This window comes from Mesoplodon mirus (assembly GCF_964341445.2).
Source record: "Mesoplodon mirus genome assembly, chromosome: 1".
Classification (NCBI taxonomy): Eukaryota; Metazoa; Chordata; class Mammalia; order Artiodactyla; family Ziphiidae; genus Mesoplodon; species Mesoplodon mirus.
In genome coordinates this window covers 75,583,576-75,839,101 of record NC_138976.1, presented here as the reverse complement: position 1 = coordinate 75,839,101, position 255,526 = coordinate 75,583,576, and the positions used below count along the sequence as shown (strand labels likewise).

Here is a 255,526-nt window from a genome sequence, read left to right as displayed (position 1 = left end):
AATCTCCTAGGGTTAGCTAATTTTCCAGCTCCACTGTTGTATTATATCGTTATATGACTCTGCAGCAACTTATTTATCCATTTCCTGTCAATCATTTTCAGGTTTTGCTCTTATGAACAGCATTGAGTGACGCTTCAGCATTACTGCCTGAACAGAAGCTGTTACAGCTGTGACTTCCTTCTCTTACATACTTCTCAGGCAAGTTCTTGCAGATTCCCTTACATGACTCTGGCTGAACATTATACTAACATCTCTTATCTCTCACCAAGAACAACGTGTGCCCTTTAGCGGCTCAGTCAAGAGGATGGACAAGTACTGCTGTAACTGTGTGTAGCCTCAGTCAGAAGCAAAAAGAGTTTTATACAGTAGTCAAAACTTAAAGGCACCCCAAATGTCCATCAGCTGATGAATGGATAAACAAAATATGGTATAATGGAAAAGTATCTCACAATAAACAGAAATAGAGTACTGATACCTGCTACAAGATGAATGAACCTCAAAAGCATTATGCTGAGTGAAAGAAGGCGTTCACAGAACACCACATACTGTATGATTCCATTTACATGAAATGTCCAGAATAGGCAGATCTATAGAAACAAAGTAGATTATTTATCACCAGGGACTAGGGGACTGAAGGCAGTGACTGTAAATGGGTACATTTGGGGGGTGACGAAAATGTTCTAAAATTGACTTGGTCATGGTAGCACAACTCTCTGAACACACTAAAAACCACTCAATTGTACACTTTAAATAGGTGTATTGTACAGTGTGTGAATTTTATCCCAAAAGAGCTGCTATTTAAAAAAGGTTCCCAGGAGTTCCCTGGTGGTCCAGTGGTTAAGACTCCAAGCTTCCACTGCAGGGGTCCCAGGTTCAATCCCTGATTGGGGAACTAAGATAAATAAATAAAATAAATAAAAATTAAAAAAAAATAAAATAAAAGAGTCTCCTCTGTGCATCAAAATGTGGTGGTGACAGTGTGCATTTGCACAGAAGCACTGCCTTCAGGTCTTGCCTCCAGCAGTTTCAAGTCCTGGCCTTCTGGGTAGAGTTAACATTTGTGGTAATTTCCCAATTGAGACATACCTAGGTATGAGTATAAAGATTAGAGCTTAAAATTTTTCCTTTAGTCTTTTTCTATAATATTCTTCAGCAAGATGTCTATCCATGAATTCTATGGAGTTCTACCATTTTCTTTTCTGACTCTAGTAACTGGACAGAATTTAGGAAGCACGTGTCTGAAGAGGTGAGGGATTTGATTTATTTAGTTATACGGCTTTCAATCTCAGCTCTTCTTGCATGTCTGAGTATGACTGTTTTTACTTCTATCTTAACACAGGACACCAATTTTATCCATTCTATTCTGAGTGAGACGTTGTTGTTGTTGTTTTTATTTAATCCAAAATGCCTTTTAAAGTAAGTTTTTAAATGTCCTAAGTATAATATTGTAGAATCTATCACAATCTCTTCTATTCTATTCTGCAATCTATTACAATCTATTCCAATGTAACTTTAAAATTTCCTCATTTTTGTGTTTTATTTAATCACAGTTGCTTTATGGTAAAATGATAACAATAATAATAATGTGTGGATCCCTTACTAAGTGATAGGCATTATGTTAAACATATTAAATGCATTATCTCATTTAACTCTGCAAGATAAATATTATTTGTATACCCATTTATAAGCAAGGAAACTGAGGCTTAGAAAAGTTACATATCTTGCTCAAAGTTGTACATTCAGTAAATTCAGCCCTGCAGCTCAATGCAGATCTTCCTGACACTAAGTCCCATGCTCTTCTAAACCAGAGATCTGCAAACTTTTTCTGTAAAGGGCCAGGCAGTAAGTACTTTAGTCAACAGGAAAATTCAAGGATGTTATGTAGGTACTCATAACAGAGAAAACAAATGTCCACACGTTGTGAAATGTGAGCCTCATATAATTTTCATGTCATGAAATATTATTCTTTTAATTTTTTTCAACCTACAAAAAATATAAAAAGCATTCTGAGCTTGCAGGCTATACAGAAAGAAGCAGAAAGCCATAGTTTGCCAACTACTGATCTAATATGCACTGCCTTGTTAAGCTGAATTTTGCAAAAACAGATCACCCTTGCTATTTTCAACTCAGTTTGTAAATCATTCACCATTGCAACCACTCCCCGTCCTCAAAGGGTTAGGTACCATAGTATACTACCATACTAATATTCAGAGAATGGTAGGTCTGAAACTGAGAAGTCTAAACTATTTCTCCAAGGACACTGATACCCAATTTAAAGAGCACCTGACTCTTTGCATTGTGGTAAGAGCCCTCTGTTGGCGCAGAGCTGGATTTCAGCAGCTCAGCTTTGTGGCAATAACCCTGCCATATGTCCTTTGGCATAATTCCCTGCTCCTCCCTTTTGCCTCACTTCTCTCCTTTGAATAATTATGATTGTTGCCATGAGAAAAAGTAAGGACTGTAGCTACATCCAAATCAGGGGAAAGCTAAAAATAATGCCAACTTGGTATTGTTTTTTTCTCTCAATTTTGCAACTTCCTGCAAAAGAAAGAACAACACATCAGTGACCAGCAATAACTATTGCCTTAGAGAAAAGGAAACTGAGGGTTTCAAAATTAACCCAGTTCCTCTTATCTAGCTGCAGTTGGCAAATAAATAAATATTTCTTAAATGCTAATATTTATTGATTTATTTGCTATTTTTCATTAGATGCACATGAACTTAGTGGGAATATCTCTGAAAGTCCAGAGGCCAGTGGTTTTTATTCTTGTAACTGCCTTAGATAAGACAGAATAACAATATTCAAGTATCACATAGTCCTCTGTTAGGATATAAAACCATTTTATGCACATGAAATAATATTTCTTCCCCCAAATATTGAAGGTGAGTGGTAGGTGAAATAAGTACATTTCTGTGTTTTTAGGGAGTGTGACTTTCATTTAAGGCTGTCAGTAATATTATTTGAATTCATTATCTTAGGCTGTTAAACTATGCTACTTGTAAGGCTTATTTATAGTCCAGTCACTTTTAAATCAGCTTCCCACAAAATCTTTTAAAAAGAGAAAAGCACTATTCAAAGCCTGCATGCTGGCCAACTTGAGTGGTGCACTATTCTCTCTAAAATATACTATCAGGCAAAGAGTGGGTGTTGAGCAAAACTAGAAAAATGTTGTGCAATGATTTATATTGTAATGGTTTAGGAGACAGTCTAAATAATAGCCTCTTCTACTGTCGATAGAAATTTAGAAGTGACATTTGTGGCTTTATTTAAGTTTCACTTGCTAACTTCTATGGTTTTAAAGAAGTGTATGCCAAAATCCACAGGCACCTGCTCATGATTGCTTAAATGTAAATAAAAGACACAGAAACAAAAGTGAAAGATCTCCATTCTTCTTTCCTCTTACTATTCCTCCAAATTTCCTCACAGAGTGTTTAATTGCACTTAACTGAAATACTGTGCTATCAGCAAAGCCAGGGCTTCCTGGTTTCAAGACCAGTGTCTTTGGAGTCCCATAGCTCTGTCTCTCAATTAGGCATTACGACTTCATTTATGGAGGAAGATTCATGAACTTTCTTCAGATTGACTTACTTACTTTCCTCTTATTATTTTAATGTTTTTGTTCTGCCCTTGAGTCTCAGTGTAGGCTGCTCCAAATACATAGCAGCAAATATTTTCAAGCCACACAGCCACTTCCGGATCTCTGTCTCAATCACATAATCTTTCTATGGGAACTTCCTTCACATCAGCATCCTTCAGCACCCTTACTCCTTCTGCAAGCTACCTTTATTTTAGTGGTCCTTCCAAACTTATGTGCATAATAATTTGAAATTTCCTGAATTAGGTACTGTATGACTCATCCCCCTCTTCTTTAATAATAGCAGACCCCCTGAATTTTAAGCTAGGTACATGGCCTCTTAGGATAAAGATTACCCTTCCTAGTCTACCTTGCAACTAGGAATGGTCATGTGATGAAGTTCTGGCTCATGGACTGGATGAGAAGTGGTGTGTGGCAGTTTTGTAGAACCTAGTGTCCTTCATTTCTTCTTTCTCTTGCTGCCTGGGATACAGAAGTGATGGCTGGAGCGATTCTTGGTTACTAAGTATGGGAGCCACACCCCAGAGATGTGGGAGCAGAGACCTGGAAGCAGCCCACACCCTGGCATGGAGCTGCAGGAGAGGAAAATGAACTTTCGTGCTGTTTAAGTTTCTGTTCATGCCACTGAAACGAACTCTAACCAATAGAAGGTTTTACTTGTTTGTCTTTAAAATAATATAAGTAACACCTGAATGTATTCTAATTAGAAAAAATTCAGACAGTGCATGTATACATGAGATTGTACTTATGTACGTGTGTGTGTGTGATGACATGCATGCAGTATGTTTGAAAGGATACACATCACTGTAATAATAGACAGGGGCAATGGGGGAAGAGGAGAAATGGTTACATTTTATTTTTTAATACATCTTTGTATCATATTACTGGTTACAAAAGACAAAAGGCATCTATAATTTTTAACATGAATACTAAACATTTTTAAATAAATAAGATATATATCAACAACCTTTTTATGGAAGACAAAATTTTAAATAACTATCAAAATCTTAATTTTATATGCCTTTTGACTTAGGAATTCTATGGCTAGAAATTTGTCCTACATATATACGTATGCAGACATTTATGACATTTATAGTAGGTGTGTTGTAGGTAAAATGTTGGAAAAATCCTAACTATCCACCTGTAGGGGAATAGCTAAATAAATTTGGTACATCCATACATTGGAATACTGTGGTAAAGCTTTGAGTTATATTTACATATGAAACTTCTAGAAGCATCTTTGTTTTGGACAGCCCCCAAGGAAAAGACAGAAAGAAGAGTCTGAACGAAGCTTTCTGAATAACAAGAGAATCTATACTATACACGATGGATTTCTTTCTGATCACAGGTATGGTAAATTCATGTACAGCTTAATTGAACAAATTTAGTCTCCCATAACACTTGTATTCTATAGGTTAAATAACCAATTATGATTTCCTTTAACAAACATGTTTATAAGCTTTATGGTCATTACATGCTTTAAAGTTGAAGGTGACATTCCTAGGAGATTAAATAAAAACTTTGAAGTTAACAACTGACTCACCTGGAGAGCTACTTGCTCTTTTTCAGTAAACATTGAAGAGAAAAATTAATATAAGAGGGATTAACATATACACACTACTATATATAAAACAGATAACCAACAAGGACTTATTGTGTAGCACAGAGAGCTATACTCAATATTTTGTAATAACCTATAAGGGAAAAGAGTCTGAAAAAGAATATATATATGACCGAATCACTTTACTGTACACCTGAAACTAACACAACATTGTAAATCAATGATACTTCAATAAAAAATTAAAATTAATTTAAAATTAAAAAATAAAGACCATACTCATAAGCACACATATGAAAAATATATCACAATAGCAATAGCACACACATAGACCTTTGCCCTACCTGGCCAGTGCTCCTTGGCTCCTTGTTCATTGTGCTTCTGTGGTCACCAGAATGTAAAACATTCACTTTATTATCTCAACTGAACAGAATAATAACCAGATGAGTACTTTGAATTCTAAAAACTCATGGGTCAATAAGATTCTGCCTTTCCAAGTTTTGCATCAAATATCATTTTGACCCATAATTTCTCTTTTAATATTAAGCAAAGCAGAATCAAGTTTTTAGTTTAAAATGTTTTATTTCACTAATACAAGAGTCACTAAAAAGATATATTCTTAAGAAGAAAAAGAAAAGTACAGAATGGTGCCGTTCCACTGGGAAGGGAAGAGCAGGAAAGAGAATGGTTAATATAATAATATTTAGTTTTAGTACTTCATTTAAAAATGTCTCTACCTCACCTTGTTTTCCTGCTTACCGCTTTATGAGCAATGGGTAAAATTCTGGTCACTACTTCACCATTAATTTCTTATCAATCCATTGCCATTTTCCCAGCTGAAAGGTAAAACATCCTTTTAACCTTTAACTTTTCATTTTGAAACTACTTCAAAATAACTTACAAAAGTTACAAAAATAGTACAGAGATTCCCACATATACCCTTCATCCTGTTTCCCCTAATTTTAATATCTCACACAATCACACCACAGTTATCAAAAGCAGGAAATTAACATTGACACAATGCTGTTAACTAATCTACAGACCTTATTCAAATGTTGCTCGCTGTCTTCTGTCTGCTCGCTAACATGTTTTCTGCACCAGGATCCAGCATAGGATCTCACATTGCACTTAGCTGTCACATGCCCTACTTTAATCAGGAGTATTTCTCTGTCTGTCATTCCTGAACTTGACAGTTTTTTTTTTTTTTTTTTTGCGGTACGCGGGCCTCTCACTGTCGTGGCCTCTCCCGTTGCGGAGCACAGGCTCCGGACGCGCAGGCTCAGCAGCCATGGCTCACGGGCTCAGCCGCTCCACGGCATGTGGGATCTTCCCGGACCGGGGCACGAACCCGCGTCCCCTGCGTCGGCAGGCAGACTCTCAACCACTGCGCCACCAGGGAAGCCCTGAACTTGACAGTTTTGAAGAGTGTTTGTCAGTTATTTTGTAGAATGTCCCTCAACTTGGGGTTGTCATATGCTTCCTCAGGATTAAATTCAGGTTATGCATTTTGAGCGGGAGTACCACAAACCAATGGTATATCCTTCTCTGTGTATCACTTCAGAAGGCATGTGATATCCATCCGTCCCTTTACTGGTGATGTTAACTCTGATCACTTAAAAGTACTGTCTGCCAGGTTTCTCCACCATAAAGTTACTGTTTTCCCCATTGCAGTTAATAAGTATCTAGTGGGAGATACTTTGAGACTATGTAAATATCTTGTTTTTCATCATACTTGTACTTTAGCCCACTAATTTTATCATCCATTATTCTTTTTTTTTAATTACAGCCTTTTTAGGGTATAATTTACCTAGCACAAAATTCACCCATTTTAAGTGTACAATTCAAGAGTTTTAATACATTTATCCAGTTGTACAACAATCACCACAATCTAGTTTTAGAACACTTCCATCATCCCCCAAAGTTCCTTTGTGTCTGTTTACAATCAGTCTTCTCTCCACCTTGGGCCCCAGGTAACCATTGATCTACTTTGAGTCTTTGTTTATACAATACACTAATCTTTTTCTCATTATTCATTTGCTTGACTTTTTACCCTTGTTCATCTGCATAGGAGCAGGCATAGATAGTTTACTAATGAGAAAACTTCAGTCTAACACATTGTTTGGTATTTGACACGGGACACTGATCAGCCTGAAAGTCAAGAGAAATGATGAATCATTCATTGACGTCAAACTAAACATGGCCTTTGGAAATTCTATATATTAGTAGGAGCTGAACGATCCAGATGCTTTAGATCTTCAATTAATTCATAAGTCTTCTCAATTAAATTCCCTTTCTGAATATGCTAAGTCAAAGGCACAACATTTGATATCTTACAAGTGTTCAGTAATTCTGATTTTATCACATCAGCGTGACTTGGAAAAATATTAAGGTCCAGAGGTTTTGTTTCTTCGTTTTGTTTTGTTTGGCTTTGGTTTCTTAGTCTTATAGGTCTTCACTCCTTGGTTTGCTGTTTAAAAGTGTTTTCATCAGAGCCAGTTTAACTAACTCGATGCAATATAATTTCAGGGCTAGTATGTCTTTCCCACACCCTCCAAGTGAGTATGAAAAAGCTTCATCATTTTAGAACTGCCAGCTTGAACTATATAGACCAATTGTAGCTCACAGTTATTATTATTTTTTTTTGTATTAAGCAATGTTTAAAAAATCAGGACATTTCCATTTGTAAAAATTTACATATCTGGCTTTTCTCGAGAAATCCTTAAATCTTGTGATACAAGACTCGTGTTTCCATAGCTAGAGCTAAGCAGTAGCAGTCCACTTGAGGAACAGAGCACGTGCTCAGAGTACATGCTCTTCAGTTTGTCACATCCCACCAGTTCCTTATTCAAACTTACCAAGACTGCTTCCCTCTGTTAAGCTCCTTGCCCAACCCCGTTCGGCATTTGAGTTTGCAATCCTAGGTTGAAACCTGAACAATAATTGTTGGATTTTTTTTTTTAACTGAGCCAAAACAGACAGAATAAATCTCACTAATCTTAAGTGTACAGATTGATGATTTTTCTTCATATAACCACAGATATAGGAAAATTTAACTGTTTTTTCATCCTTCACCTACACGTACACCTAGTACAAACACTATTTCTATCTCCCCACACTTTCAATATATTTATGTTGGCTAAATTAATATTTATTTTAACATTGTTAAGACTGTGTACATGATATTCACAGTTGAGCCTCAGGGTGTCCTATGAATATATTTTTCTTTCTTACTCAACTTTTTTTTTTTTTTTTGAGGTACGCGGGCCTCTCACCGCCGTGGCTTCTCACGCCGCGGAGCACAGGCTCCGGACGCGCAGGCCCAGCGGCCATGGCTCACGGGCCCAGCCGCTCCGCGTCATGTGGGATCCTCCCAGACCGGGGCACGTACCCGTGTCCCCTGCACCGGCAGGCGGACTCCCAACCACCGCGCCACCAGGGAAGCCCCACCATGCTGTCGTAATGATGATTTCTTTCTGGGCTTCTTGAGGGTTCATTTTCATGTCCCCAGGTCATTTAGTTATGTTCCCTTCTCCTTTTCCAATCCAATTCCCATACTATATGCCCTATGTCAGTGAATGGCATCCAGCTGCTTCCGTCTTTCCAAATGTCTAGACCACTCTTCTAACCTGTATCTGGCTACCTTCTTACCCACCTTACACATCACTTCCTTGGGAAAGATTTCATGACTTTCCAAGGATCAATTTGGTGTCTTTCGTGTGCTTCTGTAACACATACAGAATCCTGTTTGCCTGATTAAAGCAGTGAGTATCCTGTCTAGAAATTATTTATTTACTTATCTATATCTCAACTACACTAAACTATAGGCTCCTGAGGACAGCGGCAATAGTCATCTTATTCATGTGACATGTCTATAGCCTAGTGCAATGCCTGGCACATAGCAGGTGCTCATTAAATATCTTATTGAATGAATGAATAAACGAATGAAGTTATACATACACCTCAGTCTGAATGAAAAAAACTTTTTCATTTAAAATAATGTTCTAATGACATTTTAACATATGTCAAACAGGATTTCATAAAACACACATCTTTAACACTTTACATTTACTATTCAGAATACAGATAATATTTTAACTCCCACATTTAAAACTGTAGTGTGGATGTTAATCCATGAAGTAAATGCTGACAAGTTTGCAAAATACTTATTGAATTTCATTGTAGAATTTTAAAATATGAATTTTAATCTATATACAAATTAAATATCATCTTATTCTCAGATAGAAATCTGTCATGCTTTGAAGCCTTCTGTTTTAATTGGGGAAAAAATTCCATTATATAATGGTAAAGTAAAATGCAAGAAATAATCAGAAAAGTATTTATGGTCTCCAGTTGTTACTGTGAATGGATCTGTTGCTATTTTTCTTGAGGCCTATGTGATAAACCTCTTATCGTAATTCCTGAGGAAATAGAAATTCATACGACTGTTATCAGAATTTATGCAAAATGTTTCTCAGAAGATGTGATTTTCTAGCTTAGACATTCTATGATTCAAAATCAGCCAAATTAAAAGAGCAGATTGATGGGATAAAATACAAAGAATGGGGAGAAGTAATAAACTCTTTCCCTGAAAGAATATAACCTTTTACACAGTCTTTTAAAAATTGTAAAGGGGCTTCCCTGGTGGCACAGTGGTTGAGAGTCCGCCTGCCAATGCAGAGGATACGGGTTCATGCCCCGGTCCTGGAAGATCCCATATTCCGTGGAGCGGCTAGGCCCGTGAGCCATGGCCACCGAGCCTGCGCGTCTGGAGCCTGTGCTCCGCAACAGGAGAGGCCACAATAGTGAGAGGCCTGTGTACAGCAAAAAAAAAAAAAAAAAAAATTGTAAAGAATTCAACTGCTTTGTCATGACACCCCATACAAATCTTTACAGTGATTTGAGAATCCACCTGTGGATTCTATTTAGAATCGGGGAAGGTCTAGGAAGCCACAGTCAACCTCTAAGCTACCCTTGAGGGAAAAGAGTCATTGACCAAATATTAACTGTCCAGATATATTCAGAGCATGGCCACACAGTAATGAGAATGAATGGTCTCCAACTGAAGACAAAAGTATGGATGAATCCACAAACAAAAGGTTGACCAGGCAGAAAAGCTTCCATTTACACAAACTTCAAAAGCAGATAAAACTGATATATGGTGTTAATAGGATATTAGTTGCCTTTGTGAGAACTCAACTAGGAAAGGGTAAGATGGGGGCTTCTGGAAGCTAGTAAAATTCTCTTTCTTGAGCTGGGTGATTATTACATGGATGTGTTTACTTTGTACATTTATTGCCATGTACTTATCTCTATGTCTATTATACAGTGAAAAAATTACTAGCAAAATAAAGCATCATCTGTAGCATTTTCCAATAATCTACTGCAGTCTCCAAGAGCTCCTAATCTAGGTAAGAGAATGCCCTGAACTATGGCCTTCCTAAATGCGGCTTAATGGCAGGATATCTAAGACTATAGTAACAATATGCTGAAATGTAAGTTCCACTGGGATAAACAAATACAACAAATGAGATATTCCACAACCAGATCACCATATGCAGAATTTACCAAGGAAATTCTGAGAACCATTTCCATGATTCTTGGATCCCACAGGATTTCTAAAGTGTTTTTGTTTGTTTGTTTGTTTTGTTTTGTTTTTGAGAAGATTTTGCCACGGAGAGTTCCCATTTCTTCCTGTGGGGACAGGAGACATAAATGAGGGAGGGCTACCACTTCCTTCCAAAGCTTCCAAGACACATTTTAGAGCTTGAAATTACAATTTTATTGCAGCTAGGAGACACAAGTATGCTGCCTGGTGCCTGACCAAGGATGTTAAAGTGGCCTGGGACACAAAGGTAGAGGTTGTGTTGGGATCAGCCAGGATTGTCAAGCCAAGGAGTTGAGCAGTTTCAACGAATCAGATGTGGGCCACATGGAAAAGATCCAACCAAGGGTCATTTGGGGTCCCATCAAGTAGGGTCACTTAGAGAGTGGAGGACCCTAGCAACAGGAAATTGGAAGGGAGCTGCAAAGGAGTCACAAGTAAACAGGAGGCATAGAAATGAACAAACCAAGTAAAATGACTTATAGGAGAGAAGTCTCTAGGAAAACAATCTTCCAAAGGACCTAAAAAGATCCAAGGAAAGAGTCAGCTTTGAATAAGAGCTTTCTTATACTCACCATTCCTCCAACCCCAAGAGGTCAGAAACTAGCTAGCCAGCTGTGGTGGGAGAAGAAAAGAAAGGAAAAATTATACAAAGTGGAGGGAAGAAGCCAACCATGCATTCTTCCCCTCCTTTGCCTCTGCAGGCTGCCAGGCTCAAGCATTCCCCAGCTGGGGGAATATTTGCCATTATACATAAGGTGGAGTTTTGATCAGTATTTTGGGCTGGACATTCTGGTCTCAGACTTGAAACTATGTTTGCAACCAAGAACTTTGACCTAAGAGTAAGAGAAAAGTCATGGGACCTGCCCACATTCCCATATGGGATTGGCAAGGATTATCCCTGCTGAATGCACTTTTGAAGAAGCAGTGGGAAACCATAATAAAGATGTGTTTTGTTTCCATTTATCAGTCATATATTCACTGGATGGGTTACATGGACATTTACATTAATATACTCAGTTTTTATTTTTTAATCTGTTTTTTAATTTTTTAATGAGGTATAGTTGATGTACACTATTATATAAGTTTCAGGTGTACAACATAATGATTCACAATTTTTAAAAGTGTACTGAATTTTTAAAAAGTTTATTGCTGAATGATGATCTGGTCCTGGACAGAGAACCATGTCAGGATTCTAAATTCACAGTATGCCTGCTCATACAGGTTGCCTACACTAACTGATGTTTCTTCAAGCTATCCCTCTCAACTATGTTAAAATAATCCAAGCTAAAACTTCACCTGATAATAGTTTTTAATCTTATACCCTTTGAGGATATTTTCATTTTATTTGGGAAGTCTCAAGCAGCTTTGGTATATAACAGAATCATCTGGAGACCTTGGCAGACTTATGGAGGTCTATGCTTCATCCTATTTCAATGAGTCTGGGCCTCTGTGTTTGTTCTTAGCTCTCCAGGTAATTCTAATCTTCTCAAAGTTTGAGAACTTTTGTCTTAAAAGACATAAATTGTTAGTGGTTGGGACATAGGTTTGCCGGCATGGCAGACATAGCACCTGAATTTAACATCCATATTCTACATATTACTCTCCACCAGCACCGTGCTGCTACACTGTTATAAGAATTGCAAAGATCACATGGTTGAATTGTGCCATAGTATGACATCCAATCTGTGGTCCTGCCCAGTCAATGGTGTGCGAGGACCAGGGGACACTGAGTCAGGCAAATTTGGACAAAGAACCACCATGCAGCCTGCTTTTCCATCTTTTGAAAGTGTCCTGGTGCTTGTCGTGCTACCTGAATCCTTACGGTAATATGTGGGGCTATAGGGTGGAGTGAAGTGACTGGGAGGATATTGAAGAACACTGAAATGGGAAAAAAGCATTTCAAAAATGCATATTAAATTTGGTCTCGTGTTGACAGTCATCCAGGGCCAACAAAATTTCTAAAATTCTGTAAACTTGTCTGCTTTCCATTGTTCTCCAAATAGCTCAAGGTATTTAGGGAGATCATAGTTCCTTAAAGAGAGATAACCTACAATGGTAACATATTACTCCAAAGGGTCGACACAAATCAACAAGAAAAACTCTAAGGCTTTAATAGGCAAGTGGGACAAGATACAAATAGACACACAAGAAAAATACAACTCTATAATGAAATAACATGGAAAAATATTCAACTCATTTAACTAATAAACACATAATTTAAAATTTATTTTTAGTTGAGTAAACTTGCAAAAATTAAAAATGAATGCCAGTGTTAGTGAGCGTATAATGAAAGAGCCTCTTATATATTGCTTATAAGTTGCCACAAACTTACAAAAGCCAAAATTATGTTTGTAATTTTTATTTTTTTATCTTTAACTTTTTATTTTGAAAATTTTTCAAATTTACAGAGCAGAAACTTCTACATACTCTTCATCTAGATGGATTTAGTTAATTTATTATTATTTACAATTTTATTTTAGTATTATAAACATTATTATCATTATCATTGTTGTGATCATTGATGACCATCTGAGAGTAAGTTGCAGACATCATACCATTCTGCCCTTTAGCATAAATACTTCAGTGTACATCTCCTAAGAATAAAGCTATTGTCTTTATTTTCTTATGCAACCACGATGTAAGTATCAAATTTAGAAAATGTAATTTTGATACAGAGTCAAATACAGAGTCAATTGGCACATCTTGCCAATTGCCTCAGTAATTTTGTTTATGGTGTTCTTTTTGCGGTACGCAGGCCTCTCACTGTTGTGGTCTCTCCCGTTGCGGAGCACAGGCTCTGGACGTGCAGGCCCAGCGGCCATGGCTCACGGGCCCAGCCGCTCCATGGCATGTGGGATTCTCCTGGACCGGGGCATGAACCCATGTCCCCTGCATCAGCAGACGGACTCTCAACCACTGTGCCACCAGGGAAGCCCTGGTGTTCTTTTCTTGATCCACGATCCACTCCAGCATCCCTCATTGCCTTTAGTTGCTCGGGCTGTTTAGTTGCTTTTAAGCTGTACCAGTTCCTCAGCCTTTCTTTGTCTTTCATGGCACTGACATTTTTTAAAAGATTGGCAGTTGTTCAGCAGAATGTCCCTCAATTTAAGTTTGTCTACTATTTCCTCATGATTACATGCAGGCATGTTTGGAATGAGATTATAACTTTGACCTAACAATTTCCACTTCTGGGAATCTATTATGAGGAAATAATAGTAAATATGTAAAAAAACAATTTAAAAAACAATTTTAATGTTGTATCTACATGAGATGATGGATGTCCTCCATCCTCTAAACCTGTTCTGGTAATCATTTTGTGATGTGTGTAAGTCAAATCATTATGTTGTACACCTTGAATGTATACAGTTCTGTATGTCAATTATCTTGCAATGAAACTGGGGGAAAAACCCAATTTATATGGCTCCAGAGCAATACAAATGTCAAATAATAATAAAATCACAGCCCACATGTTCTGAGAGTGCATACTCGATAACCAGCAGTATGTTCTGTCATTTATGTGCTTCGTCTTATTTAATCTCAATGAAATGAGTCTGGCAGCCTCTGTTCACTGCCTATCCAACAGCTACTCTCCCCTTTGTCCCTTTTCTGTTTTTGCAGCGCAAGAGAATGAATCAGAGTAATTCTAAGCCAAACATAATCACCCACTTCTGTTTCTAGATGCTCTTTCCCCACTTCCCATGCAGCCGAGGAGTAGCATCTGACCCATCTCTGGCTAGTGAGTTCTCATGGCAGGTTTCCTGGAGGACTTCTGGGAAAGGCAGAGTTTCTCATGGAGAAAGACTTAGCCTCTTTCTTTCTCTCTTATTGGGGTGCTGTGGCTGATCAGAGTCCTGACCTCATGGCTACAAGTCCAGCTTGTAGCCATGAGGTCATAAGAGGGATAACCAACATGACCAATGGACTGAGTATGGCAGAGTGGAGGGATGGAAAGACCCTGGGCGCTTGATGGTGTTGTTGAGTTACTGACCTAGTTTATTACGAGGGTAATAAACTTAAAGATTAAACTACTTTTATTTAGACTTTTAGTAATTTGCTTCTGTAGACATTTCAAATAGTGATAATAATAGGAATAATTATATGTCACTTACTATGAGAGTTTTATATTATTTAATCTTTGGAACAGTCCTGGAATTGGTACCACTATTAACCACATTTTACACATGAAAAATGTCAGCTGCAGCCTAGAATAGAAGCCCACCACTAAATCCCCCCCAGGCGTGGATCAGAACCCAACTTTTCCCCCTGCAGGGACAGTGGAAACTAGCAGAAGGAGAAAGTGCAACATTTAGTGGATGCCTGGGAAATTGCCCAGACATAACAACAAACCAAGGGATGGGTAACTGATTCTTTAGGGAGAAGATGGTAGATTGATGGGAAAGTGGGTAAATAAAGAGGCAGTAACCATATTCCTGTGGGACACTCCAATGAGGGGCAGAGGTAACCAGACCAGAGGACCAGCACCTGACTTTCTGTCCCTCATAAATCCTCCCTCTCTCCATGCGATATGACTTTGGGAAAATTGCCTAAATCCTGCTGTAAAGAGCAATTTATTTCTTCATTAGTGTCCAGTGTGTGTGCTCAGGTTGAGAAAGATGGGGATGGCAATGCCAGATCTGGGAGACATAATCCTTACCACCCTGTGTCTATACTCTATGGGACAGTCCTTATCATGGATTGACAGGTGGCAATGACCTTTATAGAAAGAGCAGTCCCTTTTTGGTGGTTTTCATAGCCTTTGGGATAAAGTCTGAATTCTTTAACGGGACCCTCACATTCAGGTCCTGCCCACCTTCCAAGTTTCATTTCTCACCACTTGTCTCTGCACCCGTGGACTCCATCATACTTTTGACTCCTGGGATGGGCACTGGTGTCTCCTGGCTCCCTGCCTTTGCATGTAGTGCTCCTTCTGCCTGGAATATCCTGAATGCGCTCTTCTCTGCCTGGTGAATGCTTACTTGTCATTTAAGACCAGTTTCCATGTCACTGGGTCAGTAAAGTCATTCTTCCTCAGCGTCAATTTCTCTGCCAACACCCTCTCCACAAGAATAAATCATTTCCTGTCTGTGCTTCCTCACTCTCACGGAGTTCTGTGCAGGAAAAAATTCCTGCATTGTCCCATGGAATAAGTCTCTTCTTTCCTTGGTAACGTGTATCTTGTTCCTAGATCATGAGTTCTGGGAAGTCAGGGAACAAGTATTGTTAATGATTTTGCCCCTAGTATCATTTAGTTCAGAACCTGACATATGGGAACCACTTGGTAAATATTTGGGGAATTAATGGAAGGCACATAAATGATAATGAGAGAATTTATTCACTCATGAATTAATCCAAGGTCCTTCTAGGTATAAAATACTATAGTATGAATATTCCTATTGAATATGAAATAGCATTGTACATTAGAGTATGGCCTAACTCTTACATTTAAAATACTAATATACATAGTAAAGTAACCACATAAGATACATGTATATAATATGTGTGTATACAGTAGTACCCCATTATCCAAAGGGGATATGTTCCAAGACCCTCAGCGGATGCCTGAAACTGTGGATAGTATTGAACCACATACATACTATTTTTCCTAAACATACATACCTATGGTACAGTTTAATTTATAAATTAGGCACAGTAAGAGATTAACAATGACTAACAATAAAATAGAACAATTATAACAATATACTGTAATAAGTTATGTGAATGCAGTCTCTCTCTCTCTCTCTCTAAATATCTTATTGCACAAATTCAATGCCTTTTCCAAATTAATAAGCACATATCACATACCGTGGTCATAACTTTTGCAGTCTGAATTGTGATAGCAAAACTAGTATGAATTTCTTTGTCCTTCTTCACAATTTCATGGAGAGAAGATTCATTCTTACCATAGATCTTAGCAAACTCAACATACAATATTTTTTCTTTCCTTATTAATTTAGGAGCTTTCACCTTTTCCTTAAAAGAAGCTTCTCTTTGGCATATCCGGATTCCAGGTCACTACTGTTGCACTTTGTGGCCATTATTAAGTAAAAAACATTGCTTGAACACAAGCACTGTGATACTGCATATATAACCAAGACGGTTATATATATGCATATATATATAACTGACTACTGGGCAGATACACTGGACAAAGGGCTGATTCATGTCTGTGGTGGGATGGAGCAGGACAGCGGGAGATTTCATCACGCTACTCAGAACAGTGTGCATTTTAAAACTTATGTTTATTTCTTGAATTTTTCATTTCATATTTTCAGACTGTGGTTGACTGAGGGTAACTGAAACCGTGGAAAGTGAAACCATGAATAAGGGGGACTAATATATACATATTAAGGGAAAGTTTCTTAGTTTTATTCTTTTCATATTTACAGATCTCTTGTGACAATATGAGAAATGAAGTGGAGAAAATTAGAAACTCCAAATTCTAATATCTGAGCTATGGCTGGATTTAAATACTAGCACACAAATCTTTCTATATCTGTCCTCAATTACAAGATGATAATAAAGAGATCTACTTGCTAATAATAACCTATGTGCTAGTTTGATTTCTCAACCCAAGACATAAATACAAAACAGAGCTGGAAGATATTCATAAAAAGGCACAACTGAAAAACTCAAGAGAGTAAAAAAGGCTCTAACTTCCTTCTGAAAGACACATCAACTTGGCCACTCCCAGTCAAGTTCAATTTAACAAATATTTATTGAGTGTCTGCTTTGTATTCAATACCGAATCAGCTTTTCATTCATTTATTCAACAAGAACTTATTGAACACTTACTTTGTACCAGGCATTACTCTAGGTAATAGAGATAGAGAAAGGAATAAAACAAAAATCTCTGCACTCATGGAACTTATATTCTAGAAGCATGAGCGATAATAAACTTGCGAATAAATAAAATATGTAGTATGTCAGATAGTGACAAGTGCTATGGAGAAAAGCTATGCTTTGAAAGTTGGAAAAGGAGCTAGGGAGGGTCAGGATTAGGGAAAGGGGCATTGCAATGTTAAGTAGATGGTCATGGCAGGTGACATTTGAGTGAAAGCTGATGGAGGTCTTGAATGGCTTGCAAAATAAGGAAGGAAATGCACAAATGTCACCCTTTTCTCTATAGTCCTATGGACCTTGCATTCCACTAGGCTGTGTTTACTGGTGATGACCTATTTAACTAAACAAAGGGTGCTGTCAGACTGAATGAGGCACTCCTTTAGGTAGAGGTGGAAATTGACAACTTGACTCAAACTTTACAGGATGGGGAGAGACTGGATGTGATGTCTGGTGAGGATGGCAGGAAGAATGACATAGCAAAGGAGGCCCCAGGCAGGAAGAACACCGATTTCTCTAGCTGAAGATCTTCCTTGCTTCAACAAAGAGATAAGGGATAGAGTTAGTTACATGACATGGAGAAGTCACTATAAGCCAGTTGGAGAAGGTCACACTTGGTCATAGAGGCTACAGGAAGCCACCAAAGTTAATTGAGCAGGGAAGTAACATGATGAAATGGTATTTTAGTAAAATTAATACAGTGGTAGAGTCAGATTGGATTAGAATAAGGAGAAGCTATAGGCAGGGAGCCATCTAAAATCTTATTTTTGTCATCCAGACATTAATTTATAAGGGCTGGGTCAGAATGGAATCAGTGAGAACAGTGATATTTATAAAGGAGTGATGTTTATATAGAATAAATGACAGGCCTTGTTAGCTGATTAGATCTGAAGGGTAAAGAAGAGGAAGAAGTCAGAGCTGACACATTATAAAGAGAAGGGCAGATGGGGTCATTCTATGACTGAGAATTCTGTGGTCCAAACAGGGTGTGACTCGCTCAGAATCACATAGTGAAAACCTGAAGCCAGAACGCAGATTTCCTGCTTTCCCCTCCATTAAATGATTCCAAAGCTTTTAACTGGCAAATGGGAAATAGTGCCAACAGAAATGAGTGATTATGGAGGGATAGCAAGCTTATACAATGGGGTAGAGGAGATGGAGAGTTTCAGTTTTATGTTTGTGGAGTTTGAAGATATTTAAATGGAAATATCTGGGGGATTGGAAATGCCCCGTACTAGTCTGTGATCTCGGGCCAGTCACTTAACCTCTCTGAGCCTTGGTTTCCCCAGCTGCAAAGTGAGGATAATGTTATTACTTAAGGGTTGTTATTAATTAATTAATATTTGAAAAGGGCTTGATACAGGCCCTGGTACAAGGTAAGTGTTATTTAATTGTCTGTTGTAAAAAATAAGTAAGATGCAATGTAAAGAAAGAGATTGGCTTTCTGAGGAGGTAAGAAGAAGAAGGTATGGAGAAAACTACAGGAGAATTTGGGATAATTGATATAAGGTCTGTCATAGAAGGGAGGAATTTTATAAAGGTGACAAACAAAATCAAATGACACAAAGATGCAGAGAAAGAGGAAGGCCTAGAGATGTCACATGGTGTGGAAAGAAGGAAGCCTTCCAGAGTGGGCTTTGGACAGAGTGGCAATTAGGAAAGAAGCCCTAGAGGGAAATAGGAGGGAGTGAGAAATGAAGCAAGGCACTTAGCTATTTTTGAAGTTTGCCAGAGATCTGTGACTGTACCCAAGAGCAGATAGAACATTTAAAAATAGGCATTTGCCTAACTTAGTGGATAACACACTCATGGTGAATTACCAAAAGGCTGTTAAGGAAATCTGGAGTCATTTCTAACCATCACTTCTAACTAAGGAATTGATGGGATGGAGGATAATGATGCTGGCCTTACTTTCATAGTTAGGTACCAAATGCTAAGGTGAATGAGTTGAATGCAGCATGAGCTGACATAAGATGGGACATTTTAAGATTCCTCCCCTTCTCCCCCCACACACAAAAGTTTTCCTTAATTGCAAATTCTGAAAATTTGAGATACTCTCATTACATTTTATTTATGTTTGTGTGGACAACAATATATTTTGCTCTGTATGAAAGTGTATGTCACCATCATTCAGAAACTAAGAGAAGCTCATCTGAAAGGCTGACTTAGTACACGGTAGACTGAAGATTCTAGTGTAAAACAATTTTCTACAAATCATCTATTTGTTCCCAGTTTGAAGAAGTATTGAATTGTTATTATTGAATTGTTCTCTTACTATTTTTCTATGTAAATCTTTGCTTATAAATTCCAGTGTGGTAAACATACCTGGGAGAATTTTGAAAGTCAGAAACTCCAAATTTCAAAAAGGTTTCTTTTTTTGGGGTCTCGTTTCATAGTCTATGTAATGTTACACTTATGACCTGTGTCTTACACTATGCTTAAAGCCATTGATATTTGAAGTGGGGAGGGGGAGGAGAGTTACCTAACCAGCTCTGAAGAATTACTAAACTACCTGAGCTAGCTGAAACCAGAGAAAGAAAGGCAGTGGGCAAGAGACAGAATTCAGTTCTCAGGCACTTTAATATTAGGTTGCAAACTAGGTTCTATTGAACCAGCACTATCTAACAGGAATATAATGTGAGCTACATGTGTAATTTTAAACTTCTTTAATGAGAGCCACATTCTGAAGAGGAAAAACAAACAGGTGAAATTCATTTTAATAATATTTACCTAACATATGCAAAGTATCGTTTTAACATGATCAACATAAAAAATCATTGACAGGCTATTTTGCATCACTTTTTCTGTACTGTGTTCAAAGTTCGGTGCGTATTTTACACAGCACATCTCAATTCAGACTAACTATAATTTCAAGTGTTCCATAGCCACATGTGGGTAGTGGCTACCTACTGGACAGTAGTGCAGCTTTGAACCAAACGTATCTCGATTTCGTATTTTTTTTTAAGGGTCAGTTGACAAACAGAGGCATTACATACGGAGTGCTCTAGCAGAGTAAAACTTAGAGCAAGTCGGTAAACACAGACTTTTCCACTCCGGTGAGCACTGGGACTTTTCTGATTTTTTTCTTGAGTTTGGGGCTGGACTTCTTCGTACACTTCTCGGTCTGAAGCTGAAATAAACAGGGTTGCAGCATACGCTTGAATCACGGGAAAGTGCTGTGCACTGTTTCTCCAGAGAAAAGCATTTATCTCCAGGTTTTAAAAAATTGTTTATTCCTTGCATGGACTCGTTGTATTTATTTAAAGTCACCCCAATAAGGATGACGGACATACCGTTTGCGAAAGTTGGTATGTCTCCTGAAATTTCCACCAACGTTTTTTTTCCTTCTTCTTCTTGTTAAATTTAAGCTGCCTGCTCCAGGGCATGGTGCGAACACTTAACAAGGCCTAGCGCAAAGAATTCCAGGGTTGCTTTCCCGACCTCGCCAGCTGTGAGGGGCGGGCGGAAGGCGCGCGTTCCCAGCTCTTGCCCACAGGCCCTTGGCCGCCTCGCAGCTTCGGGCAGATGGAGTTTCCGGCCTCGCTCAGTGGTCGCCGGGTCATCCGCCCGAGCTCCTTTCTGCCTGAGGTCAGGGCCCCGGGAAGAAGCGCGCCGGCGGTCCGAGCATCCGGAGGGCAATTCCGCGGTGGGTCCACACCCTCCTCGCGCGCAGCTCCCTGCGCGCCGGGCCGGGCGCCGGGTGGCAGGGCTGGCCGCCGCAGCTCTGAGGTTGGGCCCTCCCCCGGGGTGATTTCAGCGCTTAAGGTGGAAATGCGGAAGTTTCCAGCTGCGACTGACAGATGAGGCTCGAGTCCCGCTCGGCACGTGCTGCTGCAGCCCTGAGGCGCGCCGGGCCCCCGCTGGGCGCCTCCCGAGACCCTAGAGGCCGAAGAGCCGCCGGCGCGCCATGGCCACGCTGCCGAGCGCAGAGCGCCGCGCGTTCGCGCTCAAGATCAACAGGTAAGAGGCGCCCCGCGGCGGACTCGCGGCCGCTCCGCCTCAGCTGGTGAAGTGCGGCGCCTGGGCCGCTCCGAGGGGTGGGGGTGGAGGTTGCTGCCCGCAGAGTCCCAGGGAGTCCGCGGGGGTGGTGGTGGCGCCCGAGACACGGCAGGGGGCCCGGGGCCCTGAGGCGGCTGCGATGGGGCCGTTGAGCGCGGGATGGCCCGAGGGCTGGGCTCAGCCAGCTCCTCCCCGAGAATCCCAGCCCTCCTGATGGTCCTGTCACCAGTGCCTCTTCCCGGAGCCAAGTCCCCAGCCCCGCCTCGCCCGCGCCGCCCTCGGGGTTGACAGGTGGCCGGGCCCTGGTAGTGGGAAGGACGCCCGGTTAGCAGTGCTGGGCACGCCACGGAGTTTCTCATAAACTGCGCCATGCTTTGAGGCTGCTCCGAGAAGGGGTGAGAGGAGAAGTGGTTGAAATGAGGAGAGTTTTGCTTTGAGGCAGCTGCTTCAAGACTTTGGTTGTTCTGAGGAGGACGCTTTCCCCTCTCGTTTTATTTTTCCAGAATAAAGTTTGGCTCCTACTGACATCGCTATTTTTATTCTCTGGTCCAAAGGAGGCATGAAGTGGAAAAAGTGATTTTTATTTTTTACTTATTTATTTTTTTTGTGGTACGCGGGCCTCTCACTGTTGTGGCCTCTCCCGTTGCGGAGCACAGGCTCCGGACGCGCAGCTCAGCGGCCATGGCTCACGGGCCCAGCCACTCCGCGGCATGTGGGATCCTCCCGGACCGGGGCACGAACCCGCGTCCCCTGCATCAGCAGGCGGACTCTCAACCACTGCGCCACCAGGGAAGCCCGAAAAAGTGATTTTTTTAAGTTCTCCGTTTAAATAAAAAAGGAATGGCCTGTGGCTGACATTTTTAGATTTCTAGCACTCCAGCAAAGAACTAAGGACATAGATCCAACCCACCATCCAATTCATAATCAAAATTGCACAAACTAAATGCAAGCACATCTACTGCTCAAAGCTCCCACTAAAGGTGCTTTAACTGCAGTTTTTCCTCCACTGAAAACTGCTGACAAGTGTTTGGAGACATTTTTGTCGTGCCCTGAGAAATCTAGGCTGTCTGGTTAAAAGATAATATGAAATTCATCCTGAAGGGTCAACTTATTATTTTACTGCCCTCATTGCTCTAGGATTAGTTAGTCTTCTTTCAGCTGAGCCTGTGAAAGGCTAGTTCCACAGTCCATTTTTGTGCTGCTAGACTGTGAAGAGGTTTCAGCCACAGGGAATTAGAAGCCTGGAATAATAAGGTGGTAAGGTCTTGCAGAGGGCATATTGAGCTTTACTGGCCATTTTATTTCCACCTGTTGTGTAGCTGTGAGCAAACCATTTCTCTTACTTTACTATTTCTTCATCTTTAAAATGAGTTTAATTGTTATTGTGTACTGTGTATTAATGTTGGAGGCCGAAAGGTAGTAGTCAAAAGGCATAAAGTATATCAGGGATTTCCCTATGGGGATTTTTTTCTGCATCGGGTTTCGTGCCTGTTGCCATGCAGGAGGGGCTGTTCGTTTGGGGGCTGAGGGAAATCAAACTGAAGTTTCTGATGGATGTACCACTTGTCATAGCTGCTGCTCTTCTGTCTCTGTGAACTTCAGGTCAGGTGGTATGACTCTGACAGAAGTACGTTAGAGACTTGGGGTTGGGTGGAATTAGTCTGAGGAGAGCAGTAGGACCTGCACTAATCCCTATAAGGCAGTCTTGAAAGCAGCAGTGGGGTTGGTGTAGCCTGGGGGTTCAGAATAAAGGCCCTTTCTGGCTTACTTAAAATGGTATAGATGATCCTATTTGCAAAGCAGAAATAGAGACACAGGGAGAACAAATGTATGGATACTGAGGGGTAAGTGGGAGGGTGGGAGGAATTGGGAGATTGGGATTGACACATATACACTGTTGATACTATGTATAAAATAGATAACTAATGAGAACATACTGTATAGCACAGGGAACTCTACTCAATGCTCTGTGGTGACCTGGATGGGAAGGAAGTCCAAAAGGGAGGGCATATATGTATATGTATGGCTGATTCATTTTGCTATACAGTAGAAACTAACACAACATTGTAAAGCAACTATACTCCAGTAAAAATTAATTTAAAAAACTAAAAATACCTGTGTAACCATGACAAATACTAGTCTATTAATCCAACGAAACAAGATAATCAAAACTGAAATAAAAACAGATTCTAAAAAAAAAAAAAAAAGAATAAAGGCCCTGGCTGGAATCACATCTGCTTACCGATTGGCTCTCTGCATCAGACTAACTGTGTGACACTGGGCATGCTATTTAACCTCTCTAAACTTTGAGTTTTTATATGTTGAATGGGGATATTCATCGTATCAATACCTACCTTGTATGACTGTTGAGAGGATTAAGTGAAATAATATATACAAAGTGCTTATAGTGCCTGGCTCAGAATAAATGTTAAATAAATGCTAGCTGGCTTCATCCACATTACTATCAGCTTCATCATTGTCGTCATCATCTCCATTGCCACCAACTTGAAGATTCTAAGAAAGAAATGTAGGAAGGAAAGCTGAAGCTGGAGAACTTCCTGTGCAGAGACCAGTTTGGGCTGGGAACAGTGATGCCAGTAGCAGGTTGGAGTGCCCTTGAGGTTGATGTTCTTGCTCATATGTCTTCCATCTCTGTGCTGAGTATACCAGACAAACCCAGTGGAACAGAATGCATGATGCAATCTGACCAAGAAAGGCCCCACTCAAGTTAAATAAAATTTAAAAGCTTCCCTAATCCTCAGGCAAAAATAAGGATTGGATATTCCTATTTAGGGGGTTCTGTTTTCCCTTTGGAAGCATTTTGTGTACTTGGTAGAGAGTTATGCAGAGGAGCTTGGCAGAAATTATTGTTCAAAGGAATGGATTAATAAGGGCATACCTAGTATTAACATAATATTAAAATGCACCATTTATTGATCATTTACTATGTCCCAGACACTGCGTTATGTGCTTAACGGATTATATTGTTAGATTCTTAGAAAAACCCTATGAGACTCACCTGACGTCTCATACAGAAGAAGAAAATGAAGCTTGGAGATGTAGTTGCACAGGCCATGTAATTTGTGCAAGGCCATGCAAACATCAGAGGCAGAGCTGGGGTTACAAACTGCTCCAAAGACTGTGTTCTTAATTGGGCATGTGCTATTTTGATCCACATTTCTTAAGAATTTCCTTTAAAAGCAAGTAAGTAATTAATTTAAAAAAACAAACATTTCAATAGCAACATTGCAAATTGTTCTGATCAGTGTTTAACATGTAAACAAAGTGTGATGTTTTGCAATTTTGAAGTTGGAAAAGAAAATATTTTCCCTTGCATACCTATGTACTATTCATTTTTTAAAATAGATCAACTTACAAAAGTAAGGCAACGTTGAAATAGGGCCATCAGTACATTCAGCATGGGTTCATATTTTTTCACCTTTCTACCCTGAATGATACAAACTGTCATTAAAAAATGTTTGTGGGGGGCTTCCCTGCTGGCGCAGTGGTTGAGAGTCCGCCCGCCGATACAGGGGACACAGGTTCATGCCCTGGTCCGGGAAGATCCCACATGCCGCGGAGCGGCTGGGCCCGTGAGCCATGGCCGCTGAGCCTGTGCGTCCGGAGCCTGTGCTCCACAACGGGAGAGGCCACAACAGTGAGAGGCCCGCGTACCGCAAAACAAAACAAAACAAAAAAAACACAGGATATAGATCTAGATCAAATATTAAAGTAATGTAAGGACCTTGGGTAAAGAGAGGAAAAATGCACATTGTAGAAAAAATATTCATGATCCTCTGGACCTTAAGGATGGAAAGGAGTAAATAATAATGACTTATGCTTGTATAATTCTTACTGTATGGCAGGTATGGGTCTATGCATATCGTAACTTATTCACCCCTGTGATGTAGGAACAATGACTATCTCCATTTTACAGATGGGAAAACTGGGCACCAATGACTTATGAAAATTGTCCAAAGTCACAAACAGCTAAGGCCAGAGCTGGAATTCAAATGCAGGCAGCCTTGCTCCAGGATCCTCTCCCTAAACCACTATACACCATGCTACTGTCTCAGTTTTGTTATATTTATTTAGTTTTTAAATTTTTTTGCTGCACTGAGTAGCATGTGGGATCTTAGTTCCCTAACCAGGGATGGAACCTGCATCCCCTGCAGTGGAAGCATGGAGTCTTAACCACTGGATCACCAGGGAAGTCCAGTTTTATTTTAAAATAATCATAAAGTAAGTAATATTTATTGACTACTTACTATGTGCCTAGTATTATGTTGAGAACTTTACATACCTTCATTTCCTCATTGTAGAAAAGGAACAAAATGTGATGCATAATAATTATCATTAGAGAGTGATCTTGTGTAAGATAAAAACAAGGGTCCAAGAAGACAGATTGCATTTAAGAACAATCCCAATAATCTTAGAAAAAAAGATACAAATGAACTTGTGTACAAAACAGAGATAGACCCACAGACATAGAAAATAAACTTATGGTTACCAAAGGGGAAAGGTGGGGAGGAATAATTTAGGGGGTTGGGATTAACATATACACACTACTATATACAAAGTAGATAACTGACAAAGACCTACTGTATAGCACAGGGAACTATACTCCATTTTTTGTAATAACCTACAAGGGAAAAGAATCTGAAAAAGTATATATATATATATATATATATATATATATATATATATATATATATACACATATATATACACACACACACATATATATAAAACTGAATCACTTTGCTGTACAAAGTGACATTGACATTGACAATGTAATGAGATCATAACATGACACTGTAAATCAAGTATACTTCAATAAAAAAAGAACAATCCCAATAACGTTCAGCATAAAGACCAGAACAACAAGAAGGCACTGAGCTGTGCCTGAGAAGTGTTTGCTAGTTTTGTCTGCAAAAATGATGCAAGCATAAAATATATGTATTCATATGTCTAAATGCACGTCTGCAGTGAAACAGTGCTATTCTTTAGTAGTGATGGCAGAGCAGGGTGTGGTTGCTTTCAGAAATTGCTTCATTCGTCGGACGTGTTCTAGACCAAAAACCACGAGAAGAGGCTTCAGGCAATTGAACTCAGAATTTTGGTCTTTCACATTCAGAATCATTTTATTTTTGGATTCTTGGAAAAGCTCCACTTGAACTTCAGGCATCTAGTACAATTGAAAGAACCTTCTGCCAGGGTGAGCTTTTCAACTGGAGTTCTTTGAGCTCTGACAATTTCACATGTATATGTAAAGTCAGTGTTTACTTCTACATGGCAAAGAAAATATAATTATGTCATGTGGTTACCTAGGGAGAGAGGAAGAGCTCAGGGGACCAGGTCTCACATCTCCACTCCCCACACAGAGCTAGTGATGGAATGAGATGATGTTAAAAACACCTCAACCTTCCATCCTCTGTAACAGACAGGGATGTGACTACTCAGACTTCTTGCTGGAGGAAGCTAAGAAAAAAGAATGCTTAGTTCTTTTCAGTGGTAAACACCAGGTGCTTATTCATGTTTTGGTCAATAATCAGTGGCTAAAGCAACAGGAATGTGCTATTCCTTTTCCCACGAATGTTCAGTCTAATTTATTACCAATCAGCAGCTATAAAGGTTCTCTAGGCTCTAGGAAATTACAATAGAGTTTATGCAGTTGTGGTTAAGTGTGGTCCCTGTGCTTCTAGAGTTTGCACTTTAGTAGTATAGTTTGCTATATTGACAACTTGGGGGTACGCAGAATAAAAACAGAATGATACCTCTGAAAGTATATAGGAAGGCATCTGTATGCAGGGTGCGGTGAAATCAAACAAACTGGCAAAGTTGGCCTAGGGTATAAGACCATTATATTATGTCCCACTGTGTTTAGATCAGATGCAGGATTAGAAAAGCAGAAATGGCAATGGCAGAACCAGTGTTTCATCCACATTCTATTCTTTCATCCATGTTCATCATTAAAAGTAGGAAAATACAGCAAGCAAAAATTTCTATTACCCATAAGTTATAGCTCTTAATATTTGGATGTACATCTTTCCATTTTTAGAAAAATGAGATCACATTGCACATGTTTTATGCTCTATTTTTTAAATTTAAAAATATGAACTCTCCATGTTCATCCATGTAGAGCTACATTATAATTTACATAGGCTGTATAAAGTTGTGTTGATTAGATATACAGTGATTTATTGAATTAATTCTCTATGCTTGGGCCTTAAGATAGTTTCTAATTTTTTATAATAATGTACAGAGCTTGATGAACAGTTTTATGCATATATCTTTATGTGTTAGTGCAAATACTCCCTTAAAATTTCTAGAAGTGGAATTGCTTGCTTAAAGGAAAGAAACATTTTTCAAGCTTTTGCTACACATGGCCGAGTTGTTTCCCAGAAAAGTTCTACCTATTTATACTCCTGCCAGTGGCCCTGCAAGTTCTCATTTCCTCACATTCACACCCCCGCCTGGTTTTATCATTCTTTTAAAACTTTATTAGAATCTTGACCCCTTCTCTTCAATGTCTCTTACCTCTTCCTATTCAGCTTCTCTCCCAGATCCCTGTATGACCTCTGAAGTCATTCTTTAGGGATTAAAATAGTTGTACAATATATACACTACCAAATGTAAAATCCTTATGGGGATATTTGGGGCTTGGTAAAACTGAATGGTTGGGCTGATTCTCCCCTGTTGAACAGGGAGATGTAGTTCCTCTATTATACCATACCTCAAATTAGACAAACTGGGAAGAATGGCCATGGATAGAAATGTTTTTCCCCAAATCTCTGCTTTGCCTTGTTGCTACCCAGGGCAATACTCAGCACACAGCAGACATCTTCTTTGTTGGATCTGTTTGAGTTCTCGGTAGTCAGTTCTCTGCTGTGTGCTCTGAACACTCAGGAGAACTTGGGGTCTCATCAAGAAGTTACCCACCTGAGGCCCTGGGTAGTTAGGGAGGCAAACTAGAGTTGCCTAAGGGGTGCTAGTCCTCATGCAGTAATTTACACCAGAATGACCATCCCCTTTTCCTTTTGCTAGTAGAAAAACTTGGGTTCAAAGTCTACTAAAAATGCACTTTATCCTGCTATTTACCATAAATGTTGTTTCAAGGCAATGCTGGCCATCTGTTCTCTATGGGAACAGGATTGCCTCTGGTTTGCTTTACCTACTGGTATTTTACTCTTTCATTCTAAATCACTACCTGTTCTCACAGTATCCCTTTAGAAGGGGTATCCAATTTGCCTATTTTTTAAAATTAATCTTTATTGGAATATAGTTGATTTACAATGTTGTGTTAATTTCTGCTGTACAGCAAAGTGAATCAGTTATACATATACATATATCCACCCTTTTTTGGATTCTTTTCCCATATAGGCCATTAGAGAGTATTGAGTAGAGTTCCTTATGTTCTGCAATAGGTTATTATTAGTTATCTATTTTATATATAGTAGTATGTATATGTCTCCAATTTGCTTATTGTATCTTGTTCTCTACCCAATAATTTCATTCAACTCACATGAATTTTTTGATTGCCTATGATTTTCTCTAGGCATTATGAGAAAAAAAACCCCCAAACTCCCAAAACAACAAGTTTATGCCCCCCGAATTCAGCTGGAGTGAGCAGATTCACATAACTGAACACAAGAGATGGTGTTTGGTTGCATGGCCAGGTGAGGGTTAAGGGCAGGAATGAAATGTTGACATAACTCAGAGGGGAAGGAAGGAGTAGCAGCCCTAGAGGGTGAGGGGGTGAGGCTTCAGCCAGGCCTGAAGGACAGGGAGGTGATTGACAGATGAAGCTGGTATAGTGCGAAGAATGGGTTGGAGGGGGCTCCACGAGATGGGTAAGGAGGCAGTTGCAGTCATTCCGATGTGAGGTGATGTCTGGGATTAGGCTGGCGTAATGAGCATGGAAAGAAAAGGGTCTGCGCCAACAGATACTTCAAGGGGAATCAGCTGGACTTGAGAAACAACTAAATATTTATTCATTGGCTCATTTCATGAATATTGATTGTAGTCAACTATGTGCCTGGCAGTGTGTGTTCTAAGAGCTGAGGACAGAGCAGTGAATAAGCAGACAAGGTTCTTGTCCTGAAAGAAGTCATTTTTCCAATGGGAAGACAATAAAGAAATAAACCAGGAAATGAAAAGGAAATATCAGGTAAAATATGGTGATATGTATTTAGAGAATGTAAAAAGGGCCATGTCAGGTGTGTGGATACCTTAAGATGGAATCCAGGTCAAGGAAGGCATCCCTAAGGAGATGAGCTCCGGCCAGGACCAGGCAGGGGAGTTAGTTAGCAAGTGCCATACCCAGGGCAAAAGTAAGGCTGATGTGTTGGAAGAAAAGAGAGCCAGTGTGTCTGGATAGAGTGAGTGTGTGTGGGGGGGCGGCGGGGAGTGGTAGAGATGAAGAGAAAAGTAGGCAGAAATGAAATCATAAAAAGTCCTTAGAAGCCGAGGAAAATGTTCAAATGTTATTCCAAGTGCAATGGGAAGGTTTTGGGGGCAGAAGCACGATGTGATTGACCTCTGTGTTTAGAAGATCACTCTGGCTCCCCCATGGAGAAGAAAAGAGAAGAAGCAAGGCTAGGTGAGAGGTAGTACAGGGTCCAGGGGACAGGTGATGGTGGCAGGACTGGGGAGCCGAGAGTAGAGGGAGAGAAGCGGTCAGCTCTGAGACATATTTTGGAAATTGGGTTGATGGATTAGATGTGGCATGGAGGACAATGAGAGAAAAAGAGGAATCAAAATGTCTCTCAGGTTAGCGTTATGTGTGGATGTTGATGCTTTTAACAGATAAAAAAGACTGGATGAAGAATAGGCTTTCAGGCTGAATCAGGAGTTTAACTGGGGACATACTAAGATGCATATGAGAAATTCAACTGGAATTACCTACTACGTAATTTTATTTGGGAATCTGGGGCTCAGGGGAGAGGTCAAAGCTGGATATTTAAATTTGCACATCATTACCATCTAGAGGATATTTTAAAATAATGGGGAGAAAGAAAATATTAGAGTTATCTTGGTAAGTTTTTTAACAGCCACAAAGCTATATGTATAGTATGATATCTTTTTTTATAGAAATGTAAATATGTGTCTCCCTACAGAGATTAAATAGATTGATACATGTGATAGGGAGGTGAGCAGAAGGACATGTGCTAACATGTGATAAGTGTTGGATAATACCTGGGTGTTAGGATTATTGGTGATTTTTGTCTCCTTGTGTGCGACATGTGTGGATGTATATTTGACAAGTTTTTTTCAAAGAGTGTTTTTGTAATTGGGAAAACTAAAGTTTATAAAAGAGGTAACACTAAGATTTCCATCCTGGGGAAATTGGATAAAGAGGATGCCAATGAGAAATTATGAAAATTAGGACCTTGAGTTGGTTTAAGGAGGATGATTTTGTACTTCTCTTGTAGAGTTTTGTTTAAGAGAATATAGTAGATTTCACATTTCCATATATTTGCTCTCCCTCCCTGTCAGAGGACTTTACTTTTCACCTTGTTGAAAGTGATGTGGTCACTTTGAGGTGCGCTTTCAGAGCTGGCCTGCCCTTTGTCATATCGTTGCTTCCTATTCTATACAACCAGCAATGTTCCAGACAGAGGCTAATCTGTCAACCTGTGTCCTAGAGTAGAGACAGAGCAGAGCCACAATTGCTCTCTGGAAGTCTTTGTTTTTATAAGCCACTAAGATTTTTGGATTATTTGTTATCACAGCAAAACCAAGCCTACCCTGACTAGTACAGATGTGCATAAAATATACAACATTTCTAGTGGGCAGTTTGAGATACAAGCTTGCGGCTTGAATGATAGGTCAGGATGGAAAATATTGATTAGGAAGTCATCGATAAGATGGGGCTGGGAATGAAGAATGGACACATTTTCTAAGTAGAGACGTAGACTGGGAAGAGAAAAGGAATGGGCCTAGAGGGTCACTGCTAGTTGGTGCAAGAGAAGAGCTATACAGAGAGGAGGAAGAATTGGACTAAGATGTGGCAGACTGAGGTGGTATCAGAAAAGGGAGGTAACAGGGCAGTTAAACAGGTCAGATGCAAAATTATGAGGACAAGGAAAGAGGCATCAGATTTGACTTGATGGTGATCAGTGTGAACCTCTGAGACAGCAGTTTTAGTGGAGCTGTGGGGAAGGAAGTCAGATTTCACAGGTTATGAAGGGAGTCAATGCAGAGGAAATGGAGGAAGCTGGTAGAGACCACTCCTTTCAAAAGTTTGGATCAGGCAGAGGAGAAGTGGGGCAGCGGTAATCAGAGGCTCAACAAGCCTTTGACTTTCACACAAATATCACACGCAATGCTAACAGGATTCTTTCATCTTAGAGAGAAAGCACACAGTTGTAGTTTTTTTTTTCCCCTATAAAATAAGTCTTACATGTGACTAAAGATATTTAAAATACCTGATACTGTCTAATATATCATAAATTTTGCTTGGCACTAACAGTAATTAAGATAGTCAACTTAGATATTTTCTTCCTGGGAGATTTTGAAACTCAGTGGCACTGTCATATATTATCTATAAGAACATGGTTATCCTTTCTGTTTTATTTTCTTTACATTTATCTTCATATGTTTGAAGTACAAAAATGATAGGAAAGAGTACCAATATTAGCTATATGTTAAACAAACCACATGTTTTGCATTGAGTTGTGTTCCCCCTAAAAGATTCCTAAGTCTTTGTGGACGTCATCTTATTTTGGAAATAAGGTTTTTGTAAATGTACTCAAGTTAAGATGAGGTCACACTGGATTAGGGTGGACCCTAAATCCAATCACTGGTGTCCTTAAGAGAAGAGACACAGAGCCACACAGAGAGGAGGCCACGTGAAGACAGGCAGAGAATGCAGTTATGTCACCACAAGCCAAAGAACACCAAGGTCTGCCAGCAACCACCAGAAGCTAGAAGAGGCAAGGAAAGATTCTTCCCTAGAGCCTTTAGAGGGAGCAGGTCCTGCTGACACCTTGATTTTGGACCTCTGGCTTCCAGAATAGCATGAGGATAAATTTCTGTTGTTTTAGGCCACCAGCCTCATGACAATTTGTTATGGCATCCCTAGGAAACTAATAGAGTACCTCAAAGTTTATTCACTTAAAACAACAGCAGTTTAGTGTTTCTCATGATTCTGTGGGTTGGCAGTTTGGGTTAGGCTCAGCAGTTTGGTTCTGCTGGTCCTGCTGTGGGCATCATGTGGCTGCAATTCCCTGGTGTCTGGACTGAAGCTGGAGCATCTAAGATGGCCTTACTCACAAGTCCAGGGCCCTGGGGGGCTGGCTGTCTCTCTGCACATGGTCTCTTTTCCTTCAGAAGTCCGCTCCACATTCCTTACATGGTAGAGAGGACATTCTAAGAGGATGAAGGTGGAAGCTGCAAGGCTACTTGAGGCTTAGTCTAGAGCTCCTACAACATTACTTACACCACATTCCTTGGTCAAAGCAAGTCACAAGGCAACCCAGCTTCAAGGGATAGGGAAGTAGACTAAGTCTTTTGATGGGAGGAGCTGCAAAATATTTGTCCATTTTAATCTATTACAGCCCCCAGCAAAAAAAGTGATCATACCCCATTTCAAATTGCACATATTTAAGCCAAAGGTCTTGTCATTCTCTGTTCAGATCACAATACCCATTTCACTGGCAGAGAAACTGAGAACAGATTAAATCAACTCCTTCAAAGTTACCAATGAGTCATGCTTTGTGAGAGACTTTTTTGGCCCATGGAAGACAGCTATATATCCGGAAGAGCTAATCACAGTCCTGTCTGGAGGCAAGTGAATAAACAATAACTTCTTGGGTTTCTCTTAAATCCCATAATGATGTTGATGGAGCCCAGATTGCAGAGCTCTCTAGTCCAGAGATGAAGCAGCAGTTTGAGGATATCAGAGAAAGAAGGTGCTTGAAAATTGCTATGTGTCATTCAGAGGAGTAGGATTTGAGACTAAATTAAATGACTAGGAAAAGGGCCAGTGAGCTCTTTATCCTCAAGAGTTACCAAATGGGCTTAGAAATTCAGTGACTACTCTGGTCCAGTGTATGTTCTGGGCTGGGAAGAATTAATGACAGTAGAAGAAAAGAATGGTGCAGAGAAGCAGAGAGATCAACCTGTTAGGAAGGTATGTGCTGTGGTCTGTCTTAGAAGGTTCACCCTTTTATGAGTTACGATTGCTTTTAGCTGCTGCAAGGAACAGACAATCCCACTAAACAGTGTCTTAAATAAATCAGGGGTTTACTTGTTTTTCTTGAGTAGGAAGAATTCCAGTGGTTGGCAGTCTAGGCTCGGTGTGATAGTCCAAAATACCACTGGAGACCCAGGTTCCTTGTGTCTTTGTGTTCCATCATCTTTAGTGTGTGGCTCTCATCCTCATGGTCAGAGGATGGCTCTTGAAATTCTATGCATTGAAAGAATATTGAAGACAGAAAGAAGAGGAAAGGCCAAAGAGGCATGTCAGCTAACTTTGCTCTCTTTTCAGGAACTTTCCCAGAAACTCCCACAGTGACATTTGCTATATACCTCATTGATCAGATCTGTTACTCTACCTATTAAAGAGGTTGGCAAATGTAGTTTTTATTAGCCCAGCACATTGCCACCTCCAACAAAACTAGGGCTGAGTTAAAAGGAAGGGGATAATGTCTATTGATGGGCAACTTAATGGTCTTTGCCATTGTTCCCAACAGTTGCTCTGGGGACAAATTAGTGACAGAACTTCCATTGTGGCAACATGGTGCTTCCATCCTGTTAATACTTGTAGCAGATTCAAGCTCATCTAATTCCAGGACCCTGGCCTAATGAGGAGGGATATCCAGGCTTATAGGTCTAGTATTAAATTAGCTGTTGTAACAAATAATCCCAAGATCTCAGTGGATTAACCCAACAAAATCTTATTTCATATTCATGTCACAGTCTGATGCAGGTCAGGTGGCTCTCCTCCAAGCGGTGACTCAGGGACCCAGGCTGCTTCCACCTTATGGCTCTGCCATCAGAAAAACTTTCAGGTTTTTCTGATAACATTCAGCTGCTGGCCAGGAGGAAAAGAGAGTGAAAGATTGTGCCTCCAGTTCTTAAATACCTCAACTCAAAAGTGGTACACATCACTTCCACTCACATCCCATTGATAAGGACTACTTACAAGTCCATTGATGTGCAAGGAAGGCTGGGGAAGATAGTTCTTGTCCAGCAGCTACTTTCCAGCAACAAATCTTCACTGCAAAAGGGGAGCATGAATCTTTGGAGGTCAACTAGTCATCTCTGCTACAGGGTCCCAATCACAAAGGAGGAGCCATTAACAAAATATCAATAAATGTATGTGTAGGCTTGGTTTGCTGTGTGTTTGGTGGATAGATAAAAGCCACGTGGTCTCAGTCACAACAGTAAGAGAGTGGAGGCTGTAATGGAAGCAAACATGAAAAGCAAATGCTGAAAGCACCTGAGATTCTAGGAGGAGATAATAAGAATACAAGGCATAATTATCCTTTTAAGGCAGGTGACTGATAGTTTAAAAAAATTATTTTAAATCTAATTGCAGTCAAGGACACCAGAAGTGCTATGTACAGCTGAACACTTATTGGAAACTCTGCAGATTGACAAGGAGCCAAGTTGCTCAGCCATTTTTTTTTTCCTGAGAACAATCAGTTTTAACACACTTTAGGAAAAACCACAAGATGAAGATATTTTTAAAGCTTTTGAGTGATTAACTTAGAATTAATATTTCATTTGACAGGAAATAAGATGTTCCAGATGTTAGAGAAAGAAGCATTCTAAAACTTTGCATTCCCACGGAGGAGTAACAATGTCATAGTCCAGTCTCCTCTCTGTGACAGGAGAACTTTGATGAGAAGCTGAGTCACTTTACTTTTCATGACTGGTTCCCTTTGGGTCGGTTGAATTCTCTTGTTTATTTGCCTTTTAATCGTTTTAATAATCTGTGAAATCAGTCTTCCTTATTCATGTTAACAGTTGTAGTAATAATAATAACAACAACCCACAGAGAGAAAACAGGTTAAACCTTTGAGTCAGGATAGGAGGAGGCAAACAAGTCAGATTCCTGTCCCAACCCCACTGATTCCCAACAGGAGCATTTTTCAGAAGTTCTTTAACTTCCCCAAGTCTTTGTTTTCTCATCTGTAAGACAGAAATATTAATAATGCCAACATCAACAGGGTCAAATGAAATAGTATCTGTGAAAATGCCACATAAATCAGAGAGCACTGCACACATTTTAATAAAACATCTGTAAAATGGGAATAGGTGCCGTGTTTCTGTGATCAGTCGATGAGGTGACATATGTCATACACCTGGCACAGGGTCTCACACTTGGTCACACAGGGTCTCAGAAAAGAAAAATAAAACACATGTGGACGAAGTAAAATACACTGGAAACGAGAGATGGAGAAATGTTAAAAACAGCCACAACAACATAAAATAAGGGTTCAACTCATTTACATGTACTTTTTCCCCCAAAAGTAACTTTTTATAGAAAATCTTGGAAGTTGTATAAGACTATAGAGGGAATTTGGTAGAGTCACTTAGGTAAAGCATGTCATGTGATCACCAGGAATGTTTATATGAGAGATGGGAAAGAAAGAAAATGTTGAAAAAACAGAACCATTGAGGAGAAGTGATTCATCCTGAAGAGTAGCAACTGTAGTTAGAGACTGGAGACCTACAGGCATGTTTCCTATCCTTTCCTAAAATGAAAAATGGCTTTTTATTACAAAAGCTATATTTGTGAATTATGGAAAAAGCAGAAGTGCACATAGCAAACAATTCTTTTGTTTGTTTGTTTGTTTGTTTGTTTTTTGGCTGCATTGGGTCTTCGTTGCTGCACGCGGGCTTTCTCTAGTTGCAGCGAGCAGGGGGCTACTCTTCGCTGCGGTGCGTGGACTTCTCATTGCAGTGGCTTCTCCTGTTGCGGAGCACGGGCTCTAGGCGCACGGGCTCAGTATTTGTGGCTCTCAGGCTCTAGAGGGCAGGTTCAGTAGTTGCGGCTCGCGGGCTCTACAGCACAGGCTCAGTAGTTGTGGCACACAGGCTTAGTTGCTCCGTGGCATGTGGGATCTTCCCGGACCAGGGCTCGAACCCATGTCCCCTGCATTGGCAGGCGGATTCTTAACCACTACGCCACCAGGGAAGTCCTGCAAACAATTCTTAAATGAAAATTATTTCTAGTTTTTTAATCTAAAGTTAATCACTTTTAATAGCTTGATATATATACTTTTCAGATACACACAAATACATGCATCTTTTTTACGGAATTGGAAGCATGCTTATATACTGCTTTTTTATTTAAAAATATATAATGAACAACTTTTCATGTCACTAAATATTTTTGCATTACACTTCTAAATGAATGCATAACATTCCATTGTGAGGCTGGTTCATAATTTAACTAATTCTCTTTTGAGAGAGAGAGAGAAATATTTCCTTTATATTGTTGTCCTTCTGGAAGGTTTTGTGTGACATCTGTCTTTAAAATGAAGTTTAAAAATATTTGAGGGCCTCCCTGGTGGCGCAGTGGTTGAGAGTCCGCCTGCCGATGCAGGGGATACGGGTTCGTGCCCCGGTCTGGGAGGATCCCATATGCCGCGGAGCGGCTGGGCCCGTGAGCCATGGCCGCTGAGCCTGCGCATCCGGAGCCTGTGCTCCGCAACGGGAGAGGCCACAACAGTGAGAGGCCCGCGTACGGGGGAAAAAAAAAAAAAAAAAAATATTTGAAAAACATAGCATCCCTGAACTTTGCCTTGATTCGTGGGGAAAGTTATTGAAAGCTAGTTTGTTTTCAAATAAGTATAACTGGTAAGGTCAGTCTTTTATAGATGACATTTAAAAAAATCAACCTCGAAAGATTGAACTGAAGCCGTTTTTTTTTTTTTTTTTTTTTTTTTTTGCGGTACGCGGGCCTCTCTCACTGTTGTGGCCTCTTCCCCTGCGGAGCACAGGCTCCGGATGCGCAGGCCCAGCGGCCACGGCTCACGGGCCCAGCCACTCCGCGGCATGTGGGATCCCCCCGGACCGGGGCACAAACCCGCGTCCCCTGCATCAGCAGGCGGACTCTCAACCACTGTGCCACCAGGGAAGCCCTGAAGCCGTTATTATGGTTGGGTCAGTGAACCTGCAGGTAAATCTGATTTGGACAAATACTATTAATTCATTAGGTTTTCTTGTGGCCTCAGTTTTTAAAAATAAATGCTTTTCTGGATAATCTTAGTCCTATTTGAGGCTCTCCTCATAATAATTACCAACATTTCCAGCTATAACCAGGAGTCTATAAACTATCCCTTTTAAGGCAGTTAAATGTATATTTTCTCAAAGAGAGTAAAGTTATATAGAAGTGTAAGTTCACCTAGAAAAACTATTAATTTATTACGTACAAATTCTTTCTTATTGCCAGAGTTATGTACTATTTACATTTATCTATTTAATTTTCTATTGTGTCCCCTTATTAAGTCATTAATAACTAATTCATTCATTCATCCATCCATTCATGTGACAAATATTTCTTGAGCACTTACTATGTGCCAGGCTCTATTTTAGACTTTGGGGCTGTTGAAAGACCCTACCCTCATAGAACTTAGATTCTAATGGTGGAAACAGATAACAAATGCTCAGATCAATACATAATATAACATCAGGTGGTGTTAATTGCTGTTAAGAAGAATAACACAAGGTGAGGGTTTATGAAGACACTAAGTCATTTTGAAACGAACCTTAATATTTGAGTCACACCAGGCTCCAAATGCCCATTTTACCACTTCCTAACTAGCTGTGAGCAAGCTACTTAACTTCTCTGGGCCTCAACTTCTTTATCTGTTACAAAGAAAGATAATGTGCTATCCTATAGGGTTGTTATGAGAATTAAATGAGACTATGCAGAAATTACCATATAGGTGTTTGATAAATGTTAATTTCTCTTTCCTCTTCTCCTTTGGAAGAGGAAATTGATTTGGTATAAATAGTTGAATTCTCATTTGCGATTAAGAAATAAGCAAATTATTTATTCCATATTAAAGGAATTGTTTTGTTTTCTGAGCAAAGTTAAATAGCAACTGCTCCTCTGCAGTTTAAAAAAATTTTTTTAACATTAAAAAAAAATTGTTTTGTTTTGTTTTCTGAGCAAACTTAAATAGCAGCTGCTCCTCTGAAGAAAAAGGCAGGCTGAGCCTTCATATCAAGTAGTCCTGATGATTCAGGTTTTCTTTTGCCTGAACACAGCTGTCCTGGGCTGCTACACACACCCCGCACGGCCTTAGAAGAATTCATACATTTCAACTTTCTGGGTCTCAGTTTCTTCAAGATGGAGTTATAATAGATGATTTCTAAAATCCCTTTCAGAGGGGCTTCCCTGGTGGCTCAGTGGTTGAGAGTCCGCCTGCTGATGCAGGGGACACGGGTTCGTGCCCCGGTCCGGGAGGATCCCACATGCCGCGGAGCGGCTGGGCCCGTGAGCCATGGCCGCTGAGCCTGTGCGTCCGGAGCCTGTGCTCCCCAACTGGAGAGGCCACAACAGCGAGAGGCCCGCGTACCGCAAAAAAAAAAAAAAAAAAAAAAAAAATCCCTTTCAGAGCTAACATGACTTTGTTTGTTTATAAATGCTTCCCCCACTAGATCCACTCAAAAGGATGAATGCCAGGTCCCAGACTGTCCTTGAGAAGAAATTTGGGACCCAAGCCAATAACAAATGACAGCAACTTAACTATGACTTTTTCAAAATTCTGTTTTGCTGAGAAGTAGACAGAGCAACTGTATAATTTGTCTTCACTGACAGAGGAAGACTGTCAATGAGAAACTGAGAAATCAGTGGTATATTTCTTGTCACATCAGAAGGAAAGAGAGAGACACAATATGATCAATGACTATTATTTTTAAAAATGAATTCTTGCATTTTTTGAGCACTTTTACCATGTCCTTCACATGTGTTACCTTGTATAATTCTCATAACAGCCTAAAAGGTTCAGGGTGTTCTTATTATCCCAAGGATGTAGCTTTGGAAACTGAGGCTGTGAGGTTATACAGTTTTCCCAAGGATATAAATAGTAAAGCTGTGGTGGAAACACAGGTCTAGCTGAGACCAAACCCATGTTCTTCACCGCTTTCTTCTTGTTACTGCCAAGCATTGCTGCCAGCAAGCCAACTTTCTTGCTGAAATAAGTTTTCATGGTGACCTTGCCATGCAATTTGTCAAGATTGTTTTTTCCATATGCCATAATATGTTTCGTTTCGCCTCAGATGAGTCAGAGGATTGACTTCCAAGAGAGACGGACCGTGTCCACTCCGAACACAACTAGAGGTAGCCTTCCAGCATCTGAAAATCCTGTGCTCGTGTCTCTTCATCACAACGTGAATATGATTTTATGGACTTTTTTTAATCTTTCCATTAGAGTGGACCAAAACAGACTTGATTTTTTTCTCTGAAATTAGCTATGAACAAAGGTGCATGTTCAAACTGAAGAGTCTTTTTTTTTCCTTCTGCATGTTATCAAAACTAGAAACAATCCACTAAAAGCACTGCCCAGCCTCAGGGGCTTAATTAGCTCAGTGGTATAATGGATGAAACTTGAGTTTTAGATGGAGGAGAGAAAGTTTGGGGTGTGGGGAGACCTCTTTATGTTTTGGTGTAACAGACACAGTTCCATTCACATCTGGCCCCTTCAAACCAGTGCCCATTCCCATCCCCGAGTGCTGCTGACGTTATGAACTGCACCACACCCACAGATGGAGAGTCAACTGCTGTGTTCCTTCTCTGGGAAGATGTCATAGTGTGGAGAAAGAGATGCCACCCTGGGGATCAGACTTGGGTTCTAGTCTCTACTACCAGTGAAATTCAAGTTTCAGATACAAAGAAGAAAGATCTGATTGATCCCCTGACAGTTCAATATTTACTAGTTGATGTGTGCTTTGTTTAATGTCAAGATTCTCAGGGTGCCCTAGTTTGAACAACAGCTGTGTTCCCAACTGCAGAGCTGTTTTTCTTTCTTCCCTACCCTTGCCCCGAGGCCTCAAGTGGCTCCTGATGAAATGGGGTGTGTGGAGGTGGCGGGGGGGAAGGGGATGGAGTTATTTCATTTATCTAATTGCCCAAATCTAGACGACTCTGACAGCAAAAGTATTTTCCATCCTACCCTCTGGAAGAGTATGTCAGTGAAAGGGACTGCTTGGTCCACAGTCCCCCTTTCTCTCCACAGCTCCATCATCCATCCTCAAAGGTGATCTGTGGTACCTACTACTCCAAAATCTTAACTTGGTCTTTAATATTAGCTTTCAAAGTTTTTTCACCACCATCCACAGAAAGAAATACACGGTACCTCACAATCTCCCCCTTTCGTATGCACACAACACTCTCTTCTCCTTTCCAGCATGTATCACAATTTGTAATCCTAAATTTGTATGATTGTTTATTTCATGCCCCTGCTGCCCCACCTGAACCCTAGTAGACTGGAGGCTTCAGAAGAGTAGGTTTTGCTAACTTTCCAATGTTTAGAGCTTAGCATAACTCCTAGCATTAATAAATATTTATTAAAGAATTAATAAACTAATTTATGTGGCCAGCCTTCCCCAGGTCTTCAGGGTTCCTGCACAGAATTCCATCCCTCCTCTCAAGTCTAATGTTAGCTCCCAGCTGTGGAGGTTTGAAGTTCAATATTATTGGAGGTGCTTCCCCACCATAGCCCCTGAAGGCCCTACTCGTGTTTTCTTCCTAGTCCGTCTATGGTCGCCTATGACAGGTGGGCCAGCGAATTCTGAAGATGGCTGGCTGCTGCCTCACTGAGTTCTTGGGGGCAGGTGCATCCCTCCAAGGGAGCTGATGGAAGGGTTGTCCAGGGGCAGGGCAGACCTCTGGGTCCAAGTCATAAGACACCTGGGTTTTCTGACTGCTGGCCATTTGTTTTGCCCACATCAGATTATCATTCTAGGTCACCCACCTTCTAAGGCTGCTTTGCTGATTGCTGACTTCAGGTCCTAGGCCCCTAAGGCCTCACTCAGCCTGCTGTGTACAGCGTAGTAGGCCATCTTCAGCTAACAGCATGGGTAATTTAGCTAAGGCTAAATTTAGCTAAGGCTAAGGTAATTTAGCCTTCCAGTGTACTTGCTTTTTCAAAAAAGGCAGCTCTCAAAGTATTTATAATACATCTCTAATGATGAAATCATTAGGCATCTTGAAAAACAGTGAAGAAACTGAAGGGTTCTCTCCATAGGACCCCAGTGAGGCTGACCCTACCCTACTCCCTACCATAGGTTGGCTCCATTTGCTGTACTGCTGTGACTAAAGAAAGAAACTGATATCTTGAAGCATCTACTCCGTGCAAAGTATCAGACATTTTCCCAGATATCTCTGATACTTACACAATTCCAGGTCATTGGCGGAGAAGCCAACATTTGTTGGCTAGCGCCAAGATGTGGATGTTAAAACTTCAAACTCACTAGACCAAGGGATATGGGACTTTGAGATGATTTTTCAGACAATTTAGGCAAGCAAACAAAACAACTAAAAAGTGCACACAAAAAAATGTGGTTTTTTGACCTACTTTTTATCTGACAGAAGCAGGAGAGGCAGAGGAAATGGACTGTAGGAATACTTAAGGGATTCTTTCTTATGGTGAAAGGAAGGACAAATATATATTTGAAACCTTTAGAATATACCTATAAAATGACTCCACTTTTCCAAGTGGTCTTGCTGTTGAATCCCAAGATTGTGGGCATGTAATTCACAGGTAATTTACCAGTTTTAAAATAAGACCTTCAACAAGTCCAAGTAAGTTAGATAAACTAGATGGAGGTGCCACAGAAAAAAATGAAATTTACCAGTATTTTTTCTCTTTGAGCATTCAATTTAGTGTCTCCTAATTGGCATTGAAGATCACATGTGAATGTTGAGTATTTAAAAGGTTTTATATGACCTGAATGAATATTTTCCTTTTGATGCTTAGTAAAAATATTTTTAAACTTACAACCAAAATAGAATATAATACTGCATAAATTAATTGTCATTCACACCTGATGTATAGAAAGAAGTACATTTCCTTATTTATTAGACTCTTAATTTGAATTTGCTGTTTGTTTTTTATTTTCTTTCTTTCTTTCCTTCCTTCTTCTTAACATCTTTATCAGAGTATAATTGCTTTACAATAGTATGTTAGTTTCTGCTTTATAACAAAGTAAATCAGCTATATATATATACATATATCCCCATATTTCTTCCCTCTTGCATCTCCCTCCCTCTCACCCTCCCTTCCCACCCCTTTAGGTGGTCACAAAGCTGATCTCCCTGTGCTATGCGGCTGCTTCCCACTAGCTATCGGTTTTACATTTGGTAGTGTATATATGTCCATGCCACTCTCTCACTTTGTCCCAGCTTACCCTTCCCCCTCCCCATGTCCTCAAGTCCAGTCTTTAGCAGGTCTGCGTCTTTATTCCCGTTCTTCATGACCATTTTTTTTTTTTTTAGATTCCATATGTATGTGTTAGCATACGGTATTTGTTTTTCTCTTTCTGACTTACTTCACTCTGTATTACAGACTCTAGGTCCATCCACCTCACTACAAATAACTCAATTTCGTTAATTTTTATGGCTGAGTAATATTCCATTGTATATATGTGCCACATCTTCTTTATCCATTCATCTGTCGATGGCCACTTGGGTTGCTTCCATGTCCTGGCTATGCTGTTTGTTTTTTAATGTCTCTTTGTCAGCTGGAGAAACATTATGAATTGCTATTTTATGTCTCTTCACTGCTTCCACAATTTGAAAATTAATCAAATATGGCAAGTTAATGAGCCTGTAGAATTTACATGAATTTTCTAATCTTTAATCAAGAAGGATATTTTTTTTTAATTTATTTTATTTATTTATTTTTGGCTGCTTTGGTTCTTCGCTGCTATGTGCAGGGTTTCTCTAGTTGCAGCGAGCGGGGGCCACTCTTCATTGCAGTGTGCGGGCTTCTCATTGCAGTGACTTCTCTTGTTACGGAGCTTGGGCTCTAGGCACGTGGGCTTCAGTAGTTGTGGCACGTGGGCTCAGTAGTTGTGCCTTGTGGGCTCTAGAGCGCAGCCTCAGTAGTTATGGCGCATGGGCTTAGTTGATCCACGGCATGTGGGATCTTCCCGGACCAGGGCTCGAACCCGTGTCCCCTGCACTGGCAGGCGGATTCTTAACCACTGCACCACCAGGGAAGCCCAAGATGGGTATTTTTGACAGGAGATCTTTTATGGTGCCTATTTGTCATTTTTAAAATATTCAAATTTGTTTTATGGCAGAGAAATCTTTGTTTCAAAAGTGTGGCAGTCTCTGGGGAAATAAATATTTCCAAGCTTAACTTCTGTTGATAGTATTATTGTTTATAAATAGACTAAAATATTTCTAATTCCATTCTGTCGCCTCCATGTAAAGTATATTAAAAAGTTCTTTTCTGTTCCTCTATATATTAAAAAAAAAAAGAAACAGAGTTGAACAAGCAATCTGTGCAAACTTTGTGTTGAAGTTCTTCAATACCTTCAAGAAAAAGGGTCTTGTGTTTGGTATAGTAATCTGGTGGGCTGGGGCCTCACGTGAGGTGGCTTTTCTGGGGGACACTGACACTGAGGTGTTACATGCTGCCACACTCACTCTCCCCACTGGGCTTGTGTTCCTAGAGCCCCAGAAAGGAGCCCTTGGTTCTCTTGCTTGGCTATTTTTCCCCATGCTTTCCTTGACCTGTGTCTTTTATACAAAACACTAACATTGCCCTGTCTGTCATCTTATGGCCTGACTCATTACCAGATTTACTTGGTCAATTTTATATTTCTTCCTTTCAAAGAAATACCATTCACTTACATCGGGTGCTCTTTTTTCCCCCTTTTCTCTGATTCAGTTATCAGGGCCTGAGGGAAATTGAGACATAAGTGATGTTGGTTTACATTCTCCACCTTCTTATTCCATCCCTCCCTGGCTCCACCCACTTCTTGCAGGTTCTGAGATTCTGATCCAGACATGGTCTGCAAGGGCGCTCTCTATCTGTACCTGTCTGTCTTCTTCTCCCCCAGCTACTTTCAAAACCTCCCCTTACCTGATCCGTCCTTCAATGTGAATCGGTTTGTGGCTGGTAAGCATGCAGTGGGTTACTGCTCATAGAGCTAGTTGCATTTTTACTGAGATAAAGTTATTACCAAATGCAGGGTCACTGCCTGGGGAAGCAGAACTAACTCTGGAAAATGGGACTTTCCAGAAACATCATAATCTATGGATGGGCATTTGTGGCCTGATACTGTTACTTCATTCTAAAGGACAGAATGAGGTGAGGGCAGAACTGGATGCAGTTTATACTCCACTCTGGGCAGGTAGCAGGGAGGTCATGCCTTTACAGGTTGGACCCAAGGCCCCATCTTCTCGTTTCTCTCTTTGTACCTGGTTGTGTTTGTAACTGTTGTCACTGCTGTATACACTTCCCTTACCTGGGACCTCACAGGATGGGGTGAAGGTGGAAGCAAAGGACTGCTGGGAAGTTGCCCAGGATCTTGGGCCAGTGCCAGGAAATGGCAAGCTTTCATGTCCAGAAATAGCCCTATGGCATGACTTTTGGGGATAGAACTGCCTACACCAGAGTATTCACATCCCAAATTTGTCACGCTGAGTTTTACTCTCCGACAGTAGCCTCTTTAAAGCAGTACAAAAATAAGTCACCATCCAAGTCTTAGCCTGCCTCTGACTGCCGTCTATTTTTCCACACAGGTAAATGAAAAAAGAGCAGTCAGTGATGTTTTATATACTGTCAGCACCAATCTGACAGCCTCAATAAACGTCCCTTCAAAACCAATATATAACATCAAACCTTTCTTCTCTGTTCCTGGCTGGTTAGAGTGTATCACATCTGCCATGCCATTTTTGGCCTTTCTAAGTATATTCTATTACTTTTAATTATAGCATCAAAACAATTCATAACACCCTGAAAGCTTGATAAAGTTGCCATTGGCCCAAAGGCCCTCTCTCTTATTTTAGAACATGGGCTTTGTAAGGAGAAGCCACAGCTTGTGATCATCTGATCTTCCTGACTGTATTCCACACACTAAGGATCTTTTAAGTTGTCATTATGTCCTGACACAAGCATTTACCATATCTTTAGGAGCAATGTGCGGTTCAAGATGAGAGGGCAAGAGAGGGCTGGGTTGTTTATTATTAAACTGACAGGAAACAGTCAAGGCTCATGCGCTACTGCTTTCAGTTGGGCAAAAGAGGATAAATTGATTGCTTTAAAGAAATTCCTTTCTGCATTCTTTAGGGAAAAATTTTCCATGTGGGCCAAATGATCAAAGTGGGGGCAATTTTGAGCTCAACAACTTTGACATTGGCTCTTGAAGGAATGAAACAATTAACTGATTTCCTTTGAGAAAAGACCATTTAGTATAATCTATCTATTCTGCAGAAAATAATCACAATAGACTCATCACAACAGGACTCTCTAATACCACATAACATTGGGGTTTTCATTGCTGGGATTCTCCCCTGTTTTTCTTCAATTTAATGCTTCCCTATATTTTTTTTTTGCGGTACGCGGGCCTCTCACTGCTGTGGCCTCTCCCGTTGTGGAGCACAGGCTCTGGACGCGCAGACTCAGCGGCTATGGCTCACGGGCCTAGCTGCTTCACAGCACGTGGGATCCTCCCGGACTGGGGCACGAACCTGCGTCCCCAGCATCGGCAGGCGGACTCTCAACCACTGTGCCACCAGGGAAGCATCCCCATATTTGAGGAATAAGATTTACTTACCTGGATCAGCTGCTGATCCTTTTCCTCTCAATCCCAAATTTATTCAAGTACTACCAGTTGGGAATTAACAACATCTAAAGGACAGAAAGGGGGAGGAAAACCAGTTTAAAAAACTAAGGACATTTGGCTCGGAGAGTTGGTAGTATGTGTATAATTCCAGGGAGGGGTTTCATGAAGGATGGAGAAGGTCAACAGTGTGTGATGCAACAGAAAGGTCAAGTTAGAACAGGACTGGAAAGAGGTCACTGGCTGCCCAGTGTATCAAGGGCAGCTTCTGCATGGAAGCCTGAGAGCACTGGATTAAGGATGGGAGGGGGTGGCGGAAGGGGAGGCTGGGTGGTCAGGGGAAGGGGAGAGATAGGGAGCTTGAGGATGAAGGGAAGGTTTTCTTTTCTGATGGAACTGAGTTGAGCAAGTCTCTAGGAAGTAGTGAGGAGTCGGGAGATGGAGAGTGCTGGTTAAGATCGTATATGAATCATTGATGAGGAAAGATCTTGAATAACATCTGTTCCAGGTACCTTTTCTGCCTTCTCCATTCCACATCCCCCCCAAATATTTAGTGCATTAACAGATTTTGGATTTCAAAGGGCTTCACTTTTCATGTGCTTGAGATTTGTTCCTTGGTGAAACATGAAGAGACAAAACTCTACACAAAAAAAGAGAATCATAGTTGATGAAAAATCAACCTTCAGTAGTTGATCTTAAATCTTTTACCATTGCTAAATGTATTTGAATTACATTTGGAGCGTATTCCAAGACTACTTACTGTGGAAGGGTTAATGATGTTGGAGCTGGGTTCAAAGTCTCAATGACAAGCTAAAACCTGTTCTCTTCAGTAGTCAGATGTAAGGTTTAATATCCCTTCTTCAGAAAGCTTTCACATGCTGGGCTTTCCATTGCTAAGCTGCTGGAACAGGAAAATGCCAGAAATTTAACTCTTAGAACAATTACATTATGCAAGTTTCATAACCTTTGTTGGCCTCAGTTTTCTAATTTGTAAGGTGAAGATAATACCTATCTCATAGGGTTGTTGTGAGGATTAAGTGGGCTAATTAAAGCAGTTCCTGTCAAACAGTAAGCACTCAATAAGTGTGAGCTAGCCTTATAATTGTAGCGATTGTAGGCTTTTCTAGGTTACAAGGATTATGGATACTAATTACCTCTGGTAATGGTGAATGACCAACTTACCTGTTAATAGTGAATTATTTTAAGGATACGACACAAAGTAAGGAGAACAGGAAACTACTTAGCACATTAGGTTGGCAGATCCAAGGGAAATGTTTTTTTTTTTTTTTTCTCTCTTGCCAATACTTACAAACTGTAGATTTCATATGAAAATTCAGATTTCCAGTAACACTAGGCATGTTACTCCAGTGATGGCCTGGAGCAAAGTAGTCCCTCACTTCTCCAGATGGGTCTGTGATCTCAGGTTTGCCAAGGTTAGTGGCAATCCCTACTACTAGTTACGGGCCCAGGGCCTCCATGTAAGGCTGTTCAGGTTGCCACTGCACAAGGCACCCAGCTATGGAGCCAAATAGGGGCTGAATTCCTACAACCTGCAAATGGCATTTCTTATAGTCTGACAGATTTGGGACTCAGGGTGTCCCTCTTTCCTTCTTTTCTTTATCCCTTCTCCTTCCTCCTCTACTAGAACCATTGACATCTTTTCATTTCATGGCTTCTGCTCAACTGTGGCTTCTACTGCTTTACAATTTCTGCTTTTGGCCTCCTCTTTGTCTCTATACCTCTGCCTACACCACCATGTTTAGAAGGTCAACTAATTTGCCCCAGATCACACAATTAATAGGTGATGCAGCAGGATTTGGTCCAAGGTTATCACTTGTTAGAAAATGATTACTATGTAAGTTAGCATGAGGATATGGAAGGTAAATTTCTTATTCGATTTTTTTATTAAAAAAATCCTATGTAGACTTCCTTGCAAAAATTAGGGCAAGGCTTATTGTTGACTTTTATTCCTAGCCAACATGCATTTAAACTACCTTGTTATTTCCTAATCTAAGGGAAACTGGAAAATGGACAAAGTTGATCCTAGAGTGCCCCCAAGGTCTTAGAGTGTCCCCGTGTGCTTTGTTCTGCCCGTGGGACGAGGGTTTGATTTAAAATGCATTAGTCTGAGACTAGCCTTGAAAACCTGATTTTTACCTTCTTTACTCTCCATCCCTCCTGGAAGAGGACTGGACCCCCCAGTCCCACCATTGCTTTTTGGAACTCGTTATCTTCCTCAGTCCCCTAGGCCAGCGGTCCCCAACCTTTCTGGCACCAGGGACTGGTTTCTCTAGAAGACAGTTTTTCCGCAGATGGGAGGTAGTGGGGGAAGATGGTTCAGGCGGGAATGCGAGCGATAGTTCAGGTGGTCATGTGAGTGAAGGGGAGCGCTGGGGAGCTGCAGATGAAGCTTCGCTGGCTTGCCTGCTGCCCGACTCCTGCTGTGCGCCCCGGTTCCTAACGGCCCTGGGGTTGGGGACCCCTGCCCTAGGCCCTCATGGGATGGTCTGGGCTCCATTTCCTCAGTGTCCCTGTATGAGAGTAGAGGAAATAGATTAAGCCAATATAGGGACCTGACATAATAGTAGGTTTCATTTATCTATTATTCTCTCAAGTGACTAATCAATTCAACCCAATGAAACACTTCCTATAATGCTTTAGAAGTGGTGAAAATTACAAGTACAGCAAGTTACGGTTGGTCAGGTATTTTTGCCCCCTTTAAATCATAACACACTGATGTATGCCCATTGTGCCTCCTTAAAGCAACTTTCTTAAGAAGAAAAAGACCACAGCTGACTTTCTTGAGCACTAAGGGAACTGAGTTCTCATCCCAGCTTTGCTGCTTGCAAGGATTGTTAGCTTTAGCCAGTGGATTAACCTTGCTGCTTGCTGACTTGTCCCTTAACTCCCTGAGTGTTGTTGACTGGTCTTGCCTATAGGCAGTGAGGCTTTGGACAGGGAAGGTGAGCCTTAGTAAGGCTCTAAAAGTTGTGCCAAAATAAGATACTAGCAGAGCTGGAGACATGTTCAGTAGCCTTCTTGTGGGAACACCTTGCCCTTGACCAAAAGGGTTGCTACAGGATGGGCTGTGTGAATTTGGTTCTGCGCCCATCATGTGGCCTCTCCGCTAGGTGCAGTGGCTTCATGTCAGAAACTTGTCTTAGATTTTTTGTTTCCGAAATCTCATTCATGTTAATTACCATGTAGTAACTTCCCCTCTACCATGTTTTGTGCAGTCACCTAGTACAAAGGCATTTGAACACTTTCAGAAATTATAACTACATACTCATGCTTTGAGCATAGAGGGTGGGTGTTGCCTAGATTTTGAGATGTGTTCAAATGCAAGAGACTTTTTTTTTTGGCTGCGTTGGGTCTTCGTTGCTGTGCGCGGGCTTTCTCTAGTTGCGGCGAGCGGGGGTAACTCTTCTTTGTGGTGTACAGGCTTCTCATTGCGGTGGCTTCTCTTGTTGCAGAGCACAGGCTCTAGGTGCGCGGGCTTCAGTAGTTGTGGCATGCAGGCTCAGTAGTTGTGGCTCACGGGCTCTAGAGCACAGGCTCAGTAGTTGTGGCGCACGGGCTTAGTTGCTCCACGGCATGTGGGATCTTCCCGGACCAGGGCTCGAACCCGTGTCCCCTGCATTGGCAGGCAGATGCTTAACCACTGCGCCACCAGGGAAGCCCACAAGAGGCTTTTAAAACACAAAGTGTTCTAGAACTTTAGGAAGTTAAAGCTAAGAGTTATTCCTTTGTCAAAGTTCAAAAGTAAAGCTATTTTCAGGAAAATGCTTTTCCTTGTGTGTTTGATCACGGGGAACTGCATAGGAGAGCAGTTTAATAGGAACCATGGCATCAACAGTAAGATATGTCTTAATGTAATAGCTAGACCCAGAGTAGAATTTGCAAACCCTTGGCAGACATAGGGGTGACTGAAGAAGAATTTGGTCATCAGGAATCTCACTGAGACATGCAATTCCATGCCATCACTTGGTATGGATTGAGATTTCTGAGCAACATCACCCTTTTAAATGCTCATGGACTCTGCAGAAAATATGAGGCCAGAAAGTGAATAATTCCCAACTCTTACTATTTGGTTACTGGTCAATATTCTGGCTTAGCTGAGTACATGCCATCTGAAGCAGACCCTGTAAGTATGCAGCATTTATGCTGCAGTCCATCCCACTTATGTGAGCCATATAACCTTTCTGTTACTGTTTTTCCTGTAAAAAATCCTCCTTTTCAATCGTTCCTTCTTTCTCTTTCTTAACTTTTGTAATCTAAAGCCCTGAACTTGTTTACATAGAGTGAGGAGGAAAATATTTACGTAGGTTATCCTGGGAACCTTGACCTTACTGCCTTGTGGATAAATCATTCCCCTGCTGGAGGAAGTGGGAAATTACAGATTGGATCACAGAGACACACATTCTCCTAGCTCTGTCTGAGTGAGCACCAAGTATGTATTATTACCTGAGATTTAGTGGTTGGTCTAATAGCAAGCTAAGTTTCTCTGTCAGGTTTTCCATTGGCTTTGAGGTCATGAGGCAGTCCTTCCTGTTCTCAAAGTGTGCCTAGAGGGACAGCATCTGAACCCCTGCCACTGTTGAAAGTGCAGATTCTGGTGTTGCTCAGACTCACGAATCAGAATCTCTGGAGGTGGGGCCCAGACACCTGCACTGTTTACCAGTTTCCTAGCTGATTCTTATGTACACTTAAGTTTGAGGCTCACAGCTGGAAGAAAAAGGATTCCAGGACAGAGGCAGCAAAGGAGGTGTTCAGTTTGGTCAAGTTAGCCTTGTTTTTATGTTATTAACTTGAATATCAGAAGATTTTTTTATTAAAGTTTTCTAAAAAAAGAAAAAGAAAAAAAGTCTCAATACATAAAAGGAAAGATTGTCACATATGTGCCCAATTATAAATATTTTGCATAATTTTCTAGGCATCTAGACAGAATGTCTTTAGGTCATCCTTATTATTTTGAGACTCTTTGGACTGCTTTGATTTTAAGACAAGTAATAAGAAAGAATCATCAATTAACGGAGGAAGAAAGAAATTTCTTTATATACAATCCTTACTTTTGCCATTTGTCTCTTTAAAAAAAGTTCATGTAACTTTACCATGCATGTCCTCTAGTCTCTTCTTATTTCTCAGTATTAAGAATATACCCAGTAGTATAAATTTTGCTATACTTTTATACAGGAATTATAGTATCATTGTTCTAATATTGCACATGGGGGAAATACCACATAAGAAACCTCTTCCTGGGAATTCCCTGGCTGTCCAGTGGTTAGGACTCCATGATTCCTGGTTGGGGAACTAAGATCCTGCATACCGCGTAGTGCAGCCAAAAAAAATAAAAGAAATCTCTTCCCCCGCAAATTAGATAAGCTAGTGTTTTTAGCCAGTATTCTTTTTGCGGTACGTGGGCCTCTCACTCATGTGGCCTCTCCCGTTGCGGAGCACAGGCTCCGGACGTGCAGGCTCAGCGGCCATGGCTCACGGGCCCAGCGGCTCCGCGGCACGTGGGATCCTCCCGGACCGGGGCACGAACCCGTGTCCCCTGCATCGGCAGGCAGACTCTCAACCAGTGCGCCACCAGGGAAGCCCTTTAGCCAGTATTCTTGACTTAAAATACTTCTTGGTCCATAACTCAGGCTTTGCGATTTGACAAAGCAAATACTCTAATAACTGTCATCTTAAATAACTGTTTAGTGCACAGAATATGCTCGCAATTATTAGGAAGTAATTTTTTTTTGAGGGTGAATACGAATATTTATTTATTTATTTATTTTTGTAATAACTTTTTTTTTAAAACATCTTTATTGGAGTATAATTGCTTTACAATGGTGTGATAGTTTCTGCTTTATAACAAAGTGAATCAGCTATACATATACATATATCCCCAATTAGGAAGTAATTTAAGGGACTTTTACTTCTGCATATATCACACTAACATGACCAACACTTTAGTAAGAGATGAATAAAAACTTATTTTTCTAACTACATAGAAATTTTATTAAGGATACAGCCTCAGGATTTTTATGGCAAATAGTGGATGGAACACAAGAACGAGGCTCTTTCTACCCGAGGCCAGCAGGAAAGAATATTTGCAAATTAATAAAGGGCATGATGGTTTCCTGGAAAATGATGGCAGAAGACTGGGCCTTGCTTCCGGAATAGAATGACTGCTAAAGCTAAGTGAGTGTAAATATGCCCATTCAGCAAGAAAAAAAAGACCTAGGAGAGGAAGACTTGACTTTTTAGGTCAGAACAGGCTCTGCATCAGAACTTGACCCAGTCACCCAATTCTTCTCTATTTCAGTGTCCTTTTCTGTGAAATGGGGGTATTACTTATCCCATGGGAGACGTGTTATGAGGATGGATTTGGCTTTATAGAAAATACACGATACTAGGAACTTATAGAGAAATAAAATTTAGAAGCCTCCTTTGCTTTCTGAGTGGCTAAATTTGCTTAGTTGAGATGAGACTGGTTGCCTTCCCTTTTTGAACAATTTCCCCTCATTTTGGCCATCTCCTCCCCTCCCATGAAGGCACCCAAAGATTCCCTTGCCTCAGACACCTACTGTCATGAAACCCATGAGCTGAAAAATCACTGAACAGGGCAATGCTTGGTACCCACTAATGGTGCAGAAGCTCAGGTATCACTGCACATTCAAATATCAGCTTCTTAAGGACAGGGACTTTTGTCTGCTTCCCTCACTGTAGAACCTTGAACAGGTAGGTGCTCAATAAATATTTGTTGAAAGAATAAATCAGTGTCGGACTTCTGGGCTTACATCTCATCTTTCCTTTCTACTCTTCTCAACTAAGAGATTCTCTTCATTCTGCATCTTTCCTCACCTTGCTCTTTCTACAAAACATTCCCCCTTCTAGTCTCCACTGCCCCTCGATTCAGAGCTTTTTCCTAAAGTAAACAATAGTTCATTATGAATAGCTTAATAACTTAGAAATGGTGCAGTTTGTTTTGTTTAAGAAGCACTGTTCCCATCCTCCAATCTAAAATAAATTTTGAGGAGATGGTTTGGGACTGGGGAAGGTGATTATTTTGGGGTGCATTAACAATTTGTATAAAGTGGCATGTTTTAGTTAAATCTGGCTATGTAGGAATTTAAGCATCATTAAATGAATGTCTGTTAGAATCTTGATCTTCAAATTAACTAGCTAGGCAGAGTTAGTTAGACTGAGGAAGGGTGATCAGATGGCAAAGTCCAAAGTCTGAGGGAGGATGAGTACAAGGCAAGGGAAAGCTGGCAGGTAGAGCTGGGATTTGTCTGCTACAAGAGACCTGCGGTTCTCAGACCTGAGAGTGCATCAGAATCACCTGGAGGGCTTGTTAAAACACAGATTGCGGGAGCTTCCCTGGTGGCGCAGTGGTTGAGAGTCCACCTGCCGATGCAGGGGACACGGGTTCGTGCCCCGGTCTGGGAGGTTCCCACATGTTGCGGAGCGGCTGGGCTCGTGAGCCGTGGCCGCTGGGCCTGCACGTCTGGAGCCTGTGCTCCGCAACGGGAGAGGCCACAGCAGTGAGAGGCCCGCGTATCTCAAAACAAAACAAAACAAAACACAGATTGCTGGGCCCCACCCCGGAGCTTAGGATTCAGTAGGTCTGGGATGAAGTCCAAGAATTTGCATTTCTAACAAATTCCTAGGGGAATGTTGTTGGTCTGGGGACCACACTTTGAGAACCATCCTAATATAGGGCACACAAGAAGATACAACCAATCTTACAGTCCGTTTGTCCAGCACAGGTTGAGGCTGTGTTCAAGGGCAAACCAAAACTTTCTCTCTCAGTCACCTCAATAAATTAAACTAAATTCCACTTAATATAGGAAACACAAAAATGGAGGGGGTTAAAATCGCCCCATTTTATCTTATGGTAAAAGGCATTTGAACCTCACAGCTGCAATTACCTTGGGTAGCAGAGGCCAGGGGGCTCTCAGGATCTTTCTGAAGGAACTGGCACAAATAACTTAGATAAATCACAGATCAGAGTGGAGAAATGAGGTGCTTTTTTAAAGCAGTGGCACCCAAAAAGGTTTGTTGAGTTTAATTGAATCCAGATAGATCAGGAAGTGGATACAAGGGCTTAAACAAAGTGTACTGAGAACACAGTTTTATTTATAAATTGCAGGAGACTTAGAAACAAAATAGTAATGGTGAAAGGGGCCGTCAAGACACTCTTAAGATATTCAGGTTCATTCTTGTGTGTCTCAGCAGAAGAATTTACATTACTCAGTAAGTTGACACATGGGAGGTTAAAAATGTGTGTGTGTGTCGGGCTTCCCTGGTGGCGCAGTGGTTGAGAGTCCGCCTGCCGATGCAGGGGACGCGGGTTCGTGCCCCGGTCCGGGAAGATCCCACATGCCGCGGAGCGGCTGGGCCCGTGAGCCATGGCCGCTGAGCCTGCGTGTCCAGAGCCTGTGCTCCGCAACGAGGGAGGCCACAACGGTGAGAGGCCTGCTTACTGCAAAAAAAAAAAAAAAAAAAAAGTGTGTGTGTACATGGTTTGTTATAAGATTATGGCAACCACAGTACAGACACATTGGAAAAAGAAAAGAGAATAGAGGGGAAAAACCTTTATTATCCTGCCTCTCTAACACAACTGTAAATAGTATTTCCTTCTAGTGGTTTTTCTTCTGTATATTTTTTAACAGTGCACTTAAATTTAAATACACTTTTTGAGCTTACATAATCATAGTGACTAAGAACACAGTCTTTGCAGTCAGATAGCCTTGGTTTCAAATCCTGACTCCAGACATTTCCAGCCCTGAGTTTTGCGTTTGTTAAATTTGAGAAGATAAATTCAGCTTAGAGTGTTGCTGTGTGGATTCAATGGGATGGTATGCATCAGTGCTCAGCACAGGGCCAGGCATCATGCAAACAGTTGATAAATAGTGGCATGGTTTGCTGTTCCCACTAAAAGGCTGTGTCAACTTTCCACAGTCCTAATAACTGGGAAGTTTTTCTCAACATTTAGAACCATATCTATTTTTATTTCATGAGTTTGGCAAAATTTTATTCCATAAATTCTTCTGTGATTCAGACACTGCTTTGAGGATCTTTTATGAACAGCTTGTTGAGAGCCCTTATTACCTGGGTTTTCTCAAAGAGTAGAGTCATCAAAGAGGACTCAAAGCTAGAACATAAGGATGACTGTGCTTGAACTGAGAGGTTGGTTCAGTTGCTCTTTAGCTAGGTTGTGTGGCTTCCCTCCAGGACCACGGATTCTGACCACACCCTTGCAGGTACCACATACAGCCATCTAGGTGATGGGTTGCTAGGGAGATGGGTGAGAAACCATAGGTGGAGAGGTATAGATCTCTCACTCCTACTGGAGAAACAACCCCTAGCTCAAACCTGGCTAAATTTACATCTGCAACCTGACCTATCATTTCTGCTCCAACCTGATTATCCAGCTGCCAACTTGACCTCCACTTGGAGTCCTTTTCCTTGGGACCACAAACTCAGTATATCTAGACCAAATCTTCAGCCTGATGGAAGGTAACCAACCATATAGTCCTGAGTTTTACAGTTGCCCTGTAAACGAAGGGATTAACTTTGTTAGATGACACCTTCCGGTCCACAAAAGGCAAAAAAGCTCCTCATTGAAGACCTTGGTTTTGTTTATCACATAAACAGATCTTGACTCTACAGGATAGTTGCAGATAACAATAGGCAGAATAGCCAATTCATTCATTAATTCCTTAAATTTGATGGAACCATTCTGTACGTTCTCTTATATTGCTGGCTAGAGTATTAATTGGTAAAATACTATGAAGGACAAACACACAAACCCTTTGACCCAGCAACTCCACTTCTAGGACTATATTCCACAGATATATTTATAAATGTATGAATTAATACGTGCAATTTACTGAACGTCATTTGTGTTGGCAAAAGTATAGGAACAACACAGGAATGTAAATTGGTGTGGCCAATTTGGAACACAGTATGGAAGTCCCTCAAAAAATTTTTAAAAGTTGCCATTTGCGACTACATAGATAGGTCTCGAGGGCATTATGTTAAGTGAAATAAGTCAGAGAAAGACAAATACCATATGATCTCACCTATATGCGCAATCTAAACAAAACAAAACAAACCATAGATACAGAGAACAGGTGATTGTCAGAGGCAGTGGGTGGGGAGTGAGCAAAACTGGTGAAGGGGGTCCAAAAGTACAAACTTCCAGTTATAAAATAAATAAGTCATGGGGATATAATGTACAGTATGGTGACTATAGTTACTAATGCTGTATTGCATATTTGAAAGTTGCTAAGAGACGAGATCTTAAAAGTTCTCATCACAAGAAAAAACTTTTTTGTAACTGCGTATGGTGACAGATGTTAACTAGACTTATTGTGGTGATCATTTTGCAGTATATATAAATACTGAATCATTATGTTGCATACCCAGAACTAATATAATTTTATATGTCAATTATACCTCAATTTAAAAAATTGGAAAAAACAAAAATATGTAAAAGAGACTAGTTGAGAAATTATTGCCAATCTATATAATCGAATACATATGCAACTGTAGAAAGAATGAGGCATTCTTATGTCCTTACCTATTAAGTGAAAAAAGGCAAATGCAGATCACCAGTGGATGATAAACAGATGATGGATAAACAGATTGTGGACGGGATAAACAGATTTTGGTATATCCATACACAATGTAATACTCCATAAAAAAAAGAATGAACTATTGGTCCACACTACAACATAGATGAATCTCAAGTATTGTGTTCTCATTTGTGTAAAGAAAATGGAGGAAAGAAAATATACATGTATTTGTGTGTATACTCTATATGCACAAAAGGTACACAGAAACTGTTATGTGGATTGTCTATGGGGAGGGCACCTGCATAACTGCCAGACAAAATTATGAGGGAGACATTTTACAGTGTTCTTTTTTAATACTTTTTATATTTAAAAATACAAAAATATTACAGACTCAAAATAAATATAGAATAGTTTATAACTATTGCTATGTCTAGGTATTATACATAATTTTTCTCTCTTTTTTTAAAGTTTTTAATCAGTTTTGAAAAATCCATTTATTCAGCCTGTGTGCAGAAACATAAAGGAGATGATGCTTAATATTATGCCATTGGCAAAAATAAGCAAATATTTAGAAAGCTAGTTTGTTTTCATTGATTTCTAGTTTAATTCCACTCTGGTGTCAGACTACCTGCTCTATATGATTTCTGACCTTTGAAATTTGTTGAGATTTGCTTTATGGCCCAGTATGTGGTCAATTTTGGTAAATGGTTCACTGTGCACAATAAAAAATGTGTACTTTGTCATAAGATGTTGTGTTTTCTGTATAAGTCAATTAGATCAAGTTTATCATGTTCAAATCCTATATATCTCTAATTTTTAAAAATCTACATGTTCTATTGCTTACTGAATGAGGTATGTTAAAATCTTTCACTATAATTGTGGATTTGATATTTCTCCTCTTCTACAGTTCTTGTTTTATACATTTTGAGCCTTTATTACTTGGTACATACATATTTATAATTGCTATATCTTTCTGGTGAATTGATCCTTGAACATTTAGGAAATGTCACCTTTATAGTCATGTGTCTGCCTTAAAGTCCTTTTTGTCTGGTATTACTATAGTTACACAGCTTTCTCTTGGCTATTTTTTTTCTTTTACATCTTTATTGGAGTATAATTGCTTTACAATGGTGTGTTACTTTCTGCTTTATAACAAAGTGAATCAGTTATACATATACATATGTTCCCATATCTCTTCCCTCTTGCATCTCCCTCCCTCCCACCCTCCCTATCCCACCCCTTTAGGTGGTCACAAAGCACCGAGCTGATCTCCCTGTGCTATGTGGCTGCTTCCCACTAGCTATCTATTTTACGTTTGGTAGTGTATATATGTCCATGCCCCTCTCTCACTTTGTCACAGCTTACCCTTCCCCCTCCCCATATCTTCAAGTCCGTGCTCTAGCAGGTCTGTGTCTTTACTCCCGTCTTACCCCTAGGTTCTTTATGACATTTTTTTTCTTATATTCCATATATATGTGTTAGCATACGGTATTTGTTTTTCTCTTTCGGACTTACTTCACTCTGTATGACTGACTCTAGGTCCATCCACCTCACTACAAATAACTCAATTTCGTTTCTTTTTATGGCTGAGTAATATTCCATTGTATATATGTGCCACATCTTCTTTATCCATTCATCTGTCGATGGACACTTAGGTTGCTTCCATTTCCTGACTATTGTTAATAGTGCTTCATTGAACATTGTGGTATATGTATCTTTTTGAATTATGGTTTTCTCAGGGTATATGCCCAGTAGTGGGATTGCTGGGTCATATGGTAGTTCTATTTTCAGTTATTTAAGGAACTTCCATACTGTTCTCCATAGTGGCTGTATCAACTTACATTCCCACAAACAGTGGAAAAGGGTTCCCTTTTCTCCACACCCTCTCCAGCATTTATTGGTTGTAGATTTTTTGATGATGGCCATTCTGACCGGTGTGAGGTGATAGCTTATTGTAGTTTTGATTTGCATTTCTCTAATGACTAGTGATTTTAAGCATCCTTTCATGTGTTTGTTGGCAATCTGTATATCTTCTTTGGAGAAATGTTTATTTAGGTCTTCTGCCCATTTTTGGATTGGGTTGTTTGTTTTTCTGCTATTGAGCTGCATGAGCTGCTTGCATATTTTGGAGATTAATCCTTTGTCAGTTGCTTCGTTTGCAAATATTTTCTCCCATCCTGAGGTTTGTCTTTTCATCTTGTTTATGGTTTCCTTTGATGTGCAAAAGCTTTTAAGTTTCATTAGGTCCCATTTGTTTATTTTTGTTTTTATTTCCATTTCTCTAGGAGGTAGGTCAAAAAGGATCTTGCTGTGATTTATGTCATAGAGTGTTCTGCCTGTGTTTTCCTCTAAGAGTTTTATAGTGTCTGGCCTTACATTTAGGTCTTTAATCCATTTTGAGTTAATTTTTGTGTATGGTGTTAGGGAGTGTTCTAATTTCATTCTTTTACATGTAGCTGTCCAGTTTTCCCACCACCACTTATTGAAGAGGCTGTCTTTTCTCCATTGTATATTCTTGCCTCTTTTATCAAAGATAAGGTGACCATATGTGTGGGTTTATCTCTGGGCTTTCTATCCTGTCTCTTGATTGATATTTCTGTTTTTGTGCCAGTACCATACTGTCTTGATTACTGTAGCTTTGTAGTATATTCTGAAGTCAGGGAGCCTGATTCCTCTGGCTCCATTTTTCTTTCCCACGATTGCTTTGGCTATTCGGGGTCTTTTGCGTTTCCATACAAATTGTGAAATTTTTTGTTCTAGTTCTGTGAAAAATGCCACTGGTTGTTTCACAGGGATTGCACTGAATCTGTAGATTGCTTTAGGTAGTATAGTCATTTTCACAATGTTGGTTCTTCCAATCCAAGAACATGGTGTATCTCTCCATCTGTTTGTATCATCTTTTATTTCTTTCATCAGTGTCTTATAGTTTTCCGCATGCAGGTCTTTTGTCTCCTCAGGTAGGTTTATTCCTAGGTATTTTATTCTTTTTGTTGCAGTGGTAAATGGGAGTGTTTCCTTAATTTCCCTTTCAGATTTTTACTCGTTAGTATATAGGAATGCAAGAGATTTATGTACATTAATTTAGTATCCTGCTACTTTACCAGATTCGTTGATTAGGTCTAGTACTTTTCTGGTAGCATCTTTAGGATTCTCTATGTATAGTATCATGTCATCTGCAAACAGTGACAGTTTTACTTCTTCTTTTCCAATTTGGATTCCTTTTATTTCTTTTTCTTCTCTGATTGCCATGGCTAAAACATCCAAAACTATGTTGAATAATAGTGGTGAGAGTGGGCACCCTTGTCTTGTTCCTGATCTTAGAGGAAATGGTTTCAGTTTTTCACCATTGAGAACGATGTTTGCTGTGGGTTTGTCATATATGGCCTTTATTATGTTGAGGTAGGTTCCCTCTGTGCCCACTTTCTGGAGAGTTTTTATCGTAAATGGGTGTTGAATTTTGTCAAAAGCTTTTTCTGCATCTATTGAGATTATCATATGGTCTTTATCCTTCAATTCCTTAATATGGTGTATCACATTGATTGATTTGCATATATTGAAGAATCCTTGCATGCCTGGGATAAACCCCACTTGATCATGGTGTATGATCCTTTTAATGTGCTGTTGGATTCTGTTCGCTAGTATTTTGTTGAGGATTTTTGCATCTATGTTCATCAGTGATATTGGCTTGTAGTTTTCTGTTTTTGTGACATCTTTGTTTGGTTTTGGTATCAGGGTGATGGTGGCCTCGTAGAATGACTTTGGGAGTGTTCCTCCCTCTGCTATATTTTGGAAGAGTTTGAGAAGGATAGGTGTTAGCTCTTCTCTAAATGTTTGATAGAATTTGCCTGTGAAGCCAACTGGTCCTGGGCTTTTGTTTGTTGGAAGATTTTTAATCACAGTTTCAATTTTAGTGCTTGTGATTGGTCTGCTCATATTTTCTGTTTTTTCCTGGTTTAGTCTCAGAAGGTTGTGCTTTTCTAAGAGTTTGTCCATTTCTTCTAGGTTGTCCATTTTATTGGCATATGGTTGCTTGTAGTAATCTCTCATGGTCCTTTGTATTTCTGCAGTGTCAGTTGTTACTTCTTTTTCGTTTCTAATTTTGTTGATTTGAGTCTTCTCCCTTTTTTTCTTGATGAGTCTGGCTAATGGTTTATCAACTTTATCTTCTCAAAGAAACAGCTTTTAGTTTTATTGTTGTTTGCTATCATTTCCTTCATTTCTTTTTCATTTATTTCTGATCAGATCTTTATGATTTCTTTCCTTCTGGTAACTTTGGGGTTTTTTTTGTTCTTCTTTCTCTAATTGCTTTAGGTGTAGGGTTAAGTTGTTTATTTGAGACTTTTCTTGTTTCTTGAGGTAGGATTGTATTGCTATAAACTTCCCTCTTAGAACTGCTTTTGCTGCATCTGATAGGTTTGGGGCCGTCGTGTTTTCACTGTCATTTGTTTTTAGGTATTTTTTGATTTCCTCTTTGATTTCTTCAGTTATCTCTTGGTTATTTAGTAGCATATTGTTTAGCCTCCATGTATTTGTATTTTTTACAGTTTTTTTCCTGTAATTGATATCTAGTCTCATAGCGTTGTGGTTGGAAAAGGTACTTGACATGAGTTCTATTTTCTTAAATTTACCAAGGCCTGATTTGTAACCCAAGATATTATCTATCCTGGAGAGTGTTCCATGAGCACTTGAGAAGAAAGTGTATTCTGTTGTTTTTGGATGGAATGTCCTATAAATATCAATTAAGTCCATCTTAATGGACTTTATTGTATCATTTAAAGCTTTGTTTCCTTATTTGGTTTCATTCTGAATGGTCTGTCCATTGGTGAAAGTGGGGTGTTAAAGTCCCCTACTATGATTGTGTTACTGTCAGTTTCCCCTTTTATGGCTGTTAGTATTTGCCTTATGTATTGAGGTGCTCCTATGTTGGGTGCATCTATATTTACAATTGTTATATCTTCTTCTTGGATTTATCCCTTGATCATTATGTAGTGTCCTTCTTTGTCTCTTGTAATAGTCTTTATTGTAAAGTCTATTTTGCCTGATATGAGAATTGCTACTCTAGCTTTATTTTGATTTCATTTGCATGGAATATCTTTTTCCATCCTCTTACTTTCAGTGTGTATGTGTCCCTAGGTCTGAAGTGGGTCTCTTGTAGACAGCATATATATGGGTCTTGTTTTTGTATCAATTCAGGCAGTCTATGTCTTTTGGTTGGAGCATTTAATCCATTTATATTTAAGGTAATTATCGATATGTATGTTCCTATTACCATTTTCTTAATTGTTTTGGGCTTGTTTTTGTAGGTCTTTTCCTTCTCTTATGTTTCCTGCTTAGAAGAGTTCCTTTAGCATTTGCTGTAAAGCTGGTTTGGTGGTGCTGAATTCTCTTGCCTGTAAAGGTTTTAATATCTCCATTGAATCTGAATGAGATTCTTGCTGGGTAGAGCAATCTTGGTTGTAGGTTTTTCCCTTTCATCACTTTAAATATGTCCTGCCACTCTCTTCTGGCTTGCAGGGTTTCTGCTGAGAGATCAACTGTTAACCTTATGGGGATTCCCTTGTATGTTATTTGTTGCTTTTCCCTTGCTGCTTTTAATATTTTTTCTTTGTATTTAATTTTTGATAGTTTGATTAATATGTATCTTGGCATGTTTCTTCTTGGATTTATCCTGTATGGGACTCTCTGCACCTCCTGGACTTGATTAACTGTTTCCTTTCCCATATTAGGGAAGTTTTCAACTATAATCTTTTCAAATATTTTCTCAGACCCTTTCTTTTTCTCGTCTTCTGGGACCCCTATAATTCAAATGTTGGTACGTTTAATGTTGTCCCAGAGGTCTCTGAGACCGTCCTCAATTCTTTTCATTCTTTTTTCTTTATTCTCCTCTGTGGTAGTTATTTCCACTATTTTATTTTCCAGGTCATTTATCCTTTCTCATGCCTCAGTTATTCTGCTATTGATTCCTTCTAGAGAATTTTTAATTTCATATATTGTGTTGTTCATCATTGTTGTTTGCTCTTTAGTTCTTCTAGATCCTTGTTAAACATTTCTTGTATTTTCTCCATTCTATTTCCAAGATTTGGGATCATCTTTACTATCATTACTCTGAATTCTTTTTCAGGTAGACTGCCTATTTTCTCTTCATTTGTTTGGTCTGGTGGGTTTTTACCTTGCTCCTTCATCTGCTGCATATTTCTCTGTTTTCTCATTTTGTTTAACTTACTATGTTTGCGGTCGCCTTTTCGCAGGCTCTAGGTTCGTAGTTCCCATTGTTTTTGGTGTCTGCCCTGAGTGGGTGAGGTTTGTTCAGTGTCTTGGGTAGCCTTTCTGGTGGAAGGGAACGGTGCCTGTGTTCTGGTGGTTGGGGCTGGATCTTGACTTTCTGGTGGGAAGAACCACATCTCCTGGTGTGTTTTGGGGTGTCTGTGAACTTAGTATGATTTTAGGCAGCCTCTGTGCTAATGGGTGTGGCTGTGTTCCTGTCTTGCTCTTTGTTTGGCATGGGGTGTCCAGCACTGGAGCTTGCAGGCCGTTGGGTGGAGCTGGGTCTTAGCGTTGAGACAGAGATCTCTGGGAGAGCTCATGCTGATTGATATTATGTGGGGCCGGGAGGTCTCTGATGGTCCAATGTCCTGAACTCAGCTCTCCCACCTCGGAGGCTCAAGCCTGACACCAGGCCAGAGCAGCAAGACCCTGTCAGCCACAAGGCTGTGTGACTTAGGATAGTTGTTAAATAATTCTGAATTTCAGTTTTCTCACCTGAATAAAGAATATCTGATATGCTTTCAGGGTGCAGCTCTGGGTATCTGTATAATTGCTTTATCCATTCAGTCGTTGATAGGCACTTAGGTTGTTTCCATATCTTGGCTATTGTAAATAGTGCTGTGGTGAAAATGGGGTTGCATATATCCTTTTGAAGTAGTGTTTTCATTTTCTTTGGATAAATATCCAGAAGTGGAATTGCTGGGTCATATGGAAGCTCTATTCATAATTTTTTGAGGAAGCTCCATACTGCTTTCCATAGTGGCTGCACGAATTTTCATTCTTACCAACAGTGCACAAGGGTTCTCTTTTCTCCACATCCTTGACAACACTTGTTATTTGTTGTCTTTTTGATAACAGCCATTCTAACAGATGTGAGGTGCTATCTCATTGTGGTTTTGATATGCATTTCCCTGATGACTAAGGATGTTGAGCATCTTTTCATGTACCTTTCTTTTTTTGGGAAAATGTCTATTCAGATCTTCTGCCCATTTTAAAATCAGATTTTTTTTTTTGCTGTTGAGTTGTATGAGTTCTTTATATATTTTTGGATATTAGCCCCTTATCAGATATATGATTTGCAAATATTTTCTCCCATTCATCAGGTTGCCTTTTCATTTTGTTGCTAGTTTACTTTACTGTTCAAAGGCTTTTTGATTTGATGTAGTCCCACTTGTTTATTTTTGCTTTTGTTGCTTAGGCTTTTGGAGTCAGATTAAAAAAATCATTGCCAAGGCCTATGTCCAGGAGTTTATTACCTATGTTTTCTTCAGGACTTTTATGGTTTCAGGTCCTGTGTTCAAGTCTTTATTTGAGTTTAAATGTATGCTTCTACTTTTTTTTTTCTTCTATTTTTCAGTCTGTCTCTTGTTTCCATAGAGGTTACAATCCATACTCGACTTACTAAAATTCTAATATTAGTGTTTTTTATCATTTCATAGACAATGCAGGAACTTTAGAATATATGAACTCCATTTACCCCTCCCACCTTTTATATAACCGTTGATGTATATTTTAATTCTATGTATATTTTAAATTCCACGTTATTATCATTATTTTTTACAGTCATTATCATTTAGATTTACTCACATATTTACCCTTTTGATGCACTTCATTGCTTTCAGCACTTCTGTGCTTCCAACTGGGATCACTTTCCTTCTGCCTGAAGAACTCTCTTTACTATTTCTTTTAGTATGGCTCTGTTGGTAATAAATTCTCTCAGCTTTTGTTTATCTGATGAAATCTTTATCCTTTATTTATGAAGGATATTTTCACTGGGTAGAAAATTCTATGTTGGTAGTTGTTTTCTTTCAACACTTTAAAGATTGACGTTGCATTGGTTTTGGACTTTACTTTTTCAGTTGAGAATTCAGTTATTACTCTTACTGTTCCACTTCCAAGGTAGTGTGTGTTTTCCCCAAATGTTTTTTAAGAGCATTAAAATTTCTCTTTGGGGAACTTCCCTGGTGGCACAGTCATTAAAGAATCCACCTGCCAATGCAGGAGACACGGGTTCGAGCCCTGGTCTGGGAAGATCCCACATGCCGCAGAGCAACTAAACCCATGCAGCACAACTACTGAGCCTGTACTCTAGAACCTGCGAGCCAAACTACTGAGCCCGTGGGCCACAACTAGTGAGCCCATGCGCCACAACTACTGAAGCCCATGCACTCTAGGGCCCATGTGCCACAACTACTGAACCCGCGTGCTGCAACTACTGAAGCCTGTGCACCTAGAGCCTGTGCTCTGCAACAAGAGAAGCCACCACAATGAGAAACCCACGCACCACAATGAAGAGTAGCCTTCACTTGCTGCAAGTGGAGAAAGCCCGCACACAGCATAGAAGACCCAACACAGCCAAAAATAAATAAATAAATAAATAAATTAGTTAATTAAAATTTCTCTTTGATTTTCAGCAGTTTTACTATGATGGATCTAGGTTTGATTTTCTCTGTATTGATTCTTTTTTTTTAACATCTTTATTGGAGTATAATTGCTTTACAATGGTGTGTTAGTTTCTGCTTTATTCTGTATTGATTCTGATTGGGGTTTGTAGAGCTTTACAAACGTATGTCTTGGTTATTTTTGTCAGCAAGTTTTCTTTAAATGTTACTTCTGCTCTTGTTATGTCTCTCTTCTTCTTTTGGGACTTCAGTTTATATATGTTAGATCTGTTTCTTTATGTCTCAACACATTTTTCTGGAGAACCTCTTTTTTTTTTTTTTTTTTTTGGCGGTATGCGGGCCTCTCACTGTTGTGGCCTCTCCCTTGGCGGAGCACAGGCTCCGGACGTGCAGGCTCAGCGGCCATGGCTCACGGGCCCAGCCGCTCCGTGGCATGTGGGATCTTCCCGGACCGGGGCACAAACCCGTGTCCCCTGCATCGGCAGGCGGACTCTCAACCACTGCACCACCAGGGAAGCCCTGGAGAACCCCTTTTTAACAACCAGTTACAAATAAAAAGCACTGAGTATTTACAGATGTAAATACTTAGGTGATTATGCTGCCTCACTAGTAGGTGGTGATAATGGCAGGAGAAAAACTATCTTACAAGGTGATATCTGGGGGCTGGGGGGAGGAGATCCCTTAGGGAATCACTGAAGACACTGAGTAATCCTTCTTCTCTAGGCTTGCTGCAGGAATCCTCAAACACTGCAGTCATCTAATAAATATTCTTCTGTATGCTTAGGAATTTTCCAAGTGAAAGGGATCTGGGACTCCCCTGTGAAGGAGAAACAAGTTCCACAGCTTGTTAATAGGGGCAAACTTCTGTTTGTAGTCATGTTTCCACCTGTTGAATCATCTTTACAGAAGTTGTACATTTATGGCATGTCTGTTTATGAGAAGAGATGGAAAATATGAGAAACTCTAAAACTTGAAATATTTATTTTGAAACTTCAGCATGATGAACTTCTGAGGAATTCATTGCTCAAAACGTATACATGTATGTATATGCAAGGATGGAGATAGATAGATATAGATATATAAATAATAGATAATATTATTTATAGATATATAAATAATGTATAATATTAATACATATATAATATATATATCTATAGCTGTATATTATATATTATATAACATTATATATTATATGCATATAGATTTTGCCACAGAAATTCATTTTGTAGCCTTTTAAATTTAAAGATGTACTTCACTAAAAGTATCTGAGGATGCATCTCAGAAAAAGCCTTAGATCATTTTTATATGGTCAGCTCCAGGAACTACTCACTCTTGAGCCAGCTCTGTGTTTTCAGACGTTATCCATGCCCCAAAGTGTGATCCAACCCTGTGTTATTTACATCATTCAGAGCTAGTTTTTCTACATACATACAGCAAATTTTAAAAGCTTTATTATTGTTTTTATATAGCACTGCCCTAAACTTATAATTCAGGAAGTTTGGGGGGTAACGTTCTTTCACCATTTACTTGGTGTAAATCATTTCTAGTTCTGAACAGTGCCTCTTTGGCAAGGTTTAATTATAAAGTGTGCTTGTGGCTACATCCATATATATGCCACCCTCAAATGTCTCTAATTATTATTTGTTACCAGCTGTGTACTTTACACTGTAGTTGTTGAGTGTTTTATAGTCAGTTTTTAGTTACTAAGAGTAACTATATGTAAACTAAGAATAAATTATATGTTTACTTTTCTTTATTCCACTCCTTTCACTATTATTTAAAACATGTCAGATTCAGGAAGACCCTAAACCTCTTTAAACACTTATACACCAGGTTTTTTTCTTGAATCAGTTTTAAAATCCTCCCAACCATTTTGGCTGCTGGCCATACCAGCATACAGTGTGAAAGAATTTTCTTTTAGGGATGAAAGCCAGAGAGAAGCCTTCTGGGGCTGTTCGGTTTCCTAGCAGAACTGCTGGTGTAGATGACGGTGCCGATTGTTCCACTTGGAGAGGCTTAAGCATCTTTGCCAGCTAGAGCTGGAAAGGTGCCCAGGAGATCATCTAGCCCAGCCCCTTCATTTTACATGTAATGAAACTAAAACCCAGCTTGGTTAACTGATGTACTTGAATTCAAAACAGCTGACGAATGGCAAAGCTCAGGACTAAGTCACTGAGTTCACACTCCTTTTCTTTGCTCTTCTAGCTGTGTCTGTTGTAAAGAAACAGGGCAGCCCAGATACTGCCCTGTTAAAGTGCAGGGTTAAAATACTTGAAGTAGGAGTATAGAAACCTAATGTCTAGATGTCATGAAATGGTTAAAAAAATGCTTGAAATGCATTTTTTTTTTTCCAATCAGGCCTGTTCCTACTGATTTTTTTTTTCTATAATTATTCAATTATCCATCTGCCCTCCACCCTCCCACCTACTGGACTGAACTTCCAGGAGCAGCAGCAGTGTCTTCTTGGACTTCAGTCCCTAGCACTTGGCAGAGAGTCTGGCACTGTGCGTGCCCTCAGTGTTTTTATGAATGAATGAATCAACCAACCACTCTCTCATAGACTTGCCCCATCAGTAAATCTTATGCTTTGTTGGACATAAAAATCACCTGGAGGTGCTGGTTAAAAATGCATTTTTTCCAGGCCACACCACAGGAGTGGGGCAGGGTCTAAGAATCTGCCTTTTTACTGAGCAGCTGATGATTTGATGCAAATGGTCCATAGGCCACACTTAGCAAGCTCTGCCCAATCATTAATTCCACTGATACTTAGTTCCAACTGTATATATCACAACAATCTGTCCATCTGAATAAAAACATAGAGCTTTGCTACCCACCCCATTCTACCATTCTGACCCCAGAGTAGGGGTATCGACATTTGCAGAAATAAAGAAGATAATATTTATAAAGCATTTCAAGTTATTAGAAGAAGGCTATCTTAGCTCGTCAGGGAAATATGATATAAATCTAGCATCATAAAAATTATCTTAGACATGTTGAATTTGATCTGAGACTCAAATGCAGAGGAAATAAAACCCCCATGTAATACCTACATGGACACCACACCTATAGGAGCTCCTTCCCTGGTTGGGTTCTCTTATTTGTGTTCCATATCAGTAAATTTAATAGCTGATATTTACATAATTTTTAAAAATCCCCAGTAGTGCATCTATGCCTGCATGGCACTTTATAGGTACACACTATTTTTTTAAATGATGACTTTTTAAAGCAACTTTATAGGAGAAAGAGCTGAATTGGGGTAGTTATTAAACTCCCTCTATATAACTACCAGAAGCATTTCTGAATCTTCTGGTATATTTATTTATACATATATTGTTGAATATTTGTATTCAGTTCCTCATATTACTTTTTACTTGTAACTTCTTTCTTTATGTACATTTCCATACAAATATTTAAATGGTAAAATCATATTTCATGTATTTTATGCTGTTATGCACTTAGTGTTCTCCCTAATGTTGGATGCATTGGTTATTTTCAATTATTTGCTATCATATACAGAGTTCTTATGTTCATTTTTGTTCAAATTATATTTTTGTCTGTATAAATTTCCATGGGGTATATTCCCATGAAAGAGTAACGACAGTTTTAGAGTTCTTGTCACATGTTACAGTATTATTTTCCAAAGACACGACACCAATATACAACCCCACAGGGGTTTTCCCACAGCTTGACCAACATGTAATTTTATCATTCCAGCCTATTTTTGCTAGTTTAAATGTGCATAGGGCCTCTCCAGAGCTATTTTATTTCGAAGTTCTTTAAGCGAATACAGAGCAATTCATTCCACGTGTGATGATTCAGTGTTTTCATTTTAAGGACAAACAATTCATCTCCTTATTTGACGGTTTTGAAGGGACAGGTTTAATTGCCTTTTGTAGGATTGATTCTGTAGGGATAGGAAATAGGCTTGGGGCAGGCTTGACATGTCAGGGAAAAAGATGAGTTATATAGCTCTGAATCAGGAAACTTATGTGAAGGGTTGAAACAGGAACTCCAGCTGTTTATGCAGGGCTGGGGAGCAGGAACATTCTGATGGCATGATGAAAAAACGTATTGCAGCTTTGTTAGACAGCCAACTGTACTTCAAAATGAAAGCAAGAACCTGTACCTCCTGCTGTTCTGTGATTCTCTCACGATGCCACTTCATGTTGGCATGTTCACTTTCATGAACGTTTTCAGATATTCCCAATTCAGGTAGACCCCTCTGGTCTATGACAGGAAAGGCTTGAGAATGGCCAGAAAACTAAAACTCATTATTTGAGAGGCCCTGGGGGATAGACCTGGAAGCAGAAATCACAGGAGCCGTCAGTCTTATCTGTGAAAAGTCAGCCCAGTCACAGAAAAGGACCTTTGCTTGGATGTCTCTGCCCTGCGTGACTATGGTCACCTTCTGAAATAAGCAGATAAGTGATTGCTCTGCTGGCTTGGGTTTCTGTGATGCCAGAAACAAGATACAATGTGGTTTATGCAAGATGGGCCTTTTGTTTTGGATAGTTGTCTAGGCTGTTGATTTTTTTTAGAAATGGTGACTGCCAAACTTGTAATGAAAATGAGCCTATTGAGCGCTGGGGATCAAAATCTGAAAGTTTTCCTCCATTCTTGGTCATGCTAAATTGTTGCCTTCCCTCTTGTCTCTGTAGAATACTTACACACACACACACACACACACACACACACACACATACACAGCACACATTTATATCTCTATCAGCTTTATTTAGAAATAATTCAGATACCACACAATTCACACATATACACAATTCAGTGTTTTTTAGTATATTCACAGAGTTGTGCATCCATCACCACAATTAATTTTAGAACATTTTCATTACCCCTAAAAGAAACCTCAGTCCCATTACTCTATAGATTTGCTTATTCTGGACATTTCATATAAGGAATTATACAATATGTGATCTCTTGGTTTAGCTTCTTCGACTGAATGTAATGTTTTCAAGGTTCATCCATGTTGTGGTATGTATCAGTACTTCTTTCACTTTTTTATTGCTGAATAATAGTCCATGTATGGTATACCACATTTCGTTTATCCATTCATCAGTTGGTGGACATTTAGGTTGTTTCCACATTTTGGCTACCGTAAATAATGCTGCTATGAGCATTTATGTATAAGCTTCGTGTGGAAGTATGTTTTCCTTTTTCTTGGATATAAACCTAGGAGTGGGTTTGCTGGGCTATATGGGAGCTCTATGTTTACCTTTCTGAGGAACTGCCAGACTGTTTTCCAAAGCAGGTACACAATTTTACATTCCCACCAACAATGTATGACTGCTTCAATTTCTTCATGTCCTCACCAGGACTCATTACTGCCCATCTTTTTTTGGTTTATCCACCCTAGTGGTTGTGAAGTGGTATCTCATTGTGATTTTGATTTGCATTTCCTTGATGGATAATAGACTACTTACTCCTTATCCTAGTATTTTCTCATACTTTAAAAAAACAGAGAAAGAAAATACTTCGGGAAATGGAGGAGTACAATTACTACGGGCTGCTATAACTTCTCTGGGGGTTCACATCTCATTGCCTCATAGTGTAAGGGGCCACTGCTGACAAGACTGTGCTCCAGCCATTTTCTTCCTTTCTTATATCCATTCATCATTCAGGATTCTGGAAAGGAGAGAGAAGTGTCTTACGTTGGGTTATGTGCCCGTCCCTTTGATTTGTGGTTATACCTGTACAACCTGAGTGTGCCAATCCTGAAAGGAGATTGAGGTGCTCCTGGGTTGGGAGAATGGATGCCACGGGTGGGGCCAGGACAGGTTTCCTGCCTCTCTAGATGCACCACATTTACTAAGATTGGGAGCCAAGCAGGTCATGGCAGAAACCTCATGCAGAAAAATTAATAATTATGCCCTAGCATACTTTATAATGGAGAAAATATAATAAGATTTATTTATAATATTTAAATATTTTAAGTTACAATTTTAAAAATGTCTATATCTCTGTTGGACATGCAGCATGTTTCAAATAGGGTCTCATTTTATACTCAATAATGCCAGTTTCTAGTTATTTTCTATAGTGGCCTCATTGTGGTTTAAGTACACTTTTGTGAACTAGGCTAAGAATCCAGACACCAAAGACTGACTTAATGAGAAAATGTGTTCTGGGTTACAAACCAATGACCAACAAGTGAGTGCACAAAAGTCAACCTGCTTATAATCCGGGATATCACTTGTCGGTAACTCCTGCCAGCAGGTGTGCGTGGACAGTGAAGAGCGACTCTCCTCTGCTCGGTTCCCGGCTACAGGGATGTTGTCTGAGGGCTCAGCAGTGTCACTGCGGGTGACTCAAAGGATCACTCACTAGGAGTGGTTTGGAACAAATACAGTCCTTGGAACTCCAGGTAGCATCTCAGGTGTCTGTGGGGAGGTGGAAGTGTTCATATAACAGGTCGCTGGCATTTTCTGTGAAAGCAGGCAGCGACCATAGGGCTCAACTGCTTGAAAGGAGAGTGACTGGTTCAAGATGACGGCTTGGGGGTTTAAAGGACTCTCATCAGAGGCCAGATGTCCTCATGTGGAGAAAATGCCTTTGAATGGCCTGGGAAGAAAGAGCCAAGTGTCCTGGATTTTTTCCTTGGGCTGCAAACTCTTCTTCCTCCTCATGCTGTCATCCTTCCAGTATTGGGCAAGAGCCATAACTGCAGGCGTCCTGGCTTCTGTGAACTTCTCAAGAGTGTATATTATCACCCAAAAGCTCTAGTATCTACCCACAGGCCACTGAGGACATTTTAGTCAGTTCTGCCAGTCACCCGGCTAAGGAATAAGTTTTATAACATGCTATCAAAGATTGTATCTATAATTGTGATGATGTTTTAAAATAACCACTTCATTTAGATTTTTCTGTTTTAACCCAAGGTATTCTTCTGCGGAAATAAGGAAACAGTTTACCCTCCCACCAAACCTTGGCCAGTACCATCGACAAAGCATAAGTACCTCTGGCTTCCCCTCTCTTCAACTAGTAAGTATGAGTTACAGGTTTGCTTAGAGAATGGTCAAGGGCAGAAGTGCCCAGCGTATACTTTTGCTTCCTGAGTCTTAGATTTTCCCACCGATACCTTACATCACCAACCGCCAGTTCCTGGCTCTGCACTGCTTTTTGACATCAATCCCCCTCTCTCCCTCCGTCTACTAGGGCTGGGAATACAAAGTGGATCTCCAGGGACTCTGATTCTGAAGTCTCTGGATTCAGTGACTTCCAGGCTATTTGATTTCACCCAAATTATGATTCATATTTTGGGGAGGGGAAGGATTAGCCTGGAAGCTTAAAACCATTTGTGACATGCTTTTATTGGAAAAAAATGTATTCCCAAATCTGAAAAGTCAAGTTATGAACCTTAAGCTTTTAAAATAATTTTTTGGAAGTGTAATTTACATACAATAAAATTTCACTCATTTGTAGGTGTTTGTAGGTGTTTGAGGAATTTGGCCAAGTTATAGTTAACCTGTACTCAGTCAAGATATAGAACTCTTTCTTTACCCCAAAAAAGCCCCGTCATGCCCCTTTGCAGTGGGTCTCCTCTTCCAACCCTCAGCCAGCAGCCCTAGGCAATCACCGATACACTTCTGTCATCATAATTTTGCCTTCTCTGGAACTTCACGTCCATGGAATCAGACAGTACAAACCTTCATTTTTAAAACACACTCCCCCTTTTAAGTTGAAAATCGCCTACATTTTTATATTAATGCCAGTTGTTGAGTGTGTATACATATGTTATGTTATTTGAGGACTAAATGCTAGGCGTGTGCCCGGTGGGTTAAATCTGACTTAAATGAGATAGTTTATAAAAACAGAAGTGAGTCTTCACTTCCTTTGTGAAAGAGCTGCAGCCTCCACTGTACTCACTTCCCCTCACAGCACAGCCCCACTTTCTTGCTCGTTCTCGTGGTTATCTTAAGGAGGTTAGTTATTTTTTCTTTCTCACTTATTACTTCAAAACCACTTCTGCTCTTAGAAATTTTGTAACCTTCCACTCGGTTTCCTGTAGCCGCCATTTTGTCTCCTGTAACAGTTTCCACGCCGTGTAACTGTGTATCTTTTAAAGGTATGTTTACTGGAGTGATTTGTGGTTGTTTCAGTAGGATAATTTGTGTGTTGTGTCACTGATGAAATAGTAGTACTAAAAAATGTATAGCACCTTTTACTGCAAGAGGTAACTTTCGATGACAGTTCTTTAAAAAATCTACTTATGACTTCGGTGGCTTGTTCAACTGCCCTTTTTATTTGTACTTTTCCTGTCTGTTTCAGAGTCACAGATTATAATAAAAGCACACCAAGGACATAATGTCCGTGCTTTCAGATGTATTAGATATGCTTTAATCCAAGATAAATTAGATATGCTTTTTGGTTTCATGTGGTGCTGGTATAGATTTCATTGAAAACCATAAAAAATTTGTTTTTAAATTTCTGACTCAAATTGTCTTCCAAAATATGCAAAATGCAGTTAAAAAGTGACTGGAGGGCTTCCCTGGTGGCGCAGTGGTTGAGAGTCCGCCTGCCAGTGCAGGGGATGCGGGTTCGTGCCCAGGTCCGGGAGGATCCCACGTGCCGCGGAGCGGCTGGGCCCGTGAGCCATGGCCGCTGAGCCTGCGTGTCCGGAGCCTGTGCTCTGCAACGGGAGAGGCCACAACAGTGAGAGGCCCGCATACTGCAAAAAAAAAAAGTGACTAGATACATTTTAAAATCTTAAACAAGGTGGGGGAGGGGGGTTTTGGTGCTTTGCTTCTTTGTAAATTTAGACTGCAGCTTTCTGCAGTAGTTGTCTGGAGAAATAGTGTGGCCCTCACTATTAAGAGGCTTTAAAGAAGTTTAACTCACAGGCTTTAACCCCTTAGCTACATACCAGCTGCAGCCTGAAATTTGTTCAGGAGAAATCTTTTTTATTTAAAGTCACAAATTTTTAAAATTGTTTCTTATTTTTCAGGCGTTCTTTTGGTAGTTATGCTGCGTCATCAGGTTTTGACAAAAGTGAATTTGGATGAATTACTTCATTAGCTAGGTGGTAGAGTTAACATGTGGCTTAACTTCTAATAGAATATGTCAAAGAAATAGCAAAAATGTTTAACTATACATGAATCATGTGGTCCTGTCATAATTTCTACCCGGTTCTATTTGCAAATAAATAGCCTTTAAAATGTATTTCTCCTGGTTAATTCCAGTGTAGTCTTCTGAATATTTTCCCCCAGACCTCTACCCCAGCTTCAGCACAGTGTGCTGACCCTGCTTCTTTTTTTTTTTTTTTTTTTTGCGGGCCTCTCACTGTTGTGGCCTCTCCCGTTGCGGGGCACAGGCTCCAGACGCGCAAGCTCAGCAGCCATGGCTCACGGGCCCAGCCGCTCCGCGGCATGTGGGATCTTCCCGGACCGGGGCACGAACCCATGTCCCCTGCTTCGGTAGGCGGACTCTCAACCACTGCACCACCAGGGAAGCCCCCTGCTTTTTCTTGTTAACTGCCTGAAGAGCAGGTGGCATATGAGGGAGCAAAAGTCTGCATTTGATTCCTCTTTTGTTTTTTAAATGCAAGGACTGCTCAGGAAATCCCATCACCCTAATGTTTACCTGCTGGTCTTGTTGTAATGTCAGAATGAAGTAGCTGTTCTTTCCCTTGAGTCATCTTCCCGAATGAAGGTTCCTCCAACAAAAAATCATCCACTTACATGGTGATTTCCCTTTCCCTTAAAAAAATTATTTTGTTTCATAGAAAGATAATGGGACATTTCAGGAAGATTCATTTCTGGCAAGGCAGAGGAGTAGTTTATCACCTAAAGACTCTCACCCTGAAGCACCTTTAAAAAAACTTTTCTTAAATGAGAAGCCATAGACTGTTCATTGTACGATTTTAGACAATTGGAAATTTTGATTAAGTGCGTTTTGACCTTTATTTCCCTTACCTTTGTTTATAGAACCACCATTTCAACAACCCTACATGCTGATATAAATATTTAATTTTTAGAAGTACTTAATTGTCACCACGTTATTTATTTATTTTAATTTAATTTTTATTTTATATGGGAGTAGAGTTGATTTACAATGCTGTGCTAGTTTCAGGTGTACAGCAAAGAGATTCCGTTACATATATACATATATTCATTCTTTTTCAGATTCTTTTCCCATATAGGTTATTAAAGCATATTGAGCAGAGTTTCCTGTGGTATACAGTAGGTCCTTGTTGACTTTCTATTTTATATATAGTAGTGTGTATCTGTTAATCCCAAACTCCTCATTTGTCCCCCCACCCCCTTTCCCCTTTAGTAACCATAAGTTTGTTTCCGAAGTCTGTGAGTCTGTTTCTGATTTGTAAATAAGTTCATTTGTATCATTTTTTAAGATTCCACATATAAGTGATATCATAGGATATTTGCCTTTCTCTGACTTACTTCACTTAGTATGATAATCTCTGGGTCCATCCATGTCGCTGCAAATGGCATTATTTCATTCATTTTATGGCTGAATAGTATTCCATTGTATATATGTACCACATCTTCTTTATCCATTCATCTGTTGATGGACATTTAAGTTGCTTCCATGTCTTGGTTATTGTAAATTGTGATGCAGTGAACATTGGGGTGCTTGTATCTTTTTGAAGTATGGTTTTCTCCGGATATATGCCCAGTAGTGGGATTGCTGGGTTGTATGGTAGCTCTATTTTTAGTTTCTTAAGGAACCTCCATACTGTTCTCCATAGTGGCTGCACCAATTTACTTTCCCAACAACAGTGTAGGAGGGTTCCCTTTTCTCCACACCCTCTCCAGCATTTACTGTTTGTAGACGTTTTGATGATGGTCTTTCTGACCAATGTGAGGTGAAACCTCATTGTAGTTTTGATTTGAATTTTTCTAATAATTAGCAGTGTTGAGCATCTTTTCATGTGCTTTTTGGAAATTGGCACCAAGTTATTTAAAACCCAATCAATTATACCTTGTTGTTGTTTTGCAAGAGGCTGGAACTTGCAGTCAGATGGATCTGGGGTGGAGCATAACTGTCACTTATTAGTTACATAATTTGGGGCAAGTTAAGTAACCTTGATGAAGGCTTCAGTTTCTTCTTTTTTCTTTGCGGTACGCGGGCCTCTCACTGTTGTGGCCTCTCCCGTTGCGGAGCACAGGCTCCGGACACGCAGGCTCAGCGGCCATGGCTTACAGGCCTAGCCGCTCTGCGGTATGTGGGATCCTCCTGGACCAGGGCACGAACCCGTGTCCCCTGCATCGGCAGGCAGACTCTCAACCACTGCACCACCAGGGAAGCCCAAGGCTTCAGTTTCTTCATGTGCACTATGGGCATAGCAATGCTACCCCTATTAGGGTTAATAAAGAAGGATAAAGTAGATGCTGTGTGCATAGAGGCTAATGTTGCTGTCTGTTTATTGGGCACTATGGAGACACTGTAGGAGATTTCAAGAAGATGAGTAGGAGATGGTTTTGCCTCTTAAGGGCCTTATGATACATTTGGGAAGGCAGATAATACAGAGAATCCATGCTGGCTTTGGGTGTGGTAGGTGTTCAGAGGAGAGAAAGATCCAAGATAAAATAGGAGGTAAAGGCTTAAAGGGGGAGGTTGAGAAGATTTAGAGGAAGGTTCTCAGATCTGGCTCTCATTAGAATCACCTGAGACCATTAGAAACATCCCTGTGGTCTATCATAGAACAATTACATCAAAATCCCTAGGGTTGGGGTCCCGGTATCAGTATTTTAAAGTTCCATGGGACTTTAACATGTGGTCCAGGTTGAGGATCATTTAAAGAACCTATATGTTGATAGATAGAAGTAGTCCAAACAGGAGGAGGAACATAAGAAAGGTAAAGTTTCTTTTTTTGTCCTGGTTGCTCTGAATTTCAGAAAATGTAGTAAGCGAGGACTACTTGCTAATCCTGTGAATATAGTTTTATATAAATATAGCGGATTCTGTCATAAATCTGATAAATCAAATGAGAGGAAGGTTGCGTTTGATTTTGTGGGTATGTGTGTGTGCATGTGTGTATGTGTGGTGTTACTGGGTTTTTGTTTTTTTAACCCTAATTGTAAATGTTAGCTGTGGTGATTGTGTAAACATGCATTTTCAAAGTAGATAAAATATTTTAAAATTTTGCATTTTTGAAAATGAAGAGGATTCACCATTTAGAGTTGGTTTTATAAAACAAAATGCAATGATTACAGACTTGCCCTGGGTCTTTTTGACACTCCTAATACACCCATCAGAGTGCTTTGTGGCCAGTGCCAAAGAGGGGCTTGTGAATAGAATCACCTGTGCATCACCCATTGGCCTTGGAATTCTCCATTGCCACAGCTATGTGAATAGGTTGGCCAGACCCCCTCTGATGCCAATCATCTATAAAGGCAAACAACTATATATTGGTTGTCTTCATTAAGATGAAACTGTAAAATAGTAAAACTATTTTTCTGATTATTCGAAGTAGAAAGGAGAGTAAAGCGTACAAGAGAAGAAAGGTAGGTCTTCTTTGCCCTAAGTTAGAAAGGATTTGAGATACTGTGTGCATGGTTAATAACTTAACTTACATTTTTATAGAGGAAAAGTGTTATTTTTAAAAGTGAGAATAGAAAAACTTTGAAGTAAAATGGAATGAATCAGCTGGATCATAACAGCTCTGGCTGAAGAGAAGGATGTAGAAAGCCACATCCTGGATATAAATCAAAACACTATGGTTACACGACATGTTTGTATATAACAGCTACAGGGGAAAGAAAAAAGAAGGTCTCATACCTTAGAAAGCATTCTTTTTTGTTTCATGTTTAAGCTTCTCTGCAATAAAAGCAACCTTTTTTTTTAACCACTAAGGATGATCTAAATGGTGGATCACTCGATAAACGTGGTCTTTTTTATTTTTCTTTTGTGCTTCATCTTTCAAAGAAGTTGGACTATCCTTAGGTTTCATTGATTTCACTGGAGGGGACATGATGGAAAATGAAGACTTCATTACAATTTTCATGCAAATTCACAGTGGAAGGCAAAATGAAAGAGTGCCACCCTGCACGCAGAGCATGAATTTCATTACTGTCACTGTAAAGCGGAGGAATCAAATCAGTCTTGGTAAGATTAGATTGATGTCCATTATGGCATGTCAGTGTCTTCCATGCAGTGGCATCAGTGGAAGATTGCCATTGGTTGAAACAGGGAAGTATTCCTTCATCTAAGCCATGAAGTACTTTGAAATATTGAAGCCAGAAGAACTTTACTGCCTTCTGCTCTGTTTACTTAAAGATAGTAGAGAGCCAGGAGGATTGCTTTACATATTCATTTATTCAGGAAACATGTATTGGGTCTCACTCTGTGCCAGGAATTGCTCTAGGAGCTGGGGATACAGTAGTGACTGTAACAAAGTGTCTATCTTCATGAGCTTACATTCTGGAATGAGACATAGACAAATAAGTGAATGTAGACTATCTCAAGGGGTAGTAAGTGCTTTGAAGAATGAAACGTGGATAGGGAATAGAGAGTGACACAGAAGAGAGCACTATTTTAGACTGAGTGGTCTGTGCAGGCTTGGAGGGCTGGAAAGGAGACACTTGGGAAGAATTCTGAATGAACTTAACAGGTATTTGAAGGAAGAATATTTGATTTAGAAGGAACAGCAAGAGAAAAGTCCCCAGAACAAGAGCATATGGCATGCTCCAGAAACAGTAAGGATGCAGACAGTGAGCTGAGCAGAGTGGGCAACAGGAGATGAGATCGAAGAGGAATCAAGGCTGGGTCATAGGCCTCAGAGGCCATGGAAGAACTTTGGCTCTTACTTGGATTAAGATGGGAAGTCACTGGAAGCACAGGCTCAGCACCATCTGAATTTTTATTATAAAGGTTGCTTATAGGGTTCTTTTTATAAAGATCACTCTGGCTGCTAAGTGAAGAATAGACCGGGGTGGGGAGGGCAGTTAGGAAATTGTCACAGTAACTCAACAAAACAATGGTGGTGCTTTGGAATAGGGTGGTGGCAGTAGAAAAGGTGAGAAGTGGTTGGATTCTGGATCTATTTCAGAAGTTAAGTGGATAGGATTTTCTGATAGATAATATGCAGGATGTAAGAAAAAGAGAGAAATCAACATTGACTCCAAAGATTTTGCCCTGGGCAGCTGGTGGAGTGGAATCGCCACTTGCTGAGATGCACAGACCTGGAAAATATGGGAAGAGCAGATCGGCAGGAAAGTTAAGTAATTTTGAATTTGTCATGTTTGAGAGGCCTGTTAGATCACCAAGGTGCAATGCTGAGATGTAATTGGAAAAATCAACCTGAATATCAGGGCAAAGGTAGAGGCTACAGATATATAGCAATAATTTTAAAAAGAAAGAAAAAGAGGGTATTTAAAGTCATGGGCATAGATGGGATCGTATGGGAGTAAATTCAGACTGGGGAGGGAAGCTCTTTTAGGACTGAACCCTAGGGCTCTGCAAAGGAGAAGGAGAACCTAGGAAAAGTCATGTCCCAAAGGTAGAGTGACCAAGTGTCTGTTCCAGTTTGCTGGACTGAGGGGTTTCCTGGTACATGGACTTTCAGAGATTGGGACACACTAGGACAGTTGGTCCCTCTCCATGTGAAGAAAGTGTTTCAAGAAGGAAAGAGTGATTAACTGTCCAGTGCTATAGATAAACCAGGAATGAGCAACAGCCACTGAATTTTTGGCAACATGGAAGTGTTGGGTGACTTTGACCAAGACTCATCTCTCATGAACAGCCAAGTTGATTTGAGGACGACCCACCACAGGGATAAACATGCATGAGGGTACAAGGCCAGGGCATTTGGAAGCATCATGCCTCTTCCCCTAGCCCCACCCAAAGCGGCATGAAGCTTCCCCAGTGTTGTAACAAAGAACCCAGGTCTTTTGTGATTACCTGTGTGATTTGGACCAAGTTATTTAACTTCTCTGTTTTTCAGTATCCTTATTTGTGAAATATTGTCCAGATTTGTTATTTTAATCATCTGTCAGTGTGATGACAGCATACTATGCTGTGCTAAGGCTACATAGATTAATTCTAAACAGACATGGTTCTGATGCTGTAGAAATTTTCAGCTTCAAAACAAATTGAATCCTACCCCGTGTCAGGAGAACTAGCCCTTGATGTGCATTAGGGGACAAGGAAAATCTTCAACCCTCTTCATTAAAAATGAATATTTGTCTCTGAATAATTTAAGCTTTTAGAGTATTTATACTTTTTGTGTATTTCTAGTCTTCTGTTGATCAGACATCTGAAGAAAATAGCTAGAAAGAAAGACTGCACGAATCTTCCCTAGAGGAGTGTTGAAAATTGATTGAGGTCATTGACTATGTCTCCTTGGCCTAGTGATGGACTGCTTAGGACCCCAGCGAGTACTTGTTGAATGAGTGAAAGTTGGTGTATTATTCTAGATTCAACCAGAGCAGTGGAACTGGTAGGAGATGCATCTTCATGTTTATTAAGGAATTGATTACAGGGAATTGGTTTACCCACTGGTGGTGGCTAAGCAAGCCTGAAGTCCACGGGGCCTTCAGGAAGGCAAGATCACAGCAAGCTGGAACTCCGCGGGCATGAGCTGAAGCCTGGAGCCCTGAACTTCCAGAGAGCCTCCACTCTCTTTGAAAAGACATCCAACTGATTAAGTCAGGCCACCCAGGCTAATCTCCCTTTTGATTATCTTAAAGTCAACTGGTTAGAGACTTTAATTACATTGGTAATATCACATCACACCTAAATTAGTGTTTGATTGTATCAGTAGGTGTGTGTATGCTACAGAATAGCTGCAGTCTCCCTTCTGTCCTCCAGTTCTGGCAAGAGAAAACCCCGGTAGCCAACCACGACTGGAAGAATACTAGGAAGGGAATTTGGAGGAATGTAGCTCTGCTGAGCCAAGTTGACACATTACAGAGCCATCACAATCAAAGCCTGATTTAGGATAATGTACAGTCTTAAGTTGTTTTGTTTTTAAAAATGGGTTTTTTTGGTTTGTTTTTATTTTGATTATTTAGGGTTTTTTCTTATATTATTTTAACAAATGATAGACATGATGTGATAATTCCTTGTATAAGATGACCTTGAAATTACTTTGGATCATACCATTTAAACTAGTCTTGAGTCTCCACTGACTAGGAGGCCACATATAATTCAGTAGCAGAGAAAACAGAAGTAGTAAATTTTCACATTTGGCTTTTATGCTCCCAAGAGCCCAAGGGATGTTCTGACCTCAGAACATCCCCCTCCGGCCCCATTCCCAAACTTCAGCCCCCAATGAAATGCAAAACCACCGTAAATCTCTTCAATATTTGTTTACCCCTAAATGTGTGTTAATTGCTTAATAATAAAACCTACTCTTGAGATTGACTTCAGATAGTTTAGAGAACAGAAATCTCTTTTGGTTCCTGGTTATTTGAATATGCAAGAGGAACAACTTGCTTGGAGGCCTAGATAACAGTAGTTGGCCTCTCCACCCACTTGCCAACAGCAGGACTAGTTTACATCTCTTTTGGAATGAACAGTTTCCTCCCTTGTTAGTTTCAGCATAGAAAGCGTAGTGGTGACTCGTTATTAAATGCCAGCTTATGTGTAGTGCTAGAATGATACTCAAGAATTCTATCATTATGGCTTATTCTTATCGTTTATTCAGTCCTGAAGTAGATTCAGACTGTAAGAGTTTATGACTTTATGATCAGCTGTGTTTATTGCGTTTGGCACATTCCTGTACAGTTAGTGCTCAGTGATGACACTGTATTCTTTGTCATAGCTCCCCGCTCCAAAGATAGCATTATTTTGTATGTGAGAAGGTGGCAAGCTTCCCCGTCTCACAGTTGGCTCAAGGTCTGGGGAAAGAGGCATGAGAGTAGCTTCCTGTATTCATCTTTATCCCTAAGGGCCAACTCAGTGACTTGCATTTAGTGGATATTCAGCAAGTAATTGAACTTGCTGATGAAGTTCAAAAATGCAGTCAGCTATCCTTTGTCCCCACCCCGGCTCTTCGGCAGCCTGTCCTGTAGGTAACAGGTGCCAGTATCAGCCAGGTTTTTCTTATCCCTTGTGGCTTTGAATTTTAGGGACATGATAAGTATAATACTTTGGCTGCGCCTAAATTTTTTTCTCTCTGATGATTTCACACAAATGCCATTTCTCTGTGGAAGCTTCTACCTACTATTGGTTGGCCAAAAAGTTCCTTTGGGTTTTTTTCCATTAAGATGTTACAGAAAAACCCAAAGGAACTTTTTGGCCAACCCAGTCGTTATTAGTGCTGGTGTCACATTGTTTCAAATGTGCTTCAATATAATTTTTCAGTATATCTTTTCAATGCCTCTGCTTGAATAATTGATATTCTTCATGATAAATTTACGTTTAGGATCACTTTAATCAGTTAATTACTTCACTGTTACTACTTTGAGAAGCCAATCTCATGAGAAGTTCAGAGTGGAACTTGTGCGTGGTGGCAGATGGATTTATTTTACTCTCTTCTAAACACGCTTACCGCTGCCTTGTGTTTAATTATTTTTGGAAATCCAGATTCCCTGGAAAGCCTGCAAGAGAAAACAAAATTAGGAGCCTGCCTAGGCTTGAATTCCACATGGGCTGCTTCCCAGCTATGTAAACATGGGCAAATTATTAAATCTCTAGGCTTCAAAGTCCTCATCTGTAAAATGAGGGTAATAAAAGAGTGTACTTTACAGAGTTCTGGTGAGGATTAAATGGGATAATGTCTAGAATGACCTAGCACAACTTCTTGGCACATAGAGTGCTCAACAGTTTTTAGTTCAAGGGTATAAACTTTCCAGTAACCAGGTTGAGTATGCAAACAGTGCCATCTCTTCATTTCGAGTTGAAGTCATTTCAGTCCCTGCCCCTGACCTCTGTGCCGTGTTGTGATAAGGACTGGAAAGTCCACTTTCTCCTTCGGGGTTGGTCTTATGTTAAGTCTGCAGTAGATTTCTTTTTGTTCTGTGCGTGGATAATGCCTGTTGTTCCCTCTGGTAGAGGTCAACGATGTCTTTTTTGCAAACTGTCCCCACCTGGCTTCTGCATAGCCTGATCTGCAGTTCTCTGAGCCCCTGATGGTTCCAGCTGCTTCATTTTGAGAGGCCCCTCCAAGGACTGTGGTCCTCTCCTTAGCTGACTTCCAGGTCCCCAGTCAGAACCCAGGGAAAGAAACTTCCTTGTCCTCGGTCACACTTTGTGGGAGCCTTGGGGAACCAGGGGAGTGACTGTGCTCTCTCCTACTGAAGGATGTCCTGCTGCCTTCTCTTCTGCCCCTTTTGGTCCTGCTGGCATAGGGCATTATGTAAGCCAGCCACTTCAAGAACCTCAGACAAAGAGGGCATGTTTGCTCACTTCTCAGCTTCGTCCTCACTCTTTCACGTGTCACTCAGGTCTCTACCACCGCCAGGGACACAAAGGTGGGAGGAGACAGGGCGAGCCACACTTACCTTCTCTAATCTTCTTGCCTCTTCCATGGCACTTTTTTCCTCTTCTCTAACCTGGAGCCTTACATCTATCCTGGTGTATGGTTTCAGGGTGATGAAAACCCGGCTTTGTCAGCATCTCCTTTGGATCTGTCCTTGTTTCAGAGCGAGGCAGTACAAGCCAAGAGTCTGGGGTGTTTGTTGGACTGATGACTCCAAATAGTCTGCCGTAAATGAACACCACGGAGCTGCTGTTATTATTATTATTATTATTATTATTGTTATTATTACTACTACTGCTACCACTACTACACATGTCAACTTGATCTAAGTGATTCTTTTACTCCCTTAAGGCAGTGGTTTCCTAAGTCTAAGTGGACTTCACAAGCTAGAAAAAAATATTTGTTGAATTGCCAACTTGCACCAGAGGAAAATTATTTTTTAAATTACCACCGACTTCTATCATTTCTTTTATACCCCCACTATGGAAGGTAATAATTGAAGAGAAAGAAAAAAGGCAATCCTTTTCAAGCAAGTACATTTAGCCTTATGAAAACTCAGCCAGTTGCCCTTAGTTTGCTCATTTAACTGCAGTCAGTGAAAATTCTTCCCAGCCGGCACCAGGCAGTGCAGCAGCGTTTGGAAATCACTGCCTTGGAGTGTCCCAGCCACCCAGCCTGGTTCACTGTGGGCTGTGATTACAAATGAAGTGCCTTCAAGAATCAATGTATAGGATAACTCAGGCCAAAGAAAGCACTGTACCTAAATACTCAGACAGAAGGACTGTGGAGTTTGCCTGATTTTCTAGAAAATTGCCTCCGACTCGCCGCTTCACTGTATTTGGGTAAACGCGGCCTCAGAGAGCTTTTGCATAAGAAATTATAAAAATGCAGCAAAGCCTTGTGATCTCATCTTGGATCTTCTCAGGAATCCTCATCAAGATGCAATTAAGCAGAGAAAAATTCTACCTTGGGGTGTGATTTTAATTACTCACTGTGGTCTGAGTTGACTTTCCATGCTGTGTTTCTTTTCCTCTGCATATGACCACTTCTGTGTTTGACAGCTTCTCTAAAGACAGCCCCACTTAGTTGTACATGAAGAGCAAAGCACTTACTGGGGGGAGAGGGAGGACAGGGCACACATCTCCTGTCGCCTTAGTGCTTTTACCCTAAACCGTGTGGGAACCTCTTTTTCCTTTCCCAGCCTCAGTTTTATGACCCAGTGGAGCCAGTGGACTTTGAAGGACTTCTGATGACACACCTGAACAGCCTGGATGTGGAGCTTGCCCAAGAGCTGGGAGACTTCTCCGAAGACGACTTGGACGTGGTGTTCACGCCGAAGGAATGTCGAACTTTGCAGCCCTCTTTGCCGGAGGAAGGGTAAATTGCTTTCTTAAAATGTGGATGGGATTATGATGATCATGGCTGTTCCTGGTTAGGGAGAGATGCCCTAATTCTGGACTTCTCTTACAAGTAACATGACTCAGATCTATCAAGATGTGCAGCATGACTACAGTGGTACTGTCACCTACATGTAGATAGATTTTGAACGGGTTTGACCAGAGGCTTTGAAAAGCCATGTGGGGACTAAGCCAGTTAAAGGGCTGCAGTGGAACAAAATCGACTGCTTAAGAAGAGGTGAAGAGTGAAGGCTCTGGACCCAGACTGCCCGGGTCAGCTCAGTGACTGTGGGCGAGTCATGTGACCTCAGGAGGCCTCAGTTTTTCCATTTGTAAAAATAATAATCATTGAAATGCCTCCATTCAGGAGCATTTTAATTGTTTCCATATATGAGACTGGATCAAGTCACAAAAGTAAGTCCGATCCACATTTCTTGATCATCTACTGTGTGCTGAGAAGTGGGATAAAAACATGAATAAGGCAAAGTTCTTTCTTTTGAAGCAAGTCTTGTCAAGCGGAAAAACAATGGGGAAATCTCTGTAGTGTGAATATGTGAATAGCTGCTTAGGGTTGAGTTTCTACAGTGGGTTCATCGATGTGTTTACAGGTGTCAGCATTAGCCCTCAGTATCAAATGATGGAATTATATTTAGATGAAACTCCTGTTATTTCCATAGTGTAACAAGCAATGTCTCTTTGGAGATTTAGGATGAACTTTTATTTGCATTCATCTTCAAAACCAAATTAAGATTCACATCCTCCTGAGATTTTCAACCTTCTCCTCTTCCCCAAAAAGTCCTGGAAATGAGATCACGAAACACAGCCCCTGCCCTCACTACTCGGGGATATTCCAGTTCTATTTTGGATTTTATTTCATCAAAGTTTAAGAAGGTTAGATGACAGTGATAGGGTATTATTTGACCCTTTGCTCTTTGTTTACACAGTTCTCATTCATATAGAAGAGCTGACCATATGCTCTGCTCTAACATTTTGAAGATACTCACTTCCCAGAAAACAAAATCATGGTGATTCTTGGGAAACAGTTTTCCCTGTTGTCAGTCCATTTATTCAGATGTGACTTTCATATAGGTAACATCTATTATTGTTACCTTTGGTAGAGAATAATGTAATTTCTTTGCGTAAAATATATGGTTAATTGACTTCAAATGAGATCAGAATCTTGGAAAATCCTGTTTAAAATACTTACAATAAGTTTACAGGTAGGAGGATTTTGATTTTTTTTTTTGAAATTTGGTAGAAGAGGTAATTTTTTTCTTAACATCAGTTTTTTGGTTTTTGGTTTTTGGTTTTTGGCTTTTTTGAGGTACGCGGGCCTCTCACTGCTGTGGCCTCTCCGTTGCGGAGCACAGGCTCTGGATGCGCAGGCTCAGTGGCCATGGCTCACGGGCCCAGCCGCTCCGTGGCATGTGGGATCTTCCCGGACCGCAGCACGAACCCGTGTCCCCTGCATCGGCAGGCGGACTCTCAACCACTGCGCCACCAGGGAAGCCCTTAACATCAGTTTTTGAGCATAATATTGCCTTGTCACCAGAATTGATAACAAATACGTTATCTGTCTGATGGCTTTCAAATACCCTCTATTTCAATCGTTGCCCAAAAGTCTTGTGTGTAATTAAAGCCCAAGAAAGTACCATCATCATCAGAGTAAACGACAGCTGACTCCTGTTAACCCCAGTGCCTATCCGAGAACTTGATGTTGAGCTGTGATAGTGTAGTGGGTGTAAACCTGTGCTCCCAGGTGAGTGGCCTGGGGTCGGTTCCCTGCTCTTCCACTTGCTGAGTGACTTTGAGAAAGATCTTTTCATCTCATCCCTCTGCAAAATGAAAATAGTAATAGCGTCTGTTCTATGGAGCTGATTGACATTAACTGAATTCATACATGTAGAGGGATTGCATCAGTGCCTAGTGCAGAATGAACGGCACACAAGTGTGAACTATCACAGGTAGGTCTTATTATGTGCCAGACGCTTTTCTAAGCACTTCACACTCTGACTTCATCTTCATCACAGCTCTCCAAAGGAGCACTGCACGATTACTATCACCACTTACGGTGAGGAAACTGAGGCACAGAAGGGTTGAGTGACTGGCCCAAGGTCACGTAAGGAATGGGGCTGGGATTTGAGTAGTCAGGGCCCAGGGACCACATGTCTGACTTCTACAGTATTCCATCTAAAACTAACAGCCAGTCCACAAGGTGGGTACTGTTCTTACCCGCTTTCTACAAACCAGAAAATGAAAACTTAGAGCACTTAGACCTATTTATCTGTAGTACCAACACATGTGGGAGAACAGCAAAAAAAAAAAAAAAACCCAAAACAAACAAACAAACAAAAATAACCTTTGCTATTGTGGGGAGGTAGTGATTTCTAAATTTCCAGACTCCGAAGCACTCTAAGAGTTTCTCTCATGACACACTCTACTCAGTAGACAAGAGCTGCCCGAATTAATAATCACCAACCAAAGCCAGGGCCTGTCAGCTCCTCAAGTACAACTCCTCTTCTTCATGGCTTTCAAAAAGGAAAACATGCATGTCCTAACAAGGTTACACGTAAGCAAAAAATATGCCTAGATTACCCCAGAAGAGACTGGTATTTATACTTATTCTTCTTGTTTTGTATATGACTACAGCTTGTTCTACCTGTCTTGTGTTGGAATGCCTTCAGGGATAGGTAATAGTCTAATACGATTCTATGTAATAAAGAAAACCCACAAAGCATAAAATGCCAACGTTTGTCTCATCGAAGTAAAAATGTTACTGCCTCAGGAATACTTCAGACACTTGAAAGGACTGGATAACAATGCCCTCCGCATTCTCAGTTGATACGGATTTGAAATCCTGCTGCTCTCCTTGGTTATGATAAAGGATTGCTTTGTTGTGTTTACCTGGTAATAACATTTTTATGTTGTTTTCCACCTCATTAGGGTTGAACTGGACCCTCACGTCCGGGACTGCGTTCAGACCTATATTCGGGAGTGGCTAATTGTGAATCGGAAGTAAGTTCATTTTTTTCCCCTCTTTACATATATACTTACTTTATATCGTTACATCTTTATAACTTTTTAAAAAAATTAATGAACTTTTTTTGGAACAGTTTAGGCTTACAAGAAAATTGATTAGAAAGAAGTACTGAGGGTTCTCATATACTACCTCCCACACACATCTCCCCCTATTATTAATGTATTGGGTTTTTTTGTGTGTGTGAGGTTTTTATGTCCTTGAATGACCATGAATACTGATTTTGGGGATTCCAAATAAATTTTAGCAAGTAGGCAAATTTGCAAATGCAAAATCCATGAGTAATGAGCATTGACTGTATCTTGTATCACTCTCCTGCTCAAACACCTTCTAAGGCTCTCTATTTCCTACGATACCAAATATAAACACCACCTGCTTGCCTTTCAAGGGCTTTAATAATCTGGCCCAACTCTATCTATTAAAACGTGTTTCCCTTAACTCCTGGAGCCCCTTCCTTTCTCTGAGCCTGCGTCTCTTCCTCACTGTTGCACCACATGACTGACTCAGTTCTCCTTCCACACCTTTGCTCTTGCTGTCTCCCCTCTGGGCATGCTCTCCCTTCTTTCGTCTGTCTACCCAATCCTACCTGTGGATAAAAGATCATATCAAATTTCTTTTTTCTTCGTGCAGCTTTCTCTGACTAATTTATCCTTCCTTGGATGAGTCTGACGTAAGTGTGGAATATTTGGTACAATTGATGAGCCAGTGTTGATCCATTATTGTTAACTAAAGTCCATAGTTTACAGTAGGGCTTATGTTTTGTGTTTACATTCTGTGGTTTTGACAAATGTAAAATGACGTTTATCTACCACTGGAGTGTCATACCGAAGAGTTTCACTGCCCTAAAAATCCCCTCTGTGCCATCTGGTCCTCCCTCCCTGGCAACCACTTATCTTTTTACTGTCTCCATAGTTTTGCCTTCTTTCTGCATGTCTTTTTGTGGCTTGATAGCTCATTTCTTTCTTCACTGAATAATATTCCACTGCGTGGATTTACTATAGTTTGTTCATCCATTCACCTACTGAAGGAGAAAGTTACATTTTAAACACAAAGAATAGGGCCCTTTTATTTCTATTCTGATGAATTCCTGGGGGGTGGGGGTAGGGATTAATGAATGGAAATTTGACCTCAGATTCAAAGGGCACATTTAAATTTATGACCAAGAAATAAATTACTTGCTTGCCTTCTAGTCAAAAAGGCCCTTCTCTCCTGGGTTAATTAAATGTTCTATGACATTGTCCTGAGCTTTTTGTCTCCATGCCAATGACCTGGAGAGTACCCTCTAATGAGAAGCATCTACCCACACTGGAATCTGCAACCTGTATGTGTGTACATGTTGGGGAGCTGTCTGGGGAGAGTCTGCAATCAGGGGCACACCCCACTAGAGAAACATCAGAGAACCTGTGACAACACACAAGTAGTTTGAAATTCTGATGTCCTCACCTCTCCTATACTCCAGTAAGAATTACCGTTCTGTGGGATAAATGATGAAAGACTTTGGAGGTTGGGTTTTATCCAGCTCCTGGAAGGGTGCCATTGAATTTGTGCTGATGTGTTTTGGAGTAATGTCAGTATGCATATACTATTTTCAGTAGCTGAGAAAGAGAAAGCTTCACTTGTATAAAGTAATTAAGAGAAAGTTAGATGCTAGTCCATCATCTATTCTAACTTGAATAGAAAACCAAGTTTGCCGGGCAGTCAAATAAGATTATACTTTGCTGGTAATAAATAAAAGGCTTCAGAACAAGTTGTTCTCATGCTTTTAAATGTTATAATTAGAGGTACTTTCTGGATATGAAGGTTTGAAAGAAATCTGAGAAGGGACAATAAATAGAAAGGTCCATTTTACTACATTTGGTTTTTATTTTCTATTTGGGACACTGCACTTTTTCATTCTTCATGGCAATTCCCATTGGAATTTTTTTCTCTATCTTGAACAAACTTAAAGGACTCTTTTTAGAATACTCATTGTAAAAATTTTGGAGATCATAGTGAAACAAAAAGAGAAAACAAAAATCACTCAATTTCGCTATAGACAGATAACCACCATTAACATTTGATGTGTTACCTTTGAATCATATTTCTTTGTATATATTTGTATAAAAATTAAGTCAGATTATGATACTATTTTGCAGCATGCTTTTTCAGTCTTCACACTAAGTGGTAACTATCTCTTTGCTATTAAATACTCTTCCTCAAGACAATTTTTAATGGTTGTATAATGTATTTATACAAAAATTTATTTAAACAATTTTAATGTTTAGATGATCCCCTGTTTTTCAGTGTTATACCCAGTATAGCAACATTCTTGTGTATAGTTATGGTTTTTTCCCTTTGGAATAAATTCCTACAAGAGGAGTTTCTGTGTGTTTAAGTGTATGCACAAATTTAAGGATTTGGGAATAATACATCAGAAAGATTATTAGCAAGATATGCATGAATCCTCAAGAATATTGGATGATATCTTTTAATAAATTTCCAATTTTATTTGTAAAATGGCTGTCTTTTATTTGCATTTTCTTTGTTTCACTTCGGTATCTTTTTTTCCATAAATTTGTCGTCCATTTGTAAGTTTTCATTGGTGCTCTGCTTATTCATTAAATTTGTGCATCTCTATTAATGTATTTGTCTGGTCTTGTTTATCTTTAGGGCTGCTTTTATTTGGTAAGGATATTAACCCTTTGTATGTCATATAATACGAATTCCTTACCCAGGATACTCTTTGTCTTTTAAATTTGTTTATACTTTTTTAACATTCAAAATTATTTATTAGTAAAATCTATATTGACAGTTTTCCTTATGATTTATATTTTTGCTGTCATGCTTAAAATTTAATCCATAAACCTAATATTATTTACTAGGAATTTAGGATTAAAATGTTAAACTAGACCATTAGCCACTTTGATTATTGCTTCTGTTCCCTCATGTGTCTCCATTTGTTTTTATCTCTTCTGTAGGAACAGTGGTTTTTCATATATTTATTCTATGCAAGTTTTGTATCTTTTTATTTTCACAAAACAAAGCAATGTCTGTTTTAACTTTATGTTTGGCAACATACTGAGGATGGGGATTGTCATTGGCCCCGTTATCTGTGCACTTGGGTAATGGACCAGCTTGTTTCCCAGAAATTAGCTGATGGACAGGTAGACGTGTGCAACTTTGAAACTCGTTATCAGTTTCTGGCAAGCTTTGACTAGTGTTCAACTGAGGAAGCCCCTTTTCCAACCCCACTGTTTGACCTTTTGGTACTCTAAATCTGATACTCTAACATAAAGGCTGTAATTCCTATTGCACAGTCCTCCCAGGATCATTCTGCCCTCACGTGCATCCATAATATTTTATTTGTGGGGAGAATCCAATACATTATTCCAGGTGCCCTTCATCTCCCAACCCTACATACATATTCAGATAGTTGTTTTCTATGAGTTATTTCTATATGGTTGCAGAATGATGGTAGAAAGAGAAAGGCAAGGAAGGTAGTGGTTCTGGTGGTAGTTCATTTCAGTAAAACCAGGTGGAACCTGTGAATGGCTTCATAGATAAGCCATTACAATGAAGAAGGAGAATTTAGATTTCTGACTATTATAGACATTGACTATTGGGGGACTGGCAGGAAGGAAAGTACAAAGCGCCTTCCTCTGCATTGCCCTTTGGGGAGGCAAAGTATGGTATATCCTTCTCTTTCCCGCTGCATCTGATCCACAGAGATTCTGTGTAGACTTCAGCATTAAGTTATCTGTTTTGGTGAGTTTCCATTTTTTCTGTGTCTTCATAGGCAGGGAAGTTGGAGAAAGTCACAATAGTAGTTGCTGACCAGTTGTTAATTAGCAATTAATGAGCTCTCCTTTGAATTTGTTATTTTATGTGCTAAATAATGTAAGCTTGTTTTGAAAGAAATCAAGTAATAAGGAGTGTCTTAAGTAAAAAGCTAGTCTCTTCCCTCACTGCTCGCTTGCTCCCTGTCCTTCTCTTCAAATCACTCTCTTTTTTTCCTAACTTTTTTTCAGATTTATTTTTTTATTGAGGTAACATTGGTTTATAACATTATATGTTTCCCATCTACAACATTATATTTTTACTTCTGTGTACCCTACAGCACGCTCACCACCAAAACTTTAGTTTCCATCCATCACCGTATAGTTGACCACCTTTACCCACTTCATCCTCCTTCTGCCCCTTACCCTCTGGTACCCACTACTCTGTTCTCTGTTATCTATCTTTTTGAGGGTTTTTTGTTTTTTTCCACCCACTCTTAACTGCATGGAGGTCATTGTGTAGCCTCCCAGATCTTCTTTTCATGCCCTCACAAACATACATGAATATTCATATTCATATTTACACAAATATTTATGTATGCAAAAATACACATGTAAATAAATATTTTACATGCATACATAATATACTTTTTTTTCAATAATGTCTTTGAAATCTTTCCATATCAAAAACCTATCCCTTTCTTTTAAAATGCTGCCTGGCATTCCAGGGGTGAAGGAAAATACCATAAATTATTGACTTTCTTACTGTGGATGTACACTGCAGTTGTCTCCATTTTCCAAAATATAAATGATACCACAATGAACATCTATGCACATTTGCCTCTACACATGTGTGAATATTTCTGAAGGTAGAAATGGAACCAGTGCATATGATATAGTCTAATAAGTACTGCCAACTTCTTCTCCAGAAAAGTTGTGTTAATTTACTCCATTACCAGCTGGACATGAAACTGCCCTTTCTCCTCATATCCTTGCCAAGGCTGGATATTATTGATTAAAATAAAATTTAAATGCCTCCAATCTTATTCTAGTTATCATTTTAAACCAGAAGCTATGACACCCACTTTCATAATATTGTTTTCTTTCACTGGGTTTTCTTCCCTTACCTATCCTAAAATCCCAGTTAAATATACATTTATCATACACCCTGAAGTCCCACTCCTAGGTAGTTACCCAAGCAAAATGAAAACCTGTGTTCATTTAAAAATATGTATGCAAATATTTATAGTAGTTTTATTTGTAATTTCCAAAAACTAGAAATGACCCAAATCATAGTCAATGGAGGTAATGGATAAACAAACTCTGGTACATTCATGCAATGGAATACTACTCAGCAGTAAATTGGAACAAATTATTGATACATGCAGTAACATGGATGAATAAGGTATACTCTGAATAAGGAAATAAAACTAAACATTTAGAAAAGATATCAAGAGAAATATTCAGAATAATTTCTGTTTTGGGATTCCTAAATGCTAGCAAAATAAGCAAAATTTAAAATATAATGTTCACAAATATCAATTAATAAAAAAAGTATTTGGGGGGACTTTTTTTTTTAACTGAAATGTACTTGATTTACAATGTTGTTTAGTTTCTGGTGTACCGCAAAGTGACTCTGTTTGGAAGCAAATTGAATGACTTTTGAGGGTTAGAAGTCCAGAGAGACTCAGCTCACAGCTCAAATCTCAGTACATCTGTAAGTAGGTTATGTTGGCAGCTTTTCTCACAACCTAAGGTCTGTGAAGTTGGTTTTTGTTCTGTGCGGAAGGACGCCAGACTCATTGAGGTGGCTAAAGTCAGGGCTGCGCCCTTCTGTGTACGTGGCCAAAGGCAGCCCTGTTGAGGGAAGGAGTGAGGAACAAATATGTGTTTTGCATCAACTGGAGGCCTGGCCTGCCCTAGGCTCTAGGGATGCACCTGTGAACAAGACAGAGGCAGCGCCCTTTACAGAGCTCAGGATCTAGGAGGACAGAAAGCACTAGATAAGAGTTGGAAAGGCGAGCACCCCGCAGTGCTGTAGACGTCTTTAATGAGATGGTTTAACTTGGTCGGGGGCATCAGGGAGGGTGTCCCCAGGGAATAATAATGATAGTAAACAGCCTTTATTGTGAAAAAATATGTATATGTATTCTTTTTCATATTCTTTTCCATTATGGTTTATTATAGGATATTGAGTATAGTTAGCTGTGCTATACAGTAGGACCTCGTTGTTTATCTATTTTGTATATAGTAGTTTGTATCTGCTAATCCCAAACTTCTAATTTATCCCTACCCCCCTCTTCCCCTTTGGTAACAATAAGTTTGTTTTCTATGTCTGTGAGTCTGTTTCTTCTGTAAATAAGTTCATTTGTATCACATTTTAGATTCCACATGTAGGTGATGTCATATGATATTTGTCTTTCTCTGTCTGACTTCACTTAGTATGATAATCCTCTGGGTCCATCCATGTTGCTGCAAATGGCATTATTCCATTCTTTTTTTGTTGTTTTTTTGGCTGCATTGGGTCTTCGTTGCTGCGCGTGGGCTTTCTCTAGTTGCGTTGAGCAGGGGCTACTCTTGGTTGCAGTGTGCAGGCTTCTCATTGTGGTGGCTTCTCTTGTTGTGGAGCACGGGCTCTAAGCACACGGGCTTCAGTAGTTGTGGCGTGCAGGCTCAGTAGTTGCAGCTCGTGGGCTCTAGAGTGCAGGCTCAGTAGTTGTGGTACACGGGCTTAGTTGCTCCATGGCATGTGGGATCTTCCCAGGCAAGGGATCAAACCAATATCCCCTGCATTGGCAGGCGGATTCTTAACCACTCCACCACCAGGGAATTCCCTTCATTCTTTTTTATGGCTGAATAATACTCCATTGTGTGTGTGTGTGTGTGTGTGTGTGTGTGTGTGTGTGTGTGTGTATATACATATATATATACCACATCTTCTTTATCCGTTCATCTGTAGATGGAAGTTTAGGTTACTTCCATGTCTTGTCTATTGTAAATAGTGCTGTAATGAACATAGGGGTGCATGTATATTTTCGAATTATGGTTTTGTCCAGATATATGCCCAGGAATGGGATTGATGGATTGTATGGTAGTTCTATTTTTAGTTTTTTAAGGAACCTTCATACTGTTTTTCATAGTGGCTGCACCAATTTATATTTCCACCAACAGTGTAGGAGGGTTTGGGGGGACCTTTTTGAACAATTCCTCAGAAGAAATAACTACTTAAAATATTTATGAAAGTGATTTTGGTTCCAGTTGCTCTAAGTGTGCAAATCATAGTGGTAAGAAAAAAAAGTAGATCCACATGTGACCAAACTTCATTTTATCTTATAATATTTATTTTCTACTTTCTAACAGAGATCTTTGAGAGAGAGCCTCACATGGGCATTCATAAACTTGCTAGCTTCTTCAAAGTTATTCTCACCAATATTCATTAAGCAACATGTATGTGTATGCCAAATGGGTAAGCTTTTCTAGTGTATAAAATCCTTAGGGGGCTTTCCCTAAGGATTCAAATAAAAAGCTTCATGTGATCTAATGTCCTGGCAAAAAAACCACCCAACTCAAAGTAATGGAAAATATAGGCAAACATTAAATTGCTTCCTAAGATTACTACCCTAAATGACAACACACTGAATTAGTGAGTGTTTTTCCTGAGAAATCCAATTTTAAGGGGAAAAGTTCCCAAAGGAATTAACTAACATTAACTTGTTCTAAGGTGGAAAGAAAACAGTGAATTAAAACTCAAAATTCACACTTGCCCTTTGCCTTTCTTAGGATGTGTACACTCCAGAGGATATTGATGTCACAGGTTCAGTGTCACATACTTCTTCATAAGGAAACCTGTGTGGGCCACAGGAATAAAAATCTGGAAGCAACCTAGCTTGAGACCTTATGTGTGGTAGCCTTGGAGACCAGAACTATATCTGGTCTTTAGCTTTCTTCCTTGTGTCATAAAATGCACTTATTTCCAAGAGTGTTTACTTACAAGTGAATCCCCACCCCCCCACCAATTACAGCCATGTGCCTGCTTCCATTTTCCTCAAGTCACTTCTCTCTACGCCTCTTTCTCCATTGGGTATGGCATAGACATGAGCTAAATTCTAGGACATTTCCCCCAGCTTTAAGATTTTAAGATAAAGAGTTCATACACCATATCTGAAAAATTTTATATCAGATTTTCTCCTCAAAAGAAACTTAAATCTGGGAGAAATTAAACTTATTTGGTTATTGTTCTTTTGCTATTTTATGCAAGCTGATGCTTTCTTTTTTGTCCTCCATTTTGTTAGAATGTTTTCTGAATCATTCACCTGGACCGCACAAAGACACTAACAAATGGGCATTTAAAAAAAAATGAGATACAGAATACTGTTAAAAGTTCATTTCACAACATGTATACTCTAACCCTATATCTGTGTCACCCTCAGGATTTGGAGGATGGAAAGCATTAAGACTAAATGTATTCCATGGCCGTGGATTTGAAACCAGAGCAAACTGTGCTCCCCTTTCTCATTCTAGATTTAGCATCTACTTCCCCATTTTGAAATCTCAGAAAGTTGCAAAGCTACCTTGTGACAGCAAGGGTAAAGCTGGCTGGTGAGGAGAGGCCAAGGGTTGGCAAGCATGTAAAGATGACTCATTTCAGAAGTGCCAGCCACAGAAGTCAGAAACCACCATGGGGTAGGTAGTGAGACTGCTGGCTGAGTGCCATCAGCTACCAGAGTCCCAGCCTCACTACCCGACCCAGGCATCTGAGCCAAATAAAGCCATGTTCCTGTTGAGCCTATTTGCAGACAAGAGAGAGATGGGCAAGTAGCCAAATGGTAGAAAGACTATTTCTCATGAAATAAACACAACCTATTGCTTCTCCAGAGAACTGTGTTCCTTTTCTTCAAACACTACTGTTACCCATTTGGGGACAGTCCAAAGACCAAACATATTTTGAGAGCGTTCTCTTTAGAGGCAGTGTCATGGAGTAGATAGAGTCTAGACTTGGGTCCAGATGCTGGCTCCTTATGTAATGGCTATGAGACCCTGGGGAAGTGACTTAATCTCTCTGAACCAGAGTTTCCTCAAGTGTGAAATGGGGGGAAACGTTGCTCATTTTGAAGGCTTATTGTGAAGACTGGAAAATAATACATGCTCCTTTTCTTCTTTTTCCTCTTCCCCTTCCTATACCCTTTTCTCTTTCTTTCCTCTCCCTTCTTGTACAATTTGGTGTGAAAACCATCAGAACAAGTTAGCCATCCATGACTCAGGGTGGGGAGTAGCTGAAGAGGACCAGAATAAGGAGTTGAAGGCCAAACACAGTGAGGAGGACACACATTTAGAAGGGCTGCCTGGCATGAAGAATCAGAACCTACATGGTGTGAGGAGGGTATCTGAGGGTATCTGAGCCTGGGGCAGCCTGGCATGTGATAACAGAGCAGACATTCTGAGTAGAATGAGGGGGTGTTACATGGGGGAGAAGCCTACCACGAGGTGTCAGAGCCCAGGCAAGGGACAAGGATGTCCTACCACTAAGTGTCAGTGCAGACTGAAGAAGACGTCATGCCAAAGGGGCAAGCCTGGTGCAGGGTGTCAGAGTCAGAATATAAGGAGGGCAACATGTGTGGGCATGGAGGGGTGCTGTTAGCAAGGGTTACATTAAGGGGATTAATCAAGTAAGTAAGTATATTAAGGACAGTAGGTGTTAGATTTTTCACTGTCTGAGAAGGAAGTTAAAAATATGGAAAGGAAGAAAACTAGAATGGATACTGTGATGTCAGATTGAGATTGCAAGGATCAACATGAACTCTTGGCTTTCGAAACACACACACACACATACACACACACACACATAGACACACGCTCCCTACCTAACTCTGTTCACTGAGAAGACACAGGAGGAGCAACACCTTAATAGCAATGAGCACACCCAACACCTACATCTTGGCTTCTAAGAACTATTTTCCACTAAAAAGAATCAGAGCTTCTTGGAGAAATGACTGATTCCAGGGTTGAGGAAAGGGAAGTATAAGATCAACCTGAATATCTTGTGGCAGAAAGCAGGATGTGATCAGTGACTGCTGGGGACATGTAAAAAGATGTAAGAGCCAGCTGAAGGGATTCACACTGGTCGAATTGAGGATAATTAGAACACCAAAATAAATAATAGAAATGGATTAAGATACGTTGAATAAAATAGGAAACTGTGAATCCATATTGATACAGATCAAACTGAAGGCTTGATGAGGAATGGGGCATTTACAACAATCAAACCCAATTAGAGGGACTTTCTAAATAATAATTGGCCTATAATCTTAAGGTCATGAAAGGCAAGGAAACACTGAGGAACTGTTCCAGAGCGAATAAGAGTAAAGAAATGTGACATATAAATGCAATGCATGACTGCGGACTAGATCCTCTTGCTCTAAAAGGCATTTGGGGGACATTTGGTGAAAGCTGAAAGGGGTTAGAGGATTAGATGGTAATTTTTTTTTTTTTTTGGTGGTACACGGGCCTCTCACTGTTGTGGCCTCTCCCGTTGCAGAGCAGAGGCTCCGGGGCCATGGTTCACGGGCCCAGCCGCTCCGCGGCACGTGAGATCTTCCCGGACCGGGGCACGAACCCGTGTCCCCTGCATCGGCAGGCGGACTCTCAACCACTGCGCTACCAGGGAAGCCCTAATGTTTCTGTTTTTAATTGTCTCAATGACTGGCGTGGGCTACTGCACTTCACACCCTGCAGTGCATGGGGCATCACATACAATGAAGGATCATCCCAAGTTCAACATACAACACAACTATCAAATGTCCTGCTGAACATTCAGGGTGGTGAAAAACCAGTCTGTAAATATCCAAGCCAAGCCTCTATGCCATCTTACAAATATTTTTGCACTGAATTTTTCAGGAAAACAACTATCATGTAAATATAGGGTAAATTAAACTTTGTGCTGATTAGAGCTCTACAAGAGTTTTCCCCCATTTTGGAAAATCACATTCCTGACAGCAGTGCTGCTTTGTGGTGTTTGAGTCACCCATACAACACATCTGTTGCAGTCTGCTTTTGTAGGTGTTATATATACAACGATTCTTCCTACAGGTGCAAACAGCTATTTCATTATGTTCTCTGGTGTAGTTGTGTCCAAGCATTTGCATATTTACATACATGCTATTTTAGGTATTATGTTTCTTTTATTTCTCATTTATATAACAGCTGGGACATTTTATTGACTTCTAAAAATGAGAAAGTTGATGGGTTATAAAGGTGGCCTTATAAAACATTTGTTACAGAGAAAGACAGTGTTGGATCTGACAGATTTGAAAACACTTGTGTGAGAGGAAAACGATATAGATATTTGCTTGTTAGAGTTTCATTCATTCTCCCATTCAACAAATGTTTAGAAAATATCTCCTGAGAATAAGGCACCAAAGAAGATGCAAAGAGGAATACACAGGAATCCTAGCTCTAAAGGACTCCCTGTCCTCAGCAAAGTCATAGTCTAGTGAGAGAGAGCACATATTTAGCAGGGGAGATAAAAATGTAGACAAGTAATTAGACTGTAACATAGAATATTATAAAAGCTTCTAAGAGAAATACAAACAGCATGCTTTGAAAATTCAGAGAAGGGAGCAGTTACTTCTGGCCAGGTTAGGGAAGGCTTGGTGCAAGTTCTGGCCTTTAAATTGGGCTTTCGTGGGAGTGGATTTATGGGGATGGGGAGTCTGCGTGTAAGAAGTCAAGAGTGGCTCAGTGATTTCCACAGCTGGATTGCTCTTTGTCACTGCATAGGCTGATGAGCCTGGCTTGCTTTCCATACTTTTAGAAAGCAAATAGCTAAGCACCTTGACAGCCAGAGCAACAAATGCATGTCATAATAAGCAATTATTGATCAGGGAGACATTTTTATGGTGTTTTGGGAGTAACTGAATTATATTCACTGATGTGTTTGAATTTTAATTGTTTACCAGTTCACTGGGAGTAAAATATGGAGTAATAAAACAGATGATACCCCATTCCTTGATATCCCAGCTCTCCTTGAGCATGACCTTCCTTCAGAATTACCTTAATCACCCAGGATGAAAGACAAAGTCTAAGGGCTTTTATGATGCTGCTCATAACACTCATGAAATGTTTCACTGTCACTATGGGTAATACACCAAGAATAAATAGCATGTAAACAAGTTTAATTACTTCAGAGTTTTACTGTCCACCAAGAAACCAAACACATTAAGTTATTCACTCTTTAGTTCATTAAAGAAAATTACAGAGAAAATAATGCTTATAGTATTTACCATCACCCAGAGGATGCCAGTAAACAGCAATGCATACAAAATTGTCAAAATATATGGAAATAAGATGAGATAAACAAGCAACCATGGCACCATTCTATTCATTAGATTAATGGTCATTTGCAAAAGTCATGAAGAGAAAAGCAGTATGATTTTTAGAGCAAGGAAACAAAACTTTGTGCTATAGGCATGAAAAAGATAAAATGAAATTCATTCAAGGCATCTTCCAGTCTAAGTAACAGAGGCAAACAGTTCAAGTAGGAAAATACATTTCTCCCAAAAGGAGAACAGTACTTTGTGCTTCTGTGTAGTTTGAATCTTTCCTTACTAAGTTAAAATCTAAAACTTTCCTCTATCCTGCATGAGCAGCACTATTTGTCTGATTTAAAAGTCTCAGTTATAGAATCTGAGTGGCAAATGTCCTATAGAATTATGAGGGTGGGAGGGAACACAGGTGGCCATTACTCTACTCCTCTGGCCCCTAAGTGGGACTCAAAGCCATTATCACAGATAGCAAGGACATAAAAGACTATTCCTAGGTATTATAGAGAAATGTAATATCAGCAAGGAGATAATTGAGGAATAAAAGAGCTAACTAAATCAGTGTTTGACTGTATGGTTATGGATGACAAAGACATGTCCATAGACCAAGGGGGGAAAGCAGAGGTGGGGGGGATGGTGGTGGTGGTGGGATGAATTGGGAGATTGGGATTGACATATATACACTAATATGTATAAAATAGATAACTAATAAGAACCTGCTGTATATAAAAAAAAAAGGCATCCATAGAAAGCAAAGCGGCTTCATTAAGCATGGTCCTCCAGAGGAAAGTAGTTTTTTCCCCTATGATACATTAAAATATATGCGATAGAGTTTGGGGTTCATTCCTCTGACATACTAAGATAAGTGCTTTTTCTGAAGTCCTCAGAAAATCTTACTTCACTTGAAAGGAATATTTTGCATAGGTTGAACTGGAACGAGAATAGCCCTAAAGTATAATTCTTATGATTTTTCAAATCTTATCTTTATTCCATGAATACATACATTTTAGTGCCTATGATGTGAAATCTATCCTGGACCATTACATTAAAAGAAATCTTCAACAATACTGAGTTGTATCCTTTTTTTTTTCCCTTTGCTTATAATATCTTATTCATTGGTCTAATTTGGATTATTTGTCCACTGACAGGGACAATTGGCATATAATTGAGCCATATTCTCTAATACTATTTAATAAACATCATTAAGTAGTGGCAGATATTCACTGAATTATGGCCATAAGCAAAGAAATCTTCTAAGTATTTTACATATGAGAATTTATTTATTGCATGCAATAGAACTGATGACCTAGGTATTATTCTAATTCTTATTATCTTCATAAGGAAATTGAGGCATAAAGAAGTAGACTAATTTGCCTTAAGTCACACAGCTTGTAAGCTGTGGAGCCAGGACTTAAATCCATTCACTTCTGCTTCAGTGAGACCACCATCCTATAATAAACCGCAGTGAAGTATCAGCCCTTATGTTGAATGACTATTAAATGTACATACTATCCTAATTAATGCCAAGCATAATCCGAAACTGTCCGTTGATTTGGAGGTAATTATAATTCACTCTTTTTAGACTAAAGTTCTGTGAGTTTTGACAAATGCATACAGTTGTGTAACCACTATTACAATCAAGATACAGAACAGTTCCACGCCCCACCCACCCCCCAAATTCCCCCAGGCCTCTTTGTGGTCAACCCCTTTCTCTACGCCCAGACCCTGGCAAGCCACTGATCTCTTTTCTGTCTCTATAGCTTTTCCTTTTCCAGAATGTCATATAAATGGAATCATGCAGTTATCTTTTTATTTTTTTCCTGGCCTCTTTTACTTAGTATTGAATACTTGCTCTGTGCCACTGTGCATAACCCAACACTTCGCCCCTCCCAAAGAGTTATAAACTGTATTTGGATCATTGCTAGTAGCTCTCCTACATTTCCTGCTTTACCTGTCTTCCATCTGATCTGCCTAATAAATCCTAACCTCATTTCACATCCCTTTACCAGCTTGTTCAGTGGTTTCCTAATAGTGTGGGAAATCAAACAAAACAGGTGCATATTTGTGTAGTTGAGTTTGCAGCATGTTTTCCAGGAGACCTTTGAGTCATAAAAATGGGGAATACACATGTTGGTTTCTATAGTTATTATTTGACAGTGTATATCTGTTGCCTTTTTTGTGATGGTCTAACTTCTTTCTCCAGTGACAGTGCTAGACATCATATTAAACCCTTTCCATAGCAACACATTTTAAAAAATTGAAGTATAGTTGATTTACAATAGTGTGTTAGCTACAAGTGCATAGCAAAGTGATTCAGTTATATAGGTATATGTGTGTATATATATATATATGTTTTCAGAATATTTTCCATTATAGGTTATTATAAGATATTAAGTATAGTTCCCTGTGCTATACAGTAAATCCTTGTTGCTTATCTATGTTATTTTATTTTTTTTGAATTTTTGAATTTTATTTTATTTATTTTTTATACAGCAGGTTCTTATTAGTTATCTATTTTATACACATTAGTGTGTATATGTCAATCCCAATGACTATACTACCCAAAGCAATCTACACATTCAATGCAATTCCTATCAAATTACCAGTGCAATTTTTACAGAACTAGAACAAAAAATCTTAAAATCTGTATGGAGACACAAAAGATCCCGAATAGCTAAAGCAGTCTTGAGGGAAAAAAATGGAGCTGGAGGAGTCAGACTCCCTGACTTCAGACTATACTACAAAGCTACAGTAATCAAGACAATATAGTAGTGGCACAAAAACAGAAATATAGATCAATGGAACAGGATAGAAAGCCCGGAGATAAACCCACGCACCTATGGTCAGCTAATCTATGACAAAGGAGACAAGGATATACAATGGAGAAAAAAGTCTCTTCAGTAGTGGTGCCGGGAAAACTGGACAGCTACATGTAAAAGAATGAAATTAGAACACTCCCTAACACCATACACAAAAATAAGCTTATCTATTTTATGTGTAGTAGTTTGTATCTGTTAATCCCATACTCCTAATTTATGCCCCCCCCCCTTTCCGCTTTGGTAGCCGTAAGTTTGTTTTCTATGTCTGTGAGTCTGTTTCTGTTTTGTTTAGATTCATTTGTATTATTTTTTAGATTCTACATATAAGTGATATATAATATTTGCAAAATTTTTTAAACACAAGTTTAATGGTGTGCATGCAGTGGTGATTGAGAATGGCAGCAAAGACTTTCGGTACATAAATCATTTATTTCTATTTTTTCTTAACCATGTTCTGCCTTTTTTATTCATTACTAAGAATATTGATTTGGAAATTAAATGTTTTCCTCTATTTTTATCTTCAAACGACCTTTATTCACTGCGTCTGCACTTTGTTAGATTTATTCCAGCCTCTTACACTAGGGTCATAGTTTAGCTTCAGCTTGGAGCCAAATGCCCCACAGCTGAAATGGCCGCACCTCTGAAGTGGCATTTTCCCAGGCCACTCCTGCCTTTAATAATGAGCCAGCCAGGAAGCAAGTTTGTATCTCATTACAACAGAGCCTTGTGTTAGGCCTGGTGCATAATTAGATGTGAAGAATTACAACTGGTCCTCTCTTTGCAAGATCTTTCAGCACCATGTCTGCACTTAAGCCATTACTTTTATTTTAATCTAATGATTTTGCCTCTCTCTCTCTCTCTCCCTCTCCCTCCTTCCACACTCTCTCTTATTTAATAACAACAATGAAAGAAACCAAGGAAGTTCGGAGATTTGCGGCTTTAAAAAGACTGGATCCCGAAAAGATTTTCACAAGACGCTTCAGAAACAGACGTTTGAGTCAGAAACCTTGGAGTGCAGTGAACCCAGCACTCAGGTATTTCCTACCAACAAACACGGTTGCCAGGTTACTGGACGTTCTTCCATGGCATGCTGGCGATCTTTTTTGGAACTGATAAAAAGGCTAGACTCATAGAATATTGGAATGGGAGGAATTCTACCATTAGAGTCAGTGATTTTTTTTTCAAACTTGTTTGTAGCTCTAGACATTGGTGTTCAAATGAAAATAGATGAAAGTGGAGGGGCTCTAACTGGGGAGGGGGGGAATTGGGCCCATCCCTATAATGATTCCTACAGAGACTCAGAGGTGCCCCCAAGCCTAAGGCAGGCTGCAGCATGATTGAAAGCTCCACACTGAGGCAGACCGTCTATCACATACCAACTCTATAACCTCAGACAGGATAACTCAACTCTCTGGGCTTCAGTTCCCTCTCCTGGGAAACAAGGATGATAACAGTACCCAACTCATGAAGTTGTTTGAGTATTAAATGAGTTGATGTGTGTACAGCACTGAAGACAATGCCAGCTCACACTTTGCACCCTTTAAATATGGGCTGCTGCTGCTGCTGCTGCTTCTGTTATTATTCATTACTGTTACAGAGTAGTTACAGTTTAAAAATCAGTGCTCTATACACCTGTGCTCCTAGAGCATTATTCACCGTAGCCAGAAGGTGGAAACAGCCCAGTGTCCATGGGCAGATGAATGGATAAACTACACGTGGCATATACATACAATGGAATATCATTCAACCTTAAAAAGGGGGGAAATTCTGACATACTACAACATGGGGATGAACCTTGAATACATTATGCTGAGTGAAATAAACCGGTTACAAAAGAACCAATACCGTATGATTCCATTTATATAAGGTACCTAGAGTAGTCAAGATTCATAAATATATATAGGTAAAACGTTGTTTGCCAGGGGCTGGGGAGGGGTAGGAATGAGGAGTTACGGTTTAATGGGTATAGAGTTTCAGTTTTACAAAATGAAAAGAGTTCTGGAGACTGGTTGCACAACAATGTGAATGTAATGAACATTACTGAGCTGTACATTAAAAAATGATGACATGGTAAATTTTATGTTGCATATATACTTGACACAATTTTAAAAAGATTTTAAAAACCAGTGCTCTGGGGCTTCCCTGGTGGTGAGGTGGTTGGGAGTCCGCCTGCTGATGCAGGGGACACGGGTTCGTGCCCCGGTCCGGGAGGATCACATGTGCCGCGGAGTGGCTGGGCCTGTGAGCCATGGCCGCTGAGCCTGCGCGTCTGGAGCCTGTGCTCCGCAGCAGGAGAGGCCACAGCAGTGAGAGGCCCGCGTACCACAAAAAAAAAAAAAAAAAAAAAAAAAAACAACCAATGCTCTGGTCCAATCTGTCCATTTTATAGGTAAGAAAAATAAAACATAGAGGAAGAAACGTGTCCAAGTTTGCACAGGACTTCTTCTAAACCAATATAGTTTTCAGCTTCCAGGTGCCCTCATAACACAAGCATCTCGACATGCTGAATATGACTAGAGGTTTTAAATAATACCTATTTTTTCAAACTACAGTCAGGCTGACTACTTATCTCTGCAGAGGAATCAGCCATCAATTCCAGTGCTGAACCTGGTGGGCTTACTGAGGAATGGGATATCTGTATGCTGTCCTCTGTGGGAAATTTCAGGGGTTTTTCATTGGTAATTTTGACTAAATTCAGCTTTCATCATGTAGGTGGCCAGCTAAATTGTTCCTTGTATCAGTCAGACAGATGAAACACTAGGTATTTCCACAGAAGAAATTTAACATAGGGAAATGGTTAAACACATTTTGGAGGACTGCGAGAACCAAAAAGGAAAATTGAAGTCATACAGAAATTATAACTACAAGAAACAGCACGCCACCCTAAGCCCGGGGTCTGTGGCAGTGGTTCTCAAACCTAAGCTTCATCAGAACCCCCTGAAGGGCTTGTCGGAACACAGATGGCTGGGCCCCACTCCAGAGTTCCTGCTTCACTGGGTCTGGAGTGGGGCTTGAGAATTTGCATTTCTAAACAGCATTTCCCAGGAGTTGCTGATACTGCTGGTCCCAGGACCATGTTTGAGAAGCATGGGTCTAGTGGGAGGAGCTTGGAGTTATCAGAACCTAGCAGCTCAGAAGAGGGGCCTCAGAGCTAGGACTCAAATATCTGAGGAGGGGGCACAGCCTAGTCAGTGGTGTCATCAGAGGAGAGACCTCACAGGGGCTGGGAGTCTGGACTTAGACCTCCTGGGAGAAGGAATTGCCCAGTTGGTGCTGATACCTCCAAGGAAGGTAAGATGAGGGTTGTTCTGGAAGTGCCAAAGAAACAGAAGACTAGGACCAATGGCCATAACCAAGGTGAGAGGAACTGCAGGCAGAGAGGAAAGGGTCAGTCCCTTTTCCCTCCCCCAGCCATCCAGTCTCCCTGGAGTGCTCCCTGTTGGCAGAACCTAAAGGGAGAAGGAGCAAAGCAGAAATGTGATTTGCTGAGTTGCAGACCCAGCACCACAGAGCAGAGCATAAAAGGGTAAATTCAAGAGGTGAGTGTCCAGCACAGCCATAAAGCACACTCATTTCTTCAGCACACTAACACAGCACTCAAGTCATCGGCTGGGTTTCAGAGCCAAGTTATACAAGAGAGGTGTGGTTTTAAGTATCAGACTAGTACTCATCATGGAGAGATGCTCAGTCCAGCAACATCCTCCCTTTCAATCATTTTTTTTAATTAATTTATTTTTGTCTGCGTTGGGTCTTCATTGCTGTGCGCGGGCTTTCTCCATTTGCGGTGAGCGGGGGCTACTCTTCGTTGCGGTGCGCAGGCTTCTCATTGCAGTGGCTTCTCTTGTTGTGGAGCACGGGCTCTAGGCACGCGGGCTTCAGTAGCTGTGGCACACGGGCTCAGTAGTTGTGGCTCACGGGCTTAGTTGCTCCGCGGCCTGTGGGATCTTCCTGGATCAGGGATCGAACCTGTGTCCCCTGCATTGGCAGGCGGATTCTTAACTGCTGTGCCACCAGGGAAGCCCTTTTCAATCATTTTTATGCACCTTATTGAGTGGAATTGTGAGGCCAAATGCCTGAATTTCATAAGTTAAATATATATATGATGTGAATCCATGGTACACATAATATTTCATAAAAATTATATTATATACAATATTGTATAACTTCCTCTTTTTTATTAACAAGACAATATACTGTGATCATCTTTCTCTTCCAATGGCAGCACATTTTTCTGTTTTTTAATGACTGCCTAATGTTCCACTGTATGAAAGTTCCAAAATCTCTTAATCTGAAAAGTTTCTTTCGAGGGGGGCATTTAGGTTGTTTCTATTATTTTGTTATTACAGAGTTCCAGAGATACTCTTGTCCTCACATCTTTGCTCACTTGTCCAGTTGTGGCCTTAGAATAAATTCTGAAGATAGATAAAGACATCAATAGCTATCTATCTATCTATCTATTTATCTATCTATCTACATCTTTACATCCTTTTAAAGAGTGTTGGGAAATCCAATTCAGTTTCCCAAGCATCTTACAAATTCTAAGATGAACAAAACTATTAATAATTAAATTATTACCATTGATTATTGTTAACACATTCAGTTTAGATAAAATTTATGATCTAGGAGAGTAACACTTTTATGAGGTAGACAGATGTCACCAAAAATATGTATTATGGAGATATTGTACAGTAGTATGTCCATGTAATAGTATTTTGAGAATAACATTTTACCGTAAATTTTACAGGTGTTTATAACAGATCCATCTATTATTCTTACAACATATTCTTGATTATGGTTGTATGTTTTTTGCCAAGTCTGTAGTTAGGTATCCATTTCCCAATTTCCAGGACATTTCTCGTGGAATGAAGTGGCCATTTTGTGACTGAAATAAGACAGTTTTTTTCAAACACACTGCAGCTGAGTGAATACTGCTGGAATAGCAAACACTCTTTTTTTTTTTTTTTCCTGGTGTTTATTCCTGTAACTGCTACTACAGTCCTGTAGGAAAGCGTTCCCATGCCCACATCTCTGTCTTCGGAAACATACTATTCAGCTTTGGAGTTTATATAAAATTTAATTTGGAAGGCTTCTCACAGATCGTCTTATTTTCCAGTTTCGAAAGCCAAGCTCTGGAGTTGGGATTAGGATGAGGTCCCTTTACTCCCCAGTCCAGTCTCTGCTTTTTTTAAACACCTTATTCCGGTTCTGTTCTGCTTGAGCACAAGGCATGAGTAGGGTTCATAAGAGGTTTGGCTCCCAATCTCCAGGAGAGAGCATGCCCCAAACTAACAGCAATACAGAACTGTTTTCAAACTTTTCCTCAAGAACAGGTGTATCTACATCTGATGAGTTAATTACCTGCTTCCAGGCAGGAAGGATACATTTAATTTTAGGATACCCAGTCCAGGAAGAGACCCAACCCTGCAGTCTCACATTGGAGCAGTCTTGAGACATTCCAGACCCTTTAGTTCTCATTTTAGACCCATGATCTCTCTCACCAAGACATGTCTTTTTTCACAGGCAGGCCCCTGCCACTTGAACGTGCTGTGCGATGTATCTGGGAAAGGCCCCATCACTGCCTGTGACTTTGACCTCCGCAGCCTGCAGCCTGATTTGCGGCTGAAAAACCTCGTGCAACAAGTGAGTGCCGAGGACTTTGAGAAGCAGAATGAGGAGGCCCGGAGGACCAATCGGCATGCCGAGCTCTTTGCCCTTTACCCATCAGTGGATGAGGTGGGTGTGACCATCTTTATGCTGGAGAATTTCAATGAAGACACAGGGAGCCTCCAGGAAAATATTATTGTTTGTCATTACTGTATAGTAATGTCAGGATGCTTACTTGTGTGACTTCTGGGCTGTTCTTTTCATTAAGGCAAGCCTGTGTAACAGCAGAGCAAATTATTGATCAATCATACAGATGAGGTTCCTTAATAACAACTAGGATTTTCATAGCACTTTACAAAACACTTTCACTGATACTGTCTCATTTAATCCTCAAAACATTCCAAGGGTCTACATGCAGTAAGCCCACTCAGCCAGTCAAACCATTAAGTTACTTGAAGGTGTGTTTTGCAGCTAATCTATCAATACATGTATTACTTAATCCTTGATGTTCGTTAGTGCTTTGTTAAGATTTTTTGTTTTTTGTTGGATGGTCTCTATGAACAACCAGAGAATGAACAACCAGAGAGACCTGCTTTGAAAACATTCCAGTCGAAAATAATCATAGCTGTGTTCCCAATGCATAGAACACCCAGATCTTGATTGTCCACTCTATATAGTGGAGCTGACCTGAAACAACTTGATTTAGGCTTTGCCTTTGGTCGCTCCTGGGGGCACTTTGGATGGGATGGCGGATGACCGTTATTCAAGCCTGTTCAGGCTCCTTTACAAGAGGCTCATAGTCTTCCGTTCTGCATGTCAGAATATCTACATTTCTGCGTCTTGCCAGAAACGGATTGCCACAATATATCTTTGCTGTCCAAATTTTATTAAAAGCTGAGTTGCAGGAAATAAGATTTAGGGAAATTTTGCATAAAAGATATGCCATCCTTCCATGCCTCTAAGTATTTGAAATGTGATCTTTGGATCAATCAAAACCATCAGGGAGCCTCACTCTCACACCTTGTGAATCCCCCACCCCTGTGAATTGTTTGCTTATTTGCCCTTCGATGAGCTTACTAGTTAGTGGTCAGCAAAAAAAGACAATAAGGGAAATAGCAGTTATTTGATATGATATGTCCACTGTGCAAATATTATTAAGGATATTGACCTACTCATCATGCAGCACCCGCCTCAATGAGGATCCAAAAAAAAATTGTCCCTCAAACCTTCAGACAAAGAAGAATTATGCTCCCACTGAGAAAATGTGTATGCTTAGAGATTGTCACATATTGTAATCAGCTCCACAAAATTCGTTACTTGGAGTCAAATTTCTGTTCACCTCTACTAAATCTGGTGGCTTACTTATTGGTGTCCTGAATTTACTTCAGCTTTCTTTTTTTCTTATCCTTATTTTCCAACCACCTTGGTTTTCTCTTCTATTTATTTTATTTACAATGGCCTCAAATCCTTTTTTTTAATTGTCAGGGGCCTCGAATCCTCTTCTGAATGAGGCAGATTAAAAATAAATATGAATTATGTGGGCAGTGTTATCATCTCCATCTTCAGATTACAAAGTAAGAATCAGAGAGGTTAAATAACTTGTTCAAGATACAGCAGGTAAATTGAATTATAGAATGGGGAATCCAAACCCATTAACTCCAAATTTTATGTTTAACTGTTTATTTATCTATATAGGGCTACCTGGTATATTAGCACACCTAATGGAAATCCAAAGATGACATAAACAATCACATCTTGTAACTTTTCAGTTTCCATCTACAGCTTTAAAACTTCTTACCAAATTTGTCAAGAAATATTATATCTGACTGATATGACCTTCACTTGCATTCCTCTTCCTCCCAATTCCATGATGGAGGTGCCAAAAGGTAATAAAGACCCAAAATGGACACAAGTAGAGAGAAAACAGTTAAAGGGTGAGGAGAAGACTTCCATTGAGACATCAGCTCGTTAAAGTCTCCTTCATGAGTTTAAATGGGAGGATATCCAGGCTTGATTACAAGGATGAATCATAGACTATTTTGAAGGAATTTTGTTTTATGGTCTTTAAACAATGCAGAAACTCAATTGAGACTAAAAGTTATGATCTAGCGGATGTCCTAATGGAGCCTGCCATACTAAGTGGAGAGGAATGCTTTGTGATTAGTGTATAGTTTATTTGGAAATTGCTAAGTCTAAAATGTTAGAGGGCTTCTATACCAGCCCTTTAATGTGTTGGAGTTGTACACACAGAAATTGCATTTGTTCTTGTAATTTGTACTTTCTCCAGAGAAAGTCCTGTAGAAAAAAGGGTAACTTTCTGGCCTACCATGAAATGATTACAAGTGCTGAATTTTTTGACACCACATTAGTGAAATTATTTTATATTATTATTACTTTATTTCCCAATGAAAAAAAGAAGAGAGGTGAACTCTTACATCCAAATTATGACTGAGTATACAGGGGATGCAAAAGTAGAATTCAACCACCAAGCTTCTATGAGGTGAGCTTTTTCCCTGATTCACTCTGATTCTATAAAAGGCATCCTATGTGTTGATCCATACGAAGGGTGCCACTATACTCCAAATCGTAGAGGAGTTTGCATTAGGACTCTTTTGGTTGCAAGTGATGGAACCCAACTAAAAACCAATTTTTTTTAAAAAAGGTAGGGATTTATTGGCTCACATAATGAAATCACAAGTAGGCAGATGTAGAATTGGCCTCAGGATCCATTGGGTCAGCTGATGGAAGAACATCATCTCTCATATTATCCCTTTCTCTCTTATGATCTCTCTCTCTCTCTCTCTCTCTCTCTCTCTCTCTCTCTCTCTCTCTCTCTCTGCCTTTCTCCCTCTCTCTCTTTCTCTCTCTCTCATTGTAAATATCTATCTGTTTTCTCCCAGGAAGAGGAAAACAACAGGTATCCAGTACAACTTCACATTTCCTCTTCTGCTTTATTGGCAATTCATTCTTATTTCAGATAACTGTAAAGGTGCAAGAAATTCATATAGATTAGAGTTAGCAAATATATGAATATGTAGACTTTGGAACCTGGATTAACAAACTAACTGTAAAAAAAACTGAGAGAGCTGGGGAAGTTTGGAACTGACTACGTATTTCGTGACAATAGGACATTATTTTTAAAAAGTAATAATAGTATTATGGTACGTGTTTTTAAAAAGTCCTTATCTTTTAGAGATCTGTACTGAAATATTCACAGATGAAAATATATGATATGTGGGGCCTTGCTTCTAAGCTTCCAACACTGAATGGGGGAAGGTAGTAGGAGGGAGTATAGATGAAACCAAGTTGCCCATGAGTTGAAATTGTTAAAGCTAGGTGAGAGGTAAATGTGGTTCATTACATTCTTCTCTCTACCTTTGTATATATTTACAATTTTCCAAGTGAAAAGCTTTTTAAAAAGGATCCCAAAGCTCTGAATCCAGACCAAAGGCAGTCTTGGAAACCCATGAGTGTCTTTACGGTGAGGTTGTTTTCCAGTAAGGGGCCCCTTCCCTTTCAGATGTGTCTGTTCTGATCACCCTGAAAATTCCAGCTTGCTCTGAGAGACTTCAGCTCAGTGTAGGTATCGGAACAGAATTTTAAAATTCTTCTGGTTGCTGTGGGGTACTTGGGATATCATTTATAGCCCAGGAAAATACAATTAGACATGGCTCTATTCGTTGCACCGTTGTGAGCTGCAGACCACTCATCAGAGTTTGTATAGCCTACTACAAGAGCAAGAATTAAAGTTCTCAGGGAAACTTGCACTGTTGATCTTTGCATGCATGACTATACTTAAGATACTGTGATAGTTCACATTTGAATGTTAAAAGTTACAACAGGAACTTGATACTTCCCTTTAAGTCCCTTGGTCCCTATGTAGTAAAATAGACAGACGTATCTCTTAAATTTGTCATTACTAAGCTTCTCTATACTTAGAACTTTAGCAAGTTCTAGCTGGACATGTCTATTTAGAACATACAAATTCAACCCCACATCTCTATCATCTGTTTAAGAAAACAGTAAACCGAGAAAGACACTGTATTATAGTTTTAATGGTTTACAGCCTCAGGTGAACTGTTCTGACTCAGATCTCCAATCTGAAACTCACATATTTACAAGTAAAGCCTTTGGCAGGAGAAATATTCTGTGTCCTTAGAGCCAGCCAAAAAAAAAAAAAAGTCAACACTAAGTATAAGATTTTGCATTGCCATCTGGTGGATGTTACTAAGCCATATCCATGTTCACATTTCCTTCCTTCCTCCCTCAGTCTCTTTGTCTTAAATGCTTGGCTTTCTGAAAGGAGAAAATGTTTGCTGTAAATGCTGACTTTGAAGCGTAGGGGTTGGATAGTAAACTCTCTTGTAAAAGTCAATGTGTTATTCTGCAATTAGAAATAAAGCAAATGCAAGCTGTCTTGCATGGTGGCTAGCAGCTTTCCCTTCCCCGAGTTAACTTCAACTGGGACTCTTCATGGGAATTCACTACTGATTTCTTTTACAATGTGATTAACAATAGGAGGATGCTGTGGAAATACGTCCGGTACCAGACTGTCCTAAGGAACATCTGGGCAACAGAATATTGGTCAAGTTGCTGACCCTGAAGTAAGTATGAGCAGACACTAATCACTACATTGAGGTCTGTCTTGCCTTTCAAATACAGACTGTGTCTTTACCATCAGAGCTTGGATCGGGGAGGACCCCCAACACACTTTTAACAGTGCCCTGTGAGGTAGTAGAAAGAGCAGAGTTTGGAGTCAGCTATTCCCAGAATCTAATCCTGCCAAGCCTTTGACAGTCATTCTTCTATGACAGGGAAGGCAAAACACTAAGGTTAGGCATGTAGGTAATTAATTGAGTGAAGTGGCCTACATTAAGAAAAATAACGGTAAAAGCCAATGGTGTGCTGGAGTCCGCTCTAACTCCTGAGAGCTGATTGTATACTTCTCTTCCCAACTCTTTATTCAGTGAAGTCACATTGGTAGCTTGAAATTGGCCATAGTGAAATGGTGGAAGTATTTACAACACTGAACTCAGAAAATGCTACAAATTAGAGCCTTTTTTTTTTTTTTTTTAGAGGCTTGTTTGTTAAACATTTACCAGCACACCACTGTTAAAACACAATGAAAAATGCAACTAAAACTCAGTCTCAGTGCCAGTGGACAATATAGAGTAGTGGGGACTGCAGCAAACTATCTCAACGGGGCACCCACTACTGGCTAGGGTCAATTCTTGCCATCCAAGTAAACAAGCCCATTTTGGTCAATTGTCTGATTTTTTTTTTAAGAGAAGCTAGAAATCCAGATTTTTCTGCATAATTTCCTGACTTCTTAAATATTTTCTCATTTCCTTCTTAAGTACCACACGTTTCAAAAAGAACATGTCTGAAATCTGGATTCATCTCATGGGCCACATTTGCTTTAAAGCAATTGTTTCCATATTTTTTTATTGTATTTAGAAGTCACACATCCTCTGCATGTGTGTATTCATTTTGTATTTGTTTATTAAATATTATATTATAAAACATACATAAATGAGGCATTTTGAAGGATGAACTCAATAAATAAAAATAAATTATAGTATTTTCTTCCTGCATTCCAGTGGATTGTCTTGACTACCCCCTGGAGTGCTTGCCTGCCTCCCTTTCCTCTTTGCAGACTGCTGCTTTAGAGAATTAGTTCTTCCACTTCTTCATAGGCTCTTTTGAAAATATTAAGTTGTGAATGCTCTACCAAGGCAAAAGTTCATAAGCATAACGTTTTTTCATACCCTATTAGGAAGGTCATCCATCTCTTGAAGTCAATTCATGGACCCCTTAGGCAGCACCTGATTTGCAATTAGAGCCTTTGGATTCTGGATTCAAGACTATGTTTCAGCCCTGGGGACTTCTCTAGGATTTTGAGTTCTTGTAAATGAAGTAGTGAGACCAGATCTCAAAGTTCCTATGTGCCATAAATTTCTGATTCTATTGCGGAGCCTCCCGAATTCTCTGCTCAGAACACAAGCCAGCATGACTGCTTACACAGGTGTGGAGATCTCTTGATGTTGTAACACCCTCCTTAAGCCAGTTCTACCAGTAGGATGGGGGGAGCAGTTCGGACGTTTTGTCTTGTACACGGAGATGAGCGGCCGATAAGTGAGCTCTGTATCAAACAATGGGTACAGAAAGGCAAACTCTAGCCCTTCCAAGCTGACCCGGAACGGGGAACCTCCTAGCCCTTCAGCAGGAGGACTGAGTAGAAGTGGCTGATCGGTCCCCCTCTGCATTCATTGTTCAGGAAATCCACCCTATTGCCTGAGGCACTCACCCACCCACCACAGGAAGCTCATCAGATACAGCAACTATGCCCTTTGGGATTGGAGGAATTCTTCCCTGTGATGCATGACACTAAGTCTCCTAGATGTTTTCCATAAATAAATGGTAGCTCTTCTCACAAGTGGTAACACGTGGTCACTAAGATAGTCATGTAATATTATTAAAAAAAAAAATTGAGTCACTTGGATTTCTCTTGATGAAGATTGTGAAGTGTAGTTTCTAGTTATTTTTCCCCCAAACTGCCAAAGCAGAAATTAAGTAGAATCATAGTGTTTGCTCAACGTATACTTGACCTACTCCAGTATCTTAAATAGTATTCATACCAACATATGCCTGCAATAGGGGAGAGGAACCAGAGATCATCCTGTCTTTCACTACTTTAAATAAACTGGATAAAAGAAAGCAAGTTCTTATAGGTAAACCTAGAATGTTTAAATATGAACAGTAAAAATTTAATAATGTTAAATTTTATTTGTGAAATATGCATAATGTAAAATTTGCCATCACAACCATTTTTAGTGGTGTTTCAGTGGCATTAAGTACACTCACACTGTTGTACACCTATCACCACCATCCATCTCCAGAACTCTTTTCACCTCTTCAAATTGGAATTTTGTACCCACTTAACAATAATTCCCATTTCTCTCTCCCACCATTCCCTCATATAAGTGGAATTATATAATGCATGTCCTTTTGTGACTGGTTTATTTCACTTATACAGTGTCTTCAACATTTTTCCATATGGTAGGATGTGTCAGAATTTCCTTTCTTTTCAAGACTGAATAATATTCCATTGTATGGATATACCACATTCTATTGATCCATTCATCCCTTGATGGACACCTGAGTTTGCTTCCACCTTCTGGCTACTGTGGATAATGGTGCTCCTTGACATTGTTTATAAAGCATATTCACACACATTATCTTCCACGATGCTTACAACAATCCTAGGGAATGGGAAGAGCAGGTGTCCCTTCCTCATGTTACAGATAAATAAATGCAACTGGGAAAAGTAAGTAACCTGATTAAGATCCCAGAGTTAGCAAACAGTGGGAGAGGGAACAGAGCCCAGGTCTGTCTGACTCAGTGCCCTACGAATTTGCCCTCATGCCTTACTGCCTCATTTCCAAAAGTGCCATTTGACCAACTCACTCTTGTCTGTGGTTACCTCTGTCCAAATGTTCTTCTTCAAAAGTCCTCTTTTTAGACAAAGCTATCTAATGATAAGGCCATCCTCTCACATATGCCTTGAAACAAAATTTGACCTAATTTACCTGACTTCTGCAATAACAGTGATCCAGGGCCTGATTAGTAGGGCTCTTAGCTGGCAGTATCATGGATTGTTAACCTGAGAAATTTGGAAGGTGAACATCTCTGCTCCATGTGCATCCTATAACGTGTGGCAGGATTATGCTTTGGGGATGCCCTCTCTTCAAACCCACCATTTCCGGGGGAATTGGCAATTAGGGCCATATGAGAGCTGCTCTTTCCAGCTCTCATTGGATCCACACACCTCAGTGTTTATCAGCAGTGCTCAGTCCCCTCCCTCCATCTCAGGTCAGCAGCTACCCTGGCAGTGGAGTTAGGAAGGGCCAGATATTCACACACATCATAACCTAACCTAAAGAAAAGCAACTGAACTTTCTTTTTTGTACTAGCTGAAAAGCCCCAGCCCTTAAAATTGAATAATAGAGCTTTCTATTCTAGCAGTAATCTGTAAACTGTAAACAAGACCTTTAGCTAAGACAGAGACTCAATCCTCTGAAAACACAACTACAATGGTAAGGAGTGCCATACTGGATCAGACCAAGGATCTGTTCCACCCGCTCTCTATTGCAGGGTCACCAGCAAGCACTTTTGGGGAGAATGTACCATCCACTATGATCTCAAATGATTAGGAGTTTTCCCATAAACCTCCCATATTTCTCCATTAACATTCCAATGTGATTCTCACATGCATAGAGCGACCCAAATACTTCTGAAAACAACTTACTTTTTTTTTTTTTTTTTTTGGTACGCGGGCCTCTCACTGTTTTGGCCTCTCCCGTTGCGGAGCACAGGCTCCGGACGCGCAGGCTCAGCAGCCACGGCTCACGGGCCCAGCCGCTCCGTGGCATGTGGGATCTTCCCGGACCGGGACACGAACCCGTATCCCCTGCATCGGCAGGCGGACTCTCAACCTCTGCGCCACCAGGGAAGCCCCAACTTACATTTTTAACCAGATTATATATCCAGGCACTTTCAGAAAATTCAGAATTATCTAAGTTAAAACTATATGTTTTTCTCTCTTTCTTTGACAGGTTTGAGATTGAAATTGAGCCTCTGTTTGCCAGCATTGCCCTCTATGATGTTAAAGAAAGGAAAAAGGTAAGACAGCAAAATAAAGCCCAACCCTGAGGGCATCGCATTTTGTTCATTGTCTTGGGTTTCATGTTTTTAAATCTCACTTCTGTGTAGGAAAACCACGTCAGATTTGAAAGCAAATGACCTTTGATATGTCCAGTTCTATTGCCTTTTCAGTTTTTAAAGAAGTGACCTGGGAATTTATGTTCTTTGAAGAACCTTTACGAGAAAGTCGGCTGGAGGTGGTAGCCTGGCTGAGATAGAGAAGTGAAATAGTGACATATGGGGTTACACATAAAACAAAGCAATGTAAACACGGCTATAAGAAGCCCAGTGCAAGTATATTGTGCTTTTAATTGAAAAGATTTCTCCATGAATGTCTTAATGTTTAGTCATTTTGTAACTCCTAGAGGAGGACACAAATAGCAAAACCAGAGGAGACGTTTCTGCCCCTCTACCCATAACCATTCAGTAGTTAAAGAAGTGTGTATATTTTGAATAAATATTAATAATCACTAAGATTTGTATTGGTCAACCTCCCCCACACACATTCAGTGGTTTAAAGCTGAATGGTTTAAATGGTTTAAAGTGGTTTAATGGTTTAGGTGGTTTAAATGGTTTACAGTGGTTTAAAGCTCAGATTTGCACAGGCATCAGAATCACCCGGAGGGCTTGCTAAAAGAGATGGTGGGCCCCTCCCCAGAGTTTCTGATTCAGTAAATCTGGATGGGGCCTAAGAATCTGCATTTCGAACAGGTCCCCGGGTGATGCTGAAGCTGCTGGTCAGGGGGCCACATATGGAGAACCCTTGGCTAGAAGAAGGAGAATTTTCTGCCTTTGTCTCTTAACAATCCAGAGTAGGAAGGTGTGGGGTCAACAGTGGTCTGCTGCACTCAGGCATTCGGGAACCCAAGTGGCAGTGTCTCCTCCATCTTCACTATGTGCCCTCCCCAGTCACTCTTGTCACTGCCACTACGGCCCCCGGAAAAAGGGGAAAAGCTGGTGGGGGTGTGGGGTGGTGTTGGAGCCTGGAAGTTAGATACATCATCACTTGTGCTCGCAATTCACTGGAAAGAATCTAGTCACATGCTCACTCCTAACTCTACAGGGGAGGCTGGTAAATGTAGTCTCTGCCCGGGAGGCACTTCTTGGCTGTAAATCTATTAGTGATGAAGGGGAAACCCAACTCTACAGTGGTTCTTAAGTAACACTGCACTGGTGAGCTCAGGAGCACTCATTGTGACATGCTCTTGCTTGAAATCTTTAATGGATCCTCACTACCTGCAAATTAAAAACAAATTCTGCAGCTTCCATGCCCGGCTTTCTTCAGGATGGCTCTCATCTGCTTTCTTTCCCTCGAGAGCCTAGGCAGAGTCAAGCCAGGCTCCTTGATGTTAACTAAAGTCACTCCACGTGTTCCAGCCTCTGAGATATCTGTGGTGCACTCTCTCCCTGGTACACAGTCCCCCTCCAGCTCTGCTTGGTGGAACCTTCTTCCAAGGCCTATCCATCTCACATGCCTCCCCCATGGAAAGCATTCCCCATGCCCCCAACTGGATGTGACCTCTCACCCTCAGGAACTTCCACAGCACTTTTTTGTATGCATGTGATCACTTATATTTTGCTCTTACTGTAGTTAGTATGCATTTGCCTTTTCCCTCATTCTTGTTTGTAAATTAATTGAGAGCCAAAGTAATGCCTTGCTTTTCTTCAATCCAGTACCTAGCACATCACTGAAATTCAGGAGATACTGGTGGGTTAATAAAAATTTTAATGTTTCAAAGAACATCTCTCAAATGACTCAGAAATATCTAGAGACTGTAACAAAATATGTATCAGATTTTCCAGCAGCCACTAGTCATAAACCAGGTCTACGGTTATACTTATTTCTTTGGTGAAACTTGGTGGGTTTTTCTTTTCCACTTTTTTTATTAACATGTTTAGACCATGAGAACAATAGGTATAACTCATTTTTCATTTTGCCACTCATTTACAGATCTCAGAAAATTTTCACTGTGACCTGAACTCTGACCAATTCAAAGGATTTCTGCGTGCTCACACGCCCTCTGTTGCCACATCCAGTCAGGCAAGATCTGCGGTATTCTCAGTCACCTATCCATCCTCGGACATCTACCTAGTAGTCAAGGTAGTTCAACACAATCTGATTTGCAGTCTGATGTTCTCATTGTTGCATTACTCCCAGTGAATGTTTAGAGTGAAAGAGGTATCAGAAAATATTACATGTCCTCTGTGAGATTCGCTTTGTTTCCCTCTCAACTTTACTCCTTTTCCTTTAAAAGCAAATTGAGTTGGGTACTAGAATGACTATGGGTTTTGGAGTCAAACAGTCCTAGGTCTGAGTCCTGGCTTTGCAACTTAGTAGCTATATGACTTTGGGCAATTACCTAACCTTTCTGAGACTTAGTTTCTTCATCTGTAAAGTGGAGATAATAACACCTCCCTCAATGAGTAGTTGTGATTACAGAATAAAACCTGGCATGTATAGACACCCTTCCTTCTGACAAGGAAAACACCCTCAGCTATCCAGCTCTGGGATGCTGCTGTGGAGAAAAATCTCAGACAGAGTCTCCTAATCATGTTCACATTTTTCTAAAGGCCCAGAGTTAAATGTCCGAAAATCCAGGCTCTGACAGTTTGAGGTGTGGGTTATAGAGTCCAAGCTTCACTCTCCCTTTTCATCACCATCTCACAGACTGAGTATGTCTAATGAGAGTCAAAATCTGTGGGCAGTTCTAAGTGGAAAGACCTTTCATTCTAGGTTGTACTCTTTGCTGATGTAAGAAAACCAGAGACTTTCTCTACACACCGAAATGGCTGGTTAGAAGTTAACAGCAAACATTGAGTATTTTATCTACTTTAAGCCAAATAATTAGTCTCATTGACTCTTTACCCTCAAATTAAAAAAAAAAAGTCCTGGTGTTTTAATTTCATGTACACCCAGCATTCTAGGATTGGGACATTTTCTAGTTAGCACAATGTTTTATGTCCATAATCTCAGTGATTCCCCCATGATCCCATGAGAGTAGCATACAGGTTCCAAAGACTTCAGGTGATGTGGAGGTCACTTAACAAGAGGCAGATGTCCTTCCATTCTAGCTCCCTTTACACCGTTTTACAAAAATTCTGAAAGGTCATTATAGCTTGAAGGGAACATTTAAGTTTCTGGAAAATAGAGTTAAAATTCTATTGCTGAAAAGACACATCTGTTGTTGTCAAACTTAATGTGTGTCCTTTTCATTGCAATATTACTTAGACATACAGGAAAATTAGCTTAAAGTCCACTCTAGCAAGCTGTAGCAGCTTGCAGTTACTTTGAAAATTCACTCTAGCCTGGGAAATTAAAGAAGCCAATACCAGTTCCATAGATCCAAATTTTACTTCCAATTCCAATTCTCAGTGGATGACTTTATTTTGGGTAACCCATGGCAGTCTGCTAAATATCAGTCGTTACCTATGGGTGACTATTTACTTACTTACTAAGTATATTCCAAAATTTTCAGATGTATAAATGCATTCATTTGGCAGTGATAAACATTCTCTAAATTGTCTGGATAGAGTTAAGAAATTTAAATCTACTCAGTAAGACAGTCCCTGGTTTGCTTCTGATTTGTTTTTCTTTATTGTAATACCACAGTTGTTGCTTCCTTAAAGAAATTTCCAGGCAATTCTGATATGCCCCTTTCCCCTACCTGCCATGGTTATGAGGACTCAGGCATTTCTTTTACATATCAATCCTGAAGGACCATATAGTAGGCTCTCATAGCAGCCGGCAGCTCCTTCTCGCAAAGTACCTGAAGTTAGCCAACTCGGTGAAGGGAATAGTATCTGCTGATCTGGTCGAATCTGGATCCTCCTTCCAAATTCTGGAGATCCCTCTCCTGTGGGTTCCATGATATAGATGCAAAGTCATGGCATTCCCATTCTTTACTTCAGGATTCTAATGAAAAGGTTCTTTATCTCTGTTCAAAGTTCATTTTAAAGACCACATTTCTATCCACTGACCTCATGGAAAAATTAGCTTCTTTCCAATTTGCTGTATAAACTCCCGACCATAAATTTCAGGAGGATAGGGACCAGGCTTATCCTGTTCACCACCTTGGCTCCCCAACAGCTACCCTATAGAAAGGACTCAACAAATGTTTTTTGAACAAGTGAATAGGTGAATGATCGCTGACTAACAGGAAAATGGGTTAGTCTCTACCTCGAGTGTTATGTGTCCATGGCCTCAACCTGGTGCATCTCTCAGGAGGATCAGCCTTGTCTTCAGGCTATGGCAGTGGGAAGGGGTTTTTAAGTTCCTCTGTGAGACGAGAGACTTAATGCTTGCATTCTCCTTGAGACAGATGTTCATTGAGCAGCCCCATGCCATTTCCTTTGAAATTCCATGAAACACCGTCCATCACTTGGGTGTTTCTGGTTTAAATACTTTGTGCCTAATTGATAATGCCTGTTAAGAATGTGTGCCTTTTAGGATATGTTGACCCAAACTTCTTCTTCAAGGATTATCTCAACTAATAACACAGACTAATGGGACTAAATCCATTTGTTTTTCTCTTCCACATATAAGTTAAATTAAATTTTCTTTGAGCAGAGGGTTAGACAATTTTAAATTTCTGCTTTTTTTTCTCTTAAACATGGTGCCTAGATTTATGGCCAGCCAGGTCCTTCACTTGAAGCAAGATGGAAGACGATGCTTGACAGTAGTAATTCATATTACCAGCCAGTTAGCAAAGTGAGAAGCTCTACCATCCTACTGCTTTCAAGTTCCTTTCCAAGTCTGTTAAATCCAGAGAAGCAGCCCTAATAGGAAATACAAGGGAGACAATTACAGATAATTTATTCTGTTCATTTATTCATTTTGTGGAAGGTTTTAGTCCCCAACCTGACTTTCACAGAGGTCATATCTCTTTTTTCATTGTAAGCAATAATAAACAAAATGAGCTATTCACATCCTACATATGTCTCGTGGGTTTTGTATTAAAAAATAACTTTTATTGTATTTTTTATTATAGGCATAATACATGTTTATTGTTTAAAAACAGAAAATACATGTAAGCAATAGGAAGAAAATAAAGATAGTACATAATCCCACCATACAAAGACAAATACTATTAATATTTGCTGTGTATCTATCGTCCTTTTAATATGCCTTTATGATTTTTTTTACCAAACTGTGTAATATTCTTCGTACTAATTTTTTAAATCAAAAAACATATATTATGGACATCTGATGTCATCAAATATTGTCATAAGACACTATTTTGATGGTTGCATAGATTCCATTATACAAATGTAATTCACGCACTTTGTTTTAATATTATTTTTGTTGGTAGATTGAAAAAGTCCTTCAGCAGGGAGAGATTGGAGACTGTGCAGAACCCTACATGGTTATCAAAGAAAGTGATGGTGGAAAGGTATGCTATTTTGAGTATTGCTAAATGGTAACATTTTAGAATAAGCAGACGTTTTTCAGAAGTCTCCCATAAAATAGTTAATGGAGTTTAGTCCATAATGTGTCCCCATATGAAGCACTAATAAATTATATTCAAACAAAATAAGGAAGGGAAACTTCATCAATGACAACTTTTTAAAGAAATAAACTATTAAACTCAGCAAATGATGATGTACACACCAATGTCTAATTACAAAACTTGACTAGGGCAAAAACGCGTCCTGTTGTCTTGGTTCTGAGGCCTGGACTCGGTTGGGAAGGCCACAGACACCCCACAAAACTGAACAGTGCCACAGCTCCCCTAGCTTCCTCCACAACATGGGCCACCACCCTTTCTGATCTGGATATTTGGACATTAGCTGAGACTGCTGTACATCATAAATTTATTAGTACAACATAGGTACTGAGCCATGAAAAGGACACCTCTTCTCAGCACCCATTTGCAAAAGTTTCCAACATAATTTTTAAAACATGGCCTTTTTGGAATAAGACTTGCCCAACAGCATCCTACTGCAGACTCATAAATTTCAAGTAAGATTTATTGAACTCAAGATAACTACCTTTTATCCTGAACTTAGAATGATTACCTTGGAAGTGTTGTCAACCTAATAAGGAGGTTGTTAGAAACCCTTATAGATCTTTCTGGAATCTTCCAAGACAACTTTGGAAAAACAGGCTCTCTTAAGAGCTTGATAGAGATGATGTACAAAACTTTTCATCCCAAGATTCTCTCATGCGAATCTAGTGTAGCTAGCACCTAAAAGAGGTACTTGTTGATTAGGTAGTATAATAAGCCCCAATACTTTTGGGTTTTTTGTTTGCTTGTTTGTTTGTTTAGCTGAAGGTATATTTAATAATTGAATGTAGGCTTTCTTTAATTCTTTAAATTCCTCCTTTTCTATTCTGTATTTCCTTATCAGTTGGACTTCTGGCCTGAGATGTGTTGTTTTTCTGCCCATTCCCTCTTTTTAATCAGTAGGGTAGAGATTTTGGAGATGGCTGTCATATCCATGGCAGAGGCAGTTGACTTGGTGCTGGTGCCATATTGGTTTTTCTTTTTTCTTATATCTTTATTGGAGTATAATTGCTTTAAAATGTTGTATTAGTTTCTGCTGTACAACAAAGTGAATCAGCTATATGTATACATATATCCCCATATCTCCTCCCACCCTCCCTATCCCACCCCTCTAGGTTGTCACAAAGCATTGAGCTGATTTCCCTGTGCTACACAGCAGCTTCCCACTAGCCATCCATTTTACATTTGGTAGTGTATATATGTTAATGCTACTCTCTCACTTCATCCCAGCTTCCCCTATCCCCCTATGTCCTCAAGTCCGTTCTCTATGTCTGTGTCTTTATTCCTGCCCTACCACTGGATTCATCAGTACTGTTTTCTTAGATTCCATATTTGTGCATGAGTATACAGTATTTGTTTTTCTCTTTCTGACTTACTTCACTCTGTATGACACACTCTAGGTCCATCCACCTCATTACAAATAAGTCAATTTCATTCCTTTTTACAGCTAAGTAATATTCCATTGTATATATGTGCCACATCTTCTTTATCCATTCATCTGTTGATGGACATTTAGGTTGGTTCCATGTCCTGGCTATTGTAAATAGTGCTGCAATGAACATTGTGGTACATGTCTCTTTTTGAATTATGGTTTTCTCAGGGTATATGCCCAGTAGTTGGATCATACGGTAGTTCTATTTTTAGTTTTATAAGTAACCTCCATACTGTTCTCCATAGTGGTTCTATCAATTTTCATTCCCACCAACAGTGCAGGAGGGTTCCCTTTTCTCCACACCCTCTCCAGCATTTATTGTTTGTAGATTTGTTGATGAGGGCCATCCTGACTGGCGTGAGGTGATATTTCATTGTGGTTTTGATTTGCATATCTCTAATGAATAGTGATGCTGAGCATCTTTTCACGTGTTTGTTGGCAATCTGTATGTCTTCTTTGGAGAAATGTCTGTGTAGGTCTTACGCACATATTTTGACTGAATCGTTTTTTGATATTGAGCTGCATGAGCTGCTTTGTATATTTTGGAGATTAATCCTTTGTCAGTTGCTTCGTTTGCAAATATTTTCTCCCATTCTGAAGGTTGTCTTTTCGTCTTGTTTATGGTTTCCTTTGCTCTGCAAAAGCTTTTAAGTTTCATTAGGTTCCATTTGTTTATTTTTTATTTTATTTCCATTACTCTAGGAGGTGGGTCAAAAAGGATCTTGTTGTGATTTATGTCATAGAGTGTTCTGCCTATGTTTTCCTCTAAGTTTTATAGTGTCTGGCCTTACATTTAGGTCTTTAATCCACTTGGAGCTTATTTTTGTGTACGGTGTTAGGAAGTGTTCTAATTTCATTCTTTTACATGTAGCTGTCCAGTTTTCCCACCACCACTTATTGAAGAGGCTGTCTTTTCTCCACTGTATATTCTTGCCTCCTTTGTCAAAGATAAGGTGACCATATGTGCGTGGGTTTATCTCTAGGCTTTCTATCCTGTTCCATTGATCTATATTTCTATTTTTGTGCCAGTAGCACACTTGTCTTGATTACTGTAGCTTTGTAGTAGAGTCTGAAGTCAGGGAGCCTGATTCCTCCAGCTCTGTCTTTCTTTCTCAAGATTGCTTTGGCTATTCGGGGTCTTTTGTGTTTCCATACAAATTATAAACTTTTTTGTTCTAGTTCTGTGAAATATGCCATTGGTAATTTGATAGGGATTGCATTGAATCTGTAGAGTTCTTTGGGCAGTGTAGTCATTTTCACAACGTTGATTCTTCCAATCCAAGAACATGGTATATCTCTCCATCTGTTTGTATCTGATTTCCTTCATCAGTGTCTTATAGTTTTCTGCATGGGTCTTTTGCCTACTTAGGTAGGTTTATTCTGTTCATTGCAGTGATAAATGGGAGTGGTTCCTTAATTTCTCTTTCTGATTTTTTGTTGTTAGTGTATAGGAATGCAAGAGATTTCTGTGCATTAATTTTTTATCCTGCTACTTTACCAGATTCATTGATTAGCTCTAGTAGTTTTCTGGTGGCATCTTCAGGATTTTCTAAGTATAGAATCATGTTGTCTGCAAACAGTGACAGTTTTACTTCTTCTTTTCCTATTTGGATTCCTTTTATTTCTTTTTCTTCTCTGATTGCCATGGCTAAAACTTACAAAACTATCTTGGATAATAGTGGTGAGAACGGCCACCCTTGTCTTGTTCCTGATCTTAGAGGGAATGCTTTCAGTTTTTCACCATTGAGAGTGATGTTGTGCCATATTGTTTGTTTCTGCTGTCTCTTTCCATTTTCCTCTAGAGTAAAGAAAAGATTGAAAAACTAAAACTTCAAGCTGAATCCTTCTGCCAACGTTTGGGGAAATACCGGATGCCCTTTGCCTGGGCTCCCATAAGCTTAGCAAGTTTCTTCAATGTCTCTACCCTCGACAGGGAGGTAACTGATGTGGAGTCCACGGTTGGTAAGCTTTTCAACTGTGGTGTGAAGGGAAGGGCTCCCCAATGTACCAGCTCTGAGGTCAGCCGCTGATTGTTGGGGGGTTGGGGGTGCAGTAAGGTGGGGGGAGTGGGCAGGAAGAAGGAGGTGAATAGGATGAAACATGATTAAGACTGGAATACAAATGCTTGATTGGACAGCGATCCCCAAGACAATTACAATGAACTTTGTGAAGTTTAAATATAGTAAGGTTTTTGGTTGGAATTTTCTGTACAGTTTGACACTTTAAAGAGTTAATTTTCAGTGGCCATCTCTTCTTAAAAGTAAAATTCTTGAAAATAACAAGAAAATATAATAATATAGTTTGTAGTGTGTTAAACAAAGGCACTATGGTTGGCTCCTAAATATAAGAAAAGCAAGAGCTTCAAAGTGAAAAACTCTGGTTTCTATCAAAATTTCCAGTTCCTTAAAGTTTATTTTGCCAAGGGCAAATGAAAAAAGTGGATGCCAAAAGAATATTTAGTTACTGTTCTGATTTATTTAGCATATTTCTCTTTTTCATTACCTAACCCTTGATCTGAATTATTAATTTCCTCAACAGTTTGGGTATGGAACTATCCAAGAGGGTTACAGAGTTTGCAAGTATATCACCCCTCACCTGTGGCAGAGTTTCTGTTTTTTAAAATGTCTTTGTATCCAGCAAATATTTATGTCTCCAGTCACATTTCTTGGGAAGTTTCTCATGCATTCCTAAGCTCTGCCACTTCTGAAATGTTGCCTTTACCAGAGGAATGGAGGAAAAGGTATTTTGTTATTGCTGCTGCTATCCTGGAGTTATTGATGCATAATTACCAGTCAGAACTCCCGGGTTATTGCTGATTTATCAAAAACAGATCTCAGGGCTTCCCTGGTGGCACAGTGGTTGAGAGTCCGCCTGCCGATGCAGGGGACACGGGTTCGTGCCCCGGTCCGGGGAGATCCCACGTGCCGTGGAGCGGCTGGGCCCGTGAGCCATGGCCACTGAGCCTGCGCGTCCGGAGCCTGTGTTCCACAACGGGAGAGGCCGCAACAGTGAGAGACCCGCATACCGCAAAAAAAAAATAAAAATAAAAATAAAAATCTCATTTTAGTGCATCCCAACATTCACACCACAATATGTGTGTGTGGTTTTTTTTAATGCTAATTTCTATGTAGACCCAGGTAGCCTTATTTGAAAGAGTTCTGCATAGAGCTTAAAGGACACATAAACTACGTAGTTAAGGCATAGAGCTTGCTGAGTCCTCAGTCATCTCTGGGTCAAGGAGAAATTAACCTGACTACAGAGGCTGATTTTTAAGAAGCAACCAAAAGATGTAGTGTATTATACTGAGGCAGCATGGCAAGTTTAGGTGGCTCAGTGGTAGCAGGAAGCTCCAGTTCAGCATTATGACAAGAATTAAGGGTAAGAGAATGTTCAAAGACAGGATTGAAATATTACAGTTGTATGCAATTTGACCATTCACTACAGAACCCCTGAGTTTTGCAGTATAAAAGTAACAAAATCCTCACCTAAATCTCAAAAGGGGTAAGAAATAACTAAGCAGAGTATCACGGTTCAGGTTTGGGTGTGACTCAGTTCTAATTACCATTAGGCAGTTTGGCCAAGGCAGAAACTCAGTTCTGCTGCCTGGTCCACACAGCAAGAGCAGAAGAAAGCTAAGATCCAGGATGTACTCAGGCTGACCTGTACATAGCATGTTCGGGCCACAATCCCAAATGCCTGCAGGGGCATTTGAGTACATGCCTCTCCCAATGGAATGTAAATATAAAAATAAAACAAAACTAAACACTGTTGACTAAATAAAGCTTATTATTTAGCCAGACCCTGCTCTGGCTGCAGTTCTGGACTCCTGCTACCTTCATCGCCACGTGGGAGGGCACTGTGGTTGCTCATGGGCTCTCACTATGATCAGAGGAGGATTAGGGGCTCCAACAGGGGGGTCTAAGAACAGGGATCAGGGGAGGGAAATTGTCATGCAAAACAAGAATGGCCGTGTTCAGTGTTCTCCTTCAGTGAGCTTCAACATATCTTACATACGGTAAAGTTAATAACTGCTATATATTCAAACAGAAAGGCAAACTTTAGAATGACAATTGTTTTCCTTAAAGGGAAAGGCTCTGTGGGTGAGCGGAAAACTTTGTCCCAATCTCGAAGACTTTCTGAAAGAGCCTTCTCCTTGGATGAGAATGGGGTTGGATCCAACTTCAAGACCTTGACCATTAACAGCTTCTTCAAGCAGGTATCTCTTCATGTTACAGTGTGTCTGGCTTTGTCTCCTCACAATGGCATGAGTGCTGGAGCCCAGAGGAGGAGTATATGCAGTGACTAAGAGAACAAGTTAGTCAACCTCACCAAGCCTCGGTTTCATTATCTACAAAACAGGGATGATGGCACTTGCTTGATGTGGCTTTTGGGAGGGTTCGATGACATGAGACGTGTAAAGCTCTTCTCAGAGTGCCTGGAATATAACAAGTGCTAAATGAATGTTAACCCTTTTAATTGAGAGAAGGGCTGGTTCCCATTAATACAAACTATTCTATTTGAACTATCATGGTCAATTCATTTATTAGGCTATGAAAGCAGTCTGGCTAAAATATCCATTTCCCCTTTGGCTTGGGGTTTCTTGGCCTAGATGTTGTCCATCTCACCCCTTTTCCACGTGCAGGCTTTCTAGAGCTGCCTACTTCCTCACAGAGTGTGACCGTTACAGATGGTGCTCTTTCTTCGCTCAGAAATCATTGAGACTACTTAAAGAATGAAGCATTTCCTAGCGTAATCAAATTCATAGAGACAGAAGGTGGAATGGCAGAAAGTAGAATGATGGTGGCTAGGGGCTGCAGGAAGTGGGGAATGGGGAGCTGTTTAATGGGTATAGAGTTTCAGTTTTGCAAACTGAAAGCATTCTGGAGATCGTTTGCTCAACCAAGTGAAGGTACTTAACACTACTGAACTGTATACTCAAAAATGGTTAAGATGGTAAATTTTACGTGATATGTATTTTACTACCAAAGAAAACAACTTGACTTATACTTGGTTTGACTCTGTTTTGGAAAATTTTCTGCAGCTCAAGCAGTTCTCATGGGGCATGTCAAGGGGTTATGTTAACAAACTGAAATGCAGAAGAGATACTAAGGGTTCTGTGTGCCGTGCCTCAGGATAGAGATTGCAGGGGACTGAAAGGGTTTCTATTTGGGAAATACTCCTTCCAATTGTATTGCCTTGGGGAGCAAGGCCCTTGACTAAATAAGCCAAAGTTTTCTCATCTGTACTTAGGAATAGGACACAGCTATCTACCTACCTACCTTCCTTACTGGGCTGCTGTAAGGATCAGAGCTCATGCACACGTATCCCTCAGCAGCATGCCTGTCCCACATACGCACATGGAGTGTAGTATGTGTGCTTAGCCTTCTTAGTCAAGACAAATGTGAAGAATATGAGAATAGGAAAAAGATGGAAAGCTGCTTTCTCCATCTTCAAATCTTTGAAGAAAACTTTTATTCTGTTTTGTTCCAGGGAGTAAACAAGTATCAGTGGGTTTAAGTTATAGGGGGAGGACCTTTTGGCCTGGATACTAATGGTCAAACAGCCTTCCTCAGGAATGCAGTAAAATCCCCATCTCCAGGAGGATGGAAGAGGCTGAGAGAGTCAGAGTGGCAGAGAAAGAATATTTGACAAGAGGTTGACTAAAAGATTTCAGAGTTGCCTTGTATCTATGAAAGGCACGTTCAATAATACTTAAAGATAAAAATCTTCTGAGAAATCTTTGGTCCCGACCCCAGGAGTATATGGTGCATCTACACTAACCCTGACTTCTCTCTTGGCAGGAGGGAGATCGCCTTAGTGATGAAGACTTATTCAAGTTTTTAGCTGACTACAAAAGATCTTCATCCCTACAGAGAAGAGTCAAGTCAGTTCCAGGTGTGGATGGCTTAAGCGTCTTTATCCTCTTTGTTGTGCCAAAGCCATTTATGATTAGACACATTATTCATGTAATGCTGCAATTTTTTGTCAAGTGAAATATAGGATTTTGTATTAGGAGTTAAGGTCTGGTTTTTTTTGGCCAACCTGTTAATGTTTTCTATTTTTATTAAAGGACTGATTCTGTAAATAAACATCATGCTTTATATTTGATTGCTCACTCAGAAAATCAGATAATTGTTCGAAGAGAGGAGCCTCTTCATCATATTGTATGGAACTCTTAACATGAGAGAAAGTGAAAGTGAAATGCTTTGGTAGAAGGTGAGGGTGCACCCTCCTTATCCTCAGCTTAACAGCCCCTGAGGCACTTCTGCAGTCCCCTGGGCTACCAGGGAACCTAGTTTGAAAACCACCAATTTTTAGTGCTCGTAATGAGAGAAATTACTGAACTATATACTTATGGTGTGGTAGTTCTGGAAGGGACTTTAAAGATCCTCTAATGTGTTCTTACTCATTTTACAGTTTCTTGCTTTTTAAGTTCTAGAAACTAACTCTCAAAAATTGTCATGACATGCTTTTTCTCAAACTATGGGAAATTAACTGGGTATTCCAAAATGCTTATACTCACACAATTTACCCTCATTTCCATAAAAGAAATATAGTACAGCAGTCTTTCTTGACTCCCTCGTATATAACGTCTTTACTAAGACAGTCCTATTTTCTTTCTTTAGGCTTGCTCAAACTGGAGATTTCTCTGGCTCCAGAGACAACCAGCTGCTGTCTGACTCCTGAAATGCTGCCAGTGAGACCCTTTCCTGAAAACCGGGGACGTCCACACAAAGAGATTTTGGAATTTCCAATCCGAGAAGTGTATGTCCCTCATACTGTGTACAGGTAAGAAACAAAGGCTCTTGGAAAATTATTGATCCAAAAATTTGAGCCTTGTTTGGGTAATGCTTTCATCATCCTTTGACCTATTTTCCTACTTCCTAAGTTTTGGGGAAAATGAAATATGATGTTTACAAAACTATAGATAATTACTTTTTAAGATCAATTTTAAAAGATGATTTATCTCATTTTTTTTCACAAGAAAATGTTACTTCAGTCATAACTGGAATGTAGAATTATAGTGGACATATTCCTTCTAGAAACAAAAAAATCCTCCTAGTCATTACCTTGGTTTTCCTATGGGCAGAAGGACATATTAGGGAAAGAGCAATGACTAAAAGTGTTCTGGTTGTCTAAAAGACAGGTTTTTTAGCTCAAGACTGGCTCTGTCAATAGAATTTAGAGGAACGATAGAAATGTTCTATATGTGTGCTGCCCAGTAAAATAGACACTAGCCACATGTGGCCCTTCAGCCTTTGAAATGTGGCTAGTGCAGTGTAGGGACTGAAATTTTCATTTTATTTAACTTTAATTAATTTGAATTCAGATTCAAGTAGCTATATGTGGCTGGTGGCTACCATATTGGATAGCATGGAACTACACAGTAAAGGCCTAAAAGGTTAGGTTGCCTCAGTTTCTTGGAGGCCCTTTGCATGGGGGCTCAGAGGGAGCTTGTCAACATCCGTCTGCCGAAAGCATTGCTGATCATATACTTTTATTTTTTATTTTGAGAAGATTTTTTTAATGCAGAGAAGAAAGTTATAATAAGCACCTTTTCTCCAGCATCTAGAAATGACATTTTGTTGTTATGTGTGTGTGTGTGTGTGTGTATAAATATATATATATATATATATATATATATATATATACACACACACACACACACACACACACACATATACACACAAACAATCATACTGGTTAAGTTGAAGTCTCCTTTATCCCCAGTCTCCAATTACAGACCCCTACCCTGCCTCTCACATCACATTGTCATGAACTTACATAGGTCCTTTCTATTTTCCCTGGATTTACACACACACACACACACACACACACACACACACACACACAGAGTCATGTATTGTGAATCTGTGAACACTGAATGGTATTATTTTTATATTCATTTAAAATGTACGTAAATGGCTTCATACTCTATGTGTTATACTGTACTACTGTACTTTTCATCCAACAGTATGATTTTTTTTCTTTTTTGTTTGAGTATTATTGTGGACTCATGAATTCTATTGATTCAGTGTGTTACACTCAGTAGCAGTCATTATTCTTTTTTAGTTACTCAGATTTTCACAAATGTAACCAATGGGAATTCCTTAACAGCTTGTATTTTAGAAATATTGATTTATATAGAGCTTTGCCATTCTTTTAAACTGCTATTTAGTGTTCCTTTCTGTGAAGAGGCCATATTTTATTTATCTATTTCCTATTTTTCTATTGATAGGTATTTATATTTTTTCAATGTTGGGCTTTTATAAACACTGTGCAGTGAGAATTTTTGTCTTTGTCTCTCTGTGCACATATGTGAAAGTTTCCCTAAGCAGTATGCCTAGAAATAAAATTATTGGGTCACAGTGATACATATTTTCAGTTTTAGTTATACCACCACTTCTTTCCAAAATTGTGTCAGTTTGCAGTCCTTCCAGCAGTGTAAGAGGGTTCTGATTCCCCCAGATCCTCACTCATACTTCCCATTGTGATGTTTGGGTATGTGGGACTGAAATGCAAAGAATTTCAGAACTCACCTAATCTAAGCACCTCTACCCCTCACGTTTTCAGATGTATAAAACTGAGACCCAGACAGGATAAGTGAGTGGTTTGTTGATGTCAAAAATGGCAGTGAGTGGGCTTCCCTGGTGGTGCAGTGGTTGAGAGTCCGCCTGCCAATGCAGGGGACACGGGTTCGTGCCCCAGTCCGGGAGGATCCCGCATGCCGTGGAGCGGCTGGGCCCGTGAATCGTGGCCGCTGAGCCTGCGCGTCCGGAGCCTGTGCTCCGCAACGGGAGAGGCCACAACAGTGAGAGGCCCACGTACCGCAAAAAAAAAAAAAAAAAAAAAAAAATGGCAGTGAGTAAAACAACAAGGTTTTACTCTGTAGCACAGGGAACTATATTCAATAGCTTGTGATAAACTATAATGGAAAAGAATCATAGAAAAAGAATGTAGAATCTAAAAAATGGGAACTTATTTACAAAACAGAAGTAGAGTCACGGATGTAGAAAACAAACTTATGGTTACCAGAGGATCGGGGAAGGGATAAATCTGGAGATTGGGATTGACATATACACACTACTATATGTAAAATAGATAACTAATAAGAGCCTACTGTATAGCACAGGGAACTCTACTCAATACTCTGTAATGGCCTACATGGGAATAGACTCTAAAAAAAAGAGTGGATATATGTGTATATATAACTGATTCAGTTTGCTGTACATCTGAAACTAACACATTGTAAATCAACTATACTCCAATAAAAATTTAAAAAGAAAAAAGTATATAGATATATATACATGTATATATGTATAACTGAATCACTTTGCTGTATACCTGAAACTAACACAATATTGTAAATCAACTATACTTCAATTTTAAAAAATGGCAGTGAGAATTACAACCAACCATTCATACAGTTAGAAGTGTACCTCTTCCTTTCAGAATTGAAGTACACATGCATTTCCCCCAGTTAATTCTTTCTGAAGCAGTTCTTGGTTTTCTCTTCTCATTCCTAAATACAAAGTCAGCTAAGTTTCCCTCCTAGATAAGTAAGCATTCCTAGGATGCAGCAGTTTCCATTCTCCATCCCCAAAGGGAGATGAAGACATGAAAATGTTTGCTTCTGGATGCTGTGTATCTTTTTAGAAACCCTATCCTATAACTGGAAAAAAGAATGCTCTTGGTACTGGAATAAACTTGCGCCAAATGAGTTCTATAGTTATTCAACTTCCCCTAGCTTTTTTTTTTTTTTTTTTTTTTTTTTTTTGCGGTACACAGGCCTCTCACTGTTGTGGCCTCTCCCGTTGCGGAGCACAGGCTCCGGACGCGCAGGCGCAGCGGCCATGGCTCATGGGCCCAGCCGCTCCGCGGCATGTGGGCTCTTCCCGGACCGGGGCACGAACCCGTGTCCCCTGCATTGGCAGGCAGACTCTCAACCACTGCACCACCAGGGAAGCCCTCCCCTAGCTTTTAATCACCCATGGGAGGCATTTACAACTCTCTCTACTCCTTGCTTCAAACATTATCCCTTAATTACATCACAGCGGGACTCAATGCGTTAGTGCACCTACTGATTCAGAAATGTAGGAGTGCTGAGGAGGACAAGTTTGAATGGATTACTGTGGACCCAACTTGGCATCATGAGAAACAGACCCACAAGTGCAAAATGAATATTCTTTAGCTGTTCTGTACACTGTGGAAATGCCAAGGCCACCCCATTAAAAATCAGGTCTCTTAGGAATGATAGAAGACAATACTTCCCTCCAGCTTTGGTCTTCTGTCTTCTCCTGGCTCCCAGGCCACCATATTTTATAGCTTGTTTAAGGGAGGAGAGTTGTGGTGAACTTGGTTCAGAATCTTACTATGTGAAAATGTCAAGGAATTGAGAGAACATTTTGTCTGAATTTCTCATGCTGTTGTTAAATTTTTAAGTGTTTTGTCTCCAGGCCTCATATGCTTTGTAGTGGTTTTGATTAGGCTGGTCTGGACAGTAACCCAGTCCTAGACTAATTCTCCCCTTTTCTCAACCACCACTCCCATTTCACAAAACGGAAATGGAACACTCAAGTCAGGTCCGAACCCCAGGTCAAATCGGGAAGTTGACTCAGTTTACCCTTGGTGACCTCATCTTCTCATTTTTGCCAAAACTTGTAACCTCTTGACTTTTCTGTCCCCTCCTCTCCAAATCAAAGTCTCCTTTTAAGCAAAGGTCTCTAAACCTCTTTACATTATGGTACCAATAACAGGTGAGGTCTAAAGTCTTATGTCTCCCAAGAATATTATTTCAGTAGGGACAGCAGTTCCTGTTTCTTTTAGAAAAGTTTTCCTTTGACTGAGTTGAATTCTGGACATCATTCTAAGGGTTTGGCATGTAGGGTAACTTTTCATGTTGACCTTTCTATTTCCATGTCTCTAATTCTGGCTGTATCCCTTTAAGGAAATCAAATAAATGAAAATTAAGATTTACAGAGCAGATAAATTTAGGGATAATTCTTTGTTTGATAGCAGACTTACCTCATAAATTTGAAATATGGCTTGACATAATAAATTGATCTACCTGGAACTTGTGGAGAATATATCTATTGGGCCAAGCAAGGAATGCCTACAGTGACAAAGCCAGGATTCAGATTTCCAATTTGTGTATCTTTCACATAAACTTCAGAGCTCCCTTGAGTGGAGGGAACTATTACATGAACGAATGGCAGGTGTTGTCTGGCCTTGAGTGTCAGTTGTGGCCAGAGTCATGCTTTACAGGATTGTCATATGGGTGGGGCTTCAGTTTAATACCATATGAATAGCACTCAGGTTCTTTACCTCTCTTAAAGAGCAGCTGCCATGGAGCCTCAGATAAAATTGGCCTGGGATAGGCCGAGCTGCCTTCCTGCCCTCAGTCTCTCCATCCTCCGATCTCTTCAGGTGCCTCCTTTGACAGCCCTGCCCCTTCAGGTGCCCTCAGCTGGGGTCACTGTGTTGCCCACAGGGGCACCATTCATACTGTATTCTCTGTGGATGCTGCCTGATGCCTCTACCTTAATTCAACTCACTTTGAGGAGTAATCTAGATCGGTTATAAAAGAACTGGGCCTGGCTGAGGAAGCATCCCCATGAACCAATGGGAGTGTTGGTCACTCATAAGGCACTCACTTTGAGGGAAGAGACGAACTTCTAGAGCCAGAAGTACTCATTCTAGGAATGGCGAGCATCTCCCCAACCAGGGGCTTGGGCCTCTGCAGTGCTGTCGGCAGCCTCTATGTGTGAGAGGCATGGGGTCAGACAAGTACACCGAAGCAGACCCAGGCAAGAGCTATTTCAAAATCACAAGCAGAAGGACGGTCATTCCGAAAGTGGAGCAGAACAGCTGGAAAAATTAGGTCGATAAACAGGATTATCTGACTCTGAGTATGGCATTCTTTTCTCCATGCCCAGATTTTAAAAATACTGGTTGTTAGCCCAAGAACACGTTGGAACCAACTCCTGGCTGATTTTTCCATGTGGCCCAGCAGCTGGTAATGGAGACTCCAGCTGCCTTCTGGCGGGGGCAGAATGAAAACAATGTGGCCTGGGGCCAAGGCCCAGCGAGACCTTTAAGGGCGTTTTATCTTGTGGCAGTTACGGGAGTTTGCGTGGAGATCACAGGCGCTGAGGTTGTAATGAGCCTGTTAATAAGCTCCTTGCTGTCCCTGTAACTGGTGATTACATTAGAGAAATCCACATAAAGTGCGTTTTCATCTCTCATCCCAGCCCCCAAGAGCCTCTGAGGTCGTTTTATCCAATTATCAGACTCGCTGTGGACGACTGTGCTTGCTGTGAACAAGCATATCAGTTAGAACATGATTTCTTTGATGGATAATTAGCTGTTTTCAGGCTGCCTCCTATTTAGCTGAATGTTCTCAGACCAGAAGTCTGCATTCTGGTCTAACAGGGAGGTGCCTTTCGTATCACAATGGCGTTTTGAGGAACGCTGCCAGGCTTGCATCCTACAGGGGCAAAAAGCACGGCATAGGATAAATGTGCAAGCTGGTGTTGAATGACTGTCTGGAAGTTATAATTTAGTGAATAGCGTTTCTAAGGAATAAACCAGAAAGAATTCTGGGTGACGTGTTGAGGAAGGAGTCAGGGCATGGGGAATGGAAGGTATCCTTGAGAGGAACTTGCTTTTGTCCAATCTGAGCCCAGTCATCTCTCCATCCAGAGTGGATCTGTTCAGTGTTGGGGGTGGGATGGGGGAGGGGAAGGAGGGTAGTGTGCCTCCGAGTTCATTGTAGAGCTTTGTAAAAATGCAAGTGTCCAGCCCTACCTGGAGACTCCCATTCAGGAGGCCTGGGGTAGGGTCTTAAGGGTACAACACGCTTCTTTGAGGACCAAAGCCTCTCCCTCCCTTCCATGGCCCCACTTAATAAGTTCCTCTACTAATTGGAGTCATCCAAAGTCCACAGTGACGCAAGCCACGGGAAACTCAGGGGAAAGAGCCTTGCGACTTAATCCCTCTGACCTGGGAAGCAATCCTATCGTATGCCAGGATACCAGGTGAAATGGATATGGTGAAGAGCAAGTATTCAATACTTGTCTATCAGGAATCTACAACACCCAGAAAACCTCTCCATGTGAGAATGATGAGGTTTTTTTTGTTTTGTTTGCGGTACGCGGGCCTCCCACTGCTGTGGCCTCCCGTTGTGGAGCACAGGCTCCGGATGCGCAGGCTCAGCGGCCATGGCTCACGGGCCCAGCCGCTCCGTGGCATGTGGGATCTTCCTGGACCGGGGCACGAACCCGTGTCCCCTGCATCGGCAGGCAGACTCTCAACCACTGCGCCACCGGGGAAGCCCAGGACGATGTTTTTTTTATGGCGTAATGCTCCTCCATGCTGTTAGTACTCCAGGGTTATTACTAATTAATGGTTAGTAGTTTATGATGTGATTGACCCTGGTCTAAATCACCACAAAACAATGCCTTACTTAAATAACTATTCCAAATAATAACTCCCCATTCTTATTTGTTTCTTTGGTTGTTTGAATTTTATTTATATTGGAATAGGTATCCTATGCTAATATTTCAATATTTTATAAGTACATAAATGCACAGTGAAAATTCTCTCTACCATGCCTGACCTCCAACTGTAGATTCCCCTCCTTGGAGACAGTCTTAAAATATATATATATTTACACACACACACACACACACACACACATACACACATTTTATTTTCTTCATTTTATTCCACAAATATTGAGTGCCTGCAACATGCCAGGCCCTTTTCTAGACACTGGAGAATACTAGTGAACAAAACAGGTGAAAATCATGTATATTTCACAGCTCAATCCAATTTTTGACAATTGGAAACAGCCATTTTTTAATCAGTTTCTTGTTTATCCTTCCAGAAATAAACTATGTTTGTACAAACCAATACAACCCTGCACTTTTCCTTTCAGAGTGCAAGTATAGCATAATCCTCACACTGTTCTGCACTTTGATTTCTCATTGAACACTATATTATAGACAGCACTTCTATATGAATACAGAGTGGCCTCGTGCTTTTTTACACCTCCACTGAATCTCATTATATGGCTGTATCATAATTCATTTAACCCCAGACTAATGAGCATCTAAGATGTTGCCAATCTTTTAACATTACAAATGATGTTAAAATGAAGAATCTTATATAACCTTTCACACATGTACAAGCATATGGTGTAAATTCCTACTTTTCACCCTTTCAAGGAGTGTTTAAATAACTGTTGTACGTATAAGACAGCCCTGAAGCTCAGTCCTTGGTCTTCCTAGACTCAGTGAGCAGTTGTTTGTGGAACATGAAGCTTATTATAAACAAACACTTTATTTAGGAATAGCAGTGACAGCCCAGGCAAAATCTAATCATTTAAATTAGCCAAGTAATGCAGACAAAGGCAAAGTGAATTCCTGGTGCCAAAATTACCCAGATAATTAAGTTCCTGTACTTGACTTTGCTCTGGCAAGTTGGCCTCAATAATAAATCAGGAACACAATCCTCACTTTCCTCCAAAATTCAGTCGTCCTTCCTCTTTTTAGAAGAATGAAAAAACTCAGGAGGGAACAAGTTACCTAAGATTTCTTAGCAGCAAGGGCAGGTTTTGCGAAGCTCCCCTTCCAGTACCACATTTAGCCACTTGAGGGCACAATTTGCTCACTTTCTAGATTCAGAAGCAGCTAGGTACCTTTCCATTTCTAAGCAGATGGAGTCGTGATTTATTAAAGGCAAACACGCATTGTATTTTTTGGCCTTGAAGCGCAGGACCAAGAAAAACTGGGAAAGTATTCCAGTGTCCCAAGAGATCACTGTTGGCACTTTTTGCAAAGGATTTTCTTTTACCCTGTCAGCTTCTGCCTTCTTTCATCAGTTAAGTCAGGAACTTAGAAATCTGTCACTTTGTTGAAAGACGTGGTGGAGAGGAGGATGGAGAAATGTATCCTGTGGTCTAGAGAGACAGCAAAATCTCGTTTTGGGGGTGGATTGCTCACTATACATTTTTACACATTCACCAAACCTGCCTCAAATACAAAAGTAAAGGAATGTGGTTTGGCAGTAATGAAATAGTGTTAAGGAGGTTCTGTGTACATTAAGTACAAGTCACAACCCCTCACTGGTCTCTATTTTATACTCATTCCCTTTGAGTCCATCATGCTTTAGCGTTACTGCCTGTAAACAACTGTCCTAACCAAAAATCCTGCTCTGTCCACATATTGGGGGTGAATGTTATTTTTTCCCCCAGAGATCCTTTACGTAGATTTCAGCAGTAAGGTTCATGAAGCATCCTGTTTTTACATGGGGTGGGAATGTAAGGTTAGTGGGGGCAGAAGCAACAGAGAAATGGTGATGAAAATGTGGCAAATCTGGGCCTGCATTTGATGATGATGATGAATAGTTTGCCTAGATTAGAAGGAGCTTCCTCAAACTCAAAAAGCCTTCTTTCTTTGACTTCTCTACTTCTGTTAGTTTTTTAAATTGTTATTTTAAAATTAGTTCTTTGAAGTGGCTTTGTCTTCTGATGAGATATCCTTCAGGGAATTGTTCCCTCTTATTTCTTTTACCATTTAGGGGGAAAAAATCTTCTCTACTTTTTTTTTGGCTGTATGCGGGCCTCTCACTGTTGCGGCCTCTCCCGTTGCGGAGCACGGGCTCCGGACGCACAGGGTCAGTGGCCATGGCTCACGGGCCCAGCCGCTCTGGGGCATGTGGGATCCTCCTGGACCGGGGCACGAACCCATGTCCCCTGCATCGGCAGGCGGACTCTCAACCACTGCGCCACCAGGGAAGCCCTTCTCTACTTTTTAGCTTCTCATTCTTTGTTGTGACTTTACTGTATACTTTAAAGATCCACTCTTCCCATGAAGTGCTTGGCCATCTCTAAAGGAGAGGTGTTTTAATAACTCTCCAGTAATGGGTGTCCTGTGGTTTTAAGGACTCAGATACGCTGCCCTTTGCCCCTCTCTGCTGAAGTCAGAATGCCCTGGGTCGAAATATTAGATGCTGTGTCAGTCTTCCCAGGGCAAAAGTGGGAAGTGAGGACAATGCAGGCTAGCCCCACAGCACAAAGTAAAATAGAACTAGGAGTGGGTGGGTGGGGGGACTGAGTTTTGACTCAGTATAAGAAGGTAATTTTTAAAAAGCCATGGCTTATCAGTCACATATCATGTACCTTTTATAATTAAAAAATGAATTTCATTTATCCACTGACCTAAACTATAACCTCCAAAACTGTGCTGTTCCACCTCACATGTTTAATGTTCTTTGTTTGACAAACTTCAAAATGTAAGCTGAGGGCTTCCCTGGTGGTGCAGTGGTTGAGAGTCTGTCTGCCGATGCAGGGGACATGGGTTCGTGCCCTGGTCCGGGAAGATCCCACATGCCGCGGAGCGGCTGAGCCCGTGAGCTATGGCCGCTGACCCTGCGCGTCCGGAGCCTGTGCTCTGCAGCGGGAGAGGCCACAGCGGTGAGAGGCCCGCGTACCGCAAAAAAAAAAAAAAAAAAGCAATGTAAACTGAGATCCATGCAATGGTTCAGAAATAGAAATATTACAGTTTAATAAAGATAAAAGTAGAGGAGCTCAATTCAATGGCTCATTTTAATGATTTTAAAGAGATTTCCATGCCTAGACTAATAATTATATATTTAGCAATAAGAACATCTCAAAGCCCATTTCTCATCTTTTCCTGGAGTTACATTTTTTACTTTTATTTATTAATTTATTTAAAGGGAACAGGCTTTTTTATTGAAGTATAGGTGATTTACAATATTATATTAGTTTCAGGCTCTGGGCACAAGAGCCCGGAGAGAGATACACTTCTTTTATATGCTCTCTAAACTCTTCTCCCAGAGTTGAGTTGAAACGAAACCAACTCTAGCACGAAAATCCAAAATCCGTATCCCAGCCAGCAGCCAACACAGTGCTGCCTCTTTGTGTTTCTAGGTCAGGAAGAAGTAAAGTCCATAACAATGACTGTTACTCAACCTTCCAAATGGTCTGGGGATGGCATAGCCCCTTGTGGACTTGTCACTCTGGTGTGAGTGTGGGCAGCGAGAACTCTTCCCTCTCCTCCTTCCTCACCCTCTGTCATAGAGCAGGATACCTGTCCTTTGTTTGTTTTTTTGTTTTTGGCCACACATCACAGCACCCGGGATCTTAGTTCCCCGATCAGGGATCGAACCCACGCCCCCTGCAGTGGAAGCGCAGAGTCCTAACCACTGGACCACCAGGGAAGTCCCAGATACCTGTCCTTTGAGAATGTCACCAACTGAGCAATACTTGTCACCCTATGAATAAAGTTCATGCAATCACCTAACATACTTTTGAGCCCCGACCGTGTGCCAGGCACAATGCTTAGTGCTGAGAGAGACAAAGAGGAGGACTGCCTCTCCTTGGAGGTAAACCCCAGTCTCCTGGAGACACTGGAACCCCTCACAATCACATTGATCTACAGAAAGACACGCATGCAACTTTGTCCTGCAGTCACTTGAGATCTTTGCAGGTTCTCCTGCCTCCAAAACCCAGACAAGCCTTCTCTCTCACCAAGTACCCAAAGCAGGCATATGTTTCTAGAAGTAGTTGGGGACATCTGAACAATTTATTTCTTAGTAGGCTTGCTGTTTCCTCCAATTCCAATATTTTCTTCCCCAACCCAAACCAAGACATCTGCCAATATTAAAATCATCAGGAATGTTAAAGCAAGCATTTTAATCAATAGTATTGATTTATTCATTGGCTGTTTTTTTTTTTTAAATGGGTAGGGGACTAGTAAAAGTTCTGTCTCAAACCCAAAGAAAAAAGTCAGCTTCAGCAACAGCAAAACTTGGAAATTTTCTGGTATGTGTATGAGTTTTTGTCAGTTGGCAGATTTGTTTTAGGAAACTCTTTGCAAAGCCTGGAAAAAATGTGCTCCCTGTGTCTCTCAAAAGAACATGCAGGTTGGTTCGTGTTAGTCCTCCACGTGACAATTCTGCCTAGTGGCCTTTTGAAAAACGTTGTCCAGATTTGGCATCAAAATGGTGTCTTTAAACTTGAATTTTAGGTTTTTCACAAAACCAAATATTGTTGAAATGTTTGAATATTTACCAAACATATGTTTGGCAAAGCCAAATATGTTGAAATTGTTGTTTTGTTTGGGGGAAACTTTCATTAAAAATTTGATGTTTTAAGGGAGGAGGAAGGTATTTGTGGTCGGTACTTTCAAGAATTCTTCTCCTCTTTTATCTGACCTGTCACAGCCTCTTTAAGAAACATTAATTCAGTGAATAAAATCAAAACTACAACCAAAGAAAATTTAGTTATTCATATACTTTTAAATTCTCAAGTTTTTATACTTAGTTGGTGATTGGATGGACTCCATAGAGGCTATTTTGATGTTGAGTATTTTCCTCTAGATAGTCATGATATTATATTCCTTAGAGCAGGAATAAGAACCCTGAGATACAGTTAAGAGGCAGAAATGTTACAAGGTAAAGGATTTTTAAAGGAATCACATGTTTAAATATCAGCAAATACCTAACATATACTTTTAAAAAATGTATATACTTGTATCAGTTACCTATTGCTGCATAACCAAAACTTTGCAGCATGAAACAACAGTTGTTATCTCACAGATTATGTGGGTTATCCAGGTGTGGCTTAGCTGAGTGCCTCTGACTCAGGGCTCTCCAAAGGCCACAGTCAAGATGTCAGCCAAGGCTGGGATCACCCCAAGGGTCAACAAGGGGAGAATTCACTTCCAAGCTCACTCCTGAAGTTGTTGACAGTGTTCAGTTCCTCTCTGGTTGTTAAACTAAGGGCCTTAGGTCCTCTCTAGCTGTTGGCAAGAGATCCCCTCGAATTCCTTGCTGTATTGGTTTCTCTGTAGGGCAGCTCACAACATGGCAACTGGGGTCTTCAGAATAAGCGAGAAAGAGAGAGAGAGAGAGAAAGCAAGATAGCAGCCAGGGTCTTTTTGTAACCTAATCTTGCTGTATCCTATTGGGTAGAAATGAGTCACTAGGTCCAGCCCACACTTGAGGGGAGGGAATTACAGAGGGTGAGAACACCAGGAGGCAGGCGTCATTGGGAGCCTTAGGAGCTGCTACCATAGTTCTTAACCAAGCTACCAAAAGTTGGGGCACTCCAGCTGTGTGAATTTGAAGGAGTGTGGGGAGGTGGGAAGGTGAGGGAGGGAGGGTGGATTACTTCTGCTGCTGCAGAGGACCAGGCTCCTTGTGGAGCCTGGTATATTTTTAGGACACTACACCTCTCCCTAACAGAAAATTAACAGCTTCTTGACAGATCCTCTAAGGTGAGACGAGTCCGTCCCTGGCCCGGCTCCCAGCCCAGCCCTCCTCACTAACCCACACTCCAAAGAAACAAGCTTACCATGCGGGGGAACATTTTTTTCACCTAGGTTAAAGGAGATTTCCCAAGTTTTCTTAGACTCATAGTAGTAGGAAAAAACCCTAAGCTGTACATATTAAGGAATGGGGTCTTTTTTCCCATTGCCCAGCATGTAGCACCTTACCTACCACACTCCCCCCCTTACACCCTATCATAGACTCACCACCCAAGCATCTGTTCATCTATATACGTATATAAAACCTATATAAATCCTCTGAGTGAAATACAGAATGTACGTGTGGAAGGGTGAGTCTTATAGGATGTCTGAAATGTATATTGCTGAAGTAGTTCCAAACTCTGCTCATGTAAAATAAAATACATTCTTATTAAATATTTTCTAGTCATCCATAAAAACCCACTGAAAATAGGCTAATAAGCCAACTGAGAGCTTGACCTATTTAACAAATATCTGAGCCCTCCCTAAGTGAGAATCACAAAGAATATCCGAATAACTTAGACCTTAAAACCACATCATGGATTCCATGATGGTAGCTGGGAGTTGAAAGAGCTGCAGTTATCCAGTGACTATTTTGACTGTGTTGTCAGTGTCAAGTTTAAGAAAGTTATAGAGGGGCTTCCCTGGTGGCGCAGTGGTTGAGAGTCCGCCTGCCAATGCAGGGGACACAGGTTCGTGCCCCGGTCCGGGAGGATCCCACATGCCACAGAGTGGCTGGGCCCGTGGGCCGGGGCCGCTGGGCCTGCGCGTCCGAAGCCTGTGCTCTGCAACAGGAGAAGCCACAACAGTGAGGGGCCCGCATACCACAAAAAAAAAAAAAAGAAAGTTATAGAAAAAAAATTGTGGAATAAAAAAATCTGGATTTGGGTACTTTTCCAACTTCCCCTTACTTTGTCACTCTCCCTGACACCCTAGGCAACTGGGGAATCTTCCTCAAAGCAGTGCCTCATGGTTAACAATTACCAGGTCATCCTTTTTATTTCCTTTCACCACTCACACCTAACAGCCCCTAAATCTAACCTCTTTGTAAGAAGGAAAAATCTGGGTAAACTAATTCATACTAAGGGTGGGAGTGAATGATATATAAACCACTTAATACGTTCAATCTGCTAAGCAGAGTTTCAAAAGAGCATATGGTAACATGAATATCTTAACTGGTAAAATTTCAGCCAGTTCAACAAAGTATCTTTAAAAAAACGTTTCAGGCAAGGTTAGATATTTATTTATTTTTTCTTGAAGCAGTCAATTTTCCCCAGCATGTTTCAAATGCTTATGTATTTGTGATTCTTTTCAATGGGAATCTGATCTAGATAAAGCCTAGGATCATAAACATCCCAACTTTCCCTTTGGGTCTTTTGCTATTGAAAACTAGCTGGACTTTTCCTAAACAAGTAAGTGGGTTTTAAGGAGAGCTAGGGTGCTTTCACTTGTTTCTAAAAGGTAACATTTTCTTTGCCCCAGCTTGAGGTCCTGCATTATTTCATAGGAATGCTGGCTTTTCAAGCTCTCACTTAAGTGGAACTTTTTATCTTATCTCATAAAAAGAAGGGATAGGGATTGATGTAACAGAAAAGGTACTCTGCAAATATAGGAGCTGTGAGCATTTAGTTAGTTCATGTTGGAAGACAGATTCTTAGTACTTATAATAGCTGTCCTATGTAAAGACACCATATTTGATGTTCAAGTTGTAGTTCATCAGTTGAGAAAGCATAGACCATTTTCCCTGCAAAAGTCTTGAAAATGGTGTAATAACAAGTATTAGAGTTTGCTGTTGTTTTTTGTTTTTCTCTCTCATTTGATTTCTGGTTTTGAGTGCATTATTTTAACATAACAAGACTATGGAGAGAGCATATTGGGTCATTGTAGTGTTTCTAAACAATACGGTAACATTTTGTCTCTGGCTTCTTAACCGTGTTTGCTTTTTGTGGGGGCAGAGGGTAGAGGTCCGCAATGTTCAGGATACAGTGCCAACATTTATACAAAGCATTGCAGCCTAGCCCACAGAGCACAGAGGTTACTAAGGGGCAAGCTGCTGCTTGTGACAACATCCCCGGTGCCTCCTTCCATTCTTGTGCCACTTCGCAGGGCAGGCAGCCTTGTGTGGATTCTGACTGGTGTCCTAGAACAAGTCTCACATTCCGTTTCTCTTGCTCTGATTTCTGAAGATGGAATGTTCTCTTCACCCTACATGTTAGGGGTTTTCTTCCCATTTTCCGTTTTTCACTGATTCCTTTGTGAGTTTGTGATTTGATCTAACCTAAAGTATTAGAAATAGGAATAAACACAAATAATGGCATGAGACCATGGAACAACAAGACAGGAGGTAGCAAATATTTTACTTTTGTGCGGTTATTTATAAATATTCCCATTCTAAAAAAAAGTATGTGAGGCAGCTTATGGAGATTGTGTAACAAGGAATAAAATTTCTGGGTGAAAGGAAAATAAGGAGAAGGAAATCGGTATAAATCTGGGTAAGGTTAAGGTCCTCTACATTTTCTTACAAAGTCAGCTGCAAATTTGACTTTGAGCTTCCTAGCAACCAAAAACAAAAAACAAAAACAAAACAAAAAAACCCTGAACTACAGGTTTCATACATCTGTCAAATTAAAAAACAGACCAGTTCCCTTGGATCAGTGCTTGTCAAACTTGAATGTGCATTTGAATCACCTGGGGTATTGTTAAAACGCACGTTCTGATTCAGCAGATCTGCAATGCATCCTAACTGGCTCCCAGGTGATGCTGATGCTGCTCCTCTCTGGATGTCCTTTGAGTAGCAAAGTCAGCTCATCCAAAAGCATTTACAAAGCATGATCCCACTTAAAATATATAGCCACTTTAGGCTTGCAGGTTTCCTATTTCCAGAATATTCCAAATACTAAACTCTGAGATTTCTAACTTCATTTGCACTTGATGTATTTAAAACACCAAAACTTCTAACACTGAGGGACAGTACTCACTCTCATCTCCTCAGTTATTTTAAACTTTTTAAACTTTGTTATTTTAAACTTAAAAAACTCTTATAGTTTGCTTGGTGAAACATCCTTTAGCCCTTGAACAATTTAATAAAAAACCACATCATGATAAAGTTCTGATGAGTCTGATTGTTGACCAAAGAAACTGTTTACTGTTCTTAGAAGCAGCAAAGGTTATGGGCAGTGGGTCTAGTATGACTTTCAGGGCACTCGCATTTGAATTGCCCTGTGCCATTTGCCAGCTGTGTTACCTTGTACAAGTTATGCAACCTCTCTGTGCCTCAGTTTTATCATCTGTCTAATGAGGCTAAATAGTAGTACCTGTCATTGGTACTATTAGCTGTTATTAGAATGGTGCCTGCAAGCGGTAAAAAATAAATATTATTAGCTACTTTTACTATTACATTTAAAATAAATTTTCCTGGAAATGAAATGTGACTGAAAAATAAAACCGCCTCCTCAGCTTCTTACCTTGCATAGGTACCTCAAAATAGTATCTTGGGCTTCCCTGGTGGCGCAGTGGTTGAGAGTCCGCCTGCCAATGCAGGGGACGTGGGTTCATGCCCCGGTCCGAGAAGATCCCACAAGCCGCGGAGCAGCTGGGCCCGTGAGCCATGGCCTCTGAGCCTGCGTGTCCAGAGCCTGTGCTCTGCAATGGGAGAGACCACAACAGTGAGAGGCCTGCGTACCGCAAAAACAAACAAACAAACAAACAAAATAGTATCTCTAGGTTTGCAATTTTTGGTAAGCATTTAATTTAAAATTCATTAATTTTGATTTTGAGGTTTTACTTTTCATATTTTGGAGCTAATCATTTTTGAGGGTCTCAGGCGTTTTTTTTGGAATCCTGAGACGTTCATAGATCTTGGGCTCTGTACCTGTCATCCTGAGAGAAAGAAACAGCCCTGCCTGTAACCCAGGCCTGGCTCAGGGTGGAAAATCATCAAACGCTTGTGAACTTGTAAGGAAATGGATTTCAGTGACTAGATGAAACTGAAGGAGTGCCCCCGCAAAAAGAGCATTTTGCCTTTCTGAGAGGCCATGGGAGAGAGAAAAAGATGGTAGAGGCTGTATCAGAAAGACAGAAAGAGAGAAACTGAGGGATACTGAAAGAGAGGCAGAGACACACACACGGATTAAAGACAGGGGGTGGGTGGGAGAGAGGGAGAGAGAGAGAAAGAGAGAGAGCGCCACCAAGAGATATACGAGAGGCATATATAAATTGAAAGGTGGAGAGAGAAACCCAGAGAAATTGATCCATTCTGTAAGTAATATGTTTTAAGATCTCACAGTCCTGCAGAGTGTTTAAAATTGCATTATAAAGTCCACTCAGCTGTTTTACAATTTTGATAGGAAGAGAATCTTCATTTGTGTCACATTGCAGTTTACTAAGCACTTTTGGAGTATCATTGCATTTGAGACTTAACTCCAACCTTTCTATTACAGGTGAGGAAATTGGCTTGTCCACCTTCTATTTGTAGAACATTTTGCAGTTTTTTAAAGGACATTCTCACCCAATTTCTTACCTGGCTAGGGTCACTAATCATAGGTCTCCATACAAGCCCATCTTCCCTGGTATAAAAGAAGCTTAGGTTACAGGCATTACTGATACTCAAAAGACAGTGAAGATAACCCAGGCCACAAAACCTGCAATTCTTTTTTTTCTCCTTTTTTTCTTTTTTTTTTTTAAACATGTATTTGATATTATTACTTTGTTACAGGTTCTATAGTGAAATAACAGAAAGAAAACCAAAATTGACACCAGTTCCTCTCAAAATCACATTACCTTTTTCATTTCCCCAGATCATCTTTTAGCCCTTATCCTTTACGCATATTCAACTTCTGAATATTTACGCCCCTTTCGTACAGAATGTGTTATATTCTAAATTTTCACTCCACATTATGCAATGAGTATAAGCCATTTAACTCACTTCAGTCTCACTTTCAAAGAGATACATAAGTAGCACCCAAGGATTGTCTGACCTGAACAGCTACAGTTAATCCTTTGGCTCTCTTTGGGATTTCCAAGGCCCTATAATATTCTCAGAGTATAGCAGGCTAGGCTTCTGGCTTTATGGCATGACTGAGTGGTTCTCTATGTACTCCTTGGCAGGTGTGGTAGTGAGTGACACAAATATGTTTTTATTCAAAACATGGTTTAGGTTGGCATTATCAGCCACAGAAGATACGTAAGTATTTGCATCCCAAAGGATTAATCTGTACCACTACTCTTTTTAACCAGGCTTTTGCACAGGAGAAATAAGCCCAACTTGATGCATCTTACCCTTGAGGCTTATCTTCCAATCTGTTAAAATCATGGTTAACTCAAATTATCAATAACGATCTACTCACCATGATGGCACCCATCACCCTAGTCAGAGAGAGCCCACCTGTCTTGAATAACGCAGCTTCCCGCAGCTTCTGCTCTAGCGATTTCAGCTTCTCGTTGAATTTCTCCCTGGGCTTCATCCCTGCAACCAGCCGATGGAGGCCTTCTGTCCTCTTGTCGGGCTGAGGCTGCTCAGCTCTCCTCTCAAGGCCTCCTTTCATCCTCTTCTGCTGGCTGAGTTGTGTTAGAAGCTCAGCTAAAGAGGTGTTCAGAGCATCCAGTTGTTTAATCAGGTGGCCAGGATGCTTTTTGCTCTAGCTCACTTGCTCCTTGAGCTCCACTTGGAGCTGGAGAAGCCTCTGGGGGAGAACACTGAACCCGTGACAGGGTAGCTTTTTTTTTTTTTTTTGGTCAGCAATGTTTTTATTAATGTGTATACTCACACTTTTTTTAAATTGAAGTATAGTTGATTTACAATATTGTGTTAGTTTCAGGTGTACAGAAATTCAGTTATACCTACATATGTATATGTATATATATTATATATATACCTATAAGGGAAAATAATCTGAAATGTATATATACATAATATATATTATATATAATATATATGTATAGTAGTATGTATATGTTAATCCCAGCCTCCTAATTTATCCCTCCCCCCCTACCCCCATATCCTCTTTGGTGACCATAAGTTTGTTTTCTAGGTCTGTGAGTCTCTTTCTGTTTTGGAAATAAGTTCATTTGTATCTTTTTTTTTTTTTTAGATTCCACATATAAGCGGTATCATGATATTTATCTTTGTCTGGCTTCTTCACTTAGTATGATAATCTCTAGGTCCATCCATGTTGCTTCAAATGGCATTATTTCATTATTTTTTTATGGCTGAGTAGTATTCCATTCCATACATACATTTATATATATATATATATATAAAATATATATACCCCACATTTTTATCCATTCGTCTGTCGATGGACATTTAGGTTGCTTCCATGTCTTGGCTATTGTAAATAGTGCAGCATTGAACATTGGGGTGCATGTATCTTTTTGAATTATGGTTTTCTCCAGATACTTGCCCAGGAGTGGGATTGCAGGATCATATGATAGCTCTCTTTTTAGATTTTTAAAGAACTTCCATGGTGTTCTCTACAGTGGCTGTACCAATTTACATTCCTACCAATAGTATAGGAGGGTTGCTTTTTCTCCACACCCCTTCCAGCATTTGTTATTTGTAAATTTTTGATGATGACCATTCTGACCGGGGTGAGGTGATACCTCATTGTAGTTTTGATTTGCATTTCCCTAATAATTAGCGACTTGGAGCATCTTTTCATAGGCCTATTGGCCATCTATATGTCTTCTTTGGAGAAGTGTCTATTTAGATCTTCTGCCCAGTTTTTGATTGGGTTGTTTGTTTTTTTTGATGTTGAGTTGTATGAGCTGTTTGTATATTTTGGAGATAATTCCCTTGTCAGTTGTATTGTTTGCAAAGATTTTCTTCCATTCTGTAGGTTGTCTTTCTGTTTTGTAGGGCAGCTTTTCTCTTTGTTTCCTTGCAGTGGATAAAGAATAGGCTAAACTTAGGAGAAGCCAAACTGATGTTTTCGGCATTGCGGCTTTGAAAGTTTTCAAGGTCCCTTGAGTTAACCTGTTTTCAGCAAAAGAAATGGAGGATAGTCCCAAGAGAGTAAAGAGCAGAGAGAGCTTGGTCAACAATTAGAACTAATAATGACCAAATTCTACAAGTTAACCTCTAACTTCCTGGAGCTGCTTAATCCCGGCAGTTTAAAAATAAGTTGAGGGGCAGTTGCTGAATCAGTGGAAAGAATTTAAAATTTCTAAAATAGTTTATAATCAAGAGAAGCCATCTGAAGTGGCTTTGGAGAGAAAACTGTTGATGAATACCAAATGTCCTGTTCTATGTTGTGATGCATATGACTGAAGAGAAGCATTTTTGCCTGTATTTGGGGAAAGATGAGATTATACTAAATGAACTGCACTTACACTGGACCTGTAGTTGCTGGAGAAACTTTCAAAATAACTTTGCTTTAACAAGGGATTCCTATTTCAGTTATGGGTGAGCTTCTCAAAAATCATTAAATAATATAATTCTTAGGATTTTTCTTTGGCTAATATGACACTTAATTTACCATATATAAAATGTATGCGGCTGTTTATCAGTTTGTTGATCATTACTCTTATCTGGTTGAGCCTCTGTGCATCACTGATCCTGCAGGTAGATCTTTCCTTCCAAGAGAAAACACTATTATTTTCTTATATTCATTTCTTAAAAATCATACAGATTTAACAAAACATATCACTTGGCATTCTTGCCAGTAAGAACTATGATGATACTTGGGAAATGCATCTTCTTAAAAAAATTCTTAAGCAAAGTCATTTAATGTCTCTGGGAGTCGGCTTGTGGCCTGCAGAAAGGGAGGTTGGACTAAATTCTCTTGATGTTTCCTTCCTGCTCTGTACTGTGTGGAAAGTGCATTCAGTACGGGCAGAACACTGTATGCCCGTGGTGATGATGTTTGAATATAGGGGGTCAGCAAACCCTTTGGAAGTCGTGTGCAAAATTGTTGACTGGTGTTGGGGGATGTGTGGGATAGGTAGGTGGTGCCCCTGTGTTGGGATGTAGGAGAGGAGTGTGGTGACAGCTGACTTGCTTATGTATTCTGGCAGGGCTACTACCATTGTGATCTACACAGACCCTTTCATCTAGCTACTTCAAAGCATTTTTACAAACTCTTGCTCATTATTTCTTCAAGCACAGCATAAAGAAAGGTTGATTGGTGTCTTTTCAATTAACTCAAAGATGAAGAAACTGAACTATATAGAACTAAAACGGATTCTCCCAGAAGTATACTGCATTGCAGAGGGGCAAGACAGAGAAAGTGTTCATCCCAGCTTCGTAACTGACAAAAAAGGAAAAAATCTTAGTGCTTATTTTTGGAGACTGTGTACATTATGGCACCCTCATAATATGGAAGATCATGCAGCCATTATACTCCCCTCTCTGCATGCAGCCTCTCTCATGCAGAGAGGGGAGTATACCCCACACAGATCCCTGCATCCCAACCGTGAACTGCCTTCTGCCATTGTTACTACGTCCATGCCTCTCCTGACAGCATCTGAGGTTCAACTCTATCTGCCTGCCTTGAGATTGGGGTCCCTCAGTGTGACAGAGAAAGATTTGGAAAGCGGCACTGAGACATCCATGTTGTAGGGTCAGAACAGCACTGAACTGGACACTGTGCCCAACTGGTGGCTAATTCATGGAGTGAACTGTTAACTTCACCTCTCAGGGCCTCAGTTTCTCATCTGCATGACCATCAGATGCAGGTCCACTAGGCCATTCACTGTGACTTGTCCAGGGTTGTGGTTATTAGTGTTGTCACTCTTGATATTGTTGTAGCAAGGAAGATCCATGGGGTAAATTCATGGATTTATGCAAATACTGGTCCAGAAAGACCATTTGCGTACATGCACGCACATACACACATGCACACACACAGGATGGAGGATCATTGTGGTTATGACAATGTAGAGGTTAGAGTTGGTCAGCCTAGTCTTTCTCTTTTGGTTTTTCAGTTCCTGACTACCCCAGACTTCATAAATCAAACTTTAAAATTTTCCTTCTCCTACCTCGTACTTGAGTATTGACTTTACTCTTTTCCAATGGAACAAACCTTACATGTGAGTATGGACCCAGTAGGTGGCACGGACTACATCTATTAAAGATAGGAAATTTGCCAGGTATAGTTGTATAGATCCATAATGCAAAATTCACATGTATAGCTCAGTGGTTCTCAGATGGGGGTGACTTTGCCCCACCTGGGGACATCTGGCAATATCTGGAGGCCTTTTTAGTTGTCACAACTGAGTAGGGGGGAGATACTACTAACATCTAGTGGGTGGAGGCCAGGGATGCTGCTGAACAGCCTACAGTGCACAGGACAGCCCCTCAGCAAAGAATTGTCCAGTCCAAAATGTCAACAGTGCTGAGGCTGAAACCCTGGTATCAATTAATATGCAAATCCTTGTAAAGTATTATGAGAGCCTATATTCACAGAGGGAAAATCTGGTCACCTGGCCCTCCTTCTTGGTCACTGCTCTCCTGGTGTCTAGTTCACACAAAGGCTGTTTTGTCATCTTGAAGCCTTTGGGGCAAGAATGTGTCCATTTGGGGAGAATGTGTTACCTAGGAGTTAGAATAGTGGACCAAGGGTGAGGAAGACAAGACATTTTCCCAGAGAACATGACACAGTTGAGTCAGCCTTTGGTGTACTGTTGACACTCAACTGTTAATAAGATCCAGAGAATTAAGGCAAGCTTGCCTCTGAGAGATGTCATGAATAACATAGTCTGAAAAGGCCATTCTTATTCTTTTGTTTAATGGCAGTCTTATCTGAGGGGATATAGCTTAGGTAAGGTTAAGAGCATGGCTCTGGAACCAGAGTGCCTGACTTTAATTCTTGATTGCCATTCACTAACTGTATGTCATTTTTTCCCTCATTTGTGATGTGGGGATGATGCCATCAAAGTAGTATCTACCTATAGAATAATTATGAGAATTAAACTAATAAATATGAAGTATTTGAAACACTGCCCAACTTAGGATAAGTACCTTATAAATATTAGTATCACTATTGTTTCTTTAAGTCAGGAATATGATTGAAAGTATATACATTCATTCTTTTATTCAACAAGTATTTTTTTTAACACCTACTATGTCCCAGGCACTGTTCTAGCTGCTGAAGATGCATCAGTGAATCAAAAACATCAGATAAAAATCCCTGCCTTCATGGAGCTTACCTTTTAGTGGGTTATAGTAGTAATAATGCAAACAGAAAGAAAAAATATACAAAATTATAGTCAGCCTGGTACCTGTCCTGTATTTTTTGAATGGATGGATATATTATTCATAGTTTTGTATTATGTTACGTAGCTAATTGGGCTTGGAAGTTTGAACTGTCATCTTATGTAAGAAAAGAAAGTTAGGGACTTCCCTGGTGGTCCAGTGGTAAAGAATCCACCTTCCAATGCAGGGGACGCAGGTTCGATCCCTGGTCGGGGAACTAAGATCCCACATGACGTGGGACACAGCCCGCGTGATACAACTACTGAGCCTGTGCGCCTCAACTAGAGAGAGAAAATCTGCACGCCACAACTAGAGAGAAGCCCGTGCGCCGCAACGAAGAGCTGGCACGTCACAACAAAAGATCCCGCGTGCCACAACTGAGACCCAAGGCAGCCGAAAAAAGAAAGTTAAACCAATACAGAAAGTCATGCCAATAAAACATGGAAACTACTGGGACTTCCATGGTGGTCCACTGGTTAAGACTCTGCGCTCCCACTGCAGGGGGCGCAGGTTCAATCCCTGGTCGGGGAACTAAGATCCTGCATGCCGCACAGCGTGGCCAAACTAAGATTAAAAAAAAAATTTTTTTTTGAACTACTGCATAACATTAGAAAGGAGAAAGAGGAGAACTGAAATTAGGCCATTGTCTATGGCCATGTGTTTTGTTTAAAATGAACTGAACGTTTTGCCTTCTTATCTTTGTATCAGACATATAGTTACCTCTAGGCAGATTTGCACATTCCAAGACATTCCAAGACTTTCTCAGCTGCAGCAGGCACCTCTGTCTGTGTAGCAAAACAGAGAACAATGTTGGTTATTATCAGATCACTGCAGCTGAAGAGGAAGAATCAACAGTAACTCACTCTCCAAAAGTAATTCACTTCAGAAAGGAAAAACTCCTTCAGAACAATCATCCCATGAGTGCAGGCTTTAGCATTCCCTGAAGAACTTGGTTAAAAGAAACTATAGACCTTACTGATTGGTTCCTCATCTTTTGTTTTCCAGAAACCTTCTCTATGTCTACCCACAGAGGCTGAACTTTGCTAACAAACTAGCATCTGCCCGGAACATCACAATCAAGATCCAGTTTATGTGTGGAGAGGATGCCAGCAATGCTATGCCGGTAATGAGGGAAATAAACATTTGCCTCAAACCAGGGTGGGCTGAACTTCCCTTGCTGGTTCACACAGAGAAAATCAAGGGCTGATCAGCGTAGAGTGTGTGTTGATTCAGGTCAGTACGACTGATCATGTGTAAGGGCCTTTGTGGCTGGTCCAGTATTGCTCCCAGGATACTGATGGGGAAGCAGGGTCAGCCTCGATCGAAAGTCTCTTTCCCAACTTATTCCACAGTGAGCTGGGAAATTTAGAAATGCAAATCATTTTAGAAGACTGAAAAATATCATGAATTCTTTCCATGCCACCCTAACCCAATAAGAAGTAGAAAGACAGGCCCAAGGTGTCAGCCATGCTTGCTGTACTTTCAGATGTGCACTGCGGTACACATCTACCTAAGCCCCAGTCCACATCTAGAGATAAATATAATAGAAAGTACTGCCTATAATAATAAACATACACCATCTCAACACCTTCTAGGAATGGATCTTCATCCTGAGGTAAAATGTAAATCAAACAGTAAATACATAATGCAGTGTTCCCTAAGGAACCCAAAATGCCAGAATTTGTATTTTTTTAACCATCTGCCAACAAACGAGATGGTGGTTAGCTATTACTATTTTATTTAAGGTGTAGAATTCAGTTAATATACCTTTCTACGGAAGTCACTTTTTTCCAGTGCTTCCATTCTTCAAATATCCACTTTTTAAAAAAAAAAAACATCTTTTTAATGTCCCACCTACCTTCCCAATGCAAGGCATCCTTTTGCAATGGTTGTGGGAAAGAAATCCTAGAGGAAGACTCCCCTGGTTCTCCCCACTCTCACCCCTGGCAAATCCATCAGGGCTGCCAGGTACAGCTATGCAGATCCTGGTGGTGGCCAAGGTACCCAGCCAGGGATGAATGGGGGCCAAACTCCAGCCTGTTCACCACTCACCAAGCCCTGGGACCTGGCATGGGCATTAGTGCATCTAGTAGGAAGGGCTCTTTTTTAATTTACCCAAAGGTGAGTCCACTTGTGAAGTCATGTGCCTTTAGGGCTGACCCAGGCCCAAAGATGTGTCTTTTTCTAAACACCATAAACGTGTGGCCAGTGATGGTCCTGATGACCCAAGTGACCAGGCAAAAGAGCCTGGAAAAAGAGCCTCGACCAGGGATCTCTCACGGAGGGCAAAACTCTGTAACGTTGCCCTGTAGTATAGACCCCTAGGTGAAGAGGCAGATGGAGAGAGCACTGGTTTTCTAGTCTCACAAGCCTATGGCCCTTGGTCACTGATGTAGCCACTGGGGTCTCAGTTTACCCTTCATAGCCAGTTCTTCTGCATCAGTTAGGCCACTTGTAGAACTCAGCACTCTTAATTTACAAAATGCAGCTCTATGAGACCAGAACCTCCTACTGGGCTGATGATCGTTGATTTGATTTAACCAAATACCACAGTTAATTTGGCCCTTTCTATACTGGTGAACAGGTCATCTTTGGAAGATCCAATGGGCCTGAATTTCTGCAGGAAGTTTACACGGCTGTTACATACCACAACAAGTAAGTATATTTCAGAGTTCTAAATATATGCCAAGATTGTTTTATTATCTCCTGGCTTTTCTGAATCCCCTAAGTGATTCCTCCTACCAGTATTTATAATTCAGGGACTAAGGGACAGAGGAAATCCATGCCGGTTCCCTGATTCTATGTTGGAGAACCACGATTTTTGCCATTAACTGTGTTTGGGAGAAGAACATATCTTCAAGAACCTAATATTGTTTTGAGTTTTCTGGAGCCTTCTACTCTAGTGTGATATAGAGAGGTCTTATGGTGTTCCATAAAGAGAGAAATTTCTTGCCTTGCTTTGAGGTACTGGAGGGGCCAGAAACAAAATCCAGCCCTCCTTGGTCTGTCTCCTTGTCTTCTATCCACACCTCACCACTACCTACTTTAAGAAGATTTAAATTGACCAAAGGAGAAATGAAACACTCATTTTTATGTGGATAAATTGAGTCAGAGAATAACGTCTAAACTGTTATTCACACTTCCAGGTAGAACATCCGTACAGGGTCAGAGAAACTTGGGTTTGATCCCGGCCTGATAACCTTGGCCCATTTAAGTATTGAATACTTCTCTGAACCCACCCTCTTGGACTGGAATGAGGATTAAATGAGGAATGTACGTGAAGCCCTTAGTAAACTGCCTGGGACGTTATAATTCAGTAAAATCAGATTCCCTTTCCTTCCTGCATCCTTCATTTGTTTCCCCCAAATCCTTTGATGAGTGCCGGCTGTGCACCAGTCCCTGTTCTTGGGGTAGAGATAGAAAAGGAGGTCACAGCAGGACTCCAAACCTCATCCTCTGTCCAAATTAAGTCGTTGGGTTTTTCCATTGTGTGCAGGGATTTTTTTTTTCTGGCAAAGCTTTTCGTTTGTGAGCAGCCTTATATAAGTGAAGTGTATCCAGTGACATAAGCTTGGTCTCAGGACTTCAAGCTTAGGAGGAGACTGATGTAAAATGAAAAATAAAACACCAAGCCGGCGAATTCTGAGGGGCAAAGGGTCCGTGGTGTTACAATTTATAGTCAGAGAAGCCATCATTCTTGCTAAAAGTTATTTGTGTATAATGTGCTCTTGAAACAGGTCTCCTGACTTCTACGAAGAAGTGAAAATTAAGCTCCCTGCTAAGCTCACAGTAAACCACCACCTCCTGTTCACCTTCTACCATATCAGCTGTCAGCAGAAGCAAGGAAACTCCGTAGAAAGTCTCCTGGGATATTCAGTGAGTTGTTTTCCACCTGCAGATTCACTCTGCAGTTGTTGGTGCCTCCAAGGTTCCTGCAGAGATAAAAAGCTAAATTCTATTCACTTGCTTTTTGTCCTGTCAGAAGTAGCAAAATGTGCCAAACCAGATTACAGCAAAGAGCAGAGATGACTTGACTTAGCAAATGACGATTTCAGGAATGAAAGGTAGTGGGTGAGAGATAGTGAAAGAATACTCATTTGTAGAAAAAGCATTACAATGTCCATTATTTCCAAATTTTATATATATGCTTCACATATAAAAATAGCTCTTTTTTCCCCAAGGGGAAAAAGTTATTTCTTTACAATATATAAAAGGTAAGATAAACATTGATGTTTTCCAGATATACACACACATTGGCTATAAAGAAAAATTCTACTACTTTGGCTCCGAAAGCAGTGAATCATTGATATTACCATCTCAGAAGCTCTCAGGGAATTTCAAATCTAAAGAACTTGACAGAAATTACTGCCCAAAAGAGCTCTGGTCAATATCTAATCATCATTTAGTTGCATTTGATTATTGTGAGCTAGATAAATTGCCAGAATTATATGCTGTAATAAATACCATTTTATTCTTTACATCATCTATTTCAGTGGCTGCCAATTCTCTTAAATGAACGTCTTCAAACTGGCTCCTACTGTCTCCCAGTTGCCTTGGAAAAGCTGCCACCCAACTACTCTATGCATTCTGCAGAGGTAACCAGCAAGCTGGCCATCACCTGTTTCCTGTCCAGCCATGGTCTTGGACCACCTTTCCAGAGCCACTTCCCATTCCTTTATACATGACCAAGGATTCTCAGCATGTTTTGGGGAGCGGTTATCTGTCAGCACAGGGTGTTTTCTGTGAGCACATTGTTCTGATAGGATGGGAGAAATAACTGGTTTTAAGACCTCACTAATTTAGATTATCACCAATTCAGAATGTTGGGTAAATACAACCCATACCCAGGCAGCATTACCTTGTATTATCTATAACAAAGGGGTTTACAGAATGGGGTATTTTAAAAAGGAAGGCAGGGCTTCCCTGGTGGCGCAGTGGTTGAGAGTCCGCCTGCCGATGCAGGAGACACGGGTTCGTGCCCTGGTCTGGGAAGATCCCACATGCCGTGGAGCGGCTGGGCCCGTGAGCCATGGCCGCTGAGCCTGCGCATCCGGAGCCTGTGCTCCGCAACGGGAGAGGCCACAATAGTGAGAGGCCCGCGTACCGCAAAAATAAATAAATAAATAAATAATAAGCATAATGAGTGCAAGGTCCTGGTGGAATTTGTTCACACTGGAGACTGTCTTCCCACCCAAGGTCATAGCTACTCCTCTGCTCTGCACATTGGTGCTATGCTGAGATGCAAGACCAATGTCTTCATATCTTCAGATTCTGAAAAGATGATAGAAAAGCAGGCTTTCACGTGAAATTTTCTGACATTCAAATGTTTGGCAACTAATTCGACAGTTTCTAACACTGGGCCAAACAGCACCTGTCTGTGGGCTGGATCCAGCTTTGGGCCCCAGTTTGTAACTCTGTCTGAGATAGTTCCAAAGGTCCCCACCCCGTGCACACATCCTACCCTTGCAAGTACAGTATGCTTCCTTCCATTAAAATGCAAGACACACAAAACCCACACTCACATGGCCAGGTTTGCCAAGGCCCTCCTTACTCAACACTGTAGAATGACAATTCCCTTGAGATTTTAAGGCAAGAAATGGTCTCTGAGGACTACAGGGCTACTGATATGTAAATATTATAAAAGTCATTTTGAGTAATTAAAGCAGGAGCCTAGAAGGACTGCTACTTGGAAACATTTTGTTAAAAGGGAACAAAACTGTAGTCGCTCAAAAGCATTAAAATTTCATGTCTTCTAAAGATATTCTACACTTTGTCCTGACATTCCTGATTAATGGAGAAATCATTAGGATATTACTTTATTTTAATTCCTAGAATCAAGGATTACCAGTGCTGGATGGAAGCTTAAATTAGATAGATAACTCGATTCAAACCCCTTCTTTCAGCATGAGAAAATGAAGGCCCAGAAAGTTTCATTGACCTGTCAAAGTGAAAATAATTAATTTGGTGTAAAACTGAACTTGAACCCAGGGCTCCTAACTCTAAGGCCAGTTATATTAGTTTTCCAGGGAGATTTATATTTGTATAACCCTGACATCTACTGTCAAGTTGCTTTACTCTGCTTGTTAGTACTGAGAAAAGGGAATTGAATTGCTAATTTGTTTTCTTTTAACACAGAAAGTCCCTTTGCAGAATCCTCCCATTAAATGGGCTGAAGGACATAAGGGAGTATTCAATATTGAAGTGCAAGCTGTTTCTTCTGTTCACACCCAGGTAAGGAATATCCAGGTCAAGTTTAAATCAGAACAGCAGGCTAATAATGAAGATGGGGTTCAGCAGAGAAACTTCTAAGGACAGTTCAATAAAAGATCAGTGAAAATCTTTGTGCCTGGATAAAACAACACCAAAAAACCCTTTTAGTTCTGTGTGGGAAGTTGCAAGCCTGTGAGGTTTTATTTGTTGTTTTCATAGAAAGACCTTATAAAAATGTTGAAGCACCTCGGCACCTGCACTGTTGGTTGAGAAGTTTCGTGGGGAGATTTCATTTAAACATTTTCCTGCTGTTGCTGTCTCATTTCCCTCTGTAATTCTGCCGTTTCTCTTCCAGATTTGTTGTTGTTGTTGTTCTACTTTCCTTCCTTTTCCTGCCACTGTCTGAGTTTTGCATCTGCTTAGACCCCTATCTCGGCAGTGTGTTTGCCTGGTATCCTTGCCTCTGCTTACAGAACATGTCAGAGTCCAGATTAATTTTTCTTCAGCTAATAATTATTGAGAGGTTCCATTCTGTGCACAACACTCTACAAAGAAATTCATAACCTGGTCTGAAACATCCGTGTCTTAGAACTTCTGCTCTGAAACACTGGATAAGAGGTTTTGCCTAGAAGGAGCTATCTGATTGTGTTTATGAATCCGCTGGTGAGCGTTGAGGGGATGAGACCCATGAGGCCTGCCATCTGCCTTCCCAGGACAACCACCTGGAGAAGTTCTTCACCCTCTGCCATTCCCTGGAAAGCCAGGTGACCTTCCCCATCCGCGTGCTGGACCAGAAGATCAGTGAAGCGGCTCTGGAGCACGAGCTGAAGCTCAGCATCATTTGCCTCAACTCTTCCCGCCTGGAGCCCCTTGTGCTCTTCCTGCACCTGGTGCTGGACAAGCTCTTCCAGCTGTTCGTGCAGCCCATGGTCATCGCTGGCCAGACAGGTAGGAGGCCTGGGGGCCTGGGAGGAGGCAGGCAGTGCCTTGTTTTATGAAACATGATTTTCCAGAAGTTCCGGGAGCAGGGCCAATGTGATCTTTCTGTTGAGGATGTGAGTCCAAGGGAAACCAAGTCCACTGCTATTTTTTTTTTTTTTTTTTTGGAGATTCCCTGGATGTTTAAAAAAAAAGAAACGTTAATATAGGATGCTTAAAATTATCGGGGTTTTTTTACATTAATGTGTTGAATGACTGAAGCCAATCCTTTAAATTCCATTCCTAGTAATTGATGGCTTTCTTTTACCTCTAAGATATTTTTTGTTGACTTGACCAACAAGGGAATCCAATGTTTTAAAGAAATAAGACAACCCATATTAAATGGAAGGAAAGGAACTGTCTAAATGGAAATTCAATGTGATCCCTTTTTTATTGAGATAAAATGCACATACCATAAAATTCACTAAAGTGTACAATTCGGTGGTTTTTAGTATATTCACGAGGTAATGCAACTGTCACTACTATCTAATTCCAGACCATTTTCATCAGCCTCAAATGGAACCCCATACTCCTGAACAGTCACCCCATTCTCCCCTCCCCTCAGCACGCAGCAAACGCCCATCTCAAATGCTTACTTTTAACAAATGAACACTAAATAAATACAATGTGTAAGACTTCCTTTGGAAATAATGTCATGTGGGGCCTGGGTCCAGTGGTTCTTCCAACTCCTGCAGGGGTAGACTGGCTGCTGTAGGGCATCTTTGTTTGACACTATTTTCAGCTGGGCTTGTATTAGTCTGTGCTCTCCAGCCCCGCAGATAGCTTTGGGTACCATCAATGCTGCCGGTACCGTGCTTAGAGTTGTAGGTTTTGCAATAATAATCAAGAGCATACTGAACTTCAGAGGACTTACAATAAAATATAGCAAAGAACAGCAGCACAGGACACAAGTCCTCAAATGGACACAGCTAAATACTGTTGGGGGGATGGCGAAGACACCCATCTGGGAGGATGAGGAAGGCCACCAGGAAGAAGACTGCAATTGAGATGGCTCTGAAGGGGGGTTAGAGGGAAAGAAGCCAAAATGGGGACAGTGACTGGCAAAAGCAGAGAACCAGAGTGTCTGGATCAGAAAAAAAGTAGTTCAGAAAAAAGTGTCAAAAACCACTTTTCTGGGAGTGTCAGAAAAGAAGGAGATACCACTGTTGGGCCATGGAATATGAGTAAGTTGGTGGGGAGGGAGAGATGAACTTGTAGCCTAGGACACATGGGGGAGCTTTCAGAGCTAGGGAAGAGCGTGACCTCTGAATCCCCCAGTTTGCAGTGTATCCTGGGATGCATCTTTTGTGGCTCCACAGATAAGGCATCCTACATTGTCGGCTAACTTTCCACACGTGTAGCTGTGGCCTCTCCAGCTAGATTCCTGTGGAGTGGCCATCTGTACACTCCCTGGATTTCCTTCTACACCCTCCACGTATTTGGTGCACTGCTTTGTAGGCCCCAGCTATGGAATGTAGACTTGTTCACTTGGCAAAACATTCATTCACACATTTTGAGCCAATATTTGGGACTCCAGGGTGTTGGGACAAGCAGAATAGGCAGAGGCAGTTAGTCTCCAAGCATTTATTCAGATCTTATCTGTGTCAGGCACCATGGTGGGGAGAGAAGAAAGTAGAAGAAATGCACTTGGCTTCCGGCCTATCAGACAGACAGAATTTCCCACTGGAAACAGTCCAAGAACCTTGTGATTTGGTGTTGTGTAAGCCTGGTACTGAGTGGTGTCAGAGGCTTCATTGAGGAGGTGGGATGGTGCTTAGCATCGAAAGGTTAGTATGCTTTTGTGGGTGGGAGCAAGCAGGGCTTCCTAGGTGAGGACAGCAGCACAAGCAAAATTGCAGAAGTGAGAAGCAGACGTGTGATGGGGACAGTATAAAGATTGCCTTATCTTTTTTTTTTTTTTTTTTTTTTTTTGCGGTACGCAGGCCTCTCACGTTGCGGAGCACAGGCTCTGGACGTGCAGGCTCAGCGGCCATGGCTCATGGGCCCAGCCGCTCCACGGCATGTGGGATCTTCCCGGACCGGGGCACGAACCCGCGTCCCCTAGCATCGACAGGCAGACTCCCAACCACTGCGCCACCAGGGAAGCCCAAGATTGCCTTATTTTAAGGAAGTTGAATTTGAGCAGAAGAGGGTACCAGGTGGGATAAGTAGGGTGGAGCCAGACTGTGGAGGGTTTGGAGCTCCTCAACAAGAGAGTGTCCACGGAGAAGCATTGTTTGTACAGGTCCAGGGACTGACATGATACACATACGTTTTTAGATTAATCTGTACACCAAGAATCTGTGTTGTTCAACAGCCCATCTCAAACCATAGTGTGCATAAGGATGACCTGGGCATCTTGTTAAAATGCACATTCTGACTCAGTCGGGCCCGGGTGGGGCCTGAGATTCTGCATTTCTAATAAGATCCTAGGTGATACTGATGATGTCAGGACAGACCCCACTGAATAGCACCAGTTTACAGTGTGGTTTAGAGAGGGGAGGATGTCTGGACAGGCTCGCATCTTTGTCCTGAAAAACCACAGTGCTGGCAGAAGGCGGAAATGTGAAGTCCTTTGCAGTAAGCAGAGCTGGCATGCTGGAGCTTACTAAAACCACTCACCCTGCCCCACGGGGTTCAGCCTGGTTCAGCCGGTCAGTGGTCAGGACTCCTTGTCACTGCCCCAAAGAATGTTCCTCATTAAGAATGTTCCTCATTAAGGACTCACTGCGGAGCCGCCCATTTTTCTCTTGGTTCCTCAGCCAACTTCTCCCAGTTTGCCTTCGAGTCTGTGGTGGTCACCGCCAACAGTCTGCACAACAGCAAGGGCCTGGGCAAGGACCAACATGGGAGGAACTGCCTGCTGGCCTCCTATGTGCACTACGTCTTCCGCCTGCCCGAGCCGCAGAGGGACGTACCCAAGTCAGGTAACGTCCCCCTGGCCCACCCCCGCCGCCCCCGAGTATGGGAACCTGGCGGGCAGCACACCCTCACCCCCGCCCCACAGAATTCACAATAAAATTAAAAGCCCGAAAGTTAAATTTTATCTTTCAGAATAAACAAAACTTATATGAATGCTGAAATTAAAAGTTCATGTCTAGATTTTTCTCTCTTGCTTTCTATCTGCCTTCCTCCCTATTTTTATATTCTAAACACTTGTTTTTTCTGCCTATTTGATAATTCCTCGCTGATCTTCACCCAGTCGGTACTTTCTGATTCAGCTGCAAATCCCTTCTTTTAAAAGCTGGAGAAGTGACAACAGATGCCTAGGATTTTAGGATCATAATGATAAGGAAAATAATATATATTTGATAGCTGTGGTAAGCAATGGCCCCTAAACTTTTCATTATGAAAAAATAAATCCATTTTCTCATTTCCCCCAAACTAAACTTCTGAAATAATAATTCATTTCTTCACTCTTTTTAATTATTTACATAGGTAATAATCAACCAGAACGTCTGGTCAGCACGATATAAAAAGTAGCATCAATAAGTTAACAAAATTCCAGGCTCTAACAAAGGAACTTGGGCATATTTATTAGTCCATGCAGCCTCATTTCAAGTAAACCTGTAATTTTAAATGTTTTTTTAAAAATACTCATAATATTCATAGACTCACATAATCACCTTTGAACACATGTAAATACTTAAAGGTGAGAAACATTGCTATACAGTGTATACTTATTCTCATAAGATTCAGATGATTCCTTGGATTCTCAAATCTCAGAAATGCAAGACTTATAAAGCTGTCATCATTTAAATATTAAGAAATAAAAAATATCCACATTTCGAACTTGTCTTGAGAAATCAGAACCTCATGGGCTGTTTCCCCATGGCAATAATAAGCTGGGGAGGAGGAGCAGCCCCTGTCTTTGGATGAGGCATGTGTTTCCAGTTTACCACAGTCCTCACCGCTCCCTACTGCCTTACACCCTATCTTTCCACCAAAACATTGCCTCCTGGCCTCCCCTAGGCATTTGCTAATAAGACCCTAATTCCAAGACCTAATCTAGTGGGTTTCCACTCTACTATCTACCCCATCCCTCCTCAGTTCCTTCTCAAGTCCAATAAGTGACTCTGATCCCCTTTCTGTTTACATGTCTATACCTGGTGGGGTGCAGGTGGTCCCACTTCCCTCCTGGACCCTCGCTACCACACATACGGACGCACGTCTGCTGCCGCTGTGAGTTCGAAGCTGATGCAGGCCCGAGTGATGAGCAGCAGTAACCCAGACCTCGCGGGGACACACTCTGCAGCAGACGAGGAGGTTAATAACATCATGTCTTCAAAGGTAAGGAAGATGTCAAACCCTGGAAAGAGACATGGGCTTTTTTATTTTTAACTAACACTTGGAGAGACAACAAGAAATCAACCACTGCTGCTGCCCACTGTCTTGGTCAAATGCTCAGCTTTCAAGTTATTAATATTCTTTTCTTTTGAAGTGACTGAGATCATTCTGATGCCAGGCAAGACTGGCATTTGAAGGTATGCGCGGAGTTAGTGAACTCTGGTGGGAAGTTTCTTGAGCATAGCTGGTTTAGCCCCGTGGAGTCGATGAATACCATGAGTTTTATCTTCAAGGAAAAAAAATTGGCTTTAACTGTTTTTGATGCCTAGAAAGACTGTTTTTTTGTTTTCTTTTTTAATAACTTGCCTTTTAGATTCATTAACATCCATAGATAGATTGATTATTCCGTGTAAGAATCCCAAAGATCAAAGCCAAATTTATAAACAAAAACCGAGATCCTGGGAGGGTTGGTGACTTGCCCTAGATTGTTTCCCTCCATGAATTCTTTACGTTTTCTCATAAACTTTGTATTTTATAAAAGTTTTAGATTTATAGAATTATTGTCAATATATGACAGAAAATTTTTGTGTACTCAATGCATAGTTTCCCTGTTATTAACATTTTACATTAGAACAGCACATTTGTCACAATTAATGAACCAATATTGATATATTATTATTATTAACTAAAGTTTATATTTTATTCAGATTTCCTCAGTTTTTCCCTAATGTCTGTTTTCTGTTCTAGGATCCCACCCAGGATACCACATTAGATTTTGTAGTGACGTTTCCTTAGCTCCTCTGGGTTGTGACAATTTCTTAGACTTTCCTTGTTTTTGAGGACTTTGACAGTTTTGAGGCATACTGGTCAAGTATTTTGTAAAATGTCTCTCATTTGAAATTTTTAAAAATTGTGATATAATTCACATACCATAAAATTCACCCTTTTGAAGTGTATAATTCAGTGGTTTTTCATATATGTACAAAACTACCATGAATTTTTAATCTAAATTTTCTTTCCAGTTATCTGTGGCCTCAGGGTGGCTAAGCTTTTAGAATAATGTCATTTCCTCTGATGAAGATAAATCAAACTCTCTAGGTTTTGACATCATTCCCCTTACACAAACCACCCACTTGAGACAGTACGTTGTGAGACAGGAAATCTGGAGACCAGGGTTGGGTCTCGATCTGATACCACCCAGGCCTGTGGTCATGAGCAAGTCAATTCCTACCCTGAGCCTGATTTTCCTTATCTCTGTAGAAGTTCTGAACCCTGGATGAATGTAAGAATCATCTATAGATCCACTCCTAGAGATTCTGATGGTCTATAGGTTGTTATCATATGAAACTGTTGATATTCTATCCTTTTTGACTTACAGAATCAACGCAGGGATGTGCTGGAGCTGGTTCATACCAGTTTCTGAGAGCTGATTGTTAAATTTTCCAGAACTTTCTGAACCAGTTGTTAAACGCAGACATTATTAAAAATTAAATTATATAAACTAACAAATAAGTTATATGGAAAACAAAGGTAATCTAAATGCAGTGTTCTGGAGCAGAACAGGACATTAGTGGAGAGGAGAAATTGGTGAAATTCAAATAAAGTCTGTGGTTTAGTTACTAGTTAATATGCCAATGTTAATTTCTTAGTTTTGACAAATGTACCTTTTTTTTTTTCTTTTTGCGGTACGCGGGCCTCTCACTGTCGTGGCCTCTCCCGTTGTGGTTGCGGAGCACAGGCTCCGGACGCGCAGGCTCAGCAGCCATGGCTCATGGGCCCAGGCGCTCCGTGGCATGTGGGATCTTCCCGGACCGGGGCACGAACCCGTGTCCCCTGCATCGGCAGGCAGACTCTCAACCACTGCGCCACCAGGGAAGCCCTAAATGTACCATATTTATGTAAGATATTAACATTAAGAGGAACTTGGTGAAGGGTATCCAAGAACCACCTTTGCAACTTGTCCATAAATTCAAAATTATTCCCTTTTTAAGGGAGTACTCAAACCTCATCCCTTCTTAATTACTTTACTACATTTTACTGTTATCTATGTTCTTGAGGTTATTTATGCCTACTGTACAGTGGTTTGCTACTGCACATCTCTTTGCAACACCATATTCGGTAATGTCATGTTAACTTGAAATCAGCTATGATGGAAGCATTCACAAGCACAGAAACTGGCAGATTCTACCAATCAGCCCCTCCCCTTTGAGAGCTGGTTGTTAAGCATTTGCCAGCACACCCTGGTTCAATTTTGCATCTAAGTCCTCTTTAAGCAGTATCTTTTCGGATCACTGAGGGGAGAAGTGGTCGGCAGCTGTTATCCACAGACTTGATTATTACGATTTCCTTTAATGAAAGTGAAAATATTAAATTCTCTCTGTGGACTAGGTTAAGAATTTTTAAATTATTCTGTAGTGAGGGGAAAAAATTTTGTCTAACTAGAAGTATCAAGCATGATCTTCCTTTCAGAAGTGGTTTTTTGACAATTTATTAAAGAGTGTTTAGGAGACTGGGTAAAGTACCATGCTAACCCACAGAGAGGCACTGTTCCCACACATTTTTTTTTTCTTGCTCTTCCAATTAAGTCAGAAAGTTGAAGGGACTGTTCAGGATTTAACTATAGGTGGCTACACACCAACTAACAGTGAATATCTCAGGAGCAAGTAGAATTAGGTGTAACTTTACCTTCTTTGCTTTGTTTTATGTTTACTTTTGGCAGTTGTTTTACCTTTGTAACCAGAAAAAAAAAAAAAGAAAAAGAAATGTGTTAACAATGAATTCTAAGCTTGTGATTTCCAGGCTGTTGGCTCATCTTTCTGGAGACCACTGTTGGTTGACTGTTGAGTCATGGTTTGTGTATTTCAGATGGCTGATCGTAGCTGCATCCGGATGTCTTACTATTGCTCTGGCAATAATGATGCTCCAAGTTCAACAACAACCCCAAGGCCAATCAGCAAAAAGGTACTGAACAGGCAGTGTGAGAATAATTTGCCCAGCCTCTCACTATGATTGAAAATAGATGCCATCAAGTACTCTCCTGTCTTGTTCCTGCCCTCCTAACACACACACACACACACACACACACACACACACACACACACACACACACACACACACTTTTGCAGCCCTGTCCCAGGTGCCCCATTTTTTGACCACCTAATTACCTACTAACTCAGTGGTTCCCCAACTTACTGTGCATTAGAAGTACCTGGGTGGCTTGTTAAAACTGACGGCTGGCCCTACCCCTAGAGTTTCTGATTCAATAGATCTGAAGTAGGGCCCAGGGATTTGCATTTCTGACAAGTTCCCAGCTGACGCTAGTCCAGGAACCACACTTTGAGAACCTGAGAACTGCTGTATTAGCTTCTTTTTTGGTAAAAGGAGAGCTGGGGACAATTCATCCTCAAAAAGTGAATGGCAATAATTAGGTATCATTTATTTCAATACGATATCAAACATGAAAAGCCTTGTAATTCTTTCCAATCAGCCTTCCCTCTGAGTTCAGAGACTTGACAAGCTGTTAAACTGCTCATCAGAAAGAACTCTTTATGTTAAGAGGATTCTACAGTCGTCACGTCATGTGTGGTCCAAGGGGTGGAGGATAAAGAAACTGTCTGCCCCAAGTTTTCTCCTCTGCCAGGCACCCGAGAGTCTCACCATTTTAGTAGCTACTTAAGTTAAGGTCTTGAGTGTTTTTCAAGACCCCTATTAAAATGTAAATATGCTGATTGGAAGGATAACACAGGAAGCTCTTTGCAACAGCTAACACCACTGGGAAAGATGTGTTAAACAGCCATGGAGGTCATGAGCTTCAGCACAGCTCACTTTGGACTGGCTGAGGGAAAGATCAGGCATGGGGAGGCCCTAGTAGGGTCCAGTGCCTGCAGACTTGGCAGTAATACGGGCTCCATTTGTCTGGAAAGAGGTACCAGGAATTAATTCTAACAGGAGGAGTAAAAGAAGATGTCATGAGATGCTGAAAATAAATATTTCACTTACTTTAAATCTTAGCTTTGGGCTTTGCAGGGACTGGTTACAAGTACCATTTTCCTTCTTAAAAACCATGATTTGCTTACAGCCTGGCTTGCTTCAGGCAGGGCCTGATTTCTTCTGGGCACATTTGCCTTGTTTTGATTTTGTTTCTGGTCATTTCAATGACCAGAAGAGAATCATTTCATTTCAGAGGGAGGTTTAACCAGTGGGTTTCCTTAATAGCTCAGCAAACTGGGTTTAGCTGCTTGGCTATTTTCTGTATCCTCCGGAGCAAGGTGTTCTTGTAATAATGTTGCCTGGTAAGCAACATAAATTACTTTAAGAAGCGGCTTATCCTCCTCTAATCTTCTCTTGCCTTAAGATTCTGGCAGTCAAACTGACCTATTTTCCAGAGGTTACCTTTGAAGCTTGTGGAGCGTGTCCTCCCTACAATGGGAAGATCCGGGTGTAGCTGAGTTACATCAGGGCAAGCTTAGACCACCTGCTAGATTAACACACAGCCCTGCACCTCTCCCAGATGGGAGAGCTTCCCTCATGTCTCACAACAGCACACAAATGTGTTCACGTGTATTGAGATTATAAAGGTTTCACTCGCCTGACAGAATGAAGTGGGACCAATGACAAGCTGAAACACTTGTCAAGCTGAAACAAGCATTCTCCACTCATCCCCATTAACCATCAGGGGACGTAAATAGTTTGAATACCCAGACATCTGCACAGAGATTTTTCCATTTGTCTCCTTTTAGTATAGCTGAGTAACTCTCCAATTTTACTGTACATAAGAATCAGTAAATTGTGTTGTAGGCCTACTGTACACTGTGGGTAATTTAAAGGTTTGTCAAGGGTAAGCTTTGCTGTAATACATTTTTGCTTTGGGTGTTGACTTTAAAACTTCATTTCCACATACGCCAGTACTCTAGGATGTGATATTAGGGTGTTCAAGTAGTTTCAGCTTTCTTACCCACTGAGCCATAAAAAATGAGTTCATCTGTATTCATTCTAGATTTTATGGTTGTAAAATGAATGGAATCCACAGAAATGCCCAGACATCATTTTTGCTGTCAGTTAGGGTGACCAGCTATCCCAGTTTCTCTGGGACTTAGGGGGTCCTTGGGATATAGGATTTTACATTTTAAGACCAGGAGAGTGTTGACTGAAAAGAACGCACATCCTAAACGTTGAGAATTATGTTTTATTCAAGGACATTACCAAGGACTATAGCCCAGGATACAGTCTCTCAGATATCTGAGGGACTGTTCCAAGGAGGTAAGGGAAGAGCCAGGATATATAGGGATTTTTGCTGAAAAAAAAAAAAACAAAAAACCCATGTAGTTGAACATCAAAAGATGTTCATGAAAAACAGACATCTCAGGTTAATGATTTTAGTGTTTTTCTGTGTATGGGAAGATGCGAGAGTCTGAGCTCATTGAAATTATTCCTTAGATACGCATCTTAACTCTCTAGGGCCAAGTATCCTGTTTTTGTACATCCTGAATTCCCCTCAGGGTGCACCCTCTGGGTCTCAGTGGCTGATGGCTTGATGGTCTGGAAACATGTGTTGTTCACTGGAACAAGCAGGCAACATTTGTTGTTTACTGAAATGACAGGCAACATTGTCTTTGTCCACAACAGTCTCAGGCAAGCTGAGATGAGTTGGTTGCCCTACCTTTAGTCTTAAACCTGTTCCCCGTCAAAGCTGTTGTCAAGAGTATTAACAAGTATCCAGATAAAGTAGGGAATGGAAAAGATGCAAAAGGTGTACAAAATCACCATCTGCTACATCTTCAGTCAGATGACTTGACAGGGGGTGTAGACATAAAGTGGCGCATCTGACCCTGGGACAAAGAAGTATAGAAGTTGGGTGAGTTCAAGCTGCTACCCCTATGCCTTTTTTTTTTTTTTCCGGTACGCGGGCCTCTCACTGTTGTGGCCTCTCCCGTTGCGGAGCACAGGCTCCGGACGCGCAGGCTCAGCGGCCATGGCTCACGGGCCCAGCCGCTCCGTGGCATGTGGGATCTTCCCAGACGGGGGCACGAACCCGTGTCCCCTGCATCGGCAGGCGGACTCTCGACCACTGCACCACCAGGGAAGCCCCATCCCCCCTATGCCTTTTAATGCAGACAATCTACATTAAACGAGGTTTGATAAACCCAAACCTCGTTTCCCACAAAGCCATAGCAGGATTATAAAAACAAAAATTGTTCCATCTAGAACGGAGTTGAAATACCATCTAGACAGTGGTTCTTTTTTTTTTTTTTTTAATTTATTTTATTTATTTATTTTTGGCTGCGTTGGGTTTTCGTTGCTGTGCGCAGGCTTCCTCTTGTTGCGGCGAGTGGGGGCTACTCTTCGCTGAGGTGTGCGGGCGTCTCGTTGTGGTGGCTTCTCCTGTTGCGGAGCACAGGCTCTAGGTACGCGGGCTTCAGTAGTTGTGGCTCACGGGCTCTAGAGCACAGGCTCAGTAGTTGTGGCGCACGGGCTTAGCTGCTCCGCGGCATGTGGGATCTTCCCGGACCAGGGCTCGAACCCGTGTCTCCTGCATTGGCAGGCGGACTCTCAACCACTGTACCACCAGGGAAGTCCTAGACAGTGGTTCTTTGATTGAGGTCCCTGGACCAGCAGTGGCAGCATCACCCGGGAACTTGTTAGAGATGCAAATTCTCAGGCCCCACCCCAGACCTACTGCATCTGAAACTCTGGAGGTGGGCTCAGCAATCTGTTTCTTAACAAGCTCTCCAAGGGATTCTGACACACATTCAAGTTTGAGAACCACTGCTACCAACTGAGTTTATAGATGAGAACATGGAGGGTAAGGGGAGGAACAGCTTACACGTGGTCACACAGAGGGTTTACAGTGGGGCCTGGAAGGAAAAGAACAGAGTCTCAGTTCTGACCGCTACCCAGGAATGCTTCCCCCATAGAATGTATTAGCTTCACTCCCCTGCCGAGGCCATTCCTTCAAACCCAGCTCTCCAGTAAGGTTTAGAAGCCCCATGTGCACAGGTTTCCAGTGACTCAGAATGCTCTACTGCGTTTTCTTTTCAAGAAAGGATTAAAAATACACTCCTGCTGTGCCCCCTTCCTCCCTCGAAACTCCTGCCTGTGTTTGTGTGGCTCTGGGGATTTGGGATCCACACAGCCTTCTCCTACCTACTTAAAAGGCCTTCCAGTCTCAGATTATGTCAGCATTGACTCTGCCATCCATTGTGGTCTAAGACATCTAGGACACATACTAACAAGCTATTACAATTGGGAAAAAAGAAAAGTGGGGTCGGCGAATAAAGCACCTAGTACAGACCATCGTTACGTAAGTGTAATGTTTTTGTGTTTGTCCAGCATTTCCATGAGGAGCTTGCCCTGCAGATGGTGGTCAGCACTGGAATGGTGAAAGAAACAGTCTTCAAGTACTCCTGGTTCTTCTTTGAGCTTCTGGTGAGATTCTTGCATGTTTATATCTGTGCTCAATAGGGCACGAAAAGCAGACGGGCAGTGAGGTTTCCCATAGTAGGAACTGACATCTTATCTACTGAATTGCTCCTGCAGAAAACCTGGGACCGTTCCTTCGGTTTTAACTCTCCCTCACCCCTTCATCCGTCTTCCACCAAATCTTACTGATTCCACCTTGAAAACCTACTTCCACCTGCCGCTTCTCACCAACCTTCACTGCTCCTCGCCTAGTTAAGCTGCCATCATGTCTGCATTCGCTTCCTCTTTGCCCACCTGTATTCATTTGTGCCCTCTGCCCATCCAATCTGCACAGGGCAACTCAAAATTAAGCAGATAATGACACTCCCCTCTTTAAAACCTTTCAGTGATTTTCAGTGTACTGGAAATAAAGCACACATTTTTCTCATGGCCTAAAAAGCCCTTGGATGATTCTGTTTCCCTTCATCTCTAACTTTATCTTAGACCTTATTCCCCCCCTCATTCAGCCACATTGTTTCCAGTTTGGTCCTTTGAAGATGCTGAGACCTTTTCAGCCTCAGAGCCGTCTTAAGATTCTTTCCCCTGTCCGTACCTTTCATGCCCCCCACATACATACACACTTCGGGAGTTCTTCTCTTTAGGTTTCAGCTTTAATGTCGCCACTTCTGAGAGTCCTTTTCTGACCACCTTATACCATAATATGTCTTCCACTCTATTCCTCTCCTTTTAAACACCCTCTTTATTTCCTTCCTAGCACTTATCACAATTTGTAATTGTTTTTCTCTTTTGCCTATTGGATTTCTAGGATTGGGGTCTATCTTCTTCATTATCTTATCTCTAGCCCCAGAACATGGCTTGGCATCGTACAAGCACCAACTAATATTTGTTGGGGGGAAAAATGAAACTTGTAAAACTGTTTACCTGCAACTTCTATCTGTTCTCTAGCAGAAAAGCAAAAGGTACAGCATAGTCTTTAATTTAAAAATAAAGAGAATAATAGTAATACCTATTTTATACTAGAAGTGAAAGGATTTTGCCACAAAGCCACTAGAATAAGCATTTTGTCAATGTGGATAAATTGAGATGCATTGTGAAATGAGGTTAAATGAAAAAGGTATGAAAGCACAGACACTAACTACATAAAAATGCACATACAAACAATCCAGAGGATAAATAGTGGATTGAGATTTAGTGATAGAGTTAGCTTTATATTGACTGGGTTCTTTGCTCTGTGACACTGTTAAAGTGGATAATTTTTTTTTGAGAGAGATGGTAGGATTTTCACCTGAGCTCTAGTTTATCTATGTAAGTTCAAGCCCAAGTAAAAGAGAACAATACTGAACAATAAGACATAGAGGACAAGAGGGTCAAAGGAAAGAAAAATAAAACATACATTGGGGAGGAAATGGGAAGTAGTGTGCAACAGAGTTAAAAAGAAGTGAGGGGGCTTCCCTGGTGGCGCAGTGGTTGAGAGTCCGCCTGCCGATGCAGGGGACACGGGTTCGTGCCCCGGTCTGGGAAGATCCCACATGCCGCGGAGCGGCTGGGCCTGTGAGCCATGGCCGCTGAGCCTGCGCGTCCGGAGCCTGTGCTCTGCAATGGGAGAGGCCACAACAGTGAGAGGCCCGCGTACCGCAAAAAAAAAAAAAAAAAAAAGAAGTGAGGCCCATGCCACAGAAGCACATCCAGGTTGCAAATCCCTTAGAGTTTCACCAAGTTCCCACCCGTTGTATGAGAAAGGTATTGCTAGCGAGATGTCTTTTCCAAACACAGTCCCAGATGCCTGCAGCAGAATCACCTAGGGTGCTTAATGAGAATAAAGCAGATCTGGAGCCCCTCCCTAGAATACTGAGTGCAATGAGGAGGGGGAAGCCGGCGGTGCATGAACCTGTCTGCCCAGGTGCCCTCCAAGCATGCTGAAGATCCACTAGCCCACAACACCTCTGCTCCGTGAGGCCCGGACAGAGCTAAGGGTCTCTATGTGCAGCCAGCACCAGGAGTTTGCATTCTAAAAGACAAGCTGATTCAGGTGGGTGGCTGCAGCTCACAAGTCTTGGAGCAACCGCATTGGCAGTGAGACATGAGCTTTGCAATCTAGCAGGAAGAGGCTGGCCATAAACTCTGTCTTGAGTCAAGAGGAGGATCAAAACCACCACTGTGTGTCCAGTACATCTTGTTTCTATGTGCCCATCCTACCACCATCAAGTTTCTTCATAAAGAAGATTTACTCAGGTGGTAATCCATCTATAGATAATTTATACAAATAATCTTCAGCTGAGTTGATCTGCCATGTTGCAAATTTTAAAAGACATGATGCAAAAACTCACTTTGACATTGTGGAATCTCTTAGAAGAGAGTCCCAAAGGAAAGCAGTATCTCAGTTCAAAGATGTTTCATGTCATTTACTCACACACATGCACACATATGCACACACTTCACCTAATCATTCTTAGATGTTATTTAGTGGCTATGTATTATAAGCTCTATCATGAGCAGTTATCCCCGGTGCAAACACAGGACCCTGAAGCTAAGTAGGGGTTTGCCCAGTCCTCTCAGCCAGGGAGGGGCAGGGCCTCAGTTCCGCAATGCTCTAGTCCAAATTCTGTTCCTCTGCCATTTTGCTTCTCCTTGGAAGCTTAACGTGACAAAACATTTTCTTAGCCTAACGTATTAACAACCTGCAAAACCTTTGTATTCTGAAGTCAGCTTTAATGGAGTGCTGCAATCACTATCCCATTCTCAGTAGGCATGAACTCAGCATTGCTAGCCCTAAATGGCTCCTCGTGGCATCTTAGAGCTCTCTTTCAGAAGCAAGTTTGCATTCTCTGCAAATGTAGTGATACTCTGTCCTTCATATAATACCAGTGACAGCTGGCATCCCCAAGGAAGGAAAAATAATAACACCTAAAATGTGTTGAGCATCGATATACATGCTAGGCACCCTTGTAAGCATTGTAAGCATCATCTGGTTGAATCCTCAGACGACCCTCAGTCAGGAGCTTTCCATCATCCCCAGTTACAGATGGGGTTGGAGGAAGGGTGGAGGCTGTAAGAAGTCTCCAGGTCTGCCAAAGACTTCATCAGTACCATTTCAGTGCCCCTAACTGCAGGGATCTGAGAACCATGGAACAGGTGAAAATTGCTGTTGATCTTGCACATTTATTTACTAGGACTCAGTAGGCTCAGGGAAGAAAGCAAAAGCTAAAGCTGATAGCCCTCCTTCCTCTAGGAGTCCTTTATGGTAAACAGATGCAGAAGCTGGAAAGAAAGTCCTACTGATACGAGTGCTTGGAGGGGGTTGGTCAACATGCAGATCACCCAGGATACTGACTACCCAGTCGCCCAGGGCCCTGCAGGTTATAACTAAGTCTGTCAGGGTCCTCGCAGGACAGCATTGGCATTGCTCAAAAGGGTTAACTGAAAAGCATTTATCAAAGGGACTTTGCCCAGGGTATGTGCCAGGTTACAGGAACAGATAAGGGTTGGTGAGGCACCCTGGGAGCAGAAGGTGCTGGAAGCATTTCTCTCTCCTAGCTCTAAAGAAGCAAGGGTATGGAATAGTGTAACTGGGGGCAAAAGAAAGCTGAGCCAGAGAAGAGGGTCCACATGACAAGGAGCTGGCATCTTAGAGAAACACTGCCACTGCCAGAAGCATGCTGCACAGGGATGAGGGCAGTGGAGTGGATGTGTACCTGCACCACTCCTCCCGCCCACTGGTCCCCTGATGGTGCCTCCCATTTGCCAGGTCCAACCAGAGGCCTAAGTTCAAGGAGTCCTGAATGATGTAGTCTATAGGGATCAGCTTCCCAGGGCTCAGAGATAGATGGAGAAGGGCAAGAAAGGGAGCTGGAGTTTGCATTTGGAGGCAAATGGAAACTATCAGCCCCAGCCAGAACTTTACAAGGAAACCGATCTTGGACCCAGACAGGACACCCAGTCCTCCATGCATTGCTTTTGCATTTGCCTTACAGATGCCTAGGAAGTTGTTGCAAAACCAAAACAGTTTTTTTCCCAAGAAACTTGAGGAGAAAGGAGTGACAGCCTCCTTGGGCTTAGCCAACAACCTGGGCAATTTAACACCCTTTAGTTATATTAATGCCCACGTGCTAATGAACAACCACTTTGGCATCAGAGCTGTTGAACACAATCCTTGGGCAGATTTCACACTTGCTAATGAATAAATTCCCATGCTTCTAGAAACTGCTGAGCCAGACTTTGGGGATCCAGAGGTAAATGGTGACCCAGTTTACCCAGGACTTGAAGTTCTACACCAAGGGGTTCTTGGTATCCCAGCTTTGAATGGGTCACAGAGGCCAATATGGAGGAAAATATTTTCCTGCCTTATCCCACACTACAAATAACGGGCCAAGTCTCCACTACTATTTCTACTGGGTGTTCCTCTCTTGAGATGCAAAGAACATAGTAGTTGGCAAGTAGCTGACAGTCTGGCAAGAGGCCAGTTGTTGGAAGTATGGTATTGTGAGGATTATCTATTTGTTTGTAGGATGGCCAAACTCAGCAGGCAGGAGCCGAACACAGCAGTGAGTTCTAAAAGCCCAGTGCTGGAGCGGCTTAGGCAGCAGGGAGTCAGGAGCAGGTAGCTCTAAACAAAGGGGCCTCGTCTTCCTCGGTCCTTTGTTAGGATCATAGTGAGAGAGGCATTTTGTCAGACAAATATTGGGTCCAGTTCCCACCTCTCATTCAGGTCTTCCATCAAGTACATGTGACTCTGGGGGGTACAGACACTTTCGTGTGTCCTGAGCCAAGAAGGACTCTACTGTGAAGAGAAACTGTGGTTCTTACCCTGGGCTTCAGGATTTTATGTCCTTAGGTCTTCCCCAAACTGGCTATGGCATTATCTGAACACAGAAAACACATGTACCTATCCGTATGTTTTCACTTCTTAAGTTACCTCTTTGTTCTGTTTTGTTTTTGTTAATCTCTGTCTATCTCGTGCTAAAAATATTGCCGCCCCTGCATTCTTAGAAATGTTAGTGCTCTTAGTGCTCTTGGGAGTGAAGGTCATTTTCCCGTACACTGTCTTTGTCCCCTCTTCTTCCAGCCCTGACCTAGTGGGTCACCTTCAGGCCAGTGTGGGTGGTTTAAGTTCCAGGGCCATTTCTTTATGCAGTGACTCTCAGACTAGTGTGGAGACATTTATGGAAAAGGTAGGCACCTGACCACACAGCCTCTTCCAGCCTTTCCCGTCAGACTGTTCCTACTAGCTCTGGGCAGCTTCCAACAAGACGCAACCTCAGGCTGTATCAAAAGGGGGTGTATTGACCCATAATCTCCTGGGCCAGGAAGAAGTCCAAAAAATAAGCATGATTTTGACTTAAAATTGTGGTAGGCATTGGGCTGGTATTGTACTAGTCATAATACAGAGAATCACTGATTGATATACAGGTTTTTATTTAAACTACATATACATTAAATATGTATTTTAAATATATAATTATATAATATAAATGTATACATATATATGTATATTTAGCAAGCTAGTCGTATAAAACTCAGAACATAATTTCTCCTAGAGGTAATGTTCCAAGCAGTGGTTAAGTTTCCAGCTAGCATACTATAGAATTGCTTCTGGAAAAACTGTTCTCCTGTTCAACTGGAAACTTGACATAAGATTACCATTTCTCTCTTCTTCTCCTTACTGTAGTTTCAGAGACAGAAATTACTTCAGTTCACATCAAAAACAGTCTCATAAACACTTCTTCTTTCTTGAATGTGTTGTGTGCCATGATAGGGTGGTGCCTCAGTGGCCCTAGGGGCCCAGTCTAGGTCTGCCTTCCCGGTTGAGAGAAAGGGAGTCTTGTGACACCACAGCTAAAGAATTAGGCTCCCTGGCTTTGTCAGCAGCAAAAAGGGAGCCCCTTGACTTGGGGTCAAGAAGGGGGCACCCTTCCCACCTCCTGCCACCATGGCAACCATCCGGGTGTCAGGAGCATTTTTCAGATCAGAGCCTGCTTGGGCAACCAGCAGCACAGATAGAGTGTTAGAAAGTCCATTGTTAATGAGCTTTTCTTCCAGGCTTTTCCCCTTTTCTACAGTGTACAAGCAGGTCACCAGTTTCCACATTGACATTTCCCCTATCTTCTCTGCAGGTGAAAAGCATGGCCCAGTATGTACACAACATGGACAAACGGGACAATTTTCGGAGGACTCGTTTTTCCGACCGTTTCAAAGATGACATAACTACTATTGTTAATGTGGTCACCTCGGAGATTGCAGCCCTTTTAGTAAAACCTCAGAGGGTAACTGTGTCATTTTACTCTTTACTTTCTGAAATTTTTTACCTTGGGCATATGTTATTTTCATAATCAAAGAAAAATAAGCATCATCTTAAAACAGTAAAATGTAACTAACATACTGCATAACAACTAAATGCAGTATGTTATACTGGACAGGACCCTGGGGTGGGGCTGGGGACTGCTAGCAAGAAATTACAATATGCCGCATAGCACAGGGAGGTCAGCTCCATGCTTTATGACCACCTGGATGGGTGGGATAGGGAGGGTGGGAGGGAGGGAGACGCAAGAGGGAGGAGATATGGGGATATATGTGTATGTATAACTGATTCACTTTGTTATAAAGCAGAAAATAACACACCATTGTAAAGCAATTATATCCAATAAAGATGTAAAAAAAAAATTACAATATGGAATTGCAATAGTTTAAACTGTTGTATCAATGTAGCTACGAGAGATAATATTCTTATTCTTAGGAAATATACCCTGAAGTATTATGAGGTAAATGGGCATGATATTTGCAACCTACTCTCAAATGGTTCAGAAAAAAATTTGTATATGCAGAGAGAATGATAAAGCAAATGTAGCAAAATGTCAAGTATTGATGCGTCTAGTTAAAGGAGTTCTTTTTACTATTCTTGCACCTTTTCCTTAAGTTTGAAATTATTTCAAAGTAGAAAGTAAAAAAATATGTAAAATGAAATAAAACAAAATTCTAAAATTTGAAGCAGAATTTAAAATTCTATAAAATTTGAAGCAGCAGTGATCATTATTAATACCTTTATCATTATGAAGAATTTGTATGCCACCATACAAATACTCAGGAGAAGTATTTGTATGGTAGCATACAAGTACTACAGGTAGCATACTTCTCCTGTACTAAGGAGAAGAAGTTTCCATTTGGTTATTTCTTATGGCAAACTTTGTGAGAGCGGCAATGGTGTCTCCATTTTGGCAGGCATGAAGAATGAGGCACAGTGAGGTTGATACATTTTCCAAAAGTCACACAGCTAGCAGCAAAGTCAAGACTGAAGATTCCAAGCCCAGAATATTCAGTTTCTTAAGGAGTGGTCCATGTGGAGGATGCTAAAAGCATGAGGACTTGCCACTCCATGGTAACTGTGGAAACTACCAAGTCTCCATCCATGCCAGTGGCTGGTCAGCTTGGCCTGAATTTGCAAACTGTACATGATAACAAGAGGAAAATATTTTAAAATCATATTTTCAATAGTGTCAGAGCAAATTATAATTCTGAGAATAAAGGACATAAACATGAAAAAGTGAATCCCCAATTGCTCTGAAGTGCTGTGAAAATCCCTCATAAATATGAGCACTGAGAAGTAATACAAACAAAACCATGGCCTCAATTCATGCAAGAGTTTACCATGTATGACTCTGACCTCTCTTAGGCTGAGAATGCTGTCTAATTGGAGAAAAAAAAAATCCTGGGCTTCCCTGGTGGTGCAGTGTTTGAGAGTCTGCCTGCCGATGCAGGGGACATGGGTTCGTGCCCCGGTCCGGGAAGATCCCACATGCCGTGGAGCGGCTGGGCCCGTGAGCCATGGCCGCTGAGCCTGCGCCTCTGGAGCCTGTGCTCCGCAACGGGAGAAGCCACAACAGTGAGAGGCCCGTGTACCGCCAAAAAAAAAAAAAAAAAATCCTTAAGTAAAAACTGGTTCTTTTATCTTGATTAGATTTTCTGCAACAGTCCTTACAAATTAAGAGTCTATCTCATTGAAGATAGTGAATACATTTCAAGTTACTTTTGCCAAAACAGTAGTTACCAGAATTGAATAAATTATAGTAGAGCAATATAAAGGAATATAAGAAATATGAGAAACCAGAATGTGGGAAAATGTTTATAGTATAATGTTGAATGAATAAATTCAGGACCCTGTTGTAGATAGAGAATGAGCTCAATTATATACAAATAAATATGCACGTAGGAAAAAAAGCCTAGAAGGAAATGTATCTAAATATTAACAGTAGATAAGGAATTACTTCATTCAACACTCATGGCATCAATTAAGTTCTAAATTATATTTGCTATACTTTTGCAGGGTTACCTGCTTTGCTCAGTAACTTCCAGAGGGACACTGGCTAAAAACATAGGACCTGCCTCTCCCAACTTTCCCATCAGAGACCTGGGAGTTTATGACCAGGGTTTACCACCAAATGATGTGGGTGTTTGTATGTTTGTTTTTAAGGAAATTGAACAGGCGGAAAAGATCAACATCAGCCTGGCTTTCTTCTTGTATGACCTCCTCTCACTCATGGATCGTGGCTTTGTGTTTAACCTCATCAAACATTATTGCAACCAGGTGAGTGTTCCCTCAGACCCAGCCCTGTTGTTCTGGTTCCTTCCCATCTGATGTGATGCTCATTGCCGTGGCATGTTCTTTTGTTCATTGCCAAGTTAGACAACTTGACTCTTGAACACTCTGGGTTTTGTGGTATATTCTTCAAGTCATTTGTTTTGTGCCATGGACGTCTGTAGACACACTGGTTTGTGTGGATTCCTGAAGCATTTACCAACCCAGCACAGAAGAGCCAACAAGTTAACCTATGGGAATTGAAATTTGTTAGTGATATGAGCTGCTTTCTTCAATTTAACATCTAACAGAAATTACATGACTGTAGCATTCAGTCTTTGACCAGGTACAGAATTGAAAATATGAGGTCTCTTTTCTCATATCAGGGTAATTAATTAAATTGTAGGTGTGAAATTCTGACATTAAAGAACCCTGGTAAAATCAAAGAGACTGAATTTGACCTGGCATGAAGCAAATACTGTCCTCTGGTGTATCTGTAGAGGATTAGTTCCAAGACCCCTCCCCAGCTCCCCCAAGGATACCAAAATTCATGGATGCTCAAGTCCCTTCTATAAAATAGCATAGTATTTGCAAATAATTTACATACATCCTCCCACATACTTTAAATCATCTCTGGATTACTTACAATATCAAGTATAATGTAAATGTTATATAACTAGTTGCCAGTACAAATTCAAGGTTTACTTTTTGGAAATTTCTGGAATTTGTTTTTCTGAATAGTTTTCAATTCTCAGTTGGTTGTACCCATGGATACAGAAATTGTGGATACAGAGGGCCGACTGTATTTTATAATCCAGGAGCATCTTCTCAGTGCCCCAGATTTTTCAAATGGAATTCTTCTTTTGTTCTCTATCCTCCTCAAACTATCCCAACAATAGAAATGTAAGTAGCAGCTATTATTGCTGCTGCTCCTTTCCTTCCATATTCCTACTTTAGGACCACCACTACTATCCTTGCCGCTAACATCACTACCCGCCACCACTGTCTTCACTGCCACCAGTATCACCACCCACCACCTCCACCATCACCATCACTGTCACCACCCCTGGTTTCTTCCACCCCCGGACAAAGCACTGTGTTAAGCACTTTATAGAAATTGTATCATTTGATCCTTGCAAGGTGTCATTGTCAACATTTTGCAGATTATAAGGCTGAAATTTAGAGGAGTTATGTAACTTCTCCAGGGAAGAAAGAGCCATGGCTACCTAACTCGAGGTACAGTAGGTTAATTACTCTGTACCTTAGATAAGTCATTACATTTCTATGGGTCTCATTTCCTCATCTGTAAAATAAAAGAATCTCCCCTTCCCAGTAAAAAGACCATGACTATTCTAAAGAGACTCCTAATACGGAAGATGACTTATAAAAAGCGAATCCTAAGGAAACATCAGAAGTCCCAGAGCACCAACATCTGGTGCAGCCTGACCTCCTGACCCTGCATTGATCTTCTGTCCCTATCCCACCAGATTGGAGTGGTGGAGGAATGTGCCATTTCTCTTTGCCATCCCTCTCAGGTGTTCAGGATGGCAGGTCGCTGGATGAATTGCAAATGTAAATTAATATGTTTTTCAAAACTTGAAGTTGAATATATGGAAAGGAGATACTGGAACACCACTATAAGCCCAGGATTAGCCTCTGTTAAAGAAAAAATTTATGCATGACACGTGGTAAACTGTAAGGCAGACTTTATTCAGGACCATCGTGATAGGTGCAGGGACCACTGCACCACAGTTTTTCAGTAGGGGAGAGAGATTGTGTTCAACTCTGAATACAACAGGAAAAATGCCAATTTATAGCCAAGGAGCAGGGTAGGAATAGTCAGTGGATGAAAAATTACTAAGAGGAAACATCAGGGGTAAAGGAAGAATTCTGGCCAAACTAACCTAACAGGATTTTGCTGAAGGCAGGCCAGGTGATCATATACCACCTGGGGGATGGTGAGGGATGAGGAATTTGGTCAGATCCCAAGAGTGATCAGATATCAAGGGTGAGGGATTCTGGCTAAACTGACTTAGCAAGATCCTTGTGAAAACTGGGCCACTGAGGCTACTGCTTTGGGTCCTGACCTTTGCAAAGGATGTTTTGGGAACGGCACTTTACTCTTTCCTAAACATTGCTAAAATTATTTTTGAAATTTCCGTCTTCATGGAAGTTTCAAGGGACCTATGAAAGATGGCCACAATGTGGTCTTCTTTCAAATGCAAATATCTTTGCTTTCTTAGAAAATATAAACAGACCAGTCACAAGCACTGAAATTGAAACTGTGATTAGAAATCTTCCAACAAACAATAGCCCAGGACCAGATGGCTTTACAGGCAAATTCTATCAAACATTTAGAGAAGAACTAACACCGCTCCTTCTCAAACTCTTCCAAAATATAGCAGAGAGAGGAACACTCCCAAACTCATTCTACGAGGCCACCATCACCCTGATACCAAAACCAGACAGAGATGTCACAAAAAAAGAAAACTACAGACCAATATAACTGATGAACATAGATGCAAAAATCCTCAACAAAATTCTAGCAAACAATCCAGCAGCACATTAGAAGGATCATACACCATGATCAAGTGGGGTTTATCCCAGGAATGCAAGGATTCCTCAATATATGCAAATCAATCAATGTGATACACCATATTAACAAACTGAAGACTAAAAACCATATGTTCATCTCAATAGATGCAGAAAAAGCTTTTGACAAAATTCAACACCAGTTTATGATAAAAACCCTCCAGAAAGTAGGAATAGAAGGAACTTACCTCAACATAATAAAGGCCATATATGACAAACCCACAGCCAACATCATTCTCAATGGTGAAAAACTGAAACCATTTCCTCTAAGATCAGGAACAAGACAAGGTTGCCCACTCTCACCACTATTATTCAACATAGTTTTGGATGTTTTAGCCATGGCGATCAGAGAAGAAAAAGAAATAAAAGGAATCCAAATTGGAAAAGAAGTAAAACTGTCACTGTTTGCAGATGACATGATACTATACATAGAGAATCCTAAAGATGCTACAAGAAAACTACTAGAGCTAATCAATGAATTTGGTAAAGTAGCAGGATACAAAACTAATGCCCAGAAGTCTCTTGCATTCCTATACACTAATGATGAAAAATCTGAAAGTGAAATTAAGGAAACACTCCCATTTACCATAGCAACAAAATGAATAACACACCTAGGAATAAACCTACCTAAGTAGACAAAAGACCTGTATGCAGAAAACTATAAGACACTGATGAAAGAAATTATAGATGATACAAACAGATGGAGAGATATACCATGTTCTTGGATTGGAAGAATCAACATTGGGAAAATGACTATACTGCCCAAAGTAATCTACAGATTCAGTGCAATCCCTCTCAAACTACCAATGGCATTTTTCACAGAACTAGAACAAAAAAATTTCACAATTTGTATGGAAACACAAAAGACCCCGAATAGCCAAAGCAATCTTGAGAAAGGAAAATGGAGCTGTGGGAATCAGGCTCTCTGACTTCAGACTATACTACAAAGATACAGTCATCAAGACGGTATGGTACTGGCACAGAAACAGAAATATAGATCAATGGATAGAAACAGGATAGAAAGCCCAGAGATAAACCCATGTACATATGATCACGCTATCTTTGATAAAGGAGGTAAGAATATACAATGGAGATAAGACAGCCTCTTCAATAAGTGGTGCTGGAAAAACTGGACAGCTACATGTAAAAGAATAAAATTAGAGCATTCTTTAACACCATACACAAAAATAAACTCGAAATGGATTAAAGATATAAATGTAAGGCCAGACACTATAAAACTCTTAGAGAAAAGCATAGACAGAACACTCTATGACATAAAGCACAGCAAGATCCTTTTAGACCCACCTCCTAGAGAAATGGAAGTAAAAACAAAAATAAACAAATAGGACCTAATGAAAGTTAAAAGCTTTTGCACAGCAAAGGAAACCATAAACAAGACAAAAAGACAACCCTCAGAATGGGAGAAAATATTTGCAAATGAAGCAACTGACAAAGGATTAATCTCCAAAATATACAAGCAGCTTATGCAGCTCAATATCAAAAAAACAAACAACGCAATCCAGAAATCGGCAGAAGACCTAAATAGACACTTCTCCAAAGCAGATATATAGATTGCCCACAAACACATGAAAGGATGCTCAACATCACTAGTCATTTGAGAAATGCAAATCAAAACTACAATGAGGTATCACCTCACACCAGTCAGAATGACCATCATCAAAAAATCTACAAACAATAAATGCTGGAGAGGGTGTGGAGAAAAGGGAACCCTCTTGCACTGTTGGTGGGAGTGTAAATTGATACAGCCACTATGGAGAACAGTATGGAGGTTCCTCAAAAAACTAAAAATAGAACTACCATACGACCCAGCAATCCCACTACTGGCAATATACCCTGAGAAAACCATAATTCAAAGAGAGTCATGTACCACAATGTTCACTGCAGCTCTGTTTACAATAGCCAGGACATGGAAGCAACCTAAGTGTCCATCGACAGATGAATGGATAAAGAAGATGTGACACATATATACAATGGGATATTACTCAGCCATAAAAAGAAATGAAATTGAGTTATTTGTAGTGAGGTGGATGGACCTAGAGTCTGTCATACAGAGTGAAGTAAGTCAGAAAGAGAAAAACAAATACCGTATGCTAACACATCTATATGGAATCTAAAAAAAAAAGGGGTTCTGAAGAACCTAGGAGCAGGACAGAATAAAGACACAGACATAGAGAATGGACTTGAGGACACGGGGAGGGGGAAGGGTAAGCTGGGACAAAGTGAGAGAGTGGCATGGACGTATATACACTACCAAATGTAAAATAGATAGCTAGTGGGAAGCAGCCACATAGCCCAGGGAGATCAGCTCAGTGCTTTGTGTCCACCTAGAGGGGTGGGATAGGGAGGGTGGGAGGGAGATACAAGAGGGAGGAGATATGGGGATGTATGTATATGTATAGCTGACTCACTTCGTTATACAGCAGAAACTAACACACCATTATAAAGCAATTATACTCCAATAAAGATGTTTTAAAAAAAGTAATTTAAATAAAAGATCTAAAACAGGCTTATGCAAATGTTAAAAAAAAAAAATCTTGTGCTTTCAAATTCTATTAGCTGGCTTGACCCAACAACTTTGTGAGTGGCCATTAAGTGATGGGCATAAGACCAAGTTCTAATCAGTTCAATTTGCTGGTGTCCCCATTGGTCCAAAATCAGCCAGTAATGCACATTGACAAGAGTACGGGTTTTGGTAAATGTTTTTACACAGAAGTCGTATATTCTGTTTTTTCTATAATACATAATGGTATTCATTTGTTTCCAGTAACTGTCTAACTATAGATTCTATAGGCAAAATGCCATAACACAATGGCTTTTCCTAAAATGGCTGAAAACATGTGCTCATTTAAATTGTATAGTTTATAAAACTGCTCTTAAAGTGCATGAAGAGGAAGCATGGGCATGTGTAAGGATGAGATGCTTGATTTCCTGTGCTGCGGCAGCAGAGTATTTATAATGATATATTGAGAGGTAGAAGGTCCATCAAGACCCTCCTTTCCTTACTTTGCCTTAAGAGAAGCTGTCTCTGAGTCACAGCCCATAGAGTCTCGGTCCTTCAATTGTCAACCTACCTGAGGGAAGCAAGAGATCTCTTCCAGACTATCACCTTTGCCAGCTTTTCATTGCTTATTTCAGGGTTGGTTTGTTTAAGGGAAGATTTTTCCTGGAAACTCTTCCAGCTTTCTCTTTCTTTCTCCTCCACTTCCTCCTCTCCCAGTCTGGGGCAAACTCCTTGGCTGTTATGCAGGGACTACATGCTTTTCTAAGTAATTTGATGCCTTCATCTAGGGAACTGGTTTGAGAACTTCCCAGGGGAACCTTTAATTAGAAACCACAAAAGAACACTTGTGGCATTGAAGTCATCCAGTCCTATTCCATTAATTTTGTGTGGCCCCATGTAGGGTCAACTCCTTTCATTTAGTTTCTCAGACACAGTGGGATTTTTGTGAAATTATATTGTATTACACTGAAGACATACCTCCAGATTATTTTTAACACAGGCTTGCCATGGTATTAGAGATTTGACAAGGGTGGGAGTCGCAGTAAGCATCCTCATTTCAGATAGCTGTTAGACTAGAATAATTAAAGGGAACAGTAATGGATGAAAATTTACTGGGCCTCCCGGTAATGCAGACTTTGCCATCTGTTGCCCTGTCCCATTTGTTTTTATTCGATTGATTGCCTTAATCTGGGGAGAAAGGATATTTTTGTGTCTGTCAACCTCAACTCCATTCACCTTAAACACCTCTTTTCTCTTCTCATTTTTCTTCCCAGCTGTCAGCCAAGCTCAACAACCTTCCAATGCTCATTTCCATGAGGCTAGAGTTCCTGAGAATTCTCTGCAGCCACGAACATTACCTCAATCTGAACCTCTTCTTTATGAATACTGATACTGCTCCAGCATCTCCCTGTCCCTCCATATCTTCCCAGGTAATCGGCTAACTGAAAAAATTGTTTAAGCTATTTCATTGAAATAGCTTAGCTTAGTCATTTATTCCTGTAAAGATTGGTCTTCTTAATTAGAAGAAAAATTGAGCTATTCAAGCCAGATCAATTGATCCAGATACACACAAGTATGCTACCCATAGTTGTGCCATCTAACTAATCATTTACAAGCTATGTGATTGTTTTCTTCCTAGGTCCAAGGATCCCTGCTGAGGCCAAGTAGAACAAGGAGTCCCTATGCACTATGAAAAATATGTAATTCATAGAAAAGTCACAGACCTTCCTTTGTCTGACAGGCATCTTTCCACTCTAGCTTGACAGTCTCCTTTGCTCACTTCCCTTTTCCTAAACCTCAACACCATAAAATTTAAGAAATGGCAGCTTCCTTTATATTGATTCCCAAATGATCTAGTAGTGGTTTTTAACATGGATATTATATCTTTGAACGATCCTAGAACTTTCTGCTGATTGTGCTTTAGAATGGAATTCAGCACAAGGTGATTCCTCCTTGGATCATATTCCAGAAAATTTAGCTCTTGAAACACTAAAAAGATCTCATTGTAAACTAATCAAGTGTTCTGTTTTATAGAGAGTGTATTTCTAACAAGTTTTTTTCTTCATCAGCCCAGAAGAGTAACACTTGTATTAAAATTTAGAGATGAGGCTTTGACTGACACGGCCAATCTTTTTTTGTAGAACAATATTTTGCAGGTTAAGTTTGGTGGGCCCCAGATTCTACAGGATGTTAAGAGGTATTATGCAAATACAGAATTCCAAAGACAAATTCATTTTGAAAACCCCGTGTTAACAGGTTTCTTTGCAGTAGGCCATCCAAGAGTCTCTAACTTGTTCATATAAATTATAAATGCCTATGGGATGGGAGAGGAAATGGGAGGCTGTGTATGATAAGCAGTGATTCCCAATATGACTGGACTCTGGAAATCTTTTTTTTTCCTCCATTGATGATTCGGGGGACTAGTGTCCTCTAGAAAAACTTTAAAGGAATGCTGTTTAATAGTCACATTCCATTTATAGGGAACAAATCAGTAGCTCAGAGCAGCAGGCAAGATTTCGTCTTCTTAGGTTTTCTTTCTGATGCATATTCCTTGAATACTAGCCCAAAGGAGAAGGCTTGTCTTAATAATTTTTTAAAACTCTTAGCTATTCATGCCAAATGACATGATCCAGATGTGCACTGCATGACCATCTTCCTGTGAACTGGGAAAGAGCTGACTGACAAGCAGCTGTTCCAGACGTGCCAGCTCTGCCCTGGGTCCTCTCCCACATTCCCCTTCTGACTGCCCCAGCCTCACCAAACTGGAAAGGCTTTCCAGAGACATTTTGGATTCTCCTAGTGACATATAAAGTATGCCCCCAAGATAAGAACACAGGAATTGCCTAGGACTGGTCAATCTGACACTTCCCTGCCTGACGCTGCTTCTGGTTTCTAGGCCAGCAAAATTCAGAGAATGTATGTAAGCCATATTCAGAAGTGTAACAGGAGCCTTAAATAAAGGGGGCAGTTTGTTACAGAGGAATCACCTGCTCACAGCCATAGCACTGGAAAGAGTCCCCATTTCCCTGTCCAAATGTGATCCTAAGATTTTAATCCTCTTTGCTGGGAAAGCAGAGTGAACGCCCTAAGTCTCAGTTTCTTCATCTGTCACACGGGGACACAAGTGGTACCTGCTTCACTGCATCGTGCCTACAGAGCCTGGCCATAGCATGTGCTCAATAAATACTAGCCATCATGATTTTATTTCCAGTTCTTGTCACTCATAGAACTGCTCCTTGCATTTCTGTAGAACTCCAGCTCCTGCTCCAGTTTCCAGGACCAGAAGATTGCCAGCATGTTTGATCTGACACCAGAGTACCGCCAGCAGCACTTCCTCACTGGGCTTCTCTTTACCGAGCTGGCCGCCGCCCTGGATGCCGAAGGGGAAGGGTATGTTTCAGACATTTATAATGGAACACAAAGAAAAAAAAAAAAAGGTGCTCCTTACTGAAGTTTGCAGTTCAGCCTCTCTTGCTTGGCGAAAATCTCTGCCATTCACCAGTTCCAAAGAGTAGAAGCAGCCACGTTTAGAGAAAATGCTGCTATAGGAATGTGGAAAGGCATGGGGTAGGGAGAGAAACCATAAAATAGCTCTTTTCAACCTCCTATCCTTTGAGAGGAAGTTTCCAATTCTACTAGGTTTCCCAGGGATGCTTGATTCGTAAGCTCCTTAGAAGCAGTGCGTGCCTTGGGTGATGTGTGCACACAGCAGCCAGGTGCCATTTGGATCAGTGCTAACAAAGGAAGTGGCCACTGATGAGAAGGTAGTTGCCCTGTGTCCAGATTAGGTTTCTTGCAAAAAGACCTTCCCAGTCTAAGAGAGATGCCACGGGTCCAGGGCTTACACATTCTTCCACTACTTATAAACCTGATGACCTATAGGCACGTGGCAATATCTGGACTTAAAGTCAGTGAACTGGGACTTCTGTTCTTTCCTTCTTTTCCTCTGCTCCATAAGCCCAAAGGATCAGACCTGACTGGACAGAAGCAGACAATGCCTTCCACAATACTACACATTCCATTCAGCAATTACTGAATGCCTACCATGGAGCAGACATAGTTGAGTGTTGGAATATATCAGAGATATTTCAATGCACGAAACAGACAAAATCCCCTGCCCCCAGAGAGCTCACCATTCAGGGGCTCAAATCCGAGGAGCCTTAGGATTGGAAAATAATTTAGGTTCAGCCCTTTTGGTGTTCACCTGAGGCCCACAGAATTGAAGGAACTTGCCAAAAGTTACATAGCAGAGCCAAGTCTAGAGCCATGGTCTTGAGAGTCCCTCCTCAGGGCCCACCCTCCTATACCACATCATCTCCCTGCCTGGGAACCTACTCCTACAATGCCTACATTCTTCCTTCCTCTGCTAAAGAAGTTTCTGGAATAGAGTACGCTGACTAATGGCAGCATGGCTGTATGTTATAGATTCTTGTCTAATTGGAAATTCTCAAGTTCTCTCGAAGTGCTTATAATTTTGTGACAAAAACAGGACATCCTTGTATGAAACAATTACAGGAGCACAAGATAGTGTAACTTCAATAACAAATGTGTCCTAAGCGCTTTGCCTATACTGATATTGCCTAAGTGAATGTAGGTCTCTGTCGCCCAGCAGGTCATTGTGGGAAGTCTGATGTTCTTAGCTCTGAATTCTTCCTCCTTCCAGAAATTCAGGTGCCAAGTGTATCCTTACAGAGCTTCATTTTCCAAGGCTTCAATTTCTTAGTCTTCTCTCAACCCTAACTAAACTCCTCTCAATTTTCACAATAGAACCTTCTACTCTGTAGCTAACATAAATTTCCACAGCAACACAAAGTGCCCTGACAAATATGCTGAAAGGCACTGAGAAGGAGGCTTATGCACAAAGAAAATTGCCTTCATACACGCACACACACACACACACACACACACATGCTTTGTCTTAATTGTCCTTTAATAGCACTGATTTACGTGATTTCTAAAAGTGCTCTTTAGTATTTACATAAACGGTAGTTTCTATTTTCCATTTCTCTTCTAGTGAAATGTCTAAGGAAACAACCTTTACATCTGTTTTGATTCCTCCTAAAATTGTTGCTGTTATTTTAAATACTAGCAACAGAGTAGAGTATGTTCAGAAGCCATGATGTGATTATGTTCAATCAGGTAGGGACATTCTTCACATGTGTACACACACAAATACACACAAGGTACCTTTTCTACCCCCCAGAGGAAACTAATTAAGAGTGTCACTCCTTTGGCAACACAGGAATCCCTGATCGCGGTGTTGTCAGTTACTCTCCTGGAGAGTCATTAAAAATGCCACCACAGACTTTACCCTGTGGGTGAAAATCTCAGAAACATCTTATCCTTTGACAATATTTCCTTTTGATCAGTACTTCCTTTTGCTGCCAATGTAATTAGTAGACTCACCAACACCTGCCCATATGAGGCGCAAGGCCAGTGGGACACATTTCAATACCTGAACTCCTGAAAAGGAGCCACAGGTCTAGTTTCTAATGGATCTCTCTGGAACCCCCCTTACCTGGGAGTATCCACAAACATCCACATATCATTAAATCCATAGTGGTTTTCAAGAATGTGGAAATTATCTAGCATCTTTGTGTTACGCTACCAAATGTTTAAAGAATTAATTCCAATCCTTCACACAGTCTTCCAAAAAAATAGAAGAGGAGAGAATACGTCCCAGCTCATCCTATAAAACCAGCATTACTCTGATGGCAAAAGCAGACAAAGACATCAGGAGAGAACTGCAGACAAATACGAATATTGATATAAACATCCTCAAAAAATACTGGCAGACTGCACCCAACAACATATAAAAAGGATTGTACACCATGGCTAGGTAGGATTTATCCCAGGAATGCAAGATTGGTTTAGCATCTGAAAATCAGTTGATGCAATACATTATATGAAGAGAATAAAGGATAAAACCCACTCAGTCATCTCAGTAGGTGAATAAATACTGAGTGAAGTAAGTCAGACAGAGAAAGAGAAATATCGTATGATATCGCTTATATGCAAAATCTAAAAAGAAATGATACAAATGAACTTATTTACAAAACAGAAACAGACTCCCAGACTTAGAGAACCAACTTGTGGTTACTAGGGGGGAAGGGTGGGGGGAAGGGATAGCTGGGGAGCTTGGGATTGACATGTACACACTGCTATACTTAAAATGGATAACCAACAAGGACCTACTATGTAGCACAGAGAACTCTGCTCAATATTATGTAACAACCTAAATGGGAAAAGAATTTGAAAAAGAATAGATACATGTATAAGTATAACTGAATCACTTTGCTGTACACCTGAAACTATTACAACATTGTTAATCAAATATACTCCAATATAAAATAAAAAGTTTGAAAAGAAACATTTGACAAAATCCATTAACTCTTCCTGAAAAAAGACACTTCACACACCCTTTAGGAATATATGAGAATTTCCCCAACCTGATAAAGGCATCTGTGAAAAACCCACAGCTAACATCATACTTATTGGTGAAGAACTGAATACTTTCCTTCTAAGGTCAGGAGCAAGACAAGAATGTCCACTCTTGCTTCTTCTATTCAACATTGTACTGGAAGTTCTACTCAGAGAAGTTAGACAAAAAAATGAAATAAAAGGCATCCGTATCAGAAAGGAAGAAGTAAAGCTATCTCTATTCACAGATGACATGATTTGTTTATAGAAAATCCTAAAGAACCCACTAAAAGAACTATTAAAGGTAATAAGCGACTCACGGACTTAGAGAATGAACTTATGGTTACCAGGGGGAAGGGTGGGAGGGAGGGATAGACTGGGAGTTTGGGATTGACATGTACATACTGCTATATTTAAAATAACCAACAAGGACCTACTGTTAAAAAAAAAAAAAGTAATTAGTGAGTTCAGCAAGGTTGCAGGGTATAAGATCAGTATACAAAAACTAACTGTATTTCTATACTCCTGAAATGAACAATATGAAATTAAAAAAAAAATCCACTTAAAGTAGCATCAAAAGAGTAAAATTCTGGGGGCTTCCCTGGTGGCGCAGTGGTTGAGAGTCCGCCTGCCGATGCAGGGGACACGGGTTTGTGCCCCGGTCCGGGAGGATCCCACATGCCACGGAGCACCTAGGCCTGTGAGCCATGGCCGCTGAGCCTGTGCGTCCGGAGCCTGCGCTCCGCAAGGGGAGAGGCCACAATAGTGAGAGGCCTGCGTAACGCAAAAAAAAAAAAAAAAAAAGAGTAAAATTCTTAGGAATAAATTTAACAAAAGAAGTACAAGACTTGTACACTGAAAACTACAAAACACTTTAGAAAGAAATAGAGAGATCTAAATAAATTGAGAGGCATGACGTATTCATGGAGCAGAAAATTTAATATTGTTAAGATGGCAATACTCCCTAATTTGATCTACAAATTCAGTGCAATTCCTCTCAACATTCCAGCTGGCCCTACAGAAATTGACAGGCTGATACTAAAATTCATGTGGAACTTCGAGGGACTCCAATATAGCCAAAACAATCTTGCAAAAGAAGAACAAAATTGGAGGACTCACACGTCTCAATTTCAAAACTTACTACAAAGCAAAAGTAGTCAAGACTGTGTGGTTCTGACATAAAGATAGATCTATGTAAATTAATGAAATTGAATTGAGTCTATAAATGAATCCTTACATTTATAGTCAACTGATTTTTCAACAAGGGTATGAAAAAAATCAATGGCGAAAAAATAGTGTTTTCAACAAATGATGCTGGGAAAACTGGATATCCACATCCAAAAGAATGAAGTTGGACCCCTATCTCACACCATATACAAAAGTTAACTCAAAATGAATAAAAGACCTAATTGTAAGTGTTAAAACTATAAAACTCTTAGATGAAATCTTAAGGGTAATCTTCGTGAAATTTGATTAGGCAGTAGTTTCTTAGATCTGACATAAAAAATACACCCAGCAAAAGACATAAGTTAGACTTCATTAAAATGGAAACTTCTATACTTTATAGGACATCATTAAGAAAGTGAAAAGACACCAAACAGAATGGGAGAAAATATTTGCAAATCATAGATCTAATAAGGGATTTGTATCTAAAATATATTTCTAAAATATTACAACTCAATAATAAAAGAACAACTAACTCAGTTTTTTAAAGGGCAAAGGATCAGAATAGACATTTCTCCAACGAAGCTGCGACCAATAAGTACATGAAAAGGTTTTCAACATAATTAGCCATCAGGGAAATGTATATCAAAACTAGTTAAATACCCCTTCTGTCTTAGTTCCTTTAGACTGCTATAACAAAAATATCATAGAATATTTTTAGAATAGGTGGCTTATAAACCACAGAAATTTATTTCTCATAGTTCTGGAGGCTGGGAAGTTCAAGATCAAGGAGCTGGCAGATTTCTTGTGAGGACCCACTCCCTAGTTCACAGATGGCCATCTTCTTGCTGTGTCACCCCCATGGCAGAAGGGGGGCAAGGGACCTCTCTGGGGTCTCTTTTATAAAGGCACTAATCTCATTCATGAGGGCTCTGCTGTCATGACCTAAAGCCCTCCCAAAGGCCCCACCTCCAAACACCATCACATTAGGGCTTAAGTTTCAACATATGAATTTGGGAGGCAGGTCACAAACATTCAGTACCTAGCACCTTCATACCCACTAGGATGGTTGTAATACAAAAGATAGATAATAACAAGTGTTGGCAAAGAGAAAATAGAACCTTCATATACTGCTAGTGGCAATGTAAAGTGATGTAGCCACTGTTGAGAACAGTTTGGTGGTTCCTCTAAAGGTTAAATATAGAGTTACCAGATGATCCAGTAATTCCACCCTCAGGTAGATACCCAAGAGAAATAAAAAACCTATAACCACACAAAAACTTATACACAAATATTCATAGCAGCATTCATAATTCATAATAGCCAAAAAATAGAAACAACCCAAATGTCCATCAATTGATGAATGCATAAATAAAATGTGATCTGACTATGCAATGGAATATTATTCAACAATAAAAAGGAATGAAGTACTGATTCTACAACATGATGAACTTTAAACATCATGCTAACAGCAGAGCCAGGACTAGAACACAGGCAGTTTGTCTCTGGATTCTGTATGCCTCTACCCTACTTTGCTTGGTTTTCATGTCATCACCCCATCGTTTAGGAGCATTCTGGTCAACCTCGCTTCACTATAACCTTTTGCTTTTTGTGTGGTGCCAATAGGATCAGCAAAGTGCAAAGGAAAGCTGTCAGTGCCATCCACAGCCTGCTCAGTTCTCACGACCTGGACCCGCGTTGTGTCAAACCAGAGGTGAAGGTCAAAGTTGCTGCCCTCTACCTGCCTTTGGTTGGTATCATTTTGGATGCTTTGCCTCAGCTCTGTGACTTTACAGGTAACAATGCCTTCTGTTTCCTTCTTTAGATTGATGGGAGCTCTTGCCAAATGCCCCACTAAAATGAGGTTTCTGTTACTAGCTCCAGTGTTGATATGCTTGTGTGAGCAATTCCCAGCACAGGTGCTCTCCAGACTTTTTTTAACATAGGCCCCAATAAGTGTATTTTTTTTAAGGCACATAGACCTGTATATGTTTTTCATTTAGAAATTGTTTGTTTATTAATTCACTCATTGGTCTGCTGGTATATGATGAACATTATAGACCATACACCACAAAGGATAAGATAATAACAGAATTATTTCTTCTGGAGATCCGTGCTCTAATGCCTTGAAATAAAGTTGTTCCTTCTCTTTTTTTTTTCTTTTATGAGCTTTTAAGGAAGGAAGCAGGCTCAAATGAGTCTAAACACTTGTAGTATGCAAAAAAAAAAAAAAAAAAGGCATGGTGTCTGACACTCTTAGGAGATTCTGCCACGGCAGAGGAATTTTGCCTTTGTCACTAAGAGGCTCATTCTAAGGTTGAAAGTCAGTATCTCCCACTTGGCCACAAGAGGAAAGGATAGATTGTCTGAGAGGCCTTTGTGTACCTCCTGGGTTTATTTGCATGTTACTGTGTGGATTAGGGAATGTAGACAAACAAAACTACCCTCTCCCAAAAAAGAGTATCTTACCTGAGACCTGAGAAAGACAAGCCAATCTGCCTACCCTCCCCACAACACACACTCACACACACACAATTCTGACCACTTCAGAGTGGTTCTTGCTTTTTCCTCAGCAAAGGGAAGTTCTTAAAAATTACCTTGCTTGTTCTCTCAACTGAGGAAGGATCCCAAGGAATGCTTATTGAGCCCAGCATCCTTGGAAGCAATCATGCTCGGAATCTTAGCACCATCCGTGTTTTCTTGCTTCCTCCAAATGCAAAGTGTCCTATGTGACTAAATTATTTCTAAAATCCTTGTGGTGACCATTTTTTAGCTCATAAAATGAGGAAAAAATGGGCAGGGAAATTACAGAAGCAAGCTCGGCACACGAGATGAGCTGGCTGCAGGGTGAGGTGCATGGAGCTTTCTGTAGCAGTGCCTGACTGGAGGGCAAATGGAGAGCAGAGTTGTCTTCAAGATTTAAAGATGCAGTTCAGAGCATGGCAGGTGACTTGCAGACCATTTCTAGGATTTTGCCTGGACCTTTCAAGAAAGTTTCACTTGAAGACCTGTGATTTGTTTGTTCCCAAAGCAGGGAATCACATACGCCTGCATTATCCTAAGCTTCCTTGTTGATTAGAATTTTCCAGATCAGTGACTTGGGATCAAAACTTTTCAGCACTTGGTCTTTGAGCCTTTTAAGTCTCAATGGTTTCTTTACGTATGCAGTGAACTTTATAGTCATGATGTAGCCGACAAGCGGGAAAACAGTATAAGTATTCTACTATTGGAGGTAATGTAGTGCATCTGTTACATATGAAATCTTTTGATTGATAAACTAATAAGAATATAGTATATTTTTTAAAGAAGATACAACTGAATTCAAATTCCAGCCTGTTTATTACTATATATGACCTTTGGAAAGTTCCTCAGCCTTTTAATGCCTTCCCTTCCATTCCTCGGCTGTAAAAATGTGATAACAATGCCTATATCTTAGGGTTGTGATAAAGATGAAATGAGAGAACTTCTATAAAAGCATTTTGGCAGCAAATGTTTCTAGCCTCTCCTCTCCTTGTCTTGTAACCATGACCCTATGCACATTTAGGGGAAATGAGAACGTATCCTCAAATTAATCCTGATAAAGTTATCAGGTCTTGAATAATTGCCACATGCTCTTCATTTCACCATTGGTTTAAAAACTCAACTGACTTAAAAACAATAGTGAATTATTATTTTTAAAAATTGAGTTCTGCTTTTATAAGTTTTATAAGTTTTATAAGTTTGGCAGGTGAAAATACTGTTGACACTGTAGTTTTTATGAAAAATTGAAAGTCAAAATACTATAATGTTGACAGGTCTAATAAAATTACAAGTTTTTAATGGATCAGTCATACGTGTTTTAACACTTTTCTCAGAACTGCTTAAACAAATATTAATACTTTCTGTGTATTTAAGACCATTATGAATCATACATGTGTATGATTCATAATGGTCTTAAAACGAGCCTTTTAATTGGTGGGTCCTTATTTTGTTTGCATGCATCTAGACCTATGTATAAATATAGATACATCTATATTACATTGATACAATAAATTAACATTTATTTCAAACATTCAAAATTTAATAAATTATTGCTGAAATTATGATAATAGCTTGTTACTTTATAAGGTACTGTTTAATTCTGTAATTATAGGTTCCTTTCTATTTTGTCATTATTTGAAATATATGAAGTAAAAATATCATATTATAGAAAAGTGTTATGAAAGCTTTGAAATTTTTTTTCACAGTTTGAAAAATTAACTTCCAGCCTAATCTTGTGCTGGACATGTTCTCTCTTTTATTAGACTGCCTACTTTTTCCTATAGATGCTAAACAGGAATAAATAGATGATAAATAGATGCTATTTTCCTATAGCAGATAAATAATGCTAAATTTCAGGTTTAAAATTACTGTGCTGACCTTAGTAACTAAGTATCAGTCACACATGGGGCAGTGGGTAGGGAACATAGGGTAATACCATCTTTAGCTTGATGGCAAGAAAGATTTTTTTAAGACTTTATTTTTTAGAGCAGTTTTGGGTTTATAGCAAAATTGAGAGGAAGGTACAGAGGTTTCCCATACACCCCCTGCCTGCACACATGCACAGCCTCCCCATTATCAGCAGCCCCCTCCAGAGGGGGGTGCATTTGTTACAATAGATAAACCTACATTTGAGACATCATAATCATCCAAAATTCATAATTTACATTAGGTTTCACTCTTGGTGCTGTACATTCTGAGGGTTTGGACAAACGTATAGTGATATGTATCCAGCATTGTAGTATCATACAAATTAGTTTCTCTGCCCTAAAATTCTTCTGTGCTCTGCCTATTCATCCCTCCCTTCCCCCAACCCCTGGCAACCACTGAACTTTTTACCGGCTCCATAGCCTTCCCTTTTCCAGGATGTCGTGTAGTTGGAATCACACAGTATGTAGCCTTTTCAGATGGGCTTCTTTCACTTATTAATATGCGTTTAAGTTTCCTCCTCACCTTTTCATGGCTTAATAGATCATTTCTTTTTAGCACATTGTCTGGATGTGCCACAGTTTATTCATCCATTCACCTACTGAAGGACATCTTGGTTGCTTCCAAGTTGTGGCAATTATGAATAAAGCTGCTATAAGCATCCATGTGCAGATTTTTGTGTGGACATAAGTTTTCAACTCCTTTGGGTAAATACCAAGGAACATGATTGTTGGATCATATGGTAAGGCCAATAGTATTTTAATTGCAGCTGCAGATGCCCGCAGTGGAAAAAATCGTACCAATGGCTCAGATGAAGAACAAGAAGGGACCAGTGCAATTAACCAGAATGTGGCACTAGCCATAGCTGGGAATTTTAATTTGAAGACAAGTGGAACAGCGCTGTCTTCCCTGGTATGTTGATGCACAGCTTCTGCCATTTATTTTTCATTTTGTGTCTTTTCCCATCCTTTAATGGGCTTGTTCCTAAATTCACCCACCCGAACCCAGCATAGAGCAGGCAGTGAGATTTCTGCCTCATTGCTTGACGCTAGAAGGAATCATTGTGAGCTAGCAGTTGAAAAGGGAAATGGCACAGTTGAGGCAGCACACAGTCAGGCAGGGTTCTGGCAACAGCAAGAGACTCACAGATCAAATTCAGGCAGTTTCAATGGCGCTAAGTTCAAGGCTCAGAAAACCAAGAAAGGTGAACTTGGAAAACCTGAGATATTGCAAAGGAGATCAAACCAAGGCTCCCTCAGGTGGGAGGCTGGCACTGTGTTTATTCTATGTGTATATTATTCATTCTGTGTCTGCCTTAAAAAAAAAAGATTGAAGGAGGCCGGTCGCTTGGTAGGGGGTGCCTTAAGCTTCTTCAGCTTTTCTAGGTCCCCAGAGAGCCTAAGCAGAGTTGTTTGGCTCTGTCCTTTTGCACAGACGCTATGGGCTTGAAGAGGGGCTCGTGCAGGAATACAACCTCTGATTCACTTGAGGTGGGATCTACCTCTGTTCCTTGCTGAGCTCTGACAATCCTTTTGTCAAGACAGCGCTGCATCCTCCAGCTTAATTTAACTTTGCATTTCAGTGTAGCGTTCATATCTGCAGAGAACTCAGCTCAGTTCTTTCCTGGGAAGGCAGCCTCTCAACCTAATTCTGCTTTGCTGGGTGACTTTCTTCTCTTCCCTCCAGCACTCCCCCATTCCCCACACACCCCCATGAGAGTTGAAGGACAGGAGGTAAAAAAAGAGAAAAGAAACACTGGAGAGTTGACATCAGTCATCCTACGGTTGAATAAATATGGTGTGCTTTATGACCTCCTCCACCTTCTTACCTTCTTACCAAAGTTAGCTGCCTGAGGTGGTGTGTGCCTTTTACATTGTTGTTTGTCTCCAACAGAGAAACTCAAAAGCCCAAGAACCTTCACCTCTTAGAAGTTATTTCCTGTGAAGTTATAATATTGTGTGTATACTCAATACATCTAAAGATTTCACTTCTTCTTGTAGGCAGACTCCGAAAAACTAAAGTTAAAGTAATTTCGTAAGCCCTATCATTTCCATCCAGACCTACCATTCCCCTCACATATGAACTGATACCTCACTGCAGCTTCACCACTACATTCCGTTGGATGTTAGCTATGCCACGTGAATCACATGTTGTCCTTTGTGTTGATTGGATGGGTGACAGAAAGTGTGCTCAGCACTCTGAAATGAACACTGCAGCCAAAGTATGAAAGCAAACAGTCTGAGCCCCTACACCTCCCCCGCAGGAGAGCATAAATTGTGGTTAAAGTCCCATTACAGAGGCTTCCACTGAATTATGCACTTGATTAATCTGCTGAGCAGTTCATGACCCTTATACTTTGGACTCTGACAAAGAAGCTAAATCTTAAACAGTTAGGGTATTTCGGGAAACCAGCCAGGGTAGTTCTTTGCTATAAGTCCAACCCTGCAGTCGCCAGCTTGAAGGAGAAATATAATACTTGAAGGTCTCACAGCTGGGAAGGCCCTGTGTATCACTGAGATTGGGTTGGGGGAGGGCATGGTCAAGGTCCAGGGCAGACCACCAGACCACACTGCTCCTGAAACAGAGGGTGCCCTGGCTGAAAGCCTGGTGAGAATACTGCCCCAGGCCAGCCCCTTTGCAAAGCAGCCCAACTCAAAAGAACACGGCCTCCCTGGCTGGAGGAAGGCAGAGCTCCCGGAAACATCCCCGTCAAGGAAAAGTACAGTTACTGTGTCTTAGGAAATAGCATCCCTTTCAATGTGTCTGCTGCTCAGCCTCTTGCCCTACGTCGATCTCCCAATCTTCCTGCTTCCAGCCCTACAAGCAGTACAACATGCTGAATGCCGACACGACCCGAAACCTCATGATTTGCTTCCTCTGGATCATGAAAAATGCTGATCAGAGCCTCCTTAGGAAGTGGATTGCTGACCTGCCATCAATGCAACTAAACAGGATTTTAGATCTCCTTTTCATCTGTGTCTCATGTTTTGAATACAAGGTATTGCTCAAGTTCTATCCTGTCTTGTCACTGTTCCCCTCTGTTTGGGCAGTGGGGGCATCCTTAACTTTGTCTTATTTCTGTATTAAAGTCCATAGCCTATTTGTATATCCATAACCTATCTAGCTATGATAATTCCACCGGCAAAGGATCTCTTCCTTCTGCAGAGAGAACCTCATTCCCATTAACAGGATTTCAGCCTTCGGGGCGTGTCTGTGTAGCACATGTCCAAACTGGCTGATGTCACCATGAAGTGTTCTGTCTTTAGGATTCTCCCCGTGAGCAGACATCTAACCAAACTTAATGTCCTTCTGCTTCTGTGCGATCCAGGGAAAACAGAGTTCTGACAAAGTCAGTACCCAAGTTCTGCAGAAGTCGAGGGACGTCAAGGCCAGGCTGGAAGAGGCTTTGCTCCGTGGGGAAGGGGCCAGAGGGGAGATGATGCGGCGCTGCCGGGCTCCAGGTGTGTTGGATTGGCCCTTCCCTGCTGTCAGCAGAGCTTTGTACCCTTTGTGGGAAGGAGTGTCCTCCCCACATGATGAGTAGACACCATCACTTTCTTAAGACGTTATGGTAGGGCTTCCCTGGTGGCGCAGTGGTTGAGAGTCCGCCTGCCGATGCAGGGGACACGGGTTCGTGCCCCGGCCCGGGAAGATCCCACATGCCGCGGAGCGGCTGGGCCTGTGAGCCATGGCCGCTGAGCCTGCACGTCCGGAGCCTGTGCTCCACAACGGGAGAGGCCACAACAGTGAGAGGCCCGAGTACCACAAAAAAAAAAAAAAAAAAAAAAAAAAAAAGACGTTATGGTAATAGAGACAAGCAGCTTCTGGGATTCTGTGCAAGATGTATGTGATGTTAGCCCCATTCCTCTAAGGGAAAGCTCCTTTCCTGAGATCACAAGAACCCTGGAAATGTCCTCAAATGGCATCTTCTGTTTCAAACTAGTTGGTGGTAAAGGTCCTGTCCAAGAATGTGAGTCATAGGATGAGATTAATGGTGTCTCCCTCAAGGCTGTCACTTCTCCCTGGGATATTTGAATAGTCTTTGTAGATAGTTCTACTGGATAGTTCTGGTTCCAAGATCATCTTCTCAAATCATGCAGGGCACTATTAGAATGGATCCAATCCTCACAACGGTCTCAGAGTGTTCCAGTCCTCCAGGGATCTCACCACATTAGGAATGATCTCCAAAAAGCTGAGCTCTTCTCTGTAGGATAGAGTGAAATGTTCAGGCACCCTCAGTCTTATTCACTGTGCTCAAGAAAAACAGAGTGACAGCTCCTTCAGCAGTGAGACACCATGGTAGGGAACTTGGAAGGAGACGAGCTTTTTCAGTGGTGGTTGGACACCCTCATTCAACACAAACACTCTCCTTTTCAATAATTCAGGGAGAACCCCCAATTTCACCGGAACCCTGTGTTCATGAGAAATGTGCTTGCTGACACTCCAGAAGGGCAGGTGTTCTTCTAAGCTCTAGCCTGTCAATCAAAGAGCAGGTCAGCCCAGACTTGGTTGTGGGCTTTGTCTCCCCCCAGCACCCAGCATGGATTCCAATTAGCCAGAGAAGTGATGCTGAGTCCTCTCAGTTGAGCTTGTTATGGAACTTCTGGTTATCTTGCTACTGCTAATCAAATTCCTGTCGTGCATTTCTTAACTCCTAGGGAATGACCGATTTCCAGGCCTAAATGAAAATTTGAGATGGAGGAAAGAGCAGACACATTGGCGGCAAGCTAATGAGAAGCTAGATAAGTAAGTCACTCAGCAACTTTGTGCTACTTTTACCTAAAGTTCAAAACTGTTTTTCCCAGGCTACTTGTATTACTGAAACAACTACATCCTTCCAAGGGTAAGAAAATGAAACATCATTATCTGTGTAAATTCAGTTCATCCAGGGACCCAGGATAATCAAAGGTATAAAGAGTTATGATTTCCAGCCCTTAAACATTTATCACACTGATAAGCATTTAAAGAAAACTAATATTTAGCAATCTCAGCTAGCTTAAGAAAAGCTGCTGATAAGGCAGGACAGGGTACCCAGGACCACATCATTTCAATCCATATTTACACTCCAGGAGTGTGTACAAAGATGTATATTCAGGGACATTTATGTCAGCATTACATAAAGTTGTGAAAAAAACTGGAACATTCTTAATGCTTAAGAATAGGGAAATATGGGGCCTCCCTGGTGGCGCAGTGGTTGAGAGTCCGCCTGCCGATGCAGGGGATACGGGTTCGTGCCCCGGTCTGGGAGGATCCCATATGCCGCGGAGTGGCTGGGCCCGTGAGCCATGGCCGCTGAGCCTGTGCGTCCGGAGCCTGTGCTCCGCAAGGGGAGAGGCCACAACAGTGAGAGGCCCGCGTACAGCAAAAAAAAAAAAAAAAAAAAGAATAGGGAAATATGGAATGAAATATTAGATTGGCATTTAAATGTTTTCAAATCATTTTAATGATATGGGAAATGCTTATGATATAATGTTAAGTGAACAAAGCAGAACAGATACTTGTTTTTAGAGTATAATCTTAAATCTCCAGCTACACATAGTAAATACATTTTTAAAAGACTGGAAGGAAATTTACCAAAACATTAACCATGGTTTTCTTTGGGTGTTAAGAATATGTGTAAATGATGTTTTCCTTTTTATACTTTGCTGTGTGTCCTACAATGGATGTGTATTATGATGTATTATCAGAAAACAATGCTAAAAGGAAATGAAAGAAGAAAAATCCTACTTGGATTGCAATATATGCTATATACATATAGCTATATGTGCAGCAATTTGGACATATGAGTGCTAAAATGAAATTGCATAGATAACACATATCAGCTGCTCCTCTTAGCAACAGGTAGCCTAATGAATCCTAGGGTTCACTGGCAAAACATTACATGGCTAAAGACACCCCCACACACACACACACACACTTGACAAGGCATAGGTAGGGTATCCCCATGGTGTATAAAGCACCCATCATAAGGAGGGGTGGGAGATGGGGCAGATGTGAGTAGCAATGTTGTTTTGTAAATAAATATGTTACTATCTTGGTTGTTACCACAAGAATGAATCATTCTGGCTCACTTATGGGACTTTTGGGAGTCAAATTTATTTTAAAACATTAAGGAGGTAAATATTTTTATTGTATGTGTTACTTGCACAGCCCAGTTGTTGGTCTTATGAACAGTATCCATTTGGTTTGGGTACTTTATGCTTGTTCTAAGTTCCCTGAACTGATTTATAAGATATTGGTTCTGAGAGTGCATAAGTTCTAGTTCAGGCAATGAAACCCACCCCCCATCCCCCCAAAATTAAAGAAATATTATATGTAGTTAGTTGCCACAGAACTGCTTGGGTGGTTAGGCCATGAGATTAAAAGAAGAGCCTAACAAAGCATGTTTGCCTGGGCTGTGTGAGTGGATGTGTGGGGAAACCTTTCCCTTTTGCCGCAGAAACAACACAATACCGAGACATTCCATGCAGGGTGCACCAAAGCCCTCCAGGTCAAGTCTCAGCCCTGAGCTACGGGATGGACTGCTCAAAATCAGAGCTAATGATTCTCCTCTGATCATCTTCAGGGGTGATTTTTTAAAAAGAGAAAACATAGTAAAATTGTAAGTGCTAAATTAAGCTATTTGGAAAACTTTTGTAATTATAATAGTGGTGTCTTTCACCTTTTTCTTTCAGATCACTTTTCAATTATTTTGGCTCTGTTTTTTTTACAGCAGTCATTTTCAACCTGGGCTGTACATTAAAATCACCTGGGGAGCTTTTAAAATCTCCCAGTGCCCAGGTGTACCCCAGGACAGTTAGTTTGGAATCTCCAGCTGCAGGACCCAGAAATCAGTATGTGGTGAAACTCCCTAGGTGTTTCTTGTGTAGTCAAATTTGAGAACCATCGTTTTAAAAAAATGGCTTTTTAAAAATCAAATTAGTAGTGGTGATGGTTGCACAACAAATATGAATGTACTTAACTGTACCCTTAAAAATGGTTAAGGTGGTAAATTTTGTATTATGTGTATTTTACCACAATTAAAAAATTTGGAAAAAAAAATCCAGATTAGGTCACTCTAGATCTGCACTGTCCAGTACAATAGCCAAGGTAGTACTATAAGTGAAAAATACATGCCAGATTTTGAACTTAGCACAAATAAAAGAATGTAAAATATCTCATTAGTAAGTTTTATTGTGATTACACATTGACCATTTTTTGATATACTGGGTTAAATAAAATATACTAACATTAATTTCACCTGTTTCTTTTTGCTTTTTCTGGTGTGGCTACTACAGAGTAGAAAATGACACATGTGGCCCCCATTATGTTTCTTTTGGATAGCTTTGCTCTAAATCTAAACCTCCAGTAAATTAATAAAAAGTGGCTTTTAAATTTCACTTATTTTACCCAAATATTATCATCTGGAGAATGAGGAAAAAATGTAGAGCAGCTTTGGACCACAGAGCCTATCCTAAGTGTGAAAACATTTTTTTTTAATTAAAAATATTTTTTTAACATCTTTATTGGAGTATAATTGCGTTACAATGGTGTGTCAGTTTCTGCTTTATAACAAAGTGAATCAGTTATACATATACATATATCCCCATATCTCTTCCCTCTTGTGTCTCCCTCCCTCCCACCCTCCCTATCCCACCCCTCTAGGTGGTCACAAAGCACCAAGTTGATCTCCCTGTGCTATGCGGCTGCTTCCCACTAGCTATCTATTTTACATTTGGTAGTGTACATATGTCCGTGCCACTCTCTCACTTTGTCCCACCTTACCCTTCCCCCTCCCCGTGTCCTCAAGTCCATTCTCTAGTAGGTCTGCATCTTTATTCCCATCCTGCCCCTAGGTTCTTCATGACCTTTTTTTTTTTTTTTAGATTCCATATATATGTGTTAACATACAGTATTTGTTTTTCTCTTTCTGACTTACTTCACTCTGTATGACAGTCTCTAGGTCCATCCACCTCACTACAAATAACTCACTTTTGTTTCTTTTTATGGCTGAGTAATATCCCATTGTATATATGTGCCACATCTTCTTTATCCATTCATCTGTTGATAGACACCTAGGTTGCTTCCATGTCCTGGCTATTGTAAACAGAGCTGCAATGAACATTGTGGTACATGACTTTTTGAATTATGGTTTTCTCAGGGTATATGCCCAGTAGTGGGATTGCTGGGTCATATGGTAGTTCTATTTTTAGTCTTTTAAGGAACCTCCATACTGTTCTCCATAGTGAAAACATTTAAAACGCAGGGAAGGGACTTCCCTGGTGGCGCAGCAGATAAGAATCCGCTTGCCAATGCAGGGGACACGAGTTTGATCCCTGGTCTGGGAAGATCCCATGTGCCGAGGAGCAGCTAAGCCCGTGGGCCACAACTACTGAGCCTGCGCTCTAGAGCCTGCGAGCCACAACTACTGAGCCCACACGCCACAATTACTGAAGCCCGCACACCTAGAGCCCGTGCTCCACAACAAGAGAAGCCACCACAATGAGAAGCCGGTGCACTGCAACGAAGAGTAGCCCCCGCTCACCACAACTAGAGCAAGCCCACCCAGAGCAGTGAAGACCCAACACAACCAAAAGTAAAAATTAAAATTAAATTAAAATAAAATAAATAATAAAATTATGCAGGGAAATATTTATTCTGAGCCCTTGATGGTATGTAAGCCATAGCAATGCCCCCATCATTGGGTGAAGGGGACTCAAGCACAGCTAAGTGATTATCCCGGACCAAGAGTTTTGAGCTCATATCAGGATGCCCCAACCCCTATGGCAACACGTTGGCCACTGGGACATCTTGGGAAAGTTAATTCTTCACACTTTCCTTTCCTGGCCACTATATTTAGAAGATACAAAATGTCTCTTTCCAGCTTCACTTGGATTTTATGAGAATGGATAAATTAATGCATAAAATGTTCTGATTCTTTAAAAAGGAACCTAATAGAGAAGCAGCACCAGGTAATTTCCCATTCCCTCGTGGGTAATAACCACTGACGTCCAGCAGGATGCTAGATGGCCTGCCGCACAGGAATGCAACCTTTCTTCCCACTGGAAAAGGACAAAAGGCCCATACTTGACTGTGCAACCCCAAGGCAGTCTTTGGAAAGTCAAGACACTGACTCTTCCCTGACCCAGTTCTGAAACATCATCCTTTCCTAATCAAGCAGCATCGCGATTAGCCAAATTCACATCACACCCAGTCTCACCTCCTCTAGCTTGTTGCTGAGGCTTTTTGGCTCAGATCAGGAGATGGTTCTCATGGGTGAAATGCAAGAATGACCCTGAAGCTTTAAACACCAGTCTGATTGGCTGACCTAATTGCTAGTAATAACCAATAATTGCTTTTTTACCCCTTCTGTTATTTTTATAATTGTCATAATTATTCATAATAGGGGCGATGGGGATGACCTGGAGACTTTACCTAGGAAGCCTTTTTAACCAGACACCAATTACAGAAGGCACCTATATTCCTTAGTTACCAGGAACCAGCTGCTTTGTTTTCACTTCAAGATTGACTCTTCAGAAGATTTCTTTACACTTGGAATATAGATTACCATCATTGGGAAATGGCCCGATTTGATATGCACTTTAATTTGACCTCTTTTTGTTCCTTAGAACAAAAGCAGAGTTAGATCAAGAAGCCTTGATCAGTGGCAATCTAGCTACCGAAGCAAATTTAATCATCCTGGATATGCAGGAAAACATTATCCAGGTGAGGACAACAAACAACTGATCTATTCAACATGAATATGTTTACTAGAATTTAATAAGGAATTCTTTATAGAAAATTGTGAAAGAAATAAACGTGATATGAAATGCTTTTTGTTTAAATGAAGTTGGGAAGTTTACCATTTACAATAGTGTCCACCTTACAAATTCCAGAGATACTTACCAAACATCCTTCTGGATTCATTGACTTGAAGCTTGCTTGGAAAGAGTTAGGTGCTTGACAGACTGACTCTCGTAGTTAAATCTGCCTGCGCATGTGCAAAGTTTATAATGTGGGTGGTGGGCTTATAGTTCAGTATCTAGAATAGGGGTGGTAGGGGTTTTTTTTGATAGGTCAACTCCATTTGAATTATAGTTGATGTCTGTATGGGAGCTAAGATTATGACTGGGCTAGGTAAAAGGAGTGCTAAGTGTGATTAATGATGTCTGTTTTGGACACAAATTAGTGAAGAAAAATCATTTGTGCCATGAATTTGCCATCCCTGCTGTAGAGAAGTGTTATATCAATGTGAATTTTATAGTAATACAATTCATACTAATTTCGTTTTCTGAGTGAATGCTTCCAGAAATTCTCAAGACATCTAGGTGATAATGGGTTTTTAGTTAACCTGAAAAATGAGTCCTTACATGTTTCCAATGAAAAATCATTTATTAGAGGGCTAGAAGAAGAAATATTGTCGAAACATAGTTGAAGTTAGTAATCCAACTTTTAAGTTATCTTTTAAAAAGTGATTATTGTACAAAAATAAAGACCAAAAGTATATGATACCTTTGATAAATACTTGGTATCAAATACTTGGCATCATGTTGATTATATCTTTATACAATACTGCTTTGAGAGCTATATTCTTAAACCCAGTCCTCAAAATGTATTTGCAGTTTTCAAAGGAAGCTGAAACTTATTTATCATTGTTTTGGGGGGCATTAGTCCTGCTGCAGCTGATAAATAAGCTTCTATTTAGAAACATCACTGCCACAAGCAGCCCCTAGTGTAATGGGAAGCCCACAATTGTGGTTTGAAAGCCCATAAGAAAAGCTGCGCCTTGTATACAAGGAAAGAACTTTCCAAAAGCTGTTGCCCAGGATTGGGGGAAGGTGTACCTTATAACTTGGTTTAGCAGCCCAGAATTAGGCATACATCCCAAATCAATTGGGAGTTTTGGAATAAAGTCATGTGGAAATAGGTCTTCAGCTCGCCTGGTAGTGGACGATATACGGGGTGCTTTCCCAAACCCTTAAGATCATAGACGGAGAGAGATGAAACATCAGCATCACTGTGCTAATTGCCAAGAGCACCCACCTGTGTCTTCCCCCTCAGTTCATGGGCACAGCACAGGGATTCATTGATGCTGTTCTGTTCCGCCAGGCAAGCTCGGCTCTGGACTGTAAAGACAGCCTGCTGGGAGGCGTGCTAAGGGTCCTGGTGAATTCTCTGAGCTGTGATCAGAGCACCACCTACCTGACTCACTGCTTTGCGACACTCCGTGCTCTCATTGCCAAGGTAAGCATGGGACACTTGCTTTCTTACTCTTAATTAAGAGTTAAGATTCTCATCAATCTAGCTTCACGTTTCTTGCTTCAGGTGTACCAAAACCCACAGACCACTGTGTTAAGTGACACTGCGGTAAAAGTCTTAAGTCTCATTAGGAAGGAAGCAGGTACACTGATTCTACAGCACTCACCATGAAGAGGAAAAACAGTGCCTCTCACACTAGAAATGTGGGCCCAACTATAGAAATTTGAAATGGCCACTCACTGAAGACATGAGAGTGGAAATCAGTTGAGCAACTTTGTTTTTCACCCTTTTTCTTTAGTAACTTATCTGAGTGAGATTCAGTTCCTATACATGACTCCCATTCGTAAATCTTACAAAATGTCATGTCATAAAATGCAGAAGGTTTAGCAATACATTTCTCATAGCCTGAAGAATATAGATTTTCCTGAGGTAAAACAGTCTATTGCAGATTCCTATCTCCCCCTTTATTGAAAATCTCGGTTGATGCCTTCTATCTGGGATCTTTTACATTTAGAAAGTGGAATCCCGGGACTTTCCCTGGAGGTCCAGTGGTTAAGACTCTGCGCTTCCACTGCAGGGGGTACAGGTTCGATCCCTGGCCGGGGAACTAAGATCTGCAAGCCGTGCAGCGTGGCCGTGGAGGGGGGGTGGGAAAGAAAAAGAAAATAAAGTGGAATCCCTCTGCTCTCACCCGTCAGGATCATTTGCTTTTTCTTAGTCACCAGTAATTTCCAGGGAACCCAGTAAACTCAGGCTAATTCCTTCAGAGTTGGGACTTCAGCAGGGAAGGCAGCCTGGCTAACCATGCACCTAATTACGCAGCCCTGATCTTAGCTGAACAGCTCATAAGGAGCTCTGAAGTCGACTCCGTTGTTTCACTTCATCTTCTGATTCAAGTAACTCATCATCTTTATGGAGCAACGCATTAATTCTTGTGGGCTTTTTGCTTGTCCAAGCAGCCATTTCCATATTTCAACAGGCATCCAGTCCAGAAAGTGTACGATCGTGCCAAGTGACGTCTTATGGCCCCTGTGTCTCTCCTAGTTCGGCGACTTACTGTTTGAGGAGGAAGTGGAGCAGTGCGCGGACCTGTGTCAGCGAGTGCTGCATCACTGCAGCAGCAGCATGGACGTCGCCCGGGGCCAAGCCTGCGCCACTCTCTACCTCCTCATGAGGTTCAGCTTTGGAGCCACCAGCGTAAGCACCCAGGGCAACCCAGGATCAGCAGAGAGTCAATGCAAAGCCCTGGGGGAGGAAAAGTGTGCACTATTGCAGTGACTTCTGCTACGTGGGAAGGAAACAGTTGGGCATGTAGATGGATAGCAGCTTTTGTTTGACTTTGCTTCTAGAAGTAAATTATTAAGATTGATGAATACAGTGGTTTCCATCCATGTGTTTCAATAAGAAATGAACAAATATGTGTAGATTCAAGGTTGTCGTCTGTGGGGAAAAAAATACAACAGAATTAGGACTCCAGAAGAGTTTGTCCTGTTTCTAAAATCTGATTGGTACCAGAATGACCCATGGAAGAGAATTTGAAATGATCGCTATCATCTACACCTGAGTGTTAATTGAAGCTTAGCAGCCTTTGGAATTCAGCTTTATTACAGCACAGTCTTAGTTTGTCTAGATTTTAGTATGTTCTTTTGGAATTTACATTTGTAGTCATGTTAATGAACATGCTCAACTGATATGAAAAGATAACTTGGCCCATGGAAGAAAGGCAGGGCCCTCAGAATGTATTAAGTATAACTATTTAAAATCCTTTAGGTCATTCCTCAGAGGCCAGAGGCCCTTGGAATAGCCATAGTTTTCCATGGGCCTAGAAGGAAAGGAGAAACAAAGTTGCTGCCTACCCAGAATCCAGAAATCTCAGAAATCTTGCCCATATAGATCCTGTTCCTCCTTGCAGTTTAAATAAAGTTCCAAGAAGAGGAATCTTGACACAAAGGGAGACATCCTGTGACCCAACTCTGTAGGAACCTTCCAGCCTTGCTGCACGGAGCTGGCCAGGTCCTCAATGAAAATTTAAAGGGAACTGACAGATTTATGTCAGGGCAATAGCCATTTAAACCAGTTAAACAACAGTATGAGTCTTGAGCAAAGTATAGCTCATATTTCATTGGGAAAAAAAGGAAATAATTGAGACTGGGTTAAAGAAACACCAGAGAGTTATTGGTATCTGGCTCTACTGCCTTCAGTTATCTACTAGCTGAGTGCCTCTTATTTGTTCCATCATTATTTTTTCCTGACTCAGAACTTTGCAAGAGTAAAGATGCAAGTAACCATGTCTCTGGCATCTTTGGTGGGAAAAGCACCAGACTTTAATGAGGAGTACCTGAGAAGATCCTTGAGGACAATTCTGGCCTATGCGGAAGAGGACACAGACATGCAGACCACTCCTTTCCCCATGCAGGTAGACTGAAGAGCATGCCTTGTCTGTGATCAGCCAGCTATAAACTCGTGTGTGTGTATGTATGTGTGTATACACACACACACATATACATACTTATACATACATATATATATGCATGTATATATGTATGTAATATATAATTCCATATATTACCTAACATATAGTTACAGATTATATAATTTTTGTGAAATATATATATTATAATGATGTCATATGATACAGATAATTATATAACGTATTATGATATATATTAGATGGAATCTAAGCTGAGGTCCTAAGCTGCCTCCTACTTGGTATAAAAAGCTCTGATGTTCCAGAGTACAGTTGAGGGCTTTCAGGTTGCAGATAACTGAAACTAGTTCAAACTAATTTAGCCAAAAAGGTGTTGGAGAGGGAAGATAGTATAACGATTTCAGGACTAATTCATGGATCCCAAGGGCCAAGTCACATCTGGGCCTCGGAAGTACCTGGACCTGCAAAGGTGAGGTCAGAGAGGATCCAGTCTAGACTCCCCTCACCTGTGCTCTCTCCTCTCTTAGCGAAGCCTGTCCATGTCTGCCCCTTGGACTTTCAATGCATCCTAACTTGTTACCATGGACTACAAAGCTGAGACTGTTTGGGGCGTACACTTTTTTTTTGCAGGTGGAAGAACTTCTCTGCAATCTGAATAGCATCTTATACGACACAGTGAAAATGAGGGAATTTCAGGAAGATCCTGAGATGCTTATGGATCTCATGTACAGGTAAACTTTTCTGGTAAAATCAAAAGGGTGTCACTTAAGGATCTAGGGTTTGTCACTATGAAGTTCTTATGAATATAACAGTCACAGGAAATGTGGGTACACTGTTTTGGCTGACATGCAAAACTGTACTTAGAAATTGGTAGAAAATCACCATTCAGAGGGTGTTGATTCATGTACACGTTTTCAGAAAGATCTCCCTAATTTAAAGGGAGGTTACTTATTTTTTGAAATTATTTTCTACTTACCGTAGAATGAGAGAAAAGAATATCAACTGATACGTGAATTATTTCTGAAATGTTTTTCCACTTATATTCAGACATACATGTAAGTTTTATTTAGAAATCATATTTTACTCTGTCATTTAAATTTTTGTCTTATAGTCCTTGTTTTAGGAGAAACTACTTACAAAGGCAAAATTGTTCTGATGCGATGTCATAAGAAGGATAGTACTTTTTTTTTTTTTTTGGCTGCGTTGGGTCTTCGTTGCTGCACGTGGGCTTTCTCTAGTTGTGGCGAGCGGGGGCTACTCTTTGTTGCAGTGCGCGGGCTTCTCATCGCAGTGGCTTCTCTTCTTGCGGAGCACGGACTCTAGGCACGCGGGTTTCAGTAGTTGTGGCACGCGGGCTCTAGAGTGCAGGCTCAGTAGTTGCGGTGCACGGGCTTAGTTGCTCCGCGGCATGTGGAATCTTCCCAGACCAGGGCTCAAATCCATGTCCCCTGCATTGGCAGGTGGATTCTTAACCACTGTGCCACCAGGGAAGCCCAAGGATAGTACTTTTGTCTTCTGTTATTTTTTTGCGAGAAAAGAAGAAAATTGCTAGGGCTCCATTCAAATAGACATCATTTTATCAGGTATTTTTCCCCCCATAAATCTTTAACTAAATCATAGCATTCTTGGCATCCTGCACACCCCAAACATGGAATGAAAAAAGCTGGACTGATAGATGTTTGCCTTTTCTCTCATTCTCTGAACATGTAGGCAAAACCCTTAACGGGAAAAAAAGTGGCCATGCACAATAGAAAAACACTGTCACTAACCCGTTGTCCTTGAAATTTTCTCAACCCATCTTTAGAATTGCCAAGAGTTACCAGACATCTCCTGATCTGCGGCTGACCTGGCTCCAGAACATGGCGGAGAAGCACACCAAGAGGAAGTGCTACACAGAGGCTGCCATGTGCCTGGTGCACGCAGCTGCCTTAGTGGCTGAATATCTGAGCATGTTGGAGGACCACAGCTACCTGCCCGTGGGCAGCGTCAACTTTCAGGTGGGGGGACAAGTTTAGCTTTTCCTTTAGCACATTGATTCTCAACTGGGGGCATTTGACAGTCTCTGAAGACATTTTAGGTTGTTACAACTGAGGGTGGGAAGGTGGATGCTACTGACACTTAATAGGTATAAACCAGGGATGCTGCTGAACACCCTACAATGCATAGGATAGCTCCCACCACAAAGAATTATCTGTCCCCAAACATCAATAATGCCAAGGTTGAAAAACCCTGCTTTAGTGTATTAAATTTGCCTCTTCTAATTGCTTTACCATCTTGGGTTTAAAAAAAATTTTTTTTTAATTTATTTGTTTTTATTTTTGGCTTTGTTGGGTCTTCGTTGCTGTGCGCCGGCTTTCTCCAGATGTGGTGAGCGGGGGCTACTCTTTGTTGCGGTGCGCGGGCTTCTCATTGCAGTGGCTTCTCTTGTTGTGGAGCACGGGCTCTAGGCACGTGGGCTTCAGTAGTTGTGGCACGTGGGCTCAGTAGTTGTGGCTCACAGGCTGTAGAGCGCAGGCTCAGTAGTTGTGGCGCATGGGCTTAGTTGCTCTGCGGCACGTGGGATCCTCCCGGACCAGGGCTCGAACCTGTGTCCCCTGCATTGGCAGGTGGATTCCCAACCACTGCGCCATCAGGGAAGCCCCCCAAAAATTATTGTTTACAATAAATGTAGAGTCGATAGGCACTTTAGACATTCCCAAACACTTTCACGTCCATGATTTCATTTGACCTTCCCCATAAACCAGTGAAACAGACAGATAGAGAAGGTATTATTACTCCCACTTCACAGATAAACTGAGAGAGCAACTTTTCTAAGGTTATTTAAACCCTTTCTCAAAGACTTGTAGTTGGCACAGTATACTGACAACTGTGAAAGTATTTTTTCTAAATATTGGAGAAATTATTTCCCTCAGGGCCCATTCCTTTGATTACACTCCTCAACTCTGTAACATCCTCCTCGCTAATCTAAAATCAAGAAAGAACCAAATTGGGACTTCCCTGGTGGTGCAGTGGTTAAGAATCCGCCTGCCAATGCAGGGCACACGGGTTCGACCCCTGGTCTGGGAAGATCATGCCACAGAGCAACTAAGCCCATGTGCCACAACTACTGAGCCTGCATTCTTGAGCCCGCAAACCACAACTGCTGAAGCCCGCGCACCTAGAGCCCGTGCTCCGCAACAAGAGAAGCCACCACAATTTGAAGCTCACCTCAAGTTGAAGCTCACCTCAACAGAGCGTAGCCCCCTCGCTGCAACTAGAGAAAGCCCGCACACAGCAACGAAGACCCAATGCAGCCAAAAATAAATAAATAAAATAAATAAATCTATTTTAAAAAAAAGAAAGAAAGAACCAAATTGACCTGGGAAGGGAAAAAAAAGGGCTGAATCAATACTGTCTTAGGATGAGCTGAATATTACCCATAGTTAGCAGAGGGAAATTGTCTGCTAGGCCTGAAAATTGGTTCAGGCTGGGATGCTCAGTGGCCACTTGGACTGTTTTGGCTGAGTAGTTTAAAACAGTCTTTAGAGGAAACAGAAAATTTTACGAGTACTTTTAGAGGCATAATCTGTAGAAATGACAATCCCTGAAACCTGTAACAATATAGTACAGTAAGAGAGCCCTTTTCAAGCCAGACTCACAAAGTCATTTACAAGTGTTTGGATTATTCATGTTTGAATTTTCATGACTGATTTTATAAAAGACTCTGTTCTCATTGTTGCTCTTCAACACAATTCTGTGATGCTGTGTGAACCAGAAAGAGAGGACAGTTTAAAGTAGCTTTCCCAGGCTTATAGAGTAAGGCATAAAAATGGTTGCTGGTAGAGCCAGGAGCTTCTGATTTCCTGAATACTGTTCACCAGGCAATCTGGGTATTGCCTCAAACTGCTAATTCCTCCTTTCTTATGGTCTTCAGTAACAATAGTATTTATTCTATCATTTTATTCTCAGCAAACAAATTTTATTCTCAATTCAGGAATGTTCATTATAAAGCCAAAAATTTAATTCTTACACAAAAAACATAAAAAAATCATATCTGATTTTGAATCACATAAAAGTGAAGAAAGGTATAAAAATCAATTTTAGGCATATTTGCTTTTTTGTAAAATTTATTTTGGCCATATGATATTAGCAAGGATAAATATTATAAGTGCTACTCTTTCAATTACCAGAAATCTCTGGGTTTAACACTTAATGTGGAATTATATCAACCTCTTGTCTTGTTTCATTACTATTGCTTATAAATTCTTTTTAATTTGCTTATAGTAAGTCATGGCAAGGTGAGTAGAATAGTTATTCTAGAAAAAACAGAAAAACTCCACATTGTCCCTACACGGGAGCATATAGCTCTATTTTTTCATAGATCTTTATCCACGTATTCATTCTTTTAGGTGATATTTATTGAGCACTTATTCCATCCTCATGAACTTTACATTCCAGCCAGGGGGAGTGGCATCATACAGCTAATTCTTCCATTTCTTATTGAATTTCAATTATGATAAATGCTGTAATAAAGAGGTACAAGATGCTGTGAGTGTTTATCACGTGACTCAGCCTGGGGGTCATGGAACGCTCAGAAAGACGAGGAACGGGAGGGGGAAGCAGAAGGGACTGTGAAGAATGAGGTCTTCAGAATACACAGAACATGGTGAGTTAGGTGTTCTCAGCTACAGAAGAGAAGCCAAATTATGCCGATGCTTATGAACAAATTCTCTTTTCTCTCAAATGAGACATACCAAATCTTTTTGGAAATGTGTGCTTGCAAGTGACAGAATACCTAACCCAGATGGACCTAAGGTAAAAATGGAATTTATCAGCTTGCATGAGAGAGATGAGTCTGGAGTAGCACCTGCCAAACTGGACCTAGGGGTCCAAACAATGTCATCAGACCTCAGTGTCATCATCACTTCCTGTCTCTGCTTTCTGTTATGTCAGCCTCATTCTTCATAGGCTTCCCACACTCATTGAGAGATACTTATGTTTACATCTTCCCAGGTTCAAGTCCAGGAGAATAGAGAAATCCCTCATTTGTAGCAGTTGCAGAGACAGTCTCAGTGCATCTTATTGGTTCTGATGGGGTCATATGCTCATCTCTGAACCAATCATAGTGGCCAGAGACATGGAATGCCATGATTGGCTGAGCCAGAGCCAGAGCTGAGGTCCACACGTGGAGTTATGGATGGTTTCTCAGGAGGCTATACTTTATAGAAGGATGAAGGAATTCTGGGCAGCATTAACTACAGATGTCTGGTGTTGATTTCTTAAATGCTGTGTGCTTTAGTTTTCAACCTTGTTCTGCTCCAGTAAAATTGATTTTTTTGAAAAGAATTATAAACTGGAGATAAATAAATCTGTGCAAGGAAAATAACTCTGAGGCCACAGAATTCCAAGGAACTGAGATCGTTGAAATTCTATGCCCCAGAGTACAATATTTATTCCACAAATGTAGATATGGATACATTCTCACATAACTGCTGTTACTTTCACCTCCCTAATTCTGAAGCCAGGAAAGTCTGCCCAGAATCTTTTCCCTCTGACGACAGCTAATAAGGCTGCATAACTGCAAATATATTCCTCTACATGTGGAAACTTGCATACAATACTAATAGTATTCGTTTCTTGGGTTATTAGATTCTTTCAACTGAATCTCTTGGACCTTTTACCATTTCCAATTCGGAAACATCATAATAGAAAGACCAGGTTTGAAAGAAAGGCTGGCCACAAAAGGTTCTGAAAGCCTCCTATATTCCTAAAACTACCTTATAATTTTGGATATGAAGATACAGGACTGTAATAACTCTCTCTTCCTTGACTGCTAAGGATGAGTCACTTGATCTTGCTAGCCAGGCCGACGAGAGGCAGACAAATTTTACTTCACTAGCCAACTCTGGTCAGTTGGTAGTGACTGAATGGGGTACCATGCTGAGGAGAATTTTGAGACCATATCCAAGCTTCAGGGAAAAGAGTACTATAATTAATTAGTTCTGTCTGCCATGAGTGTATGCATAAAAGGAAAGGCAAATGTGCTACCTGTATGCAAGTCCTAAGCTACAAAGGTTTCCAGTTTCTTTTATGTTCCATATGCATTTCTTCTATATCCATGAGACAGGTTGAAGAAAATGATTCTTGACCTGTCAAAAGTATGAGAGTCACTGTCAGAGCCAGAACTGGGGTGAGGTGAATAAGGCACATGAAGTGCAGAATTTAAGGGAGCACTCACTCTTGGGGTCAAGCAAGTTCAGGGTCACGACTTACAGGACCCTGAGAGTGAGTGTTCCCTACATTTTGTTTTCACCTTGTTCACCCTAATCCTGGCCCTGATCACTGCATTCTCTATGAGACTCTAAACTATGGTTTATGTAAAAGAATAGTGTGTAGAAATGAGTAAAATGTTTGGGGGGGGGAATAGTAACTGCTGCATTGCCATAAAGATTTCATAAAGAAGACCTTCTCATTTGCAATTGTCATATGATATTATGGCCGTTCACCTAAAAGCCAAGTCAGTCATAGCAAGTACTTCAGAGGGTCACTCAGCTGGTGAAACAAGGAGTCTAGTTAACTGTTCGTTGGCCTTTGGCTTTTAAAAACCACGACCCCTGCTGGACGTCCCTTAGGGTCCTTTCTCTAAAGCAACTCAACTATTGTTCCATTGAGGTAAGTGTCCTTTCTGTATCTCCCAATAGTTAAAAAGAAAAGAAAATCTTGAGTTTTGAAGGCCAGTTGTTCTGTGCATTCTTTCAAAATGAGTGGCAGCCAAAGGCTCTTGTGGGTGGAATTACAGACCTTGTATGATGAGGGATGGTGAGGATCTTGGAGCCAGGGCTTCCTCCTCCATATGTTACGGGTTCCTGTGGGGCCTTTGTTAGTCAGATTCCCCTGTTCTCCTGGCTCATACTATGATCTCTTTCAGAATATTTCTTCCAACGTGCTGGAGGAGTCTGCGGTCTCTGATGACACCCTGTCGCCGGATGAGGATGGGGTGTGCTCCGGCCGGTACTTCACCGAGGGCGGCCTGGTGGGCCTCCTGGAGCAGGCGGCCGAGCTCTTCAGCACGGTCAGTGCACACAGCTGTCTGGGCTTCCACAGTCAGCCTGAACTCTGGTGTCGGTGCCCTGAGCGCCGGTCTTAACGTCCAGCCAGTCCCACTTCATGATGACACCACGTTCAGGGGCGTGCAGGGCAGAGGAGGGGCTGGAGGACTTTGATGTATGTAAATTGCCTCAGCATTCAGGGAGGCGAGAAGGCCTTTCATCACTGCAGTATTCTGGTTTTCACTGCACGCTCACTGGCTGGGCAGCAGTTTCACAGTATTATTTCCATTTAACAGAGGTGGAAACTAAGCCACAAAGAGGGGAAATGGCTTGCCCAGGGTTACACAATAAATCACGAGGCACGTTCTCACTCTCTTATTTTCCCTCTCTTTGAGAGAGGGACTCAGCTGACAGCTGAGTAATCCTCAGGATCGTCACAGACCAGGGACAGCTCAGAGAAATGTGAGGGTGGAAGCCATGGAGACTCCCCTCATTAACCTAATCTGGGTCTAAACACTCCTAATAAGAGAAAAATATAGAGAGATTAAAAATATATAGATTAAGTCATTGAGATTCAGGACAGGGAAGAAAGTATGTTGTTCATTTTCATTTTCATAGTTTCCCTGCTCCTTCAAATTTTTTTAAAATAAATTTATTTATTTTATTTATTTATTTTTGGCTGCACTGGGTCTTCGTTGCTGCTCGCGGGCTTTCTCTAGTTGCAGCAAGTGGGGGCTACTCTCTGTCGTGGTGCGCAGGCTTCTCACTGCTGTGGCTTCTCTCGTTGCGGAGAACGGGCTCTAGGCACGCGAGCTTCGGTAGTTGTGGCTCGCGGGCCCAGAAGTTGTGGCTCTCAGGTTCCAGAACGCAGGCTCAGCAGCTGTGGTGCACGGGCCCAGCTGCTCTGCAGCATGTGGGATCTTCCCGGACGAGGGCTCGAACCCACGTCCCCTGCATTGGCAGGCGGGCTTTCAATCACTGCACCACCAGGGAAGCCCTCCCTCAAATTTTTAAGCCAAGCAAATATTTAATACTTCACTGTTTAGTTGATCCAGTTTTGTTTTCATCTTGATATTTTTCTTTCTTCTCTACTTTTCATTTCCAAGTTTCCATCCTACAATCTATGTATTTTAATTTTTATTTTGACTATCTTCTCTTTTTCCAGCTTTCCCTTTCAGAATTCACATAAAGTCCAAGATACTCTTGTTTTTCCTGGAATTCTAGAAAACCAGGTAGTTAGACCCCTAACTCTTTTCAGGCATGCAATGAACATCTGGCTACAGGAGGACCCCTGGTGACATTTAAATATGCTAAAGCTGCCTTCCTGAATTGTTCTTAGTTCCTGCTGCCAGTCTCCTGTCCTATTTTTTTCCCCAGGAAACTCCTTTTTCCAACTTAACATTATCAAATAGGACCATTTAGTGTGTCTAGTTCAGTTTGAATGCTACAGCTATCCCAAAGATGCTCAGACTTTATTCCTGCTCTATAAAATATTGTGGTGCCACTAATAAATCCATTCTCCAATGCCTAATGCACTCTGGTTGCTCTTTTAAGTTTCCAGTGGATTAAATTCTTTTTGATTTTTTTCTCCTCTTTCCAAGGGAGGACTGTACGAGACGGTCAATGAGGTCTACAAGCTGGTCATCCCCATCCTGGAAGCTCATCGAGACTTCCGGAAGCTGACCTCCACCCACGAAAAGCTGCAGAAGGCCTTTGACAGCATCATTAGCAAGGTAGTGGGGGCATCCTGGCTAACAGGTCCTATAATCTGGCAGCAGGTGACCCTGTCTCAGAGATGCTTAGCCCTCCTTCCTCTCTAGGGAGTGATTTACCTTAAGGACATCATTATTGTAGCTCTCTCCTATCAAACGGAAGAGGGCTGAGAAGAGACAGAGGACCGTGATTCAAACCGTGAAAGAAGGAAGCTTGAATTACTTTACAACCAGGAATGTGAAAATCTTAAATTCACTTGAGAAGTCCTAGAAATCTTTCATGGGATTTTTTTTTTTTTGCCATTATTTCCCAAGTTTATTCCATAAACATTAAAAAAATTTTTTAAAGGAGTGAATTCTGTTTGTATTAGCCACAGGAATAGAATGCTTTATAAGCCAACAATAAAAGACTCCTGCCCTCTCATCTCAATGGATCCTCATGAATTACATAACTAAGGAGAGGTTGTCTTATTTTGTTCATCAGGGTCATAAGAGAATGTTTGGAACCTACTTTCGAGTTGGTTTCTATGGATCCAAATTTGGGGACTTGGATGAGAAGGAATTCATTTACAAAGAGCCTGCAATTACCAAGCTTCCTGAGATCTCTCATAGACTAGAGGTAAGACAAGTGATTCCAGGTGATTGACGTTGTGTGCTTTACACAAACAGGTTAGAGTGGGTCATTACAACAAAACCAAGAGTCATGGATTCCTCATTGATCCGTATATAAAGTTTCCCACATTGCTTGTATAATATCAAGATATTAGGTGAGATCATGAGGTAAAGCAAGATAAGGATAGCTTTCCCCTAAGATTCTGTACATACTTTTCAAACTTTGTAAGTTTATATGGTGAATATTTCTTTTCAGGAGCATCCAAATTCAATCAATGTCATGTGCTTTCTTATAAACCTTTCCAAATTTTAGTAATAGTTTTTCAGCTTGAAGTTTATCCTCTTGACTTTGAAGTCATTGGGCCAAATTATCAAATTACCCCTAGAAAATGCTGTGGTCATCCTTTTGGTGTCACCAGACAACACTTCCCACTCTGACATGGAGATGCTTGACTATAGGCCCGCTGTGACCTGGAACAAATGAACTCTCCCTGCTGACCAAGGAGCACCCCTCTTTGGATAATCAGAGTCAGCATCCCATTCCATGGGCTGGCAGCCCCAATCCAACCTGCTGTTTATATTTGATCCGTAACGTAGCAGAAGAGAGCAGCATGTTCTTGGAGGAAAGGCTGGAGAAAAGGAGAAACAACATAGAGAAGAGTGATAAAAAAAGAAACAGACGTTGAAAGGGCCAAGCACTAAGAACTCAGGAGGAAAGTCAGGGGGTGCCCTCAAAACAAAACCATCTCAGACTGAATAACTGGGGTCCCCTGAACTGCTGACAACAACCAGAGATTCACTTCTTTGCTTTCTTGCTATTGCTTTGAATTTATGCCCTTTCGTGGCTGTCAAACTTAAAACACTTTCATTGTCAAATTGCTCCATCCATGCCAAGTGAGACAACAGACTTTAATCCTTACTTGACCCAAAGAAGCCATGGCTCAGAGTGGTTGGGTGACTTGCCCAAAGTTGTTCAGCTCATGAGAGGAATTAGCAATTGACCCCAGGCCACTTGGTTCCCTAATTTGTTTCCCCAATTTAGTACTAGAAGCATATATTTTATCTTCCTGTGCACTGTGGTTTGTCCCATTACGGGAAGCCTGGTGACCTCCAAAACCCTAGGGTACAAAAGGCAAGAAGTAAATAGCTCCATGCTCCTGGAGCATCTTTAGGAAATATGATGATGTTGGTTGAATTAGATGTCACGCATACAGTTTATAAGGAAACATATATCAGTTTGCAATGCTGGACTTCCTTATGTTTTTATTTTTGTCTCAGGAAATGCTGAACTTGCCTCGTTAGCTTAGAGGGACTTTCAGTAATCAAAAGGCATATTCTCCCTTACACTTGTTCCAAACGTATTCCACTTCTGAGAGACAAAGAGTTGCAGTATATTAAAATAACCTTTATAATCTGTTGGTTTCTCTTGCCTAGGGATTTTATAGTCAGTGTTTTGGTGCAGAATTTGTGGAAGTGATAAAAGACTCTGCTCCTGTGGACAAAAGCAAGTTGGACCCTAACAAGGTATGGGAAAATTGCAAAAAATAACCATCAGGCTCTGATTCCCTTTGTTCTACACCCAAAAACATAACATGACCTCTTCTGTCTGGACTCTTCAAGCCATTTCAATGCAGCCAAATTTTTTTTTGTCTACCGTTTAACTACTATTTGGTTAGGTCTTAAAGAAACAATACTCAGGGCTTCCCTGGTTGAGGGTCTACCTGCCAATGCAGGGGACACGGGTTCGTGCCCCGGTCCGTGAAGATCCCACATGCCGCGGCGCGGCTACTCCCGTGAGCCATGGCCGCTGAGCCTGCACGTCTGGAGCCTGTGCTCCGCAACGGGAGAGGCCACAACAGTGAGAGGCCCGTGTAATGCAAAAAAAAAAAAAAAAAGAAAGAAAAAAGAAACAATACTCAAAGGCAGGGATCATAATAGGAGCTACCAGTTATTAACGATCATCTGTGTGCCTGACACTGCATTAGACCCTTCACGTACAGCATTTCATTTCATCCTCCTAAAGCCCTTTGAAATAAGTGTTGTTATTCCTATTTTACAGATGAGAAAAGAAAGGGTAAGCAACTTTACAAGATCATGCAAGTGTCAAAACCAGTATTCAAACTCAGGGTCTGTCATCCTCAAACCTGCACTTTTTTTTTTAAAGAAGATTTTTTTTAAATTTATTTAATTTATTTACTTTTGGCTGTGTTGGGTCTTCATTGCTGCGCACAGGTTTTCTCTAGTTGCAGTGAGCGGGGGCTACTCTTCATTGCAGTGCGCGGGCTTCTCATTGTGGAGGCTTTTCTTGTTGTGGAGCACGGGCTCTAGGTGTGCGGGCTTCAGTAGTTGTGGCTCGCGGGCTCTAGAGCACAGGCAGTTGTGGCCTACGGGCTTAGTTGCTCTGCAGCATGCGGGATCTTCCCGGACCAGGGCTCGAACCCGTGTCCCCTGCATTGGCAGGCGGATTCTTAACCACTGCGCCACCAGGGAAGTCCCAAACCTGCACTTTTAATCACTTCTCTTTGTTGCCCTTCTATTAAAACCTTGAATCCTCAATTTAAAATATGTTGAAAAGATACAAACTTCTCACTGACAGCATTTGGTGGAGGACTTCTTTTCAGCCAAGTGCAGGGTCATTATGCTGTTGGAGGAATGATGAAAAGGGCTTGGACTTCAGTTTCCTCACTTTTCAAGTGAGGATGTATTCTGTCTCACCCCCAGTTGGGTGTACTGCAATACAATTCTGATGCTCACCACCCAGAGTTAGGGTCAGACTCCACCAGTTACAGGCTCGTCCTGCAGGAGATTGCCCTAACTTCAGACACCAGCCTCAAGTGGGACCCCAGGCCGCTTGCACTTCTGACCAGACAAATACAAATTTGTGGGTTCCCATAGCACCTCTCAGTAGATAACCCACTAGAATGCCTCCCAGAACTCAGAAAAGGGCTACACTGATGATTATAGTTTCGTGATAAAGGGTACACATAGGGCAAGATCTGGGATGTATCCCAGAGTTTCTGTGCCCTCTCCAGTCATCATCTGGCAGGCCTATAAAATGAAGAGTTCAAACTCTTCTCTCAGTTCTGTCCTTCAGGATATTATGAAGATGATGCAAGTAGGGAGAAGTGTCCAAATCTAAGAGTTTGTTTTTCTACACATTTCAAAGGACTCACTCACTTCAGATACACTCCCTAATCTAGCCTGGAAGCAATAACTGTGGTAAGTAGCTGAGCTAAGCTTCACACAGAAATGTTTGACATCTTTGAAAGACAGGATTGGCTGTGTGCCCACGGTGATCTGTGCCCAGCACATGCCACGTAGAGTTACCAGTGACATCCCTGACACAGTTCTCTTTTCCCCTCTGTTAAAACGCCCGAAGTAGGTTGTGAGAGTTTTAAATGAGAATCTGCAGCCAGAATTATAACCAGATTTCATCACACTCAATAGTGATTTATGATCTGAGATCAGTGACCTCATCCATCCATTTCAGTGGGTGGGTGTTGCAGTGACTATAGTCATTGTTATTCTTTTTTTTTTTTTAAATAAATAAATTTATTTATTTATTTATTTTTGGCTGAGTTGGGTCATCATTGCTGTGCGCGGGCTTTCTCTACTTGCAGCAAGCAGGGGCCACTCCCCGCTGTGGCGCACAGGCCTCTCACCACAGTGCCTTCTCCCCTTGCGGAGCATGGGCTCCAGGCTCACTGTCTTCCGTAGTTGTGGCATGTGGGCTCAGCAGCCGTGGCTCACGGGTTCTAGAGCACAGGCCCAGCAGGTGTGGCACTTGGGCCCAGCTGCTCCGCGGCATGTGGGATCTTCCCGGACCAGGGCTTGAACCCGTGTCCCCTGCATTGGCAGGTGGACCCTCAACCACTGCGCCACCAGGGAAGCCCAAGGCCTTCTTTTTAAATAAGTGCTCTTCTTCATAGTATGTTTGTGTGGGCTCATGTGTATGTGTGTACATTTTTTCTTTTTTTTCTTTTTGCGGTATGCGGGCCTCTCACTGCTGTGGCCTCTCCCGTTGCGGAGCACAGGCTCCGGACGCGCAGGCCCAGAGGCCATGGCTCACGGGCCCAGCCGCTCCGCGGCACATGGGATCCTCCCAGACCGGGGCACGAACCCGTATCCCCTGCATCGGCAGGCGGACCCTCAACCACTGCGCCACCAGGGAGGCCCTGTGTGTACATTTTTTAAATGAAATACATGCAGTAAACTTCACTTTTTTGGTGTTTATTTCTATGAATTTTGACAAGCACATGGAGCCACCACCAAAATCAGACATAGAAAAGTTCCATCACCCCAAAATATTTCCCCATGCCTCTTTGTAGTCATTCCCTCCCTCTGTTTTCAGCCCCTGACAGTCACTAATCTGTATTCTGTCTTTGTTGTTTTGCTTTTTCCAGAATGCCACATAAATGGAATTATACAGTAAATAAGTGGAATCATATATCCTTTTGAGTCTGGCTTCTTTCACTTAGCACAACACATTTGAGATTCATCCATCTTGTAATGGTTCATTCCTTTTTATTGCTGAGTAGTATTCTGCTATAAGGATGTACCACTGTTTGTTTATCCATTCCCCACTTGAGGGGCCTTTGGGTTGTTCCTATTTTTTGTCTATTATGAATAATGCTGCTGTAGACATTTGTGTACAGGGTTTAGTGTAAACATAAGTTTTCATTTCTATTGGGCACGTGCACCGGAGTGGGATTGCTGGGTCATATGGTCAGTATAATTAAACTATATAAGAAATGGCCACCTGTTTCCTAAGGTGGCTGTACCACTGTGCATTCCCACCATCAGTGTATGCACACTCCAGCTGCTCCCCATCCTTCTCAGCCCTTGGTGTTGTCAGTTGCTTTAGTTTGGCCGTTCTAATAAACACGCAGTGGTCGTAGTTGTTCTGAAAAGGAAAGTTTTGCTTCTTCTGAATAGCAGTTTGCAAACTCTCACACCAAGTTTCAGTTGGATGAGCAGCTCTGCTAGGAGGGGTAGCTTGTGGACCTGACTTCACAAGGGCGCACTCCCGTCCCTTCTCCCAGTCCTGTCTCTCATATCCCTGGGGTGGAGAGGAAGGATGGCCGATGGCCGATGTCTCGCCTGATGCTTTCAGCTTCTGCGGCTTTTGTGAGCGCACAGGGGTGGTGCTGCCCCTCTGTGCTCCGCGTGCCCCCCAGTGCATCCTGGGTGGTAGTTTGCAGACCAGCTCACCCCTTCTCTTTCGCCCCTCAGGCCTACATACAGATCACTTTTGTGGAGCCCTACTTTGATGAGTATGAGATGAAAGACAGGCTAACCTACTTTGAGAAGAATTTCGATCTGCGGAGGTTTATGTACACCACCCCCTTCACCCTGGAGGGCCGACCTCGGGGAGAACTGCACGAACAGTACCGGCGGAACACTGTCCTGACCACCATGCATGCCTTCCCCTACATCAAGACCAGGATCAGCGTCATCCAGAAGGAGGAGGTAAGGCTCTGGAGGGAATGGGCTCTGGACGGAGGCCACCACTGAGTGAGTGGGCCTGGGTCACCTCCCAGGATGACACACAAACCTCCTTCATGCTCCTTCATGGCAGACTCAGGTGAAAATCTAAAAAGGGATGCCTTTGGGCTTCCCTGGTGGTGCAGTGGTTGAGAGTCCGCCTGCCGATGCAGGGTACAAGGGTTCGTGACCCGGTCCGGGAAGATCCCACATGCCGCGGAGTGGCTGGGCCCGTGAGCCATGGCCACTGAGCCTGCACATCCGGAGCCTGTGCTCCGCAACGGGAGAGCCCACAACAGTGAGAGGCCCGTGTTCCGCAAAAATAAATAAATAAATAAAAAGGGATGCCTTTGAAATATTATTATGGTGGGTATCCTCTCACTCTCATGGTGCCAGGGAATCCCATTTAGGCAGCTACATGTTTTATAGCACACTTTATATTTAAGCATTTTCTACTTTAAAGTTATATCTTTAACATAAATATATGTACACAATTATAATACTTACTATGTCTTTATATTTTAATGTTAAATTTACATGAAATATCCAAGTTTACCATATTTTATATTAGATTTTTATATATTTAAAAGCTTCCATGTGACTCAGGCAGCGTTCTGTTATTCATCGTCAGAGGCAGGAACAGCAAGTGAGCAGAACCCCAAGGAGTCTGTGTTGAGCTGGAAGAGGGCACCACGCCAGTCAGACAGGAGACCAGTTGTCTTCTAGTCCCAGCATCCTCCTGTGACATTGCACAAGGCACTTATCTTCATTCAGTTTCCTTATCTAAATGTTGATACAGGGAAGACCTCTTTCTTTTTTCTGGTTCCATGTGTAGCAGAAGTCTTCAAGTTCATTGTAATGGCACTGATTGAGAAAATGTCTCAAGCTACAAAACTGCTCAAAATTAAACATACTGTAAACATTTTCTTTTACTTTAAAATATATACATGTGCACTTATTTGTCATTCATTTTGTGTAGAGCCACAGCCTTGTCTGTGATTTAGGGTTGGCTGATCACGATTCAGCACTGTCTTTCTTGTATAAACCATATGCAGTGTCCAGGATGTTCAGTTTTGGTTTCTGTAAAGCAGAGTGAGAGCTTAAAGATCCTTGTTAAACAATATAAGAGCAGAATGCTTCTGGATTTTTATGATTTTTTTCCCCCTAGCCCTTTACCATTGTCTTGTGCACACCTAATAAGACAGGAATCTCTCTTTTTTTTTTGCAGTACATGGGCCTCTCACTGTTGTGGCCCTTCCCGTTGCGGAGCACAGGCTCCGGACACACAGGCTCAGTGGCCATGGCTCACGGGCCTAGCCGCTCTGCGGCATGCGGGATCTTCCCGGACCGGGGCACGAACCCGTGTCCCCTGAATCGGCAGGTGGACTCCCAACCACTGCGCCACCAGGGAAGCCCCAACAGGAATCTTTTATAGCAACTTGCTTTCATAACATCTTGCCCAAGCATTAGCTTGGTTTTCATAGAAACAACTCTTCTTCTTTCCACAGCCATAGTTCACCAGTTGATGCATTATGGAATTAGATTAGGTCATTAAAGTAACAAGTGTAACAAGCGTAAGCAAGTTGGTAAACAAGCACTGATGAGTTGTGGTGAATACACACCTCCTTGGCAGGAGCACAGGGACTGAGGCTACTGGAGAGCCGTCCACCAGCTCAAGTGTTCAGCAACCACATCAGAGAGTGGTTTTCACAGAGGGCAAAGGAAGCCAGAACTGATGACTCAGCTAAGAGAAGGTTTGTTTAGAAGGCATCTGCTGTCTTTCTTACTGTTTTAGACTCTTCAGCACTAGGACATGTCGGCACAGCACAGAAATAAACTCACGGTCCCAGTAAGAGTCCTCACAATTTTTCTGGGCCATTTGTAGTTCCCTAAGAACCCCAGTGTGTTAGTTTGTTAGAGCTGTTGTAACCAAGTACCACAGACTGGGTGGCTTAAACAACAGAAATTTCTTGTTTTATAGTTCCAGAGGCCAGAAGTCAAAAATCAAGGTGTTGGCAGGGTTGGTTCCTTCTGAAAGACGTGAGAGAAGGATCTATTCCGGGCCTCTTTCCTTGGCTTGTAGATGGCTGCCTTCTCCCTGGGTTTCTTCACATCATCTTCCCTCTGTGCATGTCCCTATGTCCAGATTTTTCCTCTTCTTGTAGGGACATATAGGTCATATTGGATGAGGGCCCATCCTAATGACCTCCTTTGAACTTGGTTACCTCTATAAAGACCCTGTCTCAAATAAAGTCACATTCCGAGGTACTGGGGTTTAGGAATTAAATACTTGAATTTGGAGGGGACATGACTCCATCAATAAAATTCAGAAAAGGTCATACTCCAAGCCAACAGAACTTAGCAACTAGCAGATTGACCCTTAAGAGAATTCTCTTTACTAAGAATTCACCTTCAGGGTGAGTTAGAAAAGGCACACATGATGCCAAAATCTTGTGTTATGGTGGAGAAGAAAATCTTGAATGCTGTGCTTCTAATAGCTTTCCCAATTATAAGTCAAGTAACTTCTTCAACAACAGGAAAGGAAACCTAACAGTGTAGAAAAAAACATGGATTTTGAATGTAGACATTATTGTGGTCAAAATCTGACCTCCCCCCTAGGACCTGTGTCACTTACTTAACCTTACAAATACCTCTTTGATTGCAAGGTGGAGAGAACAGGAAGTTGTTTGAAGAAGTAAATCATAAATGCATGTCAAGTTCCTGGAACATAATAAGTACTCAAGAAATGTTAGGCTCTTCCTTCCTCTTAACCTGTCCTGATGATTCTAAATTTCTCTGAAAGCCTTCTTAGCTGCTGCTTCAAACCCAGGTGTCCTCTTTGTCATAGCTCCAGGTTTGTCCATGGCTTATAAGACCTGACAGTGACTTTCCTACATTTATGTCTTATGTTCAGTTTGTTTTGACCCCAATTGAAGTTGCCATTGAAGATATGAAGAAGAAGACCCTGCAGTTAGCAGTGGCCATTAACCAGGAGCCCCCTGATGCCAAGATGCTTCAGATGGTGCTGCAAGGCTCCGTCGGAGCTACTGTCAATCAGGTAAGCAAAACCATCTGGTGGCAACTCCTCTGGTTCTTGTTATTTTGATTTGTGTTACTATATGTCTGCACCCTCCTTTCTTGAGGTCGATGAGGAGTCTGATCAACATACAAATGATGTTCCTAAACTTACACTGAACACTTGAGGAGGTCCCTTCCCTTCCCTTCTGTAACAACCCAAGGTAGACAAGAAATCCTAGAGATGAGTGGACCGTGTCTAAGGAGTACCATTTTTTGGAGAAGTTGGGGCCAGTCCTGGCAATATGATCCAGATGGAGTGCTTAGTCATGCCCAATTTAGGCAGAGTTGTTGCAAGGCTTGAGATAAATCTGAGAAGGCCTGTAGGAGAGAAGGGAAAGGGTCTAGGACATTGAACCCCTGGGTCAGTCACCAGATGAAACCAGTATGCCAGGAGCGTTGCTAAACAGGAATGACCTGGAACCGGCTTCTTGGGCCACTTCAAAACAGACTGGATCTTCTCAGATCCGTTAGAATTCTAACTCCGATCTCAGCATGGAACTAATCCGGCCTCAGATGGAGGGCATACTAGCTTAGTTCTCTGTCCAGTGTGCTTCCTTAATTTCAGAACTAGATCTGCACACCTCCACATGCAAAAACTCAATGAGTGCCGTGACCCTTTCCTCATTCGGCACAACTGGACTCCCCAGCAAAAATTCTCTGTCCACATAATATCAAGGGGACAGAAATAGTATTTGTTACATTTCCATGATCAGAAAATATTAGGAAGCTTTTGCTTTTGTAAGTCCCAATCTTTTAATGAAAATGGAAGACTTTATAAGCCCACAACCATAGATTACACATGTACTATGCATATCTCTGACTCAAGCCAGCAATTACGCAAAATGGTGCTTGCCACTAGGGCAACTAGACAAATGAATATGAATGGCTGGATCAAGACAATCTCTAATCACATACCCTTTGATGTAGTATATTACCTTTCTATATGAAGGAAAATCTGTAATTAGTAGTATTTGATTAAGGAAATACATTTATACTTTTGAATATTCTCCTAAAACTGCAAACTCCTCCTAAGGAATCAGCATTTTCATGAGAAGTTCAAGACCTTTCTTGATATTTTGTTTTGGTCAAACTAACAAAATTAAATGTTCAAACTACGACCTCACTCCCAACATTTCCTCCCAAGTAATTTCACTTTCTTTCCAACATCAGTAATGTTTTTCACTTTTCCCATCAGGGACCCCTGGAAGTAGCCCAAGTATTTTTGGCTGAAATTCCAGCTGACCCAAAACTCTATCGACATCACAACAAGTTGAGATTATGCTTTAAAGAATTCATAATGCGGTAAGAGGGGAAATGGCTGGGATTTCAGTAGAGCGGTGGTTTTCAAAGTGTGGTCCCCAGGCGAACAGCGTCAGCATCACTTGAGAAATTTGCTAGATAGGAAAATTCTCAGATACCAATCAGACCTACTGAGTAAGACCCTCCAGAGGTGGGACCCAGCAACCTATGTTTTAACAAGTCCTCCAGGGGATTCGAACGCACGCTCAAGTTTGAGAAGCCTGCATAGAGCAACCCCACTTGCACTAGTAACTAACAGACTGTATGGTGCTTTCATATTTATCATCTCACACTGTAAAATAAATCTTCAGTTTACAAAAGAGGAAATGAACGTTCAGAGATGGGAAATGATTTTACTTAAGGTCACACAGCAAGTTAGTAGCAGAGTTGAGTTCAGACCAGGTCTTCTGAATCCAAGTAGCGCATACTTCCTTCAATGTGCTGATATTCCACTGATGAATTAGAGCCTGAGAGTTTCTTGGCATTGGCAGGCTTTGTAATTTCCCATATCATACAATAACTTATTTTTATAAATGTATAAGACACTGCCTCAAATTGAGAGATAGAGGCGAGATTCTAAAACTAGACTTTTACAAAGGTATCAGTCATCTCTATGGCAATTCCCACTGGCAGACAAGCGTCATCTCTGCTCCTGAATTCTGCAGTAGAGCGGCTCCAAGAGCAGCCTGTTCAGGCTGGATAGGAAGTGAATCTTGGCACAAGGTCTTGCAAGTTGCTGCAATGCAGACAGGTATACTGGGACTCCTGTGGCCCTAAAAGGAATGATTATGAAGGATGTGGATGGCACCTCACCCATAAGAGAGAAGGACATCAGAAATACATGTACTAATATTTCTTTTCACCCAGAATCTTAGAGCAGCATATACAGTATAGGAATATCTTTACTTGGCAGATGGGGATAAAGGAGGCTAAAAGTTAAAGTTTGCTAAATTCAGTGAAAACTCACCATAATGCTAGTGTCAGGTGAGGTTCTCCTCCTTCACAGGCTTTGGTGAGACGTATGTAAATTTGCTACGTATAAAGGAGACATTCTTGGTCCTGCAGTGAATCTCAGCTGCTTAGTAATAGGGGTATGTGTGTGTGTGTGTCTGTGTGTATGTGTGCGTGCACACTATACATATGCACATACATACACATGCACAGACAGAAATTATATTTATTAATGTTTTGTATTTGAATTGTTTCCTGTATTTTATAACAATTTTGACATTATGCAAAATCTAGATATTCTTCAGTAAAGAGTGCATTTTCATAAAACAAAAGGCTAGAAAAATATTGGGGGAATTTTTAAAGATCAATTTACTTTCCATGTATCTTCATATAAAATGAAGTTATTGTGAAAGGCCCATGAAGGTGGCAGCGGCCCGGACCTCTCTGGACCTCTGCAAGGACCTGTGAAGTGTTTAATGAGCACACACTAGGACCCAGGTATGATATTAGCTGTAGGAATACAGGATCTGGGTATTCCTCTGCTCCTGACAACAGGACTTTTACCTGGCTAAATAACAAAGCAATGCAGCATGTCCTAAGAACTGTGGAGAGTACACAAAATATAGGGCTAAGAGTTCAGGAAGGAACGGTCAGTTGCAGTCTGGAGTGGCTAGGGAAAGCTTTATGGGAAAACATCACTTAAACCTTGTCTTGAGTATGTAGGTGGTAGGAAGGGGGCAGCGGGAAGGCGGAGGCATTACTGGTAAAGGGACCAACAGGAGCACAAGACACAGAGGCAGGGGTGTCCTTGATACGTCTGGGCTCCTCTGAGTTGGCAAGAGCAGTGCCTTCTGTGGGCATGCCAGCACAGGGAGGGGAGCCTGGGGAGACAGCACTATTGACAAGCGGGGCTCTGAATAGAATATAGATGTAAAAGGAAGCTTGCTAAGAGAAGTGATATTTTAGTTAAAATGTCCTTATAAAATCCCTAACGAGGGCTTCCCTGGTGGCGCAGTGGTTGAGAGTCCGCCTGCCTATGCAGGGGACGCGGGTTCGTGCCCCGGTCCGGGAAGATCCCACATGCCGCGGAGCGGCTGGGCCCGTGAGCCATGGCCGCTGAGCCTGCACGTCCGGAGCCTGTGCTCCGCAACGGGAGAGGCCACAACAGTGAGAGGCCTGCGTACCGCAAAAAAAAAACCAAAAACGAACATACATTCTCTAATTAGCTTCCAGCCCCAGGACAAGTGACTGCAAAGAAAACCAGAGCTGAGTAAAACTAGTCTCAGGCAAGATAACAAAAGGAAATGGATTTTCTTAGGGATGATCCTTTAACAAAGTCATGTATTGTTAGACTTTTGATGGGGAAGTTATCTTTCTCTCCAGATGGCTTGCAGAAATGTTGGATTTCCAAAATCAAATTCACTGTTTACGACGTTGTTCTCCAACCTTTCCAATGATTCCTATGGGAAACTAGTCTGTAGTCCTACCTTCCCCCTGCTGGGTGGGCTGCCGCCCTGTTCTAGGAATGCCACAAGAATATCTGTCAGTGCTTCTCAAACTTCACTGTGCAAAACAAATGACCTGGGGATCTTGTCAAAATGCAGATTCTGATTCAGTAGTTCTGGGGTGGGCCTGAGACTCTGCATTTCTAACAAGCTCCCAGGTGCTGCTGAAGCTGCCGGATGGGACCGATCTTTGAGCAGAGGCTGCAAAGCTGTAGAGGTTGCTTGATTGCCGCTATCTCACATTTTCTCCTCCCTGCCCCGTCCCCGAGGGCTTCACGTGTCAGGTCCTGCCTACTGTCACTCACCCTTTTTCCTCCTCTTTCCTCCCTTCACAGGAGGAAATGTGCCATTACTATTAACACCTTTGAACAACTATAGATGCCAGTGCATTCATTCAGCAGACACTTATTGAGCCCATACTTTGTGCCAGGCACCCTGCTACCTGTGTGCAAAGATGCAGTTCCAGTACACATGAGACAAGGCTACAGGCAAAACAATACTTCTGCTCACTACTTCATTGTCAAAGTCAAAGTACAGTGACTTTCATTCCACTTCATTTCACGTGCATCAAAAGTAGTGGGTGAGATTGTGGTGAAGGTTGCATAACTGTATTAATCTACTGAAACTAATCAAACTGTATATTTACAAGAGTAAATGTGATGATCTGTAACTTATACCCTCAGTACAAGTAGTAGGTGAGGAAACCTTCCTTTCCTCCATTGCTTAATTGCTTCTCAAGTCCAATCAGCAAGTCACAGCTTTGTAATGAATAGAGGAATTGTTTGGTCAAGTTGTTTGCACCCGTGTGTTTTCTCCCCGGAACCTGCTATCAGCAGAGATGATGCAGGAGTGGAAAATGTTTGGGGGTGAAACCATTCCCGGTTTTGCCTTGAGTGAGCTCCAGCTTCTCAGCAGAATTGGGCTGTAGGTCGATAAGCCCAGGTTTCCAAGGTGAACATAAGTGAGCCTTCCAAGGCTGATTGCTGATAATGGAAATGTACGCTTGCTGGGTACACTGTAGCTGGGTTCTGCCACTGGGCAGTGGCCTGTCTGACTCAGCTGTAGTGGGCCTGGATGAAGCCATAAAGAACCTGACAGGCTGACCTGCTGCACCTGACACCTGATCCAGCCAGTCCTGCGGCTTTTCAGATGGTTGCCAAGTTGGGGCCTGGATCCCCTTCTGAAACATCTCAGGGTTTCAGAAGCCAAGAGAGGTACAACATACTGTGTCCCTCCTCTGCTGCCCAGAGCACCCAGACCATTTTAAACACTGCAATCTGTGCCAGTCTGTGGTTTTAAATTTTCCTCTTATATTTCTGTCTTAGTCAGCTTAGGCCACTATAGCAAAATACCACAGACTGAGTAGCTGAATAACAGACATTTATTTCTCGCAGTGCTGGAGTCTGGGAAGTCCAAGCTTAAAGTGCCAGCAGATTCAGTTCCTAGGGAGAACCCTCTTTCTGGCTTGTAAATGGCCACCTTCTCACTGTATCTTCACATGGTAGAGAGATGAAGAAGCAGCTCTCTGGTCTCTTTCTACAAGGGCACTAATCCCATCATGTGGGTCCCACTCTCATGGCCTAATTTAAACCTTCATTCTTCCTAAAGGCCCCACCTCCAAATCCCATCACATGGAGGTCGCATGTGAATTTTGGGGGGGACACAAACCTTCAGTCCATAACATGTGAACTTTCTCATTCCTATAAAGACTAAGTGATTTTTAAATTCATTTTTATATTTAAAGAAAAGAGAGCAGGACTCAATGGCACCAGGCCCAGGTTGACATAGTTTCAGATATATCAGTAGAGTTCCACCGCATAGATGGTCAAAGAGTGTTAACGGGAGTTAAGGTCTGTGAAGAGGAAGGAGAGGGAATTTGCCCAAGTGGCCAAAGGAAAACCAACTGTGTGTAGTGTGGGTGGAAACAGAAGCAGTAGGTGAAAAGAGATCTGAGTATTTGGTGGGAAAACCAAGCCTGAAACATTACGAGAGGTTGCTCGGGGGCAGGTCCATAGCAGGGACATATGAAGGACTTCTGTCCCTTTTCCAGGTCACAGACACCTGTCTTAGTGGGCCTAGGAGGCTGGGTGGCAAACTGAGAGCCAAGTGGAGCAGCACACACACACACACACACACACACACACACTTGCACGTGGCTTCCCCCTCCCAGCCCTTCTGCAACCATTCTCGAGAGAAGAAATCCATTTCAGTTACAGTGCTATCCTGTCCTCCTCTCTTAGCGCATCTCCACCCCTGGTTCTCTTGAACAAGGTCTCGGTCCTCAGGGCTTGACGGTGCTCTCACTTCAGGGCCAGGGCACTGCGTGGGAGGGTGTCCGGGCTGACTGTGAATTCGAGAATAGTGTGCGATCATCGGAACCCCCCGCTGGCTTCTGGGGTGTTCAGCAGGTCCTCAGAACCTGCTTCCAGGTGTCAGACACCTTCCCAAGCCCATAGTCCCAATCTCGCCCCCTTAGGAGGAGGAAGTAGGGCCACTGTGACTTCCCCGAGGCAGGCAGCCACACCGGCCCCTCTGGGGCCGCCCAGCCAAGGGAAGTAGAGGGGGCTCAGGGGGACAGCCGGAGGATCCATCCGTGGCTGCTGCTGTCTACCCTGGGGTGCGCTCCCTGCCCCCGTGGTGCCCTGCTCCTTCGGCCTCAGGCGCTTCCCTACCGGCAGCAGCGGGGCACCCCGGACAGTGCCCCTGGTGGGCTGTCTCTCCCACTTCGCTCCAGGAGAGGCAGGCCACGCCGCTTGCACAGCACTCCTCCTGCAGCCGCTTGGCCAGGTCCTCACACGCCCGACACCATTTCATCCTCATAAACCCACTTTATAGATGAAGAAAGTGTGGTTGAAGGAGACCATGATTAGCCCAAGGTCACACAGCAAGTAAGTGGCAGAACCGGGAATTAGACTAGCCTTCCACTGAGACCTGAGACCGGCTGCCCTTGGGATCTGGGGCTTGGTAGAGGTCGGGCTGGGAGGGAGGAAATGCAGGGGACAGCGCTGGAGGTGCCAGCCGAGGTGGCTCTGACCAGGGGACCCTCACATCCACTGCAGCCCTTCCTGTGGAAAGGCCAGATGTTCCTCTGGTGCCCTGCCCCCAGATAATCCTTCCTCAACTTAAAGGGCCTGGACCACATATATCACTCCAGTCACGGGAGGGGTTGGGGAGCCAATCCCTCAGTTTCTCCGGTATTTCTCCTCTCACTCCGGCAGCTGTGTTTGGGTTTTTTTTTTTTGCGGTGCGCAGGCCTCTCACTGTTGTGGTCTCTCCCGTTGCGGAGCACGGGCTCCGGACGCGCAGGGTCAGCGGCCATGGCTCACGGGCCCAGCCACTCCGCGGCATGTGGGATCTTCCCGGACCGGGGCATGAACCCGTGTCCCCTGCATCGGCAGGCGGACTCTCAACCACTGTGCCACCAGGGAAGCCCCAGCTGTGTTTTTTTACTGGACCTTAGCTGGAGACTTGCTACAGTGTTACCAGGAAGAAGATGAGAAAGGCAGAATACTACAAACTGGGGCTCGGAAGAGAATAGTCCCAACTTGAGACCAAGGCCATATGCCTGGACTCTAGCTGGAAGGGTCAGGGTCTTTCCTAGGCAGCATTTGTGGTGTGGGGTTATGAGTGTGGGCTCTCGGGCCCAGTTGCCTGGCTTCACATATTCACTCTGGGACTTCCCTGGTGGCACAGTAGTTAGGAGTCAGCCTGCCACTGCAGGGGACATGGGTTTGATCCCTCGTCCGGGAAGATCCCACATGCCACAGAGCAACTGAGCCCGCGTGCCACAACTACTGAAGCCCGTGCGCCTAGAGCCTGTGCTCCGCAGCAAGGGAAGCCACCACAATGAGAAGCCCGCGTACCGCAACAAAGAGTAGCCCCCACTCGCTGCAACTAGACAGAGCCTGTGTGCAGCAACGAAGACCCAACGCAGCCAAAGATAAAACAATAAGTAAATAAATAAATAATATCTACTCTGCCTTAACTAGCTGTGTGACCTTGGACTAGTTACCCAACCTTAGTTTCTCCAACTGTAAAATGGGGATAAAATAGTAACTACCTCTCAAAGTTAGTATCAAAAGAGTCAATTCAGAGAGCTTAGAACAGGACTTGGCACATATGAAGTGATTGATGAATATAACATTATGGGGCAAATAGAAACCAGATTGATTTACGTAGGAAAGAGACAATCTGATTTAAATATAGACATTGTCTGCCCATGACTTGTGTGCCTCTGTAAGGTTTGTACCATAACACACAGTGGGGCTGATGAGACATCAGCCTGGGAGCAACAGGATCCTGGATTTACATCCACCTTTGCTGTTCCCAAAGGTGTATGACTCTGGACAGGGCACTTCATCTCTTTGCATCTTAGTTTCATCAACTATGAAAAACAAAGGAACTGGAATATAAAATCTCTGACATCCCATCATCATTCTTATATAGAAGAAATAGTTTCTGCACTCAGACTGGGTCTATCAGGAATAGTAACAATAATAATAATAACAATAAGTGTTCTAGGCTTTAGCTATGTACCAGTACTATTCTAAGCATTTTATGTATTTAATTCATATAATCTTTACAAAAATTTATGAGGTAGTCTATTTTCACCATCATGTCACAGGTGAAGAAACTAAGGCATGGAAAGCTTAAGTAACTTGCCTAATGTCACAAAGCCAATAAGTAGCAAAGCAGGATTCAGAGGTGAACACTCCAGCTCCAGAGCCTGTTCTCTCTAGGAAGTACATTCAGTTGCCAGTAACAGAATGGAATCAAGAGTGGCTAAATAAGATAGAAAATTATTTTTCTCTCATATGAAACAAGATCAGAGATAGGCATCCCAGAGCTGTGTGGTGGTCACATAAAGTCATCAGAGACCCTGGCTCTTTCCATTCTTTTGCTCTGCTATCCTGGTTATAGTATAGCCATCCTCATAGTCACAGAATGGCTGCTAAGGCTCTGGCCATCACAACCACATCCTAGGCAGGTATCAGGAATAGAAATGAGGAGAGAGCAAAAGGCTACCCCTTTAAAGAGCTTTCCTAGTGACTTCATCTTATAGCTCATCAGCCATCCCTATTTATAAGGGAGGCTAGGGAATGTAATTTTCCAGGTGGGTATACCACCTGGAGTTCTGCTACTAAGCAAGAGAGGGAATGGTTGTTGATGAAGCAACTAGCAATTTTTTGGCCATACTGAGGGACTGATATTTGAGCTGTGCTGAAGGAGCATCACAGAGAAGGGAGGGCAAGAGATGCAGCGGGGGGATTCCCTGGTGGCGCAGTGGTTGAGAGTCCACCTGCCGATGCAGGGGACACAGGCTCGTGCCCCGGTCCGGGAAGATCCCACATGCCGCAGAGCGGCTGGGCCTGTGAGCCATGGCCTCTGAGCCTGCGCGTCCGGAGCCTGTGCTCCACAACAGGAGAGGCCACAAGAGTGAGAGGCCCGCGTACCGAAAAAAAAAAAAAAAAAAAAGAGATGCAGAGGGTGAGGGCTGCATGACCACCCTCTCTGTAGAAAAGACACCTTAGATAGAGGACTATGAAAGTTACCCCCAGCAAAACCAGGAACCATGTTCTGGAAGCACAACTTCCTGCCCTTTCTAGTCCCCATCAGTCTGGTTTCTGTAGGACCCTGCTGAAAAATCCCAGCACACTGGCTTTAAGAAAATGCTTGTGTTCAGTGAACTTATCAACAAAGGGAGCAGCAAAGGAGGGGGCTGTCTGGAATGGTGGTGTCACTGAGTGAAAGTTGCACAGTTCAGCTGTTTGTGGACCTAATGAAAATGTTACAGATAGGACCATTTAAAAAAATGATTTGCAATGTAGTTATATGATCCTGTATACATTTCCCAAGAGATATGGCTCTTCTCTAGGAGGGAAACATAATGCATGGCTCTCTTTAGTTTATGGATTTAAATTAACATAGTGGAAGTTATTTTAGCTTTAATAAGAAAATCTAGAGAATATAATCTAAATGGAAGGAAGAAATACAGAAAATGTCTATGAAACAATTTTATAAGGTATAAAATTTGTTAAAATATAAAGTTATAAAAATTCGATCCACCTATTAATATATTTGTCTTTTTAAAACACTATATAAAAATTAAAAATTTTTTAAAGTAATAAAAAAAAGAAAGAACGAGAGCAACCAAACCAAAAAACAAATCCACCAGTGATAACAAGCACTAAAAACTATACTAAAAAAAAAACAAAAACACTATATATATCTACAGCTATTATGTCTTCTGATAACAAAGATCACAGAGAGTATAGTTGCTTCTTCCAAAGTTTGCAGAGTAGCCATCCCCAAGTTAGCAGTTCACTCCTGCAGGTCTCTTGTCTGCCAGTGTTACAGAACTGGTCCTTGAAGTCTCCTTGAAGAAACTGATTTCATTTTACACATTGTGGTAGCTCATAACTGTTAGTTAAGAGGCAATAAAAAAATAATAAGGGGTGATGTAGATTTCTCAGGATTCAAAGGCTATATACCTCCCCTTCCTACCTCTTCCCTGAAATCTTGATATGTAACCTTTGGTATCCTACAGTTTGCTTCAATTAATGTCAAACTTAAAAGATAGGTGAAAATCCAGTTAAGGGCGTGCTATTGGCTTCCAGGGTGAATTAAATCAAGCCGTTCTTCTACAGCAGGCTGATTCCATCATGAAGCTATGGCCGTAGGTTTAATGTTGCCTAGGCCAGGTAGCTTTCCCCTGCCCCATAGCTACATGTGTTTAGTGGTAATAGGGAGGATTTGGTAGCAAGGCCTGGGTATCCCCATAACACAATCCAAATCTAGCATCACTATTAAGAAAACAGTTTAAACCATGTTGATCATGGGAATCCTATTCATCTGAAGGAAAACAGAATCATTACTAATCATTGTACGTCAGCTAAGTTTCAGCCATTAGGTTGTCATTTCAAGATTCGTTGATTTGTAACTTCCCTTGGGTAGAACAGTATAAAATAAAAGGCAAGACTTCATCATGTTTGAATAACATGGTTTTCTTCTTTAGTACATACCATACTGCATGGGAGACAGACTGGAGCTGGCTTTGCAGCTTATTGACTTTGTGACATGAAGCGAGTTACTTAAGCTTTCCGTGCCTTAGTTTCTTCACCTGAGGTGTGATGGTGATAATAGCTGACCTCATAAATTTTTGTAAAGATTAAATGAGTTAAATATATAAAATTTGTGGGCTTCCCTGGTGGGGAATGGGTTCGTGCCCCGGTCCGGGAAGATCCCACATGCCGCGGAGTGGCTGGGCCCGTGAGCCATGGCCGCTGAGCCTGCGTGTCCGGAGCCTGTGCTCCGCAACGGGAGAGGCCGCAACAGTGAGAGGCCCGCGTACCACACACACACACAAAATATATATATATATATATATATATATATATAAAATTTGTAAGCACTTCAAACTTGTATGAAACGCAACCTCATTTTCTCCCCACCCTGATATTTGCATCTCAGATGCGGTGAAGCCGTGGAGAAAAACAAGCGTCTCATCACGGCAGACCAGAGGGAGTACCAGCTGGAACTCAAAAAGAACTATAACAAGCTGAGAGAGAACCTCAGGCCAATGATAGAGCGGAAAATTCCAGAACTCTACAAGCCGATATTCAGAGTTGACAGTCATAAGAGGTAAGAAGAGGGCAGGGGAGGCCTCTTCCCAGAGGATAAAGGATAGCGCTTGAGGCCCAGCAATCAGAACTGCAGAACCTCTGGGTGTGGGAGCGGGCCCTGGAATCAGAGAAGCCACCCAAGCGTGATCTGCTCTGCTTGCATCCTGCTCCCCCTGTGCCTTCTCCTTGACCTCTCCGGGGCCCCTCCATGCGGCCTTCTGCCAGGCGTCTTCCCAGGGCCGAATTACTGCCTGTATTTCTTCCGGCACAGCATGAAGGCATGGCCGCACTTTCCCATATTTACTTACTTTACTGAGTTCTCCATGATTGATGTGCTTTTCTAGTGAGTGATTTTCCTCTTTAAAAGGCTAACTGATGTTTCTTACTTCTGTTCTCTCTCCCTCCTTAATTTCAGAGACTCCTTCCACAGATCTAGTTTCAGGAAATGTGAAACCCAGTTGTCACAGGGCAGCTAAGAAAAGCTATCTTCACGCATGAAGACTGGAGGCCCTGTGACCCTGGAGAAGGACCCGCTGGAACTTAAAACAGGACATTTGCCACACAGGACATGCCACATGCTCCCTGACCAGACAGCAGTCTGGAAGCTTTGGGATCCAAGTGACCATGGGAATTACACCTAAATGGGGTCTGAGCAGATCTGGGGCATTTGGGGGATGGAGGTGGTGGAGGATGGTTAATCAGGGGTGCCTGTGTATTTATTAAGCTATGTTTTTTTCACATAATTGTGCAAAACAAAGCATAAACAGCATCTCCTGCTGAGTGGTCAGGAACTGATGACTTCCTCCCGCCTGTATTTGAATTTAACCTGAATTTAGATAAACCCAAATTGCCCAAGGGAAAATGGACAAGCTGTCCACCAACCTATTCAGAGTGAACTTCTCTCCTCCCCTCTTTATGGGAAAGGAGGGTGACCTTGCTGGAGTACAAAACATTTCCAATAAAACTGTGAGGGGAGGCCTTACTAGAAATCAGAAGATCATGAAGGCTGGAAATGTGGGGATCAATTAATTATTTGTGAACTTGTTACCCTTTTGGTAACGGTGGACTAATTGTTGTATAGTTATTTTTGCTTTATTGTTCTGTTAGGTGGTTAATTTAACATGCATTTATAGAGGAGCACACTCGAAGCACTGAGGTAGGAGATAACGGTACTCTGAATGACCCGCCCCAAGTTGCAGATGCTGCAGTTACTTAAATTGAAACAATTCTCCTCTAAAGCTTTGCATTTTTTCTTACGCTCGCTCTTGCTCACTCTTTTTTCTCATCCTCTCTGGGACCAAGTTTATTTTTATAAAAGGATAATATTTCTACTTTCATTTCTGAACATTGTGCTGTCCGCCGGCATGTGTACATCAACTAAAGAATATATTCAGGATTCTTTGGACAGTGTACTTTAGGAGAAAGATGAACAAAGTTATTATTTGAGAATTAAATTATATATTTTTTAATATGACTGATTACCTTGACTGGTACTAAAAATGTAATAAGAATTGCAAGCAAAGTGTTTCCCTTTGCAACTCGTGTTTTTTATTTCGACAACTCATGACTTTTGTAAAGCATTTCAGAGAAGAAGAAAGATGCATGCATGATCATGGCCTTGGTCAAACAGTGCTATCCAGGGTCACTCCTCGTATATAATATTTAATCTTGGCGGTCATGAGAGAGAATTCAATTTGGATATTCCAGAACTTTTTGCTTACACCATCAGGTATGCATGAATTTATATTCTGAAAGAGGACTGTTTTGTTTTGTTTTTAAATTACTAAAGCTTCCTAGTTTAAGGGGCAAACTTTTTGTTTTTTAGGCATTTGGGGCAGAACTCTTTCTAAAGTATATGATATGTTTGTTTTCTTAAATGAGTACGCATGACATATTTTAATTCCATGTGTTTTTAAGTATCTTCTGTGTGGGAGACACTGGGTGAGACCAAGGTCAAACAACAGTGTCACTGCCCTCCAAAGCCTCTTAGTTTAGTGAGGAAGAGCGTCTGTATGGCTGTAGCCATAATACACAGCAGACTAGAACAGGCGCTGCGGAAGGTAACCTTTCCTGAGTGACTCCAGGGTGGCCATTATTATCAACACCTATTATATTTTGCCTTCAAACAATAAGCCTTAGGTGGTAAGTAATGTAGGCCTGGCTTTTAACTCTAAAAGCCCTAACAATCCTATGACCTAAAATATTCCGGATTAAATGTCCCCTGCTTTTAGATATGTGTTGTCACTTTTGATTTCAGTCTCTCTTATACCGCAGTGGGTACCACTTGCTTCACAAGTGCAAGGGCTGTGTCCACTGTTGCATTTCTGTCCCCTAGCCCAGAACTCAACACACAGAAGACATTTAATAAGCATAAGCTGAATAATTAAATGAATGAATGAGTGTGAGTAGGCCTGCTTCTAGACCAGCACTGTGCAGTAGAAATATAGTACAAGCCACATATGTCATTTTAAATTTTCTAGTAGGCACATTAAAAAAAAAATTGGGAAAAAAAACAGGTGACAGTAATTTTAATAACACATTTCATTTAACCCAATATGTACAAAATATTATCAATTCAACATGTAATTAATATGAAAAAGTATTAATGAGGTATTTTACATTCTTTTTTTCATACTATGTCTTCAAAATCTGTATGTATGTGTTTTATATTTAGAGATTTTACACTTAATCTCAATTAAGTCCAGTCACATTTCAGGTGTTCAATAGCCACATGTGGCTAATGGCTACTGTATTGGATGGTACAATTCTAGAAGCTTCCAACTTTTATAACGTGATGCCTCTGATCTGTGGGCTCAGACTATAGATAACCAATGTAGGAAGAATACTGTCTAGAGTAAGAAAGACAGAATTCTGACTGAGAGCCCATGGGCTTACCTAGAAGTGAAGCTGGTGGAGTTGGCAAGTGTGGACTGGTCAACACTGGTTTAAGCTCATACTCTTTCTAGGCTAACCCTGGCTCTTTTCTCAATTCCAGATAGTTTAGTTCTTCTTTACGTAACAGTTATAAATGAAGTGGAGGCATTGCTGCACTTACATAAGTAACGGCATAAACAAAGAACTTGAGCATTGGTCCTCTGATTATGTATCCTAAATATGGGGTTAAGAAAGAAGCATTTCAAACATTGCTAAGAGTAAAGCACACGAGGCCTTTTGAATCCTGAAGATTGGAGAAACCTCTGTGCCATGGTAGGCCTCTTGATTTTACTTTGGAAAACTCTTCAATGAAAGTTTATGGGAGAAATCTTCTGATTAGCTTCTTGCCTCTTTTCCTTTAGCAAGGTCAAGGGTGCAACTGTCACCAGCTCTTAAGAATCTCATGAAAGTGAAACATGCATATACTGCATAGACCTGTTTGGGTTTGTCATGCCACACATTGTCTTAAACTCCATAATTCTATTCAGTAAGAAGTCCTTTCCATGACAATAGATTAGTTGTAAAACAAAAAACTTTTAGAGCTGTCACTGGTAATTGTGGTTTGCAAGTATGTTTGCAAACACAGGGAGCTTTTGTTTTGCTTTGAATGTATTTTTAAATGCTTGTTATCTCAAATGTTGTAAAGCTGCTATTGACTAAGTATCATTTAAAAAAAAAAAAAAACTAAAACTAAAGGTTCTATTATATTCCGGAATGCTGGGTATGTCCACAGTGTTTCCTAACCTTTTTCACATTCTGGGTATAAATGTTATCTACTGAGGCATAACAAATAGCCCCCAAACTCATTAGCTTAACACAACAATAAACAATATCTCACCCAGTTCCAGTGGATTAGGATTAGTCTAGTTGGGCAGTCTGACTTAAGGTCTTGCATGAGGTTGCAATCAAGATATTGGCCAAAGCTGCCATCATCTGAAGGCTTGACTGAAGCTGGAGGATTCTATTCCAAGGTGGCTCATTCATAACATTAGAAAGTTGGTGCTGGTCATTGATGGGAGGCCTCAGTTCTTCTGCTTGTGGACCTCAGCCCCTACTGCATGAGTGCTCGCTGACTTCCCCTTTGATGAGCAGTTCAAGAGAAGCAAGGCAAAAGTGGCAGTGTCTTTTTATGACCTAGTCTCAGAAGTCATACTCTCTCTTGTCTGCCATATTCTATTTTTCAGAAGCAAGTCACTAAGTTCAGTCCACATTCAAGGAGAGGAGAAGTAGTCTCTACCTTTGGAATGGAGGAGTGTTAAAGAATTTTTGAACACATTTTAAAATCACCATAATGGGACACATTAAAATTTTGCATTTGTTGTCTCACTGGGATAAATGGACAAAGTTACTTGCTTCTAGAGATGACCAGCCCTGGCACTCTGGCTGCCCTGAGTCCCTCCCAAAGGCTAGGGCCATCAAGCTCAAGTAATATCTATAAGCAAGCTCACAGGTGCACCATGGCACACCATTTGGGAAGCCTTAGCCTAAGGGGAGTCCTTAGCTGGCAATTTTTTGTAAGGAACAGAAAACCAAACTCAAATTAGTGTTTTCAAAGGGGGTAGTGGAGTTAATTGGTTCACTTAACAGATTAACCCAGAGGTAGAATTGGTTCAGACCCAGCTGCATTCAGGGCCTACCCACCATGTCCTGGGCCCATTTTTCTTCTGCTTTCTCGTTTGGCTCCACCCCCAGGCTTTTAACAGTGGTTCCTGGAAATTCCAGGCTCATCCATCATGACAGAGGCAATCCTGAGCCTCACAACTTCATACCACCAAGCTCCACAAAGAAAAGAGATTCTGTGTTCCAGAATTCTCAGGCAAATTCTTTGGGTTCACTCTGATTGGAATGGCTCAGGCTAAACAAGGTTCTCCCCTCTAAGGAGAAGCAGGATGAATATCAACTCAAACCACAGGGCTAGCGATAGAGGGGCCGGTGGTTCCCCAGGGAACCAGGAAGAAAGGGAAAAAGAAGCGTAACATGGGGGCTCCCTGCAGAACATCACTAAAAGTAAATGCATTCAGAAGAAGGAACTTCTATGGAGATCAGGATTACAGTTTATTTCATATCATGTTCACAACCATTGACCTGGAAGCATCTTCCCTAGAAGGGGAGATGAAAGGGATATACATTACATGAAGGAGGACTTAGGGCTTATCCTATCCTGAAAGAGTGGGGACTGGGACAGATGGGAGTGGGAGGTTTTGCTGTACCAGTAATACATCCTCTGGAGTGTCTTGCCAAAAATGACACAAATGATCAGGAATCAGAACTCAGCTGGGACGGGCACTGGGAGAAAAGTGAGAGCAACAGGGAAATAGAATAAGTTATGATAGGTTTGAGTGGAAAAAGTCAAGCATCAAAATTGTGTCTCTCATCATGGCATCCTCAGGGCCTGGGCCATAGTGGGCACTCAATGAGTGTTTGTAAATGACCGAAGTACTGAATGAAGGTGGCCATCAGTGATGACTTCTGTCAGACTGTTCCTCTTCTGTATCTCTCGGCTAAAAGCACCTAACAGAGGACAGACAATTAAGGTCACTAGCCCCGGAGGAATGGCCTTCCGTTCCCTCTTGACTTTACCTATTATGAATGGACAAGAATTAAGAGGATTTTTCCCTCTTTTCTGCTGTTTTCCCTTGAATCACCCTAGCCCTTATCCTTAATAAGAATCACAGAGCCTGATTAAAAAGCCAAAGCTCTGATGATCACTATGTTTTCTGCCATGGGATTACTGAAGGAAATGTAGCATAGCCTTGGTTGAAAACTGTTTGGAGAGCTGTCCACGTTCCTGATCCTCAAGGCCTTGATGCTGCAGCACATCTTGGGGGAGCAGTGCTCTCTCTGGAATGATGCTACTGAGTCCAACCCAGTTCCTGGTCTGATGATGATCTTTGTGGCATTAGCTTAGCAGCTAAATGGCTTTCACCTTTACTATTTTCCCCACACGTTTGGAAGATGGCAAATCACTGGTATCCAGGATAAGGGAGGATAAGCAAGGTGGTAGAGCTCTAAAGGTTACAGCTGAGAAATCAGCGCTCCTGTCCCTTATCATTTCCTTTATGCAACAAGAGAACATGACATGGATGAACAAATTGTTGTTATCCAACAGGATTATCAGGGTAATTAGTAAGATTAAAAAAACAAACAAACAAAAAAGACTGTGTGACTGCCAAAACTTTCTAGACCAAGGATCAGAAGTCCTGGTTTCTTATTCTTCTATTGTACTTTCTAGCCCTGCAACTGTGCCCAAGTCACTCTACCTCTCTGAGCTTCAGGTTTTTTCACTGCAGAATAGGGATGAGTTGCTCCATCTTCCCCCAACCTGCTGAGGAAATCCAATGAGACAATTACTGCATGGAGCATGTTTTGGAAACTCGAAAAGTGCTGCCCCAAATGTAAGGAAACACTATTTACCATTGACACCTCCAGAAAGTTTAGCCAGAACCCCACACGTCGTATTCAATGCCAGCAACATTTATCAAAAGCAGGCCAAAGGTGCAGGCAGGACAGAGGCCTGATTTATCAGAAAATAAATGCCTGGTCTATTCAACTTGCAGTGTCAGTTTCCATGGTCTGTCCAAGGCCAAAAGCAATGGCCTTCAGGGTAGAAGAAGAAAGGGAATCGGTGGAACGGAGAGGGCACACAGGGGCACCTGGAAAGCCAATCTGACCTGGCTTCCCTTCTCCTCTAGTGCAGCGTGTCTCCAGTGCATTCCCCTAGAAGGTAAATACACGGATTCCAACAGCCCACCTGTGTCCCCCGCCTGTAAATGCTCCCGGAGGGTATCAAAGCACACCGACTTCCACTTGAAACAAAGCTACTGAGTGGCAAGTTTCCCTTATAGTAAGAAAGAAGAAAAAGAGGACTTGGCAGCCAGGATGGATCTGGAATAACTAAGCTGACGTTGCTCGTTAAGAAGCCCAGGGTCTGTCTGCCTGTTCCATCCACTCCATCGGCTCCAGCTTTGCAGCCGGGACGCGAATGTCTCCAGATGCAAATCAAGCAAAAAGTTTCTAAAAAGGATTGCGTGGAGCCCAGAAATTGATTAGGAAACTCAATGGTCCTAACCCACCGAGAACTGAGCACAGGACGCCCTAGCAAACGTCCCAATTTAAAAGCGGCTTAGACAAATCAAGTAACCCGCCACGCCCACGCCCCACGGCGGGGGGAGGGTGGATCATGTGTGGTTAATGCGCATGTGTGCGCATCGAGTGGGGTTTTTTGTTTGTTTGTTTGTTTGTTTGTTTTTTGGCGTCAGGAGCGGAAAGGTGCTTCAGTCTGGCGGTGAGTAGCTGGAAGTTGGGAAAGGGAGATGCTGCACAGCGTCAAGGAGGGATTCGGGGAGGCTCGGGGACCATTCCTCTCAGGAATTGTGAAGCTGCCTGATAACGGAGTCGAAGTGGAAAGCAAGTAAAGTAATATCATGGGAAATAGGCACAGTGCTAAAACCTCCTTCCTGGGTTCCGTCCAACTGGAGGAACCCAGAAGGTGCTGCTAAATGTATCTGGAGTGAAGAGTGAGAGGAAGTGGGGTGGGGGTGGGGGAGCCGGGGTGCGTGTCTAGTAAAGTCTCCTGAGAGGAACCTCCACCTGTGCCCAGGCTTGGTTTTCACCTGCCTGAACCCTGAATCTCACGGCAAGCCCACACAGTGGCGAGGGCAAGCCGGGCAGGCTTTCCTGCAGATGAGGAAACAAGACCCAGTCCCTGCCCGGAGAGAACACCTCCACTCCAGTGGGGTCATCTGTGTGCACACAGCTGTGGCTGCAGTTTGAAAGGGTCCCCGCCCTCCTTTGCACCTGAGCTCCCACTTGGAACCTAGCTGCAAGCTAATCCCCGCCTCACGCTTGCTTCTTGAAGCTTTCCTCCCTTTCCCACCTATCTCTCATCGGCCCCTCACTCTTTGGTTTTATCTGAGTATAAGACTGCCCGCTCCACTTGATTGGAAGTTCCTTGAGGCCAGGAGCTATCCTTTTTTATCAGTGGAGAGACTGATGATCAGGAAGTTCTTATCCAAGTAGACACTAGCCGTCCTGGGTAGTTAAGACAGACCTGTTCATAGTTCTTGTGGTGATTCTTATCATGTAGACTAGACACCAGAACATTTTAATTCTCCAACTAAATCATGCCAAGTTTACTGCTAACAAGGAGGTAGTCAAAGGTTAATAGAGAAAAATATCATTTCTTCAAATAAAACTAGATTGTGTCATCACTGGGAAATATGAAAGTTCACTTGGTTGAAGTTGCTTGTGTTTTAGGTAATGAATGAAAAATCGCTCCCACAGCTGTCACGGGTGGGAAACTGCACTGGGGTCTGATCCCAATGTCTCCTTCACTCGCTAGATGGAAACTTGTCTTTCAGAGCCAACGAAACCGGGCATAGGAGAACCCCAGCACCAGCGGAGGCTGTAAATGTTGGCGTTTACAAGAAAACACCAAGAGAGGAACAAGGAAGGGCAGTATGTATGGGGAAGTAGGTGGGGTTTCCTGAGAAAGGGATGAGTACACTGGATGAGGGTGTGAAGGAAGGAACTGTAAGGGGGTGAAATGGGAGAGGTGGGGCGGGGAGCACACTGAGGAGAGCCGTGTGAGAGAGGTGGGGCTCTCAGTGTGGGAATCCCTCCTTCTGAGAGCCTAAGTCGGCCATCTTTCCTGGAGTGGAACAGAGTCGACTCAGATAAAGTCACAGTTTCTGGTTCTTCATCACTCAGCCGTTCTGTGAGGCTGGTTGACATTTTAGTAAGAGAATGCATTCTCCTAAACCTCCATTGTAGGTGGGCGTTGCCATTTGAGGTCAGGTGAGCTGTCCAGCAAGAACCAGAACTGACTCCCTGGGCCCAAGGGACAATAAAAAGAAATCGGATCCCCACACCCACCCCTCCCTTTGCTTCAATAAGAGGTAGCAAGAAATGCCTTTATGTGACTGAGAAGAAGGGGCGCTGGTCCTCTAGGGCCAAATTATATCCCCATAGGCCCAGACATGGTCTTGTTCATAATTACTGGCCCTTCATAAATAGTTGATAAATAAAGACAAGCATCCCATCAGGTTATATGGCCCACCTTATCCACAGCCCCTTGTTGAGAGCCCACCCAGCCTACAGCCCCTGGAAGGGGCAGTTGTCTCTTCTGAGTGACCAGGTTCCTGCTGCCCACCCCCCCCAGATCATGGCTGACTCACCAAGGAAACCAATGTGATCCCTGAGAAGCAAGGCATAGCCTCAGGCTCTGAGTTTCTAACTCTCATTTCCACTTTCCTAAAGTGTGGCTACCCTTCTTTTTGGGAGATTTCTGACTCTACTGTCAAGCCCTCTTTTTATGAGGAAGCTTAGGTGGGTTTCTGCCTCTTAGCACCAAACGAGCTCTGTCAGGACCTGACTGCTCATGGGAATGCTGGAAGAAGGAAACGGCGGTGAGGTGGATGGCCGCAGAGACTTTCCTCCTCCTCCTCCCCTTGAATCAGCATGGCCTTGTGAGTTGCTTTGGCCCGTGGAATGCAGTGAAGTGATACTGTGTGAGTCCTGGCCTAGGTCTTAAGAAGCTTTCCAGCTTCTTCTTTCACCCCCTTGGATCTGGGAGACTTTGGGGAAAGAGATGTGGCTACAAGTACTGGCTACATAATTTGCAGGACCCAGTGTAAAAATGAAAATTCAGGGTCTCTTATTTAAAAAGTATTAAGAATTTCAAGGCAGTGGCAGTGGTAACAGCATTAAACCAAGCAGGCGCCCTTCTGGGTATGGGGCCCTGGGTGACTACACATGTGGCATCCTATGAAGCTGGCCCTGCTGACCACTGTGATGGAGTGACCTTGCGGAAAGAGAGGACCCTGGCCAGGTCCTAGCTGTTCTAGCCATCCTAGCAAAGGTGCCTGATATGGGAGTGAAGCCATATTGGATATCTGAGACCAACTGAGCCTCCTGAGGGGATGCAGGAGTGCATTAGTGACTCCAGGTGAGCCCAACCCTGATGGCTGAACCATAGCAAATATCTGGCTGTTATTCAAGTAAGTTAGCTAAAGCTCTCATGGCAAATAGGCATGCATAGTCCTTAGGGCCACTTCCTCAGGATGGTTTGTTATACGGTAATACATACTGAGACAGGAAGAAAGAGAATTCACAGTGACTGAACACCTGCTGTGCTCCAGGTCCTATGCTGGTGTGTTTTGTGTGCTGGCTCACCTGATCCATAAAATAACCTGGGCTGTGATTCCTGTTGACAGGAGAGGCTACTGCAGTTCCATGGGCAAGGGATTGGTCCCCCTGCCTCACAGTCAGTAAATGACAGAGGCAGAATTGGAACCTGAGTCTGAATGGTTCCAAGATCTGTATAATATCCCTACAATGAAACAAAGAAAGATCCAGGGAAAGTGTATGGACCTCAGAGACCTTTGGGTAGGGATCTAATGCAGACTTCCCCAAGTTTCCTCACAAATCCCACAGTTGAAATGTTAGGGAAGTGATCACATGTGAAAGACCCTTAATGAGACACTATCACATCACAGCTCTATCTTTTACTGTAATTTTTATGGTCCTTGGTGAGCTTAGAAGTACCCTAAAATGAGGCTTACTCTAGTTTTCTGATAGGGATGATACTAAGAAAATTTGATGTGGTTAGCTAGGGCTAGTCACCACTTATTTATATGTTTATTATCCCCCAACAAACCTCAGGCATCTGTGGTCATCTGAGAATGAGTGTCCAGACAATGAACTTACATCTGAAGGAACAAGAGTTAATTTCAACATTCAGTTAAGCCAGAGTTAATTAAGAAGCTGAAACAGTTGTCCCTATACGATGGCATCTAACAAAAAAAAGGCTTTCTATTTATATTATTCGCTGTTTTGAATTTTCTTTGCTGAGCCTTCTTGAGTGTCATCAAGGGGTGAGGGAGTGTGTAGGTAGGTGCCTGACTGTCTGTCTGCCTCTGGGTGGTGAACTCATCATGCTAGGTCAGCCATGAGATCAAGATTAAATGCTAAGTCAGCCTTAAGTGACATAGCAACATTCCCTAGCACAGAGGAGAGCAGTGTGGGCTGGTGTTGATGAGTACAGCCCTACAATGAAAGACACTGCGGTTCAATTCCTAGTCCTGCCTCTTACTCATTAGTGATTGCAGTGGACTGAAGGTTTGTGTCCCCATATGTTGAAACCCTAACCCCTAATGTAATAATATTCAGAGGTGGGGCATTTGGGAGCTGATTAGATCATGAGGGTGAAGCTGTCACGAATGGGATTAGTATCCTTATAAAAGGGGCCCCAGAGAGCTCTCTCGCTGTCTTTCAATAGTGTGAGGATACAGTGAGAATAGGCAATCTGCAACCGGAAGAGAGTCCTCATCAAATAGAGTCTGTCCTGAACCTTGATAGCAGACTTCTAGCCTCCAAATTGTAAGAAACCGATCTCTGTTGTTTATAAGCTACCCAGTCTATGGTACTTTGGTATAGTAGCCTGAATGGTCTAAGATAGAGATGTGGGGCAAATTGATGAACTTTGTAAGCCTCAGTTCTCACCTGTTTAGAAAATGAGATGTGTGAGGACTCAATGAGATAAGATAACCCAAGTGACACATTCAACAAGGTGCCAGGCCTAGAACGAGGGCTTCATACATTTCAGCTGTTGTTTTATTTGCTGAGCAGAAGAAGGTAAATGGTCATTCTTTGACTCCTCCTCCCTTTTCCCCCATGGCCTTTCTCTAAAAGTGTATGTGTGTAATTTTTATGTCTTGCCCACACTCTCCATCATCTGCATTTTGTTGTCCCCCTTGCTGCCCTTCCCCCCTTTCTCTCTCTATCGCCACATTCCTTCAGCTTCCTCAGCTGAACTGGGGTTGAGCACAGGAGAGATCAGAGGACAAAAGGTAGAGAGACGTTGGTGTTTGGGTGACAATGCAGCACTCTGGGGCTGTCTAGACTTTCCCAACTCTGAGGGTGTCATTTCCCCAGGATTCCTAATATTAGGAGAAACCTCAGCAACCATTTGATGATTTCCAAACCCCTCATTTTATTTATTGTTCTTTTTAAATTTTTTTCTTTTCTATTTTATTTTGTTATTTTTGGCTGTGTCGGGTCTGTTGTGGCACGCTGGATCTTTGTTGCAATATGCGGGCTCTTCATTGCAGTGTGTGGGCTTCTCTCTAGTTGTGACTCACAGGCTCCTGAGCGCGTGGGTTCTGTAGTTGTGGCATGTGGGCTCCAGAGCACGTGGGCTCTGTAGTTTGCGGCACACGGGCTCTCTAGTCAAGGCGTGTGGGCTCAGTAGTTGGCGCTCTCGGGTTTACTTGCCCCACAGTATTTGGGATCTTAGTTCCCCGACCAGGGGTCAAACCTGCATCCCCTGCGTTGGAAGGCAAATTCTTTACCACTGGACCACCAGGGAAGTCCCCAAACCCCTCATTTTATGGATGAGGAAACTAAACCATAAAGAGGACCTTCCGTGGCCTCCCCACATCGTTGGCCAAGCTTGAGCAAGAGCCCAGGTATCTCGGATTCCTAGCCAAAAGAAAAGAAGGCCAACCGCATGTTCCCAACTCAACCGGGAGCTTCTGCCTTCCCAAAGTACTTCACCTACTTTCTTGCTCAGCTGTGGAAATATCAAATTGTACCAACCTTTTGACCACGATGGACTTTCATCTGTATATACTAAGATGCTCATCTCCTGGGACATCAATAGAAATAATATTAATAAATAATAACTGTTGCCTTCCTTTTGAGAGCTTACTATTTTCTAAGCAGTGTGTTAAGGACCAACTTATTCAATAGATGTTTTTTCTTTTTTGTCTTTTTAAGTTTTACATTTGCCGTACTGGAATAAATGATTGACTTTTGAGCCAAAGTAAGCAAAAGCAAAAAAGATAGAAATGTATTTTCTAAAGTTTTTTTCCTGCAAATTGGCTCTGTTACGTTGTACAAGCCACCTTTCTAAGCCCCAATTTCTCATCTCTTCAGTGGAGATATGAACAGCTATAGGGTTATTGGCTGACACTAAGCATTCAATAAACAATAATTAGTATTATTCCATTTTGCAATTTGGGCAGGGGTTGTCAGGGAGTTTGGGTGATAGGTAAAAAGGTAAAAGACATCATGGAAAGTCTGAAAAAATGTAATAAGGATAATATATTTTAAATATATTATTCTCTTTTATACTCTGTGAATGACTTTTCCCCTGATCAATTGGTGTTATCTCTGTGCCTTGGGGAGGTTTGAGATTTTTATAGCAGGAATGCAAAAAAAAAAAATGTACACATCCAGCTTTTGACTTTCAAATTTCAGCTTCTAGTCTTTAGAAGTCAGAGGTTGTAGAAAAAGAAAAGGATTTTATAAATTCCTATCACTCCCATTAACATATCAAAGGTCAGAAGATCAGACCTGAGCTCTAAGCCAAGGGTACAGAGAACTGAGGTTTGACATAAGGGGTGTCCTTGCTGCACAGAAAAGATGGGTTGTTTTACCTTTCCAAACTAAGAGAGTGCTATCAGAAGACAAGACAGAGGTTGGAGGAGAAAAAATGACTCATGTGTATCCTGGCTTCTCCATTCAAGGCTGAGATCATGGGTGGTAGATAAACTGAGGGAAAGGAGCCCTGAAAGGACAGGGAAACTGTATCCTGCTCCTCATGAGACTCAGCCACGGGACTGTCACACAAATGGCCCCTGCCAACACATACAAAGGAGGAGAATGAAAGTACAGCATGGGCCTTTCAGCATTCAGAGGATGCCAAGATGCAACTTTCTCCAGTTGTCCCACGTTGGGGTCATCAGACACCAGTCGCCTCCACTGTGCTGCCAAGTTTGACCTCAGCAAGATCAGAGTCATAAACCTGGAGTGCACTGATGGGGACGTTGGTGCCACATCTGCCCTGGACCCCAAGAGTGGCCCCCTGGGTCTGTCTCCAAAAACTGTAGGTAAAGACATTGCCAAGGCAGCCAGTACCTGGAAGGGTGTGAGGATTACAG

The 255,526-nt window shown here is 41.3% G+C and overlaps 1 protein-coding gene across 1 annotated transcript; it reads left to right on the top strand.

The window, feature by feature from the left end:
- Positions 1 to 21,146: 21,146 nt before the first annotated feature.
- DOCK8 (dedicator of cytokinesis 8) lies at positions 21,147 to 245,298 on the top strand. The gene is made up of 48 exons (XM_082620022.1): positions 21,147 to 21,556; positions 72,491 to 72,593; positions 85,196 to 85,371; positions 88,335 to 88,406; positions 104,231 to 104,354; positions 108,841 to 109,053; positions 113,443 to 113,528; positions 117,540 to 117,606; positions 119,579 to 119,728; positions 122,937 to 123,017; positions 126,366 to 126,525; positions 128,649 to 128,779; positions 130,365 to 130,458; positions 131,190 to 131,352; positions 155,095 to 155,212; positions 156,674 to 156,744; positions 157,827 to 157,965; positions 158,583 to 158,684; positions 160,225 to 160,320; positions 161,013 to 161,247; positions 164,040 to 164,204; positions 165,398 to 165,567; positions 168,430 to 168,525; positions 172,894 to 172,989; positions 179,094 to 179,243; positions 181,445 to 181,558; positions 187,937 to 188,092; positions 189,913 to 190,052; positions 195,873 to 196,042; positions 199,462 to 199,604; positions 201,508 to 201,690; positions 202,021 to 202,153; positions 203,351 to 203,438; positions 208,301 to 208,397; positions 209,781 to 209,915; positions 210,975 to 211,127; positions 212,188 to 212,346; positions 212,989 to 213,089; positions 214,163 to 214,355; positions 219,266 to 219,409; positions 220,988 to 221,119; positions 221,583 to 221,717; positions 223,145 to 223,234; positions 226,943 to 227,179; positions 230,109 to 230,252; positions 231,468 to 231,574; positions 241,498 to 241,668; positions 242,065 to 245,298. Exons 1-48 carry the CDS (start codon positions 21,504 to 21,506, stop codon positions 242,123 to 242,125), a joined length of 6,297 nt encoding a protein of 2,098 aa, XP_082476148.1. The 5' UTR covers positions 21,147 to 21,503; the 3' UTR covers positions 242,126 to 245,298.
- Positions 245,299 to 255,526: the final 10,228 nt, after the last annotated feature.

Excerpts from the sequence above, each read along its gene's own strand:
- DOCK8 (XM_082620022.1), top strand. The coding sequence starts at position 21,504 with ATGGCCACGCTGCCGAGCGCAGAGCGCCGCGCGTTCGCGCTCAAGATC. Across the intron at positions 21,557-72,490 it reads TTCGCGCTCAAGATCAACAG|GTATTCTTCTGCGGAAATAA; the intron begins GTAAGAGGCGCC and ends TTTTAACCCAAG. Across the intron at positions 168,526-172,893 it reads CAAGGCCAATCAGCAAAAAG|CATTTCCATGAGGAGCTTGC; the intron begins GTACTGAACAGG and ends GTGTTTGTCCAG.